At 37.6% G+C, this 280,481-nt stretch overlaps 4 protein-coding genes and 1 non-coding gene across 6 annotated transcripts; 2 read left to right on the forward strand and 3 right to left on the reverse strand.

Annotated features, from left to right (window-relative positions):
- Positions 1–10,379: 10,379 nt before the first annotated feature.
- LOC117316165 (monocarboxylate transporter 12-B-like) lies at positions 10,380–22,792 on the forward strand. Its single transcript, XM_033870675.1, is given in 8 exon segments — positions 10,380–10,500; positions 11,215–11,552; positions 12,617–12,717; positions 12,719–12,761; positions 14,180–14,587; positions 15,562–15,831; positions 16,287–16,412; positions 21,252–22,792. Coding segments are annotated over 7 exon segments (1,317 nt in total). The 5' UTR covers positions 10,380–10,500; positions 11,215–11,368; the 3' UTR covers positions 21,437–22,792.
- Positions 22,793–30,659: 7,867 nt separating this feature from the next.
- Positions 30,660–181,504, reverse strand: LOC117316319 (protein scribble homolog). Its single transcript, XM_033870859.1, has 47 exons — positions 181,164–181,504; positions 180,951–181,068; positions 145,709–145,787; positions 145,363–145,452; positions 144,420–144,540; positions 142,215–142,289; positions 124,026–124,170; positions 120,150–120,222; positions 117,443–117,488; positions 115,458–115,541; positions 114,699–115,086; positions 107,022–107,149; positions 105,689–105,811; positions 104,996–105,170; positions 103,986–104,203; positions 103,438–103,647; positions 101,872–102,030; positions 99,261–99,338; positions 98,886–99,029; positions 96,751–96,828; positions 96,544–96,636; positions 94,160–94,180; positions 91,100–91,180; positions 89,591–90,466; positions 89,364–89,423; positions 87,024–87,140; positions 86,271–86,387; positions 85,174–85,199; positions 84,815–84,824; positions 82,181–82,297; positions 81,410–81,526; positions 80,698–80,760; positions 79,872–80,105; positions 74,973–75,029; positions 73,633–73,725; positions 71,079–71,153; positions 68,238–68,372; positions 58,405–58,504; positions 51,481–51,537; positions 50,989–51,091; positions 49,448–49,495; positions 47,401–47,412; positions 42,833–42,988; positions 39,725–39,813; positions 39,265–39,308; positions 35,824–35,943; positions 30,660–34,537 (listed from the first exon to the last, which is right to left on the reverse strand). Exons 1-46 carry the CDS (start codon positions 181,323–181,325, stop codon positions 35,860–35,862), a joined length of 5,679 nt encoding a protein of 1,892 aa, XP_033726750.1. The 5' UTR covers positions 181,326–181,504; the 3' UTR covers positions 30,660–34,537; positions 35,824–35,859.
- A 10,659-nt stretch (positions 181,505–192,163) lies between these two features.
- Positions 192,164–212,739, reverse strand: LOC117316772 (proton channel OtopLc-like). 2 transcript variants are annotated; one of them, XM_033871541.1, is made up of 8 exons: positions 212,663–212,739; positions 204,290–204,413; positions 202,920–203,043; positions 196,065–196,311; positions 195,633–195,796; positions 194,845–195,007; positions 193,482–193,625; positions 192,164–193,204 (listed from the first exon to the last, which is right to left on the reverse strand). In XM_033871541.1, exons 1-8 carry the CDS (start codon positions 212,682–212,684, stop codon positions 192,435–192,437), a joined length of 1,758 nt encoding a protein of 585 aa, XP_033727432.1. In that variant the 5' UTR covers positions 212,685–212,739; the 3' UTR covers positions 192,164–192,434. The 2 variants fall into 2 exon arrangements, with proteins under 2 accessions (XP_033727432.1, XP_033727433.1); XM_033871542.1 differs by lacking the exons at positions 202,920–203,043; positions 204,290–204,413; positions 212,663–212,739 and adding an exon at positions 200,643–201,561.
- A 12,631-nt stretch (positions 212,740–225,370) lies between these two features.
- LOC117316721 (trafficking protein particle complex subunit 9-like) lies at positions 225,371–276,284 on the reverse strand. The gene is made up of 24 exons (XM_033871477.1): positions 276,231–276,284; positions 275,323–275,518; positions 273,812–274,618; positions 273,276–273,421; positions 272,705–272,839; positions 271,943–272,061; positions 271,240–271,308; positions 259,995–260,066; positions 256,901–257,099; positions 255,753–255,846; positions 254,063–254,239; positions 253,275–253,414; positions 249,794–249,879; positions 248,574–248,911; positions 247,566–247,654; positions 241,696–241,833; positions 240,041–240,087; positions 237,641–237,783; positions 237,206–237,316; positions 236,098–236,248; positions 233,395–233,488; positions 231,120–231,218; positions 230,536–230,660; positions 225,371–229,067 (listed from the first exon to the last, which is right to left on the reverse strand). Exons 2-24 carry the CDS (start codon positions 275,490–275,492, stop codon positions 228,906–228,908), a joined length of 3,711 nt encoding a protein of 1,236 aa, XP_033727368.1. The 5' UTR covers positions 275,493–275,518; positions 276,231–276,284; the 3' UTR covers positions 225,371–228,905.
- A 77-nt stretch (positions 276,285–276,361) lies between these two features.
- Positions 276,362–276,433, forward strand: Trnam-cau. The gene has a single exon. It is a non-coding gene; the product is annotated as a tRNA-Met (tRNA).
- Positions 276,434–280,481: the final 4,048 nt, after the last annotated feature.

Here is a 280,481-nt window from a genome sequence, read left to right on the forward strand (position 1 = left end):
TGGCTATGTGAAATTAGCGATCTCGCAACCTAGCGCTCGGGATGAGCTATAATCTTGTTATTTGCATTTATACGACCGCCCGGGCTTTTATTTATATTCATACATTATCAAAACTATTGCATATGGATAGATAGAAGTTTAATCCTTAAATATGATCAAAAGTGGTGAAAAAAATATAAATATTTGACGGAGTTATGGCTACGATCTCGCACTATTAAAACACCGGAAACAGCTGTTCACTGTCCGGGCATTTATTATCACTCATACATCATTAAAATTATAATATTAGAAGATGTGTTGATTTAATTAATTAGTAATACGGTCAAACAATGGTGAAATGTACGGCCGGGCGGTAGCCAAATACCAATTATAAAAGGCCGGATTTTCTAAATCGCCGTAACTCAAACAATTTTACTGATATTTTCATAATTCTTTTTGATTTCACTTCCTTGACCTATACACTACATGTTCTGTTCATCGGTGGGGATATTTAACCACGCATGAAAGCCCGGGCAGTAAGATGTACGGCCGGGCGGTAGCCAAATACCAATTATAACAATTATAAAAGGCCGGATTTTCTAAATCGCCGTAACTCAAACAATTTTACAGATTATTTTCATAATTCTTTTTGATTTCACTTCCTTGACCTATACACTACATGTTCTGTTCATCGGTGGGGATATTTAACGACGCATGAAAGCCCGGGCAGTAAGATGTACGGCCGGGCGGTAGCCAAATACCAATTATAACAATATAAAAGGCCGGATTTTCTAAATCGCCGTAACTCAAACAATTTTACAGATTATTTTCATAATTCTTTTTGATTTCACTTCCTTGACCTATACACTACATGTTCTGTTCATCGTTGGGAATATTTAACCACGCATGAAAGCCCGGGCAGTAAGATGTACGGCCGGGCGGTAGCCAAATACCAATTATAACAATGATAAAAGGCCGGATTTTCTAAATCGCCGTAACTCAAACAATTTTACAGATTATTTTCATAATTCTTTTTGATCACTTCCTTGACCTATACACTACATGTTCTGTTCATCGGTGGGGATATTTAACCACGCATGAAAGCCCGGGCAGTAAGTTGTACGGCCGGGCGGTAGCCAAATACCAATTATAACAATTATAAAAGGCCGGATTTTCTAAATCGCTGTAACTCAAACAAGTTGTACCCGGAAGTGAAATGTTGAACTTAATCCGCCATTGTTGTCTCTACATTTTTATCATGTATATATGTAATCGTTTTGGTTTCCATAAAAAATATCACAGTTACAGTTATTTTCAAGTCGAATTAACTTTTTTTTCTTTTCTATTATTTTCGATTGCTGTACAATGTGCTTTGGAACTGTACGCATATGCTTTTAAAATTATATTATTAGTTTGTGTTAGATACAGAACAACATAATAAATTGTGAATGATACAGAAGAACATTGAATGTGAAATTAAATCATATAGCCACGATCTATTCAATGACTCCAAATGTTTAGTGCAAAAATGCTATATATGCATGTATATATGGCTAATTTTGTCCAAGTTACAAAGTGTATATCAATGTTGTAATTAAAGTATGGCCTATGACCTGCTGTTATGCTTTGTTGAATATAGAAATTAAATCATTTCTATTTGAATTAATTAATCTCTATTTCATATTGATAAAAAGATACATCTAGATATCGAAAACTGAATACAAATATCTCTTTAATAAGGATATGGATCAAATATGAAAAAAACGCATTTCTATTTTTAAAAAAACCCAGATCTGTATATTAATTTGTTATATAGAATATAGAAAGTATATTGAAAGTTGTGTGTGTATGCTAGTTTGTGTGCAATCATAAAATGTACCATTTTCCTTTAATTCATCGACATACCTTGATCTCTCCCACCTTCACTGTCCTTCTTTCTGCTTTTCTCATTAAATAATATTGTAAATACGTATCAATATTTAAGTCATCTTATGATGTATATATATGTGTAATAATATTATTAGGAAATGGCGTCTATAATGTTCATGTAAGTTGTGCCAAATCCATTTGCTTTTAATGGCAACTTGATATGTTTAATCTAAATTAAACAGGTATATAGAATACTTTCTTTTTTTTTTAAATAACATCAATGATACTTCCTTTGTTCTTTGTTTGCACAAGATCCTTATATTGAATAATAAGTTACATTGATATATGTAAGGAATAATTCGTTTTTTTATTTTTTATTTATTTATTTATTTTTTGGGGGGGGAGGGGGGGGGGTCGTTTATTGGTGTGTAAAATGCATATTTTCAGATATTTTAAATTTTAATTGACGCAAGTTTTTTCAGTTTAAGTCGAAACAACCAATAGTGTACGGGATTTAGCGCGATGTGACCAAAAAAATTATACATGATGTACCTGAGAATGTAACTGAGAATTTTGGAATGTTTACTATAAGAAAACCATCCTTGTGCATTTCTGACACATAGACTTATTTTTCATATAAATACACAAACACACGAAGAGTATAACACACATATGATAACTCAGTCCGAAGAACAACTCATCGCAACTTCCAAAATTGTTTTGACGTATATTGATGATAAACATTTTTTGTTTGTTTTTGTTTTTAAGTTTCGGAAGTTCTACAAATTAATTTAAGACGTTGATTCAGAAAGAAATACATGTATATATCACATATATATGTATATCACTTAATATTGAGTCACCAGACGATTTATGCAAAGCGATGACAGTCATAATACCTATATCATGTCCACAATATTTTGAATGCAAAATATATGCATTAATACAAATTTCATTTTTTCTTAAAAAAAAAGCCCTAACTCTGATTAAAACCATTGACATCATGTTTCAAACAAAGGTAGTCCGCCTGAAGAAGTTTTTTGTTATTTTTTATATATAGATATCTATTGTTGACTAAAAGGTGTGATGTAAAATGAAGTTAAATGTATATACCTTGACATCCTTCCAAATCACAAAAAAAAAATCTTAGCTTAAGAACTTCTTAAGCTTGAGTTTCTTAACAGTGAAATGTATATAATATAAATTACAGAAAACTGATTCAAGTTCGAATGATAATGTTTGGAACAGGCAAAAAAATATATATATCAGAGCGATCTTAGAGGTAAGAAGTTTTGTGATAACGGCTATCCTGGAGTAGGTATTGACAGTGAATCTTCGTTTGAGTAAAGATGCTGTCAATGGTGATGGCCAGTAGCTAATTGATGATCAATTGGATAGTAAGTCCGCTGAATTCTACTGCTATGCATAATTACCACGTGATACACTTGCCCAATCGTTTTCGAGGCACGAAATGTCACGTGTTATAAATGATGCATGTATATTTCCCAATTACAAAAAACATACCACCCAGACAAGGTGACGCCTCTTTGCATTATGCCGGCTGGTGACAATTATTGCTTTAAAACAACAATTCATAATATTATGTTCGCAAATAACAACCGATTTCTCTGCTAACTAACACGTCAAACAAGTCATTTTTAATTTAGTTAAGACACAATATATATGTCAAATAAAAAACGTAAATCATATGTCTAGGTTTGCATCAGGGTAAACACTGCCAAATTTATGATTTACAGTCTGACATATTGATAAAATAGATGAAAACATGAAACGAAGCGTGTATGCAGGCGGAAGAAATTGTCGTTATAAATAATAATGAAATGAATATACACAAATACTCTGCAAATATGGGACGGCACTCATAATTTTGTGAATAGGATAAATATTGTTTTAAATGATTTTGTGTGACATGACCAATTAAACAAATGAATTAATCAATTACAGAGTCCCCCCTCAAAACTCAGGAATTTAACAAAAATGATAAAGAGAGGTATAGGAAAAGTATTTCGAAAGATATTGGACAGTTACATACGTTTTGTTTACATTGTATACTTACTCTATTGAATTATCATTTACATTTATGGATAGTGCTTACATGAATAAAGTCTGAAGTTCCTTCGAAAAGCCGCAAATGTGAACTTCAAAGATGATGATTAAGTATATGTCCATGAAATAAGATTGATGATACTTAAACACCTTAATTTCTCTATAAATACTTATATTGTGTACATAGTAAGTACCGGGCGATCCAGAAAATGAAAATAACAAGTCTGTAGCCTATGTAACGGCATAGGAAATTTCATACTTGTAAAATGCATAATATTTCAAGCATTTCCTTCTGTAAATGATAGCAAACTTTGCATTTAATTTAACAAAACAATTAACCAACCATCCAAACGATCCCATACTTAGCCCAGGCGGTCGTATAAATGCAAATACATGTAACAGCCATAACTCAAATATTGATATTTTTTCACCACTTTTGATCATATTATGAATAACGCTACCATCTATCCGTATATTATAGTTTTAATAGCGTCTTGATATAAATATAAGCCCGGGAGGTCGTAAAAGTGCAAATAACAAGATTATGGCTCATCCAGAGCGCTAGGTTGCGAGATCGTAGCTATAACTCTGTGAAATATTGATTTTCTTTCACAATTTTTTACCATATTATTGATAAAGCTATTATCTATCCATATATTATAGTTTTAATAGTGTCTGGATATAAATAAAAGCCCGGGCGGTCGTATAATTGCAAATAACAAGATTATGGCTCATACCGAGCGCGAGGTTGCGAGATCGCTAATTTCACATAGCCATAGCTCTGCCAAATATTGATATTTTTTCATCATTTTTTTATCATATTATTGATGAAGCTACCATCTATCTGTATATCATAGTTTTAATAGTGTCTGGATACAAATAAAAGCCCGGGCGGTCGTATAATTGCAAATAACAAGATTATGACTCATCCCGAGCGCGAGGTAGCGAGATCGTAGCTATAACTCTGTGAAATATTGATATTTTTTCACAATTTTGTATCATATTATTAATAAAGCTATTATATATCCATATATTATAGTTTTAATTGTGTCTGGATAAAAATGAAATCCCGGGCGGTCATATAATTGCAAATAACAAGATTACGGCTCATCCCGAGCGCTAGGTTGCGAGATCGCTAATTTCACATAAGTATAACTCTGTCAAATATTTATATATTTTCACCATTTTTTTATCATATTATTGATTAAGCTACCATCTATCCATATATCATAGTTTTGATAGTGTCTCGATATAAATAAAAGCCCGGGCGGTCGTAAAATTGCAAATAACAAGATTATGGCTCATCCAGAGCGCGAGGTTGCGAGATCGTAGCTATAACTCTGTGAAATATTGATATTTTTTTCACAGTTTTGTATCATATTATTGATAAAGCTATTATCTATCCATATATTATAGTTTTAATTGTGTCTGGATAAAATTGAAAGCCCGGGCGGTCGTATAATTGCAAATAACAAGATTACGGCTCATCCCGAGCGCTAAGTTGCGAGATCGCTAATTTCACATAGCTATAACTCTGTCAAATATTGATATATTTTCACCATTTTTTGCCATATCATTTATTAAGCTACCATCTATCCATACATATTAGTTTAAATAGTGTTTAGATATAAATAAGAGCCCGGGCGGTCAATATATATTCCCCGGGCAGTACCGGGCGGCACCGGGCGGTACCGGGCAGCAACGGGCAGCACCGGGCAGCACCGGGCTGTAATTAGTAGACCGATCAAAGAGCTTCAACAAGGGACATTACTCTGTTCATTATGACAATGTGGAATCTATCATGAATAAATTTAATGCGCTTATATTTAGACTAAAAAAATAAAATGCGTTATGTAAGCTAAAAACAACATTTTTTGTTTATTTTAAAGTTTATTTAGATTATTAGTAGGGTTATTGATTTTATTTTTTGTAAATTGACACAGACATCCCAAAACAATTACATACATGTATGCAGAGACATATAGATATCTGATGTAGAATCTATGTGTGTACCATTATCAAAAATGCAATTATTGATTTATACAATGTAATTAATATACCCAATACCCAAAATACATATTATATTATATTATATTATATTATATTATATTATATTATATTATATTATATTATATTATATTATATTATATTATATTATGGACTGTATTTTGGGTACCATGAAAAAGATACATGGAAGAAATATACATGGAATTGGAGATATGGCTATTAGAAAAGGTTTTGACGTAGTTATTTTTAATGGTTCTCTGGAACAGCTTGGTATTCGGTTGACTTTTAATAATACTACACTGACAAAGAGTGCTACACATAAACATTTAGGAGTAACTTTAAACAAAAATGGAAAGTGGGAAACACATATCTAATATTGTCAGATCAGCCTCTAAGCACTTGTCTGTTTTACGAAAGTTGAAATTTACTGTTAAAAAGAAATTTTATCAAAATTTTGTATTGTATTCATTAGACCTATTTTAGATATGCTCGTGAAGTGTGGGATGGTTATACTATTGTAGATATTGATAAGATAGAAAAAAATACATAGAAGCGGCCAGGATAGTAACAGGTTTGCCTTTATTTGCTAGTAGACAGTTCTTGTATGATGAAACTGGTTGGGAAAAACTCGAAGACAGACGAAAACAGAAAAACTTGTTATTGTTGTACAAAATGCAGAATAAGCTAGCTCCTTCTTATTCAAATGACATTTTACCAAATATCGTAAATGACAATAGTAGATACAATTTAAGAAATGGCCGAGATTAAGTATTGCCCAAGTTTCGATGTTTTGTATGAAAAATCTTTTATACCCAGTACTCTGAAAATGTGGAATTCGCTAGATATATCTACCAAAACTAAAGAATTGATACAATTTTTTTAAGTGTTTTTAGGAAAGACAATCATGTTACTTAACTGTCTGTTGGCAATAGAAAACTTGATATTATACACACTAGACTCAGGCACGGCTGTAGCACGTTAAATGCAGATCTCTTCAAATGTAACTTAGTATTATCACCAGAATGTAATTGTTCTTATCCATTAGAAAATCAAGTTCTCGTTTTCCATAAACTGTCATAGGTAAATATAGCTGTAAATACTAAATGGTATTTATAGTCAAATTAATAGTGATTAATCTGCAATTTGCATACATTAACTTATTTATTCAATATATTGTACTTGATAATTATGGTACATATTCTGTCTATTAACTTTATTAAGTTTTACATGTACTAGATACAAACTATTTAATTCTATGCCATACTACAATGGTGTTATTTATGTATATATATATATGTTACATATTAAATGAATAACTAGTGCTGGCATAGGAAGGATTGTGTATCTACCCCAGAGTATGATAATGTTAAGTTTTTTGCTCTATCTAAATATATGTATATATCAAATTTCTACATAAGATGCTGCCATGTATTTACCATTGTATAACAGTTTATGAAAGAGGACGATACTGAGTTGTATAACTTGTGTCCAATTTCATTTGAATTTTTCAAATAAAATATGTTTAAAGTAAAAGGTTTTGACTTCTAGAAAAACAAGAAACCCCAGAGAGATTGTTGATCCAACCGTTGAATGTAGATGTAACATATAATTATTTTATTTTTGATATTAGAAATGAATTATTAAGTAATGAATAATCAATATTAAGAAATATTAATATCTAAAAATGTTGTTGATTTATTAATATTTATAATTCACTTTTAATATTAACAAATAAATAAATACGTTAATCAATGGTTATTTGTTAAAATTGATCAATTATTTTTACTATTGATGAATAGGTATATATGAATTATTAATATCAATAGTTTTTTAATGTTAAAAAATGCCTCAATGGCTAAATGTTCAAATGAAAGCATTAATTATTAGGCGATTTGTCAACGCATACTCGATATGTAAACCACGGCCATGTGTGTAGTTTATGTGTAGTGTACGTTAGTGTAGCTCCGTTCTCGGCTCCGTCCAGTCCGACGGTCACTTTAATGTTAGGAGAGCGTGAATGATTATCTGGGATTGTCATTAATACATGTGTGTAACTAGAATTTAGGAGTATGCGGCTTCAAGAAAAGTTTTACATGGGTTTCTTCTAGTGATTTGTCTGTTGTTTCTAGTATTTTACCATAACGTAGTGTCAGTAAAGACTACCGATTTGTCTGTTGTTTCTAGTATTTTACGAGAACGTGATGTCAGTAAGGACTAGCGATTTGTCTGTTGTTTCTAGTAAGACTACCGATTTGTCTGTTGTTTCTAGTATTTTACGAGAACGTGAAGTCAGTAAGGACTACCGATTTGTCTGTTGTTTCTAGTAAGACTACCGATTTGTCTGTTGTTTCTAGTAAGACTACCGATTTGTCTGTTGTTTCTAGTATTATACGAGAACGTGATGTCAGTAAGGACTAACGATTTGTCTGTTGTTTCTAGTAAGACTATCGATTTGTCTGTTGTTTTTAACTAGTATTTTACGAGAACGTGATGTCAGTAAGGACTACCGATTTGTCTGTTGTTTCTAGTATTATACGAGAACGTGATGTCAGTAAGGACTAACGATTTGTCTGTTGTTTCTAGTATTATACGAGAACGTGATGTCAGTAAGGACTAACGATTTGTCTGTTGTTTCTAGTAAGACTATCGATTTGTCTGTTGTTTCTAGTATTTTACGAGAACGTGATGTCAGTAAGACTACCGATTTGTCTGTTGTTTCTAGTAAGACTATCGATTTGTCTGTTGTTTCTAACTAGTATTTTACGAGAACATGATGTCAGTAAGGACTACCGATTTGTCTGTTGTTTCTAGTAAGACTATCGTTTTGTCTGTTGTTTCTAGTATTTTACGAGAACGTGATGTCATTAAGGACTAGCGATTTGTCTGTTGTTTCAAGTATTTTACGAGAACGTGATGTCAGTAAGGACTACCGATTTGTCTGTTGTTTCTAGTATTTTACGAGAACGTGATGTCAGTAAGGACTACCGATTTGTCTGTTGTTTCTAGTAAGACTACCGATTTGTCTGTTGTTTCTAGTAAGACTACCGATTTGTCTGTTGTTTCTAGTATTTTACGAGAACGTGATGTCAGTAAGACTACCGATTTGTCTGTTGTTTCTAGTATTTTACGAGAACGTGATGTCAGTAAGACTACCGATTTGTCTGTTGTTTTGGCGCTACTGTAGTATGTAATCCTTGCCAGTTAGTGTTTGTTAATTATGTTAGCATTGACTGTTAAATGACAAATATCTATCCTGACTGAAATGTGACAATCATTTGTAAATTAATGCTCATCTGATCTTTTAATGAAGTTTGGAATATTCACTTAAATGTAAGTAAACTCTGATCTGGGTTTGTATTTTTAACGTCATACAGTTCATTTAAGAACGGCCTCCCCTGTGAGCGAGGGTGCTGAGTGTATTTGTGCATAAATTAATGGTGGGGGGGGGGGGGGGGGGGGGCTGTATGTTCGCGTTTCTCTCTTTTTGAAAGCGCGATGTCGCCTGTATAGTGCTACCCCAATGAAGACACCCAACAGGACACCCAACAGGACACCAACAGGACACCCAACAGGACACCAACAGGACACCCAACAGGACACCAAACAGGACACCCAACATTACATTAATTACGGTTGTTTTGTTTTGTTGTTTTTACTTGTTTCTTTTAACGAAAACAATTGATTATGGAATAACACCGATGGGTTGTCGGTTTACCTCATCATACCTCAAATCTGCTTTGTCATAAGCTATATTCGACAAGGTTTAGAGCTAAAAATAGATTCACAAAACTGTTATGAAAATCCTCTCTCCGATCCTTAGAGGCATGCTGTTCTCTTTTGTAAACATATCTTGTTAACCGACTGGACCAGCAAGGCTAATTACGGAAGTAGGAGATACGTTACGAATCTTATACATACGGATTTTAATGGTTCCTTTTTTTACACCTGAAACGAAAATAAGGCGGTACAGTAATAACAATCTACCGGTATATTACTGTTAGCTGTGATATCATCACATCTTCTCTGTAACACGAACTGGATTTAATAGATCAATCTAGCGAAACATCTGTGTCATCTCTGACTCTTCCCGGTATTGTTGTTTACTTCATACAAGGTAAGTTAGTATTATTCATTTTTATGTATTGTCTGACACCAGTTATAGGAGAAGTTTACTTTATGATGCATGCCCTGTTAGTCTTTTTGTTTTTCCACATGCACTTTGTATTGTTTTCAATATCAGATTCATCACTTCATATTTTTATTGATATTTCTACTTCCGCTTTTGCAGTTTTATATTCTATGGTGCCTGATAACGGCCATCACGTGTTGGCGTTATTTAAGAGATAAAATGTCGTCTTGTCGTGTTTTTAAACCGCGACAAGGCCCCAACACGACATGAACACGCTAATCGGCGGACATATAATGGTGTCCCAGCGTGCCATTAGAGACATGCTGTTCTTTCTTGTGTGTGTATCTTGTTATACCGTCTTAAATTGGGCCCTGTGAGAACAGGAAGACACGTGACACATCTTTAAGTACATGTATATTTAAATAGATTTTTCTGATTATTTCCACAAGGTAAGTTTATATCTGTGTTTATATGCATTGTCTGCCACCAAAGGCCCAGTTGCTCAAAAGGTGACTAAGTTAAGAAGAATTAACCAGCAATATATAAAACAATGAAATAATTTCTAATAATACTAACTGGACATGAAACTATAAAACCCGCCAGTCTCTTCCTACCTCCCTGTTTAAGGAATACACACACACGGGTTTTGAAGTAAAGGAGAAATGGGATTTTTATTAATCAAATGATAAAACTAATCACCATTTCAACAGCTGGGCCCAGGTTTGGAGGAGTTTGCTATATGGCGCATACACTGTTTAGTCTTTTTGTCTATCTGTACTTTGTGTATTATTTTCGATATCAGTTTCAATACATCATATTTCTAGTGTTGTTGGGTTTTTTTTGTATGTAATCACTCGTAAGGTAATGTTATGCATTGATACAAATAGAGAGTCAACACGTGACACTAAGGGACTGAAGTATTAATCAATAGGAAGCGATTGAGGTTTTTTTTCGGTAAAAATGATGTATGCATCGATGTTTTTTGTCCGGCAAATTTCAAGCTCGCCATTACCAATGTGCTAAATAATATGAGATGGTCTCGTGTTTTCTCTCTCTCTCTCTCTCTCTCTCTCTCTCTCTCTCTCTCTCTCTCTCTCTCTCTCTCTCTCTCTCTCTCTCTCTCTCTCTAAAACATCTCTATATCTCTATTTTTTGTTCCGAAGGTAATTCTGTAGCCAGAAAATATCCATACGGCCATCGAACGGATTTAACAAGGCCCAGTCCATCTCCAGAAATATCAGTGTAGGAGTGCTCCAGACGATTGAGGACTGATACCCATGGTTCCCGATCTGTAATACGACCGAACACCTGTTATCCATGGTTGTTGACGGAGGATGGGGCTGGATGATCACCCTGTCTGCATTCGTGCACAGTTTTCTTGTGGATGGGATATGCTTCACATTTGGAACGTTCTTGGAACATTTCCTCAAGTATTTCGGAGGCAGCAACGGGAAAACACAACTGTTAAGTTCCATGATAAGTGGAACTTACCTATCTATGGGTATATATACCTCTTATGTGTCTAATATCATAAACCGTAATTCAAAAGGTCGTTTTCCGATGCCGAAACCAACAATGTTTAAAGCGACTTTAACTCTAAGAATCAGTTGGACAATGTTATCAGTCGTAATATTGTTTGAAAAGAAATTTCATTAATTACGAAAATTAAAATACCCAAATTATTGCGAAATGTAGAACATTTATAAGGCTCGTGTATTTAAAATTGTATCGCTATATTTTCAACATGGTTTAATTTTATATGAAGAAATCTCGGTTTAATGAGTTCGAAATCTACCGTTATACATTGTGCGTTCAACAAATGCAGACAAGCTTGTGTCCGGAGCTCATGGGAATTATGAAACGGACCATATTTTTGTCTACTGGTTTGATTGTCGGTGTAATTCATTTGTCTATTATTTCTTGATTGTATTTCGCCATTGGAAAAATCGAATGATTCATATTTATTTGTTATCGAGACACTTAAAAATCATCTTTAATTGTGCTGTGCATTAGAGCAGAAGGAACTTGGACCATCTTTATCATGTCCTTGGAGCAGACTCCAGGAAAAATGTTACATTCTATCTCTAAGTTTTGAAGAATGTTATCTTAGTACTAAGTAAAGGTAACATACATTATTTGTTTCTATTAAAATTTCGTGTATTTCTATGGAGTATTGCCCCACTTTCTTCCTTACTCCCGAATTTAAAGAAATTCTTTTACATGAAATTTCTATACGAAAGCATCACAGAATTTGAAGATAAGGTAAAATTGCTTAACACATATTTCTTGCTTAACTAGAACCAATAATGTTGTCCTTAACTAATTATTTAGATTTATTAATGGACGTTGATGAACCAGGTACCAGATCATGTGACACATTGTAAATTATGGTAGCTAAAAAAAGACTTTGCATCTTATTGTTTTGATCAGTTGAATAGATAAACACGTTTGTCTGTAAGGGCTACGTGTCCCAGTCATGAAGTATTCCTACAATAAACGATAAGACATTTTTTTACACCCAGATTTACTAATGCTGTCGTCATATAAACGCATGTCCTTTTCCAGGCCTTGTGTCCGGAGCTCTGACGGACAGATTTGGCTGTAGACGACTGGCTATTGTGGGATTGATTGTCGCCAGTGTTGGTCTATTCCTCTCAACATTTTCACCCTAACCTTGATGTGATGATCCTGTTATACGGCATCGTAAGCGGTATGCCTGATTACGACATTTGTAAATACGTCATCATGTTGTATAATACGTCATTGTGTATTTCGAAAATTTTCTCATATACATAAGATATATATTGGGTCTTAACTTCAAGACGAGTTTCATAAAATCTCATATGAAATACTTTTTATCACATAATTCAGTAAACTTACATTTTAACAGGTTTTAAAGTCAAAATGTGAAATACTTTTATTCAAACGGAGACAGTCATTTTGTCGAGCAATTCAGAAGTCATGACGTTACGTCATTGTCCATATTATGACGTCACAATCGATTTATGAATGACGTAGCCAATGAAAAACACTCAAGGGTATATTACATTAGGCCTAGTGACAAATGCAAAAATATTACACGGACGAATTCACTGGATACCAGACTGATTACCTGATAGATATAGCAATCTACATGTGTGTTATTGTGTATACGAGTTCAATAATTTATTATCTCATGAGCCTTTAAAATTTCCCCAACAAAATTTCATAATGTATCGACAAAATTGTAAGATTCTATTCATCAAATAACTAATATTTATGAAAATATAAACAAAAATCTAAAAATCTAACAGCAAATTCCCTGTAAGATTGACTAATTTCTGTGTGACTGTGAACATGTTGAGAGGTTGTAGATATTACTCGATAATTTTATACTTGACAAAATCACAATATATTTAAATCTGTCCACAAAACACATACTGGAAATCTATGTAAACAATATGGCATATATAACCTTATTATACTCATTGTTAAACAATATATTTATAAACAGCATGTTAAAGGCGAACAAATTCTGTTAGAAAGCGTACATTGAGAATTATTACAATATTGACATGTAGGCCTATAAATATATTTATAAACAGCGTGTTAAAGGCGAACAAATTCTGTTAGAAAGTGTACATTGATAATTATTACAATATTGATATGTATGCCTATACTTCAATTATAATTCGCAAACAAAACCGTATTCCTCCATAAATGGAGGCTTTTTCAAATCATAGCTGATCACAGATAAAGTTTTCACTATCTAGATAGACACCATACAAGGGATTTAGATATGATGTGCTATGCTAATATTTACTTTGTTGGGTTGTTTCCCCAAAGGCAAATTTACAATACAATTACCGAATAAAAAGCTATACTAGTACTTATATATATATATAGTATATTTATGCAAGTGTGTATAGAAGTTGTCTTTGTTTTTGCACTATGTAAATGTTATATGAAAAAAATGCATCAAAATGTTAAAATTGAGAAAAAAAAATCGACTTAAACGGCAAGTTTTCCATTATTAAAATAATCACGTGACGTCATCACGGTGTTATTTACGTCACAACTACCAGTTATATGTGATAATCTCATTTATAATTTCGGGTGATAGTAACATTAATCTTGTTTCCGTTGTAGGTGCTGGGTTCGGACTAGTGTATACGCCCTCTGTCGTCATAGTCGGACACTATTTCAATAAACGCCGAGCACTGGCCACTGGGATAGCCGTATGTGGATCTGGTATAGGGGGGTTTGTGTTCGCACCATTATCTGTTCTTCTCATCGAGACATACGCCTGGAAAGGAGCTCTGTGGATATTATCAGCCATTGTCTTAAATGGCGTCATCTTTGCTGCTTTTTATCGTCCACTGCCGTCGCCACCAAATACTTCAGCATTTGCTTCCTCGACCGACACGGAAATAGACCTAAGAGATAATTCTCGATGCAAACAGTTAGTCTTTGCTTTCAAACAAACATTTAATTTAACACTCCTGAAAAGCCCGACATTCGCCCTGTATAGCTTTTCTGGATTCCTGGTGTGTACCGGTAAGTACGAGTATCTCGAGGTATTCTTTGGTTGGTAGGGGGCGCATTCGCCTTTGACCTAAGAAACCGTGGTTCGATTCCCAAATCGGACGCGGAAATGGTATGGGTTCAGCTGTCCAACTTTGCAGGTTTTATCCGGGTTTTATACGGATTTTGTCTAGGTTTTATATGGGTTTTATCCGGGTTTTATACATACGAGTTAGATACGAGTTATATACGGGGTTTTATAAGAGTTTTATACGAGTTATATACGAGTTATATACGGGTTTTATACGAGTTATATACGGGTTTTATACGAGTAATATACGGGTTATATACGGGTATACATATATGGGTTTAAACGGGTTTTATACGAGTTATATGCAGGTTATATACGAGTTATATACGGGTTATATACGGGTTATATACAGATTATATAGAGGATATCTAGCAGTGTCTTCAGTAATACAAAACATATTTCATTAGTGTGGATAATATTTTTATATCTTTCACGAGTGTGTAGCACGAGTGAATAAAAAATCAAAACATTCTCCACACCACGAGTAGCTATAGACAGACGTTACATGTAACCTTTTTTCAGGTACAAATCATTTATTCCCCATAACAATCATACATGTATGGAATACTGCCAAGGTTGGGACCCTAGATTCAGTATCCGTACAAATATGTGTCCTCTTGCAAGAGGGCTCTCATTCAACACACTACATTCATTCTGTAAATATGAATTTCATTAATGTCATAATTCATTCATTCACTCTTCATTCATTCTGTAATTCGTTCTACCTGTGCATTTTGATATACCTGGCCACATGCGTTCAGACCAGTCCGGCTGAGATACAACTAACCCTTTGGAAACGCCTGGTCTGGATCTCCTTGGCCTCCGTGTAACTTATAATTAACCCTCGTTTTTATCGATGTTGAGTTAAAAATTGCTGTTTCCTGTTCCTAGTAATCTGTTTCTCCCAACATTCCAGGTTTTTACATCCCGTTTAATTTCCTGCCGGTTTTCGCCAGTGACCTCAATCTTTCTGCACGTGAAGGAGCTATTCTCATATCGGTGATGGGGATATTCAATACTGTATCAAGGGTTCTGGTTGGCTTGTTGACTGACCAATCCTGGGCAAACTGCATCCTTATCAACAGTACGATGCTTTTCATTGGAGGAATAGCGACGTGTTTTGTACCAATATGTACCACGTACGCCATCCTCATAGCGTATGCCGCTCTATTCGGCACAACTGTAGGTACAGTATGTTTTCAAATTAACTTGCCTAAATTTGCCATTTTTGGTTGGTATTAAGGTTTTGTATTATTGTCGGTATTCTCTGTGGGTTTTTAAAAACGTAATCAGGTCTAATTGAAGAGTGTATGGGTAGTTTGTTAAATTCGTGGGGGAAAGCCTGTAGGTAAAGAAACACGTTGTGCATCATAAACTTACCTGTTTATCAAACAATAATTTGCCCAGTACTGCTCATGTTTCTTTTTGATATACATGTTCTCGATTCTTTAGACATTTGTAATACAAACAATGAATTTATGTATTGCAGTACATTTATATTACAAAAATTACAATATGCTTTCGGACCATTAAATTTCAATTCGTTCACATCAAGTAGCTACATGATGATATTTTCTAGGATACCGAATTCTATAACCGGCTGTGGTTTGATGTAGTGCCATATTTGTTGATATTTTCTAGGTACATTCGTCGCGTTGAAGTCAATCATCCTGGTAGAACTAAAGGGAGACAAATGGCTGTCCAAAACTTTAGGCCTAGTGAACTTCATGATCAGCATATCTGTTTTCATTGGCTCACCTGTTGCAGGTAGGTCGGCTGTATACAGACGTCGCCCTCTCGTCACATTATGTTAGAAAACTCCATCAATATATATCTATGATTGCGTTCTCGAGCTATTTCTGGGCAAGGTCGTGGGTTGACGGGTGATTCGTTAGAGCACAGGTGTCTGATTCTGGTTAGTATTAATAGAAAACATTAGTCCCTAATCCTACTATATCAGCAAGGCCGACAGAACATTGACTGTAGTCGGTGAGACGAAACTAGCAATAGGTGGAGTGATGTAGGCGGTAAACCAGTAACTAACTAAGGCCGACAGAACACTGACTATAGTCGGTGAGACGAAACTAGCAATGTCGGCGATAAACCAGTAACTAAGGCCGACAGAACACTGACTATAGTCGGTGAGACGAAACTAGCAATGTCGGCGATAAACCAGTAACTAAGGCCGACAGAACACTGACTATAGTCGGTGAGACGAAACTAGCAATGTCGGCGATAAACCAGTAACTAAGGCCGACAGAACACTGACTATAGTCGGTGAGACGAAACCTTGTAATGTAGGCGATAAACCAGTAACTAACTAAGGCCGACAGAACATTGACTGTAGTCGGTGAGACGAAACTAGCAATAGGTGGAGTGATGTAGGCGGTAAACCAGTAACTAACTAAGGCCGACAGAACATTGACTGTAGTCGGTGAGACGAAACTAGCAATAGGTGGAGTGATGTAGGCGGTAAACCAGTAACTAACTAAGGCCGACAGAACATTGACTGTAGTCGGTGAGACGAAACTAGCAATAGGTGGAGTGATGTAGGCGGTAAACCAGTAACTAACTAAGGGCGACAGAACACGGACTATAGTCGGTGAGACGAAACCTAGCACTAGGTGGAGTGATGTAGGCCTAAACCAGTAAATAACTAAGGCCGACAGAACACTGACTATAGTCGGTGAGACGAAACTAGCAATAGGTGGAGTGATGTAGGCGGTAACCAGTAACTAACTAAGGCCGACAGAACACTGACTATAGTCGGTGAGACGAAACTAGCAATGTCGGCGATAAACCAGAAACTAACTAAGGCCGACAGAACACTGACTATAGTCGGTGAGACGAAACTAGCAATGTAGGCGATAAACCAGTAACTAACTAAGGCCGACAGAACATTGACTGTAGTCGGTGAGACGAAACCTAGCAATGTAGGCGGTAAACCAGTAACTAACTAAGGCCGACAGAACATTGACTGTAGTCGGTGAGACGAAACCTAGCAATGCAGGCGGTAAAACCAGTAACTAACTAAGGCCGACAGAACATTGACTGTAGTCGGTGAGACGAAACTAGCAATAGGTGGAGTGATGTAGGTGGTAAACCAGTAACTAACTAAGGCCGAGAACACTAACTATAGTCGGTGAGACGAAACTAGCAATAGGTGGAGTGATGTAGGTGGTAAACCAGTAACTAACTAAGGCCGAGAACACTAACTATAGTCGGTGAGACGAAACTAGCAATAGGCGGCGTGATGTAGGTGGTAAACCAGTAACTAACTAAGGCCGACAGAACACTGACTATAGTCGGTGAGACAAAACCTAGCAATAGGCGGCGTGATGTAGGCGGTAAACCAGTAACTAACTAAGGCCGACAGAACACTGACTATAGTCGGTGAGACGAAACTAGCAATAGGTGGAGTGATGTAGGCGGTAAACCAGTAACTAACTAAGGCCGACAGAACACTGACTATAGTCGGTGAGACGAAACTAGCAATAGGTGGAGTGATGTAGGCGGTAAACCAGTAACTAACTAAGGCCGACAGAACACTGACTATTGTCGCTGAGACGAAACTAGCAATAGGTGGAGTGATGTAGGCGGTAAACCTGTAACTAACTAAGGCCGACAGAACATTGACTGTAGTCGGTGAGACGAAACTAGCAATAGGTGGAGTGATGTAGGCGTAAACCAGTAACTAACTAAGGCCGACAGAACATTGACTGTAGTCGGTGAGACGAAACCTAGCAATGTAGGCGATAAACCAGTAACTAACTAAGGCCGAGAACACTAACTATAGTCGGTGAGACGAAACTATTAATAGGTGGAGTGATGTAGGCGGTAAACCAGTAATTAACTAAGGCCGACAGAACACTGACTATAGTCGGTGAGACGAAACTGTTAATAGGTGGAGTGATGTAGGCGGTAAACCAGTAATTAACTAAGGCCGACAGAACACTGACTATAGTCGGTGAGACGAAACTATTAATAGGTGGAGTGATGTAGGCGGTAAACCAGTAATTAACTAAGGCCGACAGAACACTGACTATAGTCGGTGAGACGAAACTATTAATAGGTGGAGTGATGTAGGCGGTAAACCAGTAATTAACTAAGGCCGACAGAACACTGACTATAGTCGGTGAGACGAAACTATTAATAGGTGGAGTGATGTAGGCGATAAACCAGTAATTAACTAAGGCCGACAGAACACTGACTATAGTCGGTGAGACGAAACTGTTAATAGGTGGAGTGATGTAGGCGGTAAACCAGTAGCTAACTAAAGCCGACAGAACACTGACTATAGTCGGTGAGAAGAAACTATTAATAGGCGGAGTCATGTAGGCGGTTAACCAGTAACTAAGGCCGACAGAACACTGACTATAGTCGGTGAGACGAAACTAGCAATAGGTGGAGTGATGTAGGTGGTAAACCAGTAACTAACTAAGGCCGACAGAACACTGACTATTGTCGCTGAGACGAAACTAGCAATAGGTGGAGTGATGTAGGCGGTAAACCTGTAACTAACTAAGGCCGACAGAACATTGACTGTAGTCGGTGAGACGAAACTAGCAATAGGTGGAGTGATGTAGGCGTAAACCAGTAACTAACTAAGGCCGACAGAACACTGACTATTGTCGCTGAGACGAAACTAGCAATAGGTGGAGTGATGTAGGCGGTAAACCTGTAACTAACTAAGGCCGACAGAACATTGACTGTAGTCGGTGAGACGAAACTAGCAATAGGTGGAGTGATGTAGGCGTAAACCAGTAACTAACTAAGGCCGACAGAACATTGACTGTAGTCGGTGAGACGAAACCTAGCAATGTAGGCGATAAACCAGTAACTAACTAAGGCCGAGAACACTAACTATAGTCGGTGAGACGAAACTATTAATAGGTGGAGTGATGTAGGCGGTAAACCAGTAATTAACTAAGGCCGACAGAACACTGACTATAGTCGGTGAGACGAAACTGTTAATAGGTGGAGTGATGTAGGCGGTAAACCAGTAATTAACTAAGGCCGACAGAACACTGACTATAGTCGGTGAGACGAAACTATTAATAGGTGGAGTGATGTAGGCGGTAAACCAGTAATTAACTAAGGCCGACAGAACACTGACTATAGTCGGTGAGACGAAACTATTAATAGGTGGAGTGATGTAGGCGGTAAACCAGTAATTAACTAAGGCCGACAGAACACTGACTATAGTCGGTGAGACGAAACTATTAATAGGTGGAGTGATGTAGGCGATAAACCAGTAATTAACTAAGGCCGACAGAACACTGACTATAGTCGGTGAGACGAAACTGTTAATAGGTGGAGTGATGTAGGCGGTAAACCAGTAGCTAACTAAAGCCGACAGAACACTGACTATAGTCGGTGAGAAGAAACTATTAATAGGCGGAGTCATGTAGGCGGTTAACCAGTAACTAAGGCCGACAGAACACTGACTATAGTCGGTGAGACGAAACTAGCAATAGGTGGAGTGATGTAGGTGGTAAACCAGTAACTAACTAAGGCCGACAGAACACTGACTATTGTCGCTGAGACGAAACTAGCAATAGGTGGAGTGATGTAGGCGGTAAACCTGTAACTAACTAAGGCCGACAGAACATTGACTGTAGTCGGTGAGACGAAACTAGCAATAGGTGGAGTGATGTAGGCGTAAACCAGTAACTAACTAAGGCCGACAGAACACTGACTGTAGTCGGTGAGACGATACCTAGCAATGTAGGCGGTAAACCAGTAACTAACTAAGGCCGACAGAACATTGACTATAGTCGGTGAGACTATACCTAGCAAAAGGAGGAGTCGTGTAGGCGATTAACCAGTAACTAAGGCCGACAGAACACTGACTATAGTCGGTGAGACGAAGCCTAGCAATAGGCGGAGTCATGTAGGCGGTAAACCAGTAAATAACTCCAGCAGTTAGAGGTTCCATTGTGTTTCAGTTTCTTTACAAATTACAAATTAAGTTTTACAACTTATCGCTAAGGACTACAAACACATACGGTATACAACGTTACGTATATACTGTACATACACATCACACTACACATATTACGCCATAAAAATGTATACTGTCCAATCCTATCCTTTATCCTCTTCTGGGGAAAAAGGCCATTTGTAAGTGTCCTTCATACATTTTATGGTCTTCTGGGGTGAGTATGAACGTGTGATGGATTGCAACTTTTTGGTACACATGTTAGTGTACAATATATATGTAACAATGGGTGACATTCTATCTGTCACCCAATTTGCATTCATTCCGACAGTATACTGGCATCGGGTAACAGTTCGTGGTATATATATATATATCTTATTATCTAACCCATCGGGGGTTAAGTGTAGGGTAGTGCAATACACCGTGGGTTTCCGACGATGTATCTGACCAGATATTGATCAAAGGAAACATGTGTTACAGTCTAATTGCCTAATTGCTTTGGATATTCCCTAGTCTGTATAGCACATTTTCAGACATTATTTTTTTGGTGGGGGTGGGGGGGGGTCTAGAACAAATTCTGAAATTGTGCTACACTGACGTGGCTGGTTTATCATAATATCAGATCATATACAGTATTATATGTGTGTCAATGGTGAAAATTACAGGTGCCTTGTCGGATCTGACGGAGAGCTACGACGCTGCCTTTTACTTTGCCGGCGGGACAATCGGACTCGCGGGACTGATGTGTTTCCCGTTGCGATACATTGCCAGATGGGAACATGATAGAAGTCCTCAAGACGATGAAACCAAGGAGCCCCGTCTGACCTCAATGCGGACGGTTCACATGTAGTGGGGATGTCAAACTATGTCTGAGGAATCTTAAATGTGTCTTGACATTTTGACAGCTGACTGCACTTTCGTCCCATTTCCGGACAGCACATCCAGACTGAAACAAGTTCTTATGAAAACTCAAAAAGCTTAGAGTGATGACATGTAGCCAGTGATATGTTGAGATGAATGCCAACCTATACCCGGCATTGATATTCAAATGAATTACCTTAATATATATATTTTTTAACTTTAAACCCATTTCTCCGGGTCAAGGGAAACAGTCTGAATCATTCTTGTGTTATCGACAATCACCCTCCAGTGTGTTGGTATCAAAGCTAGCCTTACCAAATTGTTTTTAGATTTATAAACCAATCAGTATAATATGCACAGTCTCTATCTTTTGTTGCAGGTTTGATATTAACGTTATAAATTGTCAGTATAATTTGTACGATACCGACCATGTACATGTATCTTCATGAATAATTAGAAAATATCATCCCTCTAACTACCGGACGAATGTGTAATGGATCCGTCATTTAGTTTATACCTATATTGTTTCTTTCATATCTAATTACTGGGAATCTTTTTTTTCTCAAATATTCATAAAAAAATTATTCAGCATGTTGTTTTAACCAGGTACGTACATACATCTATGTAGGTCCAGGTTTCAACGAAATCATCACCGTTTATTTTTTTTCACGCAATCTATTTGAGCACGAGAACGGACCTTCATTCTATTATCATTGTACTTTGGTCGCCATGATAATCTATGTGTTTGTTCCGTGCTTGAGTTCCATTGTGGTTTTGTTAAATGATTATAATACAAATGTATATAACATAGACAACTCTGTGATCAGTCAATGCATTGTCACCGCTTAAATGCAAACCGGTGCATGCGATAGACTTGTAGCCTTTAATACCTTTCTTATGAAATCTGTTTTAATGCAAATGCATGTACACGAGTTTATATAAAATCAGTATTATTCTATCTTATATGTAGCTAGGTGGTTTCACACAGGCTCGTCATCAAAATATATCTTTTGCCGAAAATCAAACCTGTTTGCATTTTTCGACCTATATGACAAAGCCAATAAGCCACAAGCAAATATATCTGTAGAGGACACCAGTATATATAACAAAAAAAATCCCGATGTTATATTCCCCAGTATGCTGTAATAGTAGTTATTAAACTCACTTATTACACTCCGAATTATGGGTCACGATAGATTAGGACAAGCTTTTCTCCAAACTGATAGATATGGTTTTATCGCAGACTTATCTACTTAAACAAACCATTACACAAACATCATGCTGCCGTTTTAAGTACTAATATGAGGTTGATTTATGAAAATAAAATAATTACGTCAAAAAACAATTATCTAATGTGTTATATCACGATAACCTCTTGCGGAAATTTCCGGCAACACTCGGAAATCAACTCTACTCCACAATCGGAACACCTCGCCTTCGTCTGCGAACGCAATCGGAACACCTCGCCTCATGTGTTGGATATCCTCGTCGGGTACCCCGTTGGCAGCACAGGCGCTTGCATAGAAAATATCACTTTCGATTTTTTTTTTTTTTTTTGATATGACAGCGGTATGTGTAATGTGTAAGAGGGAACTTCCCTCTTACACATTACACATACCGCTGTCATATCAAAAAACAAATCGAAAGTGATATTTTCTATGCAAGCACCTGTGGTTGGCAGCAGCTGTACTAGCTGTTGCTACTGTAGCCTTTTGAATTGATACCTGCAGCACAGAAAGTTTGATTCAACCTTTCAATAAAGTACTGATAAGAGACAGGCTGATTGTTTGGAAAAGAACAAAGATGGCCTGGATATGACCCACGTAGACTAACATATTGGTTTAATGCAAACACCGGGCAAATGGAAGCATCATGTTTTCTCTCAATTGGTCGAATATTATAGCTTCCCTTAAATGACCTGAAAGTAATTTTTAATCTTAGTGGAATCCCGAAGCGATCCCGAATAATAGTTATATCTTGAAGTTGTAAAGTATGACAGCTAAATGAATCGACTGTCATTTCACCCACACGCAGGAAGACATGAAAAGCTAAAATATACATGGTTTTGAGCATACATTGTTGATATTGAGGCAAAAATGTGCCTGGAAGTGACCTTATTAACTTCTGTAAGATACTTGGTGTAATGGGTAAACGAGAATCAGGTTGGTATGAACCCCTTTGAACAGCGTTCAATATCTTTTTAATGATAAATGACTGAGCAGGGTCAGAATACCCAGCTAACTTGTTAATATAACTAACTGCAGCGACGTCAGTTGTTATTGTTCCTGTAGCCTTTTGTTCACTATACATATGTGCAATGAAATACATAAGCATATGCACCGTAGTGGGTAAACAGGAACTTGTGTTAAAATGTCTACTGGAGAATTGTTTAAGGTGACTGAAAGCTCAGATAGCTCTTTCTGGTTTGGGATGCTATGGCAAACATCAGAAGATGTTGAACTAATGTAATCAAATGTACAACAGATGTGTTGGTACTGGTACAGGGTTGATCTTCATGGTGTGGAGCCAGTTCTTTGAAGGTTTGTACCTGCAACCGAGATAAAGTATCAGCCAAAATATTTATCTTTCCCATGTTATGTTCTGCACAAAAAAAAAGAATATTGAGCTTTAATGCTTCCACGAACAATCTCCGTACACGTTTCATGACAACCGTGTCCTTACTAGAATGTTTATTCAAAATTGATGCAACAGCCGCATTGTCACTGTGAAACAATATACATTTTTGCTTCAAATTCTCCCCATATCTCTACCGCTATAACAATGGGAAAGAATTCTTTAATTGTAATGTGATGCGACGTTATTACTTCTGGCCACTTCCCGTAAAACCACTGATTATTGAAAACCGCTCAAAGCCTAACCCACTTGCATCAGTGTAAAAAAAAAGATGACTAGATGTCTGCCATCTATCAGCGAGAAGCAGCGAAACACCGTTGAATAAATTGATAAATTGTTGCCACGACTTAATGTCAAGTTTGGATTCTCGATTTAAGCGAATGTGAAAATGAGATTTCAAAATCCCTTTTGTGAGGTCAATGAGACGGCGTAGGAAGGGGCGGCCTGGCAGTATTACACAGCATGCAAAGTTAAGGAGCCCTATAAGGGATTGCATCTCCTTAAGTGTAATTCTTTTTACGGGTAACAAAACTGGACAACAGTGACCTAATTTTCTCTACTTTTTCCAGAGGAAGCCTAGCTTCCATCTTGACAGTGTCTATATCAATCCCAGGAATGTAATAGTAGTGGTAGGTTGTACGGTCTTTGAATGTTTAATGGGATACCTTCTCTTTGGCATAATGCTAGAATTTAAACTAAGTCGGTCCTACATTTGTCTGAATCAGGAGGGCCCGCAAATAAAAAATCGTCAAGAACATGTATTACTCCTGCCGCCTGAAAATGATTTTCCATAGACCAATGTAAGGCTGTGTTCGGCTGTTCAAAAATATTACAGGATATGGAACAACCCATAGGGAGGACTCTGTCAAAGTAATACTTTCCCGCAATCTTCATACCCAACAGTTCATAATCCTGAGGAGATATGGGCATAATGCGAAAGGCATTTTCTATGTCTGTCTTTGCCAGTAAATTCCCCGGGCCAAAATACGTCACTAGACCAATAGCATCAGATATGGTTTGATATTGAACAGAAGAATTTTCAGGGGAAATACCGTCATTTACCGATGAACCACTTGGATGAGATAAATGATGAATCAGACTAAACTCATTCTTCTCTTTTTTAGGAACCAAACACAAGGGCGACACATGAAAATTAGTAAATGGAGGTGAATCAAAAGGTCTGCAATTCGCCCTAATGAAATTTCGTATTCGATCTTTTGTTGCAGGATTGAAGGATTTTCCTCTGCTGATCTAAGGTTTTTAGAATCACGAAAAGTTCTGATGCCTTTGTGTTGTAAAGAAAAGCCATGAACAAAACCATTCTGTAAGAAAGCTAATTTAGAAATATCGTACCCTACCAAATATGGTCTCAAAGTATTGAATTGAACAGGTGTTGGAAGCCTAAGAGGTGTTACTTTGGCGCCCCCTGGAATTCTGGTGGTTGTTGTTGCTATTAGCGAAGTCAGTTTGGGAACCCCCATTGGTTGTCTGACTGTTTTGGTTTGCTTTGAATTGGTATCTGTTACCTTGTTTGGACTGCCCGACATGGTGGTTACCCCCACATCTGGCACACACGTGGAGAAATTTGCGTTGAGTTCAATATGTGCATGTCCCAGAGTGCATGAAATCCCATCACTTTCCCTTGATTTTTTCCCCGTTACCGTTTGGGTGGGCTGGGTTTGTGTGAAAGGGCACCTGTTTATGGACAGGATTTAAACTGATTGCCAAGGCATGCAAATACAACTCTTGATTGATGGAGTCCCAGGAAATGTTGCTATTATACTGCATTAATAAACGAAACTTACAATCATAAAAAAGTTGCTGAAGCAAATCCCGACCTTCGGGCAAGTGTCTGGATAGTGTCGGCATATTTAAGCAGACTCGGTACATGATGAGCATGCTTTTGCATATACACAGCTGCAAAAATGTGAAAAGCCTGAAGCCATTGCTCTATGTTACGGATTTGAAACTGTTTTTGTTTAGGAACGACTGAGAGTTCGTTGCCAAGCAACTGGAGCTGACACTCTTTTGTTTTAGTAGGTGGTGCCAATAGCGTGCCAACATAAACAAATTCATGGCTATGAATTTTTTTAATAACTTTTGAATTTAAGTTCAACCCGAGAGGTAGGGAAATGCTGCAGTAAGGTGACGCGTTATGTGCCTCACCTGTCATATCATTAACAACGGTCTGTATTGGTGACTGGATTGTAGCTGTAACGTTTGATGTGCTAGCTGGCGCTAAATTTCCAAAAGTTTGATCCACAAACTGTTGTGGTGTTGACCAGTTACCACCGGCTGGTATGTTGGGGAGTCCAGTTTCTGTATCCTCTAACATTGGTGGAGCACCTTACGCTGCTGATTGTGGAACCTGATGAAGGGAACTGGTGGTTGCTGTTGACCTATTGGCCCTGGCTGGTATGTTTGGGACTACAGCAGCTGTTTCCTCTGACAGATGAGGTGCACCTAATGCTGCTGACGGTGGGACACGTGGAGGATTGATGGTGGATGCTGCCCCTAGGGATGGCAAACTGACCTCTTGGTATTTCTAGCATTTGTTGCAGTAACTCTACCGCTGTCTTTCGCAGAAGGAAAATGAGAAGTCCCTCCCGGAGTTGAATTCTCTGTCCCACTATATGAGTGTCCTCCACCCTCCTCACAGGATTTTGTATTTGTTGTTCGGGCCTTGGCTGTATTGCCTTGGGCGACGTCGTACTGGACCCATAATCTTATTTAGAACTCAGTGAAGCGGTCAACGACCTTCCCCGAAGGACTGCGACACACACAGAGAGCATGAACTTGCGTGTCCCTTCTGAAGACCGATGGACGACATCTAGATTTAAACATGTAAAAATGCCAGTTTTCAAACCCTTGTATCGCCAATAAAAGCACTGACCAGACTCTGCGCACAAAGTTTTCAAGGTCGTATTAACAGCGTCCACCGCTGAATTATACATATCCACTGGAATGTGCCTTGTTTTTGTTCGATACATTAATTGCATAATACCTACGCTATCAACATCGAAGCCATTAACAATCCACGAGGCCACAGAAAATATATCGTGCGCTAACCGTCCTTTAAGTTCTTCACACCAAGTTGAATCAAGATCATTCCCGCCGATCTGTAACAATACCACACTAGGCTGAAAACGATCTATAGCTTGCGACATGTCTGGCTGAAGTAGATGACGTACTTTTTCACAACCACGACCACAACAACGAACGACCATTGATGACTCATCAAACCCAAGGTTATACCACGTCCCTGACATTTGACCTTCCAAGCGTCTAACGAAGCTACGAAGTATGACACATTATCAGCACCGATGACTGCTCCATGTTATTGATATTAAACTTCTCAATTACTTGTAATTAATTGAAAATGACTGATCTGATATAACCGTTTACCTTTGTGTTCCTGCAGCTGATTTGTTGCGCATGCGCATAAAACCCTTTCCCCCTTCTGCATCTTATAAAGTCTGGGAAATTTAAAATGGCACAAAACATAATAAATATTAACCCTGAGTAATATAATTTACAACAAAACTCCTAGCATGTATAAAGTACATTAAAATATTACACTTGTATTTTAATTATCATTTATACTGTTTCGAGTGTGCAGTGTTTAAATAGTATATTTTACATTTGCAGTCCCTTATTTTTTCTTTTTCAGACTTCGTCCTCTGTTAATATTTCTCAGGTTGATAAAATCATGTAACAACTTCATCAAAGGACTATAATTGTATATTATGAAGGCACCTCATTGAAAGAAATAAAAGCTATCAATCTGATTAAAATACAGATCCTAATACTATCGTGTAGTTATTAGGATCTGTATTTTAATCAGATTGTATCTAACTTGTAGAAGAAATAATCAGCCAATGTCAGTCAGACTTGGAACCTTCTCTCTCCATAAGTTCGCCTACAACTTTGGAAGTGGTTTGGCACTAGCGGACAACTCTCCAACACAATAATCTTGTATCTCTAGCACACCCCAGTAAAACACAATAATCCTGTATCTCTAGCCGACAACACTCCTCCAACACAATAATCTTGTATCTCTAGCACACCCCAGTAAAACACAATAAATTTGTATCTCTAGCACACCCCAGTAAAACACAATAATCCTGTATCTCTAGCACACCCCAGTAAAACATAATAATCCTGTATCTCTAGCACACCCCAGTAAAACACAATAATCCTGTATCTCTAGCACACCCCAGTAAAACACAATAATCCTGTATCTCTAACACACCCCAGTAAAACACAATAATCCTGTATCTCTAGCACACCCCAGTAAAACACAATAATCCTGTATCTCTAACACACCCCAGTAAAACACAATAATCCTGTATCTCTAGCACACCCCAGTAAAACACAATAATCCTGTATCTCTAGCACACCCCAGTAAAACACAATAATCTTGTATCTCTAACACACCCCAGTAAAACACAATAATCTTGTATCTCTAACACACCCCAGTAAAAAAACAACAACACTAATATGGAGTGGATCCCAATAGGCTACCCTCACAATTAGTTTTTGTTAATTTCTGAAGGTTGTTGGAATTTGTTGAAATTGGTGGGATCTTGCAATTGGCACCGACTATGGAATTATCTTTATTGTGATATGTAAAGTAATCTTTTTACCAGTGAAATATCAAAAATTATTCATTCTATAAAAGTGATATTTTTCACTAGTGAAAAATATCACTTTTGCTGATTTGACCAATCAAATTAATGATTAGAAAATACCAAAATAATTGACCAATCAGAAAGCCCGACATATATGTCAGCACCTGGACAGGGGAAACTACTTTTTTTGTTTACAAATTATCGCTGTAGGCCTAGTTAGCATACGGGGTAGGTTTTTCGTTGATAAAAAAATGTAATAAACAGAATATCTAACAGTGTCTTCAGTAATACCAAATATATTTCACTCGTGTGGTTAATATTTTGATATTTTTCACTCGTGAAAAATATCAAAATATTAGCCCCACTCGTGAAATATATTTGGTATTACTGAAGACACTGTTAAATATCCTCTATATCTCTACTTTTCTTTTGACTTTTCCTTTTAATTATTTCATAACAAGGTGAACATACAAATGAAATCTTAGAGGAGTCTATGAATAACTTTATTAGCGAAACTTCAACTGTTAAAATCAAAGATGGCCCTGCTGGTTACTAAGCTTTCAAATCAAACTCAAAATTAAATGGGCATATCTAAGGACCAATGGGAACATTTGATAGGACATGAAGTTTGACAAATATCACTATTTCTTCAGAAGTACAAGATACATTTGAAGAAATGGTGACAACAATCTTCAACTGTCAAAATCCGAGATGGCCACCTTTTCAGCAATTTTGTTTTCCAGTTCTGAATCTTCAAATTTGAAAAAAAAAATTGTAAAAAAAATCAAAGAAAGATCCATCAAGTATTTCCTGAGAAATTTTTGATTGCAGGTCCTTCTAGAATATAATTTTGTGTTGAATGGATTTTTTTCACAAGTTTGGCAACCAGATTAATTACCATGTGTAAGACTCAATTAACTTTTAAACTTGAAATCAATGACACTAGATGTTTATTCCCCACTTACATTGTCAACAGGATCAACTACAGCTTAGCCATGAAATAGACAACAAAAAACCTTGCAGTTAAATTTCCCTTTCTTGTAAGTAACATTACCGATATGCTCAACTACTGTATTGATAACCTACAGCTGGTTCAAAAGCTTGCTCTTTTTACCACGATTCAAGCCTTGTACATTGACTGCCGAGTTGTCGGGCTTTATTGTTATCAACTTGTGTGACGACTTTTCAAATATAACTCGCAAGTATCTTGTAGTTTCAATGTCACTACATTGATAATATTTTGAGGATATTTGGTTTTGACACAAATGTTATGGATGTAATTAGGAAACTATGTCCCTTTTAAGTTAGAACTCTGTAGTTCCATACAGACTAGAAAGATCAGACAAATACATCTAACCTTACACAGACTTAAGGATGTATGCTTCCGTATGATGACATGCAGACTTAAGGATGTATGCTACCGTATGATGACATGCAGACTTAAGGATGTATGCTACCGTATGATGACATGCAGACTTAAGGATGTATGCTACCGTATGATGACATGCAGACTTAAGGATGTATGCTACCGTATCATGACATGCAGACTTAAGGATGTATGCTACCGTATCATGACATGCAGACTTAAGGATGTATGCTACTGTATGATATGCAGACTTAAGGATGTATGCTACCGTAGGATGACAGACTTACAAATTAAGGATGTATGCTACCGTAGGATGACAAACAGACTTACAAATTAAGGATGTATGCTACCGTATGATGATATGCACACTAAAGGATGTATGCTACCGTATGGTGACAAAGGAGACTATGATTATGAATGTTCAGACCTTGACCTACTTATAATGCACAATTACACTTACATTCATATTTGATAAAGCTCAGAAAAGATTGAAATATATTAAACTTCAAATTACTCTTTAAAGGGAGATAACTCAGGTATTAAAACAAATTTGTACAGCCACAAACAACACAAAGACTTTATATTCCTGAAATTTTAATTTATTAGAAATATCCCATCCTTAAAATCTGGCACAGTTACAACAGTGGAATGAGGCTGTATGGATGATTTAAATAAAGTCCTGTTCAACCCTGCCTCCCACAAATTACATATTATAAACAGGTCCATGTCACAGGGAGGCGACAATAATTTTACCCTCTGGTTTACATGGACTGGTTTATTCTAGGGATCAGAGGGGTAGCAATGGTATCACCCGCAGTTTAGTGGGTGGTAATATAAACCCCCTGTTTTACACAGACTAGTCCATTCCAGGTAACAGAGGGGCGGCAATATATTTACCCTCTGGTTTACCTGGACTGGTTCATTCCTGTGATTTATAGAGGGATGAGAGGTTTGATAATCAACAGAAATAAACCTCTTTTCAACATTAACTAATACACACTGATTTCTATTGATATCTGTACACTTCAATAAAAATATTTTAAATATTTATCTCCGTAGCATACCTGTCAACATTTGAATGGTCTTTCTCTGGTGATGGGCATTGACTCTGTATGTAATTATGTGTTTGACAAACCAAAGGAGAAATATTGAGCAATCTACCTACTGGCACAGACTTATAAGTCAGTGCTACAGGCTGCCTTTATTAAATACTATTACTTGGTGGTATGTTGGTGTAATGAGTTGATATCATGAGGACTCCAATCACAGTACGGTGAATATTCGTGGCATGACAATAAATCTCTCTTGGTACTGAATTGAAATCATTAAAAACATAAGAAGGTAGCCATTTCATGTCTGGTCATGTCTCTCAATATTTTGAGAAAACAGCGATAATTTTTAAATGAGCTGAAATATCTGATGTAACCCACTGGACAGTTGACAGGTATGCTAAGGAGATATTTTGTTGTTTGCCTAAAGTTGTAACTTTCTAACACCAAAATTAATTTGTTAAATACATAACATGTTCCAACATTAGGTACTGCTTTTACTCGAGGCTTGTTGCCACATCTGTGACTATCACATAATACATGTAAATAAGTGCCAATCACAATTGGAAAACACCTCTAGTATATCTACAATGATGGTATATACTACACCTATCCTCCCTACACACAAGATAGCATCTCCCATAACTCAACTAGTCTATTCACAGCTGAGGGATGAGAGTGGATACTAATAGTGCATTTAACTTAAAATCATTCCAGTACCATAAAACAATTGCTGTAAACAATTAGAAACTGTATCCAAGAAAATGCCTTGTTAGATATGTTTAATGTGTATTCTAGCTGTTCATCATAACCAAACTCACAATACTATCTCTTCAAAACAAATATCTTCAAACAATAAAATTACATATCACAAGCCATGGAGAAAGACTACAAATGGAAAAACAATTACACCAGTCGTCAACCAACAGTTAACAGACAATGTTATATCCTTCTAAACAAAGAGAATAAGCTCCTACCCCTGGCTGATCAACAGAATCTTAAATCCTGCTAAAAACTGAGGGGAGCCCACTCTACACTGTAGAAGTTATTTGATTATGGTTGGGAGTACACTTTCTGACTAGCAACTAAAGTTCACACTTAGGTTTTCACTCAATTTATAGATTAACTCTGCTTGTCTTAAATTCCAGATTAACACACAAATGTGCTGGGTCACTAAAATATACACCAAAGTGGATAACACATTTTTATACTTTTTCTTTGCATTTTTTCCCCCACAAGATCACAAATGTTTAGTTTAGGCTGACATTATATAATGTTGAACTCAAACAAAAGAGTCAATTCTTGTGAAGATAGTCTTCTTTTTTTTTGAGTAAGTGGCAAGAATCTGAATGTATTTATTAACCAAGGGAACTAATTCATGTTCCACCATTAACAAAGGGAGCTATCTCTTGTCCTGCCCCTAACAAAGGGAACCAACTTTTGTGCCACACTAATCACTATTATCAAACTCTTGTTCCGCAGCTAACAAAGGGAACTTACTCCTCCCACAACTAATCGGAGAATTAAACTCTTGTCACACATCTAACAAGGGAAACTAACTCGTTCAATGGCTAATTGAGAAAATTGACTTTTGAGTTCATCAATTTACAAAGAGAACCCTTGCCCCACTCAGATAAAGGGAACTAACTCTTGCCCCACTCCTGTAAAGGGAACTAACTCTTGCCCCACTCGTATAAAGGGAACTAACTTCTACACCACAGCCCAACAAAAAGAATTAAGTCTATACTGTTGGATGATTAAATGTCTGTCTCACCGTTTCTGTGTCCAAGGACAGGTCTGACATAGTGAAAAAAAACAGCTACGTCAAAAACATAAAACAAAATATAAATACGAAATATAACGGCATTTGGGAAAATTTTGTAATAAACAGCTTTGAAATAAATGGTTAAACAATAAAAAATTAGTAAATATTGAAACAAGATGCACAAAGGATATAATCGCTGAATACTGATACTAAAAGGCCTGCCAAAGACTTATACAAACACTACACATTATTATCAATAAAATCTAATAAAATATTTTTGTTCCTATTAAAACCATGATAATAAAACGATTCTACTCTTGCACAAAGCCCATGAGAGGAGTTCCCTAATTTGAGGATGGGTAATAAAATGATCTTTTCAGAAATAAGCTGATAAGCAAACACTAGCAAATTTTACTGGGAATAAAAATCAAATAATAATGATACTTCTAAAGCATATAAAACCTGAAACCATGAAAGACCTTAAATGATTCTGCTTTCTGCTGTCCAATTTTTCTGATAAAACGAGGCGGCCATCCCATCCACATTTTAAAACCTTAAGAGATAAATGTTTCTCTCAGCTCAAATGAACACCAAATTGTAGATATGTTTATAAATTATATTACAAATCAGATTACATAATAACATAAAATAATTTACAAATTCAGTAAAATGGTGGTTGAACTTATACTGTGTTTAAATTAAAATTCATTCTAACCTTAAAACACCAACAGCTCTAAATAATTGTTAAAAATTATATCATGCTGATAACTTAAAATTAATCTACAATTTAATAATATATGGTTAAAATAGATTACGATGATAGAACCCTTTAAAATACTAGTTCAACCATCCATTATTATCACATGTTATAACTCTGTACAGACAGACCCCACACAAAAGGTCTGTTCAATATAATATTTTCACTCCTTTTAAACATTGTAAGAAATTGCACGAATGTCTCTTTTCCGCAGTATGAGGTACCTATAGGTATCTGACAGTGTGAGCCAGCTCCCATGGATGACCCAACGGTTCTGTTGATCAGAATCCAGAAGGGCCAAACCATTGAGAATCTGCATACCGAAGTGTTATATCTCACAATATCACTCGCGGATTCTCCAGAACCTGATGATAAGTGTTGAATCCTGTCCTGATAATACACTCCTGGACTAGAGTGGAGAGTTGTTCAGGACTCCTAAACAGATGTCGGAATTGGACACTACATGATAAACATACGTAGGTTTGGACATTTTCTTAATCAAACAAATCATTTGAGAAAAATTTGATCAAGATAGATTGACATCTTTGGTTTGGAATATTATTGAAATTCCATTCTGCATAATTATTGCCACCTTTCATCGAGGAATCCCAGAACAATTGATTTCTATAATGTAAGCGATGTATTTCTGTGAAATTAACTCTGGTATCATAAAGAATGAGTGTGAGGATTTGATGACGTCATACGCCATCGGGTTATGGCTTCCACCTCCAAGTCTTGGCTGAACACACGGGACGGTCCTCACAGCACACATGTTAACCTGCAACCTTCCTGCTCAGGAATGGGTGTGTCTGGTACATGTGGCGGGGAGCTGCTCACTTTTGCTTTTGGGGGTGTTAGTATCTACATATACAGATACTGTTACTGAACCTACAACAATACAAAGTAATAAAAGCATTAATACAATACAGTTTCTTGTTCCATGACAAAGTGTTCCCGACCAGACCAATTCAGCTTGTGGTAGATCCAGGTAAAGGTCAACTGGACAACTACATTTAACCTCTATGATAGGCCTAAATGTACAGATTTTGTTTTATGTGCCATCAAACTGCTTCAGAATGATCTTTTGATGTTTTAAATGTTTTGAGTATTTTTTATGATTTTCTCTAGATAATTTACGCAGTAGTAGTTCATGTTACTGAATTGTATTTTGGATGTAATTTTCATCACGATTATAAGAAAGACAGAAGGGAGGGAGAGACTTCTAGCTATTCAGTTACATAGGGTTTAGTAGATCTTACTTGTCATAGTGAGAAAATTTGTGAGCATTACTGTACATGAGTAATATTTTGTCATCTGTCGCTGTGTAATAATAGTATAATTTTTTTTCATTCGACCTTGTGCCATCACCAATTATTTTTGCTCTGAAAAAAGAATCTGAAACAAGAATTACGAGTAATTGTATATGTCGTCTGTCCAGCTTTGTCAATAAGTTTTTACATGGGTACTCAAGGATATATTGGAAGAAATAAATGACATTGAAGGTCGTATCTTGAAGTAAAACTTCATAAATCCATTAAATGCTTTTGGTGTAGTAGGCTCTGCTACCTATGATACATATATGACAGAGATTTGGTTGGTCTAGCTTTTAAACTTTGTCAGAAACAGACTTGGACTCAAAACCTTAACACTGATTTCCTTCTAAGTCCAGAAATTTGAGGTTTTAACCCCAAAAATACAAAAATTGTAGAAATACATTCAGCTTTAAATCCCTCGATACACCTTTAACCCAATTTTGACTGCGTTAGCTTTTAAAGTTTGCCACAAACAGCCTTATATGCAAGAGCTAAACACAAAACCTTAACATTGGTTTTTTTTCAAAGTCTAGAAATTTTAGACTTTTACCCCAAAAATGCAGAAATCCATGAAATATTTTAGTGTAGTATGCTCTACTTCCCAGACTACATCTATAATTAAGGTCTTGTTGGTCTAGCTTTGTCAGAAACAGAGCTAAACACAAAACCTTAATATTGTTGAAGTGTCATCAGAAAAGCAATGCCTTTGTGCACCTTTCAAACATCCGTTGCAGGCGACACAAACATTTGGCTGTGGAGAAATAAAATTGATGAATAGAGATATGAAAAGGAATGTATACAACAGATGAAACAAGACACCAGACAGACTCCAATCCACCCCCGAAACCATCAAATACTGACCTCTCTGGTACCGCATCTCAACTATGACCTCCTGCCCTATGACCCCTCACTGACCCCTAGCCGGCCAGATGCAGAGTCCTCAAGATTAAACTCCATGATATTTTTTTGTGTGATCTCGACCTGGGAAAGGACATGTTAGTTGGATTAGTAGGCTCAACCAGTATCTAGACCCCTTGAATACTTTTAAAGACTTATTTTCATACACCCCTCAGTCGCAGGGGAAATCTCATTGTAATATTATAAGAAGTTCAATGTTATATATCTTACTGTCTTCCTATGCAAACAGCCTTTTTTTGCAAAATCATTTTTCATACTTAAACAGATGTACTGAAATGAAAATTAAAGATAATATAATTCAGTGTATAAGTAAATCATTAAAAGTTAACTTATGGCACAAAACTGAATCTTTAAAAATTCAATAATCACATCTTCACCACAAGCAACAATTCCCTTCAACAGCTTTACAACATTAAGAAAAGGACATTTTTCGGAGAAACATCACAGCGTTTTGTTTCCTGCTCATATCAAAAGTTTTCTGCGGAACAAAATAGAAACAGGAAAAGAATCATAAATAGCCCCATTCCACATCAATCTAATTAACGTTACAGGAAGAGACCTTAAACATGGGTTTAGAATAAGCCCTGATGATGTAATTTAAATGTTTAATTTGACACATTATAGATGTATATATACTCCAAAGCTTATCTGGCTTCCAAATCCTTTATTGATACATTAATTAATTAGAGAACAGAAATTTATTTTGAAGATAAACATTTGGACAAACAGTTATTCTTCGTTATATAAAAACAGCGTGATAGTTGTAGGGGAATTCCTAGTGCTACAAATAGCCTAAATAATGGTTTAGTGAGTGGGAATACCTTGTGCTATAAATAACATTGGTGATGCATGTGTTTGAAAATGAAAGAAGGGGCAGACAACTCTGTTTATTAATTTGTTTTTCTTTTTTATATTTATTCCTTCAACTTATATTGAACTTACCACTCAGATTTTTTTAATAGTCATTTATTAACATGGATAAGGGATAATTTGGAAGGAACCATTGAGAAACCATTACTTGGCAAGGAAATAAAACAAGCTCATAAGGAAAGGGAAACAATTTTTATCTTTTTTTTTTTGGAGAAGAAAAAAGGAAAAGCCTTAACAGAGTGTAATTTACATAACTACAGTATACCGGTAAACACCACCACAGTAGCTTGTCCTGTACTAGATGTGAAATCATCCACTATTATTATAAAACAATATATTTCCATGTTGAAGGTACAAGAACTTGGTTGGAGTTACTTGGTACATAGTAATGTAAATTAAAGTACATAACACCCTTGTGTATCCTGAGTACCCAACACAAATTGACAACAGAAACTGGCAACATAGAAACTACAGCAGATATTCACAGGCAAGGACAGACAACAGGAAAATGAGGTACTGTGTGACCTTTGACCCAACGGATTGTAACAAGCAAAGGAAAGAATAACAAGTGAAAATATCACCTATACTTCACTTCTGGTGAACAGGAAAATACAAAACGATACCTCATGTTCAATAATTTTCTCTACAACTTGAATTGTACGAAAGGATGTTTTGCCGGTAGCTTCATCTTGAACAGCGATTGTTTTTTGACAGACCCGTTCATCCAATAACCGTGAAGATTCTCTCACGGCTTTGTCGCCCTCAACTCGACTCAGGGTAAGAACTTTGTCCCCTATATTGTGGGACTGTGTAAATATGAAAATGATTAATATTAAAACCAAATTTCCAAAGATCTGTAAGAAGTCACATTTTACAGAAATGCAATTTTCCCATCAATGCATTTTATCACTGACAATGGAAAAAGTTACATGATGATGTAGAAAATGAAAACCTGCTGTATGCTTGTGAAGAATATAAACTCTTTTCATTGTCCTGCTGTAAGAAAATCGCATACTCTCCCAGACTTTTTAACTCTTCACACCTCTAGTGCAGTCTTTTAGTTTTCAATTATATAAATGATGAGTTGTACTCAACAGAAAATTTTCAATGTAACTATGTATAAAGACTAGAAAATGATATGGTGACTGACTATACCCCAGACAGCTGTGTAACCATGGTGACTGATTGTATACCCCAGACAGCTGTGTAACCATGGTGACGGACTCTATACCCCAGACAGCTGTGTAACCATGGCGACTGATTGTATACCCCAGACAGCTGTGTAACCATGGTGATGGACTTATAACCCAGACAGCTGTGTAACCATGGTGATGGACTTATAACCCAGACAGCTGTGTAACCATGGTGACTGATCGTATTCCCTAGACAGCTGTGTAACCAAGTTGATTGACTGTATACCCCAGACAGCTGTGAAACCATGGTGATTGACTGTATACCCCAGACAGCTGTGTAACCATGGCGACTGATTGTATACCACAGACAGCTGTGTAACCATGGTGACTGATCGTATACCCCAGACAGCTGTGTAACCATGGTGACTGATCGTATACCCCAGACAGCTGTGTAACCATGGTGACCGATTGTATACCTCAGACAGCTGTGTAACCATGGTGACTGATCGTATACCCCAGACAGCTGTGCAACCATGGCGACCGATTGTATACCACAGACAGCTGTGTAACAATGGTGACCGATTGTATACCAGACAGCTGTGTAACCATGGTGACTGATTGTAAACCCCAGACAGCTGTGTAACCATAGTGACTGATTGTATACCAGACAGCTGTGTAACCATGGTGACTAATTGTATACCAGACAGCTGTGTAACCATGGTGACTGATTGTATACCAGACAGCTGTGTAACCATGGTGACCGATTGTATACTTCAGACAGCTGTGTAACCATGGTGACCGATTGTATACCAGACAGCTGTGTAACCATGGTGAGTGATTGTATACCAGACAGCTGTGTAACCATAGCGACCGATTGTATACCCCAGACAGCTGTGTAACCATGTACCCCAGACAGCTGTGTTGCCATAGTGACTGATTGTATACCCCAGACAGCTGTGTAACCATGGTGACTGATTGTATACCCCAGACAGCTGTGTAACCATGTACCCCAGACAGCTGTGTTGCCATAGTGACTGATTGTATACCCCAGACAGCTGTGTAACCATGGTGACTGATTGTATACTCCAGACAGCTGTGTAACCATGTACCCCAGACAGCTGTGTTGCCATAGTGACTGATTGTATACCCCAGACAGCTGTGTAACCATGGTGACTGATTGTATACCAGACAGCTTTGTAACCATGGCGACCGATTGTATACCCCAGACAGCTGTGTTGCCATAGTGACTGATTGTATACTTCAGACAGCTGTGTAACCATGTACCCCAGACAGCTGTGTAACAATGGAGACTGATTGTATACTAGACAACTGTGTAGCCATGGTGACTGATTTCATGCTCCAGACAATTATATTGACTTACCTGTTCACCATTATGACTTATTGGACCATCAGCTTTATCAGCATCTGAAAGAGAAAATGTGTTGAGTAGCCATACCCAAAGATTTACACACTCTACAGATATTAAATGAGAAATTACCAAACAGCTTGTCTGGAGACAATATTTTTGTCAGGAAATATTTTGTATGAATGGTGTTTTTTTCTGAGAATTGCTTTGATAGAAAATGTTACTAGCACCCTAAAACAGTGAAAAGCATTGATTGAATCTGCAGTCTGCCACACAAAATGATTCTTCTGATGCGAGATTCTCGATAAGATAAATATACATGTGTCGATGTATTTCATTTTTACTATTAACTTTTATGTTTAAAGGAAACATTTCCTGGGATTCTTTTATCAGATTTCATGCACACAGGCTAACAATACTAAGAATGAACTTAAAAAGTGAAGAAGCAATGCATTGGCCAGCAGTGTAGGCCTACCTCCACTAGACTTGAGCTCATGGTGCATCTCCTCTGCTCGGGCAATCACAGCCTGCGCTTTCATGGCATCATCTTCTAAAGACTTCATCCTACAAGCACATACAGCAACAGCCCAATCATGCAGCTCTACAATCAATTTCTCCTCTAAAATAACTTACAATTAATCTTCAAAAATAACTCCTATGACAATTACTCCACTATAATAACATCTCTTACAATTACTCCACTATAATAACATCTCTTACAATTACTCCACTATAATAACATCTCTTACAATTACTCCTCTATAATAACGTCTCTAACAATTAATCCTCTATAATAACATCTCTTACAATTACTCCTCTATAATAACGTCTCTAACAATTAATCCTCTATAATAACATCTCTTACAATTACTCCTCTATAATAACGTCTCTTACAATTACTCCTCTATAATAACATCTCTTACAATTACTCCTCTATAATAACATCTCTTACAATTACTTCTCTATAATAACGTCTCTAACAATTACTCCTCTATAATAACATCTCTTACAATTACTCCTCTATAATAACATCTCTTACAATTACTCCACTATAATAACATCTCTTACAATTACTCCTCTATAATAACATCTCTTACAATTACTTCTCTATACTAACATCTCTTACAATTACTCCTCTATAATAACATCTCTTACAATTACTCCTCTATAATAACATCTCTTATAATTACTCCACTCTATAATAACATCTCTTACAATTACTCCTCTATAATAACATCTCTTATAATTACTCCTCTATAATAACATCTCTTACAATTACTTCTCTATAATAACATCTCTTACAATTACTTCTCTATCCTAACATCTCTTACAATTACTCCACTATAATAACATCTCTTACAATTTCTCCTCTATAATAACGTATCTTACAATTACTCCTCTATAATAACATCTCTTACAATTACTTCTCTAACTCTCACATACATTAAAACTCTTTGCCTGCTACTATTTGTAATTATTGCTTGTTTTTTGTTTTTGTTTTTCGTTTTAGTATGAAAGCTTTCCTATCACATGGCAAAAAATTATCCAATAAATATTCATTATTTAATCAAATTAGTTTAATTAATCCAGTCAGAATTCAGGATGGAATCACACGCCAAAATGTTTTTAAAGTTAGTAGAAATTTTGAGTGGAAGGAGGAAGTCAAGAAAGATAACTCTAATGAAACCAAGGAATCACGATGCCGAGGAGGTTTATGAGAAGAGGACACATCACAATGAAGAAATACTTGTATGTCAGTGATATTAGGTAGGACAGATCAACACCATTCATTATCATTTTATATACCAAATCAAATATTTCTATCAAGACATAAACAAATCTAAAGATCGCACTTAATTAATGCTCAACTCCGCCCACACTAAACATTTTGTGTAACACTTTATGTATAAAGAACAGTGTCTGTGTAATGTGGAAGAACAAATCCTTCTGAAAACAAGAAATTGCTCTTTCCTTAAAAAAACAAAGAAATTCAATGAAAATAAGACTGGGCAATTCATCTAAAGGTGCTTGACACTAGAAAACTAATAAGTGTTGTTAGGCCTAGCCTACACATAAATACACAAACACTAAACATATAGACAGTAACTCTCTCATACTAACCTTGGTAACCTTTAACCTCTGTATGTTATATAGACATTAGACCTCCCTATACTTAATCTCCGAGACAATACGATGTATATATACCTAGATTTATTGATCTCCGAGACAATATGATGTATATATACACAGATATTGATCTACGAGACAATACGATGTATATATACCTAGATTTATTGATCTCCGAGACAATACGATGTATATATATACGTACATTTATTTATCTCCGAGACAATACAATGTATATATACCTAGATTTATTGATCTCCGAGACAATATGATGTATATATACACAGATATTGATCTACGAGACAATACAATGTATATATACCTAGATTTATTGATCTCCGAGACAATACGATGTATATATATACGTACATTTATTTATCTCCGAGACAATACAATGTATATATACCTAGATTTATTGATCTACGAGACAATAAGATGTATATATACCTAGATTTATTGATCTACGAGACAATAAGATGTATATAAACCTAGATTTATTGATCTACGAGACAATAAGATGTATATATACCTAGATTTATTTATCTACGAGACAAAACGATGTATATATACCTAGATTTATTTATCTACGAGACAATACGATGTATATATACCTAGATTTATTCATCTCCGAGACAATGTGATGTATATATACCTAGAGATATTGATCTCTGAGACAATAAGATGTACGGTATATAAACCTAGATTTATTGATCTACGACACAATATAATGTATTAACCTATATTTATTTTACATGTAAATCATATGCAAACCTATGTTTCATGCCCCTGGGCTTTATCAATACAGTCTGTGTTTACAAGCCTGAACTTTTTAGAATGAATCTCACTATAATCTATGCACTTACCAGGTAGTTTGGACACTTATTGGGTTTCTTTGAAGTTTGCAAAATATTTTTGTTTTTGTTTTGAAAAACTCACAACACAATCAATAAAGAGACATGATAAAAGAACCCCTTTAACTTGAAGGAGTACTGTGAAATATACTCCTTATTAGTTCCCATCATACGAAGCCCCAAAACCACATTGAAAAAGCTACACATAAATTTCACATTTAGTGCGCTCCCAGTAAGCACATTTACAAGTAAACCTCCACTTGTACAGCCAAAACGACTTCCCACATTACTCATCTATCTGTTAACCAAATGTTTTCAAAGTACCAATAATTCTTCATTGATCTGAGCCGGCATAGGTGTGCCTCAAATTGGCCAAAGATTAAATCCCACATTTAAGTCTTCACATAGCCCCCCATCCACCTTAAGTTTATTAAGTTCACAGCTAGTAAGAGTCAGCTTCCAATCTACAGACCCCTTCGTAAATATACCCAAGGAAGCCCAATAGTTACCATGCCAACATAACATAAACCGCTTAAGTCCCACATATACCAAGCTACAAAAAAGCTCCACAAACCCCACCAGTACTGTAACCGTGGGCCACACACCTAGCTTTGCGCCATGCTGCCCTTTTCTCCGCCTGAAGCTGGCGTTCCTCTGCAGGTGAGACGGGGTCACCTGCGGGTCCCACTGACCCTTCAGCTGCCAGTCGGTCTTGCATACGTTTCTCGGCCTTTGCGGTACGCACCACACTGCCGCTAGGACTGGGAGAGACAAACAGGAGACAGTAAGAGACAGACACATGCCACAGGCAAACAGACATCAGCCTCACACAACAGCACCAATACAAGGTATAGAACACAAACAACAGTTACATGCATGCAGAGTTAATTCCAGGAGGTTCTTTTTTTTAAATTTTTTTCATGAAAAAATTATAACTAAATTTTCTACTTCATGAGCAATCTTCTTTCCCTGGATAGGGAGACAGATAATGATCTTGCCAGCATTGCAGATAATAGGTTTGAAAATGTTGGATAAATCAATCCTGTGTGATGTAAATAGAGAAATCTTGACCTGTGGAGAAATATTTTTGGCAAAACTTCAATTAAGCCATCAAGTTAGGTTTTCTATCTACATAATTGGAGTTAACTATTCCATCAATCTGTTTAAGAAGTGGTGATACATCTAATGTTATTCTAATGTTTCTTTATTGGTTTCTTAGTCACATTCAAAACTTCCTAAAAGAACTCTGCATACTTTTTCATGCCAGGTACATGTACATGACACGTAAAGAGATATGCTACCTTACTTAAAACAATCTGATTTATATAAGAGTTACCTCCCTTAACTATCACCAACACAAGGAATCACCATGTTCAAGGTCAATTTAACCTCCATAAAATACTTAGTTATTTTTGTGTGCAAATTTCTTTTGAAAGACCTTCGAATAAGGTAGCATATCGTTATCGGTCAATTATACTTTACAAAACTTGCATTACATAACTTAAAAACATTCACAAACAATGTATTCGTAAAATATGAGTGACCTAGCCCAAGTTTCATCAAAGTACCTTAATTCAAAGAATCTCCTTAACTTAAAATCTTCCATAGGAAAGCGTTATTGGATTAAAGTAATAAAAAAATCTCAGCTAAGCAACTTCCTTAAATTCTGTAATGCGTTTCTATGGAAAATTAAAGTTAGGAGTTTCCCTAAATTATGCTGATGAAACCGAGCCCTATATAAATACTGTGGAATTTTGGATCTTCCATCAATTCTTTTTAATAAAATGAACCACAATTCTTTTTAATAAAAAGAACCACTATGGTATATTTCAGTAGGCAAAGATGTTAAAAAATATATAATGCATATAATCGAAATTAATGAAAGTTTTCACAGTGAGGAAATTATTATTTCACAGTATTACCGGTTAGAGCCCATCACCCCGAATACAACATGGAGTGAATTTCTTTGAAGTACAGCATAGGAGTACATGTTAACTGACTACTACAGTATGTTAACACAAACACGTCAAGTACAACACACACAGTAACATACATGTTAATCCCTAAACTAAACCAATTTATCCACCTCTACAGCGACCCCTCTCAATAACATCATACTCCTTTTGTTCCAGCCTCTCCTCACACTTCTATTTGGAGACAAAACTATTCCCTCCATATTTCTTCCATTGTTTGGAATCAAACATCGATGTATTGCATGTTTACCTGATTTACCTGTCTTATCTTAACGACTAATTGTGTGGGCACACTAAGGTCATTACAAACATCGACTAATTGTGTGGGCACACTAAGGTCATTACAAACATCGACTAATTGTGTGGGCACACTAAGGTCATTACAAACATCGACTAATTGTGTGGGCACACTAAGGTCATTACAAACATCGACTAAACGCTGACATTGAGATGGCAAATAGATTGTACATACTCCCAATGTTTTATATAAGTTCACTGAAATAAAGACTGATTGCTATGTAAAGCTCTACAGTGATGAAATGTGTAGAAAATTTATATAGAAGTCTATTTCAAGGTTTTATTCTGGACACAGTATAATTCATTTAAGCATTGAAGTCAATTTCATTAAACTTCATTGGTGTATGAAAAAAAACTTGTTTGCAAACTGTATGAATCTGCATAGCAGATTCTTACAAAAGTTCGCAAACATTTTCCCCCCCATACCCCTATGAAACTAAAAAACAAGAGGCCCAGAGGGCCTGTATCGCTCACCTGGTTTCATGAGATATGAAACAAGAATGATGCTTAAGTATATTTGTCGCTGGTATTGCTATGTCAATATATATCATAAGCATTTTATATGGGTACATGTACATTGGTTTTATTTTAATACTAAAATGCCAAAAGGTACATTAATCCATGAAATGAAATTGACTTTTGGCGCGACCCCATAGGGATGCTACCACACAAATGTGAGTGATATCCATAGCTTAGTTTCAGAGAAGATCTTGTATAGACCAATTGGCCCCTTTTGACCCTGCCCTCTGCCCCCTGGGGTCAGCTCCTTCCTTTATACAATTTTGAATCCCTACCCCAATAGGATGCTAATAGTCAAATATGAGCTGTTTCAGAGAAGTTGTTCATATCAATTTAGCCAAATTGACCCCTTTTGGCCCAGCCCCTCAGCCTCCAGGGGGTCGGCCCCATCATTTGTACAATTTTGAATCCTTAACCAAAGTGAATGCTACCAGTCACATATTAAAGATATCCATTGCTTATTTTCAGAGAAAAAGTTGTTTATATCAATTTTGCCAAAATAACCCCTTTTGGCCCCACCTCTTAGGTCCCCTGGGGTCAGCCCTGTCATTTGTACAATTTTGAATCCCTACCCTAGGGTGTTGCTACCAGGCAAATATGAGTGATATCCATTGCTTAGTTTCAGAGAAGAAGTCGTTAATATCAATATAGCTATATTGACCCATTTTTGCCCCGCCTCACAGGCCCCTAGGGGGTCAGCACCACCATTTGTACAATTTTGAATCCCCACCCCATAGTGATTGCTTCCAGGCAAATAGGAGCAATATCCTTTGCTCGGTTTCAGAGAAGAAGTCGTTAATATCAATACAGCAAAATTGACCCCTCTTGGCCCCGCCCCTCGGGCCCCCCGGGGGTCAGCCACACCATTTGTACAATTTTGAATCCCCACCCCATATTGTTGCTACCAGGCAAATATGAGCAATATCGTTTGTTCGGTTTCAGAGAAGAAGTTGTTTATATCAATATAGCCCAAATGACCACATTTGGCCCCGCCCTTCCGGCCCCTGGGTTCAGCCCCATCATTTGTACAATTTTGAATCCCCACCCCAAAGTGATGCTACCAGGCAAATATGAGGGATATCCTTTGCTTGGTTCCAGAGAAGTAGTTTATATCAATATAGCTATATTGACCCATTTTTGCCTCGCCCCTCAGGCCCCTAGGGGGTCAGTCCCATCATTTGTACAATTTTGAATCCCCACCCCAAAGTTATGCTACCAGGCAAATATGAGTGATATCCTTTGCTCTGTTCCAGAGAAGAAGTCGTTTATATCAATATGGTAGCTATATTGACCCATTTTTGCCTCGCCCCTCAGGCCCCTAGGGGGTCAGCACCACCATTTGTACAATTTTGAATCCCCACCCCATAGTGATGCTTCCAGACAAATAGGAGCAATATCCTTTACTGGGTTTCAGAGAAGTCGTTGTTTATATCAATATGGCCAAATTGACCCCTTTTGGCCCCGCCCCTCAGGCCCCTGGGGGTCAGCACCACCATTTGTACAATTTTGAATCCCCACCCCATAGTGATACTTCCAGACAAATAGGAGCAATATCCTTTGCTCGGTTTCAGAGAAGAAGTTATTTATATCAATATAGCCAAATTGACCCCTTTTGGCCCTGCCCCTCAGGCCCCTGGGGGGTCAGCCCCATCATTTGTACAATTTTGAGTCCCCTACCCATAGGGATGCTTCTGACCAAATTTGGTCAAATTCTGATCAGTGGTTATGAAGAAGAAGTCAATTGTTGACGGACGGACGGACGACGGACGACGGACGACAGACGACGGACGACGGACGGACGACGGACGGACGGACGACGGACGCCACGGTATGGCATAAGCTCACCTTGGTCCTTCGGACCAGGTGAGCTAATAATTGACATCAACGCCTATAATTAATTTTTGAAATGGATTTTTAAAATCAAAACATGTTTTATGTACAATTTAACAGATCTTATAAGGGATTCTTTTTGCACAAATCAATACGAAACGTCAATGGCCGTATTGTGACGTCACACTTTTCTCGCCATTTGCGGATTTATTTTCATAGAGGTATGGGGAAAAAACATCTCAACCAATCAGAAAGCTCCATTCTGCATACAAACCATGGAAAATGTATTGACAAGTGAAACTAACAAGACTCTGAAAAAGTACAAGTTTAAAATATAAAAAATAAAATAAAAGAACAAAAAATTGAGAATAAATCTCCAGTTGACAGGATGAAGTCTGTTTGTAGACAGATGAACAGGTATGATTTACATCAGATTATGAAACTACAGAAGTATTTGAGATGTTACATTTCACCATTATACGATACTTCACAACAGATATACAATCATGCTGTGTAAGAATAGATAACAACGACAACGACAATGTGCTAATTACCTGAACTGCAAACTGTACAAGTCAGCATGTTGGGAGGAAAAACCATCAATGTAAGTACTGGCATTGATTACATGTAATACACATACCCAACACTTCAGACAAGAGGCCCATGGGCCTTAATGATCACCTGAGTTCTAACTTGGAGTCAGTCAGGGCCTATATGTATACTATGGTAAATTTTACCCCCTCCCCAGGGGTAAATGCGAGACCTCAGGGTCATGAAATTCACAATTTTGGTAAAGCACCTGAAGACCCTTCCATTCATAAAGAGCATTTGATTCAACATTTTTTGGGTCTTGAAAAGAAGAATTTTGAAATTTAACTCAATTTGACATGTCCTTAAGCCCCTTGTGGTGGGTGGGGGTTGGGGATCATATAATACAAAACTTTGGTTAATCTTTGGCCATGGAAGCTATCAGTAAAATTTCATTGAAATTGGTTCAGGGTTTTCTTTGAAGAGGTCGAAAATTTTAATTGTTTACGCACAATGACAGACAAAAGGCGATTAGCATTTAATTTAGCCACTCGAGATTTTGTCTACTGTGACCAATTAAAATCCTGTCAACATGATTTGCTATTCGAGGCTTGTTGTCGTTAAGGAAAGCTGTCTTTAAGGAAAGCTTAAAATATCAATCTGTTAAGATAAATTTGTCCTTATAAAGCTAGTTTCTCTCGTGTCTTTTGGTATAATGTGGAAAACAAACTGATTAATTTTCTAAATCTGCCTAGCCTTTCAATTCATGCAAAACATTTCTTCGTTTGAAAGGAAAGGCACAGGAAGGGCATCTCCGATCATATTCTGTTTAAAATCTTCTTTAACACAAATTTTTATTTACATAATAGTATTGTTAATCTTCCCGATTGATGAAGCTAAACATCAATCAATCTATGTATAACTAAATGAGACCTAGTCAATCCGTCACACAATGTAATTTTTTTCCTAGTCTCCATTTTTTGCCAAGACTAATAATACGGAAGCAATGCTCTTATTGTGATAATTATAATTGTACAAGAAGTATATAATGACCAAACTTCTTATGTTTACAGCTAAAATACAAAAAATGGCTAGCTTCATAGATATTCATAACAATGGAAAGTAGCAGATATTAAAACTATCATGAAGATTACCATCTATTCTGTACAGTGTTTTTATTTCATACAAAATATCTTCTTGTTTTTTAATTTCTAATATTTTTTTTCTCTCTCCTTGCTTTTGCATATAATTGTCAAACATGTGTACTAACTTACATACATAAATTAACCTGTAAAAATATACCAACACCACAAATTAACCAAATTCCTGATACATGCCATATGGTTCCCGCAATGCCTCCATAATACTTGCAGACACCATGAAATGTAAACACCATACAGAAATTTGATGGTGGGTAATTGGATGCTTATGGGTCAGTGATTGGCTAACAATTGTTAGAGAAGTGGGCTAGCTGTTTGATTGGCTGATAATTGCTTGATGGAGTGGGGATAGGTATTTGATTAGCTGATGATAGCTTGATGGAGTGGGCTAGCAATTTGATTGGCTGATAATTGTTTGATGGATTGGGATAGCTACTTGATTGGCTGATAATTGTTCGTGGAGGTGGGATAGGTATTTGATTGGCTGATAATTGTTTGTTGGAGGTGGGATAGGTATTTGATTGGCTGATAATTGTTGAAAAGATAATCATTTGATAACCAGATTTTGATAATGTGATAGGATATTGAATGGCTAATAGTATAGATTTTGTAATTATAATAGCTATTTGATTTTATAGAATTTGGTTCGTGGCAGTACAGATAAAAGGTTCAAAGTGGGATAGTGATTTGATTGGCTTACATCTGGGAGACAGTGGAAAAGCTATTAAATTGGCTCATATTTGGATGACGGAAGAAGGGACTTTTGATTGTCTGGTATTTGATTACATATGGAAGAGCTATTTGAATGGTTGAAATTTGAAGGGAGATAGGGGATTATCTTGCTTTAAATGATCAGTGATGTTTCAGGAGAAGTGAGATGTGATTCAAGCCAAAAAGATATAAAGGGAAATACCGAGAATACGGCCGAGGCCACAGTAGTGACGACTTAAATGGAGTTGGCCTGAAATGAAATTATCATAAAAACACTGAATTTCTCAGATCTAGACGATGTTAATATTTTCTTGTATGATATCGGAATAAACTGTAAGAACTGGCTTTGTTTTCTTCCTTTTCCATTATTTTTAGGAATCAAAAGTGTTGTTGATTATTTACTTCTTTTTTTATTTCTGTGAATTTCACCATGATCTTAACTGTTCCATTCTGAACTAATGTTTATTGATTGTTTAAAAATTATAATCATGATGTATTCAAATTTAATTAAACATCAAATTCAGTTTTCAAGAAAAACTTTTGAGGAAACTGCTCAGCTTTTGAAATAATTGTTACCACAAAATTAATTTCATTTGATCATATCAACACTGTCATTTGAACGATAGCTTCAACATTATAAAAATTCATTTGCTGGATCAAACACAAACATATTAATATTTTTGTTCTATTATAATCAAAAACCAAACTAACCCCAACCCTAATTGTGTAAAGCAGTATTTACAGGTGAATCAGGAATTTACAGATTAAATACAGGAGACTCAAGCTGTTAATCATATCACATTATGGTGATCAACAATCAATGCACAAGCAGAAAGGATTTTAAAATGACCATCATTTAGTTCAACTGAATGGTCACTAACATCACAGAACAAAACGCCATTAGCAATCATGCAAGTCCTACTGGTCGGGGTACATAAGACAGGTTAAGTGGGTCAAGTAACCTCCATAAGACCAAACTCAATGGAACTTTGATTTCATAATTTGTCTACAATACAAACGATCATAAGATTCAAAAGATGTTCTCAGAAATTCTGTAATAACCAGAACAATGTTTTCAAGTGACCTAGCTATGACAACAATGTCCCCTAGTGGTCCAGCCACTAACCCCCGTGACCTAACCTACGACAGAACAATAGTGCCCCCTAGTGGTCCAGCCACTAACCCCCGTGACCTTACCTACGACAGAACAATGGTGCCCCCTAGTGGTCCAGCCACTAACCCCCGTGACCTTACCTACGACAGAACAATGGTGCCCCCTAGTGGTCCAGCCACTAGCCCCCATGACCTCACTTATGACAGAACAATGGTGCCCCCCTAGCGGTCCAGCCACTAACCCCCGTGGCTTTACCTAGGACAGAACAATGGTGCCCCCTAGTGGTCCAGCCACTAACCCCCATGACCTTACCTACGACAGAACAATGGTGCCCCCTAGTGGTCCAGCCACTAACCCCCGTGACCTTATCTACAGCAGAACAATGGTGCCCCCTAGTGGTCCAGCCACTAATCCCCATGACCTCACCTATGACAGAACAATGGTGCCCCCTAGTGGTCCAGCCACTAACCCCCGTGACCTTACCTACAACAGAACAATGGTGCCCCCTAGTAGTCCAGCCACTAACCCCCGTGGCTTTACCAAGGACAGAACAATGGTGCCCTAGTGGTCCAGCCACTAACCCCCGTGACCTAACCTACAACAGTACAGGGTGCCACTGAGTCCTCTACCTGGAAAGCACTTGGTTGTACTCCTGTTCTTGTGACGAACTGCCTACATTGCCGGTTACACTGGACAGGAGCTCCTCTTTTGACATGCTGTTGGCTTTTTTCTCTGCAAAATTTCAGTAAGGAAATGATTCAATATTGTCTATACATGATTGTGTAACTGGCATGAAAATTCATTTCTACTAAATACTCATTGCTGTTGGCAAAATGAATGGTAGTCAATTGGGATCTAGGTTACAGAACATCTTTGTCACTGTTAATTCAAGGACAAATTTCGTAAACAGCTGGCTGGAATATCTAAAAGACCAGTTTGAGATCAGATATGAGTAATGTTTGCCATCAAGAATCCAGCAAACTTCTACCAGTATATATATCTCCAGGTTCAATTAATGTAAAACACCATGGTTATCAAAGGCTGAATTAGGCTTCTTGTATAATTATATTGACTCTCCAGTCTAAAGTACAACATAATAGTATAATATCTCGAGGCCTTACCTTCCTCCATCTTCATCCGCTCCAACTCGTGCTCTGACAGGTAGCTGAACTGCTTGGCTGAAAATCAGCATTGTCAGTAATTATATACTTGAAAAACGCATTAACACAGCATGCTAATGAAAGCAATCCATGTCAATCTTCTGTATCAGAAATGAAGGAAGCAGTACAACAGTGGGCCACAAGACTTCAATTTCAGTATCCCTCTAGTTCCATCATTCTTACTTCAGGTACACACATAAAAACCATCCTCAATTGTCAGTGACATTGTATATGAAGAATGTTATGAACAAAGTTACATATGGCGAAGAAAGGGCCATAACTCTCTTGGTGTATTCCAAACAAAGTTACATATGGCGAAGAAAGGGCCATAACTCTCTTGGTGTATGAGACTCAATATTATTACATGACACTGTTATTTCCATCATTTCAATAGGTGCTCAAATACAAACTCTGGTAGTTGAAGGTAAATGAGTATGTGTGATTCTTCTCAGCCAAGAAGTGCTCACATACAAACTGTAACCCTTGATATGATTTATTGATATGTGACATTTGAACTCCAAGCGTCAAATCAAACGGATCTAAGGGGTTAACTACATCTCACACAGCAGTGTGGACTACCATTGGATATACCAACATCTCACACAGTAGTGTGGACTACCATTGGATCTAAGGGGTTAACTAACATCTCACACAGCAGTGTGGACTACCATTGGATCTAAGGGGTTAACAACATCTCACATAGCAGTGTGGACTACCATTGGATATACCAACATCTCACACAGCAGTGTGGACTACCATTGGATCTAAGGGGTTAACTAACATCTCACACAGCAGGGTGGACTACCATTGGATCTAAGGGGTTAACAACATCTCACATAGCAGTGTGGACTACCATTGGATATACCAACATCTCACACAGTAGTGTGGACTACCATTGGATCTAAGGGGTTAACTAACATCTCACACAGCAGTGTGGACTACCATTGGATCTAAGGGGTTAACAATATCTCACACAGCAGTGTGGACTACCACTGGATCTAAGGGGTAAACCACATCTCACACAGCAGTGTGGACTACCATTGGATCTAAGGGGTTAACCACATCTCACACAGCAGTGTGGACTACCACTGGATCTAAGGGGTAAACCACATCTCACACAGCAGTGTGGACTACCATTGGATCTAAGGGGTTAACTAACATCTCACACAGCAGTGTGGACTACCACTGGATCTAAGGGGTTAACAACATCTCACACAGCAGTGTGGACTACCACTGGATATACCAACATCTCACACAGCAGTGTGGACTATCATTGGATATACCAACATCTCACACAGCAGTGTGGACTATCATTGGATATACCAACATCTCACACAGCAGTGTGGACTACCATTGGATCTAAGGGGTTAACTAACATCTCACACAGCAGTGTGGACTACCATTGGATCTAAGGGGTTAACAATATCTCACACAGCAGTGTGGACTACCACTGGATCTAAGGGGTAAACCACATCTCACACAGCAGTGTGGACTACCATTGGATCTAAGGGGTTAACCACATCTCACACAGCAGTGTGGACTACCACTGGATCTAAGGGGTAAACCACATCTCACACAGCAGTGTGGACTACCATTGGATCTAAGGGGTTAACTAACATCTCACACAGCAGTGTGGACTACCACTGGATCTAAGGGGTTAACAACATCTCACACAGCAGTGTGGACTACCACTGGATATACCAACATCTCACACAGCAGTGTGGACTACCATTGGATCTAAGGGGTTAACAACATCTCACATAGCAGTGTGGACTACCATTGGATATACCAACATCTCACACAGCAGTGTGGACTACCATTGGATCTAAGGGGTTAACAACATCTCACACAGCAGTGTGGACTACCATTGGATATACCAACATCTCACACAGCAGTGTGGACTACCATTGGATCTAAGGGGTTAACAACATCTCACACAGCAGGGTGGACTACCATTGGATATACCAACATCTCACACAGCAGGGTGGACTACCATTGGATATAACAACATCTCACACAGCAGTGTGGACTACCATTGGATCTAAGGGGTTAACAACATCTCACACAGCAGTGTGGACTACCATTGGATATACCAACATCTCACACAGCAGTGTGGACTATCATTGGATATACCAACATCTCACACAGCAGTGTGGACTACCATTGGATATAAGGGGTTAACAACATCTCACATAGCAGTGTGGACTACCATTGGATATACCAACATCTCACACAGTAGGGTGGACTACCATTGGATATACCAACATCTCACACAGCAGTGTGGACTATCATTGGATATACCAACATCTCACACAGCAGTGTGGACTACCATTGGATATACCAACATCTCACACAGCAGTGTGGACTATCATTGGATATACCAACATCTCACACAGCAGTGTGGACTACCACTGGATCTAAGGGGTTAACAACATCTCACATAGCAGTGTGGACTACCATTGGATATACCAACATCTCACACAGCAGTGTGGACTACCAATGGATCTAATGGGTTAACAACATCTCACACAGCAGTGTGGACTACCATTGGATATACCAACATCTCACACAGCAGGGTGGACTACCATTGGATCTAAGGGGTTAACAACATCTCACACAGCAGTGTGGACTACCATTGGATCTAAGGGGTTAACATCTCACACAGCAGTGTGGACTACCATTGGATATACCAACATCTCACACAGCAGTGTGGACTACCATTGGATCTAGGGGGTTAACAACATCTCACACAGCAGTGTGGACTACCATTGGATATACCAACATCTCACACAGCAGTATGGACTACCATTAGATATACCAACATCTCACACAGCAGTGTGGACTACCATTGGATATAACAACATCTCACACAGCAGGGTGGACTACCATTGGATCTAATGGGTTAACAACATCTCACACAGCAGTGTGGACTACCATTGGATATACCAACATCTCACACAGCAGTATGGACTACCATTGGATATACCAACATCTCACACAGCAGTGTGGACTACCATTGGATATAACAACATCTCACACAGCAGGGTGGACTACCATTGGATCTAAGGGGTTAACAACATCTCACACAGCAGTGTGGACTACCATTGGATATAACAACATCTCACACAGCAGGGTGGACTACCATTGGATCTAATGGGTTAACATCTCACACAGTAGTGTAGACTACCACTGGATCTAATGGGTTAACAACATCTCACACAGCAGGGTGGACTACCATTGGATCTAATGGGTTAACAACATCTCACACAGCAGGGTGGACTACCATTGGATCTAATGGGTTAACAACATCTCACACAGCAGTGTGGACTACCATTGGATATAACAACATCTCACACAGCAGGGTGGACTACCATTGGATCTAATGGGTTAACAACATCTCACACAGCAGGGTGGACTACCATTGGATCTAAGGGGTTAACTAACATCTCACACAGCAGTGTGGACTACCATTGGATATACCAACATCTCACACAGCAGGGTGGACTACCATTGGATCTAAGGGGTTAACAACATCTCACACAGTAGTGTGAACTACCATTGGATATACCAACATCTCACACAGCAGTGTGGACTATCATTGGATATACCAACATCTCACACAGCAGTGTGGACTACCATTGGATCTAAGGGGTTAACAACATCTCACACAGCAGGGTGGACTATCATTGGATATACCAACATCTCACACAGCAGGGTGGACTATCATTGGATATACCAACATCTCACACAGCAGGGTGGACTACCATTGGATATACCAACATCTCACACAGCAGGGTGGACTACCACTGGATATACCAACATCTCACACAACAGGGTGGACTACCATTAGATCTAAGGGGTTAACAACATCTCACACAGCAGGGTGGACTACCATTGGATCTAAGGGGTTAACAACATCTCACACAGCAGTGTGGACTACCATTGGATATACCAACATCTCACACAGCAGTGTGGACTACCATTGGATCTAAGGGGTTAACAACATCTCACACAGCAGGGTGGACTACCATTGGATATACCAACATCTCACACAGCAGGGTGGACTACCATTGGATATAACAACATCTCACACAGCAGTGTGGACTACCATTGGATCTAAGGGGTTAACAACATCTCACACAGCAGGGTGGACTATCATTGGATATACCAACATCTCACACAACAGGGTGGACTACCATTAGATCTAAGGGGTTAACAACATCTCACACAGCAGGGTGGACTACCATTGGATATACCAACATCTCACACAGCAGTGTGGACTACCATTGGATCTAAGGGGTTAACAACATCTCACACAGCAGTGTGGACTACCACTGGATCTAAGGGGTTAACAACATCTCACATAGCAGTGTGGACTACCACTGGATATACCAACATCTCACACAGTAGGGTGGACTACCATTGGATATACCAACATCTCACACAGCAGTGTGGACTACCATTGGATCTAAGGGGTTAACAACATCTCACACAGCAGGGTGGACTACCATTGGATATACCAACATCTCACACAGCAGGGTGGACTACCATTGGATATAACAACATCTCACACAGCAGTGTGGACTACCATTGGATCTAAGGGGTTAACAACATCTCACACAGCAGTGTGGACTACCATTGGATATACCAACATCTCACACAGCAGTGTGGACTACCATTGGATCTAAGGGGTTAACCACATCTCACACAGCAGGGTGGACTACCATTGGATATACCAACATCTCACACAGCAGGGTGGACTACCATTAGATCTAAGGGGTTAACAACATCTCACACAGCAGGGTGGACTACCATTGGATATACCAACATCTCACACAACAGGGTGGACTACCATTGGATATAACAACATCTCACACAGCAGTGTGGACTATCATTGGATATACCAACATCTCACACAGCAGTGTGGACTACCATTGGATCTAAGGGGTTAACAACATCTCACACAGCAGGGTGGACTACCATTGGATCTACCAACATCTCACACAGCAGGGTGGACTACCATTGGATCTAAGGGGTTAACCACATCTCACACAGCAGGGTGGACTACCATTGGATATACCAACATCTCACACAGCAGGGTGGACTACCATTGGATCTAAGGGGTTAACAACATCTCACACAGCAGTGTGGACTACCATTGGATATACCAACATCTCACACAACAGGGTGGACTACCATTGGATATACCAACATCTCACACAGCAGGGTGGACTACCATTGGATATACCAACATCTCACACAGCAGTGTGGACTACCATTGGATCTAAGGGGTTAACAACATCTCACACAGCAGGGTGGACTACCATTGGATATACCAACATCTCACACAGCAGGGTGGACTACCATTAGATCTAAGGGGTTAACAACATCTCACACAGCAGTGTGGACTACCATTGGATATACCAATATCTCACACAGCAGTGTGGACTACCATTGGATCTAAGGGGTTAACTACATCTCACACAGCAGTGTGGACTACCATTGGATCTAAGAGGTTAACTACATCTCACACAGCAGTGTGGACTACCATTGGATATAACAACATCTCACACAGCAGTGTGGACTACCATTGGATATACCAACATCTCACACAGTAGTGTGGACTACCATTGGATATAACAACATCTCACACAGTAGTGTCAACAACTGATGGATATACCAACATCTCACACAGCAGGTTGGACTACCATTGGATCTAAGGGGTTAACTACATCTCACACAGCAGTGTGGACTACCATTGGATATAACAACATCTCACACAGCAGTGTGGACTACCATTGGATATACCAACATCTCACACAGCAGTGTGGACTATCATTGGATATACCAACATCTCACACAGCAGTGTGGACTACCATTGGATATACCAACATCTCACACAGCAGGGTGGACTACCATTGGATCTAAGGGGTTAACAACATCTCACACAGTAGTGTAGACTACCATTGGATATAACAACATCTCACACAGCAGTGTGGACTACCATTGGATATACCAACATCTCACACAGCAGGGTGGACTACCATTGGATATACCAACATCTCACACAGTAGTGTGGACTACCATTGGATATAACAACATCTCACACAGTAGTGTCAACAACTGATGGATATACCAACATCTCACACAGTAGTGTGGACTACCATTGGATATACCAACATCTCACACAGTAGTGTGGACTACCATTGGATATACCAACATCTCACACAGTAGTGTGGACTACCATTGGATATACCAACATCTCACACAGTAGTGTGGACTACCATTGGATATAACAACATCTCACACAGCAGTGTGGACTACCATTGGATATAACAACATCTCACACAGTAGTGTCAACAACTGATGGATATACCAACATCTCACACAGCAGTGTGGACTACCATTGGATCTAAGGGGTTAACAACATCTCACACAGCAGTGTGGACTATCATTGGATCTACCAACATCTCACACAGCAGTGTCAACAACTGATGGATCTACCAACATCTCACACAGCAGTGTCAACAACTGTTGGATCTAACAGGTGTTTCAACAGAAATTGAAGGTCATTTCTGCTATAAATCCATTATGTGGAGGGGCATAAAATCAGTTATAACACAGTAACCATAATCATACAATGCTATTGGACATATATGGATTAAGTTTACTGCATGTTTAAGGGATCCAATAACATGTCTCCCATTCTCTACTTACTTACGGTAATGATGCATATATTTCAAATTTCACCCAGACATCTTTTAACTTAATGCCCATGATATGTATGGAGTGTCTTAGATAAATGAGACAGGCATCCAGAAGAACCATTATTAAAACCGTACTTAAGGGGACACAATCAAGTCAGCTTGTTAAATGCCTACTTACAAGGAGGCTGGTTGGTAGTTGTCGTTTCTTGCATTTCTTTTTCAAAATAATTCTTCATCTGAGAAAAGGACCTTGGTGGGTCATTTATTTGGGCATTCGTCTGAAAGTTAGAAAGAATGAAATCAACAAAAACATAATGTTAACTTAACTATAATTCAAATATTGGTGGATGTCAGCCTTCACCTTTAATTCATGTTCAATTAATTATAACTTATCCATACATGCCATACCTCCCGGCGTGAGACAAAATCTCCCTTATTTTCAAGTCATTTATTTCCTCCCGGCAGGAGAGCCAAAATTCCCGTATTTTGTAATTCCCTCCGGTATTTTTGCCGACGCCATTTTTGTTTACAATTCAGTCTTTTTCTCGCGAGATTTGGCTAAATTTAGCGATCACGTGATCCATCTGTTCACGTGATCACTCAATCAAAATGGCGCCTGTTTGACACGGCTTTCACACGAAGCTCTGGCTAGTGTAATGTTTGCGCTATAATATCTATCACCATGAAATAAAGGCAAGTCGTTTACAAACAACTTTAACCCCCTTAGCTAACAGACTTGAATCATGGTTTGTTTTCTTTTAGGACCATACTTTGATGATGATAATTGATACAGAGTCTCAGTCTGGTCAGACGCAAAATCACACGTGTTTTTCATTTACCATGTGTATCGTTGATCAGTGATAGCAAGATGAAATCCGATATTTTCTTTTAGAAAACTATCAAAATTAGCACATCTGTTGGTCGTTACAAAGTGGTCAATCATGGTGTTTACAATGACTGTACAGTCCATGACAGAGACAATATACAAAATCTAGAATGAACGTGATAAGATTTACTGCAGTCTCCTAACATTAACATCTTCCGTTCTCATAATTTCATGTATACACTTGCACACTTGGAATATTTTTATATCTAAATGGTCCAACATAAGGTATCCCACAGGACATTTCATGGTGATTTTTACAACTGATGTGTTCCCTCAGAGTGGATCAAGCTTTCTATTTTTAAGAAAATCCAAACTGATAAATGAATAACTTGCTTGTCTTAATCTTTAGCTACATGTAATTATAATATACCCTTTTCAAATGCTGTTATGCAATATGCATAAAGCTGTGAAACTTTTTGTGTTGCATAAAAAAAATCGGAAAAAAAATTCATATCATCAGAATCTGAATGTATACTTATTGCATTTTTTACCTTATACAACTTTTTGTTGTTTGCATATACAATATGATTAATATCTAAAATAAATACAAATATTCTTTATCACTTTCAAAATTAGTTAATTGCTAAAAAATTGAGTAAAAATGTTGATATTTATGTCGCGCACAAATCTCCCTTATTTTAGGCAAAATTCCCTTAAAATAATCATCAATCTCCCTTATTGGTCTCCCAAAAATATGGCATGTATGCTTATCTAAATAAAAATCTTCACTACTCGAAATCCTTTCACTACTCGAAATCCTTTATTTACAATCATTTAAGTAAATTGTAGAGAAAGTATTTAAATGTAATGTGAGATGTAATGTTGACAGCTATTTTGTTTCTGGCCAAATCTGTTTTCACTCCCCTCTATGACATATTACCTGTGGATCAGTAGAAATGATATGGACTGTATTATATTTGTCAGGTATTGTCTCTAAAAGAAATGATGCTTAATGTTTAACAATTCAGAAATTTTGAGAAACAAACCTGTTAATACAAAATTCATATCAACAATTGTCAATACTATAATTAAACAATTGTTTATATGTTATAACTGTTCTTTCAACACCCATTAAAATGAAAATTTGACAAACCTGCATATTGCTCTCTTGGTGTTCAGTACCACATCAATTCTTTTCCGAGTCCCCTAATGAGAACTGACTGTGATGAGCCTATGTGTGACTACCCTAAACCACAGCTGAGGAGCCTATGTGTGGCCCTTTTACTGCCCCTCCCATATACTGCATGTTTATAGCTACACAATTTCTAAATAGTTATGATGTTCTTGTAGTGAAAACATCATTTATTCATGTTATTTTTAATCCTATTAAGACAAAAACCGATAATCTCATAAAAGTAGTTGCTAGTTGATATTTTGTCACAAATGTAACCATTTCTTATTTCAAATGCAAATTTTAGCATTGCAACAAAGCCATGTGCATCAAATGTACACATGAGTCAGACATTGTAAATAGATCAATAACTGACTTTGTTAGGAATTTTAATTAATGTGCCTAATGCTGTTTGGATCATGTGTAATATGACATTTTAACTCCCCATTGAGTGGGCATTGATCATATTGGTTTCCATGACGATAATCAACATATAACAGCCCATCTGTTCAGATATTTCTTAAATGTTTGAGACAATGAATATGTTGCATCAAATATTGATGTAAATCTTTTTTTTTTCTATCAAAACATATTTCTAAATGGAAGAATACAGTTTGATGTTGCTCTTCTTATTTTTTTTTTTTTTTTTTAATTTTCCAATTATTTCAATCAATCATATTTAATCAACATAATATTGAGAATCAACAAAATACTATTTAATAATAACATAGAGTACAAATAAATTTTATCCTCAAAACAATTTTTGTCCATTTGTTCTATTCAAACAAATCAAATAATTGGCAGCATCACGGCATTCCTTTCTCTTATCACCAGAATGAAGCAGAGTTGCCTCAAATATTGATTTTAGTCTGACAGATGTGATGGAAGGACTTTGTTAGACATCTCATATCACAGTCTAGCTTTATGACCATTACGTTTTATAGCTGTTGACTGACTACATTCTGGGGTTAAATCATGTCACCCTCGACGCATCAAACATCCCTAACCCTGCTGGTGACAATGTTATCCTAGATACATCAGACATCCCCACCCCTACTGGTGACAATGTTATCCTAGATACATCAGACATCCCCACCCCTACTGGTGACAATGTTATCCTATCATACAACAGACATCCCCACCCCTACTGGTGACAATGTTATCCTATCATACATCAGACATCCCCACCCCTACTGGTGACAATGTTATCCTAGATACATCAGACATCCCCACCCCTACTGGTGACAATGTCATCCTAGATACATCAGACATCCCCACCCCTACTGGTGACCATGTTATCCTATCATACATCAGACATCCCCACCCCTACTGGTGACAATGTTATCCTAGACACATCAGACATCCCCACCCCTACTGGTGACAATGTTATCCTATCATACATCAGACATCCCCACCCCTACTGGTGACAATGTTATCCTAGACACATCAGACATCCCCACCCCTACTGGTGACAATGTTATCCTAGATACATCAGACATCCCCACCCCTACTGGTGACAATGTCATCCTAGACACATCAGACATCCCCACCCCTACTGGTGACAATGTTATCCTATCATACATCAGACATCCCCACCCCTACTGGTGACAATGTTATCCTATCATACATCAGACATCCCCACCCCTACTGGTGACAATGTTATCCTATCATACATCAGACATCCCCACCCCTACTGGTGACAATGTTATCCTAGATACATCAGACATCCCCACCCCTACTGGTGACCATGTTATCCTAGATACATCAGACATCCCCACCCCTACTGGTGACAATGTTATCCTAGATACATCAGACATCCCCACCCCTACTGGTGACAATGTCATCCTAGATACATCAGACATCCCCACCCCTACTGGTGACAATGTTATCCTATCATATATCAGACATCCCCACCCCTACTGGTGACAATGTTATCCTAGATACATCAGACATCCCCACCCTACTGGTGACAATGTTATCCTAGATACATCAGACATCCCCACCCCTACTGGTGACAATGTCATCCTAGATACATCAGACATCCCCACCCCTCCTGGTGACAATGTTATCCTATCATACAACAGACATCCCCACCCCTACTGGTGACAATGTTATCCTATCATACAACAGACATCCCCACCCCTACTGGTGACCATGTTATCCTAGATACATCAGACATCCCCACCCGTACTGGTGACAGTGTTATCCTATCATACATCAGACATCCCCACCCCTACTGGTGACAATGTTATCCTAGATACATCAGACATCCCCACCCCTACTGGTGACTATGTTATCCTATCATACATCAGACATCCCCACCCCTACTGGTGACAATGTTATCCTATCATACATCAGACATCCCCACCCCTACTGGTGACAATGTTATCCTAGATACATCAGACATCCCCACCCCTACTGGTGACTATGTTATCCTATCATACATCAGACATCCCCACCCCTACTGGTGACAATGTTATCCTATCATACAACAGACATCCCCACCCCTACTGGTGACCATGTTATCCTATCATACATCAGACATCCCCACCCCTACTGGTGACAATGTTATCCTATCATACATCAGACATCCCCACCCCTACTGGTGACTATGTTATCCTATCATACATCAGACATCCCCACCCCTACTGGTGACAATGTTATCCTATCATACAACAGACATCCCCACCCCTACTGGTGACTATGTTATCCTATCATACATCAGACATCCCCACCCCTACTGGTGACAATGTTATCCTAGATACAACAGACATCCCCACCCCTACTGGTGACAATGTTATCCTATCATACATCAGACATCCCCACCCCTACTGGTGACAATGTTATCCTAGATACATCAGACATCCCCACCCCTACTGGTGACAATGTTATCCTATCATACAACAGACATCCCCACCCCTACTGGTGACAGTGTTATCCTAGATACATCAGACATCCCCACCCCTACTGGTGACAATGTTATCCTAGATACATCAGACATCCCCACCCCTACTGGTGACAATGTTATCCTATCATACATCAGACATCCCCACCCCTACTGGTGACAGTGTTATCCTAGATACATCAGACATCCCCACCCTACTGGTGACTATGTTATCCTATCATACATCAGACATCCCCACCCCTACTGGTGACAATGTTATCCTATCATACATCAGACTTCCCCACCCCTACTGGTGACAATGTTATCCTATCATACAACAGACATCCCCACCCCTACTGGTGACAATGTTATCCTATCATACAACAGACATCCCCACCCCTACTGGTGACAATGTTATCCTATCATATATCAGACATCCCCACCCCTACTGGTGACAATGTTATCCTAGATACATCAGACATCCCCACCCCTACTGGTGACAATGTTATCCTAGATACATCAGACATCCCCACCCCTACTGGTGACCATGTTATCCTAGATACATCAGACATCCCCACCCCTACTGGTGACAATGTTATCCTATCATACATCAGACATCCCCACCCCTACTGGTGACAATGTTATCCTAGATACATCAGACATCCCCACCCTACTGGTGACAATGTTATCCTAGATACATCAGACATCCCCACCCCTACTGGTGACAATGTTATCCTATCATACATCAGACATCCCCACCCCTACTGGTGACAATGTTATCCTAGATACATCAGACATCCCCACCCCTACTGGTGACAATGTTATCCTATCATACATCAGACATCCCCACCCCTACTGGTGACAATGTTATCCTAGATACAACAGACATCCCCACCCCTACTGGTGACAATGTTATCCTAGGTACATCAGACATCCCCACCCCTACTGGTGACAATGTTATCCTATCATACATCAGACATCCCCACCCCTACTGGTGACAATGTTATCCTAGATACATCGGCATCCCCACCCCTACTGGTGACAATGTTATCCTAGATACATCAGACATCCCCACCCCTACTGGTGACAATGTTATCCTATCATACATCAGACATCCCCACCCCTACTGGTGACAATGTTATCCTAGATACATCAGACATCCCCACCCCTACTGGTGACCATGTTATCCTAGATACATCAGACATCCCCACCCCTACTGGTGACAATGTCATCCTAGATACATCAGACATCCCCACCCCTACTGGTGACAATGTTATCCTAGATACATCAGACATCCCCACCCCTACTGGTGACAATGTTATCCTATCATACATCAGACATCCCCACCCCTACTGGTGACAATGTTATCCTAGATACATCAGACATCCCCACCCCTACTGGTGACAATGTTATCCTATCATACATCAGACATCCCCACCCCTACTGGTGACAATGTTATCCTAGATACATCAGACATCCCCACCCCTACTGGTGACAATGTTATCCTAGATACATCAGACATCCCCACCCCTACTGGTGACCATGTTATCCCATCATACATCAGACATCCCCACCCCTACTGGTGACAATGTTATCCTAGATACATCAGACATCCCCACCCCTACTGGTGACAATGTTATCCTAGATACATCAGACATCCCCACCCCTACTGGTGACAATGTTATCCTATCATACATCAGACATCCCCACCCCTACTGGTGACAATGTTATCCTAGATACATCAGACATCCCCACCCCTACTGGTGACAATGTTATCCTATCATACATCAGACATCCCCACCCCTACTGGTGACAATGTTATCCTAGATACATCAGACATCCCCACCCCTACTGGTGACCATGTTATCCTAGATACATCGGACATCCCGACCCCTACTGGTGACAATGTTATCCTATCATACATCAGACATCCCCACCCCTACTGGTGACAATGTTATCCTAGATACATCAGACATCCCCACCCCTACTGGTGACAATGTTATCCTATCATACATCAGACATCCCCACCCCTACTGGTGACCATGTTATCCTAGACACATCAGACATCCCCACCCCTACTGGTGACAATGTTATCCTAGATACATCAGACATCCCCACCCCTCCTGGTGACCATGTTATCCTAGATACATCAGACATCCCCACCCCTACTGGTGACCATGTTATCCTATCATACATCAGACATCCCCACCCCTACTGGTGACAATGTTATCCTAGATACATCAGACATCCCCACCCCTACTGGTGACCATGTTATCCTAGATACATCAGACATCCCCACCCCTACTGGTGACAATGTTATCCTATCATACATCAGACATCCCCACCCCTACTGGTGACAATGTTATCCTAGATACATCAGACATCCCCACCCCTCCTGGTGACAATGTTATCCTAGATACATCAGACATCCCCACCCCTACTGGTGACAATGTTATCCTATCATACATCAGACATCCCCACCCCTACTGGTGACCATGTTATCCTAGATACATCAGACATCCCCACCCCTACTGGTGACAATGTTATCCTAGATACATCAGACATCCCCACCCCTACTGGTGACAATGTTATCCTAGATACATCAGACATCCCCACCCCTACTGGTGACCATGTTATCCTAGATACATCAGACATCCCCACCCCTACTGGTGACAATGTTATCCTATCATACATCAGACATCCCCACCCCTACTGGTGACAATGTTATCCTATCATACATCAGACATCCCCACCCCTACTGGTGACAATGTTATCCTAGATACATCAGACATCCCCACCCCTACTGGTGACCATGTTATCCTAGATACATCAGACATCCCCACCCTACTGGTGACAATGTTATCCTAGATACATCAGACATCCCCACCCCTACTGGTGACCATGTTATCCTAGATACATCAGACATCCCCACCCCTACTGGTGACAATGTTATCCTAGATACATCAGACATCCCCACCCCTACTGGTGACCATGTTATCCTATCATACAACAGACATCCCCACCCCTACTGGTGACAATGTTATCCTAGATACATCAGACATCCCCACCCCTACTGGTGACCATGTTATCCTATCATACATCAGACATCCCCACCCCTACTGGTGACAATGTTATCCTATCATACAACAGACATCCCCACCCCTACTGGTGACAATGTTATCCTAGATACATCAGACATCCCCACCCCTACTGGTGACCATGTTATCCCATCATACATCAGACATCCCCACCCCTACTGGTGACAATGTTATCCTAGATACATCAGACATCCCCACCCCTACTGGTGACAATGTTATCCTATCATACATCAGACATCCCCACCCCTACTGGTGACAATGTTATCCTAGATACATCAGACATCCCCACCCCTACTGGTGACAATGTTATCCTAGATACATCAGACATCCCCACCCCTACTGGTGACAATGTTATCCTAGATACATCAGACATCCCCACCCCTACTGGTGACAATGTTATCCTATCATACATCAGACATCCCCACCCCTACTGGTGACAATGTTATCCTAGATACATCAGACATCCCCACCCCTACTGGTGACCATGTTATCCTAGATACATCGGACATCCCGACCCCTACTGGTGACAATGTTATCCTATCATACATCAGACATCCCCACCCCTACTGGTGACAATGTTATCCTAGATACATCAGACATCCCCACCCCTACTGGTGACAATGTTATCCTATCATACATCAGACATCCCCACCCCTACTGGTGACCATGTTATCCTAGACACATCAGACATCCCCACCCCTACTGGTGACAATGTTATCCTAGATACATCAGACATCCCCACCCCTACTGGTGACAATGTTATCCTAGATACATCAGACATCCCCACCCCTCCTGGTGACCATGTTATCCTAGATACATCAGACATCCCCACCCCTACTGGTGACCATGTTATCCTATCATACATCAGACATCCCCAACCCTCCTGGTGACCATGTTATCCTAGATACATCAGACATCCCCACCCCTACTGGTGACAATGTTATCCTATCATACATCAGACATCCCCACCCCTACTGGTGACAATGTTATCCTAGATACATCAGACATCCCCACCCCTACTGGTGACAATGTTATCCTAGATACATCAGACATCCCCACCCCTACTGGTGACAATGTTATCCTATCATACATCAGACATCCCCACCCCTACTGGTGACAATGTTATCCTAGATACATCAGACATCCCCACCCCTACTGGTGACAATGTTATCCTATCATATATCAGACATCCCCTTCATTCTGGTGACTATATATTATTATAGATACAACAGACAGCCCCACCCCTGGTGATTCACCCCCGCCCCCAATTTAGTCTCAGAAGCATGTTATAGTGGTAAATCTGTGCTTGATAAGTTAGCTTTAGTCAGTGTTAGAAGTATATATTGATATTTAGTTTAAAGAAACTATATCTAAATCTGTGCTTGATATTGATAAGCTCGCGCTGAAAGCCTCGTAAGACATACAAATAAACATTTCAGAATTATATATAGATATTAAATATCTGGAAAAAAAAGCTATATCCTTTTTAGGAAAGACACTTTATTGCAGTGGAAAGACACTTTATTGCAGTGGAAAGACACTTTATTGCAGAGAGTAGATAGCTTGGGCTAAGTTTCGGCCCAAAATAATTTTGTGGAGTTTTATTAGGGTTTGTTGGGAAACGTCAAAATTAATTTTTTCACATTTTTGTAATCTGATCTGACATACATGCAGTTAGTGATTGTAGATTAAGTCCACTTTCTTAGTGAGCTGTTACATAATTATCTTGCATTATAACATTCTTTTTACTGGGGCATTAACAGACAGAATCTCTAGTTAAAATAGGAGACTAAATGCTGCAAGGTTTATAAGTTACTGGACCTTTATGTCTTCACCTAATTAGTATCTTATTAAAAGTTGTAAAACATTTGGCTGTCATTCACTTTGAATAATGAAAACAAATAAATGAAAAATAAATAATGCACAAAAAGAAAAAGAAAACTTCTTTTAACAAAAACAACAACACTGCAATAAACCAACACAATAGAACACTCTGATGTTGTTATCACCAAGCAAATTTCGGCCATTTTACCTTGCTAGCAGATGGTAAGCGTGATTGTTTAACCGGGTCGATATTAGCCGAGGCCTTGTCGTCATGCCGAACAATATGGCTTGGTTTTGGCGGCACCGGTGGCCTTTTGGGTGGCATTACTGGCTTTGGAGCAGGCTAATAGGAAATAAGGTTAGAGAAAACAAGGAAAAACTGAAAATTCATGCATGACTTCACATTCGTCAATCAAAAGTCATTCAAGCAGCAAAAATAACAGGGCTTTCTCTAGCTGCTTTGGATCTCTGAAGAAGACATCCGCCGAAAGGCCGTAATAGTGGATGTTTGATCTGTTATAGATGATATCAACAATCAACCCCAAAACTTGAGATTAATTTTGTAAAAATAGGGTAGAAATAGGGTAAATACAAATAAAAACATTTTTGTTAATACTTTTTCCCTTTTTTGAAATTTGTTTAATGTATGATTTTTTATAATTTACATAACTTTTAACAGAAATCTATTTTAGAATTTTTCATCTTGTATTTGTAATAATCTTATACTTTTATTCACTTCAATTAGAATAATGTATTTTATGGATAATAGATAAACAAGGAAACAAAGGACTTGATGTTTACCCGGTAGATACATGCTAGACAAAGCCCTGAAATAGGATCACGATTTACATGCACTAGTCATATCGTATGATCCGCAGAGTAAATCATTTATCACTATTAAAAAGAAAATACATGCATCAATCATATTGCAGAATTCAAAGCAAAAGAATTTTTTTTGTGACATAAAAAAGATGCATTCATCAAATTACTTAATGAGGAGGAAAAAAACTGACAGAATATCTCTGAACTGAAACAACATGCTTTAATTACAGGCTTCATAATTACTATTAATACCAGTAAAAATAATTATCTATAATAGGATTGAAAAAATAGTATTCTAGTGAAACAGAATGTCATTCCATGATATAGACAATATGTATTTGTATGTCTACCTAGCTATAATCAATATAAAGGAAATCACACCAGACAACTTTTCAACTTAGAAAATTAAACATGCATGAATCTATGGTATGAAATGGAGGTTGCAAATGAAAATGTTTAAAAAAATAAAAGGACATGAAGTTGTGGAGAATATGTTTGGGGAAACAATTTCTAAATGTGTTAAAATTATTTCCAATAAAATCAGACCAACAAAGCTTGGGAAGGAACACACCAGTGTTTGTTTGGAGGTACATTTTTTTAACCAAATAAATATACGTATCTACTGAATTGGTAAATAGTTCAGTTATTAAGTGATAACTTGTTTGAATGTTAAATCTGGGGTATTGTAAGGGTATGCTTAGAGAATATTACAACTGACCGTTTAGAGAGAATTCAAGAGACCATTTAGAGGGTACTGTGTCATTTATAGAGTGATACAGTTAACTGTTTAGAGATTATAGCATGTGACTGATCAGAGACTATAGCAAGTGAACATCTACCGATATCGGAAGTGACTGTTTAGAGAGTATTACAAGTGATGATTTAGAAGGGACAGCAAGTGATGGTTTGGAGATTACAGCAAATGGTGGTTTAGAGAATACAGTAAGTGGTGGTTTAGAGATTACAGCAAGTGGTGGTTTAGAGATTATAGCAAGTGGTGGTTTAGAGATTATAGCAAGTGGTGGTTTAGAGATTATAGCAAGTGACCATTAAGCATTTTCGTCATATAATTTCAACTGACAATGAGAATATGACTACAAAATTTCTGACACATCTTGATCACATGGTTCATACCTGTACAGGTACTAGACAATACTCGGAGCATCATGAAATGTTAATATACCCAGGGAGTAAGGATGGAAAGAGATTATGGATTTGTCATATGGAAAGCAATGTAAACCATAAAGTAGAGACATAACAATGTTATCAGTAGAGCAGGAGATGTTAGTGATGAAGCAAAATATATGTGTAAGTGTTTACAGTATAACACTTATAAGCAAGAGGCCCACTGGGCTTGTAGCACTCATCTTGAAACTATCAAAGTTGATCCAGGCACACTGAACAAATCTGATAAATGCTCTATCACAGGTCTCAAAGTGGCACCTATTTTAGAGGCCATGGCACCTTAAATTCACCATTGGTGATGTGTTATTGACCTATAAGGCGCCTGCATGGCCACTAAAATAATTGTGTAAATTTGCGATTTGGTTAATCTTTCTAAGGTTACAGTCAATGCTAAAATGATGTTCATGACCGAAAAAGTTGCAGAGATGTTATACTGAGCTAAAGAAGTAAAAGATTTTTTTTTCAAATTTAAGACAACTAGGCCAGGCAACTACCTTTTCCTATTGCTGCCTAGATTTTATGACTTGGTAGCCAAATAGGCCACCTGGTAAAAATATCCATTTTGAGCTCTGTTATCCCATTAATGTTTTAAAAGGATTAAAGGCCTGATGGTTTAAAATTTAGAACCAAACCTGTCCTTATTATCTTTTTAAAGAAAGTATGTAAGAATCTGATTGTCTACAAACAACCCAAGTCCAATATCAAGTAGTTCCTTCTCACAACACAGCGGATTACAACAAGCCAGTCAATATGATGATGATGACTGAGGATGATGGAGACAGCGGTGATGATGACGTTGGAGAATATGATGATGATGATGATGATGAAGTATCCTACTATAATTACGCCAACAGTAAATAACGAGGGCCCATTGTTTTTTTTTCGTTTCAATTATAATCTCCCTTCTCTGTCATAATTAACCTGTTGGAATTATTCCGGTGGTGACAAACAAGATGATTACTGTGATGTATGAGACAACGAAATAGATAACAATACTGTCCTTTATTGTAAGACAACAAAGCTATTAAGTAGTAGTACTTACCACTGGCACCACATCCGGTTTTTTGGCGACCGGTGGCTTTTCCTGAGGCACTTGTTTCATCACAGTTTCTGAGGTCTTTAAACACACAAATAGTTTCTCTGAGGGTGTACTCTCTTAAGCATTGTTTAAATCATCATTGAAAACACAATGGGGAATATAAATTATACAGAAATTCATTTATAAATCTTAATCTCAGACAAGGAGGATAGTTCAAGATCATTTCATCAGAACTTAAGATCACTACAATCAAAACCACCAAGGTAAATATTCCCAATTTTAACCTTCTGGCCATCATGAATGTTAAATTGATTACTGTAACAATTCAACACAGTCACCATAAACATGTAATAAGTTAACTTATCAAATTTTTGATAACCATCAAACCAAGAATTGTATTGTAAGTATGCTCATACTGTCACTGTTACTGTCAGATAAACAAGGTAACCAGACATGGGGTTACTGTCAGATAAACAAGGTAACTTGACATGGGGTAACTGTCAGATAAACAAGGTAACCAGACATGGGGTAACTGTCAGATAAACAAGGTAACCAGACATGGGGTTATTGTCAGATAAACAAGGTAACCAGACATGGGGTAACTGTCAGATAAACAAGGTAACTTGACATGGGGTTACTGTCAGATAAACAAGGTAACCAGACATGGGGTAACTGTCAGATAAACAAGGTAACCAGACATGGGGTAACTGTCAGATAAACAAGGTAACTTGACATGGGGTTACTGTCAGATAAACAAGGTAACCAGACATGGGGTAACTGTCAGATAAACAAGGTAACCAGACATGGGGTAACTGTCAGATAAACAAGGTAACCAGACATGGGGTTATTGTCAGATAAACAAGGTAACCAGACATGTGGTTATTGTCAGATAAACAAGGTAACCAGACATGGGGTTACTGTCAGATAAACAAGGTAACCAGACATGGGGTTACTGTCAGATAAACAAGGTAACCAGACATGGGGTAACTGTCAGATAAACAAGGTAACCAGACATGGGGTTATTGTCAGATAAACAAGGTAACCAGACATGGGGTTACTGTCAGATAAACAAGGTAACCAGACATGGGGTAACTGTCAGATAAACAAGGTAACCAGACATGGGGTAACTGTCAGATAAACAAGGTAACCAGACATGGGGTTATTATCAGATAAACAAGGTAACTTGACATGGGGTTACTGTCAGATAAACAAGGTAACCTGACATGGGGTAACTGTCAGATAAACAAGGTAACCAGACATGGGGTTACTGTCAGATAAACAGGGTAACTTGACATGGGGTTACTGTCAGATAAACAAGGTAACCAGACATGGGGTAACTGTCAGATAAACAAGGTAACCAGACATGGGGTTACTGTCAGATAAACAAGGCAACAAGACATGGGGTTATTGTCAGATAAACAAGGTAACCAGACATGGGGTAACTGTCAGATAAACAAGGTAACCAGACATGGGGTTACTGTCAGATAAACAAGGTAACCAGACATGGGGTTATTGTCAGATAAACAAGGTAACCATACATGGGGTTATTGTCAGATAAACAAAGTAACCAGACATGGGGTTACTGTCAGATAAACAAGGTAACCAGACATGGGGTTATTGTCAGATTAACAAGGTAACCAGACATGGGGTTACTGTCAGATAAACAAGGTAACCAGACATGGGGTAACTGTCAGATAAACAAGGTAACCAGACATGGGGTTATTGTCAGATTAACAGGGTAACTTGACATGGGGTTACTGTCAGATAAACAAGGTAACCAGACATGGGGTAACTGTCAGATAAACAAAGTAACCAGACATGGGGTTATTGTCAGATAAACAAGGTAACCAGACATGGGGTAACTGTCAGATAAACAAGGTAACCAGACATGGGGTAACTGTCAGATAAACAAGGTAACTTGACATGGGGTAACTGTCAGATAAACAAGGTAACCAGACATGGGGTTATTGTCAGATTAACAAGGTAACCAGACATGGGGTTACTGTCAGATAAACAAGGTAACCAGACATGGGGTTACTGTCAGATAAACAAGGTAATCAGACATGGGGTTATTATCAGATAAACAAGGTAACCAGACATGGGGTTATTGTCAGATTAACAAGGTAACCAGACATGGGGTAATTGTCAGATAAACAAGGTAACCAGACATGGGGTTATTGTCAGATAAACAAGGTAACCAGACATGGGGTTACTGTCAGATAAACAAGGTAACTTGACATGGGGTTATTGTCAGATAAACAAGGTAACCAGACATGGGGTAACTGTCAGATAAACAGGGTAACTTGACATGGGGTAACTGTCAGATAAACAAGGTAACCAGACATGGGGTTATTGTCAGATAAACAAGGTAACCAGACATGGGGTTATTGTCAGATAAACAAGGTAACTTGACATGGGGTTACTGTCAGATAAACAAAGTAACCAGACATGGGGTTACTGTCAGATAAACAAGGTAACCAGACAAGGGGTTACTGTCAGATAAACAAGGTAACCAGACATGGGGTAACTGTCAGATAAACAAGGTAAGGAGACTCACTAGTGTAGTGGTGCAGAATTCTGTATTCTGGTTGTCGTCGGGCAGATGACTTTCATCCTTCAAAGCTTCTTCTCGCTCCATTAACAGCTTATTCTGAAGATCATCAACTTAATATGACCACAGGTGTATACACAAGACATTTTCTGTCTTTTCAGGAAAAAAAACAATTCACCACAAATGATACATATCCCTTCAGGTGCCGAGTAAACACACTTGGACCAATACAATTTGGCCAACTATGAAAATATCATTTACACTGTATGAGCATTATATATAAACATTGTATATATATTTATTTAAATATTATAGTTTCCTGAGTAAATATTTGTGTTGATGTTTGTACATACTCAGTAACCTGAAGAAAAAATGTAATGAAAACAAAGGTATCCTTTGGCATTCTAACTTCTAATTAATGGTGTGACCTAGACTTCTGTTCTAGCATTAGTGAAATGTGAAGAGACAACATCAAAAGTCATGCAATTAGGAAAACTCAGTTATTTAGCAAAGCAGTAACTTTGTGTTAATTTGGTTCCAATTTTACTTTTGACCTTGAAATTTTAACATGCATGTCAAGGTCATCCACAAAACAAGAATTGATCTATGTAAAACAACTTTCTTTGTAGAAATCAGGAAATGATAAACCAGTTAGTATAGCTAGTCCAGGGGAACCCATCCCTGAGGAAAATGTTCAGAAAAAGTTAAAATGAGAGGACAAATAAGCTTCAGTGAATCTCTTTCAGTAAGTGGTACTGATGTTGTACAGAGGGAGGATGGACAGACAAATGTTGTACATAAACATATTATAGACAAGTTGGTTTAGCCCCACCCCAGAGAAATCCTCTTCATTAATATAGTCAACCCCTTGGAAGGGATACCTTGGGTAAATCAGGTTAATTTACGATTAAGAATACAAACAAAGGGCCACAACTCTGTAAAGAGTGGAGCACAAGATTCAATTTCTACACAAGACATTCCATCTCTACATGATTTAGCAATTTAAGCAATATACGTCCAATACTAATGAAAATATGTTGACTCCAGTCATCCAAACAACCTGTCTATGAAGGAATAATAAAATTTCAATTAAATGAATTGTCATAAGATTTCCCCATTTTTGGCCCCTTCTCATTTATCAAATTTAGGTAAAATTCCTTCTTCAATTCTAGACTGGTAATTTTTAAGGGCCAACTCAAACTAGAGCGAAAGCTCACTGGCATTTATCACCAGTGAGCTTTAAAGTCTTGTTTTGGAAAGGAGGTTTAGTTTTGGAACCAGCAATTCCCAAAATCCACACTGTGTAGATGGATATACAAGGAAGGTGGAGACTCCCTCCTACCTACCCTCAACTCCTCTTCCTCCTTTTCCCAGCGTTGAGCTTCCTCAATTGCATCTTGCTCCTAAACAACACAAAACAACACGAGGGTGTCATGCAGTGCGCTGTACATGGGGCGGGCGATTATTGCTTGGTGAGTCAAAGTAATTATAAGGAAAGTTGAATTGGTTAAAACCGGAACATGTGGATTCGACACTGACACAGGATAAGGGAAGTGTGGACATCACAGGGTCATGAGGAGCCAACATTGACAAAGGATAGGGAAAATGTGGTTATCACAGGGACATGGGGAGCTGACATCGACAGTAGATAAAGGAAGTGTTGTTATCACAGGGACATGGGGAGTTGACACCGACAGTAGATAAAGGAAGTGCTGTTATCACAGGGACATGGGGAGTTGACACCGACAGTAGATAAAGGAAGTGTTATCACAGGGACATGGGGAGTTGACACCGACAGTAGATAAAGGAAGTGTTGTTATCACAGGGACATGGGGAGCTGACATTGACAGTAGATAAAGGAAGTGTTGTTATCACAGGGACATGGGGAGCTGACATCAACAGTGGATAAAGGAAGTGTTGTTATCACAGGGACATGGGGAGTTGACACCGACAGTAGATAAAGGAAGTGTTGTTATCACAGGGACATGGGACCTGACATCGACAGTAGATAAAGGAAGTGTTGTTATCACAGGGACATGGGGAGTTGACACCGACAGTAGATAAAGGAAGTGTTGTTATCACAGGGACATGGGGAGTTGACACCGACAGTAGATAAAGGAAGTGTTATCACAGGGACATGGGGAGTTGACACCGACAGTAGATAAAGGAAGTGTTGTTATCACAGGGACATGGGACCTGACATCGACAATAGATAAAGGAAGTGTTGTTATCACAGGGACATGGGGAGTTGACACCGACAGTAGATAAAGGAAGTGTTGTTATCACAGGGACATGGGGAGTTGACACCGACAGTAGATAAAGGAAGTGTTATCACAGGGACATTGGGAGTTGACACCGACAGTAGATAAAGGAAGTGTGGTTATCACAGGGACATGGGGAGTTGACACCGACAGTAGATAAAGGAAGTGTTATCACAGGGACATGGGATCTGACATCGACAGTAGATAAAGGAAGTGTTGTTATCACAGGGTCATGGGGAGCTGACATTGACAGTAGATAAAGGAAGTGTGGTTATCACAGGGACATGGGGAGTTGACACCGACAGTAGATAAAGGAAGTGTTATCACAGGGACATGGGATCTGACATCGACAGTAGATAAAGGAAGTGTTATCACAGGGACATGGGGAGTTGACACCGACAGTAGATACAGGAAGTGTTGTTATCACAGGGACATGGGGAGTTGACACCGACAGTAGATAAAGGAAGTGTTATCACAGGGACATGGGGAGTTGACACCGACAGTAGATAAAGGAAGTGTTATCACAGGGACATGGGGAGTTGACACCGACAGTAGATAAAGGAAGTGTTGTTATCACAGGGACATGGGGAGTTGACATCGACACTTGATAAAGAAAGTGTTGTTATCACAGGGACATGGGGATCTGACATCGACACTTGATAAAGAAAGTGTTGTTATCACAGGGACATGGGGATCTGACATCGACAGTGGATAAAGGAAGTGTTGTTATCACAGGGACATGGGGAGTCAACATCAGCAGTAGATAAAGGAAGTGTTGTTATCACAGGGTCATGGGGAGCTGACATCGACACTTGATAAAGAAAGTGTTGTTATCAAAGAGTCATGGGGAGCTGACATCGACAGTAGATAAAGGAAGTGTTGTTATCACAGGGACATGGGATCTGACATCGTCAGTAGATAAAGGAAGTGTTGTTATCACAGGGACATGAGGATCTGACATCGACAGTAGATAAAGGAAGTGTTGTTATCACAGGGACATGGGGATCTGACATCGACAGTGGATAAAGGAAGTGTTGTTATCACAGGGACATGGGGAGTCAACATCAGCAGTAGATAAAGGAAGTGTTGTTATCACAGGGTCATGGGGAGCTGACATCGACAGTAGATAAAGGAAGTGTTGTTATCACAGGGACATGGGGATCTGACATCGACAGTGGATAAAGGAAGTGTTGTTATCACAGGGACATGGGGATCTGACATCGACAGTGGATAAAGAAAGTGTTGTTATCACAGGGACATGGGGATCTGACATCGACAGTAAATAAAGAAAGTGTTGTTATCATAGGGACATGGGGATCTGACATCGACAGTAGATAAAGAAAGTGTGGTTATCACAGGGACATGGGGAACTGACATTGACAGTAGATAAAGGAAGTGTGGTTATCACAGGGACATGGGGATCTGACATCGACAGTAGATAAAGAAAGTGTTGTTATCACAGGGACATGGGGATCTGACATCGACAGTAGATAAAGGAGTGTTGTTATCACAGGGTCATGGGGAGTCAACATCGACAGTAGATAAAGGTAGTGTTGTTATCACAGGGACATGGGGATCTGACATTGACAGTAGATAAAGGAAGTGTTGTTATCACAGGGACATGGGGATCTGACATCGACAGTAGATAAAGGAAGTGTTGTTATCACAGGGACATGGGGATCTGACATTGACAGTAAATAAAGGAGTGTTGTTATCACAGGGTCATGAGGAACTGACATTGACAGTAAATAAAGGAAGTGTTGTTATCACAGGGACATGGGGATCTGACATTGACAGTAGATAAAGGAAGTGTGGTTATCACAGGGACATGGGGAGTTGACATTGACAGTAAATAAAAGAAGTGTTGTTATCACAGGGACATGGGGATCTGACATTGACAGTAGATAAAGGAAGTGTTGTTATCACAGGGACATGGGGAACTGACATCGACAGTAGATAAAGGAAGTGTTGTTATCACAGGGACATGGGGATGTGACATCGACAGTAGATAAAGGAAGTGTTGTTATCACAGGGTCATGGGGAGCTGACATCGACATTAGATAAAGGTAGTGTTGTTATCACAGGGACATGGGATCTGACATCGCTAGTAGATAAAGGAAGTGTGGTTATCACAGGGACATGGGGAGTTGACACCGACAGTAGATAAAGGAAGTGTTATCACAGGGACATGGGATCTGACATCGACAGTAGATAAAGTGTTGTTATCACAGGGACATGGGGAGTTGACATCGTCAGTAGATAAAGGAAGTGTTGTTATCACAGGGACATGGGGAGTTGACATCAGCAGTTGATAAGGAAGTGTTGTTATCACAGGGACATGGGGAGTTGACATTGACAGTAAATAAAGGAAGTGTGGTTATCACAGGGTCATGGGGATCTGACATCGATAGTAGATAAAGGAAGTGTTGTTATCACAGGGACATGGGGAACTGACATCGATAGTAGATAAAGAAAGTGTTGTTATCACAGGGACATGGGGAGCTGACATCGACAGTAAATAAAGGAAGTGTTGTTATCACAGGGTCATGGGGATCTGACATCGATAGTAGATAAAGGAAGTGTTGTTATCACAGGGACATGGGGAGCTGACATCGTCAGTAGATAAAGGAAGTGTGGTTATCACAGGGTCGTGGGGATCTGACATCGACAGTAGATAAAGGAAGAGTTGTTATCACAGGGACATGGGGAGCTGACATCGTCAGTAGATAAAGGAAGTTTTGTTATCACAGGGACATGGGATCTGACATGGACAGTAGATAAAGGAAGTGTTGTTATCACAGGGACATGGGATCTGACATCGACAGTAGATAAAGGAAGAGTTGTTATCACAGGGACATGGGGAGTTGACATCAGAAGTAGATAAAGGAAGTGTTGTTATCACAGGGACATGGGATCTGACATCGACAGTAGATAAAGGAAGTGTGGTTATCACAGGGTCGTGGGGATCTGACATCGACAGTAGATAAAGGAAGAGTTGTTATCACAGGGTCGTGGGGATCTGACATCGACAGTAGATAAAGGAAGTGTTGTTATCACAGGGACATGGGGTGCTTTGTTGTGTTGAAGGCAGTTTATATTAACATACAATAATGAAGCTAGGTTTAATAAAGAAGGTAAAGCTAGGACATATTGGTGAGATACAAGGGTTCTGCAGGATTTACCTTTATCCAGTAATTCTGTAGCAACAAGTTTATTTTGTCATTTTAATAGCAGTTTATGGTCCAGGAGTCTGACCATCTCATTCAACAAGCGAATGGCAACAAATTCACTAATAAATAAGGCTACATCCTTCTAGACATGCATGAAGTTAATTAATCTGGTCCCGATTTCTCAACAATTGCTTGACAAAAATCAATTCAATTATAAAATGCATTGATTTACAGATTCATAATCAAATAATTTTATCGAGATAATAACATGTCTTGTTACAGTGATATTTTTCTGCCTTGCTTTACAGTGTGATTTTTTCTACCCTGCTTTACAGTTGAAAACAGGCTATATCCATATTTCCTCTATTTTCCTTACTTGTGCAGCCCAGACTTTTGTAAATTTCGAGTAACACAAGTGTAATTATCCCCCTCCTCCTAATTTTGAGAAATCGGGTTTGGTATTGGTAGCAAAAACATGCACTCTGGTAAACTTAAAATTCAACTTTTGGCTATTCTACAGCATGCCAACAGGCCTACGTAGTGCAAATTAGTTATTTCTTCTTGATACTCAATTTGAAAGAACAAGAAAATTTTCATATTAGTTTAAAAATATTTTATCTGCATGTTAATTTCATTAAATAGCTTCAATGCTATATCAGAATTAGAAGTTGAAAACAAAGCAGATTTTTTTAATCATCTATCAAATCCTTTGACACCACATCCAAATTTTAGCAAAATCCACTTGTTTTTTAACAAGAGAAAGGGACATATATTAATCAGCATTTCCCCTGGCTCCATTGTCAAACAGACTTACCTTTTTGATGATAATTGATTCTTCATCCTCCACATCGATACTAGATACAGAGTTACGGTTGGACGACTCGGAAGGCTTAAATGTCATGGGGGCATTTGGTGAGTCAGGCGATTGGACATCCGACAATGAAGAATCGTCCCCATCACACACCATGATCACCATTTTGTCCCCAACACTTCGCAATGCCCGTACTGCCTCCTGGTGTGTGGAGCCAAGAAGACTCTGCCCATTCACCTGTACACAGATCAAATTGAAATAGCATTAACTAGTGAATTCTGCTGGAAATCTACCTGGGGCATACAGATCTGGTTAAATCACATTCAAGGTCATTTCAAGAAATAAAATTTTACTTTTCAATAAAATTTTCCTAATGAATATGGTTTTTCTTTCACATTAGCTATTCTTGTAATGTTTGATGTGTAATGCTTTTTGTATTCAAATTCTATGCCGACCAGAATTCATGGACTTTTCAGAGCAAAATTCAAGATTTTTGCATCGTGTAGCTGACAATGGACCCCTGATTTCTCACTTTTTTCATCATTAAGTTGGCAAAATATTTAAAACACATTCGAATCCATACCACATTGATGATTAATAGTAAATCTACTAATGCAAAGAGGCCTCTTGGGCCTGTACCATTTCATTTTGTGAATAACTTCATGGTTATGTCAGTTACACCATCCACACCCTTTAACATCACTGCCTTATTCTAACCTAACACCTAGATTAGTTTATTTAAACAATCTAGGTAAATTTGTCTATCATGTTTCTCCTCCACTATAGGATGGGTAGAAATTTTGGAAGTACTGAAGATGTCATGACCTACCTCAAGAATCCTCTGTCCTGTTTTCAGTCTGCCATCCCGACTTACAGCACCATGATCATGTATCTGTTAGAAAAAATAAACACTTCATACAGAATGATGATAACATAACTATTTATACATAGTGACAACTTATCCCCACCACTGGTATAACTATAGCTATGGGGTATTTTACAGGATAATGAAAACCAAATGGTTGGTATAACTATAGCTATGGGGTGTTTTACAGGATAATGAAAACCAAATGGTTGGTATAACTATAGCTATGGGATATTTTACAGGATAATGAAAACCAAATGGTTGGTATAACTATAGCTATGGGATATATTTTACAGGATAATGAAAACCAAATGGTTGGTATAACTATAGCTATGGGATATATTTTACAGGATAATGAAAACCAAATGGTTGGTATAACTATAGCTATGGGGTATTTTACAGGATAATGAAAACCAAATGGTTGGTATAACTATAGCTATGGGATATTTTACAGGATAATGAAAACCAAATGGTTTTTTTTCTGTTTTCTTCAGGTTTTTTTATTTATGAAACTTAATAGACAAGAATAGGCTTATTGCCAGACAAATAGATTACATGGCACAGGCAGAAAAATAATGCTTAGAAATATGACTTTAACCAAACCAAGATATTGATTAATGTGACAATATGTGGAATCTACAGCATCACAATAAAGGGATACAAATCTAAATCTTACCCGAGATATAAATGTTCCTTCGTCCGCTTTCCCCCCTGATCCTTGGGCATAGTTTTTTACACCGCCTTTAATACTCATACCTAAGTTTTCGCCTGGCTGCTTAAAAATAATTATTTCCTGAAATAAAGATGAGAATTAAATTATTTCAAATTTTTTTCCTTTAAGATAAAAATTCAGTTATAAATTGCATTATCTTTCATCAAGTTATGCTAGTATTTTTTAAAATTCTGTTTATTTTCATCTCTAATTTCAGATTTAGAAGTACATAGTATTATCTATTCATTGGGCTGGCTAAAGATTTAAAGATTTAAGAAATAACAGCAAAAGATCTCATCGTTAAAATGCTATACTACAGCAGGCACACAAATACAAGACAAATCTGTAGATATTCACATTTATCTTATAATAATATTAATGATTGAAGTTCTTATAAACCGCTATATCACACGATATAGCCATCTCAAACCAGTTCACAAATTATTATCTATAAATATCAGCGTGTAAGAACCAGCCCATGTCCTTCTCAACTCCCTGGGGAGCATACAGTCGTAGCTGCCACACAGCTTACACATGACAATTTTTGCACTGTCCTACCACATTTCATTTACAGCCGAGTCAACAGGAAGAAGCAGAGCTATGGTAAGTATCTTGTTCAAGGGCTTTGGGCTTGAACTAGCTACCATTTGGTCACCTAGATCTGCGTCCTACCAGAAAACGACCGTGCCCACACAACTAAGTTAGAACAATGGTAAGGAGACTGATGACACCTACATGTAGACCACTTGGAGGTGGGTCGTGCCGAACGCGGAGATTAATTTCATACGTCGGAGATATTAAAAGCATGACTGCCTCCTGGTGTGTCACCTCCGTCACATCTTTACCATTTACCTGTGGAAATAATAATAAAAAAAAAAAAAATCAACATAGTTCGGGCAATAAACAAAGGAATTCAGAATTACTCATGGTTTCCCAGTAACCAGGGTTCTTCGTTTTAGATAGATTGCGTGGAAAAAAATATTAATTAAAAAATTTCCAAATTTCTACAAATTGCTACATACATGAATTCAGAGCAAACACAAGGATCATACAGTTATCCATGAACACCATGACTGCTTAGTCATACCTTACTTATACCTGTATACGTAGTACAATTTTCAACATGCATACCATGTCCCCTACCGGTCCCTGCTAAAAATAGTAACAGTGACCTGTGAGATGTTCGATCAAAATCCCTAAAGGAACGAAGCCCCTAGAGTAGTTGTAAACTTTAGTGTTATGTACACATACAATAAAGACAGAGAGGAAACATAGTCCTTCCCCGGTTTGACAGGTAGAGGACTAATAAAAAGCTATTAAATACCTGACCAAAACAGTAATGTGAACTGAAGATAAAAGAATATCACAGGGTTGCAAGAGAAAATGTTAACAATATTTGCCAGTTCATTATAAGGTTACAGTCGTCAGATACCTCAGTTACCAGTACCATTAAAGACCTAACAGTCGTCAGATACCTCAGTTACCAGTACCATTAAAGACCTAACAGTCGTCAGATACCTCAGTTACCAGTACCATTAAAAACCTAACAGTCGTCAGATACCTCAGTTACCAGTACCATTAAAAACCTAACAGTCGTCCGATACCTCAGTTACCAGTACCATTAAAAACCTTACAGTCGTCAGATACCTCAGTTACCAGTACCATTGAAAACCTAACAGTCGTCAGATACCTCAGTTACCAGTACCATTAAAAATCTTTCGTCAGATACCTCAGTTACCAGTACCATTAAAAACCTAACAGTCGTCAGATACCTCAGTTACCAGTACCATTAAAGACCTAACAATCGTCAGATACCTCAGTTACCAGTACCATTAAAGACCTAACAGTCGTCAGATACCTCAGTTACCAGTACCATTAAAAACCTAACAGTCGTCAGATACCTCAGTTACCAGTACCATTAAAAACCTAACAGTCGTCAGATACCTCAGTTACCAGTACCATTAAAAACCTATCTTCAGATACCTCAGTTACCAGTACCATTGAAAACCTAACAGACGTCAGATACCTCAGTTACCAGTACCATTAAAAACCTAACAGTCGTCAGATACCTCAGTTACCTGTACCATTAAAAACCTAACAGACGTCAGATACCTCAGTTACCAGTACCATTAAAAACCTATCTTCAGATACCTCAGTTACCAGTACCATTGAAAACCTAACAGACGTCAGATACCTCAGTTACCAGTACCATTAAAAACCTAACAGTCGTCAGATACCTCAGTTACCTGTACCATTAAAAACCTAACAGACGTCAGATACCTCAGTTACCAGTACCATTAAAAACCTAACAGTCGTCAGATACCTCAGTTACCTGTACCATTAAAAACCTAACAGTCGTCAGATACCTCAGTTACCAGTACCATTAAAGACCTAACAGTCGTCAGATACTTCAGTTACCAGTACCATTAAAGACCTAATAGTCGTCAGATACCTCAGTTACCAGTACCATTAAAGACCTAATAGTCGTCAGATACCTCAGTTACCAGTACCATTGAAAACCTAACAGTCGTCCGATACCTCAGTTACCAGTACCATTAAAAACCTAACAGTCGTCCGATACCTCAGTTACCAGTACCATTAAAGACCTAACAGTCGTCAGATACCTCAGTTACCAGTACCATTAAAAACCTTTCGTCAGATACCTCAGTTACCTGTACCATTAAAAACCTAACAGTCGTCAGATACCTCAGTTACCAGTACCATTAAAGACCTAACAGTCGTCAGATACTTCAGTTACCAGTACCATTAAAGACCTAATAGTCGTCAGATACCTCAGTTACCAGTACCATTAAAGACCTAATAGTCGTCAGATACCTCAGTTACCAGTACCATTGAAAACCTAACAGTCGTCCGATACCTCAGTTACCAGTACCATTAAAGACCTAACAGTCGTCCGATACCTCAGTTACCAGTACCATTAAAGACCTAACAGTCGTTCAGATAACCTCAGTTACCAGTCCATTAAAAACCTAACAGTCGTCAGATACCTCAGTTAACCAGTACCATTAAAGACCCTAACAGTCGTCAGATACCTCAGTTACCCAGTACCATTAAAGACCTAACAGTCGTCAGATACCTCAGTTACCAGTACCATTAAAACCTAACAGTCGTTAGATACCTCAGTTACCAGTACCATTAAAGACCTAATAGTCGTCAGATACCTCAGTTACCAGTACCATTAAAGACCTAACAGTCGTCAGATACCTCAGTTACCAGTACCATTAAAACCTAACAGTCGTCAGATACCTCAGTTACCAGTACCAATTAAAGACCTAACAGTCGTCAGATACCTCAGTTACCAGTACCATTAAAGACCTAACAGTCGTTAGATACCTCAGTTACCAGTACCATTAAAAACCTAACAGTCGTCCGATACCTCAGTTACCAGTACCATTAAAGACCTAACAGTCGTCAGATACCTCAGTTACCAGTACCATTAAAAGACCTAACAGTCGTCAGATACCTCAGTTACCAGTACCATTAAAAACCCCCAAGGATGTTTCTGACCAATTGGGTTCAAATCCATTCATAAACTTATGACTAGTAGCGATTTAAAGGAATTACCTCTATTCCCCTATTGGGCCCCACCCTTTGGCCCTCGGGGGTCAGAGTCACCATTATGCAAATCTGTTCCCTTCCCCAAGGATTTTTAGACAAATTGGGTTCAAATCCATCATAACTTAACTAGTAGCGATTAAATGAATTACTCATTTCCCATTGGGCAGCCCTTGGCCTAAGGGGTCAGAGACACATTTATGCAAAATCTGTTCCCAAGGAAGCAGACACCAAAATCCATAAAAAAAGAACGTTAAATAACCTCATTACCCAATTAAAGACCGAACAACGCCACTCGGGGCACCATTTATGCAAAAATCTGTTCCACTCCCCCCCCCCCCCCCCCCCCCCCCAAGGACATTTCTAACTAAATTGGGTTCAAATCCATTCATAACTTTATGACTAGTAGCGATTTAAAGGAATTACCTCTATTTCCCCTATTGGGCCCAGCCCCTTTGGCCCCTCGGGGGTCAGAGTCACCATTTATGCAAAATCTGTTCCCCTTCTCCCAAGGATGTTTCTGACTAAATTGGGTTCAAATCCATTCATAACTTTATGACTAGTAGCGATTTAAAGGAATTACCTCTATTTCCTGTATTGGGCCCCGCCCCTTTGGCCCCTTGGGGGTCAGAGTCACCATTTATGCAAAATCTGTTCCCCTTCCCCCAAGGATGTTTCTGACTAAATTGGATTCAAATCCATTCATAACTTTATGACTAGTAGCGATTTAAAGGAATTACCTCTATTTCCTGTATTGGGCCCCGCCCCTTTGGCCCCTTGGGGGTCAGAGTCACCATTTATGCAAAATCTGTTCCCCTTCCCCCAAGGATGTTTCTGACTAAATTGGGTTCAAATCCATTCATAACTTTATGACTAGTAGTGATTTAAAGGAATTACCTCTATTTCCTGTATTGGGCCCCGCCCCTTTGGCCCCTTGGGGGTCAGAGTCACCATTTATGCAAAATCTGTTCCCCTTCTGCCAAGGATGTTTCTGGCCAAATTTGGTCAAAATCCAATAAGAACTTTTTGACTAGTAGCGATTTGAAGCAAATGTTGACGGACGACGGACGGACGACGGACGGACGGACGACGGACGCTGCGCCATGACATAAGCTCACCGGACCTTCGGTCCAGGTGAGCTAAAAATGATGCTTAGAAATATGACTTTAACCAAACTAAGATATTGATTAATGTGACAATATGTGGAATCTACAGCATCACAATAAAGGGATACAAATCTAAATCTTACCCGAGATATAAATGTTCCTTCGTCCGCTTTCCCCCCTGATCCTTGGGCATAGTTTTTTACACCGCCTTTAATACTCATACCTAAGTTTTCGCCTGGCTGCTTAAAAATAATTATTTCCTGAAATAAAAATGAGAATTAAATTATTTCAAATTTGTTTCCTTTAAGATAAAAATTCAGTTATAAATTGCATTATCTTTCATCAAGTTATACTAGTATTTTTTTTAAATTCTGTTTATTTTCATCTCTAATTTCAGATTTAGAAGTACATAGTATTACCTATTCATTGGGCTGGCTAAAGATTTAAAGATTTAAGAAATAACAGCAAAAGATCTCATTGTTAAAATGCTATACTACAGCAGGCACACAAATACAAGACAAATCTGTAGATATTCACATTTATCATATAATAACATTAATGATTGAAGTTCTTATATAGCCATCTCAAACCAGTTTACAAATTATTATCTATTAATATCAGCGTGTAAGAACCAGCCCATGTCCTTCTCAACTCCCTGGGGAGCATCCAGTCGGAGCTGCCACACAACTTACACACGATATTTTTTGCACTACCCTACCACATATTCATTTACAGCCGAGTCAACGGGAAGAAGCAGAGTTATGGTAAGTATCTTGTTCAAGGGCTTTGGGCTTGAACTAGTGACCATTTGGTCACCTAGATCTACGTCCTACCAGAAAATGACCGTGCCCACACAACTTAGTTAGATCAATGGCCAGGAGACTGATGACACCTACATGTAGACCACTTGGAGGTGGGTCGTGCCGAACACGGAGATTAATTTCATACGTCGGAGATATTAAAAGCATGACTGCCTCCTGGTGTGTCACCTCCGTCACATCTTTACCATTTACCTGTGGAAATAATAATAATAAAAAAAAAAATCAACATAGTTCGGGCAATAAACGGGCAAAAAAAAAAGGAATTCAGAATTACTCATGGTTTCCCAGTAACCAGGGTTCTTCGTTTTAGATAGATTGCGTGGAAAAAAATATTAATTAAAAAATTTCCAAATTTCTACAAAATGCTACATACATGAATTCAGAGCAAACACAAGGATCATACAGTTATCCATGAACACCATGACTGCTTAGTCATACCTTACTTATACCTGTATACGTAGTACAATTTTCAACATGCATACCATGTCCCCTACCGGTCCCTGCTAAAAATAGTAACAATGACCTTGACCTTGACACAAAATTCCTAAATTTCTAACTTGTCCAAGATTTGTCCTCTATCATTGTAAGATGTTCTATCAAAATCCCTACAGGAACGAAGCCCCTAGAGTAGTTGTAAACTTTAGTGTTATGTACACATACAATAAAGACAGAGAGGAAACATAGTCCCTCCCTGGTTTGACAGAGGACTAATAAAAAGCTATTAAATGCCTGACCAAAACAGTAATGTGAACTGAAGATTAAAGAATATCACAGGGTTGCAAGAGAAAATGTTAACAATATTTGCCAGTTCATTATAAGGTTACAGTCGTCAGATACCTCAGTTACCAGTACCATTAAAAACCTAACAGTCGTCAGATACCTCAGTTACCAGTACCATTAAAAACCTAACAGTCGTCAGATACCTCAGTTACCAGTACCATTAAAGACCTAACAGTCGTCAGATACCTCAGTTACCAGTACCATTAAAAACCTAACAGTCGTCAGATATCTAAGTTACCAGTACCATTAAAAACCTAACAGTCGTCAGATACCTCAGTTACCAGTACCATTAAAAACCTAATAGTCGTCAGATACCTCAGTTACCAGTACCATTAAAAACCTAACAGTCGTCAGATACTTCAGTTACCAGTACCATTAAAGACCTAACAGTCGTCAGATACTTCAGTTACCAGTACCATTAAAAACCTAACAGTCGTCAGATACTTCAGTTACCAGTACCATTAAAGACCTAACAGTCGTCAGATACCTCAGTTACCAGTACCATTAAAGACCTAACAGTCGTCAGATACCTCAGTTACCAGTACCATTAAAGACCTAACAGTCGTCAGATACCTCAGTTACCAGTACCATTAAAGACCTAACAGTCGTCAGATACCTCAGTTACCAGTACCATTAAAGACCTAACAGTCGTCAGATACCTCAGTTACCAGTACCATTAAAGACCTAACAGTCGTCAGATACTTCAGTTACCAGTACCATTAAAGACCTAACAGTCGTCAGATACCTCAGTTACCAGTACCATTAAAGACCTAACAGTCGTCAGATACCTCAGTTACCAGTACCATTAAAGACCTAACAGTCGTCAGATACCTCAGTTACCAGTACCATTAAAGACCTAACAGTCGTCAGATACCTCAGTTACCAGTACCATTAAAGACCTAACAGTCGTCAGATACCTCAGTTACCAGTACCATTAAAAACCTAACAGTCGTCAGATACCTCAGTTACCAGTACCATTAAAGACCTAACAGTCGTCAGATACCTCAGTTACCAGTACCATTAAAGACCTAACAGTCGTCAGATACCTCAGTTACCAGTACCATTAAAGACCTAACAGTCGTCAGATACCTCAGTTACCAGTACCATTAAAGACCTAACAGTCGTCAGATACCTCAGTTACCAGTTCCATTGAAAACCTAACAGTCGTCAGATACTTCAGTTACCAGTACCATTGAAAACCTAACAGTCGTCAGATACCTCAGTTACCAGTACCATTAAAGACCTAACAGTCGTCAGATACCTCAGTTACCAGTACCATTGAAAACCTAACAGTCGTCAGATACCTCAGTTACCAGTTCCATTGAAAACCTAACAGTCGTCAGATACTTCAGTTACCAGTACCATTGAAAACCTAACAGTCGTCAGATACCTCAGTTACCAGTACCATTAAAGACCTAACAGTCGTCAGATACCTCAGTTACCAGTACCAATGAAAACCTAACAGTCGTCAGATACCTCAGTTACTAGTACCATTGAAAACCTAACAGTCGTCAGATACTTCAGTTACCAGTACCATTGAAAAACCTAACAGTCGTCAGATACCTCAGTTACCAGTACCATTGAAAACCTATCACCTCTACATACTTCAAATTAAAAGTCACTTTCGTAACTTACCATTAAAAGCCTATCACCAATTTTTAACGCTGTTTTAGATGCAGCACCATCAGGAACAATCTAAGGAAGAAAAGTTTTGTTAATAATTGTCAGTAAAAATCAGAAACAATAAGCAAGAAGTTCAAAACATCTTTAGGTATTCACATAAAATAAAAGAAACCCTTTACCAATGAAAAACAAATCAGAATCTATATAAGCAGTAACATTATCACAATAGTTTTACTTACTTTTGATACAAATATACCCGGCTCGTCTAGACCAAAAGGATGACTGGCATGATCACTGCCCCCAACAATAGAAAGTCCAAGAGGGCCGCCCGCTTTAACTATTGTTACTTCCTCAATAGGAAACTTACTCGATACATCATTTGGCAGATTGTCACAAGAGTTCTGATGACTCACAGTAAATGTTTGATCAGCTGGTGTGTCAGCCTCACTTTGACTATGATTTGAATTTAACACAGATGATTGAACTTCCTCGTGTGGAGGTGATGGTGGTGGTGGTGGTAGTGGGGGCGATGTGGCCTCAACATTGTCTTTGTTTTTAACTTCCACAGAAGTCCGTGAGTTCCGGTTAAATCCCGGATACACAAATTTTGGCGGCTGCACTGTGGTAGGTTTGGAAGACCAATCACTGGAGATACGAGGGCTAGCCGCTGGGGAGGTGGTGAGAGGCATGTACGGAGCGGTGTTGCTGTCAGGGGAAACGGGTGGGGGAGGGGCTTCAGGGAGAGGAGGGGGTGTACCAGAGTAGTCTGCAGAGGAAACAGTGGCACTAGGGGGACTGGGATATGTGTATGAGGAGGGGATGGCTGACGAGTACGGACTAGGGCTTGGTAACCCTGGTGATGGTGACACTGTCATCACAGGCGATTGGCTGACAATGATTGTATCATCTTTTTCAGCAGGTGGAGATGATTCGTTCCACGTGATGAGGGGCTGAGTCATTGTCTTGAGACGCTCGCCACTGGGTGGATTTACAATGGCCTCCTCCTTTGGAATGACTTTCTCCCGATACACGACAAGGTTGATAGAGTTATCTACTCCTGTCAGCAGTGACACTGCTTGATCGTGTCGGGCATCCTGCATATCTACATTGTTTATCTGAAACAGGAGATAGGGTATTTATCACAACCAGGTTTAACAGTAACAAATACATAAATAATACCCCAGCTCCTTCAGAATAATTCTAGTTATACCCTCATTAGTGATACATAAATAATACCCCAGCTCCTTCAGAATAACTCTACAGTTATAACCTCATTAGTATGACATATTTCAGTAGATAAACATCCAAACAGACAGAGCCATAAAAGGATCTAATCAAAACATTTAACTTTCTTTCTTACTTTATGCACAACAAAGTTTAATTTGGTTGATTAGGCAGAAATACTCTTATCTGTACAAAGTTTACATACAGATTTCAAACAGGGGACATGATCATCAAAATAGAAAATAATCATAACTGTCTTAGGTAGTAGTTATGTGCAGAATACCAGGTAACAAATCTAAACTTAAGACTGTTCCTTTATGATCTTGTTGACTTAATTGGAAGTTTTCCTTTTGATGTTGGAACTCCTTTATCAGCTATACTACACCAAAAATCGTTTATATTACCAAACTTTTTCTGGACATTTTTTTGTAGCTAAAGATCATTTCAGCACACCGGTAATAAGGACCGGTAATTATATATATATCATAAGCTATGATAGGAAGCTAACTGACAAATGCACACACCGAAATTATCCTATCCCCGACTTTGAGGTTACCGTCCTTGGCTGCGGCACCTCCCTCTGTCACCCGCGAAATGTAGATAGCCTGAAAATCAAGGCAGAGGACCATTAAAGTCTGTATATTATAAATCAATACAGTGACAACTTATTGGTACAAGGAAACTAACCTCAAATAGCACTCGCTTTACACATTACCAGCACCATACAATGATATAATGGCAAATTTGACAGGTTACAAACATTAGGGAACTTACTGAAATAAAGTCATAGACATGCTTTTTTTTTTATCCGATTATCCTATTAATGTCACTGTCCATTTCCTATGGCAACGACTGGATTTGTCAAAAAAAAAAAAGGGGGAAAGAAAAAATGAAAAAAGATCTAATGATTAGTTATTTTACACTGCATAATTTACAACTTTTAAACTGTATATTCTACTAGAAAGACATTTATGAAGTTTAAGCAAGTCCTCATAATAGAATTTTAGATATATCTATGTAGTTTAAAATCTTTGTCATAATTGATTATTTACACTCTATATATCAGGGATATAACCAATATCTTATGTCATTTAATATGTTAATCATCAAATGGAGACATTTTAAGTCATTTAAATTCATCAAAGAAGTTACTTATCAACTCCGACCTTCTAATTTCAGTCATAGGTCTAGAATGCAGTGTTCTATACATCTTATTCTACCATGTTTGCTATGCAACGCCAGTTTTGATTGGTTTAAAACCATGTATTATTTTCCAATAATACACGCTCGTGCCAATAATACGCGCTCGTGAGTCACGGCTGTTACAATTTTATATATATCTAATATTCACACACTTTATGTAAGGTTACTATAGCCGAGTGGGCTAATGGGTTAGTCTTTCGTTCAATTTTTATCACGACGCGAGTTCGAATCATACGAGGCCCCTTCCTTTTTTTTCTTGTCTTTTTTGTATCCCTTTTTTAATTTTCAAAATCAATGCCATATGATAGATGCTCTTGATCGTAGTACTGTAGTGTCTGTAAAGAAATGTATATTTCATCAACAAATAATGCAATACTCAAGAAATAAATTACAAGGTTTTCCCGGGGTTTCTTTGCTGTTTTTCTATTAGAAAGAGGTCGATCTCAGAACTAAACAGTACATGGCAGAATAGAAATAATCAACTTTGACTCGTGTATTGTTGCAGGATATGCAACTCGGACTCGGATATTTTGCAATTTTAATTAATAACTCTGGCCTGCGGCCTTCGTTATTAATTTAATTGCAAAATATCCTCGTCCTCGTTGTATATTCTGCAACAATACACGAATCATCGTTAATTATTTCTTAACTAAACAATATTCTTGTATCTAGATTTTTTTCCTGTCAAATTTCATCAATGTTAGCACAAACATCATGCGTCATGCTGAAAAATAAATCCCATTGTTTATATACTGAGTTGGCTTCTCCGTCTTCCTATCCATGTTTACAGAAAAAGAAACTATTCATTTCACAAACCCTTAGGGTCACGGCAAAATCATCTACCATTCAATGGATCTCGGTTAAACATGTAAACAACAATTTCAAACTGACCCCCAAACCCCTGGCTTACTAGACTTATGCTCTAAGTGAACTAAAGAGAAATTCTCCTTTGCCAAGTCAGCGGGAAGAAGCAAGGCAGACCCTATTTCAAATATATATTTATAGAATGCAAAGTGACTGCCATCTATTTTGAGAAAATTAATGAGACCTGATTCAATCTGAAATGAAAAGAATAGTTAGATTTAAAGAGAAACTGGAAATGATTTCGAAATTGTAAATTAGAGCTGAGCTGTTAACATATCAATTCTGGAACAGAATACAACAGACTCATATCTACCTCAGGAATAACTGACAGGATGTTTAGTAAGGTTTGGTAACAGTAATATTTCAGTACTAATCTTACCGAGTAAATTACTTAGTAAATACAGATACACAATTTACCTTGTATGAAATTAACAAAACATGAGAGCAAACAATCTTAGTCAGTATAGAATAGGCTTAAATCAAAGGAATATACTGGAATGGAACAAAACAAGAAGTATTTACAGAGCGTAACACATAATACAGTATATATGTTACTGTCTATTGAATGTGTTTGCGAAAGATCTTTAACTCAAGATTTTACATAGAAGGAAATGGAAATCTAAACTTATGTTGCCATCGCCAACCAATAATTATCAGAAAGGAAGTTCTAAGCTGAAAAACATACTGGGTATTTCTGAAGCAATACATATCCCTCACAGGCCCCCACTAAAAATAGTAACGGTGACCTTGACCAAAAACCTTTTGCGAGATATTAGGGTCCTTTATTATTGTGTGAAGTTTGGTCAAAATCCCTCAAGGAATGAAGCTGCTAGAGTGCTGACAAACGTTTGTGTTACGTATAGGACAGAGAGACAACCTATCGACCCTCTGATTTCACCAGTAGGGACTAAAACTTTAATTGCACTGGACATATGATCCGAGACATACACAAACATGTAGTACTCATCCTTATATATAGACAAACTATTCTACAACTTTTGGAACCAACGACCCCCTTTTTTTAAATTTTGTAGTGTCCAAATTTGAAAACAAAACTCTTGAAAGCCATCGGATCATATACAAACTTCTAATACAAATATTGACTCATGCCTCTGCACTCAACTCTGTATAGCAGACCAGATTTCTATTGAAGCGGGCAATAAGAGAGATGATTAATTGTAACATGTTAATTGAATGGTTCGTTGCTGCTTTAGAATGTTTATAATACGGGACATATACTGGGATCATGCGAGTTCTAAACAATATTGACCGCTGTCTTGGTTAAATAAGGAAAAGTAACTAAACATTTATTATGTTCATAAAAAGAATCAGAATTAATGATAATCGAAGAAAACAAAACCATGCTAATTCTATGCGGGCGCTAAAAATAGAAAGAGAAACAATGACGGTTTTTACACATAAATTGTCACAAACAATCTCGTACGGAATAAACAACAATATTAAACATCACAGGGGAGACAACCATCAATGGAATTTCATGCACCGACTATACAAACCTCGAGGAAGGTATACACTTGCTGTAAAAATGACGGAGATAATCATCAGATAACACCATCAAACCATATCTCCCCTAAACTTTATTTAGTTAGGATCAATTTTACCAGAAGCGTTGTTTAAGGAACCATTTTATGATTGAACAATGATGCTAACTTCCTCTCTACATATCTATTTTACCATGTTCTTAAACTGTTTTAACGATGGAATATTTCAACTGTTGTGAATTGAAGGAATCTTTTGAGAATTTGTCAATAAAACTATGATGACAGTTATATAGATCACTATTATAAGGAGCAGTACCAAACATTCTTCGTATCTCTGCAGGGGGTCCTATATACAATATCTGAGTAACGCGAGCTGTAAAAGAGGACAACATCGATGGAGATCTGGAGGTTACAACACTGTACTATACAGAAGTCTCACAACAACAAAACATATCATATTGTCATTTGACAGAAAACTTATAATTTAACTATCTTAAACTTGGTTCCGTGAAGGAAAATCTGTCTCGTTGCATGAAATTTCTCACTTATTCAACTACTGGTAGTAATGGTTAAATTTAACAGCCAAAAAGTGAAATTTTTCAATACCTTTTTCGAACAGAAAATTTATGTTTTAGGATGGGTTAAAATGTTCCTTTAGATTCATTAAAGTTATCAACTCTAACAGTAATTTTATAAATTCTGTTCAATCATTAAGCTGCTATTTCCCCACATCACTGTCATAAACTTTTTCATGTGAGTGTTCCTATTATAACCAGAAAGCCCATGTGAGTGTTCCTATTATAACCAGAAAGCCCATGTGAGTGTTCCTATTATAACCAGATAGCCCATGTGAGTGTTCCTATTATAACCAGATAGCCCATGTGAGTGTTCCTATTATAACCAGATAGCCCAATTTTTTTATTTTTATTTTTTTCTCAATACATCCATAGTTTAATATTGTGGCATGAATAATCTACTATTTGAAACCAACCACCTTTTAAAATTGATTAAGAACAATTATTTTTATATTTGCTGGCAAATCATGTTGGGAAACTCTAGGAATCTGCCAACTAACAATAATGAACCTATCCACATAAATGTCTTGAGCAGTTTGACCTGTTATTGGACGACCAACATCACAGGCATGTAGGCAACACATAGCAGTCAAGCTACTATTAAAGTGAGAGGCAAAAAGCAGCTCATTAAGGGGAGATAATCTGTCAGTTCCTTCAGGGGAGATAATCCAGTCCCCCCCACCCACATTGGTGACACTGAGCATAGCATTAGATGTGTAGTGTTTCTACATACAAGAGACAAGCAGAGTGCTTATTTAGCCAAGCATAAAGAGCAGTGAAAACAAGAGGCCCAAGTTCCTAGCTGGTCACTAGACTATAGATACAAGACATGATAACAATTGGATGAACAAAGTATGTATGGCAGAGTATTAGTATCAATCATGTGACAAATAAATCACATTCTAAACCAGTAAACTGGTGAGGTGTTCGTTTAAATTAAACTTGGATCTACAGATAACATAATTTCATGTTTTTTTTTCCAGGATTCTTGGCTATGCTTCTCTGTCTCATGTTTATTATTTTGGCCCCTGATCAAAATCTTTTTTGGTACTATTTCAATGATTGGGTACTATTTCAATGATTGTTCCAAAGTCCGAAACATTCAGATTGCTTTATGTACTGGTGACCTAAATTTGACAGAAATAAAAGGTATTTTATATTTATAGTTATTTGAACCTTTACTAGAACTTCAATTGAGGTGTAAGGGATATTGACATGAACAATAAATATAATATAGACCTAGGTTCTAGCGTTTACATCCCATCCTTTAACCTTACCCATGTCATTCCCTGCCAATAAGAGACCCAAATATGAACATTATTCTACGAATAAATCTTGTAAATGGTCGTTAAGTAAACTCCTTTTTCTATTTTTTTGTTTTCTTTGCTTTTTTAATATCTTTCTTGTTTTAATATTGGGATTCCATGAATTCTATCAAGTCAGATTATTACACAGATATGAAAGTGATATAAGTACAAGATATTTTTCAAGAAATATTAAAGAGAATCTTAGAAATAAAACAAGAAGTTTACAGATTTGTTTTTGTCAGCGGGGGCAAAGTTTAAAAAAAAAAAATCATGAAAAGGTTTTACCTCTTGTCCTGGAAATCAATTTAACAAAACAAAAAAAAAGGGGGGAAAAATCATAAAGGTAAGAAATACCCTAGGACCAACCGATTCTACAGGTAGAAAAGTTAAAACAAAATTAAAACATAGAGTTAAAAAAAATGAGAGAGGAATAAGAAATGACTACCAAAATTTCTACAAGCAACATTAAAATTGAATGTTTAACTTTGCAGTAGCTACAATATCACAGAATTCATACCTGATCGTTGCCCTTGAATGGTACGGACCCCCGGCCACCAGCAATACTGAATCCCAGTCCATTCTCGTCTCTTCTCAAAATTGTCTTGATTGTCTGAAAGTTGACAAGGTTACTGTATCAGGATTTAACCTCAGATATAGACATAATCTTATTTATGCAATTTAATAAGTAACATTTTTTTTGTATAAATAGTAGTGTTAGCATTACCTCTCCGAAAACCTCTGTGTCTGGTGCTTGCTCAAATGTAACTGTGGCAAATCCTGGCTTCTTATCATCCGAGGCTTCCTACAAGTAAAACATGTTTTATCACATAACTGGTCCCTTCTTCCATGTCATACATATCGTAAGACACACATGTAATAACACTATTGTGTAGTCATAATAAATATGTGACATTGCATGATTGTCAGGGTAGATAGAAACTTCCTATCTGAGCCGGATTTGGCCTGTCTTATACAGAAACAAAAATAGAAAGTTTTTTGCTTATATTCTCATAAATATACAGTGTATTGGCAAACTTGGGGAGGGGGAGAGCAACAGTTTTAAGCTTATATAACACACATACATGTTCATGTATCTGGAGCTATACAACACTTAATTGTATTTGTAATTTGATAATTTTCTTCTATAAAGTTACCTGCTTACATTTATATATAATAAACACATGTGGATCATGTGGACCTTAAGCTAAAGGTTTTTTTTTACAGTTCACGCTAACATGTTTTTTTGCAATATTGTTAAAAAACAAAATTTTGGGATACATTTTGATCAGCATTTAAGTGTTTCCCTATTGCATTAAGAAAATGATTAATTGTTCTTTACCTTAAAATGTATAACTGATGGGGATTTTACCTCTTCTTGTAATTAAAGAAAATCGGCATATAAACTATATTTATTGAATATCTTTATTGTAAAGAAAAATGTATATAAAAATTAATTATTTTTTGATGATTCGCAAAAAAACCTTTAATTTTTTTTAAAAACATCCTCAGGTAGATCTTATATATGGGTAGTGTTAGATGCTAATTACAGGTAGGTAAGGCAGAAGAGCCTGGCACAGCATGCTATAAATGGACCCCTGGGGAGGTAATTGGGGACTTGACAAAACTATAGCCAGGTGTTAAAACAGGCACACATTGAGACTGATCCTCATCTGATACATATATATAGGTAAGGTGTTATGGAGGTCCATAAGGTGGTGGTGAGGTGGGGTTTGGGCCCTGGGGCCCAGGTGGCCATGACAACAGGCATGCCCTGAGAGTACCAATTATACATACAGGTACATGTACATAACTTGTTGTGTAGATATTGTCTCTTACAGAACATAAATGAGAATATAGAAAACTTCTGATTCTTGATTCTTGATTATGTGCTATGAAATGATTTCATGGTTGAATTAACAGATATTAGTGAAGTAACAATACATTGAATTTAAAAATATTTTTGTCTGATAAAATAATAAATATCAAAATATATGTACATATACAGTGTACTCGAGAAAAAAAATCTACAAACAGTCATCAAGGCCTAAGGTAGAGTTAATCATTAATATAAAATGTTTATTAATGAAATCTAAAAAAAAATTAAATGAAAAGCATCAAAATTTTGAAATCAGGAAGATAAACCTTAATTTTACACTACAATGATTTTCTTTCAAAGAATTAATGATAAAAACCCCCACTACAAATCCAATTGATAGAGTTTTAATTCCTCTTGTGCAATATATCATATAAGAACTGCAGCCAATCTTCTTTTGAGTTAATATTAGATAACATTTAGATATACCTGGTAAAGTCAGGATGACAGATATAAGGCAGTCAATTTACACAGGTCTGTATATGTAACAACTACAGGTATCTAACACAGCTGTCCAGTGGCACTGTCCATTACCGGTATAGGGGGATTTGTGGTCACACCTCACTGGATGTTGTGCACTACTGGTTTAAACGTAGTGTACTAGGAGGGCACCAGGATGTAAAGGTTATCTTACACTCAACTTTAGTAGTTAAATAGTTTCAAGCTCTGTCACTAAGCAGGACCGTATTACAGGCATAGGAACAGCAGTAAAGAATAATTGAACATGAAACCAGCACAAGTGCCAAATTCCCTGCAGAAATCAACGCTTATTTTCAAAATTGTAACCCCAAATAATCTCATAACTGGAAATGGCAACAAAAACAATTCACCTAATAATCTTATAATATTCTGAAGAAATGTTTGAGAATATTACTCACATGATCTACTGTGAAAACATCCTGTGAAGATATGATGACAAAAACTAATTATAAGCTATCCTCAAAACAGCATGTTTAACATTTCAAACAACACACTTCGTCACTTACTGATAGAGCGACCTCTGGTGTTATGGACTCGGGTTCTGGGTCAGGTAACTCTCTACTCAGAACCATAGTGATATCGTTGCCTGCAGTCTTGAGCACATCCACAGCATCATAATGATCAGCCTCGACTAGGTTCACTCCATTTACCTGTCAACAAAGGATTTGTCTAAAATCTCTCGATACACCATATCCTTAATTTAATGTTTTCGCTTCAATTAAATTCAAAGATTACATCACAAAATTGAATAAATGAGGGCATGTTTTCAATCATTTTGACCAAAGTTAATGTTAATTTAGTCCATACAAAAAATGGCTCCAGGTAAACTAAATATCTATATCCACGGTAAAACCAGACTAATGCCAGGTGTTTTAGCCTACCGAAATTAGTTTGTCTCCTGTCCGTACACCGGCTTTTCCAGCAGGCCCTTCCTCTGTCACACGGGATATGAAAATACTCTGGAAATAAACATATCATATTACAAACATTCCCCAGTATAACGATACATGACCATATATGGTATAATATCAATATCACTAAATATAGTATTCCAACAAGTATCCAAAATATAGTATATGAAACATTGTGCCCTTTCAGTTCTGATTGAAAGATCCTGTTGCTATTACTACAATCTTGATATGACATTGGAGCAATATCCCTAAATATGGCATTACATCAAACTAGTAGTGTCCCTTTTGGTCTGATTGAAGTAACACACCTCTCTACTACCACCTCCCTATGACTTACCTCATCGTCCCCTTTGTATGGAGTAGACCCGACCTCTCTACTACCACCTCTCTATGACTTACCTCATCGTCCCCTTTGTATGGAGTAGACCCGACCTCCCTACTACCACCTCCCTATGACTTACCTCATCATCCCCTTTGTATGGAGTAGACCCGACCTCCCTACTACCACCTCCCTATGACTTACCTCATCGTCCCCTTTGTATGGAGTAGACCCGACCTCTCTACTACCACCTCCCTATGACTTACCTCATCGTCCCCTTTGTATGGAGTAGACCCGACCTCTCTACTACCACCTCCCTATGACTTACCTCATCGTCCCCTTTGTATGGAGTAGACCCGACCTCTCTACTACCACCTCTCTATGACTTACCTCATCGTCCCCTTTGTATGGAGTAGACCCGACCTCCCTACTACCACCTCCCTATGACTTACCTCATCATCCCCTTTGTATGGAGTAGACCCGACCTCTCTACTACCACCTCCCTATGACTTACCTCATCGTCCCCTTTGTATGGAGTAGACCCGACCTCTCTACTACCACCTCCCTATGACTACCTCATCATCCCCTTTGTATGGAGTAGACCCGACCTCCCTACTACCACCTCCCTATGGCTTACCTCATCATCCCCTTTGTATGGAGTAGACCCGACCTCTCTACTACCACCTCCCTATGACTTACCTCATCGTCCCCTTTGTATGGAGTAGACCCGACCTCTCTACTACCACCTCCCTATGACTTACCTCATCGTCCCCTTTGTATGGAGTAGACCCGACCTCTCTACTACCACCTCCCTATGACTTACCTCATCGTCCCCTTTGTATGGAGTAGACCCGACCTCTCTACTACCACCTCCCTATGACTTACCTCATCGTCCCCTTTGTATGGAGTAGACCCGACCTCTCTACTACCACCTCCCTATGACTTACCTCATCGTCCCCTTTGTATGGAGTAGACCCGACCTCTCTACTACCACCTCCCTATGACTTACCTCATCATCCCCTTTGTATGGAGTAGACCCGACCTCTCTACTACCACCACTCCTATGACTTACCTCATCGTCCCCTTTGTATGGAGTAGACCCGACCTCTCTACTACCACCTCCCTATGACTTACCTCATCAGTCCCCCTTTGTATGGAGTAGACCCGACCTCTCTACTACCACCTCCCTATGACTTACCTCATCAGTCCCCTTTGTATGGAGTAGACCCGACCTCCCTACTACCACCTCCCTATGACTTACCTCATCGTCCCCTTTGTATGGAGTAGACCCGACCTCTCTACTACCACCTCCCTATGACTTACCTCATCATCCCCTTTGTATGGAGTAGACCCGACCTCCTCTACTACCACCTCCCTATGGCTTACCTCATCATCCCCTTTGTATGGAGTAGACCCGACCTCCCTACTACCACCTCCCTATGACTTACCTCATCGTCCCCTTTGTATGGAGTAGACCCGACCTCCTTACTACCACCTCCCTATGACTTACCTCATCGTCCCCTTTGTATGGAGTAGACCCGACCTCTCTACTACCACCTCCCTATGACTTACCTCATCGTCCCCTTTGTATGGAGTAGACCCGACCTCTCTACTACCACCTCCCTATGACTTACCTCATCGTCCCCTTTGTATGGAGTAGACCCGACCTCTCTACTACCACCTCCCTATGACGTACCTCATCATCCCCTTTGTATGGAGTAGACCCGACCTCTCTACTACCACCTCCCTATGACTTACCTCATCATCCCCTTTGTATGGAGTAGACCCGACCTCTCTACTACCACCTCCCTATGACTTACCTCATCGTCCCCTTTGTATGGAGTAGACCCGACCTCCCTACTACCACCTCGCTATGACTTACCTCATCATCCCCTTTGTATGGAGTAGACCCGACCTCTCTACTACCACCTCCCTATGACTTACCTCATCATCCCCTTTGTATGGAGTAGACCCGACCTCCCTACTACCACCTCCCTATGACTTACCTCATCATCCCCTTTGTATGGAGTAGACCCGACCTCCCTACTACCACCTCCCTATGACTACCTCATCATCCCCTTTGTATGGAGTAGACCCGACCTCTCTACTACCACCTCCCTATGACTTACCTCATCGTCCCCTTTGTATGGAGTAGACCTGACCTCTCTACTACCACCTCCCTATGACGTACCTCATCGTCCCCTTTGTATGGAGTAGACCCCTTGCCTCCTGCGATACTAATGCCCAGCCCTTGCCCCTTACCTCATCGTCCCCTTTGTATGGAGTAGACCCCTTGCCTCCTGCGATACTAATGCCCAGCCCTTGGCCCTTCTGCCGCAGTATGTGAATAGAGAATTCCTCCTCCTGTCTCTTATCGCCGAGACTGTCGTTGACACTTGGTAATCGGAGACCCTCAATTGGCTGATGGAAAGAAAACATCAAAATAAAAAAATGTATTAAAAGTAGTCTGAAGAAATCCTGCTACTTCAATCCCATTAGGTACCAAAGTGGTAAATATTTAATGCATTCTCACTACAACAAACATCAAGATACAGCGTATTTTATTTTCCTATAATATTAATCAGAAAAACTGAATACAGATTTTTAAGGTCTACATTACACTAGTTTAATACAAACATATAACCCTACACTAAACACGTCCAGTTTAACACTAACCAATAACCCTACACTAAACATGTCCAGTTTAACACTAACCAATAACCCTACAGTACCCACCTCCAGTTTAACATTAACCAATAACCCTACAGTACCCACCTCCAGTTTAACACTAACCAATAACCCTACATTACCCACCTCAAGTTTAACACTAACCAATAACCCTACAGTACCCATCTCCAGTTTAACACTAACCAATAACCCTACATTACCCATCTCCAGTTTAACACTAACCAATAACCCTACACTAAACACCTCCAGTTTAACACTAACCAATAACCCTACAGTACCCACCTCCAGTTTGACACTAACCAATAACCCTACAGTACCCACCTCCAGTTTAACACTAACTAATAACCCTACAGTACCCATCTCCAGTTTAACACTAACCAATAACCCTACATTACCCATCTCCAGTTTAACACTAACCAATAACCCTACAGTACCCACCTCCAGTTTAACACTAACCAATAACCCTACAGTACCCACCTCCAGTTTAACACTAACCAATTACCCTACAGTACCCATCTCCAGTTTAACACTAACCAATAACCCTACAGTACCCATCTCCAGTTTAACACTAACCAATAACCCTACAGTACCCATCTCCAGTTTAACACTAACCAATAACCCTACAGTACCCACCTCCAGTTTAACACTAACCAATAACCCTACAGTACCCACCTCCAGTTTAACACTAACCAATAACCCTACAGTACCCATCTCCAGTTTAACACTAACCAATTTCCCTACAGTACCCACCTCCAGTTTAACACTAACCAATAACCCTACAGTACCCACCTCCAGTTTAACACTAACCAATAACCCTACAGTACCCACCTCCAGTTTAACACTAACCAATTTCCCTACGGTACCCATCTCCAGTTTAACACTAACCAATAACCCTACAGTACCCACCTCCAGTTTAACACTAACCAATAACCCTACAGTACCCATCTCCAGTTTGACACTAACCAATAACCCTACAGTACCCACCTCCAGTTTAACACTAACCAATTTCCCTACGGTACCCATCTCCAGTTTAACACTAACCAATAACCCTACAGTACCCACCTCCAGTTTAACACTAACCAATTTCCCTACGGTACCCATCTCCAGTTTAACACTAACCAATAACCCTACAGTACCCACCTCCAGTTTGACGGGGGCCACGGTCTGTTCCTTTTGAGCAGCAGCTTGAGCCAGAATTTCCAGAACCTTCTCTTTTGTTTCCTCGTTGTGTATGATGCGCTTGTTTTTCCTGTGATGAGGTGTGTCCCGTCGTCGAAGTCCCATCTTCCGATCTGGGTGTTCTTCAATCTCTGGGTCGAATCCAACCTTTCGTGGACGGTAAATATTGTCCTGAAAATACATTAAAACCATAATTACACAGTCAGTGCTTTTCACAGGAAATTTGTACAAGCCATAAGTTAATTTTACTTTGCTTGAGTAAATTCTCTATACATTATTTAATATTTTATTTACAATGCATTACATCTCAAACTGCTTTAATCAAAAATAGAACTAGACCTTGGTCAAACTCAATTTGCCTAGGATCCATCATGTCACAATGGAAAAGGATGTCACTTTTTATTGTTTATTCATACCTTGGGATAAACACAAACAAAACACTAATAATATAAGATACTGTAATGTTAACTTTGGGTGATAATCTGTGAAATACTGCTATTGAGACTCACATCATCAGAATCATACTCCTCAAAACTCCTCTGTTCATCTTCTGAATCCTCTCCCTCCTCCTCTTCCATCGCTCCATTATAATGATCTTCAGGAATGAACACAGGCTCAGCCACAGTTACCTCACGGATCAGTGGAGCAGTTTCTGTCGGCGATTCCTCCTCCTCGCTGATCTCTTGGGTTTGACTCTCGTGACGAGGTGGACCAACCAGTTCTGGAGCTGTTCATATTACACAAATATTATTACTTCTGGTCTTAATATCAACTCTTAATTCAACTTTAAAAATTTCCATTTCAAGTCTAGATGCTAAAGCTTCTACTGGGGTTTTCAGATGAATGGCACTTAGCCTTTATATCTGGGACCTGGTATAAGGTGGTAATGGAGCGTGTGTTACATGGGTTACAGTTATTACAAGGGACTTTGTTATAGGTATACACTTTCTATGAGGGCCCTCCTACCATTACAGGAAGGGGCGGGGTTAAACAAGGGACCTACCTTTGATGACGGGGGTTTAGGACCTACCTTTGATGACGGGGGTTTAGGACCTACCTTTGATGACGGGGGGTTTAGGACCTACCTTTGATAACAGGGGTTTAGGACCTACCTTTGATGACGGGGGGTTTAGGACCTACCTTTGATGACGGGGGGTTTAGGACCTACGTTTGATAACAGGGGTTTAGGACCTACCTTTGATGACGGGGGTTTAGGACCTACCTTTGAATACGGGGGTTTAGGACCTACCTTTGATGACGGGGGTTTAGGACCTACCTTTGATAACAGGGGTTTAGGACCTACCTTTGATAACAGGGGTTTAGGACCTACCTTTGATAACAGGGGTTTAGGACCTACCTTTGATGACGGGGGTTTAGGACCTACCTTTGATAACAGGGGTTTAGGACCTACCTTTGATAACAAGGGTTTAGGACCTACCTTTGATAACAGGGGTTTAGGACCTACCTTTGATAACAGGGGTTTAGGACCTACCTTTGATAACAGGGGTTTAGGACCTACCTTTGATAACAGGGGGTACAGTTTCTTTGATGGGTTCATCTGGTACCACCTCCTCTTCTCCTCCAATGTGAACACGTTTGGACGTCTTGTCGCGCGGTTCTGATGGTTCTTCTGCCTGTTCCTGCTGCCAAAGGAAGTCACTGTCGCGGTCACGCGCAGGCATGAATGCCTGATCCTGTAACAATAATATACAATATTGAACCAACAGCCTCAATCATGAGGTTACAACTTAATGATAAATACGGTCAAATACTTAAATAAAATTATTTTATTAGAACGAGTCTTTGTGATAAAGGTCCATGTAAAATCTTTAAACATCAAATTTTTTTTTTGTGAACTTTTAACCAACGACAAACTACAATAGATAAATTGATATGATATAATTGTTATTATGTTCTGCCATCATTTACCTGTATTACTATCTAGTGTTAGTGCAGCTTGGCAAACAATACCATGGACAAGTTTATAATGTACCCATGGGCATACACATAGACATTCAGTAACAGACAGACATACATACACAGACATACAGTAACAGATCGACATACAGGATCGTTGTAGTCAAGCTATGGTAGTCACTGTATCATTACTCTCATGATATCAACAGACATATCATTGTACAATGGAATTACAAGCATACAGATAGACACAGAACAGAGCAGGCAGAGACATACAGACAGCCTAGTCTCCTACCTTCTTCTCCTGTTGGTGTGGAATCACATGCCCATCAATACCCTGAACCTTATTCTTGTTGAACTTGGGGTGGCGTGCTTTCAGCTCCTTGGGATGCGGAGTGTCATGCCTCACAAAGATGCTCTGTGAGAGAGTTCAAAGGTAAATAGACTTCACAAGAAGAAGAGTGTAAGACAGAAACATTCGGCATACACAAATAAATACATGTAGGACTAGAGCAAGTTTTCAGCCAAGTATGCAACAAAGTTCAGAAATCATGTAGAACATACAATGAACCAGTACTTACTTTGTCAGCCATTGTAAGCTTGGGGAGCTTTAAATCAAATTTTGAATTGAGATAAAACAATTTGTAGATTCTTATAACTCAGTAAGTTAGCACTGGGTATTTGATTATTGAATAACTCTTTGATTTGCAGGTTGAATTGATGTGATTAGGTTCATACAATTTATAAATTCTGTTCTAAAGTATCAATAATCAACGGTCCTAACTTTCCTTAAAACCAGCAATAGATCCACAGATTTTGGATTCCACAATGAACAAATTCAGGTCAGAAATAAAAAATAAATGAAAAAAAAATCTACAGAATACTTTGTTTAATTGACTGGTGAAGTCGTGACTATCTGGTCCAATGTGCTCTGGCTGGGATAAATACATTTGGGAATAATGTTTTGGACAAGTAATCCCCACCCCTCAAATATTTATTCTCAAACAGTAAGTAATATTTATAAAATGATCTAAATTTTCTTAAAACTAGTGTTACTAAATTACTGTTTCTTATATCTCAATTATCATGTTAGTGTTTCTCATATCTCAATTACATGTTAGTGTTTCTCATATCTCAAGTACATGTTAGTGTTTCTCATATCTCAATTATCATGTTAGTGTTTCTCATATCTCAATTACATGTGTGTTTGTGTTTCTCACATATCAATTACATGTGTGTTTGTGTTTCTCACATATCCATTACATGTGTGTTTGTATTTCTCACATATCAATTATCTGTGTGTTTGTATTTCTCACATATCAATTACATGTGTGTTTGTATTTCTCACATATCAATTACATGTGTGTTTGTATTTCTCACATATCAATTACATGTGTGTTTGTATTTCTCACATATCAATTACATAGTGTGTTTGTATTTCTCACATATCTTACTACATAGTGTGTTTGTATTTCTCACATATCAATCCTCTGGGTGCTTGTGATCTCCTGTCTCAATCACCTGGGTGTTTGGGTTTTGTTTGACTGTTGAAATTGTCTAAATTTGAAATTGTTTTTTTGAATTGTTGTTAACTTTATAGAGATTTTCCATAATCCTTTTATTCTTACATTGCTATCATCATCACCGTCCGAGTCAGGAACCTCAAACTGTATGGTACTATCTCGGGGATTTTTCAAAGTCTCTTCAATTATCTGGCTCTCTGCATCTGTAGCAATACTGCCTCGAAGTAAATTTTCTGGAAAAAAAAGTAGCAATTAAATTTTCCATCACAACAATAAGTTACAGTACATCTTTGTTGATGAAAGGTTTTAACAGACATATTCTCTGCAAATTCAAAACATATCTTTATAGTCAAAGAACTAAAATTCAGATGAATGAATAAGGACCAATTCATATAAAATCAAGAATTTAATATAAATGAATTGTTTTTGATTTCCTCAGATAAAAGAATTTCCCCATGATTAAGGAATACAATGCAACAGACTGTTTTAATGCTCCTAATGTTACTTCACATAGATAACATTATATTTTCCTGTTTAATGCATTATCACAAAATCTTAAATTAAACAAAACAGTAAGCTGAGAACATGAAATATTCAACAGATAATTTTGCTCATTTTTTTGCCTTCAACTCCTTGACCGTCATCCTAACTAGGAACTCCAACACTGGACCGTCATCCTAACTAGGAACTCCCACACTGGACCATCATCCTAACTAGGAACTCCCACACTGGACCGTCATCCTAACTAGGAACTCCCACACTGGACCGTCATCGAAACTAGGAACTCCCACACTGGACCGTCATCCTAACTAGGAACTTCCACACTGGACCGTCATCCTAACTAGGAACTCCCACACTGGACCGTCATCGAAACTAGGAACTCCCACACTGGACCGTCATCCTAACTAGGAACTTCCACACTGGACCGTCATCCTAACTAGAAACTCCCACACTGGACCGTCATCGAAACTAGGAACTCCCACACTGGACCGTCATCCTAACTAGGAACTCCCACACTGGACCGTCATCCTAACTAGGAACTCCCACACTGGACCGTCATCCTAACTAGGAACTCCCACACTGGACCATCATCCTAACTAGGAACTCCCACACTGGAACGTCATCCTAACTAGGAACTCCCACACTGGACCGTCATCCTAACTAGGAACTCCCACACTGGACCGTCATCCTAACTAGGAACTCCCACACTGGACCGTCATCCTAACTAGGAACTCCCACACTGGACCATCATCCTAACTAGGAACTCCCACACTAGACCGTCATCCTAACTAGGAACTCCCTTACTGGACCATCATCCTAACTAGGAACTCCAACACTGGACCGTCATCCTAACTAGGAACTCCCACACTAGACCGTCATCCTAACTAGGAACTCCCACACTGGACCATCATCCTAACTAGGAACTCCAACACTGGACCATCATCCTAACTAGGAACTCCAACACTGGATTGTCATCCTAACTAAGAACCCCCACACTGGACCGTCATCCTAACTAGGAACCCCCATACAGGACCATCATCCTAACTAGGAACTCCCATACTGGACCATCATCCTAACTTGGAACTCCCACTCTGGACCGTCACCCTAACTAGGAACTCCCACACTGGACCGTCATCCTAACTAGGAACTCCCACACTGGACTGTCATCCTAACTAGGAACCCCCTTACAGGACCATCATCCTAACTAGGAACTCCCACACTGGTCATTGGTCCTCACACCACTATACCAAACTCCTAACTAGGTCACCGGTCCTCAGGTGATCTACAGACCACTATATCTAACTCCTAACTAGGTCATTGGTCCTCACACAACTATACCTAACTCCTAACTTGGCCACTGGTCATCAGGTGATCTACAGACCACTATACCTAACTTCTAACTAGGTCACTGGTCATCAGGTGATCTAAAGACCACTATACCTAACTCCTAACTAGGTCATCGGTCCTCACACCACTATACCTAATTCCTAACTAGGTCACTGGTCATCGGTCCTCACACCACTATACCTAACTCCTAACTAGGTCACTGGTCATCAGGTGATCTGCAGACCACTATACCAAACTCCTAACTAGGTCACTGGTCCTCAGGTGATTTACAGACCACTATACCTAACTCCTAACTAGGTCATTGGTCCTCACATCACTATACCTAGCTCCTAACTAGGTCATCTGTCCTCACACCACTATACCTAGCTCCTAACTAGGTCATCGGTCCTCAAACCACTATACCTATCTCCTAACTAGGTCACTGGTCATCAGGTGATCTACAGACCACTATACCTAACTCCTAACTTGGTCATCGGTCCTCACACCACTATACCTAACTCCTAACTAGGTCACTGGTCCTCAGGTGATCTACACACCACTATACCTAACTCCTAACTAGGTCATCGGTCATCACACCACTATACCTAACTCCTAACTAGGTCATCGGTCCTCAGGTGATCTACACACCACTATACCTAACTCCTAACTAGGTCATTGGTCCTCACACCACTATACCTAACTCCTAACTAGGTCACTGGTCATCAGGTAATCTACACACCACTATACCTAACTCCTAACTAGGTCACTGGTCCTCAGGTGATCACTATACCTAACTCCTAACTAGGTCACTGGTCCTCAGGTGATCTACAGACCACTATACCTAACTCCTTACTAGGTCATCGGTCCTCACACCATTATACCTAACTCCTAACTAGGTCATCGGTCCTCACACCACTATACCTAACTCCTAACTAGGTCAACAGTCATCAGGTGATCTACAGACCACTATACCTAACTCCTAACTAGGTCACCGGTCATCAGGTGATCTACAAACCACTATACCTAACTCCTAACTAGGTCATTGGTCCTCACACCACTATACCTAACTCCTAACTAGGTCATCGGTCCTCAGGTGATCTACAAACCACTATACCTAACTCCTAACTAGGTCATCAGTCATCAGGTGATCACTATACCTAACTCCTAACTAGGTCATCGGTCCTCACACCACTATACCTAACTCCTAACTAGGTCATCGGTCCTCAGGTGATCTACAAACCACTATACCTAACTGCCCTAGTACCAAGTTCAGGAGGTACAAATTACCAAAGCTGTTATCATTTAATTTACTGAATTGTAATTTGAAATTGGTTGATGAGTAGATAAACATGAAAGGTGCACATGACTGCATGCATTAGTGACATATAATAATCTGGTAGAATCAAAATGGATTATCAAGTAAGGTTGTAGAGCCATTACGCAATGGCATTTTTTCATTAGGGAGATAACTCTTAACCTTAATCAGGTTTAAAGTAGCTACATGTAAATTCTTATATTTCTACAAAACACCACACAGAGGACCTCCTTTTTAATTACCAGGTTAAAACAAGCAAACTGACATATGTTTACAGCTTCTACAAAAAAAAAATACAAAAATCCTCTCTTAGTACCACAAAAATCACTTGATTTTTATTAACTTAAAACCTGAAAACTTTCAAATCACTGTTTATAGGTCAGAAACATTATAAATTGAGAGATTACAAGGTTAGATGTTACAAAGGTCAAAGGTTATCAAAGTATATTAGATAAATAATCTCAAACACCTTCTTAACCTTTTTACATGAGTTATAAAATTCACAACAGTCTATATGATAAACAAGGGCCCAATGGGCCCAAATCGCTCACCTGCAATGCAGTGATCTTTTCATATATGGATCCTGCAGTTATTTGAAAGCATGCTACAGGACCAATATAATGTCTCTCTGCACTTTGGCTTTTCACTAAAAGTCATTTAAAGATTTAAGCATACTTGATCGACGTGACCTTGAATGAAGGTCAAGGTCATTCATTTGAACAAACTTGGTAGCCCTTCACCCCAGCATGCTACAGACCCAATATCAACTCCCTGGGACTCTTGGTTATTGAGAAGAAGTTGTTTAAAGATTTTAGCCTTTTTGACCCCTGTGACCTTGAATGAAGGTCAAGGTCATTCATTTGAACAAACTTGGTAGCCCTTTACCCCAGCATGCTACAGACCCAATATCAACTCTCTGGGACTCCTGGTTATTGAGAAGAAGTCGTTTAAAGATTTTAGCCTTTTTGACTCCTGTGACCTTGAATGAAAGTCAAGGTCATTCATTTGAACAAACTTGGTAGCCCTTCACCCCAGCATGCTACAGGCCAAATATTAGGTCTCTGGGACTCTTGGTTATTGAAAAGAAGTCGTTTAAAGATTTTAGCCTTTTTGACTCCTGTGACCTTGAATGAAAGTCAAGGTCATTCATTTGAACAAACTTGGTAGCCCTTCACCCCAGCATGCTACAGACCCAATATCAACTCCCTGGGACTCTTGGTTATTGAGAAGAAGTTGTTTAAAGATTTTAGCCTTTTTGACCCCTGTGACCTTGAATGAAGGTCAAGGTCATTCATTTGAACAAAATTGGTAGCCCTTTACCGCAGCATGCTACAGACCCAATATCAACTCCCTGAGACTCTTGGTTATTGAGAAGAAGTCGTTTAAAGATTTTAGCCTTTTTGACTCCTGTGACCTTGAATGAAAGTCAAGGTCATTCATTTGAACAAACTTGGGAGCCCTTCACCCCAGCATGCTACAGGCCAAATATTAGGCCTCTGGGACTCTCGGTTATTGAGAAGAAGTCGTTTAAAGATTTTAGCCTTTTTGACCCCTGTGACCTTGAATGACGGTCAAGGTCATTCATTTGAACAAACTTGGTAGCCCTTCACCCCAGCATGCTACAGACCCAATATCAACTCCCTGGGCCTCTTGGTTATTGAGAAGAAGTCGTTTAAAGATTTTAGCCTTTTTGACCCCTGTGACCTTGAATGAAAGTCAAGGTCATTCATTTGAACAAACTTGGTAGCCCTTCACCCGAGCATGCTACAGACCCAATATCAACTCCCTGGGACTCTTGGTTATTGAGAAGAAGTCGTTAAAGATTTTAGCCTTTTTGACTCCTGTGACCTTGAATGAAAGTCAAGGTCATTCATTTGAACAAACTTGGTAGCCCTTCACCCAGCATGCTACAGACCCAATATCAAGTCCCTGGGACTCTTGGTTATTGAGAAGAAGTCGTTTGAAGATTTTAGCCTTTTTGACCCCTGTGACCTTGAATGAAGGTCAAGGTCATTCATTTGAACAAACTTGGTAGCCCTTCACCCCAGCATGCTACAGGCCAAATATTAGGTCTCTGGGACTCTTGGTTATTGAAAAGAAGTCGGTTAAAGATTTTAGCCTTTTTGACTCCTGTGACCTTGAATGAAAGTCAAGGTCATTCATTTGAACAAACTTGGTAGCCCTTTACCCCAGCATGCTACAGACCCAATATCAACTCCCTGGGACTGTTGGTTGTTGAAAAGAAGTCGTTTGAAGATTTTAGCCTTTTTGACTCCTGTGACCTTGAATGAAGGTCAAGGTCATTCATTTGAACAAACTTGGTAGCCCTTCACCCCAGCATGCTACAGGCCCAATATTAGGTCTCTAGGCCTTTTGGTTATTGAGAAGAAGTTGCTTGAATGGAAAGTTGACGCCGGACGGACGACGGACGCCGCGCCACGGCATAAGCTCACTTGCCCTTCGGGCAGGTGAGCTAAAAACATTACCTCAAGTTTGATACTAATTTGTCCAACTTAATCTGTTTCATGTCAACTTTTCAGATTATGGACAAAATATCCAACCTATTTTCACAATCCATCATTTCATTACACAGGTAAAATCATCCCAGAAAAGAAAGTGTGCAAAGCTACAACAATACACAACAACATCAGGGCTAGTTTTATGTGGAATTGCTGATGAAACAAAAAGTAATTAAAAATAGGTCTTTTCTGTCAGAATTTGAAGAACTGATGTAATAATTGTGAACATTGGCGGGATATTTTGTTTCTGATCACTAAACTTCAGAACAAAAGTAAGGATAAAGAAGACCCATTTTGCTGAGATAAAGTGTTCAATATTTATTTGTTGAGATAAAGTGTTCAATATTTATTTGTTGAGATAAAGTGTTCAATATTTAGTCTTACTCTCTAACTAGACTTTCATTTTGTTGAGATAAAGTGTTCAATATTTAGTCTTACTCTCTAACTAGACTGTTTCATTTTGTTGAGATAAAGTGTTCAATATTTAGTCTTACTCTCTAACTAGACTGTTTCATCATTCAGTAATGTCTATGGTTTCAGAACACAATGTATGTTCAGGCATGAAAATGGTTTAATGAATATGGGGACAGGAGTTTCCAGCCTCCTTCTCTAACTGGACCTCAACCCACTATCCCCGGATCAGCCACATGGAATGATTCATGTTAAATCAATGTACATGCAAGTCCATTGGCATGACCCATGTAGTGATATAGGTCTAGAAAATATTCATTTATGGAGAACTGTAGTGGATAATAATTTATGATGGGGAAAAGGCTCGTCAATCTCTGCTTTACAAAAAACTTTGGTATCAAAATGACACTCTGAGGTACTGAGAGGACCTAGATTCTATCTCCTTAATCTGTCCATGGATCTATAGATAGAATAGTGTATCACATACATGATTTATACAGTGCAGAATGTGCAGGTGATGCCTGGTATTGTCTAGATACAGATGCTGGGATTCCGGCATATCATGAAAATGTTGTTTTTATGGCATTCAGTTAATTTTTGAAATGAGTTCTTTAAATTTAAAAGCTCTCGGTAAGATAATTTTGAAAAAACAAAAACATAATCTGTTTGACTGTTGGAAGGTCTTCAATATCCTTATCAAAGCAGTACCATAAATGTGAACATGTAAGCGACCAATCACAGGTAAGAACACAACTGACACAGCGATACATACGCATACACTTGTTCTTCCATTTGTTGATGGCTAGTAAAAAATGTGAAAACTGACTTATTTCAATACTGTCCTACTTCAACAAAATCTCATCACTTATCCTATAAACACCCTACTGTTTGAATATTTTGGTAAATTTCACCAGCCCACTAATGAATTGGTACAGTATGTACCTTATGAAATACTGTTAAAGATGAGTAAATACATATGTTTAAATATCTTACTATTAACAACATGTTCAGCCAGGATTCATGCCAGGTTAACATTGTGATGTTAGGAGGTCTGTATCTTCATTCATCAGATTAAACCCAATCATATGAGTATTTTTTTGTAAATTCATTTCGTTCATATTTGAGCTTCATATAAATGGGTTACTCTGACTCAAAATTAATGTTAATATACTTACCTTTATGTTACAAAGGAGGTGCTTGAAACAGCTATTAGATTACCTTCCTGCTATATGGTACAGGGGAGGTCGTTGAAACAGCTACAACACCTTTCTCTACTGTCTACACTATTACAGTACACAGGAGGTTGTTGGAACAGCTACTGTTAACTTTTACTCTAATGCCTTTATTATCATACAAGGGAGGTTGTTGGAACAGCTTCTATTAACTTTTACTCTAATGCCTTTATTATCATACAAGGGAGGTTGTTAGAACAGCTAATATTAACTTTTACTCTAATGCCATTATTATCATACAAGGGAGGTTGATGGAACAGCTATCACCACACCTTCCTAAACTAATTTGCTTTAGCACATTTTTTCAAAAATAAATTTCCATAAATGGTATCTTGTTTCACAATCAATAAGAGAGTAAAGTTTTTTGTATATGTATATTTTCATGACAAAGAATAGACCAAATCCTGCCCAACAACCAATTTTGTACTCTAGAGAGGAGTTAGCAGGAACCATAACCATGTAATTGTGATGCACCTACCAGAGCTGTGAAATTCCACAGGGGGCGGTTTCATGACCATATTTGGCAATGACCTGCCCACTGGGGGCGGAACCATGACCATATTAGGCAATGACCTACCCATGCTCTCTGTGTGGAAATCCTGCTGTGGCAGCAGAAAGCAGGTAAGAACACGTTGTCCAGTCCGCTCATCAAAGTCTGTCTGAAACTTGAGCATTGGCTTGGCTTGGTTTTCTGCCAACCACAGAGCCTTGAGGTTGAGATTAGCCACTGTGATGGGTAGATATTCTAGTCTGTTACCAGAAACGTCCAAGACATGGAGTTCCTTTAGATTTCCCAGTTCTTGAGGAAGACGGAGAAGTCGATTGTCGCGCATGGAAAACACATTTAGCCGCAAACACCGCCCAATCTATAAATACAAAGTTGACCTAAACAAATGTTCACTTCATTCTTACAACATTATCTCATAATCGAACAACATTTGTCATGAGACCAAACCTGCACTTCAATATATATCTACCTATCAAACATTTACCAACACAAATAACAAATTCAATACCCGCTTATGTACTACCTAATGTTTCCTTTCCTGAAAAATCAAAAGTACAGTCTTTTTTTCTTTTTTCTATTTTGTATTATTTCTCTCTCTCTCTTTGTTTTACACACTTGAGTGTTATATTGTGTGCAGTTTTAGAAATAACACTTCAGATAGTCCGATCAAAATACAACTTATCTGTGCAAATCAATACAGAACGTTTCATCTCTTGTGCAATTGCCTACCTCAACTGGGATTTCTGTAAGCTTGTTTCTATCCACATTAAAATTGGAGAGGTTCTTTAGACGACCAATCGTTATTGGAAGTTCCTAATGAATAAAAAGGATGCATATTTAAATATATCTGGGTACATCACATATTTGAAACTCTGATGTTTAGGATGATTTTCAACAAATGAACAAAATGCAACACTTTATTAACTGAACTTATACAAACTGATAAAGGCTTACCATTACAGAAACAATACATTCATAATAACATTGGTGAGGAAGAATTGACTCTGTAATTATACTGGCTAACTTGTACACAGTAACTATATACAGTAATTATACTTGGTACTATACACAGTAATTATACTTGGTAACTATATATTCTGTAATTATACTGGTTAACTTGTACACAGTAACTATATACAGTAATTATACTTGGTAACTATGTATTCTGTAATTATACTGGCTAACTTGTACACAGTAACTATATACAGTAATTATACTGGCTAACTTGTACACAGTAATTATATACAGTAATTATACTGGCTAACTTGTACACAGTAACTATATACAGTAATTATACTTGGTAACTATATATTCTGTAATTATTCTGGCTAACTTGTACACAGTAACTATATACAGTAATTATACTTGGTAACTATATATTCTGTAATTATACTGGCTAACTTGTACACAGTAATTATACTTGGTACTATACACAGTAATTATACTTGGTAACTATATATTCTGTAATTATACTGGCTAACTTGTACACAGTAACTATATACAGTAATTATACTTGGTAACTATATATTCTGTAATTATTCTGGCTAACTTGTACACAGTAACTATATACAGTAATTATACTTGGTAACTATATATTCTGTAATTATACTGGCTAACTTGTACACAGTAACTATATATAGTAATTATACTTGGTAACTATATATTCTGTAATTATACTGGCTAACTTGTACACAGTAACTATATACAGTAATTATACTTGGTAACTATATATTCTGTAATTATACTGGCTACCTTGTACACAGTAATTATACTCGGTACTATACACAGTAATTATACTTGGTAACTATACTGGGTAATTATACATATTAATTATACTCGGTAAATATACACAGTAATTATACTCAGTAAATATACACAGTAATTATACTCGGTAAATATACACAGTAATTATACTCGGTAACTATACACAATAATTATACTCCGTAACTATATACTCGGTAAATATACACAGTAATTATACTCGGTAAATATACACAGTAATTATACTCGGTAACTATACACAATAATTATACTCTGTAATTATACACAGTAATTATACACAGTGTTCTTGTAAGTATACTTGGTAACTATACACAGTAATTATACTCGGTAATTATACACAGTAATTATACTCCGTAACTATAATCAGTAACTATACACAGTAATTATACTCGGTAATTATACACAGTAATTATACTCGGTAATTATACACAGTAATTATACTCGGTAATTATACACAGTAATTATACTCTGTAACTATACACAATAATTATACTCGGTAATTATACACAGTAATTATACTCGGTAATTATACACAGTAATTATACTCGGTAATTATACACAGTAATTATACTCAGTAACTATAATCGGCAATTATGCATATCATCCTAATTCTAACTTATATTTATTAATCAAGCCTAAGCAGTAATAATTGCAATACTGTCAGTTATTTCTATGTGCTTTCTCAGAAATTTAGTTAATTATTTTTCAGTAATATTCAATGACCTTACAGAGGGTGGAGTCGCTGATGTCATTTTGATATCCGAGTTTCATATATACAAATGAGACATTTGCAGATGGTATATCCTGCTTAACTGCTATTAACCAATCAAATACCTTTCAAATGAATAACTTAACCAATCAAATACCATTTGACATTTCAAATGAATAACAATTACGTTTAACCTGATCAATAAAACAGTTTCTATACTCACGTTTAACAAGTTTTCTGTAAGGATCATTTCTTGTAGCATCTCACAGCTGTGAATTCAAGCAAACAAATAATTTTTCTTGTGTGTAGCATTTTCAATACCAAACAACTTAGTCAGTGAATTAGAAAACAGTTAAGTCAAACCTGTCTTAGTGGCCACCTGAGTTAGGTCATTCCCTCTCATATGTGACCGTACTTTCCCCTCCCATCATTATTTACTATTTACTAGTTACCTGAACCTGGATTAAGAGACCACCTGTCATATGTGACCATACTTTCCCTCCCAATGTTATATACTACACTAGTTACCAGAACCTGGATTAAGAGACCACCTGTCACATGTGACCATACTTTCCCCTCCCAATGTTATTTACTACACTAGTTACCAGAACCTGGATTAAGAGACCACCTGTCATATGTGACGGTACTTTCCCCTCTCATCATTATATACTACACTAGTTACCAGAACCTGGTTTAATAGACTTCCTGTCATATGTGAGTTTTGTTGCCTCCATTGGAAGGTTTGTTTTTGTTTATTTGTTTACTAGGTTAATCGCCCCGTTAATAGCCAAAGCAGGGTCTCCTTGTAGTAGCTGGTGACTACTTCACTGAACAACATACAACAAGCCCACCACATGCCATCCAGAGTAATTGGGGTAAAGTGTCTTGCCAAAGGGCACAATCAAGACAGTACAGACCAGCCTATTTCTCGGGTAGGGATCATTGAACCATTCAACTCTTCACCTGAGGTTACGAGGCTGGGGCTGTACCTGAGGTTACGAGGCCGGGGCTGTAACCTACTGAGCTATCGCACATGTTAACATAGAGAAGGTTTTACTGTATTTCTAAGATGCAATCATGTATATACAGTTTTCACAAAATTAAAAAGAACAAATTCTGTCTACACGAGATGTGATATTACCAGATGTATATGGTTTTGTTTCACAGTACATGAGATGTGATATATAGAGGTTACACAACGAGTGATTGTTGGATATGGAATTTATTTCACACGTTTAAGTTAAGTTAAGTTTGCAACTTTTAAAAAATAACTTACGATTGTAAAATAAATTCCATACCCAACAATTGAATCAAAGGGAAACGGGGCTAAGTATAATTTCGTGTATGCAAATAAAGAGTACCGGTGACGTCCGGGACCCGGGGATGTGACGTCATTCGATTATTGATGACGTCAATAACAATTGCAGCTTGGGTCAAAGTTCCAATTCTTGACCAATCAAAAGACCAGAAGGTCATATACCACTAGTGGTATGTAACATATATTTATCCAACAGTCGACACATTTATACAATGGCTTGAGAGTGGAATAACACAGTGTATTGTGGTAGAATACAGGATATATATACGGTATATTGTTTGACCGTACATGAGATATGATATTACAGGATATATACGGTATTGTTTGACCGTACAAGAGATGTGATATTACAGGATAGATATGGTATTGTTTGACCGTACAGGAGATGTGATATTACAGGATATATACAGTATTGTTTGACCGTACATGATGAGATGTGATATTACAGGATATACGGTATTGTTTGACCGTACATGAGATGTGATATTACAGGATATATACGGTATTGTTTGACCGTACATGAATTGTGATATTACAGGATATATACGGTATATTGTTTGACCGTACATGAGATGTGATATTACAGGATATATACGGTATTGTTTGACTGTACAAGAGATGTGATATTACAGGATATATACGGTATTGTTTGACCGTACATGAGATGTGATATTACAGGATAGATATGGTATTGTTTGACCGTACATGAGATGTGATATTACAGGATATATACGGTATTGTTTGACCGTACATGAGATGTGATATTACAGGATATATACGGTATTGTTTGACCGTACATGAGATGTGATATTACAGGATATATACGGTATGAGATGTGATATTACAGGATTTATACGGTATTGTTTGACCGTACATGAGATGTGATATTACAGGATATATACTGTATTGTTTGACCGTACATGAGATGTGATATTACAGGATATATACGGTATTGTTTGACCGTACATGAGATGTGATATTACAGGATATATACGGTATTGTTTGACCGTACAAGAGATGTGATATTACAGGATATATACGGTATTGTTTGACCGTACATGAGATGTGATATTACAGGATATATACAGTATTGTTTGACCGTACATGATGAGATGTGATATTACAGGATATATACGGTATATTGTTTGACCGTACATGAGATGTGATATTATAGGATATATACGGTATTGTTTGACCGTACAAGAGATGTGATATTACAGGATAGATATGGTATTGTTTGACCGTACAGGAGGTGTGATATTACAGGATATATACGGTATTGTTTGACCGTACATGAGATGTGATATTACAGGATATATACTGTATTGTTTGACCGTACATGAGATGTGATATTACAGGATAGATACGGTATTGTTTGACTGTACAGGAGATGTGATTTTACAGGATATATACGGTATTGTTTGACTGTACAGGAGATGTGATATTACAGGATATATACGGTATTGTTTGACCGTACATGAGATGTGATATTACAGGATATATACTGTATTGTTTGACCGTACATGAGATGTGATATTACAGGATATATACGGTATTGTTTGACCGTACATGTACACTTTTTCTATTAAACATGAGATATGATAACACATACTTTCCAATTTGCGGAGTAAGCACCAACAGACGGTTCTGATCGGCCTTCAGGATGGACAGTTTCTTCAGATTTCCTGGAATCAAAGCAAAAATAATATTTAGATATCATCTTTATACAGGGCATCCCCTTAAACCAAGAACTACTTGTTACTTTATCTATTTTTACCATGCAAGGGCATCCCCTTAAACCATAAACTCTCAGATCATTATATAATACTGTACGACACTCCTAAAGGGACTCTCAGATTATTATATAATACTGTACGACACTCCTAAAGGGACTCTCAGATTATTATATAATACTGTACGACACTCCTAAAGGGACTCTCAGATCATTATATAATACTGTACGACACTCCTAAAGGGACTCTCAGATCATTATATAATACTGTACAACACTCCTAAAGGGACTCTCAGATCATTATATAATACTGTACAACACTCCTAAAGGGACTCTCAGATCATTATATAATACTGTACGACACTCCTAAAGGGACTCTCAGATCATTATATAATACTGTACAACACTCCTAAAGGGACTCTCAGATCATTATATAATACTGTACGACACTCCTAAAGGGACTCTCAGATCATTATATAATACTGTACAACACTCCTAAAGGGACTCTCAGATCATTATATAATACTGTACGACACTCCTAAAGGGACTCTCAGATTATTTTATAACACTGTACAACACTCCTAAAGGGACTCTCAGATCATTATATAATACTGTACGACACTCCTAAAGGGACTCTCAGATCATTATATAATACTGTACGACACTCCTAAAAGGACTCTCAGATCATTATATAATACTGTACGACACTCCTAAAGGGACTCTCAGATCATTATATAATACTGTACGACACTCCTAAAGGGACTCTCAGATCATTATATAATACTGTACGACACTCCTAAGGGGACTCTCAGATCATTATATAATACTGTACGACACTCCTAAAGGGACTCTCAGATCATTATATAATACTGTACGACACTCCTAAAGGGACTCTCAGATCATTATATAATACTGTACGACACTCCTAAAGGGACTCTCAGATCATTATATAATACTGTACGACACTCCTAAAGGGACTCTCAGATCATTATAAAAGAGGCCCAATGGGCCTGTATCGCTCACCTGGCTCTACAGCAACTTTGAAGTTGATTGAAGTCATTTCTAAAGATACTATGTTGATTACCTCTTTATTCAAATATCATTGTAAGCTAGTTTTATTCATATTAAACATTTTCTAGTCCTTCATTCCAGCATTCTATTGGCCTAATATCAGGTCTTGGAGGCTCTTGGCTATCGCAAAATTATTGTTTACAGATTTGAGCCGATTTCACCCCTGTGACCTTGAATGAAGGTCAAGGTCATTTATTTGAACAAAATTGGTAGTGCTTCACCCCAGCCCAGCATGCTACAGGCCTAATATCAAGTCCCTGGGCCTCTTGGTTATTGAGAAGAAGTCGTATGAAGATTATAGCCTATTTGACCCTTGTGACCTTGAATGAAGGTCAAGGTCTTTATTTGAACAAACTTTGTAGCCCTTCATCCCAGCATGCTACAGGCCCAATATCAAGTCCATGGGCCTCTTGGTTATTGAGAAGAAGTCGTTTGAAGATTATAGCCTATTTGACCCCTGTGACCTTGAATGAAGGTCAAGGTCAATTATTTGAACAAACTTTGTAGCCCTTCACCCAAGCATGCTACAGGCCCAATATCAAGTCGCTGGGCCTCTTGGTTATTGAGAAGAAGTCGTTTGAAGATTATAGCCTATTTGACCCATGTGACCTTGAATGAAGGTCAAGGTCAATTATTTGGACAAACTTTGTAGCCCTTCACCCCAGCATGCTACAGGCCCAATATCAAGTCGCTGGGCCTCTTGGTTATTGAGAAGAAGTCGTTTGAAGATTATAGCCTATTTGACCCATGTGACCTTGAATGAAGGTCAAGGTCAATTATTTGGACAAACTTTGTAGCCCTTCACCCCAGCATGCTACAGGCCCAATATCAAGTCCATGGGCCTCTTGGTTATTGAGAAGAAGTCGTTTGAAGATTATAGCCTATTTGACCCCTGTGACCTTGAATGAAGGTCAAGGTCAATTATTTGAACAAACTTTGTAGCCCTTCACCCAAGCATGCTACAGGCCCAATATCAAGTCCCTGGGCCTCTTGGTTATTGAGAAGAAGTCGTTTGAAGATTATAGCCTATTTGACCCATGTGACCTTGAATGAAGGTCAAGGTCATTTATTTGAACAAACTTTGTAGCCCTTTACCCCAGCATGCTACAGGCCCAATATCAAGTCCATGGGCCTCTTGGTTATTGAGAAGAAGTCGTTTGAAGATTATAGCCTATTTGACCCATGTGACCTTGAATGAAGGTCAAGGTCATTTATTTGAACAAACTTTGTAGCCCTTCACCCCAGCATGCTACAGGCCCAATATCACGTCCCTGGGCCTCTTGGTTATTGAGAAGAAGTCGTTTGAAGATTATAGCCTATTTGACTCATATGACCTTGAATGAAGGTCAAGGTCATTTATTTGAACAAACTTTGTAGCCCTTCACCCCAGCTTGCTACAGGCCAAATATCAAGTCCATGGGCCTCTTGGTTATTGAGAAGAAGTCGTTTGAAGATTATAGCCTATTTGACCCATTTGACCTTGAATGAAGGTCAAGGTCATTTATTTGAACAAACTTTGTAGCCCTTCACCCCAGCATGCTACAGGCCCAATATCAAGTCCCTGGGCCTCTTGGTTATTGAGAAGAAGTCGTTTGAAGATTATAGCCTATTTGACTCATATGACCTTGAATGAAGGTCAAGGTCATTTATTTGAACAAACTTTGTAGCCCTTCACCCCAGCATGCTACAAGCCCAATATCAAGTCCATGGGCCTCTTGGTTATTGAGAAGAAGTCGTTTGAAGATTATAGCCTATTTGACCCATGTGACCTTGAATGAAGGTCAAGGCCATTTATTTGAACAAACTTTGTAGCCCTTCACCCCAGCATGCTACAGGCCCAATATCAAGTCCCTGGGCCTCTTGGTTATTGAGAAGAAGTTGTTTGAATGAAAAAGTTGACGCCGGACGGCCGGACGGCCGGACGGACGGACGGACGGACGGACGACGGACGCCGCACCACGGCATAAGCTCACTTGCCCTTCGGGCAGGTGAGCTAATAATACTGTACGACACTCCTAAAGGGACTCTCAGATTATTATATAATACTGTACGACACTCCTAAAGGGACTCTCAGATTATTATATAATACTGTACGACACTCCTAAAGGGACTCTCAGATCATTATATAATACTGTACGACACTCCTAAAGGGACTCTCAGATCATTATATAATACTGTACGACACTCCTAAAGGGACTCTCAGATCATTATATAATACTGTACGACACTCCTAAAGGGACTCTCAGATCATTATATAATACTGTACGACACTCCTAAAGGGACTCTCAGATCATTATATAATACTGTACGACACTCCTAAAGGGACTGTCAGATCATTTTATAATACTGTACAACACTCCTAAAGGGACTCTCAGATTATTATATAATACTGTACAACACTCCTAAAGGGACTCTCAGATCATCATATAATACTGTACGACACTCCTAAAGGGACTCTCAGATCATTTTATAATACTGTACAACACTCCTAAAGGGACTCTCAGATCATTATATAATACTGTACAACACTCCTAAAGGGACTCTCAGATCATTATATAATACTGTACAACACTCCTAAAGGGACTCTCAGATCATTATATAATACTGTACGACACTCCTAAAGGGACTCTCAGATTATTTTATAATACTGTATTGTTATTATTAGTATATCTGTAGAGGCGTTACCTATGCCCTCAGGAAGTGATTCTAGATTGTTCTGTGACAATGCCAGGTCAGTGAGATTACAAAGTCCATCAATCTCCTCGGGTAGGTAGTCGAGTTGGTTCTCAGAGACATCAATCTGTGTCAGCTTTTTCAAGTTCCCGATTTCCTGCAACAACATTGAAAATATGGTGATTTAGTGCTTATATAAATCGGACACTGTGTGCTGGCCAACTCTGTTTATCATATCGGGTGTCTCCTCTTTGACTTTAATGGAAATCGGACCTTATGCAAAATATTTAACATCATAACAGGTCCAAGGACAGATACAGCAAATACTTAATGTTATTACAGGTCCAAGGACAGATACAGCAAATACTTAATGTCATTACAGGTCCAAGGACAGATACAGCAAATACTTAATGTCATTACAGGTCCAAGGACAGATACAGCAAATACTTAATGTCATTACAGGTCCAAGGACAGATACAGCAAATACTTAATGTCATAACAGGTCCAAGGACAGATACAGCAAATACTTAATGTCATTACAGGTCCAAGGACAGATACAGCAAATACTTAATGTCATTACAGGTCCAAGGACAGATACAGCAAATACTTAATGTCATTACAGGTCCAAGGACAGATACAGCAAATACTTAATGTTATTACAGGTCCAAGGACAGATACAGTAAATACTTAATGTCATAACAGGTTCAAGGACAGATACAGCAAATACTTAATGTCATAACAGGGTGAAGGACAGATACAGCAAATACTTAATGTCATAACAGGGTGAAGGACAGATACAGTAAATACTTAATGTCATAACAGGTTCAAGGACAGATACAGCAAATACTTAATGTCATAACAGGGTGAAGGACAGATACAGCAAATACTTAATGTTATTACAGGTCCAAGGACAGATACAGCAAATACTTAATGTTATTACAGGTCCAAGGACAGATACAGTAAATACTTAATGTCATAACAGGTTCAAGGACAGATACAGCAAATACTTAATGTCATAACAGGTCCAAGGACAGATACAGCAAATACTTAATGTCATTACAGGTCCAAGGACAGATACAGCAAATACTTACTGTCATTACAGGTCCAAGGACAGATACAGCAAATACTTAATGTCATTACAGGTCCAAGGACAGATACAGCAAATACTTAATGTCATTACAGGTCCAAGGACAGATACAGCAAATACTTAATGTTATTACAGGTCCAAGGACAGATACAGTAAATACTTAATGTCATTACAGGTCCAAGGACAGATACAGTAAATACTGAATGTCACTCTATACTGAATGTCACTCGATAATGAATGTCACTCTATACTGAATGTCACTAAATACTGAATGTCACTCTACATAAGACCTTGTTACCTGAGGTCCAGATATACAACCAAGAAGGTTTAAATGATTAATTCAGTGATAGAAATTTGGTTGATTATCATTTTCATAAGTGGATTATCACTTTAACATGACATTAACAACATATAAAGATGCCTTACATAAACCAAGGACAACATGTGATAAAAGTAAAGCTATCACCAATCCTGTCAATCTGTCACCCTACAAATTCCCTGACCAAACATTTTTCTTCCTATCACCAATCCTGTCTCTCATCAACCTTTCTTCTTCCTATCACCAATCCTGTCTATCTCATCAACAGCTCTTCTTCCTATCACCAATTCTGTCTATCTCATCAACCTTTCTTCTTCCTATCACCAATCCTGTCCATCTCATCAACCTTTCTTCCTCCTATCACCAATCCTGTCCATCTCATCAACCTTTCTTCTTCCTATCACCAATCCTGTCCATCTCATCAACCTTTCTTCTTCCTATCACCAATCCTGTCCATCTCATCAACCTTTCTTCTTCCTATCATCAATCCTGTCTATCTCATCAACCTTTCTTCTTCCTATCACCAATCCTGTCCATCTCATCAACCTTTCTTCTTCCTATCACCAATCCTGTCCATCTCATCAACCTTTCTTCTTCCTATCACCAATCCTGTCCATCTCATCAACCTTTCTTCTTCCTATCATCAATCCTGTCCATCTCATCAACCTTTCTTCTTCCTATCATCAATCCTGTCTATCTCATCAACCTTTCTTCTTCCTATCACCAATCCTGTCTATCTCATCAACCTTTCTTCTTCCTATCACCAATCCTGTCTATCTCATCAACCTTTCTTCTTCCTATCACCAATCCTGTCTATCTCATCAAACCTTTCTTCCTATCACCAATCCTGTCTATCTCATCAAACTTTCTTCCTATCACCAATCCTGTCCATCTCATCAACCTTTCTTCTTCCTATCATCAATCCTGTCTATCTCATCGACCTTTCTTCTTCCTATCATCAATTCTGTCTATCTCATCAACCTTTCTTCTTCCTATCACCAATCCTGTCTATCTCATCAAACTTTCTTCCTATCACCAATCCTGTCTATCTCATCAAACTTTCTTCCTATCACCAATCCTGTCTATCTCATCAACCTTTCTTCTTCCTATCACCAATCCTGTCTATCTCATCAACCTTTCTTCTTCCTATCACCAATCCTGTCCATCTCATCAACCTTTCTTCTTCCTATCATCAATTCTGTCCATCTCATCAACCTTTCTTCTTCCTATCACCAATTCTGTCTATCTCATCAACCTTTCTTCTTCCTATCACCAATCCTGTCTATCTCATCAACCTTTCTTCTTCCTATCACCAATTCTGTCTCTCATCCACCTTTCTTCTTCCTATCACCAATCCTGTCTATCCATCACCCTCCCCTAATTATCCTACCACCCTGTACTGCCATCTACTGAACATTTACTTTCTCCCCATTCTTCACAGATCAGCAGTGTCCACAACATCCTATAGTGTTACCCCCCTAACTACAGTACCACTAAGCTTCACAATCTGCTTCACATCTATTGATCAGGCGGAAGCCGCAAAATTTTTCATTTCTTACAGGCAACATATGAGCCTCCTCATTACTAACAAATCTTTATATATCATCAGAATGTACATACTCTAGGTTTTTATCATTAATATGACAGAATTTCTCTTAATGAATAATACAGTAAAGTTTGATGCTTCAATCCCAAGGCCTCTGTTTCTGTGGAGTTTTTTTTTTTTTTTTTTCTTCTTCTTTATATTTCCACATATGCACAATTTACGACTGATGAATTTAATAAATCTGGATCTTTCAGTTCAATGTTATCTAAGTCAAGTAATTAAAGTCTCTACACAGCAAGGATGAAATCAGAAAGACGTGCAACTACCAGAAGAGGATTATGTAATATATTATAGTATATATACCTCTGTCTGAAACAGAAACGGACATCTTTCTCACCATGATACTGAAAAGTGGGCCAAAATCAGAATAGACCAGAACAGGATGATAGGTAGATTGTTAACATGAGAAATGTTAGAATATATTTGTTTAGGAAAGCCATGACTGCAAAAGCATAGTCTGACAGAGAGACAGTTACTGCCCACCAGCACAATGAAAGTTGGAACAGTCTATATGTTGCCAACTTCCTTCGAATGTTGAGCCAAAGGCACCTTGGCAAGGTAAGTGATATTGAAGCTAACGATCATCAAAAGGAAATTGGGATGGCCTGCGATTCGCTCCTCTTCAACTTCAGAAAGCAGGCCTGGGCAATAGCCATGGGCCTTAATAACTGTTGCTAACAAACTGTACGACAGGTTAAATAGGCCGATCTAGCTATGCAGACATCTTCTGAAAACATCTTAAAACACGTAAAGGACATCAGAAGTTTAACCACAATATACAGGTGTATGATATTTCAGGTCAAGATCCTGAAAATTAACCGAATTATAGATTTTCATTTGTGTAAGACGTTCTTCATGGTCAAATGAAGAGACTCTCCAAGAATTCTGAATCAAAAGACTGGCATTAGTAACAATGCTTTTTGAATGTGATACTTCATCAGTATATGAAATTTCAGTCTAATATACTGTATAAATAAAACTTTTAATGTGTATGAACTTTCACTGTTTTCATGGTTTTCATGGAACCCCAAATATATATACAACAAATATTATTGTATGTATTATATTGTGTAGATGGCTGTTTATGAAGTTACATCAAACTTAGATAATATCTATTTCAGTTATTGTGTTCACAAGGTCCAATAATAATGTTATTACAAAGGGCAATAACTCTGTAAGTTACTGTCTGATAATTTCCATTTTCGAACTCGTCCTAGATCTTGTTAATATCAACTGCATACAAAGTTTCATTAAGCTTGGTTGATAACTATTCTAGTTATCGCTTTCACCAGGTAATTGTTGATGGACAGATGAACAGACAGATGCCGGACGCCACGGTATGGCATAAGCTCACTTTAATTTACCACCTATGGGTAAGAGAAAAATTTCCACCTTTGGGTAAGAGAAAAATTTACCACCTTTGAGTAAGAGAAGAATTTACCACCATTGGGTAAGAGAAAGATTTAATTTACCTCCTTTGAGTAAGAGAAAAAATTATCCCCTTTGGGTAAGAGAAAAATTTACCATCTTTGAATAAGAGAAAAATGTATTCCCTATGGGTAAGAGAAAAAATTATCACTTTTGGGTAAGAGAAAAAAATTGGAGTAACAGATGGGGATCTTCATCTCTCAGAGAAAGATACTTTATAAGATTCCAAAGCAACAGCAAGCCTCTTAGGTAACTAAAGGATCTTTCCCTCCTCATCTTACTCATGTGGGTATGAATTATTCTGATTTTCCAAAGGCAACAGAAGACACATACATCTATCTAACTACAGTAGTATTTTTATTATGTTTTACAGAAAATTAGAGACTGTTTCCAAAAACAACAAGAGATCCCAGAGGGATCTTGGCGCCCACCATTGAATGATCTTCGTAAGTTCCATGTCAGATTGATCTTTTCTCTACTTTTCCCTTCATTTTACTAATCTGTGCAAATTGAGACATCCCACCAGTACTTTTCAAACAAGGGAATCCTAGCTATATAAGAAATTTGAGATTTAACGATAATGGCTGTTTGTTTGCCAGGTTGTTTTCAGGACAGACTGGTCCAAAAATGCAATACAAGGGACCAAGGGGAACCTACTTATGAAATTTGAGAAAGATCCATTCAGTACTTTGAGAAATAGAGATAACAAACTTCAATTGTCAAAATCCAAGATGGCGGTCTGTCGGCCATATTGTTTTCCAATTGATCTCAAAATGCAATAAGCATAAAGAGGCACCAAGGGGAACCTCCATATGAAATTTGAGAAAGATCTCTTCAGTGCTTTCTCAGAAATAGCGATAACAAACTTCAATTGTCAAAATCCAAGATGGCTGCCTGTCGGCCATGTTATTTTCAGATTGGTCTCAAAATGCAATAAGCATAACTAGGCACCAAGGGGAACCTCCATATGAAATTTGAGAAAGATCCCTTCAGTACTTTCTCAGAAATAGCGATAACAAACTTCAATTGTCAAAATCCAAGATGGCTGACTGTCGGCCATGTTATTTTCAGATTGGTCTCAAAATGCAATATGCATAACTAGGCACCAAGGGAAACTTACATATGAAATTTGAGAAAGATCCCTTCAGTACTTTCTCAGAAATAGTGATAACAAACTTCAATTGTCAAAATCCAAGATGGCTGCCTGTCGGCCATGTTGTTTTCAGATTGGTCTCAAAACGCAATATGCATAACTAGGCACCAAGGGAAACTTACATATGAAATTTCAGAAAGATCCATTTAGTACTTTCTCTGAAATAGCGATAACAAACTTCAATTGTCAAAATCCAAGATGGCTGCCTGTCGGCCATGTTGTTTTCTGATTGGTCTCAAACTACAATATGCATAACTAGCACCAAGGGGAACCTTCATATGAAATTTGAGAAAGATCCCTTCAGTACTTTCTCAGAAATAGCGATAACAAACTTCAATTGTCAAAATCCAAGACGGCTGCCTGTCGGCCATGTTGTTATCCGATTGGTCTCAAAACGCAATATGCATAACTAGGCACCAAGGGGAACCTTCATATGAAATTTGAGAAAGATCCCTTCAGTACATTCTCAGAAATAGCGATAACAAACTTCAATCGTCAAAATCCAAGATGGCTGCCTGTCGGCCATGTTGTTATCCGATTGGTCTCAAAACGCAATATGCATAACTAGGCACCAAGGGGAACCTTCATATGAAATTTGAGAAAGATCCCTTCAGTACATTCTCAGAAATAGCGATAACAAACTTCAATCGTCAAAATCCAAGATGGCTGCCTGTCGGCCATGTTGTTTTCCGATTGGTCTCAAAACGCAATATGCATAACTAGGCACCAAGGGAAAACTACATATGAAATTTGAGAAAGATCCCTTCAGCACTTTCTCAGAAATAGCGATAACAAACTTCAATTGTCAAAATCCAAGATGGCTGCCTGTCGGCCATGTTGTTTTCCGATTGGTCTCAAAACGCAATACGCATAACAAGGCACCAAGGGGAACCTACATATGAAATTTGAGAAAGATCCCTTCAGTACTTTCTCAGAAATAGCGATAACAAACTTCAATTGTCAAAATCCAAGATGGCTGCCTGTCGGCCATGTTGTTTTCCGATTGGTCTCAAAACGCAATATGCATAACTAGGCACCAAGGGGAACCTACATATGAAATTTGAGAAAGATCCCTTCAGTACTTTCTGAGAAATAGCGATAACAAGAATTGTTTACGGACGGAGGGACGGACGGACGGACGGACGGAGGGACGGACGGACGACGGACCACGGACGCAGGGCGATTTGAACAGCCCACCATCTGATGATGGTGGGCTAAAAATCTGTGATGTAATATGTTCTTTCGATTTCCATTGATATACTAATATAATTTCACAACTTATGCAGGCACAGATAGGTAGACTATAACACTGAACTAATAGAATATTCCATTAACATGTTACGAAACTTACAAGTTGGTAAGATATCTTAGTTATCCACTAGATACATTTCCTAGAATACTATTAACATTTACACTTAAAAGGCCCTTACTTGCTGCAACAAAGTGGAGAAATACTAACCAAAATCACCAGTACAGCCATACAATTAGATCTGCTTTAAATACCAGTTTGTCACTGAGCATTTTTCATTCAGACAAACTCGGCCATTTTGATGGCTTTGTATGGTATAAAAACAGACTGTTGCAGTATTTAAATGCTGGTAGTAAAGCACCTTATAGAGCTTCATTTTAGTCAGACACAGAAGCGTTTAAAGATCCAATGATCCATATTTCCAGCTGCCTTCTAGAGATCGATAAATGATTAAGGTCGGAGAAAGCATTGTATCAATAATTTTGCTCCAATTCAACTACTTGAAAAAATGTTGTTCCAATCAGGTATTTGATGACAAAACCTCTTGTTTTTGTATTAAATGATATATCGATATAAAGTCTGAAGTCAAAAGAGACAAATGAACTAGTCACTTGTTACTGTGATGTTTGTCACAGTGGTGAACCATCTAGTCACTTGTTACTGTGATGTTTGTCACAGTGATGAACTATCTAGTCACTTGTTACTGACTCAGCTAGAGGTATGTCACAGTGATGAACCATCTAGTCACTTGTTACTGTGTTGTATGTCACAGTGATGAACTATCTAGTCACTTGTTACTGTGATGTTTGTCACAGTGATGAACTATCTAGTCACTTGTTACTGACTCAGCTAGAGGTTTGTCACAGTGGTGAACCATCTATTCACTTTTTACTAACTCAGCTAGAGGTATGTCACAGTGGTGAACCATCTATTCACTTTTTACTAACTCAGCTAGAGGTATGTCACAGTGGTGAACCATCTAGTCACTTGTTACTGACTCAGCTAGAGGTATGTCGCTGTGGTGAACCATCTAGTCACTTGTTACTGTGATGTTTGTCGCTGTGGTGAACCATCTAGTCACTTGTTACTGTGTTGTATGTCACAGTGGTGAACCATCTAGTCACTTGTTACTGTGATATATGTCACAGTGAAGAACCATCTAGTCACTTGTTACTGACTCAGCTAGAGGTATGTCACAGTGATGAATCATCTAGTCACTTGTTACTGTGTTGTATGTCACAGTGGTGAACCATCTAGTCACTTGTTACTGTGATATATGTCACAGTGGTGAACCATCTAGTCACTTTTTACTGTGATATATGTCACAGTGATGAACTATATAGTCACTTGTTACTGTGTTGTATGTCACAGTGATGAACTATCTAGTCACTTGTTACTGACTCAGCTAGAGGTATGTCACAGTGATGAACCATCTAGTCACTTGTTACTGTGTTGTATGTCACAGTGGTGAACCATCTAGTCACTTGTTACTGACTCAGCTAGAGGTATGTCACAGTGATGAACCATCTAGTCACTTGTTACTGTGTTGTATGTCACAGTGATGAACCATCTAGTCACTTGTTACTGTGATATATGTCACAGTGATGAACCATCTAGTCACTTGTTACTGTGATGTACGTCACTGTGATGAACTATCTAGTCACTTGTTACTGTGATATATGTCACAGTGATGAACTATCTAGTCACTTGTTACTGTGTTGTATGTCACAGTGATGAACTATCTAGTCACTTGTTACTGTGTTGTATGTCACAGTGCTGAACTATCTAGTCACTTGTTACTGTGTTGTATGTCACTGTGATGAACCATCTAGTCACTTGTTACTGTGTTGTATGTCACAGTGCTGAACTATCTAGTCACTTGTTACTGACTCAGCTAGAGGTATGTCATAGTGATGAACCATCTAGTCACTTGTTACTGTGATATATGTCACAGTGATGAACTATCTAGTCACTTGTTACTGTGTTGTATGTCACAGTGATGAACCATCTAGTCACTTGTTACTGTGATATATGTCACAGTGAAGAACCATCTAGTCACTTTCATCGTTGCTACCAAAAACTCACATAAACCCAAGAATTTCACTTTAGAGAAAACAAACTTTTACAAACACAAAACACTTAAAACAGTTGAGAGTTGGATTAAAAGTACAAGTGTTAATAGTTACATTAAATCCACCAATATGAAGACATGAATTAGATGAAAACAATATGCATCAACAACTTTGATGTTATAACCTAATTTACAGATTCATAATTTGATTGTTTTTCTCATGCACAGTTCAAATTGTACAAAACAAATCTGATTCCCGAGACAATGGAGACAAAACATGGCTCCTGTCTCCGTGGGTCTGTTCTAATCACCCAAAAAAACACACACCCAAATGGGGATTAAACTTCAGCATTGAAAGCCAATAATTCTGGTCAATATCTTGTATTACGTTTTAAAGTAAATTACCATTACAAAATGTTGATGTCACAAGTTCCTGGCTTTCTTTATCCTTATTATAAGTAACACCCTATACACTGCCCAGGAAGAGGTGTAGCAAGAAATTATAGCAACACAGAATTATACACACATTTTACTTTAAATTTGCATAAGACTTAAGTCAGCAAGACGAAACTGGCAATAAGTGGAGTGATGTAGGCGGTAAACCAGTATCTAACTAAGGCCAACTGAACACTGACTATAGTCGGTGAGACGAAACTATTAATAGTTGGAGTGATGTAGGCGGTAAACCAGTAACTAACTAAGGCCGACAGAACACTGACTATAATCGGTGAGACGAAACTATTAATAGGTGGAGTGATGTAGGTGGTAAACCAGTAACTAACTAAGGCCGACAGAGCACTAACTATAGTCGGTGAGACGAAAATAGCAATAGGCGGAGTGATGTAGGTGGTAAACCAGTAACTAACTTAGGCCGACAGAACAATGACTATAGTCGGTGAGACGAAACTAGCAATAGGTGGAGTGATGTAGGCGGTAAACCAGTAACTAACTAAGGCCGACAGAACACTGACTATAGTCGGTGAGACGAAACTAGCAATAGGTGGAGTGATGTAGGTGGTAAACCAGTAACTAACTAAGGCCGACAGAACAATGACTATAGTCGGTGAGACGAAACCTGGCAATGTAGGCAGTAAACCAGTAACTAACTAAGGCCGACAGAACATTAATTATAGTCGGTGAGACGAAACCTGGCAATAGGCGGAGTGATGTAGGTGGTAAAACCAGTAACTAACTTAGGCCGACAGAACACTGACTATAGTCGGTGAGACGAAACTATTAATAGGTGGAGTGATGTAGGTGGTAAAACCAGTAACTAACTAAGGCCGACAGAACACTGACTATAGTCGGTGAGACAAAACCTGGCGATAGGCTGAGACCTATAATATAAGCAGTCATATAAAATCTGTAACTAACTTAACCGTTCCTTATATTAATGCTTAATTTATAACAAAATTTACACAATACTCCCAATGTTGCTGACACTAAACCTAAATGGAGATTTTTCTTATTTCTTTCCAGAATAAGAAGTTATGATTGTAAGATTTGTTTATTTCCTTAAAGAGAACAGCTAGGCAGTAATGCTATTCAAATTCTTATCATAAATAACCATGTTCAAATTTCCGTTTGTGTTGTATAATTTACAGTGTAAACTCTTTTGAGGAAGAAGATATTGAAATAAGGTATCATGTAGCCTTAAATGTGTAACATTTCGGATGTGTCACAGAAATCTAATCGTTAGGTTTCTCCACTAACAAGGAAGACCTACAACACACTAAATAATCCATATTTCTATTACACTATTGTACACTATAGGATAATAATCCAATCAAGACATGGTCCAAGCTTAGCTTTATAAACCATCGAAACATCTAGTCTTTCCAATCAAAACTCACATGGATGACATGATGCACACCTAGGTATGACACCCTTTGATTACCATTGACCTACTTGTAATTTGAACACTCATTTTAGTATACAGCTGAGGTGCTGTATCCTTATTATGCATTCATGATCTATTTAATTAGGTCTATATCGTTGGTGATGGATAAGAGAGGAAGTTTGAAGTTTGAATTTCAAAATGAGATTTTCATTTTGATGAAGCCGTCTTAAATATGACTAAAACATAGGTTTCATTAGAACTATACGACCAAATTTCTGACTACTTTACAAGGAACTGATGAGACTTGGGGCTTGAACACATAGCAGGATTAGTTCCAACTATCTTATAAGTAGGTCCTTTTCAGATAATGATTTCACTCCTTACATATTTGATTGGAATTTCTGAAAATAATTGGGGTTTTTTTTCATTTCTATGCTTCACACGACAATAGGTACAGCTTCAATGCATTAACTGTATTATATTGACCAGTTGAATAAAAGGAACCACAGAATCGACAAGTTAGAAGTATCAAAAGTCAACAGAAATTAATAATTACAATATAATTTTACATAAGCAGATGACAATTATCACCTAAATTAGAAAAAGGAACCAGCTCTCACTGAGAAGAAGATGGCTTCTTTACAGCACGCAATATTTAATTACATGTAATCTTCCAAACACGCTGGGGACAATAAACAAAGCCTCCGACAACTGGATTTTATAGGTCGACTATTATTTGTATGACCGACAAACATCATCAGCACCACACAGCGATCAATGACTGTCCTTTAGGTTACTACTTAGGAAATCGGGGGGATTACCTGCTGTGTAATATGACAGGGTATCTGTAACAAGAATCCTGTTATTACACGCCCGCGTGAGCCACACGTCTCAGATTAAGGTCTGTATACTCAGTGAAAAGGTTTCATCTGAACACGGATGTTAAGGCAGGCCTTTGAAATCAAGTACAAATTACTGTGTTGTATTGTTGTTGGGGTTTTTTTTGTTTGGGGGGGGGGGGGGTTACAGAGTCAACTTTAACCATACTGAAGCATGGGTATCACATCATCAATGCTCTCAACAGACACAATTATGTCCCTGCCATTACAGATATTAGCATAACCTTGAATTGTCTATGTAATTTTTAGACCTAGATTCCTGAAAAATGTACAATAAAACATAAGTGTCTTTTGCTTTCCTTGTTATTTTAAGCCTGAATAAATTAAACAGAGGATAAACCTATTTTGTTTTGAAATTTGTTCTGTTATATTGTGATTATATCAACGCAAGCGGCCCAGAGGGCCTGCATTCCTCATCTGGATATTTCAACAATCATCATAAAACTGCTCTTGATAACAAATATTTTCCCCAAAGTTTTAAGGAAAACAAGGTCGGATCCTACAGTTCAAACATTAGGATGTTGTTAACATGCAACTTACTTACTCTTGAACTACAGAAGCAATTCCCTGTCAACCTGTTTAAGTCCTTCAACACATTTATGGTGTTTCAATACTTTACCACTATATGAAATTTTATTAAAATCAATTTAAAAATGAAGTACTAGAGTACTGAAAATAGGTCAAACGAACATTGCGAGGGGATAAAGATACAGAATCTCTATCTTATATAATATAATGATATAGATTTTCTGCTGTTTAACTTTGTTCCCTGAAGACTATCTCTGGCAAGAAGCAATATCTGTTGTGAAGACTCTTCACCACCCAATGTTTAAGTGTCAGTGACCGGAAGCTGGTAAATGCAATGTAACACCCAATATCTGGGTGGCAGTAATAGCACTGGTCTACACAGCTTCATCACGTGAAATAGCACAAACATTGGCATCAGAGGGACTTGAAACACAGACTTTGTCCTTGAGAACCTGAAAACTAGTTTGTCATTGACACTGAGGTCAGTGACAACAGCCTTGACCTTGTTAGCAACTTACAGACTACAAATTCTAACACTTCATGTAAGGGACTACACACTACACTGAAAACAACTACCTTGACCTTGACCTTGAAATCAGGAAGCTGAAATAGTGCTAGTCCAGACATTGAAATTGCTGTGAAGGGCCAGAAACAGTAATGTTATTGATATCAGGAACCTGCCAGTATAGACCTTCACCTTGCTATAAGAACCCTGAAACATGAGCTTGACACATATTTAAACTGAATAGTACCAACATTTACCTAAATAGCATGACCCTGAAATAGCATGGAACTTTAAAATTGATCATGAAACTTTAATAGTGCTGATATGGACCTTAATATCATTATCCTGAAACAGATCATGGCGATGATATCTTGGCCCTGAAACAAAACTTACCTTGAAAATGATCATGAATCTGAGCCTTAATGTCTGGGACCTAAATTAACACTGACCTTCACCGAAAGTAAATTATCTATTCCAATGACCAATACAAGTACACGGTCAAATAAAAGGGCAGGATAGGCTAGTTCTGTCTTAACCAAACACAATGGAAGGACTTAATGAGAGTTCCTCTGACCTACATAAAAGTATTGAGAATCCTCTCTACACAACTTCACAGATCCAAGTATTTCCTCTGACCTATATAAAAGTATTGAGGATCCTCTCTACACAACACTTCACAGATCCAAGTATTTCCTCTGACCTACATAAAAGTATTGAGGATCCTCTCTACACAACACTTCACAGATCCAAGTATTTCCTCTGACCTACATAAAAGTATGAGGATCCTCTCTACACAACACTTCACAGATCCAAGTATTTCCTCTGACCTACATAAAAGTATTGAGAATCCTCTCTACACAACACTTCACAGATCCAAGTATTTCCTCTGACCTACATAAAAGTATGAGGATCCTCTCTACACAACATCACAGATCCAAGTATTTCCTCTGACCTACAGTATTGAGGATCCTCTCTACACAACATCACAGATCCAAGTATTTCCTCTGACCTACATACAAGTATTGAGGATCCTCTCTACACAACACTTTACAGATCCAAGTATTTCCTCTGACCTACAGTATTGAGGATCCTCACTACACAACACTTCACAGATCCAAGTATTTCCTCTGACCTACAGTATTGAGGATCCTCTCTACACAACACTTCACAGATCCAAGTATTTCCTCTGACCTACATAAAAGTATTGAGGATCCTCTCTACACAACATCACAGATCCAAGTATTTCCTATGACCTACATAAAAGTATGAGAATCCTCTCTACACAACTTCACACATCCAAGTATTTCCTCTGACCTACAGTATTGAGGATCCTCTCTACACAATATCACAGATCCAAGTATTTCCTCTGACCTACAGTATTGAGGATCCTCTCTACACAATATCACAGATCCAAGTATTTCCTCTGACCTACATACAAGTATTGAGGATCCTCTCTACACAACATCACAGATCCAAGTATTTCCTCTGACCTACATACAAGTATTGAGGATCCTCTCTACACAACACATCACAGATCGAAGTATTTCCTCTGACCTACATACAAGGGCCCAATGGGCCCAAATCGCTCACCTGCAATGCAGTGATCTTTTCATATATGGATCCTGCAGTTATTTGAAAGCATGTTACAGGACCAATATAATGTCTCTCTGCACTTTGGCTTTTCACTAAAAGTCGTTTAAAGATTTTAGCCTTTTGACCCCTGTGACCTTGAATGAAAGTCAAGGTCATTCATTTGAACAAACTTGGTAGCCCTTCACCCCAGCATGCTACAGGCCAAATATTAGGTCTCTGGGACTGTTGATTATCGAGAAGAAGTCGTTTAAAGATTTTAGCCTTTTTGGCCCCTGTGACCTTGAATGAAGGTCAAGGCCATTCATTTGAACAAACTAGGTAGCCCTTCATCCCAGCATGCTACAGACCCAATATCAACTCCCTGGGACTGTTGGTTATTGAGAAGAAGTCGTTTGAAGATTTTAGCCTTTTTGACCCCTGTGACCTTGAATGAAGGTCAAGGTCATTCATTTGAACAAACTTGGTAGCCCTTCACCCCAGCATGCTACAGACCAATATCAACTCCCTGGGACTCTTGGTTATTGAGAAGAAGTTGTTTAAAATTTTAGCCTTTTTGACCCCTGTGACCTTGAATGAAGGTCAAGGTCATTCATTTGAACAAACTTGGTAGCCCTACAGACCCAATATCAACTCCCTGGGACTCTTGGTTCTTGAGAAGAAGTCGTTTAAAGATTTTAGCCTTTTTGACTCCTGTGACCTTGAATGAAAGTCAAGGTCATTCATTTGAACAAACTTGGGAGCCCTTCACCCCAGCATGCTACAGGCCAAATATTAGGTCTCTGGGACTCTTGGTTATTGAGAAGAAGTCGTTTAAAGATTTTAGCCTTTTTGACTCCTGTGACCTTGAATGAAAGTCAAGGTCATTCATTTGAACAAACTTGTTAGCCCTTTACCCCAGCATGCTACAGGCCAAATATTAGGTCTCTGGGACTGTTGGTTATCGAGAAGAAGTCGTTTAAAGATTTTAGCCTTTTTGGCCCCTGTGACCTTGAATGAAGGTCAAGGCCATTCATTTGAACAAACTAGGTAGCCCTTCATCCCAGCATGTTACAGACCCAATATCAACTCCCTGGGACTGTTGGTTATTGAGAAGAAGTCGTTTGAAGATTTTAGCCTTTTTGACCCCTGTGACCTTGAATGAAGATCAAGGTCATTCATTTGAACAAAATTGGTAGCCCTTTACCCCAGCATGCTACAGACCCAATATCAACTCCCTGGGACTCTTGGTTATTGAGAAGAAGTCGTTTAAAGATTTTAGCCTTTTTGACTCCTGTGACCTTGAATGAAATTCAAGGTCATTCATTTGAACAAACTTGGGAGCCCTTCACCCCAGCATGCTACAGGCCAAATATTAGGTCTCTGGGACTCTTGGTTATTGAGAAGAAGTCGTTTAAAGATTTTAGCCTTTTTGACTCCTGTGACCTTGAATGAAGGTCAAGGTCATTCATTTGAACAAACTTGGTAGCCCTTTACCCAAGCATGCTACAGACCCAATATCAACTCCCTGGGACTCTTGGTTATTGAGAAGAAGTCGTTTAAAGATTTTAGCCTTTTTGACCCCTGTGACCTTAAATGAAAGTCAAGGTCATTCATTTGAACAAACTTTGTAGCCCTTCACCCCAGCATGCTACAGACCTAATATCAACTCCCTGGGACTCTTGGTTATTGAGAAGAAGTCGTTTAAAGATTTTAGCCTTTTTGACTCCTGTGACCTTGAATGAAGGTCAAGGTCATTCATTTGAACAAACTTGGTAGCCCTTCACCCCAGCATGCTACAGACCCAATATCAAGTCCCTGGGACTCTTGGTTATTGAGAAGAAGTCGTTTAAAGATTTTAGCCTTTTTGACTCCTGTGACCTTGAATGAAGGTCAAGGTCATTCATTTGAACAAACTTGGTAGCCCTTCACCCCAGCATGCTACAGACCCAATATCAAGTCCCTGGGTCTTTTGGCTATTTAGAAGAAGTCGTCTAATTTTTTTTTAGCATATTTGACCCCTGTGACCTTGAATGAAAGTCAAGGTCATTCATTTGAACAAACTTGGTAGCCCTTTACCCCAGCATGCTACAGACCCAATATCAACTCCCTGGGACTCTTGGTTATTGAGAAGAAGTTGTTTAAAGATTTTAGCCTTTTTGACCCCTGTGACCTTGAATGAAGGTCAACGTTATTCATTTGAACAAACTTGGTAGCCCTTCACCCCAGCATGCTACAGGCCCAATATTAGGTCTCTGGGCCTTTTGGTTATTGAAAAGAAGTTGCTTGAATGGAAAGTTGACGCCGGACGGACGGACGACGGACGGACGACGGACGCCGCGCCACGGCATAAGCTCACTTGCCCTTCGGGCAGGTGAGCTAACAAGTATTGAGGATCCTCTCTACACAACACATCACAGATCGAAGTATTTCCTCTGACCTACAGTATTGAGGATCCTCTCTACACAACATCACAGATCCAAGTATTTCCTCTGACCTACAGTATTGAGGATCCTCTCTACACAACATCACAGATCCAAGTATTTCCTCTGACCTACAGTATTGAGGATCCTCTCTACACAACATCACAGATCCAAGTATTTCCTCTGACCTACAGTATTGAGGATCCTCTCTACACAACACTTCACAGATCCAAGTATTTCCTCTGACCTACATAAAAGTATGAGGATCCTCTCTACACAACACATCACAGATCCAAGTATTTCCTCTGACCTACATAAAAGTATTGAGGATCCTCTCTACACAACATCACAGATCCAAGTATTTCCTCTGACCTACAGTATTTAGGATCCTCTCTACACAACACTTCACAGATCGAAGTATTTCCTCTGACCTACATAAAAGTATTGAGAATCCTCTCTACACAACATCACAGATCCAAGTATTTCCTCTGACCTACATAAAAGTATGAGGATCCTCTCTACACAATATCACAGATCCAAGTATTTCCTCTGACCTACATAAAAGTATGAGGATCCTCTCTACACAATATCACAGATCCAAGTATTTCCTCTGACCTACAGTATTGAGGATCCTCTCTACACAACACTTCACAGATCCAAGTATTTCCTCTGACCTACATAAAAGTATGAGGATCCTCTACACAACACTTCACAGATCCAAGTATTTCCTCTGACCTACATAAAAGTATGAGGATCCTCTACACAACACTTCACAGATCCTAGGATTTTCAGGTTAGCCTCCAGCATGGCAGTACATTCATTCCCATTCCTGGTCTCCCTTAGTACAAATTTTCCAAATCAAGTTATATGCACTATCTGCTATTTCTGTTTAATAGGTTTCTAGCTCAAGCATTTCCAATATCTGGGAAGGTCACAACCTGTTTACAAGAACTATGCTTTTGAGTAATATTACAGGAATCTTTCTCTTTGCTACACCGCTTAATTAGACAATCTCTTTTAATATGTATTTTTAGATTGTAGTCACCTTACAATTGGTTTGCAAACAGAGACAGGCCACATTATCTTTATATTATCTGAACATATACCTTCGTCAAATATCATGCAGCCTAATGAATTCACAGTGAATATACCTTCGTCAAATATCATGCAGCCTCATGAATTCACAGTGAATATACCTTCGTCAAATATATATGATACAGCCTCATGAATTCACAGTGAATATATTTTCGTCAAATATGATGCATTCTCATGAATTCAGTGAATATACCTTCATCAAATATCATGCATCCTCATGAATTCAGTGAATATACCTTCATCAAATACCATGCATCCTCATGAATTCAGAGTGAATATGCCTTCATTAATATGCTAACTCCAATTTGCAATGTTACAGAGAAAGAAATATTCTGTTTTCCAAATCACTGCATGATTAAAAATTACTTGCAAAGTTGTTAATGAAATAATTTATGTAAATTGCATCAAGCAATGACAATAAAGCCTTACCGGTGGGAGTTCAGCAAGTTCATTACAGTCCAACCATAGTTCCTGTAGACTGGAGAGGGACCCAATGATAGCAGGCTGTAACGCAAAAACAAGGGTTACATAGATGACAAAACAGAAAACTGTCTAAAAAACAATAACATAAACAATACCATTGAAAACAATAACAACAACACTAACTTGATGAGTGTGTGACGAAATAACTAGTATCACCAGTGTTCCAGTATTTTTTTGTCTTTTTAGTTTAATTTTGGCCCCATTTAAGCTACATTTTTCCGAAAGATATAAAAAACTAATCCTAAAATCTCTAAATATTTTTTTGTTCATACAAGGATACAGAATCCAGCAAATGATGTTGCCTACTTTCCTTCCTATCAACCAACCAACCAACCAACCCCCCCCCCCCCTCCCCTCCCAATCTGCTAATTCCTATTTCCACCAGGTGATCATTTCCTAAAATGGTTAGGGAAACACTGATCACATCAAATAATGAAGGCAGTCGATAGTGTATGTAGGACCTGTCGTAGGTCACCGTGAAGGCAGTCTATAGTGTATGTAGGACTTGTCGTAGGTCACCGTGAAGGCAGTCTATAGTGTATGTAGGACTTGTCCTAGGTCATCGTGAAGGCAGTCTATAGTGTATGTAGGACCTGTCCTAGGTCATCGTGAAGACAGTCTATAGTGTATGTAGGACATGTCATAGATCATCGTGAAGACAGTCTATAGTGTATGTAGGACCTGTCGTAGGTCATCGTGAAGACAGTCTATAGTGTATGTAGGACCTGTCGTAGGTCATCGTGAAGACAGTCTATAGTGTATGTAGGACCTGTCGTAGGTCATTGTGAAGGCAGTCTATAGTGTATGTAGGTCCTGTCATAGATCATCATGAAGGCAGTCTATAGTGTATGTAGGACCTGTCCTAGGTCATCGTGAAGACAGTCTATAGTGTATGTAGGACCTGTCCTAGGTCATCGTGAAGACAGCCTATAGTGTATGTAGGACATGTCGTAGGTCAACGTGAAGGCAGTCTATAGTGTATGTAGGACATGTCGTAGGTCATCGTGAAGACAGTCTATAGTGTATGTAGGACCTGTCCTAGGTCATCGTGAAGACAGTCTATAGTGTATGTAGGACCTGTCCTAGGTCATCGTGAAGACAGCCTATAGTGTATGTAGGACATGTCGTAGGTCATCGTGAAGGCAGTCTATAGTGTATGTAGGACATGTCGTAGGTCATCGTGAAGACAGTCTATAGTGTATGTAGGACCTGTCCTAGGTCATCGTGAAGACAGTCTATAGTGTATGTAGGACCTGTCCTAGGTCATCGTGAAGACAGTCTATAGTGTATGTAGGACCTGTCCTAGGTCATCGTGAAGGCAGTCTATAGTGTATGTAGGTCCTGTCGTAGGTCATTGTGAAGACAGTCTATAGTGTATGTAGGTCCTGTCATAGATCATTGTGAAGGCAGTCTATAGTGTATGTAGGACATGTCGTAGATTATCGTGAAGACAGTCTATAGTGTATGTAGGTCCTGTCGTAGGTCATTGTGAAGGCAGTCTATAGTGTATGTAGGACCTGTCGTAGATTATCGTGAAGACAGTCTATAGTGTATGTAGGTCCTGTCGTAGGTCATCGTGAAGACAGTCTATAGTGTATGTAGGACGTGTCCTAGGTCATCGTGAAGGCAGTCTATAGTGTATGTAGGTCCTGTCGTAGGTCATCGTGAAGACAGTCTATAGTGTATGTAGGACGTGTCCTAGGTCATCGTGAAGGCAGCCTATAGTGTATGTAGGACCTGTCCTAGGTCATCGTGAAGACAGTCTATAGTGTATGTAGGACTTGTCGTAGGTCATCGGGAAGGCAGTCTATAGTGTATGTAGGACTTGTCGTAGGTCATCGGGAAGGCAGTCTATAGTGTATGTAGGACCTGTCCTAGGTCATGGTGAAGACAGTCTATAGTGTATGTAGGACCTGTCCTAGGTCATCGTGAAGACAGTCTATAGTGTATGTAGGACATGTCGTAGATCATCGTGAAGACAGTCTATAGTGTATGTAGGACTTGTCCTAGGTCATCGTGAAGGCAGTCTATAGTGTATGTAGGACCTGTCATAGGTCATCGTTAAGCAGTGGGAGTTAGCTCAAAAGAAAACCAAATAACCAGACATTAGAAGATATTTGATGTCAGCCACAACATGATTGCTAGACTTACCAATTCCTCAATTTCATTGCTGCCGAGATCAAGGATTTCAAGTTTGCACAGGAGCGACATAGACTGTGGAAGGGTTTTAATATTGTTGTCCCTCAACTCAAGGGAGATTAGTCCTGTTAAACTGCAATGAAATATAACAGTACATGTTAACACATACATCCGTCCATTAAAGACTCTAAAACAAAGCTTTACAGAACTTAAAACACTACATATTTTCGTAATGGATAATCTTACATATATATAGATTTCTCCTCCTGCATTGTCTTATCTAGATCTTTTTACTTTAAGTTTACATATCACCAGTTGTCAATGACATAACTCAGATTTGACCTTTGACCTCTGTTATGACCTTAACATTAAATCAGCTCCATGCCAAGAAATTCTCTCCAATGAAATTACAAGAAATTAAAAGTGCAAGCGGAAAGGACTTCATTGTCTTATGCGCTTCATAGAAACATTATAGCAAACTGTCAAATATAATCTCATTAACTAATACAATTCCTGTACCCAGATTTCTATAAGGCTACAAATTAATCATGATTACTTATAAAGAAAGTCTGTCATTAATGTTGGAATCTGACCAGACGACTATTACCGCCCTCATCAGCTAGCTAATCCTGTGACCTGTGTCAGCTTCTAGACCCTATTGATTTTATTATAACTGGCTCTTAGTCTGACCCTAGATATTTTTACTGTGTCATCAACAATTAATCATAGTTTGTAGATAATGAAATAAATGACCTACAGGACTGAAAAATTGTCCTCTGGACTTTGCTATTATCATGCTATATCCGCAATTATTATGCTATATCCACAATTATTATGCTATATCCGCCATTATCATACTATATCCGCCATTATCATGGCTTGTTCCTGTTTGGCTCCCAGAAACTGAAAATACCCAAAACAGAAATAAAAGACTTTGTCTAAAAAAATTTCTTACCTGCCAAAATCATGAGGGAGTCGCTCAAGCAAGACGTCATTGAGTCCCAAATGTGTCAAGTTTCGAAGCTGTGTAAAGCCATTGGGTAGTCTGGAAAATCAAAACTAGCCATTAATTGTGTCGAAAAAAATCATCTTAAGGATGTTATTTAATATTTATAAACTGCAGATTGTGTTGAATATGTTTTCCGGTAAGTTTTGATTAAAACTAATATAGTTAATGAAGTCACCACCAACTCAGATGTCACACTACCTGAACACCATTGTGAGCTTTACATTAGTATTGAAGTTATGTACATAGATCCCTTTTAGATGTCTCTATGATAATTACTTTGGCAAGTGCTTACCTTGAGAAAGGGTTACTGCTGATATCAAGGACCTGAAGATTCTTACAGAATCGGATATTTTCTGGAATGTCACAGATGTCTGAAAATATAAACGTTGAAATGTCTTAGGGCATGTGAATACTACTCGCTTATTTCTAACATGTTCTCTTGCGGCCCAAGTTACTGAGAAAGCTCTTTTACATTAACCAAAAAACTTCTTAAAAAATCATTGCTGCCACTAAAATCTAAGGATTCAAAAAGTGAAACCAATCCTGAAAACATAACACTGGATTGTATCTATAAATCTACTGCTGTAAAATAACAGTATCATTGTCAATTGTGTTGTGTCCATATAACTGGAATATTCATGAAATACTCATAACAAATCTTTGAGCAGGGCAGGTAATAGAATAACAAAGAATATGTTTGATCAGTGTACAGGTACATTCTGATTCAGGCTTAAGATTATAGAAGCTATATATCATGATCACTGGCAGCTGTCTTCATTTTCCAGGACACACAAGTGCATATTCATTTGGTAATTGAACATAACTACCGTATTTATAATAATTAAGCCCCCTGAAATATACCCCCTCTATAGATCTCCTAAAATAAAAGTACAATATTTCCCCTGAAATAAACCCCTCTCCTAAAGTTAAAGTTTAGTACAATATTTCCCCTAAAATAAACCCCTCTCCTAAAGTTAAAGTTTTATACAATATTTTCCCTGACATATAACCCCTCTCCTAAAGTAAAAGTTAAGTGTATATATAACCTCAAACAAGCCCCTCCCCCTAATGGGTCATTACCATATTTATCCTCAATCAAACCCCTTCCTCTAGTGACTTGTTACCATATCTAACTTCAAACAAGCCCCTCCCCCTAATGGCTCATTACCATATTTATCCTCAATCAAACCCCTTCCCCTATAGTGACTTGTTACCATATATAACTTCAAACAAGCCCCTCCCCCTAATGACACGTTACCAAATTTATCTCAACAAGCCCCCCTTCCTAATGACTCGTTACAAAATTTATCCTCAAATAAGCCCCCTCCCATAATGACTCATTACCATATTTAACCTCAATCAAACCCCTTCCTCTAGTGACTTGTTACCATAAATATACTCAAACAAGCCCCTCCACTAATTACTTGTTACCATAAGTAATACTCAAACAAGCCCCATCCCTCAATGTAAAAGTGTAATATATAAGTTTGGGGAGGGCTTTTTTGCAAACCACTTTAAACTGAATATTTCAAAATCAATGATTCTACAAAATTAAGAAGCTGGAGGCTTATTTGTGGGCAAGGAATTATTTACAGATGAATCTAGATAATTCAACATTTAAGTCCTAGATTCATCAATTCTTGTTGGGGAATTATACATCAATATCAATGCTATATAGTATATATATATGTAATTCATTTGTCTGGATTGCACTGATCATATAACTTTATACTCATCAATTTTCATACAATCCAAAATGTTTTGATGTTTCGTTGTCTTTTCTGCTAAGATATTATGCAGTTTCCCCAAGGCCAAAATGCTGTTTCCATGATTAATCCTATGTATTAGTACCACCAAACCTTGTTAATCCATCTATTAATTGATCACTTCTGTATATGCTCAACTAGAGCTTCATGGAAATTTTGTTGTTTTCTTTACAAAATTCCCACTTACAAATCTATAGTTGCCTTAAAAACTGGACATCTTGGTAAAAACGTGGTTGGCGTATTACAAAGCGCCTCCATTGCATTTTCAATGGAATACATTACAAGGAAGATAAGAAATCCTGATCGATACATGCATGATTTTCTCCATAGATTAGTTTATAGCTCACTGTCAAATCCATTCCAGATTCAATACAAATTAAATTAGAAATTCCAGTTTCAAGATTAAATTTCTTTGCAAAATATTGTCATAGCAAAAATTCAAATAAAAGATTCTGAAACACTATTCATCCCCAGGTCAGCTTCAAACAAGAAACAAAATATGCCATTTTTACTGAGAAACGAGTCAGATACAATAATATTATACACACATTCCAACAAAAACACCACGTTTTCCATGTTTTTTCTTGTACATTTACAAGCCCACTTATACTCATGATCAGCACAAATAAATCAGTAAGTGATAAGGAATATCTGAGTTAGTCTCTCCTTGTGAGGCCAGAACAATATATAATATGGATATATGTAAATGAGGCAGGGACTCAGTAGAAGTAAAACTATTAGCTTGATGCACTTCAGAGTTAAAATGTAGTTATAATGTAGTTACAGACATTTTACATACAGACAACTAAACAATGTCGATAACAGTTTATCTTGAAAACCTGGTACACAAAATGATACTAAACTATGAGTAAACATGAAAGCTCCACAAGTACTACAGTATGTGTCAATAAACCTCAGTTATGTAGTGAAGGGAACAGTGTGAGTAGGCCTTACCTTAGAGAGCAATTTGCCAATTATTGTTCAGAAGCCAGACACTATCAACGAAGTCCACTTTCTCTAAATTCATATTTTTTTCTGTTTGGAAGCAAAAAAGAATTTTACACCTTCCATCCATGGACATTTGAAGAATTTATTACGATTTGCCACATTGCAGACCGGCAAACAGCTGAAATATGCCAACATCATGACAAGAATGAAACAACAGCTTGCCTTTCGATTCTACCCTATACCTCGAGCTCTTGTGATGGCATGCTACCTCCCCAAACAAAAGAGGGCTAAAATATCAGGGGCAATAACTTCTGTAGAAAGCGCAAGTCATGATCAGGACTCGGAAATTCTGTATTGAAATGTCCATCATAAGCAAAGTTATATATTTTCCTATTTGCTGGAAAGAGTAAAATATGCTTTGCATTTACACCATTCCTTCATTAAATACATCAAAACATGCATGTCTGCTGTCGGTACAGAAGATCCTCTCTTGAGACCAAGCTTAAGACAGTGGTTGTCAATACAGAAATTATCTGGAGAGACCACACCAGTTGCTGATACAGAGGAGTTTCTCCTGAGAGACCAAATGTACACCAGTTATCAATATACATAAACCTCTATTGAGAGACCACACCAGTTATCAATATAGATAAACCTCTAGAGACCACACCAGTTGTTGATACAGATCCTCACTTGAGACCACACCAGTTGTTGATAGATCCTCTCTTGAGACCACACCAGTTGTTGATACAGACCAGTTGTTGATAGATCCTCTCTTGAGACCACACCAGTTGTTGATACAGAGGAACTTCTCTTGAGAGATGCTTAACAAATGTCAATACAGCAGAGTCTCTTGAGACACCATTAAAACTGTCAATACAGAAGAGTCTTGAGACACCATTAAAACTGTCAATACAGAAGTCTCTTGAGACACCATTAAAACTGTCAATACAGAAGTCTCTAGACACCATTAAAACTGTCAATACAGAAGAGTCTTGAGACACCATTAAAACTGTCAATACAGAAGTCTCTTGAGACACCATTAAAACTGTCAATACAGAAGTCTCTAGAGACACCATTAAAACTGTCAATACAGAAGTCTCTTGAGACACCATTAAAACTGTCAATACAGAAGTCTCTTGAGACACCATTAAAACTGTCAATACAGACGTCTCTTGAGACACCATTAAAACTGTCAATACAGAGGAGTCTTGAGACACCATTAAAACTGTCAATACAGAAGTCTCTTGAGACACCATTAAAACTGTCAATACAGAAGTCTTGAGACACTATTAAAACTGTCAATACAGAAGTCTCTTGGGACACCATTAAAACTGTCAATACAGAAGTCTCTTGAGACACCATTAAAACTGTCAATACAGACGTCTCTTGAGACACCATTAAAACTGTCAATACAGAAGTCTCTTGAGACACCATTAAACTGTCAAGTCTCTTGAGACACCATTAAAACTGTCAATACAGAAGTCTCCCTTGTGACACACCATTAAAACTGTCAATACAGACGTCTCTTGAGACACCATTAAAACTGTCAATACAGAAGTCTCTTGAGACACCATTAAAACTGTCAATACAGAAGAGTCTTGAGACACCATTAAAACTGTCAATACAGAAGTCTCCCTTGTGAGACACCATTAAAACTGTCAATACAGACGTCTCTTGAGACACCATTAAAACTGTCAATACAGAAGTCTCTTGAGACACCATTAAAACTGTCAATACAGAAGTCTCTAGAGACACCATTAAAACTGTCAATACAGAAGTCTCTTGAGACACCATTAAAACTGTCAATACAGAAGTCTCTTGAAACACCATTAAAACTGACAATACAGGTCTCTTGAGATACCATTAAAACTGTCAATACAGAAGTCTCTTGAGACACCATTAAAACTGTCAACAAAGTCTCTTGAGACACCATTAAAACTGTCAATACAGACGTCTCTTGAGACACCATTAAAACTGTCAACAGTCTCTTGAGACACCATTAAAACTGTCAATACAGAAGTCTCTTGAGACACCATTAAAACTGTCAATACAGAAGTCTCTTGAGACACCATTAAAACTGTCAATACAGAAGTCTCTTGAGACACCATTAAAACTGTCAATACAGAAGTCTCTAGAGACACCATTAAAACTGTCAATACAGAAGTCTCTTGAGACACCATTAAAACTGTCAATACAGAAGAGTCTCTAGAGACACCATTAAAACTGTCAATACAGACGTCTCTAGAGACACCATTAAAACTGTCAATACAGAAGAACTTCTCTTGAGAGGCCACTGACACTGTCAATACAAACTTCTTTTGAGGTAACCATATCAGTCTATCGCTATTATCATGTAATAAGCGTATGCCTTCGTAATAAACATACATGACTATAGATTGCAGTGAGTTCAGTAAATACCTATCAATTAATGTTATTTCACTGTCCTACAATGCTCATCCTGCTATTTTGAGTCAAAGATTATGTGTCGGTCCCTTGAGCCCTTTATAGGTTCAATATGGTAAATATGACTAAGTCATTATAATGCTGTATATCACTTAATCCACATTGATGAATGTCATTCTATCATACTACATGACATAAGCAGAGATCATACAATATATCTACATTGTGTAATACTCTGTACTGTGTGCAGTAGGAGTTACATTCACTGTCACAGCATTAGTAGCTAGCCAGATACTGATTTGATTTCCCAATAGTTTTCCTTTTAATTTGCAGTACCTTAATTGCTCAGCATTTTTGTCTGGTATTATTGAACACATACATCATGAAATACTGTTCCTATGTTTCATGTCGCCAGATAAACTGTAAGCACACAAATTTTCTGGGTTTGTGAATTTGATTACATTTTAGGATGCGATATCCTCCTAGGAGTGCTTCTGCCTTACAGTTTGATTCTAGCATGTCAATTTCGCTTTTACATTGACACAATCAAAATTCCCCAGAAAATGTTTTCAGTAATGTGCCAGCATGCATGCTGAATGTGTGAAACCTGTCTATGCCACTGTAGTAAGGTTTTCAGTAATCACAAACGGCAGCCATACAGTGACAATGTTCATATTCTATAGTATAGAAACTGTATATAAATTACAATATTCTAACAAAATAATAAACTTCCTCTTTGCCACCAGGAGCCTTGTACATCTATAGCGTTAAGCTTTCAAAAACGATGATATGAGGAAAGAAACACTCTCTTCTGTCGCAGCTTCACAGTAACTTCCAACTCTACTGTAATTAGCAGTGTACAGATATATCCAACATTAACTCACAAATACTAATTACCCGCATGTTACATCCAGAACTGTGTAAACAATAATGTTTGTAAAAGGTCATAGGACCCTGGTATAAAATTTTAATCTAATTTCATATGTGATCGAGTTTTAACATCTCACGGAGTGTCATTAAGCTTAAGCCAGCTAAATACTTTTGGTTCTCTGATAAACTAACCGGGGTGTAAAATGGCACATTCTTAAGACTCGACTGAAACATCTTCAAATACAAACCATCAGACATCATTAAATTGTCAACAACGAAGTAAATAATGACAGGGGTAACCAGACTGTGGATACTGATCATGACCTCCTATAGCTACTTAATACTTTAATTTCTTCTTATTCCTCCTGATAAATTCAAATCTCTACTACTACAGATAAGTCACTGCTATCTATATTATTTTGGTCTTACATTACACAGTATCAAAAACATAATAAGTTATAATTACTAGGTCATCATGTTCAAGTGTGTAACATTTATGTCAAACTGGCATCATGAGCCAATAGGACGTAAAACAAAATAAACCAAACTGGCAACATGATTTTTGTTGTCTGGCTGCTCATCATGTCAAGATGTTATATTATAATTAATTAGTCAAAATTAAAGTTACCTGCATATTTTTTTCTAAGTTCATTTCATCAATTATATCCAACTTCCTGATTGTTAGATTTGGTCCTGAATATACCAGCTGCAGGAGCATTTTACTCACCACAGCATGAACATTTGTGTCCATCCCATGGACATGTGTACATGTGTCCATCCCATGGACAGAGTTATATATTGGTGTAAATTGCAGCTTCAATCTATTCCTCAACAATGTCCTTTAATAAAAGACAAAACCACTTTTTCCTTGTATACAGTCCACCTTGATTGACATCTAGCACAAGATCAATTGTGCAATATTCGGTGCATATGTATATATATGTAAACATAAAGAACTCAATATGGCAATTGCAGTTGATAATCACTATGCACTAACATTTTCAAGCCGTGTACATGTATCAGCTATTTTCGGGCGGTTGCCATGTATCGGCTATCTTCAGGCGATTTACCTTTAATGTCTTGGTAACAACATTCAATCTTGGTAACAACATTCAATCAATAACATTAGGGGGAGATAATTATGTTATTGTAGTGTGACAACACTAATTATTAACCATTTTGAATAGTTATTTTTTAGTAGTAGAATCAGACATCTTATGGAAGGGATTCATCCGGAATAATCCTTTGCCAAAAATATCCAGATGTGCACTTGAAGAAATTGTTCGCATCTCAGATGTACATATTTGTTGGCTGTGAATTCTTTCCAACAATGCAAAATTCATATATATTCACAAAGCTACAGGTAGATATTGTATATGCTGAAGCATATAATCGTGTAAAAGTATAGACAGCAGCAGTGGATAAGATCTGGGAGACAATCAGAGTAGTAAAGATTGGTGTGCTGCGACTCTATCAGTGTATGTTCTTATAGATCTGTAATGTTAATCAATGTTAACGAGGTAGTCCTGACCAGATATCAGATAACTGTATTCAGTTTTTTAATAAGACATTTTGTGCAAGTGCCTCTACAGGATTGATCAGAGCTATCCTGACAAACCAGGATGGAAAGAAACATTCCAGTATGGTTTTTGTTGCTCAATGTTTGAAATACCCTGGTGAGTTTAAGGTATGTCAAACAGCTACCAGCCTCAACACTTACATTCTGTTTACTTCAAACCACCTACAATTTTGTGTCAAATTACATGTACTCATATGTTTAAACCTATATCCTAATATGCAAAAGGGGCTGTGATAGCTCAGTCAGTTAGAGAGCTGGCCACGCAACCTCAGATGAAGATATGAGGTGCATGGTTCGACACATACTCCCTTACCCACTGTCAGTTTGTCTTTCTAGGAAACTGAAACAGGCCGGTCTGTGCTGTTGTGGTTCTGTCCTTGAGCAAGACACTTTACCCTTTTGCTCTAGATGGCATATGCGACGGGCCTCCTGTATGTTGTTTAGTGAGGTAGTCACAAACTACAACAAGGTAACCCTGCCTCAAAATGACCATAACTTTTAACAGGGCAATAAACCCAGGATATTTGACAAAATATTTCATGAACTGATTCTTCAGGACTTGCCATTTCAAGAAAAATATTACCAGATTTCATTATCAGTCTGAGATTTTCTCCAGGTCACAATCAGACAAAGCATTCATGAATATGAAATATTGCATGCAAGAACCTACAACACTGGTAACTGTAAAAGTCTGAATTTTGGCGAAAAATCTGAGTTTTAAAATACATATCTGAATTTCAGCCGAAAAGTCTTAGTTTTTCAGATATACATTTTATATTCAGATAAGTTGGGGGAAACTCAGATAAGTATTATAAAATTCCGATTTGCATGCTGGAATTCAGATATGTTGGGTAAAATTCAGATGTTTTCTTATTTGTGCCCTCGGGCACCCCTTCTTGCCGGCGAGAGCAGCACGGGGTTTCACACCTCCCGCGGAGCCGGGTGTTCATGGTCCACCGGCACAGCTTACCTTTACCTGTGCTGTATAAATCATCCGCGTGCGACTCGATCGGTCACCAATATAGACTATCCTACATCGGTCGCTGTAAACTTCAACATTACGGCCGGTAAAGTGTTTTAATTTGTGATTATCTTCGTCTGTTTTTAGTGTAATGACCAGTGTCGTTGTTCCGTGTGTTTGATACTTTTCTACCTCCGATAACAAAAGATCTGACTGCACGGTGCGGTGATGCAATCGGACCGACGACGTTTTGTACAAGGGCATATCACAATCGACAACCAATATCTCTTATTTCCAATTGGTATCTAAGCTTAATTAAAATGATATTCTCAATAAATCTGTTCACGTGTTGTTATCTGTTGAAACAGTCGGTTCGTAACGTAAGTAGCCGCCCATATGTACAGTACTGTGCAGTGCGTAATTAATAAAAATCGTGTGTTGATACCGATATTCGCACTGTTAAAGACCTAATATTAACTATATATGCGCTGATCAGCATACATTTAACGTAAAAAACGAACCCAAACCCACATTGTATCTTTATTTTTGTGTGTATTTTTCACCCGTTCGATAGCTTGTTTTCACATGACTAGTTATACGTCTGGCCGAACACAGCGCCAGCAGGCGGTCTATAAATGCATATAAATCTGAGTTTTAAAATACATATCTGAATTTCAGCCGAAAAGTCTTAGTTTTTCAGATATACATTTTATATTCAGATAAGTTGGGGGAAACTCAGATAAGTATTATAAAATTCCGATTTGCATGCTGGAATTCAGATATGTTGGGTAAAATTCAGATGTTTTCTTATTTGTGCCCTCGGGCACCCCTTCTTGCCGGCGAGAGCAGCACAGGGTTTCACACCTCCCGTGGAGCCGGGTGTTCATGGTTCACCGGCACCAGCTTACCTTTACCTGTGCTGTATAAATCATCCGCGTGCGACTCGATCGGTCACCAATATAGACTATCCTACATCGGTCGCTGTAAACTTCAACATTACGGCCGGTAAAGTGTTTTAATTTGTGATTATCTTCGTCTGTTTTTAGTGTAATGACCAGTGTCGTTGTTCCGTGTGTTGCGTGTGTTTGATACTTTTCTACCTCCGATAACAAAAGATCTGACTGCACGGTGCGGTGATGCAATCGGACCGACGACGTTTTGTACAAGGGCATATCACAATCGACAACCAATATCTCTTATTTCCAATTGGTATCTAAGCTTAATTAAAATGATATTCTCAATAAATCTGTTCACGTGTTGTTATCTGTTGAAACAGTCGGTTCGTAACGTAAGTAGCCGCCCACATGTACAGTACTGTGCAGTGCGTAATTAATAAAAATCGTGTGTTGATACCGATATTCGCACTGTTAAAGACCTAATATTAACTATATATGCGCTGATCAGCATACATTTAACGTAAAAAACGAACCCAAACCCACATTGTATCTTTATTTTTGTGTGTATTTTTCACCCGTTCGATAGCTTGTTTTCACATGACTAGTTATACGTCTGGCCGAACACAGCGCCAGCAGGCGGTCTATTTTAAGACCGATCAAAAGGCATAGTTTACGCAGTGTGTCGCCGTAAGTGTCGTGTTCTCTTTGACATTTTCATAATTGTCTTAGGGAGCAGGTTCGTTATATCATAATTGTGTTTACGTTAATATAACACTATTGCCATTTTCTTGTTTCAGGTGTCCGAGAACTGAAAACATCAAACCAACTTTCTTACCAGTTGCCTTTCCTGTATCTAGCCCTGGCGATTCTGACTATCTTTGTTCAGTTCAAACACACTCTTAGAATTTGATCATTTTTAAATAATTTGATATGTGCATCGTGTAAAATTTTGACTAATTTCTTGATATACTGGGACGTATATTCTAAATAAATGGTATACGTAAATATTATACCGACACATATAATGTTCTGAATAGTACTTGCATGTGTATCGTTTATCGTAATGTTAATACTTTTGTGAAATGTAACAGGACCGGATGTATTGTTCATCAGGATAACTTTCTATTAATAATGGGCCGTATTTTACCATATTGGGTCACATTTTGATAATTCATTAAGCAGAACAGGACGAAGCGCACAGCATACGACTATTAGATTATTTCTCTTATAAATTTATATAACAGGATATGTGTTGCATAACATTTTGACAATTTTCTTCATATACATGTACAACAATTTGATAAAGCTCCACATGCTAACGATGTAATGTAAATGGTCTCTAGGACAATATAAAGGAATGAAAACCAAAAGATTATTTTATGTAATGATTCGTCGATGCACAGGACTTAGAATATGCCGGTCAAGCTGATGTCCATCAGAATATGCCGGTCAAGCTGATGTCCATCTTCCTCAAAACCATTCTTGAAGTGGAAATATTTATCAATTGATGACCAGCAAGAAGGCATCTTCGTCATTTCGTCAGCTGAAAGACCGTAATGTCGTAATACAGCGGACGTAACACCTGTTAAGTAAGTAAGTAGAACGAGTGGAAGCAGTCAATGCAAATTCTGGCAACTTGCAACCACATTACTGTATGATATCGACTGCACATGCATCATTTAAACCAGCTATTTGACAACTTCGTTAAAGCTGAAATAAATGCATCTTCCAAATCCGAAAATAATTAAGGAACGACTTAACTAAATGTTGGTATTTTTTTGTGAGTAGAGTAAACCACATCTGTATAGATTTACGGATACGAGTCGGAATGGGTACGTGTCGTCTGATAAATTAGTCGTATGGGATTTGAATATACAATAGGTTTTTGAATGCCTTTATTTATCACCGTTAGTTGTTACGTCAGTTGTTCCACGGACTTTTGATTAGATACGTATCCGTAATAGAACATAAAACATTAGAAACACAAATTAACTTACCGAACTTGTTGAATTATTATAGTGTTCCATTTTGCAAGTATTATATGATCGATGTCGCAAATGTCCACTTTTTTATTAGTGTGAAGGGCTTTCGTCCTAGGGGCTAATGTCCCGGGGGCTAATGTCAAGAGCGGGCTTTTGTCCGTACCCCGTTTGTGTACATAGCAGGGAGCGGTAAAACGGCTGTAAAACGTCAACATTGAATCGTCTGATATAGGTGAAAATATCCCGTTTCACAAATGATGTAAAACTAACAAAAATATGTTATTTTCGTGGTTATATAAATAACTTGCTGCAGTTACGAAAGCGCCAACGCTATCAAAAATTACATTTACATCAGGTCAGAAAAGAATGTCTACCGGACGTACCTGACACCTGCACATGGAAAAGAAAAGGTTAGAATTATTACTTCAATGCATGTGCTCATGTGTACACATACTTTTTAACATGTAATTACATAATCATAAATACATGAAACTTTGAGGAAACGAATATAAAAATACACTCTCCAATCATCGTTGTTTATCAGCCGTTCCACGGTTTAACCTGTATATATATGATTTTGTGAATTATGTTAAATAATATGTCTGTACTCTAAACTGATGGGCTAATTCGCTCAAAGTCCTAAAGAACTTGAACTGGATGTACCTGACACCTGCACATGGCTAATGTGGCCACCCGTGGATAGCGCTTTGACAGGTAGGTAGAGTACCTTTCTAAAGGACGCCTCCAGTCCGTTTGATCTGATTCGAGTACAGGTAAGGGACATAGCTTGGAGCAATCAGATAATCAAGATGCTTATTGATTAAACACAGCAGTTGTTAAGTTAAGCAGCTCGATATCAGCATCTCGTTTTCTTCTTATGTAACATTGATCAAAATATATAATCCACACATGCATATACATGACCCCTCCCCGGGTCCTAGATTTCGTTTGTCGATAATTAACAGTCGATTCAATTTACGTTAAAACATACTATTTTCAGTCAGGAGTATGGAATTTGCCACCCGACATTGTCACTTCTAACCGCTGGCCTCAGGTTTGGCGGAGTTTTGTGGGGACTGTGGAGAAAAACAGAAACATTTGCTTCATAGCAAACTTTTTATTTGGCTATTTAGTTATATCATTTGTGCACCACCTAAGATGTTTTCTAATTAATTACAAATTACAATAGGCGAATTAATAATCGACCATGTTTTATGTCTATATGTCATCGTTTATAATTTTAATTGTGTCAAGACAGAGACGCGTTATCTGATATTCACGTCTCGGATCCAGGTAAATTCGTGCAAAATACAAGTCTTCATACACGCACTCTTTCTTATTTCATCACTGTCCCTAAAAAAATAAAAGATAATACTAAATACTGTTTAATCACTTAACAGTTCGCATTTATCTTAAGTATTTATCTCGGTTAAATACTTACTGTAGATTATCGTAACGAATGTTTGATCAAAGTATTACAATGGGTCCTTGCTATGGGAATCCACGATACATCCTTAATTTGTACCGGTTTGGATATCGGTCGTCAATCCATAATTCGTTTTACCAATTTTGCGAACTTTATTGTTAAGGTGAGGAGTTTTCATAAGCAAAACGTTCATGTACTAGATCATTGTTTCAAATATGGTGTGGTCACTTCCCTAGTCAGTTACAATACACAACCTCTGCTAGTCCAGATGACACTGATTACAGGTCAATTATTTTGTTCACTGGACCGTTGAGAAGTCGGCGTGCCATCGACAATGTCGCGGTGTCGAGTTCTACAATAATATAAATATAGGGACAATTATATTACATACCCATGACATAGGAATGCATATTTGAACAGATTTCAAGACCATGAGCTGTGACAAGACTACTATATTCTGTATGTATCCTGGAATCCTTCATACTGTGTTGCTTTTGGAAATGAATTGAATTACGTAATATCCTATCTCGAAGGTAAAATACAGAAGAGTCCTTGTTGAGCTACGGGGAGAAATGGGTACTTGCTGTGGCGACATCCCGTAGGGAATGGAGACCCATATTTTATCGACATAATCAGTATCCCAGGGTTAAGATGAAATGTTCGTTCATGTATTGTATGAATAAAAAGATAATCTACACGTAACGTTTAGGATTTTATTAGAAGATTTGATATCGGTAAAATGATTCCGGCTATGATTTTATGAGTTTAACTTTATGAGGGTCGGGAGTAAAACACGTAAAATGAAAGCAAAATGACGCTTATAAATCCAGATACATTTAGAAAATTATATTTAAAAAAAAACGTTACACAATGTATACGTCCCATTCTATTCAGAAAATTATCGAAATGTTGCAGGATATATCAAGAACAAAATCTACATGGCACACCATTTACGTCTGTCCAATTATCTTAAGAAAATGATCAAATTTTCACCACTCTCTACCCTCGATTATATTAAAAATACAAAAACAAAACAAACAAAAACAAAACGCCCCGCTATAAATCACGAAGAATTATCAAAATGTTGCCGATATATATTCGTACCGATACATGAAGAAACTTTGATGCTCGAGTTCTATTCAGAACATCATCAAAATGATACACGATATATAAGTGCGATTCAGAAAATTATCGAAATATTTTTCCACGATCTAAAATATATATTTAAATGTGTATCTCTGTTGTATAAAACATATTGTACGACATACATGTCGTGAAATGAGTCCTGATATGCCCCATTATTTTATAAGCAGAGACGTATATAAACGTCACATGTATGCGATATATACGTCTACGTATTTAGGAAATTATTAAAATGCTACAGGGTAAATATGTCAAATAATGTTAACGGATATAGGTATACAGTATATATCAAAGTCAATAAATAGCAAGCATGGTTCAGGCCAGGCACGAAGAAGAAAACTGCAACTGGTTAGAAAGTTGGTCTAATTTTTCTGCAACCGTATTACAGCCATGGGATACCTGAAACAAGAATATAGTAACTGTGTTATATATACGTCAAAACAAATATACGATTAAGTTGTTCACAAAGACTAACATTTTCCAATTTCGCCTAATAATCATTAACAAAACGATGGTTCTGTAAGAAATATAAAGGACAGCAGCGACACTTACGGTAGGTGATTCTGTTTGTACTGGTAGCTAGCTAGTAGCCCATGACAGACGTACGGCTTTTGATCGGTCCTAAAATAGACCGCCTGCTGGCGCTGCGTACGGCCAGACGTATGACTATCATGCGACCACAAGCCATCGAAAGTGTGCGAACAAGTAGGCTACTGTAGTAATGTTGATTTGGGTCTGATTTTTCGTCAAGTGCACATAAATAATGTTTGGTCTATAACAGTGTGAATATCGGTATCAACACACGATTTTTATTAATTACGCACTGCACAGTACTGTACATATGGGCGGCTACTTACGTTACGAACCGACTGTTTCAACAGATAACAACACGTGAACAGATTTATTGAGAATATCATTTTAATTAAGCTTAGATACCAATTGGAAATAAGAGATATTGGTTGTCGATTGTGATATGCCCTTGTACAAAACGTCGTCGGTCCGATTGCATCACCGCACCGTGCAGTCAGATCTTTTGTTATCGGAGGTAGAAAAGTATCAAACACACGCAACACACGGAACAACGACACTGGTCATTACACTAAAAACAGACGAAGATAATCACAAATTAAAACACTTTACCGGCCGTAATGTTGAAGTTTACAGCGACCGATGTAGGATAGTCTATATTGGTGACCGATCGAGTCGCACGCGGATGATTTATACAGCACAGGTAAAGGTAAGCTGGTGCCGGTGAACCATGAACACCCGGCTCCACGGGAGGTGTGAAACCCTGTGCTGCTCTCGCCGGCAAGAAGGGGTGCCCGAGGGCACAAATAAGAAAACATCTGAATTTTACCCAACATATCTGAATTCCAGCATGCAAATCGGAATTTTATAATACTTATCTGAGTTTCCCCCAACTTATCTGAATATAAAATGTATATCTGAAAAACTAAGACTTTTCGGCTGAAATTCAGATATGTATTTAAAACTCAGATTTTTCGCCAAAATTCAGACTTTTACAGTTACCAGTGCAAGTATTCTACAAGCACAAGGAGACAAGGGATTACAACAGCAGAAGTAATTACAACAATACTTTCTCACATTGATAACTGATCCCAGGCTACGACCAAGCTCTCAGTCTTGTTAGCTTCTCATTGATAACCAAATAAAACTTTATGAAATTTTCAATCAAATATCATATGTAACAGACCTACAAAAAACAAGTTCATGAAAGTGTCATCCTGATTGATCAATAGGAAGTCCAAATGTTTTATAACTCTCAAATTGGTGAATTGTTCTGTTTGATGTATCCATCAATGCAAGCTTGTCCAAATGTATTGATCTCTGGCCATGCTGACCATTAGCCACCGGCCAGTGTATACATGTCTGGCTGCTGACCAATATAGATAACCTATTTGTAAGTATTTTCAGTCTTCTCACTCACCTATTACCTATATGCGGGGTAGTGTTTGTTATTTATCCCATCCTTGACCATCACCTAGTGGTCATTTTAGTCAGTTTGAAACATTTATAACTAATACATTGACTTAACTCATATATTTATGTTTTCGGAGTCTCTTCTTAAAAGAAAATGAAATTAAAGTTATGGTTAAAAATTCCCGCCTAATTACCGACAGCTCTAACATTTGGGTTCAACATCTGGAACAGCTTGTGATAGGTGAACAAAATAGTGCATGTATTGAGGTAAAGATCAAATAAATCATCATTAATTATTATCAATAAAATCACCATACACCATCAAGCCGCCATTTCCATACAACCGAGTCGGAATTGAAAGTGAGGCTTAAATTAGCGAACAACATGGAGTGAGTTTGGAAATACATTAGTGTGTAGAATCTCAAAATTTTGATCATTCAAACATTGAATACAGGCTGTGCTGCACATATATGAAACATATTCACACGCATGAAATGCTCTCAAAGACTGCAATCTAGTTATATGATGGTTTTGCCATCCAAATACAAATATACATGTACTGTATATCAAATTCAGAAATACTCCAAACTTTCATCAATGTAAACCCTACTTATTGTTATTAAAACAGCGTGTCTATCCACACAATAATGTCAATATTGAAACTCAGTAAAGAAATTGATCTATACAGTTAAACCTGTTATAAAGGACACCTCTATATACAGGACACCTGTCTATAAAAGACAGACTCATCAGACCGACTCCTTTCAACTTACTATATAATTAACCTCTATATAAAGGACACTTGTCTATAAAGGACAGACTCATCAGACCCACTCCTTTCAACTTACTTTATAATTAACCTCTGTATAAAGGACACTTGTCTATAAAGGACAGACTCATCAGACCCACTCCTAATTAACTATACAATTAACCTCTGTATAAAGGACACTTGTCTATAAAGGACAGACTCATCAGACCCACTCCTTCTAATTAACTATACAATTAACCTCTGTATAAAGGACACTTGTCTATAAAGGACAGACTCATCAGACCCACTCCTTCCAATTTACTATACAATTAACCTCTGTATAAAGGACACCTGTCTATAAAGGACAGACTCATCAGACCCACTCCTTTCAACTTATATAATTAACCTCTATATAAAGGACACCTGTCTATAAAGGACAGACTCATCAGACCCACTCCTTTCAACTTACTATATAATTAACCTCTATAAAGGACACTTGTCTATACAGGACACCTGTCTATAAAGGACAGACTCATCAGACCCACTCCCTCCAACTTACTTTATAATTAACCTCTATAAATGACACCTGTCTATAAAGGACAGACTCATCAGAGCCACTCCTTCCAACTAACTTTATAATTAACCTCTATAAAGGACACCTGTCTATAAAGGACAGACTCATCAGACCCACTCCTTCCAACTTATATAATTAACCTCTATATAAAGGACACCTGTCTATAAAGGACAGACTCATCAGACCCACTCCTTCCAACTTACTTTATAATTAACCTCTATAAAGGACACCTGTCTATTAAGGACACTTTTGATCAGTCCCTTTGGTGTCCTTTATAGACAGGTTTGACTGTATATATATCCAAAGTGTAAGTTTGACATTTTACACAAATGATTGAAAAACTGACAGCCATCGGTAAAATCAACCATTTCTCTCATTTAACGCAAAAACAAAATCCTTCCTAATATGGCACCAAGCTATATCAATATGAGTGTACATAACAAGACAGCATCCTTATATAACTCAAAAGCAAAATGATGTTACTAAAAATATAAAATACTGTGATGACATATTGATGATACCAGATATAGATTGGAAATGACCAGATATAGATTGGAAACGACTGTCTGTCCGTAACATATATATAGGATTATTATCAAGCAAACCTCCCCCAGAAAGTCAGATGTAATTGAGATGAAGTTTCTTCCCGACATAGATTCATTATAAATTATACCACACACAGAAAGACTTTCTTTTGCAACCCCACTCAATATTATAAATCTACAAGGATGGGAATCTGGCCTGGTTGAATGGCATAGTTTATTGTATTTCTGATTATTTCTAACACCTTTTTAAGTAAAAACAAGTGTATTTGGTGAGTAGCTATACATGTATGTTAAGTATTTCAATGTGGAAACATATTTGGTTTGGGGCACAAAAGGTCACATTATACACATGAAAGAAAGGTGATTCTGATGATATAATTGTTGATTGATATTTCAAGACAATGAATTTGAATTAATGTTCAGATGCAAGTCCTGAAAGACATAAACATAGGGCCAATGGAATTCAATATTTTTTTCAAATATTTCTAATGTTAACAAGATGGAAACTACAGCTTTTTGATGATAGTGAAAAAGAGTTCCTAAACTATATGCTGATTACCGATAAAGCAGGTAAAATATTTCTGAGGGAATCTCACATGAACTTATTGTAGATGAAACCAATTGTAAAGTCATAAAGATATGTATCAGTTTTAATCAGAATTGAGTTAACAGTTGGTCATAAAATATTAAAAAGAGCTAAACAAGTAATCCATATATAACTTGGTAATTATATAAAAGGCCACGACTTACTGTAACACATTAAAGGTTCCCTTGGTAGATAACATAAATGACTTATTGTAACATTTACCAAAAGTAGCTTGTTGCTGGCCATGGTACCACCGTTATATAGCTATATATATAAAGACCTGAGTGACCATGGCCACCATACTCTGTCTGTCGAGGCCAGGTTATGGGTTTTTTTCTGACCAGTACCGATAATTAAAAGACTTTACCTGAGTGACCACCATACTCTGTGTTAAATTGTCTGTCCAGGCCAGGTTATGGGTTTTTTTCTGACCAGTACCAATAATTAAAAGACTTTACAAGTTTACCTGAGTGACCACCATACTCTGTCTGTCCAGGCCAAGTTATGGGTTTTTTTCTGACCAGTACCGATAATTAAAAGACTTTACCTGAGTGACCACCATACTCTGTGTTAAATTGTCTGTCCAGGCCAGGTTATGGGTTTTTTCTTACCAGTACCGATAATTAAAAGACTTAACCTGAGTGACCACCATACTCTGTCTGTCCAGGCCAGGTTATGGGTTTTTTTCTGACCAGTACCGGTAATCAAAAGACTTAACCTGAGTGACCACCATACTCTGTCTGTCCAGGCCAGGTTATGGTTTTTTTCTGACCAGTACCGATAATTAAAAGACTTTACAAGTTTATCTGAGTGACCACCATGCTCTGTCTGTCCAGGCCAGGTTATGGGTTTTTTTCTGACCAGTACCGATAATTCAAAGACTTTACCTGAGTGACCACCATGCTCTGTGTTGTCTGTCCAGGGCCAGGTTATGGGTTTTTTCTGACCAGTACCGATAATTAAAAGACTTTACCTGAGTGACCACCATACTCTGTCTGTCCAGGCCAGGTTATGGGTTTTTTTCTGACCAGTACCGATAATTAAAAGACTTTACCTGAGTGACCACCATACTCTGTGTTGTCTGTCCAGGGTATGGGTTTTTTTCTGAGCAGGACGTCTGAAACCTTACCTGAGTGACCATGCATTGTGTTTTCTCATCAATCTAGAGGAAGAATTTTCATTTATGTATGTATGCATTTATGCATAACCTGCTGTTCATAATTGAGTGTGTAGTTCTGTAATCTCAGTTTTTTTTCCATATACATATATATACTTTATCCTATGTGATTCATGCAATATTTTGCGATACTGTATGTATGTTGTAAAATCTGATTGGCTGAAAGGCCAAAGGAATAAATGAACTGAATTGAATATCTCACTGGCAAACAAACAGGTACATGCTGCCTGTACCCTGAAACTCTTGTTCATCTGACTGCTCAAAAACAATTTGGAAAACAAGACTATGGTTGCAATTGCATAATAATTAATCAGTTTTCCTTTACAATCATGACTTTAATTTCTTGTTACATAATGAAGTCCTAATGTTGACACCAAATAAAATGTTACTTTAGATGGACGGGTTTAAATTAAAAGCAGCCAATTAGGTTAATGGCTAATTTGAAAAGTTTTTTGGTCTATTAAATACAACTTTGTTAACTGCGCCAGAATCTTGAGGGAATTTTGAAGAGCACTGGGTGACTCCCAGACCCAATCAAAACCAGTCCAGAGTAAAAAGTAATATAGTAAAACCTGAATTTCCAAACACAAACTTTGACATCCTGTAACACCCGACCATACCAGAACTGTGACATGCTGCACTGTCATTTATCCATACTAATTTAACCAACACACTGTCATATCAGAGACACACTGACTTGGTCCCATACGTATACAGTGTCTGTGAAGTCAGGTTTCACAGCACTTTATTAAAAGGTGTTTTTTTTTTATTGATAATATTTTTTATGGTTTCACCAAAAGTTTAAATATGTGTTTTTTGAAGAAATAATGAAACAATAATATCATTTTCAAGGTATCTTATTTAGGATACAAATAAGAACAAATAAAATACTAATTACCTTCACATATGGTAGCCAATGCTGATAATATATGCCTTGACCTATCAAAGCTTTAATAACCTCACCCCTTGACCTCTAATAGCCTATCCCCCTTAGACCTCTAGTAACCTCTCCCCTTAACCTCCCAAAGTCTCACCACTTGACCTCTAATATCCTTTTCCTCTAGCTTTTTGACCTCTAAAAGCTTAATCCACTTGATCTCTAAAAGCAATATCACTTTGACCTCTAATAGACTCCCTCTTGGCCATCAATAACCTCTCTCCCTTGACCTCTATAAAAGACTCACCCCCTTGACCTCTAAAGCCTTGCCATGTCACTTTGACCTTTTAATAGCCTCGAGCTCAACCCCATCACTTCTGATAGCCTTGACCCATTGACATGTAAATGCTTCAACCTCTTGACCTCTGAAAACCCTAACTCATTGACCTTTAAAACCCCTGTCTCCTTGACCTCTAAGACACTGACCTCTAAAAGCCTGTAAAGATAACCTCATGTTTTTAATGTTGACATCATTAAGGTCAATGACTAGCATCATAAATATACATGTACCTTAGACAAGAAGAACATAACAGCTGTACATAATTACATGTGTCCCTTACACAACAGAAGTATGGGGTGGAATAATTACTCCATGCTGAGTGACATCATTGACCATGACCCACAAACCAGTGTTTATAGACAAAAACATTCATAAGTGCTCAATACCTTAGAGACACTGGCCAAATGTTGACCCATGTGAATGAAAGCAGGTGAAGCACATCAAGTAAAAGATCATGTGTGTCCAGACTTTGTTATATTAACAAGTAGTACAGCTCAGATTTGAGATAACATCACTGGAGATTTATCTACACTTTCACAGATATCATAACTCTTCTTCTTCACAGGATGACTATATACACACAGGAGTAGACTGTAACAATGTACTGAATACCATTTACTGAATACCAGGTGAAAATTTGTTGATTAGATTTACCAGTCTCAACGTTAACTGTTACCTACATTTATTGGTTTCAACTGTCACCTACATTTACTGGTCTCAACTGTTACATTTACCAGTCTCAACTGTTACGTAGATTTACTGGTCTCAACTGTTACGTAGATTTACCGGTCTCAACTGTTACCTACATTTACCAGTCTCAACTGTTACCTACATTTACCAGTCTCAACTGTTACCTAGATTTACCAGTCTCAACTGTTACCTACATTTACCAGTCTCAACTGTTACCTAGATTTACCAGTCTCAACTGTTACCTACATTTACCAGTCTCAACTGTTACATTTACTGGTCTCAACTGTTACCTAGATTTACCAGTCTCAACTGTTACGTAGATTTTACCAGTCTCAACTGTTACGTAGATTTTACCAGTCTCAACTGTTACGTAGATTTACTGGTCTCAACTGTTACGTAGATTTACTGGTCTCAACTGTTACCTACATTTACTGGTCTCAACTGTTACCTACATTTACTGGTCTCAACTGTTACCTACATTTACTGGTCTCAACTGTTACCTACATTTACCAGTCTCAACTGTTACCTACATTTACTGGTCTCAACTGTTACCTACATTTACTGGTCTCAACTGTTACCTACATTTACCAGTCTCAACTGTTACCTACATTAACTGGTCTCAACTGTTACCTACATTTACTGGTCTCAACTGTTACCTACATTTACCAGTCTCAACTGTTACCTACATTAACTGGTCTCAACTGTTACGTAGATTTACTGGTCTCAACTGTTACGTAGATTTACTGGTCTCAACTGTTACCTACATTTACCGGTCTCAACTGTTACCAGTATATCTACCAGTCTCAAAGCATATGATGTTGGCTTGGGTCAGAAAAGTCTCCCAACTGCTGTGATCTGTACCAGCCACAGCTACTACAGTTACTCTACAGAATGAGTGATTCCTAACCAGCTGTGAACTAATTTGGTACCAGCTGTATATATATATATATATATTACACATACCAATGTTAGTCCAGAACTCCGCCCATACAGCAGTATGACTAGTTAACCTCAGTTGGGGTCACACAGGAGATCATGTAATGGTATAGGAAGGTACTCAATGATCCTGTATTACACATTTTTTTGATTTGTGGTGTATCTCCTCAGCTTTGACAACATCATAACTCGAACTAACATAGGTATGATTAAAAGGGATTACAAATAGGTAGTAAACGAGAAATAAACATAGCAGGGGTGTACAATTTCATCTTAGCTAAAGCCTGCCAGCAAATCCTGAAAAAAATGCTTGTAGCTCAACCTTTCCTTTTTTTCTAATACAGAAAATTTTCACTGATTTTTTACAGTCTCTCACTCTGGTGTCGAAATAGTATAGAATTACACATGTACACATACATATATAGCCGTCATGTATCCATGCAATAAGGAAATTTACTAATTGCACAAATGTGATATCTTAATATGTCCTTAATTAAATAGTGACATTCCACGACATGCATTTTGTGTAACATTCATACATGTTATATTTAATGTACTCGACCAGCCCCAACCCCTGGTAAGGAAGTAAAGGGATTCTGAAGGAAAGGGGCTTGCCAAACATTATATAAGCCTGGTTCCAAAACAGGTTTTGGAGTTTGTTTTAGTCATATTGACACTGTACAATCAATCAGCAGTGAAATGTGGAAGGGATTCAGTAACTTGATCATGTAATAGTTTTCGTATCATTTTCGTATTTTAATACTGGTATCACCTGAACTGACCAAGACAGTGTATTTTCATTAAACAGAATGCATGAAGATTTGTTTCAGAATTCTGATTTAAATGCTTTTTAACTTTTTCCGTAACTCATGTTTTTTTAGATTCTGTAACAGAAGGAGTTATCAGGCTCACTCCCAGAAGTTTAAACGAATGGCAGACTACGTGTGCAATGTTAATGTTATCATTGTACTTTATTCCAAAATTTTTCACTGAATCGCATCCACTTGTTGTATTGACCACTTTATGCAATATCCTAGACAGTGATAATTAAAGCAAAAATGTAGCAAATCATCATATTTTTTATGTAAACTACGTTAACCTATGAAAAAATATCACCTATTACTCAAACGAAAAAAAATGAAACCTGAATGATATAAACACAAATCTAGAAACCAAAGTATTTGTTTTGAAAGACTTGAACACCTTTATATTTCATTGTATTGGATCAGCATATCAATAATTGAATAGCATCAGCTAAGCCTGTCGACTATCAATTGTCTATATATACTATAGTCGACAGTGGGGAAGAGGGAGCTCAGGCTATATATTGACAATAGTCGACAACAGGGATGGGGGAGAGCATAATGGCACAAAATGAGTTGGCGACATAGCTATGGCTTGTCCTCCAAGTGTATAGTGGTATGGTGACATAGCTATGGCTTGTCCTCCAAGTGTATAGTGGTATGGTGACATAGCTATGGCTTGTCCTCCAAGTGTTAGTGGTATGGTGACATAGCTATGGCTTGTCCTCCAAGTGTTAGTGGTATGGTGACATAGCTATGGCTTGTCCTCCAAGTGTTAGTGGTATGGTGACATAGCTATGGCTTGTCCTCCAAGTGTTAGTGGTATGGTGACATAGCTATGGCTTGTCCTCCAAGTGTTAGTGGTATGGTGACATAGCTATGGCTTGTCCTCCAAGTGTATAGTGGTATGGTGACATAGCTATGGCTTGTCCTCCAAGTGTATAGTGGTATGGTGACATAGCTATGGCTTGTCCTCCAAGTGTTAGTGGTATGGTGACATAGCTATGGCTTGTCCTCCAAGTGTTAGTGGTATGGCGACATAGCTATGGCTTGTCCTCCAAGTGTTAGTGGTATGGTGTCATAGCTATGGCTTGTCCTCCAAGTGTTAGTGGTATGGTGACATAGCTATGGCTTGTCCTCCAAGTGTTAGTGGTATGGTGACATAGCTATGGCTTGTCCTCCAAGTGTTAGTGGTATGGCGACATAGCTATGGCTTGTCCTCCAAGTGTATAGTGGTATGGCGACATAGCTATGGCTTGTCCTCCAAGTGTTAGTGGTATGGTGACATAGCTATGGCTTGTCCTCCAAGTGTTAGTGGTATGGCGACATAGCTATGGCTTGTCCTCCAAGTGTTAGTGGTATGGTGACATAGCTATGGCTTGTCCTCCAAGTGTTAGTGGTATGGTGACATAGCTATGGCTTGTCCTCCAAGTGTTAGTGGTATGGTGACATAGCTATGGCTTGTCCTCCAAGTGTATAGTGGTATGGAAACATAGCTATGGCTTGTCCTCCAAGTGTATAGTGGTATGGTGACATAGCTATGGCTTGTCCTCCAAGTGTTAGTGGTATGGTGACATAGCTATGGCTTGTCCTCCAAGTGTATAGTGGTATATGGTGACATAGCTATGGCTTGTCCTCCAAGTGTTAGTGGTATGGTGACATAGCTATGGCTTGTCCTCCAAGTGTTAGTGGTATGGCGACATAGCTATGGCTTGTCCTCCAAGTGTATAGTGGTATGGTGACATAGCTATGGCTTGTCCTCCAAGTGTTAGTGGTATGGTGACATAGCTATGGCTTGTCCTCCAAGTGTTAGTGGTATGGTGACATAGCTATGGCTTGTCCTCCAAGTGTTAGTGGTATATGGTGACATAGCTATGGCTTGTCCTCCAAGTGTATAGTGGTATGGCGACATAGCTATGGCTTGTCCTCCAAGTGTATAGTGGTATGGTGACATAGCTATGGCTTGTCCTCCAAGTGTATAGTGGTATGGTGACATAGCTATGGCTTGTCCTCCAAGTGTATAGTGGTATGGAAACATAGCTATGGCTTGTCCTCCAAGTGTATAGTGGTATGGTGACATAGCTATGGCTTGTCCTCCAAGTGTTAGTGGTATATGGTGACATAGCTATGGCTTGTCCTCCAAGTGTTAGTGGTATGGTGACATAGCTATGGCTTGTCCTCCAAGTGTTAGTGGTATGGTGACATAGCTATGGCTTGTCCTCCAAGTGTTAGTGGTATGGCGACATAGCTATGGCTTGTCCTCCAAGTGTTAGTGGTATGGCGACATAGCTATGGCTTGTCCTCCAAGTGTATAGTGGTATGGTGACATAGCTATGGCTTGTCCTCCAAGTGTATAGTGGTATGGTGACATAGCTATGGCTTGTCCTCCAAGTGTTAGTGGTATGGTGACATAGCTATGGCTTGTCCTCCAAGTGTTAGTGGTATGGTGACATAGCTCTATGGCTTGTCCTCCAAGTGTATAGTGGTATGGTGACATAGCTATGGCTTGTCCTCCAAGTGTTAGTGCTATGGCGACATAGCTATGGCTTGTCCTCCAAGTGTTAGTGGTATGGTGACATAGCTATGGCTTGTCCTCCAAGTGTTAGTGGTATGGTGACATAGCTATGGCTTGTCCTCCAAGTGTTAGTGGTATGGTGACATAGCTATGGCTTGTCCTCCAAGTGTAGTGGTATGGCGACATAAGTGTTAGTGGTATGGCGACATAGCTATGGCTTGTCCTCCAAGTTTATAGTGGTATATGGTGACATAGCTATGGCTTGTCCTCCAAGTGTTAGTGGTATGGTGACATAGCTATGGCTTGTCCTCCAAGTGTTAGTGGTATGGTGACATAGCTATGGCTTGTCCTCCAAGTGTTAGTGGTATGGCGACATAGCTATGGCTTGTCCTCCAAGTGTTAGTGGTATGGTGACATAGCTATGGCTTGTCCTCCAAGTGTATAGTGGTATATGGTGACATAGCTATGGCTTGTCCTCCAAGTGTATAGTGGTATGGCGACATAGCTATGGCTTGTCCTCCAAGTGTATAGTGGTATGGTGACATAGCTATGGCTTGTCCTCCAAGTGTTAGTGGTATGGCGACATAGCTATGGCTTGTCCTCCAAGTGTTAGTGGTATGGTGCGAATTTTACCACCCTATATCTTACCTGAACATTAGGTATTAATTGACCTTTTATCAATGTCATGGTTCACCAAAGGATCTGTTCATCTCTGTCACTGATTAATGGATGTTCATCACCCTGCTTATCACCAGATCTAATAACTGTAACACCTGTGTGCTGATCTGATCATCACATCTATTGATCTGATAGTTAATTTGGGCACAAATACAAAGTTGATAGTATCCTTTAAAGTTAATAGTATCTTTATCCAAGTAAAATAAAGGATCATCATTTTTTGTCTACTCTATCAACATTCAGAAACTTAGTATATAACAATATTTTCAAATCAAAAATAAAACCGCGAAAGAGGTCCAAAAAAGGGCTTGATTCCAAATATAGGCCTGGTTCCAAATGTTTGTTGGTTTGTTTATTTGTTGGGTTTATCACCCTGTGCATGAACAGCCAAAGGTCAAGTTTTCCCATATGGACACGTTAAATCTTGACACCAGATCAACTAATTTCCAGAAAACACACAAACCGACACAGGTAGCTATAGGGAACCTCAAACCATACACCTAGGTTCTTCACCTTGAGGTTATGCGGCAGGCAATCCAACTGACTGTGTAGAGCTCTTGAATTGTGGCCCCCAGAAAGGGGAGGGCATGGGGGATCACTGCTGGTACAGTATACCACCTAATAACAGCATTTGTGCTTACAAAAACACAAGGTACGAGCACTATTTAATCAATTACTTTACAAAGAATGTTTTCATGACTTTTTTATTATTATCTTTTTTTTCCCCTCTGGAACAATACTTTGTGAAACTCTTTGCCTGCTGCCATGCCAACCATACAATCCATCATTGATGTTTGGAGATTTCTGCCTCGCTGCAGATTATCCAAAGTATTTTAGTTTTCTAAATAGAAGCTCGTTTGATGACCTTGTCTCTACTTCTGGTTACATGAAACCATGTACTAGCCATAATTGTATAATGTGTTATATGAGGATATACATAAGGATGTTCATTTACTACATGCATATGATGAAGATATTTTTGATATTTGTGTAAAACAATTATTTATATTACTTGAAAAATTCCACATTATATATGACATCTAAGTAATGCTATGGCAGACTAAACCAATATTTTTCATTAATATTACTGGTTTATGACCAGCACTGACATAGTAAATAGATTTACGAGTCCTGTGCATCTATCTGGTAGAAATGTGCATTACTGTATAACATTCGGACATCTATATACTTTGGGATATTTACTATAATGTAGTATGCTGGCACTGATATAGAAACTATGTATGAAGAAGCAGCTTTGAGCTTTGCCTTGTATACTTAAATTAATATGAAGATGAGAAGTGATACAGAAGCTGCAACAACAGGTGGTCCCAACATTAACCATCACCTGGGAGGCAGAGAAGTAGCAAGGAGGAGTGGTACACAAACAGCTGATGCTAGCCCTGTGTAATTTATATAACATAATCTCAATACTGGATAGAAAATCTAATACCCCGGTCTGTATCACTTAACATCAGTCCACCGGTCTGTATCACTTCACATCAGTCCACAGTATTTTTGTTTTCTGTTGATCTGTCAACGGCATTAGAAAATTCCTGATCATGAGTAGCTCGCTGCCAGTACAAAATCAATAATTATTTTCTAGCAATTCCCTAATTAAGTATCATGTCAAGACATCTATATATATTCATACAGAATAAATTACTGATGTACTGGCATGACTTCTAGTATCCTTAGTCCTCAGAATCCAAATACAAAGGCTAAAGATGGCATTATACAGCTAGTGCTCCAACCCTCGTTATTTTCAGCTTAACCACACGGCATGTATGAAAATTGAGTCCAAGCTCTATTACATGTATTGGTTCAGTGTGGACATGTCTTCCCTGCTAGCATCTACTGGAGCTCTTCGTCAATAATAATGTTTTATTAGCTCCCAGAAAATAATTCTGAGGCCCATTGTTTATTATGATTATAACCACATATATTAATTTATGAACCACTTTGAGATATCAGTATACCAACAGAAATTTTATGTGTCAAACAGATACTTCAAGACTAAGATAAATGTTAGCTTTTTCAATCAAATTCTGTTTCAACTCTGTTTTTCCAGTTCAAACATCACCTTCAGGTGTATTTGTGTCCGTCCTGTATTACACTATTAGATTCCTGGAGCGGATGACACACTGGGCATCGACATTTCCAGGCCATAGCCTTTAATGTTGTCTATAATTATTTATAATCACATACTTGCCAACTTTCCCGATTTAGTCGGGAATTTCCCGATTCCAGACTCCCTGCCCCGTCTCCCGATCGTATAGATAAAACATAGTGTATTCTCCCGATTTTGGAGAATATGTCTTGATAACCCCGTATGGAGCCCCTATTCATCTTGTTAGATTCACTAAGGCCTATGACAAGTAACGCTTGCTGGCTGGTGAAAGACATGTGTGGGGCATTGGTCAGTTAACTTACCTGCTCACAGACCGTAACGAAATTCTGACACTTCACTGACTGCAAGGGTGATAATACCCCGATAAATACACAAGTAATTAAAACCAATTAAGCTGAGGACGCGTGGTGATGGTTTTGTAGCAGGTCAGTCATGGTTGATTAAACGCTTGTAAATGGCTTCGTATACTGCCTTTGATGTCAAGCGCATAAACGACCTCTACTTGACAGTATATCTCGGACAGAAAAAGTGAAAACAACACTGGCAATGTTATCAACGGAGTATCAAATTTGACAGATTACTTATTGAAATGTTAACTACGTTTAAACATCGGCTGATCATCGGCTGATCTTAATTAGCACAAGGAAATAAATTCACAATAACGACCATATAGACCGAAGGCCTGGTTGCCGGTAGGTAACGTCGTTTCAATCACCGTAGCATCAGCATACTTCGTGCCGAGAATTATTTTGGCAGAAACTTTCCCAATTCACATTTTGAAAGACAGAAACATGTCCACAAATACTCACTTTCTTAAACTAAATACTGTCATGTTAAAAATTTGAATTTAAGTATCAGTCCCCACCTACGAAGTACTGAGTTGTAAGCCTATATAGCAGTATAGTGATTACAACTGCTGGTACAACCCTTTTTATTTTTATTTTTTGTATTATTGTCTTTGTTGTAATCCAAAAGAAACATTTGAAATTTCATTCAGATGTTATATTGTACATGTACTCTAGATATTTATCGTGACAGTTTAGGTATTTTCTTTTGAAGATTACTGCTGGAGAGAAAGCTTGATAGAAAGACTGACATCTTTCTTACAACATAATTTTCATAACATATCGAAATAAATACTTTTATTTAGAGTGAACAGTGAGTTAAATCATTTCCAGAAATAATGAAAAATGATGTAATTTTGCAGTTTTTTTTTTTTTGTAACTTGTTGCTTATATAATTATCTTTCCAAACTTGAATAAAAAAGATCATTGGCAAAGCTTGAAATAAGTTTTTCCCCCTTTTTCTCAGTGTTCATGCAAGGAATTTATTTTCAAATAGCAAATTATCTCCCCTTAGTTTTTGTTTGCTAAATGTGTCGCGCGTGAAATGTGTTTTCCGGTCAAAAATGTCGCTCACGCACTTTCTCCCCCATGAGAATTTTTAAAAGTTGGCAAGTATGTAATCAGGTCACTTCTTTGTTTTATTCTCAATAATTACACAGCAGTTGGTTGTTTTATGTCAGAAACCGAAAATATAAACAGCTAATTACCTTCAAATTACTGTACAAGGAATCTAACATACAAAATATTACACAAGTATATCCTTCTGCCGGTACAGTTGTGTCTCATCCTTCTGTCGGTACAGTCGAGTCGTGTCTCATCCTTCTGTTGGTAGAGTTGTGTCTCATCCTTCTGCCGGTACAGTTGAGTCTCATCCTTCTGTCGGTACAGTAAAGTCTCATCCTTCTGTTGGTAGAGTTGTGTCTCATCCTTCTGTCGGTACAGTCGAGTCTCATCCTTCTGTCGGTACAGTCGAGTCTCATCCTTCTGTCGGTACAGTCGAGTCTCATCCTTCTGTTGGTACAGTCGAGTCTCATCCTTCTGTTGGTACAGTCGAGTCTCATCCTTCTGTTGGTACAGTCGTGTCTCATCCTTCTGTTGGTAGAGTCGTGTCTCATCCTTCTGTTGGTAGAGTCATGTCTCATCCTTCTGTTGGTAGAGTCGTGTCTCATCCTTCTGTCGGTACAGTCAAGTCTCATCCTTCTGTTGGTAGAGTCGTGTCTCATCCTTCTGTTGGTAGAGTCATGTCTCATCCTTCTGTCGGTACAGTCGTGTCTCATCCTTCTGTCGGTACAGTCGTGTCTCATCCTTCTGCCGGTACAGTCGAGTCTCATCCTTCTGTTGGTACAGTCGTGTCTCATCCTTCTGTTGGTACAGTAAAGTCTCATCCTTCTGTTGGTACAGTCGAGTCTCATCCTTCTGTTGGTACAGTTGTGTCTCATCCTTCTGTTGGTAGAGTTGTGTCTCATCCTTCTGTTGGTACAGTCGAGTCTCATCTTTCTGCTGGTACAGTCGTGTCTCATCCTTCTGTTGGTACAGTCGAGTCTCATCCTTCTGTTGGTACAGTCGTGTCTCATCCTTCTGTTGGTACAGTTGTGTCTCATCCTTCTGTTGGTAGAGTCGTGTCTCATCCTTCTGTTGGTACAGTTGTGTCTCATCCTTCTGTTGGTACAGTCGAGTCTCATCTTTCTGTTGGTACAGTCGAGTCTCATCCTTCTGTTGGTACAGTTGTGTCTCATCCTTCTGTCGGTACAGTCGAGTCCCTTTAATCTATTTCATATACAGCATTTTTGTTGTCAGAACTTTAGCAAGGATCTATGGATTATCAGAGTTCGATATATCTAGTCAGAAAAATAGTTTATGTAAAAAGGTACCTATTACAGCAATACTGCTCAGTAATATATATATATATATATATGTAAATTTAAATTTAAACTATGACCAAGGAAGTAAATCTCAAGTATTATTTAATAAAGGCAAAAAGAATAACACAATTTTAGGATGACTAGAGTAAAAACTTTATATGAAAAAAATTATCACACACACACACACATCCCCCATCCCCCCCCCCCCCCCCCCCCCCCCCCCCCCTCTTTTTTTTGTTTGAATTCATAATCACATTTTAGCTTTAATTCCGATGATATTCTAACAATTGGATGGCCATAATTGTACATTTTCTCCATATCAATATATCACTGATTCCAGCACCAGGAACTCATCCCTACATAAACAGGCAATTTAACCAAGCTACATCTAGATCACTTATGGTACTTCAAAATCTATCTGTATTGACATAAAAACAACTGATCTTTATCTGAGCACTAGAGTTATAGTATCCGAGGAAAACGTATATAGTGTATACAGGCACTTCAAACAGTTGTAGATCGTAGATTTCCCTCATTCAACTGGAATGAATCATAACTTTTATAGAGTTTAGTAGTCGCCATCCAGGGGAGCAATTTTTGTACACTGTAGTTTATTTAAACTAGGTAGGTATTTGTAATTATCTTACAGTTTCACTGAAAGTTCAATGCACAAACTTGGATGGGTTGGAAAAGCTTAATCGATAAAGTTTGCAAAGAAATGTATCCAGCTCCTTATAAAGATTTGCAATGAGGTGTTTAAAGGGGCATTCCTTCATTCGATTGGAGAACTTTGCAAAGTAATTTATAATTTATAAAATGTATAAATAAAAAAGCTTACACTCATATTTGTGACCAACTGTGAAGGAATTGATGTCATATTTGTACACAATATCCGCAAAACTCTGTCGCTGTCAATCCTAACTAGAATATTCTGTCATGCCTCCTTCGCTTCATTTCACATGACACCTGTACCAGACTACCATAAACAGATCACTGCGTGGCAAGTGATGAAGGTGTATCTTTTTTGTTGTGATGCATCGATGATAAACCCCAATTACAGCTTCCTTTTCCTTGATTTCTCATATTATGGCAAAATTTAAAGCTATTAAATGACCGAAGAATATGATAATAAATATGTGCACACAAAAAATAAACTTATGCACTCACATGTGTCGTGTAAACAACAGATATGACATGCAAGTAAATGAAGGAAAAGGTAACAGATTTAATATCAAGACCACTTTGGTTTTTTATTTGTTTAACGTCCTATCAACAGTTGATCATGATCATATAAGGACGGCCTTCCATGCGTGCAGTTTGCATGTGTGCGTTTTTGGACGCTGCGGTATATGTTCCTGTTAAGTCTCCTTTTGTAACTTAGGAAATTATTCAGATCCTATATATGCGTGTTAACTTATTTTATGGAAGGTTAATGATATATATAACCCCTACTATATTGTTTTGCTGAAATTTACAACAGTCCACCTTAACCACCGCGGCCCCATGTATAGGCTGGTACAGTGACGTGGTACACTGTACATGTACAGACAACAATGATCTGTAACTGCATATAATGGTTAAAATGTCTTGACACTCTTGTTCGCATCATATATTTCAGTTCTTTTATTACTTTCGGCCGTATGGCCAATCAGTCACTATATAGTAACCCCCCAAAACAACCCTAAAACAAAATATTAGACCTCTTGTACAATTATAAAGGAGTTAACTGATGCTTTTCAACAACAACCTTTACACACTAATTTATGTCCAATGTGTTCTAACATTGTACTGTAAAACAATGTATCCCATCAGAGTAGCATACCAGTATGCATGTCAACACACACTATTATATAACATTCACAAATGTATATGTATACAGGGTAGAAAAAACTCCCATAAACACATGTTTATACACTTATTATGTATCCTAGACAGCATTTCTCAAGGACTATTATAATGTAGATACTTGCATTCACACAGGCTGGTGTTTCTCGGTGACTGAACAACTTGGGACAGTGTTTTTCCTGCCGATATAACAAGGTGCGAAAGGCGCCCCATTACCAATGCATTTTAACCTTATTCTTCCCCAAAAAAAATTGTTTTTTTGTAATTGTATCCATAGGTTAAAACTTCCAAAATAGACAAAAGTATTATGGCAAATATCACACAAAAGTTGGTCAACTGGATTTCCTCAAAATACCCAACACTGGGATATTTATAACTTAGGCCACACCAAATTATTCAGTTGTTCGTTGGAAATCCAGCGTCAAAAATGTCCATCTCCAGAAAAAAATAAAATACAAATTTTGTCGCACACCTACGGAAAAATCGACAAATCTTTTTTCTCTGGCATTTTTAACACACCTAGATGCTCGAAACACGAGTCGTGTAAGCGTCTCGTTGATTCTGATGAATAATAACAAAAAATGGAAGACAGAAACCGCAAGGGAATATGAGATATAGGTCCACAACTAAATGAATACAAGAAACCGACTTTGGACATACTTTAAGAATTAATATGGGTATTTTGATAGTAAGTGTACATAGGGGCGCAGCTGCACAAATGTCTAACACGGCCATCGATGCCAACGATGATGAAACAATTTGCGATTTATTCATCAAGCAGCGCAGCATCCGACATGCCATTCGATAATCTGGAGAAGATTAAAATATCAGCTATGCATTTGAAACTTGAATCGATAGAAATATCTTATAAAACCATCGCTCTGTCTCTGTGTGCAGAGTTGAAATATAAATTCGTTGTTATATACTAATCAGTATTGTTTTCCGTCTATCTTACAGGATGTATACAATTTCACATTGAGATCTAGTATTGCAATTTAATTTAATGTGGTCAAGATATTTATAGTTCATTTACTTCCTCTGTTCTGTTTAGGTATGAAATCACTCATTATGTTCATTTCACTGCATTACATGATTGAAAAATGTAGCTCGATGATATTTTGTTATGGCTATTTCATATAAGTAATCATTGTGGGTTGGATGGAAAATGGGTTGTTTGAGTCAACTATTTAATACTTCACATTTGTTGTGAATTCTTCAAAAACATTTCTCTCATTCCCCAATATTCTGCTTTTTTATATGGTATTTTTATGTTATTTATTTTTTTATGTTATTTATAAATGATACAAGCATAATTTTATCCAGAAAAAGTATGTCCATAAATAGTTGTTGGATTTTTAAAAATGCAAATTATTGTTTTTTTCGTTATTTGTGCATGAAATCTGGAATAATATACAAGTTAAGACTCAAGTTAAAAAAAAATATATCGCTCGCACGACATCAGGACCCTTCGCCTCTTAAAATCTCAAAATGAAATTTCCGGCAAAATAAAAATTTTGCTCCCTCGCTCCCTTTCATTTTTCCAATTTCCCAACGAACAACTCATTAATTTGATGTGGCCTTATTGTCTCATATACTAGTAATGTCCTGTGAGTGTTCTAACCTTATATCAGATTGTCAAATATGTCAGCTCTAGTGCATTCAGGTTTTTTTATATTTATAAACCATTCGATACAAACAATCTTTTTTCATCCTTTTGAATTTAAGGGCAAGTTATTAATGACAGGACATAGTCTAATGTTAAAAAGCTATTTAAATAATACAACAATTAAAATCTTAAATAAATTTTGTAATATTTTTGTGTTGCATGTTCAAACATATAATGACATTACAAATTTAGTATTTTGATATCATCATCATTACAGATGACATAAGCATTAGCTTTTAAGCTCTCCATTACAAGAAAAAGTATGTGGGCTAACTGTGAAAGTTTAGTTAGCTTAAAATTACTTTCATGATAGGTAGCTTACAGGACTGGAGAGATACATTTAATATGTTCATAAACATCAACATTCATTTCAATGTGTGGTAAAAGGAGGAAACTCTGTGGGGATATACTTTTGTCATTTGAACAAATTCGACAAATATACAAGCATAACTTTGTTGACATGTGAACATTCTTGAAATTCCGGGAAAAAAGGGAGTATTCCCGGAGTTGTCTCCCTTCTTTACCTTGGAATACACAACATTATAAACGCACATCCAGATCATATGTTCATGAACATTTTACAAACATATATTAACTGATGATAGTAATTTTGAAGGGAGTGTAATCACTCATTGATGGTTAAAGGCATGGTAAAGTAATGAACCCGTTGATGTTTTGACAAACCAGGGTTAGCGAATGTATTATCTTCCAAGATGGCGTCGTGTATTCCACTTCCGACATCCAAGTTGGATGGATTTGGGTGTGTTTTATACGAATTATAAATAAAACTTAAACATTTACCATTTCTGCTGACATCCATCTCCATGAGGTTGGTAAAACTGGCCACATCAGAAGATAATCGACAGATTTCATTGTCGCTTAAACTCAATTTCTTCAACTGTACCAAGCGAAAAAATCCCTGAAAGACGAACGAGAAATGTTAGATTCGGCTTGCTGTTATCGGCATAATTAGGTAATTTCATCTCATTCGGGCATTGGCTATGTTTTACATACCTTAGGAAGGTCCTTAAGCTGATTTGCATCTAAAAGTAATTCTTCCAAACTACGAGTGTATCTCAAAACATCGTCTGGAACATCGGTTAGATTGCAGTGTCGCCTATCAATATATTCGACCTGACGATTGCAGGCTTTGAATAACGGAATACACTTAAACATGATTCTTCTCAGCTACCAACGTCCATCCAGGACACGTAAAATATCCTTAAGAATTCATCAAACATAAAACGGAGGAGGAATAACAGAATAAAACAAGGATACAAGGCTAAAAGTATCTACTCCATCGTCAGTTTCGAATAGAGCTACATTTAGCCGCGTGACGTCACGATCTACCCATCATGCATTTGCACAACAGGTACGCGATTTAATCTTCCCGTACCGAAATAGGTGCGATAAATTGTTATATTAACTTCCTTTTTTTTCGCATGGAGTACGACAAGCTGCTGGGTCGTACACCATTCACAATCAGTACAAATGTATGTACATATCATTAGCGTGTTGTTAACTGGACGATCGGCCATGAAATATGTTTAATTAGGCCCAGTCTGATGAAATGACAGGTGTGATTTTCTTACCTTGATCCTTTGGATAAGCTTTGTCGACTTACGGATTTGAATCTAAAGATCACCGAAGTGATTTTAAAAGCAAATTGCGAAAACATATTATTATGATCGACTCAGTCATGAAAAAATGAAAAACTAAACACAATTTGAAGTACCGTTACATTGAATTATAGGTATAAACGTTAATTATTTTTTCTTTTATAAATTTGGAAAACTGACTAGTAATCAGTTTTTCACCCTACCTTCTAAAGCTGATCTTAATACAAAAACAATAAAATGATTGATTAGCTTTGAACTGGTGAACTGTCGTGTTTTGTATTTGTCATCCTGAGCTGTGAGCAGTCATTCTAAACCTTACGCACAGGTACCCGCCTCGCCTGTCAATACACCAGTTCAAAATACAGCCCAAAGGGGGACAGAGTTGCAACATAATGTATTTCTTGCATCGGTTTTTGGAATCACGGGTGGGAACCTACATATATATATATATCATTTGTGTTGCTAAGTTATATACAATGTATATATTTATTAGCACAATGTATCATATACACTATGTGTTGGTGATCCAAAGATATAGATTTGAATTTCCTGTCGTAGTTGTACCGAGGGAAATATATATAATATATCGTCCTATAGACGACTTCCACAATGATTATGTCAGGGTATCGGGCCGACCATCACCGCGCCATTGAAACGTTCTTTTTTAAGAAGGCCGATGTACATGTGGCGCAGCGGTATAGGCTGCGGGTATTTCTGGCTAGGCGATTGGTTGCCGTAGATCGTGAGTTCGAGGCCCGGTCAGGGCACGAGGCAAACAGTTGTCTTCCTTCGTCATTTGTGTTGCTAAGTTATATATATATATATATATGTACATGCTGATCAAGAGCAGACAATTCACCATATTGAGTCGTGCTATAGCAGGGGGAAAGTCTACCGAAATCGACCTGTAGGAAAATGTCTTTTGGGAGATCAAGAAAATAAAAAAAAAACACAAGTTTATCCTTCTTTGAAGTGTAATATCTACACTTTGTAATAATGGATATGAAAACCAACTAAAATACAGCACAGATTTGTCGACATTTATCAACTCGGGAAATGGATTGAAAAAATGAGCTAGATTGTCTATATCAATATGGAAAAATATCATTTTTAACTTGACAATAATGGCGTTCATTTAGCATTAACGAAGCACGAGTGAAAATATCGAAATATTCAGTCATACGAATGAAATACGTGTTTTATTAAACCGGAAACCATTTAATTTTCTTTTTATTGCATTTTATAAACTTAAAAACAAAATTAAAAACATTGAAACATTATTAGTGTCAAAAAGTGCGGGAATCAGTTACATAATTCATGACGTCATTTAAGCATTGAACGGCTTTCAGTTGGCATTCATAGTCAATATGAATGCCAACTGGACAGAGGCAAATTCAACATGAAGCGCGCGTTCAATGCTTATATTTACCATCTGCGATTTTTTATTTGTCGTGCGATTTTTTTTTTTAATTTTCAAATTCAAATTTCAGTTGGCAGTTCATAAGCTGGTGAACTCGCAACTGAATTGGTAGGGTTATATAGTGGCAGTGCCATACAATGGTAAATATATCTTTATGACGTTACTCCACATCAACTTGACGGCGCCATTTTGAAAGGACTGATCAACACATTTTCTGTTTTTATCGGAGAATCTGTGCATGAATAGCTAGCGTCAAGTGAGTATTTTGCTAAAAACTAGTATGAATATTTCAGAAATACAGAAAAATAACCAAGTTATCTATCTTCGCTTCGATTGGAAAAATCGGCAAGTTTCAATGAGGTTAATACAAAGAATAACTCTGATTGGTCAAAAACGAAAAACTTATATTTTCACTACAAAATCTTATATTTTCACTGCTCATCGCTGAAGTGAAAATATAAGTTTTATTAGTTTGATAAATTTCTTTATTGCATTTTTGCCAGTGAAATATAGAAATTTCTACCACAATACGCTGTGTTATTCCACTCTCAAGCCATTCAATAATCGAATCACGTCACATCACCGGGTCCCGGACGTCACCGGTACACTTTATTTGCATACGCGAAATTATACTTGGCCACATTTCCCTTTGATTCAAGCCGATATTATTGTGGTAGAAACAGGTTAAAGCTCGTGTCTTTTGTAACCTTTAAAAAATAATTTGCTCGTGTGAAATAGATTTCATATCCAACAATCACGAGTCGTGTAACCTCTATTTATCAAGCTAATAAAACGTATAGTTTCACTGCAGCGATGAGCAGTGAGAATATAAGATTTTGCAGTGAAAATATAAGATTTTGCAGTAAAAATATAAGTTTTGCAGTGGAAATTTAAGTTTTCCGTTTTTGACCAGTCAGAGCGAACCTTCGTATTCACCTCTTTGAAACTTGCCGATTTTTCCAATCGAAGCTGAAAAAGATATACTGGTTATTTTGTTGTATTTCTCTAATTTTTAGACTAGTTTTTGACAAAGTACTCACTTGACGTTAGCTTTTCATGTACAGATTCTCCTATAACAGCAGAAAACGCGTTGCGTTGATCATTCCTTTCAAAATGGCACCGTCAAGTTGACGTGGAGTAACGTCACAAAGAGATGACGTCATTACTGATTGCCGCACTTTTTGACACTATTAATTTTTCGATGTTTTTTATTTTGTTTTTAAGTTTATGAAATGCAATGAAAAGAAAATTGAATGGTTTCCCGTTAAATATAACATATATTTCACGAGTATGACAGAATATTTCGATATTTTTCACTCGTGCTTCGCACTCGTGAAAATATCGGTATTCTGTCATACTCGTGAAATATATGTTATATTAAACGGGAAACCATTCAATATCCTTTATCATATTTCACTGACAAAAAAAATGCAATAAAAATGTTTTCATATATGACCGTTGAAAGATGCACATACAAAAATAATACTGAGCACCATGGACCAATTCACTATTGACAAACAATAACATTAAGTCAGCACGATATATATACCCATTTCTACAACCTGTGTACATGTAATTTTAAACAAAAAGGCAAGCAAATGCTCAAAAGCTTTTTAATTCCTTTTCTGTGTGTATATCGTTTGAAATACTAATTTTGGTGATATAACATTTCAGTTTAACAGGGAAAACACCATTACATGCAATTTTACATTACAACATACTACACTTTTATCGACTTCGAAAATAGCAAATAGCGTATGTAACGCGTAAGATTGACGGGAACGACCATTACAAAGCCTAAAAAACAGAACATAAAGAGTCAGGTATGATGTGATAAAGGGTAACCAAGTTTGATGATGAACCGCTATAAGCAGGGTGTAACGCTTACCGAGCAGGAAACGGGACTCAAATATATCGGGTTACAATAAAAATGTAGAAACAGAAAGATGCTGGAGAATTTTAAAGACACATTTTGAATGTGCCTGAGCTGGAATTATTAAAGTAATTAATACAGTGGAACTTCGTTAACTCGAACTCGACGGGACCACAAGAAAAAATATCGAGTTATTCGAGTGTTCGAATTAAGCGAGATGTCGTTCTGTCACTCGTAGTGTTAATGTAGTTTGACGATATATCAGATTTGAGAAGCGCTCCCTTGAGAGGGTATATTATTCCCAATTTTGTCCACTGGTTGATTTTTACGTACATTTGGTCTTAGTTGAAAGTTGTCCGTATATTATTAGTAAACTGAGAAACGTCAAATAAAATTAAAGTACTGAAAGTACTGTAGCGCTAAAACTCTTGTGCAATTTTATCAGTTGACAATGCTTTATAAGTCTTTTCTTTTCTGTTGGAATTTTATCACAAGCATGATTTTCCTTGTTTTTGAGCAAGTAAGTATTCAATTCTCCCATTGGTTCATTACTGTACTTTGACCGATAACATATTTTGACCTGACCAACCTCACATGCCCATTGTGTTAATTTTAGTTAGTCAAAATGTGTTAGGTAACATTGAATATGGTTGATGTTAACTTGTTCAAGCACTCTAAGATAAGTTGAATCTGAAAGAATGAAGAACCTGAAGGAAACCCGCTATATTCTGATTCAGTTATTGCAGGGAAAGGGTAGGTGGTATCTCTTGTCAATAAACGGGCCATAAATCCACCGATTGCAAAAGTGGCAATCGAACATGGCCGAGCTGTTAAGGCATTTCAACTTGTTACCAAGTCTGATGGAAATCTCTCCGAATAGTTAATTTCGAGAAACTGACAATGAAATTTGGAAACCTATATGGCATTTAACCAGGTCACCAGAAAAAAAGGTCCAACATTTATTGCACGAAAGTGAAGTGTGAAATATGGACGAACGCAAACTAATAACTAATATGTCCATCTATATACATGTATACGACGTACGACAAGAAACGTGACGTCACGTTCACTGGATGCCAAACATATTTGGTCAAAACAGGTTATACTTACTTATTTTCCTAGCTAAATCTATGCATCATTACTATTTTGGAAAACCTGAACGGGTAATGTTTATCAGTACGTCCTTTTCCGCATCTTCAAATAAATTCATCTATTTGAGCGTTTGAAAAAGAACTCTTAAAACAAATTCCTTAGACTTGCAATTTGGAAACGGATCTTATCTTTACTCTTCTTTCTAAAAACACATTCTTCTTCCTAATGTCTCAATTGACAATGTCCCACTTTTGACCTTTAGTTGAGCGTTCGCCGCTGTGAGGAAGGTTTACGTCTGTCTCTAAAATGGTAGTTTCTGCTTCTGTTTAGCGCTCAGAAAGTAAAATGTGACTTGGTTGGGTGTCCTGCTGGGTATACTGCTGGGTGTCTTCGGAAGTATACTTCAGTGAGGTAGCACTATAAAATTGATATCAGCTCTGCGCTATCACAAGGAGACAAACACGAACATGGCGTAGCCTCCCAACACACACCTTCCCCACACGCAGACATCTCGGACATGGGAGAGACCGTCCTTAAGTGACATTAGATGTTGATAGGACGTTAAACAATACTAATCTTTTCCGTAGATACATATCGGGCACTTAGAGGGGGAAACCTGTGTGTAGAGTATGTTTTTATATGTTTGAGGATAATCAATTCTACTACCGTTTAAATGTATAGTAATCTGTTTCTCGGCATGTTTACTTTGGTATTGTGTTGAGAATCATCAACAACAACACGAGTTGGGATTTAGGTTGTAGTTAGGAGAACTATTGCCAGTTAATGAACACAGATTGCTATCCAATATAAGCATTGGATATTGTCTGCTAGCATAAGAAAGTATAGCTACAAAACGCCCACAATTCACATATATATTTTCTGGCGTTTCTTCGCCAGCAACATAACACATGTAACAACAACATCAACATTCTAGGAAAAAAGGAAAGCCATTTTTAAAATGACTACAGCTATAGATCCGGTACTCATTAAATAGTTTATCTATTTTACCATGGCCAGCAATATTTGCTTCAGAAATAAAAGAGGATAAGTTATGTCTTTTGTCAGCAAAACACATGTGACATAACTGTTATGTTATGTTATAACTGAGCGGATGTCATAACTGAGCGGCCGGGTACTGCGGCCTACCCACATGACAGGCGGGAGGACGAGCAGCCCGGACCGACTGAGCGGCCGGGTACTGTGGCCTCCCCACCTGTCTGTCTGTCTGCCTGCCAGCCTGTTCGGTCGGTCGGTCGGTCTCTGATTGGTCCAAATTTAGATATTGTCTTATTTCAATAAAATAGGGGTATTATGGGACAGCAAATTCAACTTAATGGGTTTCATTTCCTTGGCATCAACACAGTTTTATTTATTTTTGTTTGACGTCCTATTAAAAGCTATGGTCATTTAGAAACGTGCCTGGGTTTTGGTGGTGGGGGAAAGCTGGACTACCCAGAGAAAAACCACCGACCTACGGTCAGTACCAGGCAACTGTCCCAAGTGGGTTTCGAACTCGCAACCCCGAGGTGGAGGGCTAGTAATACAATTGTTGGGACACCTTAATCACTTGGCCTCCGCGGCCCAACAACACATAGTTTTCTCATTGGTTGAATTTTAGATATTGAGCGGTTTTGATGAAAACTGCCGAAACAGAGTTATCGCCCCTCACTACGCTTCATTCTTTCTGTGGCATCCTTCAGGTCACAGGGGCTTGGCACGATTTTCCAAATGATAGTCTATATATACTATATACATATATATATAGACTATCATTTGGAAAATCGTGCCAAGCCCCTGTGCTTCAGGTGTCACCCCACTAGTAAAAAGAATTCATTATAATTAATACATGGTGATTAGTGAGCCATATCTTAAATATCTAAACATATGCGAATGCTTAAAAAAAACAATATTTTATCTTCGCCTCCGAGTGGTCTATGCTTGTTTAAAATGAATCACGATGGCCCTAAATGACCACAACCGTCGTTGGGTCGTTAAACCGAAACAAACAAAGCGATCGCCGATATCTTAACACTAATAACACTGTATGGTTAATAAAACCTGGATACCCGGCCTTTGTATTTACCATTAGTTTTGTCTTTTTTTTTGTTTTCTTTTTCCAAATGAGTTTAAGACAGAAATTAGGTAAAACAGTAGTAGCTTCAGTAAAAACAGTTACTTCTCAAACCTTTAAAATAGAACAATGAAAAAGGAAAATGAACCTCATCTTCAATTTCACCATAGTCACAAATTATCGACCTGTATGGAAAGAGGGAGACAACCTAAATGGTGTCGCGATCGGGAATCAAATCCTACATGTATTTTAAGGGTCATCTATATCGGAGAAAAATGTTTTATACACAAATGAATGTCTATGAATTTGCCCAAAACTAATCCCAATGTACCGAAATGTTTGCTGGACATGTAGTGTCATAAATCACCAGTAATTTGCTATAGATGCTAACAGTTTCTTCAGTAGAGTTACGTCAACGTGCACACCGCCATATTTGGGGGCACGGCTACGAAGTGGCACGGATTATCAGAGGTGTGAAATCATGTTGATATTGTTCCATTAAGGATTTATTCGTAGCAAATACTTATATCACGGAACCCAGGGATGCCTGGAGTATACATGTATCTAGACGTAATCAGGTTGAATATATATCGTTTTCTTATCCACATCTTTTGGTTGATCGCCAAAATTACCAAACGAGCATGATGAAAATTGTATGTCCCGGATGACTGCAATGCTATTAAACAGGCATAACGCTTATACAACGTTTTTAGAAAGATGCAGGGAAATAGGTATTTAATCATACCCAATACTTTTTCATTGACGATCAGTCGTGTAACAGTTGTGTGAGCTTAGTGGTAACGAGTGCAAGGAGTTCGATTGATGAGTTGTGCCGTGACAATATTGGTATGTTTGTAAAAATATTTGTTATTTTATATGCCGACGATACAGTTTTAAAGTCGAAAACAGCAGAAGGTTTACAAACAATGTTAAATAAGTTCAACGAATACTGTCAAATATGGAAGCTTACAGTTAATGCTAAGAAATCAAAAATTGTCATATTTTCTAAAAGAAGGACAAAGACAAGGCATACTTTTTTATTTTATAATCAGCAATTAGACATCCAAGACTTTTTTTCATACTTAGGGGTATTTTTCAATTATAATGCAAAGTTTACGACGACCAAAAACCATTTATCTGATCAAGCAAAAAAAAAAACACTTTTTGCTGTGTATCGAAAAATAAGAAATATAAATCTACCAGTTGACTTACAATTTAAATTATTCGATTCATTGGTTGCTCCAATTTTGTTATACTCGTGTGATATATGGGGATATGAGAATGTAAGTCAACTTAAAAAAATACATTTACAATTTTGCAAACGAATTCTCGGTTTAAGAAAAAATACATCTAATTTTATGATATATGGTGAGACAGGAAGGTATCCAATTGCAGTTGATATTAAATTGAGAATAATTAAATTGAGAATAATTAAATTTTGGTATACTCTTATTAAAAGTGAAAATAAACTGTCTAGCCGTATATACAAATTGATGTATTCTCTCTATGAATCTGGTCAAATTAAATTTAAATGGATTGATTATGTTAAAGATATCTTAGACAATGTCGGAGTAAGTTTTGTGTGGATGCAACAGAAAATATGTTTACCTGATATCAATCACTTAAAAAAATAATTGCACAAAAATTACACGATCAGTTCATTCAGACTTGGTTTGATCAGCTGTAAACCCCTCACGAGAACTTATAGTATATTTAAAGACAACTTTGGCACATAAAGGACAGGAAGGTACTTTGTAAATTTAGAACTTCCAACATAAAATTTCCGGTCGAAACAGGAAGATGGACAGGTATTCAACAAGACAGAATATGTCCACTTTGTTATACGGGTATAGGAGATGAATTCCATTTTTTATTTATTTGTAATAATTATAACGTAATACAGTTAAGACGCAAATATATTCCTTCCTACTTTTACAAAATAAAACAACTATTATAAAATGAAAGGAATGTTTACAATCTTTAATAAAAAACTGTTAATAAACGTAAGCCTATATGTCCAAAAACTATGTAATATGTTATGATGACATCACAATAATTAGTGGTACTGTTTTCCTTTTTTGCATTCAGTATTTCATCAGTTCTATCTATATATAATATTTTAAATGATTCCAATATTGTAAGAACACTGCATGTATCAATATTGCCTGTCATGCTTGTAACATGAAAACAAATATTTGACCTCTTGTTACACACGCTGTGTGTCAGAGTGAATAAAGAAATCTTGAAATCTTGAAATCTTGAATCCCGAAGAGTTCGATATTATTTTTTTACCTTGATAATAACAGTATTTTTGGATGGTGTGTTGTTTGTGTGTGTATTCCTTGTTTGTGGATATTCGGTGTATCTGGTTTTATCCGTCTTTTTTATATTTCTCATTCTCTCCTTTACATTCATTATTACCGCCATCCTTACAGACAACATAAATAGCATACCCCAACGACCAAGAACATTGGATTTTTTAATGTTAAGAATCAAAATATGTAAATAAGGAATACGATTAATTAATGTTAATTAACATACACAAATGAACGTTCACACAATAGATTTGTTTGTTTTTCTACATCTAGATCCGTTTAGTTTTCTTTCATTTATACGGTATTTGGTCAATCGAGTTATATGGGATGTACATTGTGAAATTACGTTGTTTTTTTTAGTGTAAATAATGTCACAAACGAATCTGAAGCCAATATTGGATAAAAGTTATAGATACAGATGTTGTTAATGGTCTAAAGGCCTGTGTTGGTAATACCCTACCATTTGTTTAACACGTATCGTACTCCTGACCAACATAAGTGTGTCTCAGATTGTACAATAACCTAGTATGATACAGCACGAGCACATGTAATTCACGTAAAAGTGCCAAGTGTAAAATTGATATTACCCACGAGTAAATGTAAAATCAGCCCACCGATTCGAACGCTATATCATATCAATGGTTGAGTCTTATATACATAAATTAAACGGATTTTCAGTAGCATGAACACGTGAACCGACGAAAAAAGTTTATTTCGTATCTAAGATTCCTTAAAGTTAATATCACTGGGATCGTGCAAACTTCTAATGGAATTTAGTCTCCGAGATTTGCCGTAACATGCATGTCACGTTTTTATTTATTTGCTTGGTGACATAGCTTGCATATACATTGTACTCGCACATTCTAACGAAATCCATTTTTTTAAAATTATGAAATTGATTGAATTATGCACTTTTCGTCCAAGTAGGACGAAACATGTATGGTGGATTTTTTCAAATTGTATTGAGAAGTTGAGAAGTGTTAACATCTTGTGTGTCTTTTGAACTCGGCACCAGTTGTTCCGTCTCTAGTCGGTTAAGCATTCGACGTGTTAGCGCCCAGTCAACGTCGATCAAAACATCCTTCCGGAAAAGCTCGGTCGGAAGAGATCAGAAGCCGTCAATTTTACTTAATATGGCATTAACCAGCTTCAGTATCTAACACACTTAGGTCTACAGGGATGGGTTTGTTACCCTGTTGTGATCGGGTTGTAGAGTATCTGACAAGCCCAGGTCTACAGGGATGTTGTGTGTTACCCTGTTGTGGTCGGGTTGTAGAGTATCTGACAAGCCCAGGTCTACAGGGATGGGTTTGTTACCCTGTTGTGGTCGAGTTGTAGAGTATCTGACAAGCCCAGGTCTACAGGGATGGTTTTGTTACCCTGTTGTGGTCGAGTTCATGGGCAAGACACTATACCCAGACGGATTGCTCTGGGTAGCATGCGACTAATTTCCTATATTTTTGTTCAGTGGGGAAGCTACCAGCTACTACACGTACAAGAAAACTCCAAATAACCATGATTATTCACGGGGTGATAAAAAAAGAAAATAAGATATCATGGTTGACACGGACAGGAAACACTTTGTCTATCAGTGGACAAAGATAAAAAGAAACAAGTTTTATCGTTAAAAACTGTTTAATGTTACTATCAATAAAAGAACATATTTATAATACATCGCGTCTGGAGAATAATGAATTCTGATGACAAATAAAAAATAAGAAAGGCACAATAGATTTATAGTGTTTGGTGGCACAAAAGAGCAAGGTACACTTTTGAAGATTTGTATATTAGCCTTTTATCTATGTCTCTGAAATCATCTGGACCAATTAGTGACATAATCGAACGATTACTGTCACCATAAATTAAAAAGCATTTTCTGAAATTATCAAAAGTTTTCACAGTCGTTTAATTTTCCAGGCGTGTTTCCATATATGAGATAGACACACTGTGGAATGAAACCGGAAGAAGATGGAGAGCGGCACGGACACATGGGTAAATATGCCCCAGGCTTCCGGTCCGTAAAACTGTAGCTGTACAGGATTGTGGGCGGCGTCCTTGATCTGAAATGTTGTATTTCCCCACATTGTTATATTACACAGAAGCAGAAAAGTGATAAATTCCCTTCCCTCCTTTTTTGTTGCGTTCGTTTGATTTCCGGCCGACATTCCCATCCCCATTATCAGCAACATTGTCTGAAGTGTCGCTTGTATCATCGCAAAACAATTGGTAACAATCGTTAAGGCGCCTTCAAGTGTGTCAATGAAATAAACAGCAGCGAAAATACTAAACACCGAAAACATGAAAAGTCCACTGAAAGATAGCCATGCCAGAATCGTTTCCAGCTCCTCTGTTAAGTGTCTTGAAAATTGCAAGTGGCGCATGCGCCATACCGCGAAAATAGTTGCAACGATCATAAAAGCGTACGTGACGATTTCACATAAGTAAACTACTAAGACGATCACGTGACTATCGTCGTCCGTGTTCACGACAACGCTAAAGAGGATCATTGAAATAAGTGAGGCAATAAATGTCAAAATTCCAAGAAACAGACCCCGACTGGAGCTTCCGCAGTCAACACTAATCCAGTGGTTGTGTGTTACGTCACCGTTTGTTGTGGTCCTTTTAGCCTTCGTGCCGACATTCTGCCACAGCACAAAGAAGATGCCTGTTCAAAAGTTTTGAGAGAAAAGAATAAGTTTTATAATTGATCTGCGCGAGACAATTAATCAATTACCGATTACTTGTTGTCGGGGACCAGTTGATATTTCCATTAATTAAACTTGATAATTAATTATTGAAGGAAATTTCATTTATACATTTATGGTAACTACAAATGTACTTTTCTTTAAAAATCATATAATCATGATGTCATTGTTTATAGATCACTAAATTGGAATTAAATTAGAACGTATCCTCGTTCTGAAGTTACCATAGTTACGTACCAGCACAGATGACGCTGTACTCGATGGTAAAAGGGTAGAGGTATGGACTGGCGGACCGTAACACTTTACCAATCAAATTACTCCACTGACACGAAAGTTCTGGAAGTGCCGGAAAATACGACATTTCCGTTTCATTAACTTTTACTGAAATAAAATTTTAGAAGGTTTGTTATCGTTATCGCTATGAAAATAAATCCTTGCTATTACCATTATCATCTTCGTCATTAAACCCTCGTTAATGTTAATATTTTTAAAAAGTTCTGATTGGCTTAAATTAAGACCACGTGGCTCCCCGTTAAAAACATCGACCTTCCTGCTGAAAACGTTAGGCAAAAAGGCTAATTGACAGGATGGTTCCCCCCAAAAATGTTAGAAGGTACGAAATTCTCCACTTGACACTGACCTCCCGTTTATTCGCAGTTAAGTGATATCATTTACAAAGGCAAATATAAATCTTCGGAACTTGAACACCTTATATCAATACGAAATGGAATAATAATCAGCACACCTATACCACATTCATTCACGGCACGCCTATACACACATTCATTCATCAGCACGTCTATACACACACATTCATTCATCAGCACATCTATACACACACATTCATTCATCAGCACATCTATACACACACGTTCATTCATCAGCACATCTATACACACACATTCATTCATCAGCACATCTATACACACATTCATTCATCAGCACACCTATACACACATTCATTCATCAGCACATCTATACACACACATTAATTCATCAGCACACCTATACACACATTCATTCATCGGTAGACTTATATACACATTCATTCATCAGCACACCTATACACACATTCATTCATCGACACACCTATACACACATTCATTCATCGACACACCTATAACACATTCATTCATCGGGTAGACTTATACATGCATTCATTCATCAGCACACCCATACACACATCCATTCATCAGCACACCTACACATTCATCAATAACACTCATAAAACACACTTAAAATCACTGAAATCTCGACTCTCCTGTATAGTAGGCCTAGAATGCGCAATGTCTTAGTTAGACGCTTGAAAGGGTAGGACTAAATTCCGAAAGGTTACGCGGTGTTCAATAGCTCGCACTTGCAATAGTTCATTTTAGCTATGCAATAGTTCAAAATACAGATTATGCGTATAGTTAAGGAAAATCAAACGTGTTATGTAAAAATCTATTTTATATAGCCCATATAGTTTTTTTTTTTTTGTGATAGGTCTCCATTATCTTCCGCTGATTTAGTGAAAAAGAGCCTCACCCCTCCTCGAACCGCTTTGTCACAGACTTGGTGCGTGACAAAGGACATGGTTTACTTGTTCCTTTGGAATTACCTGTTTTTGTTGAATTCAACAACGCATAATGGTGTGACTTCTGGTAGCTGTGTATGGAGTGAAGCGTCTCCACGACTATGACTCGGAACCAAACACAAACGTTCGCAGCGCTCATGTGCATGAACCCAAACCGAGCGACGGACGAATGCTGAAGGATGCTCACCTAAAACATAGTATCGATGTGTTAGTCTCGGGGACGCGTGTGTTGAAACAAGGCAACAAATATTGGTGGATGAGCAGCATCAACAAAGTATAAGGAAGAAAGATGTTCCGAAATGGTGCTAAGGGCGAACGCTCAGCCAACATTTCTAGTATATAGAGGTTTGCCTTTACTCAAAGATCAACATACATTGAGCTTGACGTTAATATTAAGTCACTCACCGGTATAAAATTACATGTGAGTTTATATTGACTCGGTCCAAAGTATAAACTTATCTTTGAGTTTATATTGAGTCGGATCCAAGTGTAAACTTACCTTTGAGTTTATATTGAGTCGGGCCCCGGTATAAACTTACCTCTGAGTTTATATTGAGTCGGTCCCCAGTATAAACTTACCTTTGAGTTTATATTGACTCGGTCCCTGGTATAAACTTACCCTTGAGTTAACATTTACTCGGTCTGCAGTATAAACTTGAATTTGAGTTTATGTTGACTCGGATCCAAGTATAAACTTACCTTTGAGTTTATATTGACTCGGTCCCCAGTATAAACTTATCTTTGAGTTTATATTGAGTCGGTCCCCATTATAAGCTTAACTTTGAGTTAATACTGACTCGGTGTCAATTTACCTTTGAGTTTCGGAAGACGAAGAACAGCTGTGAGAAGGAGAAACAAAATTTGATGATAGGTTTCAGTATTTGAGTGGCGTCCAGACAGAACCTGTGGTTGTCCTCGAACTCGAAATATTGACCAAAATAGAGCACATCCAATACCATACCCCCGATTCCGAAACCTGTCGACAATAATGCTTGACTTAAGGTTTAAAGCTACATTATATTCCACAGTGCGTTTTAAATATATATAATTTACTTATTTACACAGACGTATACAAGATATATAAGATGAAACCGTTAATAATTGATGGTTGGTTTCAAGTAGGCTTATGCCTTTCATTACCACGATTTCTTGTTAGTTCAGGGGATGTTCGTGTTTTTGAATATCGACTTTTAACCTTTTCGGAAACGGAACTTACTGACAGAAAAATATTTCCCTGATCTTACCAACAGCGCCCAAACGCAGAAAAGAACTTCCGGTCTCGTGTAATGCTCCGTTATAACTTATTTTCTGTTTTGGTTTTTTAGCAATAACTTCTTCCGTTTCCGGTTTGGCACCAGAGATTCTCGAACGCAACCAGACATATACTGAACAAAGCCAGTTGGGTGTCGGGAGAGGTTCGGTCCGCAGCAGGAACACGTAGATGAACAGGAGGAAAGCGAGGCCTGCCGTGTATACATAGATGTAGAAAAACTGAAAGTAAAATAACGGAATGAAAATCTCAGTCTCTTTGAAGCCATGACGGTACAAATGATATAATGAAAAAGAAATTTCAACAGGCATGTATTCGCCTATATTTTATTTTGTCTCCCCTTTTAATTAAGAGAGGTAATTTCTAAGCCTGTTCTTTAGTGTTATCACTGTTCTTATGGATATTTAGGTCAGAAAGGGGGACATACAGTTAGTCACAATACACCTTTCTAGTTATCATAGTGAATTGATAAACAAAATATTTCATTGTATAACTTCCTACATAATAACAATACCATTCAAAGAAAAACGCACTGAACATTCTACATGTGTGCATATAAACAACAAGAAGTTCCGAGTGAATACACACGTTGACTTAGCGTCAACTATTTACTATAGTCAGGCTGTTCCGTCTAATGTGATTACATAGGCACACAGGATTAATTTTGAATCTGGAACAATATGGAATTAAGGAAAATTTATTGTAATTGTTTAAACACTACATCTCTGAAAGAAGTTGTTATGAAAAAGTGTACTTCTTCTGAAAGAGTTCATAAAGCTAGGGTTCCTCAGGGTTCAGCTTTATGGCCTATGCTATTTCTGATATATATATATATCAGATACTTTACTGTCAGCTGCTCGACTGCTTGCTGATGTTACAACATTAGCACATTCAACAGGAAACTATAGCAAGTTATACATTTTGGTTTTAAACAGCTAAAACTTTAGTTAATGGCTTTTAATCCACTTAAAACTGAATCATTATTAATCTCGTATCTGACCCGACCTGATGAATCCCGATTTTAACGGAAATCCCGATAATTAGTTCTCACAAGCAATTAGGGAGGTAATATTAGTGAGGATGCTGAATGGAGTGTCCATGTTAACAGTATTGTAAGTAAAACTAAGAAATATTTATCAACTCTTAGAAAACTTAGATATACTTTAAATAGAAAAAATCTAGAGAAATGTTTTTTGATGCACGTTTGACCTCTTTTAGAATATGCATGCGAGGTTTGGGATAATTGCAATGAAGGAGACACACACGCTATTGATAACATACAGTATGAAGTCGCCAGAATTATTACTGGTTTGCCCATTAAATATCAAATTCCTCATTATCGCCTTAGTCCATCTATGTCTTCTTTTATACCTAATACCTGTAATGTGTAGAAAAACCTGCCGCCGGAACAAAGAAATAGTAACACTTTGAAACAGTTTAAAAAGATAAATAAAACCTTCTAAAATACCCTCTTATGAAAAAGTTTTTAATGAGTACTGTAAAAGGAGAATGCACATTTTACATTGTCGTACTCGTCATAATGTTAGTAATCTTAATACTGACTTATTCCGCGTTAACCTAATACACATCGATGTGGACATAATATAGGGGACGGAATTGTTTTTATTTTTCATTGCCCATAATATAATTCACAAAGAAAAACAATGCTTAGACATCTATGATATATAGATATGACATACGAAAGCCTTACGTATGGTGATAATTCCTTAGATATAAAATCAAATGAAGCTATTTGTAAACATGTTCAAAACTTTACAGTTTATAGCGAACAATTATGTACAATATATAGTATCATATGTCTGTCCGTTATCCTTTACAATGTACATGTATTCTCATTTCACCCACATGTAGCATTCTTTCTCTCTGTCTCTGTCTCCCTATCGCCCCCTTTTCTTTCTTTACTCTGTTTAAGACTATAATAGAATCATTTGTTGTGTATGTAGGTTGTATGGGTGTTACGAGATCACATAATTGTACAGTCTAGGGGAGATAATCTAACTCCATATGTATATGAGTTATTCCCCTTTGTTGTAATTCTTTTCGTTTGTGAGATACATTTGGATTCTTTATAAAGACTTGGAACAGAAAAGACGTTTGTTGTTTTGCCTGACGATATCATAATGTAGCGTAAAGCGAGTTCCCCATACCTCACAACAGTACATGGTGGAGAATCCAAAGCGGTTAGTTATGTGACACTGTGCCATTATGTAACTTTTTATTGAATTTTCGCCCGTGTGGCCGGCGAGTTTTACTCGTCGACGGTCACGACTCGCCGGTCAGACCAGAGACATATTGCTGCCATGTGCTTTTTGGCGGGAAATATTTGAAACTTTACTATACTCATAATTTATTACTGATAACTTTTTTATGTTGATACTGATATATCAATGGAACGACTACATGTGAATCTAGAAAACATTGGATGTGTTAAATTCACGTCACCAACATTTGTCGGCGATTCGAAGTTTTTGGCCAAGATATCCCTCTAATATGAGATGAGAAGGACGACACTTGTGCTTGCCCGTGCCGTACAATACTAGTTTTATTTTCCAAGGAAAAGAATTCCTTTTTGAATTATAATTACAATGCAATATATGTATCATCATTGAACACACGGATGTCATCTGGTGAAGATGTGTAATAACATGCATGTCATAATTTGTGCAGCGGATGCCAACTTATTCAGTATGCAGTGGCTATATATATGGACCAGATGTGTTTTGAAGTTTTTGTTCCCTGTTGCCTTTTTCACAAGGATAGTTGATCGATGAGATCCTTGTTTATCACCGTTTTCAGAAGAACAGTTCCAGTCTGACAGCTTCAACTTATATTAAACTGGTCTACCCAAAGATATCTGGACTTGTCTGGACTACATACCAATATTTGAACTTATTTTCAACCTACTATAGCTAGCAGTGACGTTCGACTTGCAACAAATGAAGAATCTGAACTAGACATTTATTATATTCAACAAAAAAATATGTACCTTTTATCTAGCTCTTGATTCATTAATGTTGATTAGTATTACTCTTTTGCCATGTTTTAATTATATAGCACAACATCTTTGTTTTCCAAATACTATGAATGTTTTCTCAGATTAATTATATCAGAAATACACTATCAATTAAGAGCGAAATCTCTGCTGATATTACTGTGATAATATGTCATATTGGTTAACAATTTATACTAGGATGAGCATATGTCATTGGATAGATTTAGGATGGTATTATGTTGTATGTCATGTAGTTTGCCATGGAATTCTGTGCTTTGGTATGTATTTAGTAATATTTAGATATTATATTTGTGTTTTGATTGAAGAACCATAAGGCCATGCCGAGATCTTTTTCAGCGCGTATATGAAGCTACGGCAAGGCTGATAGGAATAAGTATAAAGCTGGCAGGTTAATGTTATATATTGTTTGATTAGTTGAAAGATTTATTACGGTTCATTACTCTATAACTTTTAATCACATGGTCTTATGACGCAACATGATGATGCTGCAATGATATACGCAGTTAGTTGAGTAATGCCAGAACAAACTATTTGGATATCTTTTTAACATGTATCGATATTGTCTTATATAAGTTTATTGAATCTTGAGCTTGATAGAATGTTACAGAAGTTTAACTTGGTATGCTTAGCTGAATATCTGAAGTCATCTGTATGTAAAATCTCTTTCATCTTTGCTATTGTTGTCTGGATGTTGTATGTGTGATCCATATTGAGCTCAATGGAAAGTGCAAGTGTGAGAGTTAGTTATCAGGAATTGCATTGTATGAGAATGATTTTTATACTACCAAGTACATATCATTGATGCAAATTTTGGACATTATCTTCTGGTTACAGTACTTTATTTTCAACAATTTTCTAACATTTTCGTAACAGGTCAAATACAGTATATTGATTTGGTTCGATATTATTTTTCATCATTTATGATAATCTCGTACACCCATGGTAAAATTGTGTATGCCAAATTTTATTTTGTGGGCGGGGATGTTGTGTATGTAGGTTGTATGGGTGTTACGAGATCACATAATTGTACAGTCTAGGGGAGATAATCTAACTCCATATGTATATGAGTTATTCCCCTTTGTTGTAATTCTTTTCGTTTGTGAGATACATTTGGATTCTTTATAAAGACTTGGAACAGAAAAGACGTTTGTTGTTTTGCCTGACGATATCATAATGTAGCGTAAAGCGAGTTCCCCATACCTCACAACAGTACACATTATACACAACAATGTATGCTGTTTGTCATTAGTTATAGCTAAGTTTTGCATATGTATAATTGTATTATAAAGAGGACATTGATAAGTTATGATATCTTCCTTCCAATCATTTCGTGTATTGTTTGTGCAGTAAAATCTATTTAAATTCAAAATTCAAATCAAGTGTGCGTGCCCGGGTGTGGGTATAAGACTGTAAGGATAAAGGATATGACTTGTTCAGTGTCACAACCTTATCAGAATCTCTGACATTTTGGCCAATAGACTGGTGAGTTACAATCTGATCAACCTAAAACTGTAGTACCTCAAACATGTAATTCTGTCTGGAGTCTGTACGGACGAACGTCACTTACTGTAATACCTCAAACACGTAATTCTGTCTGGAGTCTGTACGGACGAACGTCACTTACTGTAGTACCTCAAACACGTAATTCTAGCTGGAGTCTGTACGGACGAACGTCACTTACTGTAGTACCCCAAACACGTAATTCTGTCTGGAGTCTGTACGGACGAACGTCACTTACTGTAGAACCTCAAACATGTAATTCTGTCTGGAGTCTGTACGGAAGAACGTCACTTACTGTAGTACCTCAAACACGTAATTCTGTCTGGAGTCTGTACGGACGAACGTCACTTACTGTAGAACCTCAAACATGTAATTCTGTCTGGAATCTGTACGGAAGAACGTCACTTACTGTAGTACCTCAAACACGTAATTCTGTCTGGAGTCTGTACGGACGAACGTCACTTACTGTAGTACCTCAAACACGTTATTCTGTCTGGAGTCTGTACGGACGAACGTCACTTACTGTAGAACCTCAAACACGTAATTCTGTCTGGAGTCTGTACGGGCGAACGTCACTTACTGTAGTACCTCAAACACGTTATTCTGTCTGGAGTCTGTACGGACGAACGTCACTTACTGTAGAACCTCAAACATGTAATTCTGTCTGGAGTCTGTACGGACGAACGTCACTTACTGTAGAACCTCAAACATGTAATTCTGTCTGGAGTCTGTACGGACGAACGTCACTTACTGTAGTACCTCAAACATGTAATTATGTCTGGAGTCTGTACGAACGAACGTCACTTACTGTAGTACCTCAAACACGTAATTCTGTCTGGGGTCTGTACGGACGAACGTCACTTACTGTAGAACCTCAAACATGTAATTCTGTCTGGAGTCTGTACGGACGAACGTCACTTACTGTAGAACCTCAAACATGTAATTCTGTCTGGAGTCTGTACGGAAGAACGTCACTTACTGTTCGGAGTCTGTACGGACGAACGTCACTTACTGTAGTAGCTCAAACACGTAATTCTGTCTGGAGTCTGTACGGACGAACGTCACTTACTGTAGTACCTCAAACACGTAATTCTGTCTGGAGTCTGTACGGGCGAACGTCACGTACTTTAGTATCTCAAACACGTAATTCTGTCTGGAGTCTATACGGACGAATGTCACTTACTGTAGTAGCTCAAACACGTAATTCTGTCTGGAGACTGTACGGACGAACGTCACTTATTGTAGTACCCCAAACATGTAATTCTGTCTGGAGTCTGTACGGACGAACGTCACTTACTGTAGTACCCCAAACACGTAATTCTGTCTGGAGTCTGTACGGACGAACGTCACTTACTGTAGTACCTCAAACACGTTATTCTGTCTGGAGTCTGTACGGGCGAACGTCACGTACTTTAGTATCTCAAACACGTAATTCTGTCTGGAGTCTATACGGACGAATGTCACTTACTGTAGTAGCTCAAACATGTAATTCTGTCTGGAGACTGTACGGACGAACGTCACTTACTGTAGTACCCCAAACACGTAATTCTGTCTGGAGTCTGTACGGACGAACGTCACTTACTGTAGAACCTCAAACATGTAATTCTGTCTGGAGTCTGTACGGACGAACGTCACTTACTGTAGAACCTCAAACATGTAATTCTGTCTGGAGTCTGTACGGACGAACGTCACTTACTGTAGTACCTCAAACATGTAATTCTGTCTGGAGTCTGTACGGACGAACGTCACTTACTGTAGAACCTCAAACATGTAATTCTGTCTGGAGTCTGTACGGACGAACGTCACTTACTGTAGAACCTCAAACATGTAATTCTGTCTGGAGTCTGTACGGACGAACGTCACTTACTGTAGTACCTCAAACATGTAATTCTGTCTGGAGTCTGTACGGACGAACGTCACTTACTGTTCGGAGTCTACGGACGAACGTCACTTACTGTAGTACCTCAAACATGTAATTCTGTCTGGAGTCTGTACGGACGAATGTCACTTACTGTAGAACCTCAAACATGTAATTCTGTCTGGAGTCTGTACGGACGAACGTCACTTACTGTAGTACATCAAACATGTAATTCTGTCTGGAGTCTGTACGGACGAATGTCACTTACTGTAGTACCCCAAACATGTAATTCTGTCTGGAGTCTACGGACGAACGTCACTTACTGTAGTACATCAAACATGTAATTCTGTCTGGAGTCTGTACAGACGAACGCCACTTACTGTAGTACCTCAATTCTGTCTGGAGTCTGTACGGACGAACGTCACTTACTGTAGTACCTCAAACATGTAATTCTGTCTGGAGTCTGTACGGACGAACGTCTCGGCGATCGGCAGCACCAAGCCAATCACCACCAATAGGATCCCGTAAAGTCCGCTCAGGATGATGACAATATCGTCACGACTGGTCAGTGCAAGGACAACCGGAGGTCAACGTAGAAGTGTAGAAATAATAAACGTTTTAGGTCAAAGGTAAATCACAATAATGATAAGTTTCAAGGTAAACTATTGGCATTGAAACGTCAAGGAAAAAGCACCAATCAACGAAAAGACAGAATAAGAACAATACATGTAAATATATATTTATATGGAAATGTCAGATTATAAATGTCAGAATATCGTTATCTAAATAAACATCAAAGTTGGACGTTGACATCAGGACACAGAAATGCAGGAATAAAAATTGCAATAGGAAATCAAGGTGTCAACATCCAAATAAAACATGTAAACGTCAAAATAAATAATGTCAGTATAAGTTAATTATACAGCCACAAGGTCAAAGATCTACGGGATACGTAGATAAATCTAATGAAAATCAAAAACAAAACGCTAGAGGACACCGAAATTGCATAGTGTATATTTTAGCTAGAAAACCCATCGGAACACTTCTCTTTTTAATATCTTCCACACAAAAAGCTAACATACTGACATTATGGTGGCTGATAAGAACAATCTTCGCTTCTTCGCGGTTGAAAACGCGAAAAAAACTTCAATTTTCATATCAAATGTTTAAACACGAAAGAGCTAAAATCCGCAAAAGCGACATGGTTAAACTTCACTATTCCGTCTCGGGTGTTGGCGCCTTGTTCGAGATATTTTGGTGCCATTTCACTTTCTGTTTTTATTATTTCACGGTAAGTAATTTATCAGCTCGTGTTTTTTTCTCGCTTTGCCTTGTTATCTGCTTTAACATTTCATCAAAAAAGTTTAACGGGAGAAAAAAATATTATCAAATTAATTCCCGCTAGAGTGAATTAATGATATTTATAAATCTATAAAAACACCATTAACTACATTATTTACTTATGGATACTTTCCCGATAAGAAGAGTAAACGGGTGGCATTATCTATCCACTTCTTGCAAATGTCGAACGGCATAAAATACTGCGCATGTCAATTGGAAAAACGAAAAAGCGAAAAATTCCAGAAAAAAAACCCGCGAAAAAAACCCGGAATGTGATACGAAATATATATATTTTTTAACTATGTCGCTTTTACACTTTTTCGTGTTTAAAAATGCGAAAAAACTAAAATTTGAAATAAGAATTTCGCATTTTCAAGCGCGAAAAAACGGAAATGACAATAATCAGCCACCATATGACACTAATAAACACCATTTATTTTATTTCAGTTGTACTGTATTTTCTCACCTAACACCCAATGAGATGACGTCATCCATACCACCATTTGTTGTTTTGTCATCAGACGTCCCTTCTGGCATCAAGTTGAGCGGACAAGTCTCCCCATCGCATGTTCTCATTTCCGGTTCCGGTTCTGTATGACAGACGATAAGAATTCATTGAAAGAATCGTTTTTATTCTCTATCAGTAACATTTAGTTTTTCTACATTCTGCAGAATATTTGCTGCCCATGATTGACACATGATTACTTTTCCAATGTCGAAAATACAAAACTTGTTAATAACCACACAAAATTTCCAAAGATAAGTGATGTATATTTATGGAACGGAATTCAAGTAAATATTACACTATCCGTTATTGCATTCTTGTGTGCAACGTTAACATTTTGTTATGCGAATTGAACCTTATCGTTTCCTTTATTATCATTCATATTTATAAAAAGCAGTCTAGACGTACCTGTTGACAATATACAGGGAATATTGGGGTCACGGTTAGAACATTTTCAAAATACCTGAAGAAGGCGTGAATCCACATTTTAAGTTATAAGTTACCTTGACACTACTGGCAGTTGTGGAGTTTGCATATCTGTACCTAGTTTTACACGGCAACAAATGTGTGACAGACATGATGGATGTTTCTTACCTATATATATAAGCGGGCCCGTAGGGGACATCCTTACATGACAAGCCAGTTTGGCTTTTAGCTGTAGATTCTTTAAAATCAAAAGTAACTTCAGAAGCGAACCTGACCTAGATACACCGTTTATATAAATCTAAAACCACTTCCGGCGGGCTCGATATATTTGGTCGCTTCGAATCACAAGTGTTTTTTTGTTTTTAGTTTTGCTATGGCGGGCTTTTAGTTTGAGGCTCCTGTAATATACACCTACGTTTTTGTAATGACATTTTGTTTTACGGTTTTAAGAATTATTGGATTTTAGGGAACAAATTATGTAATGCTCCCCCTATGGAGAATTTTGAATTAAGGAGTTTCCTAAATATAAGTTAAGAAATGTTGAAGACTCTTCGAGTAAATAGACATTCAAGAAAAAGGGAGATAAGTAGGGGACGTTCTGGTTCCCTCGAGTAGGGGACGTTCTGGTTCCCTCGAGTGTCCATTTCTTAGTGTCGAACCTTGTTGTTGATTTAATGCAAGAAAGTACAGCCAGTTCAATATTAACATAATTGGACCTGAGAAGTTTATTGACACAGGAGAAAGGAACTCGATACCAATGTCCATTAAAGAATTTAATAAAAGCTGTTCGGGGAAAATGAATAATGATATGCACCTTCATCGACGCCCCCCCCCCCCCCCCCCCCCAAAAAAAAATCGTATAAAGATGATGGACATATACCTACACGAAATAAATCAATTCTGTGACCACTACGAGTGTGTCTTATCCGTGCCAAAGGAATGGTTAGGTATTATATATTGATGATGAAGGTATTCCACAAGTTAAATATAAAAAGAATAAATGATTTTTAAACGCATCTAATCTACAGCTTGGCGGTTGGTATAGTTATATAACAATTATATGTACATTGTGTGTATAGATTATTAATATAAAGTTTAGATATGATAAAACAATGAGATAATACCAAGGAGCGCATGCGCTGAAATTAATTTTATTGACCTTAAACAGGAGGCCAAGAAGCGAATATACGCTTATAAAGGCCGTTAACTGCTGTTGCTATTGCTATCTGGGTTGCGGAAGTTATAACTTGGATATTGGTAACGAGTTCTGTCCTATCCTCCCGTAAGCGGATACCATGTGACCATATGGATGTTTATAATAAGTTCGGTCCTTTCGTCCGCAAAGTTTTGTCCTGTCGTCCCTCAGACGGGTGTCATAATGCCATATGGATGTTTATAACAAGTTCTGTCCTATCGTCCTCTAAGTTCTGTCCTATCTATCATCCCTCAGACGGATGTCATAATGCCATATGGATGTGTATAACAAGTTCTGTCCTATCGTCCTCTAAGTTCTGTCCTATCTATCGTCCCTCGGACGGATGTCATAATGCCATATGTATGTTTATAACAAGTTCGGTCCTATCATCCTCTAAGTTCTGTCCTATCGTCCCGTAGGTAAAAGTGTAACGTAAACAGAAGCCTTGGCTAGCGAAGATGTCAGTAGAAGGTTGTCCTGTAACTGTATCCGGGATATGTGTAAGCATGTCCATCGTCATTGAAAACAACGTTAGTGTTCTCACTAAGGCTTTTTAAGTAGAAACATCCCTGAGTGATGTAATTTGCAACAAAGCGGGCACGGATAATTTATTATTTGTGTAAAATTGCCGACATGTGTGTACCATTTTTCATAAAGATAAATGTGAGAAGTAAACAGAATAAATTCATGGTCAAAACAGCCATGGTTCTCGGGATAGGTGGAACTATATATCTAAAAGAGTAATTGTGGTAGAATAAAACAGGTTCTCGGGATAGGTGGAACTATATATCTAAAAGAGTAATTGTGGTAGAATAAGCAGTTCTTCGGGATAGGGGACATATCTAGAATTGTACAGGTTCTCGGGATAGGTGGAACTATATATCTAAAAGAGTAATTGTGGTAGAATAAAACAGGTTCTCGGGATAGGTGGAACTATATATCTAAAAGAGTAATTGTGGTAGAATAAACAGGTTCTCGGGATAGGTGGAACTATATATCTAAAAGAGTAATTATGGTAGAATAAAACAGGTTCTCGGGATAGGTGGAACTATATATCTAAAAGAGTAATTATGGTAGAATAAAACAGGTTCTCGGGATAGGTGGAACTATATATCTAAAAGAGTAATTATGGTAGAATAAAACAGGTTCTCGGGATAGGTGGAACTATATATCTAAAAGAGTAATTATGGTAGAATAAAACAGGTTCTCGGGATAGGTGGAACTATATATCTAAAAGAGTAATTGTGGTAGAATAAAACAGGTTCTCGGGATAGGTGGAACTATATATCTAAAAGAGTAATTATGGTAGAATAAAACAGGTTCTCGGGATAGGTGGAACTATATATCTAACAGAGTAATTGTGGTAGAATAAAACAGGTTCTCGGGATAGGTGGAACTATATATCTAACAGAGTAATTGTGGTAGAATAAAACAGGTTCTCGGGATAGGTGGAACTATATATCTAAAAGAGTAATTGTGGTAGAATAAAACAGGTTCTCGGGATAGGTGGAACTATATATCTAAAAGAGTAATTATGGTAGAATAAAGCAGGTTCTCGGGATAGGTGGAACTATATATCTAAAAGAGTAATTATGGTAGAATAAAACAGGAATAGACTGTTCTATATATCTTATATAAAAACGCTACATACTTTACCCTAATGCCACCACAACAATTGACATTTCTTTTAATTGAAGGTGAATGAATGATTAATTAATTTTGATCAAACTAGACTCCGACCCTAGTAAGCGAGGTTTTTGGAGCCTGTTGTTTTTTATTGTTTGTTGGTGTACGATGTTAATTCGATTATTTCTGTACCATGGGTGTTAATTATATATATATCTGTACCGTGGGTGTTAATTAGATATATATCTGTACCGTGGGTGTTAATTATATATATATCTGTACCGTGGGTGTTAATTAGATATATATCTGTACCGTGGGTGTTAATTAGATATATATATCTGTACCGAGGGTGTTAATTATGTATATTTCTGTACCATACAAGGGTGTTAGTAAGATATATATCTGTACCGTGGGTGTTAATTATATATATATCTGTACCTTGGGTGTTCATTAGATATATATCTGTACCGTGGGTATTAATTAGATATATATCTGTACCGTGGGTGTTAATTAGATATATATCTGTACCGTGGGTGTTAATTAGATATATATCTGTACCGTGGGTATTAATTAGATATATATCTGTACCGTGGGTGTTAATTATATATATCTGTACCGTGGGTGTTAATTAGATATATATCTGTACCGTGGGTATTAATTATATATATATCTGTACCGTGGGTGTCAATTAGGTATATATCTGTACCGTGGGTGTTAATTAGATATATATCTGTACCGTGGGTGTTAATTAGATATATATCTGTACCGTGGGTGTTAATTAGATATATATCTGTACCGTGGGTGTTAATTAGATATATATATCTACCATGGGTGTTAATTAAATATATATATATATCTGTACCTTGGGTGTTAATTAGATATATATATGTACCTTGGACGCAATTTTATGCATTTTTGTGACTTGTAGTGTAACGATGTGTAGCATTCTTTAACGAGAGTATTTTTCATACAGCTGTGATGATAAACGAACTCATATACGGTAGCATGGATGAAATATTTCACGTCAACTATATATGGTATAACCTGCCACAGAAATGAAGGTAACGTACCTTAACTGTCGGCAGCTGTATACCTGGGTATTAATGTGTCCGATGTGGACATCTATTACATTGTATTATGATACAATTCGTGCATTTTTTTTATTGTTAAGAGGTGTCCAATGTGGACATCTACGATATTGTATTACAGTGTGTATGTTTTCTTGTAATGAATAATAATTTTAGCGATATTTTGCTAACATCCCAGCTCAGTTCAGAACAGCACTATAAATGTAGCTCCGCAACACACAAGGGTCCAACCCGCGCCGTTCTAAGTAAATCGAACAATTATGTTGGCATGTGTCCAAAAAATGCTTATATATACTTTTATAACCGGTTCAGTTTCAGATAAGACTGGTAGGATACCCGCTCGGCTCTGTAGGCATGCATACGTGTAATCTATCTCTATATTTGATATCATTTGGGTTCTAGGTTGCGTAACAGTAAAGGGTATTCAGAATTTGTTCACAATGAAAGCAAAAAAGTTATATCTATTCATAACAAAATAATCAGAACTACCCCCCACCCCCTTGCACGGTATAACAACCTTCGGATATGTACGCGTGTCCTTTAAGACTATTTCTGGTGGTATACTAGTACTTTCTACAGAAGAAACAGCTGTGTATTGTAGGTACGTATAGGACGATATAACGGTATAAAATACGTACCCTTGTCTACGTTATAAAATGCGTACCCTTGTCTACGTTATAAAATACATACCATTGTCTACGTTATAAAATACGTACCATTGTCTACGTTATAAAATACGTACCCTTGTCTACGTTATAAAATACGTACCTTTGTCTACGTTATAAAATACGTACCCTTGTCTACGTTATAAAATACGTACCCTTGTCTACGTTATAAAATACGTACCTTTGTCTACGTTATAAAATACGTACCCTTGTCTACGTTATAAAATACGTACCCTTTGTCTACGTTATAAAATACGTACCTTTGTCTACGTTATAAAATACGTACCTTTGTCTACGTTATAAAATACGTACCGTTGTCTACGTTATAAAATACGTACCCTTGTCTACGTTATAAAATACGTACCCTTGTCTACGTTATAAAATACGTACCTTTGTCTACGTTATAAAATACGTACCTTTGTCTACGTTATAAAATACGTACCCTTGTCTACGTTATAAAATACGTACCCTTGTCTACGTTATAAAATACGTACCTTTGTCTACGTTATAAAATACGTACCATTGTCTACGTTATAAAATACGTACCATTGTCTACGTTATAAAATACGTACCCTTGTCTACGTTATAAAATACGTACCCTTGTCTACGTTATAAAATACGTACCTTTGTCTACGTTATAAAATACATACCTTTGTCTACGTTATAAAATACGTATCCCTGTCTACGTTATAAAATACGTACCCTTGTCTACGTTATAAAATACGTACCTTTGTCTACGTTATAAAATACGTACCTTTGTCTACGTTATAAAATACGTACCTTTGTCTACGTTATAAAATACGTACCCTTGTCTACGTTATAAAATACGTACCGTTGTCTACGTTATAAAATACGTACCCTTGTCTACGTTATAAAATACGTACCCTTGTCTACGTTATAAAATACGTACCCTTGTCTACGTTATAAAATACGTACCCTTGTCTACGTTATAAAATACGTACCCTTGTCTACGTTATAAAATACGTACCTTTGTCTACGTTATAAAATACGTACCCTTGTCTACGTTATAAAATACGTACCTTTGTCTACGTTATAAAATACGTACCCTTGTCTACGTTATAAAATACGTACCCTTGTCTACGTTATAAAATACGTACCTTTGTCTACGTTATAAAATACGTACCCTTGTCTACGTTATAAAATACGTACCCTTGTCTACGTTATAAAATACGTACCTTTGTCTACGTTATAAAATACGTACCCTTGTCTACGTTATAAAATACGTACCTTTGTCTACGTTATAAAATACGTACCCTTGTCTACGTTATAAAATACGTACCCTTGTCTACGTTATAAAATACGTACCTTTGTCTACGTTATAAAATACGTACCCTTGTCTACGTTATAAAATACGTACCCTTGTCTACGTTATAAAATACGTACCATTGTCTACGTTATAAAATACGTACCCTTGTCTACGTTATAAAATACGTACCTTTGTCTACGTTATAAAATACGTACCCTTGTCTACGTTATAAAATACGTACCCTTGTCTACGTTATAAAATACGTACCTTTGTCTACGTTATAAAATACGTACCCTTGTCTACGTTATAAAATACGTACCTTTGTCTACGTTATAAAATACGTACCCTTGTCTACGTTATAAAATACGTACCCTTGTCTACGTTATAAAATACGTACCCTTGTCTACGTTATGAAATACGTACCCTTGTCTACGTTATAAAATACGTACCTTTGTTTTTACGTTATAAAATACGTACCATTGTCTACGTTATAAAATACGTACCTTTGTCTATGTTATAAAATACGTACCCTTGTCTACGTTATAAAATACGTATCCTTGTCCACGTTATAAAATACGTACCATTGTCTACGTTATAAAATACGTACCCTTGTCTACGTTATAAAATACGTATCCTTGTCTACGTTATAAAATACGTACCTTTGTCTACGTTATAAAATACGTACCCTTGTCTACGTTATAAAATACGTACCATTGTCTACGTTATAAAATACGTACCCTTGTCTACGTTATAAAATACGTACCCTTGTCTACGTTATAAAATACGTACCCTTGTCTACGTTATAAAATACGTACCTTTGTCTACGTTATAAAATACGTACCTTTGTTTTTACGTTATAAAATACGTACCTTTGTCTACGTTATAAAATACGTACCTTTGTCTATGTTATAAAATACATACCTTTGTCTACGTTATAAAATACGTACCTTTGTCTACGTTATAAAATACGTACCCTTGTCTACGTTATAAAATACGTACCCTTGTCTACGTTATGAAATACGTACCCTCGTCTACGTTATAAAATACGTACCTTTGTTTTTACGTTATAAAATACGTACCTTTGTCTACGTTATAAAATACGTACCTTTGTCTATGTTATAAAATACATACCTTTGTCTACGTTATAAAATACGTACCTTTGTCTGCGTTATAAAATACGTACCTTTGTCTACGTTATAAAATACGTACCTTTGTCTGCGTTATAAAATACGTACCCTTGTCTACGTTATAAAATACGTACCCTTGTCTACGTTATAAAATACGTACCATTGTCTACGTTATAAAATACGTATCCTTGTCTACGTTATAAAATACGTACCTTTGTCTATGTTATAAAATACGTACCCTTGTCTACGTTATAAAATACGTACCTTTGTCTACGTTATAAAATACGTACCCTTGTCTACGTTATAAAATACGTACCCTTGTCTACGTTATAAAATACGTACCTTTGTCTACGTTATAAAATACGTACCCTTGTCTATGTTATAAAATACGTACCCTTGTCTACGTTATAAAATACGTACCTTTGTCTACGTTATAAAATACGTACCTTTGTCTATGTTATAAAATACGTACCCTTGTCTACGTTATAAAATACGTACCTTTGTCTACGTTATAAAATACGTACCCTTGTCTACGTTATAAAATACGTACCCTTGTCTACGTTATAAAATACGTACCCTTGTCTACGTTATAAAATACGTACCTTTGTCTACGTTATAAAATACGTACCTTTGTCTATGTTATAAAATACGTACCCTTGTCTACGTTATAAAATACGTACCATTGTCTACGTTATAAAATACGTACCCTTGTCTACGTTATAAAATACGTACCCTTGTCTACGTTATAAAATACGTACCTTTGTCTACGTTATAAAATACGTACCTTTGTCTATGTTATAAAATACGTACCCTTGTCTACGTTATAAAATACGTACCTTTGTCTACGTTATAAAATACGTACCCTTGTCTACGTTATAAAATACGTACCTTTGTCTACGTTATAAAATACGTACCTTTGTCTACGTTATAAAATACGTACCCTTGTCTACGTCTACTTTCATCGTGTTTCTCAGCGCGTGTGATTCCTCTCGCCAGACAGGTAAGCTATTAGGAGTAGGTAACATGGAGGTCAAAGGTGAAAAGTGATTTGTGTATGTATGTGTCCGCTCACAGTGAATACTTTGCATGTATACATACCAAGCTTAAGTACTATATCAGTTGGGATAAATGGTCCTTAGCGTTGCTACTTTAATAATTAATCTGTTTCCCGAAAATGTTTCCCTAGCTTCTGTAGATCATCTCGATGTCTTTTGAACAGAATTGGCACCACGCAAATTGTAATATATTGTATTCCATTTCAACATATTTTTATTGACTGCTGTTGTTTCAATATAGGATTAGACATCAGGCAGAGCCTATATAAGTCATCTCCTTACATAAAACAGGTAAACAAACTTAAACATTCTCCTTACATAAAACAGGTAAACAAACTTAAACATTCTCCTTACATAAAACAGGTAAACAAACTTAAACATATTTACATACAACCAATATGGATTATACAATAAGAGAGGAGGTATCTTCTTAATTTGTTCTGATTTTTACATGATAAGAAGAAAGTAACTTCTTAAAAAATGATTAAATTGTTCTGAAATGTATAGGTATACCTATTTGGTCAAATTGATTTTATTCCCCCAACAGCTACAGGCCGAATACAATGTATTTACTTATTTATTACTTGAAATGACACTTGAAAAGTTATTTCAAATAGCGTTGAAGTGACCATGCAACTCGACGCAATTTGTAATAACTTTTCAAATACCACTTTCAGTGACAGACAAGTATTTTGAACTAGGTTGAAACATGCTCAAAGGAATGATTATCTTTCCATCTGGTGACGATTTATCCGGTAAAAAACCTCACATGGCATGCTCTAGGGGTAGTCATGTGATGTATCAAGGGTCCAATCTCAGTCTGCCAAACTGTATATCCTAGACTGGCTACCAAGTTGTTAGAATTGCTCCACTAAATTCTAATACTAGATTATCTCCCCCTAGTTTGAAACTTGGAAACCACACATATCCTCGATACCAAAATTATAAAGCCCAATTTTAATGATAATTTTAATATTCTAGAGATAGGTGGCCAGTCTATGAATACCCATTTATAGGCCGTTATGCTAACATATTCAGATAGTTTGCATTTTTACAGAACAACGTAAACTCAGTAGATTGGACTAACAACTATTTCCTACTAAGACTGCTAAATAGAACGAGACAAATGTTCCTATCTACTATATGACAAACTATGATAACTACGTTATATACAGTGTTGGACAGAAACATCCCTTGCTCAACCTCCCTTAACTAAACCCGTGTACTCTACCTAACTGAACCATGCATTGCCCTACAGGATACCCGGTGCTTCACTACACCAACCACGGACTACATACCCGGTAGTGTCCACTACACCAGCCACGGACTACATACCCGGTAGTGTCCACTACACCAACCACGGACTACATACCCGGTAGTGTCCACTACACCAACCATGGACTACATACCCGGTAGTGTTCGCTCCTTACATGGTACTTTACCTCATACTCCAACAGTGTTAGATGTTTTACACGGCGAGATACTTTTGACGCAGTCGACAAAATAATATCCGATAGAAAAAGAGCCGACCAGCGGCCTCTTATGTTACAGGAGTATTTACCTCACTGCTAAACCATACAGTGATAACATGTACATGCAGTGTACTGTAGCCAGCGCCGTATAATTTACACCAATACACACTGTCCACTGCACTGCTGACCGCTCCAAACCTTAATGAGTGTTACCAAGCCTATACAGGCCCCAAGAGCCTAGCGATACCTAACTACAGGTACTCCATTCTGCATCCACGGTTTGGAACTTTTTATTTTTATTTATTTATTTATTTTTTTTTATTTTTGAAAATTTTTCAACAGTACATAATAGATTCACAATTTAATTCATCCATACATCATACATATACTGTATACATTCCTTCCATTCTTCATAATCAGTTAAAATCCAACAGTTTATTTTAGATGATTTAAAAAAATTGTATGTACTGTATTTATGAAAGAAAGAACGAGGGAATAGAAGAAATTAAAGAAAAGAAAGAAAAAAATCAGTGTGAAGAAAGAATTGTTGAATAAGAGGGAGAAGGGAATATGAGGATTTGACAATGGGCTTGATGTATTAGATATGAAATAAGTGAATCTGATCATCATATTGCCAGGGACTTTGATAAGAGAAATACCAAGGAAAAGTACCACTAAGTCATAATAATTTTATTACATTTTTACCAGTGAAAATCGAAAATTATTCATTCAATATTATCCATGATAGGATACCATGCTATATGGAGGAACCAGCTACACTAGTATCTCATAGAGTTCCGAAAAATAGAATGAAATCTCTAAACATATTTATAATTTATGTAGAGACCAGTAGTCTTTCCCATTTTCCCAGTCCTTATTAAAGATGTTAAGATGAGTTTCCCCTCTTTACTGGTTGTAATATATCTAAGAGTGTGGTATGTTTCTTTAATGTAATTTTTCAAAGATGATAAAGACGAACTCTTTTCCTGGCATCTTGTGCTATATAAATATTGCTTGATAATTAATATAATTAAATTATCAACATTGTTTTTACCTTCATAAAATCCAAAGATAAATGACTCTTTGTTAAAATTAAAGGGAATGAATAATAGATTTAACAGAAATTCAAAATTTGTCAAAAATAGCTGTACTTTTTCACATTCCCATAATGCATGAACTATTGTTTCATTCTGGGTATTACAATGGTAACAAAATGGACTATCAACTAGGCCTATTTTATACAGATATGAGTTTGTAGTTAAAATATATTGATTTATTCTAAACTGAAGCCACTGTCATTTTGTAGACGGTTTGGAAACTGGGTGAAGCCTTATATACACTCTATAACATACCAAATGTCTGTGGGTTTCGTCTGCTGGGTGTCCAGTTGATAATGAGACTGATAAATGGTGGTAATGAGAATAAAGATTGTCTAAATTTACATAACAACCAGGATGTCAAGTCAACAAATTAACATTATATTCTAAGATGAATGGTATGAATACTAATTATGAGAGTGTCGCAACAAACTAAATCTTAACGGAACAACAAAAGGATTGCAAACAAGTCTAACAATAGACATGAACATGCAACAAATATAAATCTTTAATAAAAAATTAAATATCAACCTTTCAACAATCAATATGTAACAAAGAAGCACCATCTTTCAATATTTCGACTATAAACTAAGAAGCAAGCACCGATCTTCAATATTCTGTTTCCCGCCAAAGGACGTTTATCCTTGTCTAAAAAAGGTGTCCTCGAACTCAATCACTTCATTATCACGCCTGGTGTCTGTTTGTCTAGTGGTCTTGGTCACGGTCCGTCGTGACCTCTGTTTGGATGCCTACATCCGTCTTCACTCTTTTCGTATCCCTACCAGTCAGTTCCTGCTGTATCTGGCCTTACAGTCATTGAGACCATGTTCGCTGGATCCTTTGGATGTGTTTCTGGTGCCATCTTCCTTTTTGTGTCCCTACCAGTCAGTTCCTGCTGTATCTGGCCTTACAGTCATTGAGACCATGTTCGCTGGATCCTTTGGATGTGTTTCTGGTGCCATCTTCCTTTTTGTATCCCTACCAGTCAGTTCCTGCTGTATCTGGCCTTACAGTCATTGAGACCATGTTCGCTGGATCCTTTGGATGTGTTTCTGGTGCCATCTTCCTTTTCGTGTCCCTGAGGATACTCGTGTGTTCTCTTCCAGACATCTCGAACACTTTAAAGATTTCACGACACTCGTTCCCTCTGTGTCCGTATCGGACCCTTCTAGGTCGCAAATCGACGACCCCGGTCCTTTTCACACCAGCTCACTTTGAATGTTTCGTCATCAGACGAAGGCTCAGACGCTGAACTTATCGACTGGGAAGCACCGTACTGCTATTTTCGACGACAGCTTCTATGGTGGCATGCCGCTTCTCGTGTCACTTTAGGTTGGCTTGGTGTTATAAGCACAACTATGCCAACGCCACATGTTGTTCACCGACTTCATTCCACAATCCACAAGGTGCGTCTTCCTCTCCTCCAAGGTCGCATTCTTGGTGGAACAGATGGGACAAATATGTGACATTATCGGTGTTGCCTTTCTTTTCATCATTTTTCTGGAAAGATAGAATAGAGGCATCGCATACAGTGATTCTTCCAAGACACGACATACCCTAGTAAAATCAGAATGCCATTTGGATGAAAATCGCACTTTCACACAGAGATCCCTGATCCGAATGGATAATATGTGAGACTCCACATCTGTATATAACTTCCTCAGCAAGTACCTTAGCCACTGCGACTGCCTGTCCATTTTGTGTAATAATCGGAGATAACCAACACGTGCCGATTACCACTGTAGGTAACAGGTAGTTTACATAGGATATCAATGGCCATCCTCTCCATCGGCAATCCCGACACAACCGATTGCATTAGCACTTTTATGATAGGATTTATATAACACAACCAATATGATATTTAAAAGTGTGACGTTTCGATGACTACACTGTCACCTTTATCAGACTAATCACACAAGTACTGACATATGCAGATGGTAATAGACTCGATCGACTGAGAGGATGTTTCGTCTATTATGATCCTACTGACACCAAGTTCGAACATATTGTGACGAGATGGTAAAAATGAAATAGAATCAAAGAATAGTGGAAGCGGTCATTCTCCTGTAATTCAACCTGCTAATACCCAGAATTTAAATCCAGATTAGAAAAAACACGAACAACCTTTTTAACTGATCTAGCACTTCGTCAATTCTGGTTATGGGACACGCATCATGCTGGCTTACAGCATATATCTGTCGACAGTCAACACAAAAACGCATTGTCCCATCCTTTTCTTTACCAACACAATGTCAGGAGACCAATGACTGACAGATTTTTGTATAACCTTCCTATCAAGCATTTCCTGTACCTGTTTATCTACCTCGTCACGTAAGTGTGCAGGTACCCTCCGTAGAGGTTGCTTTATAGGCTTAGCTGACCAGGTTTCGATAAGATGTTTCACAATGCTCGCCCTATCACGATCTTCATTTTACTGCAAACGCACCCTAATATTGTTTCAGTAAGTCTTCAACTTTTACTCTCACTGGCGTCATCTGTGATTATTTATCTCCTAACGTATCTAGAATAGTTGTTTATAAACACTGTAATTACTAGATCACACTCGCGAGCCCACAACTCCCCAGTCCGCTGACCAATCGAGATAGCTGACCAATCGAGATAACAAAGCAAATAAGGTGGTCAAGACGACAGAACATTTAAAACCAGATGTCGCATCGTGTGTATGGACGACCCATAGATTATGCACTTGTGGTGTGAGATTAATTAGACTTCATTGTCAGAACGAATCCTTTATTGGAACTACATCGATGCTTTTTCGTAAGGGTTAATTCTCTGTCTAGATTTTACAAATCCCTAGTCAATGTTTGATAGATATTTCTTACAGAGTACGTTATTTAATTAGTAGTCTGAGTTTCATTTGGACCCGAACCACACTTAGATATTCTTACAGACAAGCAGTCTAGCGTAGTCTTTCCTCTGGCCCCGACACGAGACTTGTACATTCTGACAGATAGATGTCTGGCGTAGCCCAATATAGCTCAATCTGGCGTTGACAACAGACTTAACCTTGTTGCGCTGATGACGTTGTTTATTAGTCTTCGTCTACTAACATTGACTAATGACGCTTCTACTCAATTGACTGGTATTGACTTCCGGTCATTTCCTGCCATATAACTTCCCAGGCTAGTATACCTCCATACTCAATTCAGGCCTGATTCAATGGTGCTCAGTGTTGGTTCTCTAACTAATGGTGATGACAGAGAATTCGAGGTGTCCACAACTATGTTAGAAAACGTGCATCCATGAAGTCTGGTTCGTGCATCCACGTACATGTAGTTTGGGTCGTGTTCTCTTCTTAAAGAGTTTCCTACAATATCTCCGAGTGATGTGAAGATTCCGGTCGTAAGAGACTGCAACAAACTTCCCAGGATCTACATCTTCCTGTCCACTACAGATCATGAAGAGACTGACAATGTCTGATCTCTCCCGTCTGTATCCCAGTGATGGTATCTACCCAGTTTTCTTAGTCATATGGAATATTTTTAGGCGAGGCACCAATCTGGTGGTACGACGCTGGACATTTTCACGTAGTCCTACTCTTCTGCTCTTTGTGCAGTAGTCAAGGCGGGGTCTTACCAAGGCTTTGTAGAGGTCGGAAAACATTTCTTCATCTATATACAATTATACATGAATGACTTAACCAGTCAAGCCTGTTAGATTTCTTTGCCTGAATTGCTGAATAGTGTTCCCAGTCTCTTCACCGAGGCTGTATACATGGTCTGATGACTCATTCCCAGTTCTAACGTTCATTTGTTGGCATTTCTCCTTATTAAGCTTCACAAGCCGTGTTTTGTCCAGTTGCTGACACTGTTGATATCTTCCTGTAGTCTCCATTCAGATGATATTTACTGTAGATTTTGTCATCATCCACAAGCAGTTTGACGATAGAATTCACTACGTCGGGAAGGTCATTTATATACCAAAACAAAGCTGGTCCTAACATACTGTCCTGGGGAACTCTGTTTGTCACTGGTGCTGTTTTTGACGATTTACGTTGATAATGACCTGCTACTCAATTCCACATAGAAAGTCCTTTATCCATTTCCTCGTGTTTTCTGATACGCCATATCATTTAATTTCCTACAATAATCTTTGATGGGGAACAGTATCAAGAGCTTTCTTAAAATCCAGGTACACTGTGTCTACTTGATTGCCATTGTCTAATGTTTCGGTCCTTTAATAGTTGTAGGCATTCGGACAGAAAGATGTCTGGTGTAGTCTTTACTCTGGTCCTGACACAAGGCTTAGACATTCTGACAAATAAATATCTGTTGTAGGGGCCCCGACACCAGACTTAGACACTCTGAAAGACAAATTTCTAGTGTTGTTTTTCCTCTGGTTCTGATATTAGATTTGTACATTCTGACAGACAGATGACTGATGTATCCCAAGATCCCTCTGGCCCCGACACCAGGGACCAGTTGTTCAAAAGGTTTTAACAACATTTTTCAAATCCTGATTTAATAATTTCTGGTCGAACTAGCTGGACAAAACTTTATGAAATTCTGTAATTCTTAATTTTCTTCCAACTGGCATTGTTTAAAGATGATATACTCACAGGTTTTGCAACAAATAAGATATGAAATTTTCACTAATCAAGTGATTAAGCTAATCACCTTTTGAACAACTGGGCCCAGACGTGGACATTCTGACAGATAGGTATATATATCTGATGTATCATGAGATCCCCTCTGGCCCGACACCAGACTTGGACATTCTGACAGATAGCTATATATATCTATGAGATCCATCTGGCCCCGACACCAGACTTGGACGTTCTGACAGATAGCTATATATATCTGATGTATCATATATCCCTCTGGCCCCGACACCAGACATGGACATTCTGACAGATAGCTATATATATCTGATGTATCATATATCCCTCTGGCCCCGACACCAGACTTGGACATTCTGACAGATAGCTATATATATCTATGAGATCCCTCTGGCCCCGACACCAGACATGGACATTCTGACAGATAGCTATATATATCTGATGTATTATGATATCCCCTCTGGCCCCGACACCAGATGTGGACATTCTGACAGATAGCTATATATATCTGATGTATCATGAGATACCTCTGGCCCTGACACCAGATGTGGACATTCTGACAGATAGCTATATATATCTGATATATCATGATATCCCCTCTGGCCCCGACACCAGATGTGGACATTCTGACAGATAGCTATATATATCTGATGTATCATGAGATACCTCTGGCCCTGACACCAGATGTGGACATTCTGACAGATAGCTATATATATCTGATATATCATGATATCCCCTCTGGCCCCGACACCAAATGTGGACATTCTGACAGATAGCTATATATATCTGATGTATCATGAGATCCTTCTGGCCCCGACACCAGACTTGGACATTCTGTCAGATAGCTATATATATCTGATGTATTATGAGATCCCTCTGGCCCTGACACCAGACTTGGACATTCTGACAGATAGCTATATATAACTGATATCATATGATATCCCTCTGGTCCTGACACCAGACTTGGACATTCTGACAGATAGCTATATATATCTGATGTAGCCCGAGATCCCTCTGGCCCTGACACCAGACTTGGACATTCTGGCAGATAGCTATATATATCTGATGTAGCACGAGATCCCTCTGGCCCCGACACCAGACTTGGACATTCTGACAGATAGCTATATATATCTGATGTAGCCCGAGATCCCTCTGGCCCTGACACCAGACTTGGACATTCTGACAGATAGCTATATATATCTGATGTAGCCCGAGATCCCTCTGGCCCTGACACCAGACTTGGACATTCTGGCAGATAGCTATATATATCTGATGTAGCACGAGATCCCTCTGGCCCCGACACCAGACTTGGACATTCTGACAGATAGCTATATATATCTGATGTAGCCCGAGATCCCTCTGGCCCTGACACCAGACTTGGACATTCTGACAGATAGCTATATATATCTGATGTATCATGAAATCCCTCTGGCCCTGACACCAGACTTGGACATTCTGACAGATAGCTATATATATCTGATGTATCATGAGATCCCTCTGGCCCTGACACCAGACTTGGACATTCTGACAGATAGCTATATATATCTGATGTATCATGAGATCCCTCTGGCCCTGAAACCAGACTTGGACATTCTGACAGATAGCTATATATATCTGATGTATCATGAGATCCCTCTGGCCCCCGACACCAGACTTGGACATTCTGACAGATAGCTATATATATCTGATGTAGCCCGAGATACCTCTGGCCAGACACCAGACTTGGACGTTCTGAATGATATAAAAAGTCGGTTCCTCTGTTTAACTGGATTTGTAGCTTTCTCTTGGTGTGTGGTTGACCACTGTCTGATGATGGTGAGCTAAGAAAATGGAAATAACCTATTTCTTCTCAGGCATCCAACAAACAATGCATCGTCAGATTTGGTTTATTTTGTTTTAATGTCCCATTAACAGCCAGGGTCATTTAAGGACATGCTTGGTCTTTTGGAAAACCAGACATTGCCAGAAAATATACAAGGACAATGTAGCTTTGCATCTATTTATTTAATCTTTAATTATTTACATTCATTTCAATATATACACTAAACATTTACAATTTTTCAACAGTAGGCCAACACACCTGAATGAAATTGCAATGATTCATCAGTTACCATTAATCATTAACCAGACACAATTTATCATCTAAACAGCCCTTATGTATCACTTAACTTGATCTAACTTACCCAGTTATTGACAAATCCAACCACACTGTAAAGTTACTACAAACACCTGAAAAATCATAATGAGCCTTCGATTTTATCTGAATATTAAAATTTCAATATTTACAAGAAAATTAATTCTTATCAGTAGTCTGATTTTTTTTTCAAAATTTCAAAAAATGTTTTTTAAAAGATTTGTTTGTGTGGTTTCTTGAGTAATTTCTTGATTGTAAAGAAAGACATAGATGTGATGTTTATTTTACAGTTTGAGATCGAAAAATTACTGGTAATAAGCCAATCATAAATTATTGTGGATAGACTGCAACATTAGAAGCCAAAATGTCTCCTAGGTTGCAGGCACCAATCTTCGTAATACCAGATAAACTACCGAATTTTGTTTTGAAATTCAGAAGAATCTAGTACCTTTATAATTTGTGTAGTAATAGTTACATGAAATTTGATCACAAGATGTTTGTGTCGTAACTTACATTCACATAAATACAGAAAAATATCTATTTTAATGATAATTTCTAAGAAACATACTTAAATTTTACTGTAAAAAATCCCTGATACTAATCACAACAGACGTCAACTTCAAAGCACCTGGGAAAGTGACTCTCTATGAAAACTACAGACAACTGTCTATCAGCAAGTTTAGCGATGGAATAGAAAGTATCATGACAATATATGTTACTGACACTGGAAATTGTTCACTACTGAATGGTTAGGCTTCCATTCTAATATACAGTGTGACATTTTAAATTGTACTCGACATGAAGACAAAGCTGAATGTGAAATAGTGCCAAAATGTTTAGAAAGACAACTTTGATTTTGGCCATGACCAATGAATTTGTACGTGCAGTGATCACAGGTCCTGTAAATAAAAATATTTTAATGGACGAGAAATTTCAAACTACATTTCCTATGTTGATTTATTTTCATGAGTAGCGTGAGAATTCATCAATAGGAAATTTTGAAAATTTACATGTTACGTTTTAACTCATGAACATTTCTTTCAAAAGCCCAAGCTCGCAAAATTACTAAGTTTACATTTCAGCTGTTATGGAATTTTGGAAAAAGCCACTTGTAGAATCTTGTTAAATGAAGCCAGGATTAATGAATGCTTGAAATTCTTTATATCACTTTTCCAAATATACCATTGTAAAACCTTATTTGTTTTCAAACAGTAGATCTGAGAAATTATCCACCTGAAGACTTAAGCATGACTTACATGCGTTTAGAGACCATCTTTTGGGATCATTTTCTGTTTTAAGTTGATCAAATCTAGCTCGTACAATGTCAATATATACTTTATATGTCTTATGAAACAGACATACATGTAGGGTATCTGACATGGGTAGGTATGTGTTGATAAGCATGTGACTCCTTAATGACATGTGGGTATCGTGTGATACATAGACACCCTGTATAAATACACACAATATCTGGACTTTTATCAATGAAAGGCCTTCACCTCACAGCAATAATATTGCATCATCCCCATATAAAACTTATAATATATAAACAAAAGGCTCAACAATGTTACAAAATCAAGCCAGCAGAATCAGCTGACGAGATATCTATACCTAGAATAATCCCTATGCTACAAAGATATATAAACCCTATATTGTAATCTGTACATACATACTTATACTTTGGCGATAAAATAACAATGATTTCTATATTTGTTAATTTCACTTGTTAGCCACTTTTTGTATAGTAACTACATTAGCATTTAATTGTTTTTCCATCTCTTTCTAGACTTTGTCTGGGTCTAATGATCGTAATGGGTCTAACTTCCAGTTCAAGGTACCTAGTGCACATCAAAAAGTGTGAATATTGTAAGAGCTCACTAAATGAAAATTTAAGTAATGAGTAATGTGGACTTGATTTTAATATCACCTTTTTCTGTGCCTCTTAAAATAATCATTTAATGATTGTTTTGCCAATATTCATTTCAAGGAAATTTGAATTATGTGGGAATGTCAATCTACATGCATCTTATGTTTGAACTCTTTCGGTGAGGAGGTGCATGTTAGGTAGCATATACCCTTAAACGAAACAGTGTTACAATATTTAATAGCCATACTACCCCCTTACATCAGACAAGAAATGCTTTTTATACATGTACATACAAAATATAGGAAACACAATAAAGAGATGATTACTGAACAAAAACATAACCATGGTGTCCACAGATGATGTGAAACTCATTTTTGAGTAGAACAGAGGGGAGATGGCCTACACTTGGTGTAAGTATTATATTACACACACAACTTAATTCATATTTGTTTAGGAGAGACGCCAAGACTCGGTTTAAGTATGTATATTACAGACACAACTTAATTCATATTTGTTTATTTGTCCGTTCTTGCTCCCAAGATACTTCGGAACAATTAAAGTGTAAACAACTGAATGGAACAGGTTGGTATATCAAACTTATAATTAGAAATGAGCACCACAGAGTCAATTTAGTGACTTCATATTTACAAAATAACAAGAGGCCCAGAGAGCCTGCATTGCTCACTTGGATATTTCAGTAATTATGGCAAAATACTCTGATCTAAGTTATATTTCAAACACTTTCCTACTTTTGAACTACCTCCCACAACAATGGTTTAAACTACAGGTAGACCAAATCCGGTCATTCTTGAAAAAGAAAAAGTTATTTTTTTGCTATGTTTTCCCTACTGGGCCCCCTTTCTCCCATCCCAAGAATGCCATCCATATCCTTGGTTTATACAACATAAATCTCATTTGCCCAATGATGCTCCAGGGAAGGGTCAGAGTCACCATTTATGCAAACGAGATCCCTGAGGGATCTTGGCACCCATCAGTGAATGATCCATATCAATAAAGATGGCCGCCTGTCGGCAATGGTGTTTTTGGATCGGTCACAAATGCAATATGCATAACTAGGGACCAAGGGAAAATTACATATGAAATTTGAGAAATATCCCTTCATGCTGAGAAATAGCGATAACAAACTTCAATTTTCAAAATCCAAGATGGCCGCCTATCGGCCATGTTGTTTTCCAATTGGTCCCAAAATGCAATATGCACAACAAGGTACCAAGGAGAACTTACTTATGAAATTTGAGAAATATACATACCTTCAAAACTTTCTTAGAAATAGCGATAACAAACTTCAGTTATCAAAATCCAAGATGGTCGCCTGTTGGCCTTGTTGTTTTCCAATCGGTCACAAAATACAACATGCATAACTAGGGACCTAGGAAAACTTACATATAAAATTTGAGAAAGATCCTCTCAGTACTTTCTGAGAAATAGCGATAACAAGAATAGCCCACCATCTGATGATGGTGGGCTAAATATTTGTTCTCCTTCCCCCAAGGATATTTCTGACCAAATTTGGTTAAAATGTTGCCGGACGCCATGCCATGTTTGTAAACTCAATGGCCAAGTGAGCTAAAAATATGATATTACAAGTTGTCTTTACCAGCTATTTAAAATGTACTGCTAAGATTATAATAGTTTCATAACTAACACGGTAGATTAGATCAGAATTGTATCATAACTAACACGGTAGATTAGATCAGAATTGTTAACAACGTTTGAAAAATCTATACTAGTTATAACTCTAATTTTACAGTTTTAGCACTTAACGCATGAAGATACTGTAACAGTACTAATTTCCAATAATTTTCCCACGATTTCATTGAGAGAATAAAAAGTCGAAAATTTGCATCTTTGAAAATCAAATACATAGATCAAATTATGGTCTGGTGTTGTCTGTTACATATTATTTGAAAAAATACAACCTTGGACAAAAAATATGTTTTTAAGTAATTTAAAATTTGCCCTGATAATATACAAATATATACTCTATGAGGTTTTTACAGTATTAAAGGGAGTAGCGAAACTACAGTGTTAAATTACTGGGCGAAAATGGCAAAAGTTGATCACTGGCAAATGTACCTTGATACATTATTATTCCACTACCACTTATGACATGTGTAAGTCTAGTGACGTTCACAGAGTAATGAAGTCCATGAGACTTGGGACCTGAGATATTCATATGTTATCATAAACTCCAGGTATGAGCAGACAATCAGGAACAATCATCTAAACAATAGAATCAATATGTGAGCTTTTCCCAATACAAGTAGATAACAACAAGAGACCCAGGTGGTCTGAATTGTCTGGAAATGTATCTATAGAATATACCATTGCTTCCAATAATAGATTCTGCCATTTTATCCCATGACTGTCCCAACACTATTTATACAATATGGAGTCTTATTAATCTGGCATTACTCCAGACCAAAATTAGTCAAAATGAGCCAGGACAATGAGGAATCATTTCATATTCAAATTACAAAGACCACATTTTATCATAATTACATGCGTATCTGTTATTTTTTTTATACAGGACAATTTAAATAAAATTCATAATCATTATAATTAAATATACATCTTACAATTCTTACTTCAGGAACACATATAAATCAGCTAGGAAATATCACAACGTTTGATATATCACAATTTTATCGGCTACATATCTCATCCGTTCTATATACATGTATGTACGAGTCAAGATCAGTATTTTTAGGCGTAACAGAAAAAAATATCTGCATTTCAGACACTATCTGACACGGTTGAATGAATTGTTTGCACCAGTTTTCTATGTCAAAAAAAAGAGAAAAATCATTGACGTTAAATGACGTTAAATTTCTGTAAGTGATTTGGCCAAAAGAAAATCTGATTCGATTGATGTATACAGAAATTAATCTGAGAAGTTATAGATAAGGTCATTCAAACTATCAACATAACATACTGATAGTTTTAGCCTAGGACTCCAATGTTACTGGAGGGTTTGTATCCCCTATGTTTGTCTTACTGTTGGTTAGCACCAAAAGACTTGTCCTGAGAAAGAAGGATATGAGAGTTAGAAAAGGCAGATTTGACCTTTGTGTTAACAGACCTTTGTGTTACTATTCATAGATATTAGGGTTAAAGAGTAAGAGACCAAGTGTCATTAGTGCTGATTCTGTAGATCAACGCAAAAATGAAGTAACATTTCTTGGTCATAATTCAGACATATCTTAAATATCTTAAATTTAAAACTAAAATCTTAAATAAATGAACACTAATGTTCGTTTAAAAATGAGGAGTGATAGAGAAGAAAATATTCAATGAAAATGAAGTCATTAGAATGGTTCATGTTGTTGAACAGCACACAGCAAACATCATGGCAGATCTTCTGATGTTAAAGAAATCAAGGTCCCCAGGCCACACTAATGAACTAGCTAGATAATCAATTGATCTATAGATGTACAGACGGAAAACCTGCGAATTAAATGTGACTCAGCAGTGAGTGTAAAGAGTACATTTTGTTAATTACCTTACTACCTCAATTTAGTCAAAACAAAGGACATGTTCAGAACAAGCTACCTCACCAAATGTAGTGTGAAGGAATCAGACCAATGTGCACAGTGACTATTTTCAAAGTCAAAGTCAAGAATCCAAGATTGGAGTCTACAGTAATAAGTATACAGAGCCTGAGTCTTGTATATTGCCACAAAGACAAAAATAAAGGAAATTCTGCAAATGCAAGCATGAGTATAAAAAGGAAGAACTGCACCTTGTATGGCTGGGACTGCTGGAAATAAAATGCAGAAAACAAGCAAGAATGAAATATGACATCTCCACAAGTCCAGGCAGAGGAAAGGAAGGAAACAATATGGAGATTATTCTAAAATCCGATCAACTTAAATTAAGTTGAAATAATCATACCATTGAAAGAGCACAAAGACATAGAAAGTAAATGGTTATTAATTAACTTTGGTGGGATGAGAGATTGTTTCTACAAATATTAAATGCACTACAATAGGAAATGGCTTTAAATGCGTTTAATACTGAAAAGCATCAGGAACTCATCTTAAACCAAATTCATCATCTTCAAAATGCGAGAAAAATATTTTCTAACCAAAAATCAGTGTTATGTGTTCATTTGGATCTATCCCCCTATAAACATACATGTAGTGCAAAAATGTTTGGAATTAACTTGGAGACTAATAATACAATGATCATAAAACAAGAGGCCCAATGGGCCTGCATTGCTCACATGATATTTCTTAATCAAAAGAACTTGATTCTAGTCTGTTCAGTTAATCAGAAGAAGTCTTTTGTATGATATAACCTTAGTGAAATTCTGAATATGGTTCAAGGTCACTTCTTTCAGCAAATTGTGGGTCTCCATCCCACAAACCTACCAGCTAAATATCATAATTTTATACAGACCTTTTGTTTTGTGAGAAGGTGAATGAATGTTTTAACTTTGACCCATGTGACCTTGGATACAGATCAATATCATATATTTTTGTAAACTTTGTGGGTCTCCATCCCAGGAACCTTCCACTCAAATATTATGATTATAGGCAATTTTGGTTTGTGAAAAGTTATGTGAATCTTTTAACAAATATTATCCCCGTGACCTTGAGTATGGAACAGGGTCATTTCTTTGCGTAAACTTTGTTGAGCTCCATCTCATGATCAGGAACCTATCAGCCAAAAATCATAGCACTGGGAATATTGGTCAATGAGAAAAAGTTGCTTAAATGGAAAAGTTGACGCTGAACCATGGCATAAGCTCCCTTGGCCAAAAGGGCCAAGTGAGGTAATTAATGGATCAACATTTTGAAATATCTAGCCTTTCTTCAAAATTTAAGTGATATCTGGTATTTGCTAAAAAATGTTAAGTCTGAAATGCTGGTGAAATTTGAATATAAACCTACTAAATGTTAGATATTTCAAAATTTGTTTGGAAAAACAGTAAGTCAATTGGCAATCCTCCAAAATCACTCCTCATCTATGACCCGAACTTGTATATCATGGCACTGCCATATATGGTCAATGTCGTCATCTGTTGCTGTGGCGACACATTTGACGTTGAACCTGTAGGTGCCACTGTAGTGGAAAAGGTAAGATGTCCTGTAGCGGGTGCTGTCCTCCCCTCCAACCTGAAGACAGAATTTATTTTCCAGCATAATCTTTATTTTTGGTAACTTGCAAAATACATGTAGATGTATATATTCCTATTTTTTCACTACATTGGCACTGAAGCTGCAGACAGAAGCTAATCCCCAATACTCCAGGGGTTACATTAACTTTCATTTCAAAAGAGAGTTAAAGTAAATGTAATCCCCTGAGTAACACAGAAGCTAATATTTGGGGCATATGTATTAAAGTGTAGTTCTTCAGAGAACTAACATCCAAAATAGGTTTTGTTGTCTGAAAGATATTCCAATGTAACCATAAGTATGTAGCAACTTAACCTTAGTTACATTTAGATAATCATGATGGCAAGTTGTCTGGGCTTCCTATCGGATTGCTTTGTACCAGAAGTCACAAACAAGTACCTTATGTTGGGTCTGACATTAACTAAAATTTTCAGTAATATATATATTCCAGCAGTATTCAAAGTATGTAAAAAACTTATATCTGTGTTAGTACGCTGGTCAGCATCTGAGAACCTAGTACGGTAACTTGGTCCATGTCCCAAGAGTGAACTACTTACGTTGGTAATCTGTTACGACTGAGAACCTAGTATGGTAACTTGGTCCGTGTCCCAAGATTAAACTACTTACGTTGGTAAGCTGTTACGACTGAGAACCTAGTACGGTAACTTGGTCCGTGTCCCAAGAGTGAACTACTTACATTGGTAAGCTGTTACGACTGAGAACTTAGTACGGTAACTTGGTCCGTGTCCCAAGAGTGAACTACTTACATTGGTAAGCTGGTACGACTGAGAACCTAGTACGGTAACTTGGTCCATGTCCCAAGATTAAAATACTTACATTGGTAAGCTGTTACGACTGAGAACTTAGTACGGTAACTTGGTCCGTGTCCCAAGAGTGAACTACTTACATTGGTAAGCTGTTACGACTGAGAACCTAGTACGGTAACTTGGTCCGTGTCCCAAGATTAAACTACTTACGTTGGTAAGCTGTTACGACTGAGAACCTAGTACGGTAACTTGGTCCGTGTCCCAAGATTAAACTACTCACATTGGTAAGCTGGTACGACTGTGAACCTAGTACGGTAACTTGGTCCGTGTCCCAAGAGTGAACTACTTACATTGGGAAGCTGGTACGACTGAGAACCTAGTACGGTAACTTGGTCCGTGTCCCAAGATTAAACTACTTACGTTGGTAAGCTGTTACGACTGTGAACCTAGTACGGTAACTTGGTCCATGTCCCAAGATTAAACTACTCACATTGGTAAGCTGTTACGACTGAGAACCTAGTACGGTAACTTGGTCCGTGTCCCAAGAGTGAACTACTTATGTTTGTAATCTGTTACGACTGAGAACCTAGTACGGTAACTTGGTCCGTGTCCCAAGAGTGAACTACTTACGTTGGTAAGCTGGTACGACTAGAGAACCTAGTACGGTAACTTGGTCCGTGTCCCAAGATTAAACTACTTACGTTGGTAAGCTGGTACGACTGAGAACCGAGTACGGTAACTTGGTCCGTGTCCCAAGAGTAAACAGATGTATGATCGGTCAGCAGTCCACAACTGACCGCCAGTACAGCACTTGTGTAAGATACACCTAGATGGAGAGAACAGAGTTGTATCAACAATTATCATGTCATCGAAATCATTTGTGACCTTGGATGTATTCGTTAAGTTGACAATAGAGTAGTGCAAGGACACGCTCTAGGTAAATTACAAACGATGAGAACTTGTTATTTTTTACCATCCTCAACCCAAATACTTAGATAACTTGTTATTTTTTATCATTCTTATACCAAATACTTAGATAACTTGTTATTTTTTATCATTCTTATACCAAATACTTAGATAACTTGTTATTTTTCATCATTCTTATACCAAATACTTGTTTTTATTGTTCAGAAAATTCAAATTAGAAATCAAAACAGGATGAACAGTTACCAGGTTATGTCTAGGTAAGATTGACATTCTCTGATTCTCGGATTGAATAAGTTTGATCCACCCACATCAACCTTTCTAGATAGAATGATTTTACTGTTCTAGTTTCAACACTCACCGGCACGGAAGGTGATAAGGATTTCGATGTTGACAACAGTACCAGTACACACAACAGGAATGGAATGGGCCGAGCAGGACTGGTCATTAACACTAACATCTGTAAAACAAATTCAACATTGTGTTAGACAGTAGTTGTCACATCTGTAAAACAAGTTCAACATTGTGTTAGACAGGTGTCACATCTGTAAAACAAGTTCAACATTGTATTAGACAGTAGTTGTCACATCTGTAAAACAAGTTCAACATTGTATTAGACAGTTGTTGTCACATCTGTAAAACAAGTTCAACATTGTGTTAGACAGTTGTTGTCACATCTGTAAAACAAGTTCAACATTGTGTTAGACAGTTGTTGTCACATCTGTAAAACAAGTTCAACATTGTGTTAGACAGTTGTTGTCACATCTGTAAAACAAGTCCAACATTGTGTTAGACAGTTGTTGTCACATCTGTAAAACAAGTTCAACATTGTGTTAAACAGTTGTTGTCACATCTGTAAAACAAGTTCAATATTGTGTTAGACAGTTGTTGTCACATCTGTAAAACAAGTTCAATATTGTGTTAGACAGTTGTCACATCTGTAAAACAAGTTCAACATTGTGTTAGACAGTTGTTGTCACATCTGTAAAACAAGTTCAACATTGTGTTAGACAGTAGTTGTCACATCTGTAAAACAAGTTCAATATTGTGTTAGACAGTTGTTGTCACATCTGTAAAACAAGTTCAATATTGTGTTAGACAGTTGTCACATCTGTAAAACAAGTTCAACATTGTGTTAGACAGTAGTTGTCACATCTGTAAAACAAGTTCAACATTGTGTTAGACAGTTGTTGTCACATCTGTAAAACAAGTTCAACATTGTGTTAGACAGTTGTTGTCACATCCATAAAACAAGTTCAACATTGTATTAGACAGTTGTTGTCACATCTGTAAAACAAGTTCAACGTTGTGTTAGACAGTTGTCACATCCGTAAAACAAGTTCAACATTGTATTAGACAGTTGTCACATCTGTAAAACAAGTCCAACATTGTGTTAGACAGTTGTTGTCACATCTGTAAAACAAGTTCAACATTGTGTTAGACAGTTGTTGTCACATCCGTAAAACAAGTTCAACATTGTGTTAGACAGTTGTTGTCACATCTGTAAAACAAGTTCAACATTGTGTTAGACAGTTGTCACATCTGTAAAACAAGTCCAACATTGTGTTAGACAGTTGTCACATCTGTATAACAAGTCCAACATTGTGTTAGACAGTTGTTGTCACATCTGTAAAACAAGTCCAACATTGTGTTAGACAGTTGTTGTCACATCTGTAAAACAAGTCCAACATTGTGTTAGACAGTTGTTGTCACATCTGTAAAACAAGTTCAACATTGTGTTAGACAGTTGTCACATCCGTAAAACAAGTTCAACATTGTGTTAGACAGTTGTTGTCACATCCGTAAAACAAGTTCAACATTGTGTTAGACAGTCTAACACGATGTTGAACTTGTTTTACAGATGTGACAACAACTGTCTAACACAATATTGAACTTGTTTTACAGATGTGACAACAACTGTCTAACACAATATTGAACTTGTTTTACGGATGTGACAACAACTGTCTAACACAATGTTGAACTTGTTTTACAGATGTGACAACTACTGTCTAACACAATGTTGAACTTGTTTTACAGATGTGACAACAACTGTCTAACACAATGTTGAATTTGTTATACAGATGTGACAACTGTCTAACACAATGTTGGACTTGTTTTACGGATGTGACAACAACTGTCTAACACAATGTTGAACGTATTGTGTTAGGCAGTTGTTGTAACATCTATAAACATTTATTTGGGCAATACTAGGTTTACAGGTAAGCCAATGTCAGGATTTTAAATTGTTCTTAGCTTTGAAGAGTAAACAGCCAAGGTTTCCCTAGTTGAGGATTACATGTAGTTCTGTATATGATTTAAAAAGTTGAGAAGACATTTTAAAAATAATCTTAATTAACAGTGTTGAAAACACACACAAATGTTGACAGACTGACATCAGTAAAATTGGTCAACTTACATATTACACCAGGAATCCCCACTATTTTATTTTAATAGATGCAAGTGATCTTCACACATTCCTACTGTAATGATGTTCATATTCTATTTGTTTTAAAATCATCTTTTTTTTGCCTAGTTACATGTATAGTATGGGATGACTTGTAAGTACATCTATCCATTTTGAAATATGTTAATGTTTCTTAGTATCAGACATACCAGGAGAGCTGCTCAATACTTACTCCAGGAGACATCTGACACCTTGATGAGCTCTAGTTGCTGTGGAGACCAAGACAGGTGTTCTGTTCCCATCTTCCCACAATTCTTTGTACCACACTGAACAGCCAAGTTAAGGTGCTATCAATTTCAAATCTTTCTTGACAGAGTATCATAAGCATTGCTTCATCAGTTTGTGTCATTGTACAACGCTAGAAAACAAGCATACTGGGTATCGCTTTAACAATACATGTCCCATAATGACATAATAACGCTAGAAATAGTAACAGTGACCTTGACCTTGATCCAAAAACCTTGAAATTCAAACTTGTCTATGATATCATGGTCCTGTATCATTGTGTGAAGTTTGATCTAAATACAACAAGGAATGAAGCTGCTAGAGCACAGAAAATCTTTGGCATTGTGCTTGTAAATTTTTTTTTTTTTTTTTTTCGTAAAAGACGGTTTCACCAATAGGGGACTAGTAACTGCTTATTTGCAGAGAATTCTGTCAGAAATAACCTATACATGGAGCATTCTGTCTTGGAATAAAAAAACAAAAGGAATTGGTGCCATTTGACCTGACCTTGTAGTTCTTTATTCCACTATGTTAGCCAAATCCAAATTTAATCATTATCTTGACTGTTAATGCAATAATTGCTTCATGTGTTAAACTGAAATAATTGTACCCGTCCTCATTCTACCTAAAAGGAAAAATGCATATAAGCAATGGAAATGAGGATGTGGTTGTTGGTTTTGACAGTCGAGTTATGGGTAGGTACAGTCAAGGTCGAGGTATGGCTAGGTAGAGTAAATGGGGAGGTACAGTCAAGGTCGAGGTATGGCTAGGTAGAGTGAATGGGTAGGTACAGTCAAGGTCGAGGTATGGCAAGGTAGAGTAAATGGGTAGGTACAGTCAAGGTCGAGGTATGGCTAGGTAGAGTAAATGGGTAGGTACAGTCAAAGTCGAGGTATGGCTAGGTAGAACAAGGATGGATAGTATTGCAGCAGCAATACAAAGTCCCCTGCCTTATCCAGGAGTGCAACTATTTATTTCCCATTTTTTAAACTACGTGTTATAGTGATCACCTATACCAAGTTTCATTAAAATCGGAGTAGTACTTTAGGAGGAGTTGTCCGGACAAGTCTCAACCAATGAAAAGTCGGCGGCCATTTTGAAAATTGGTTTTTCTAAAAACAAAATGTGGCATGCACAACTACATGTTATACTGATCTGTATACCAAGTTTCATTAAAATCGGAGTAGTACTTTAGGAGGAGTTGTCCGGACAAGCCTCAACCAATGAAAAGCTGGCAGCCATTTTGAAAAATAAATTTTTAAAGAAAAAAAATATAGGATGCACAACTACATGTTATACTGATCATGTATACCATGTTTCATTAAAATCGGAGTAGTACTGTAGGAGGAGTTGTCCGGACAAGCCTCAACCAATGAAAAGCCGGCAGCCATTTTGAAAAAGGAATTTTTAAAGAAAAAAAATATAGGATGCACAACTACATGTTATACTGATCATGTATACCATGTTTCATTAAAATCGGAGTAGTACTTTAGGAGGAGTTGTCCGGACAAGTCTCAACCAATGAGAAGTCGGCAGCCATTTTGAAAATTTGTTTTTGGAAAAAAAAAATGTGAGATGCACAACTACATGTTATACTGATCATGTCTATCAAGTTTCATTAAAATCGGAGTAGTACTTTAGGAGGAGTTGTCCGGACAACTATTGCGTGACAGACAGACGGACGGACGGACGGACAGACAGACGGACGGAGGGTAAACCTATAGTCCCCCCCGTTTTTCAAACGGCAGGGGACTAATAAATGGGTAGGTACAGTCAAGGTCGAGGTATGGCTAGGTAGAGTGATTGGGTAGGTACAGTCAAGGTCGAGGTATGGCTAGGTAGAGTGATTGGGTAGGTACAGTCAAGGTCGAGGTATGGCTAGGTAGAGTAAATGGGTAGGTACAGTCAAGGTCGAGGTATGGCATGGTAGAGTAAATGGGTAGGTACAGTCAAGGTCGAGGTATGGCTAGATAGAGTAAATGGGTAGGTACAGTCAAGGTTGAGGTATGGCTAGGTAGAGTGATTGGGTAGGTACAGTCAAGGTCGAGGTATGGCAAGGTAGAGTAATTGGGTAGGTACAGTCAAGGTCGAGGTATGGCTTGGTAGAGTAAATGGGTAGGTACAGTCAAGGTTGAGGTATGGCTTGGTAGAGTAAATGGGTAGGTACAGTCAAGGTCGAAGTATGGCTAGGTAGAGTAAATGGGTAGGTACAGTCAAGGTCGAGGTATGGCTAGGTAGAGTAAATGGGTAGGTACAGTCACGGTCGAGGTATGGCAAGGTAGAGTAAATGGGTAGGTACAGTCAAGGTCGAGGTATGGCTAGGTAGAGTAAATGGGTAGGTACATGTACAGTCAAGGTCGAGGTATGGCTAGGTAGAGTGAATGGGTAGGTACAGCCAATCTTTGTTATCTTGAAATCTGATAACTCGAAGACCGTACTTAACTCGAAGTAAACATTCAGTTCTCTATAAGATATTCATTGTTACTCTGAATACTTAAGGTATCTCATGGTTTTTTCTGATCCCAATGACTTGGTGATAGTCAAGTTCGGCTGTATTTTCTGGTTTATACAACAAAATAATGAGGTAGCAAGAGTTACTGCTCCTTCTGTGCCTCCTGATAGGTGTTGCCACCTTCTCTAATAAGGATACCATCGTCCAGAGAATGTGGATGAATCCATCCAGGTGTTGGCTATAACGACTGATGACCGGTGGAGGCGGCTTGGTCATCTGGAGGCGGTCTGCCACGTCCAGCTCTGGGCCTGGGTCAGGAAACTTGCATTTCTCTATTTGTATCGTCAGCCTACAGACAATTCAACACACATTAAGCATCTTTTTTTTTCTGATAGCAGAATTTTATTTTTTCAAACTCCTCTACTATCCTCTCAGTTATATAAAGATGGTTAATATCATTACACAGCAATTGCTGACTTCCTGACAAATTCCAGGGTTACAGAGACCAAAGCGTGAGTGTAACCCTGGAGTACTCAGGATGAAATTCCCTGTGTTAATACAAGTTGTTGGTTTTCCAATGATGGTCAAGGCCAGAACCATCAGACCTAACAGTCACAATTTCTGCACAATGTTTATTTAGTCACAACTTAATTTAACGAAAAATATGTTTCATCATTTCTTCTTAATACCAATCTCTAAAAGATATTTTAATGTCTAATATATACATGAACATTGATAGTAGCAGGAACTTACTGCTCCATCTAATTACACAAAGTTATATGTGTCGCCTGTCCAGATTTGTCACTAACATAAACATTTTCTTTCAAGTCCAGAAATTTGAATATGATACACCTATAACCAAAGTGTGGTTGCTCTAGCATTTATAGTTTGTCAGAAACAGCCTAATATGCAAGAGCTAAACACAAAACCTTAACGTAGATTTTTTCCAAAAGTCCAAAAATTTGATATTTTTACCTCAAAAAAGCAGAAATCTATGAAATAGTTTAAGTGTAGTAGGTTCTAATACCCATGCTATATGTATGATGGAGGTTTTGTTGATCTAACTTTGTCAGAAACAAAGCTATGTGCTGCCTTTCTGATGTCTGTCAGGGCGACACAATATTATGTTTGGATGTAAATCATTTAACAATAGATACACTTTCAACAGACAAATACACATCTAAACTAAGTATATAATTTGTAAACAACCAATTTACAATGTATTGTGTGAAGTAATGTAGCTACATATCTATTTCTGTTTGAAGCAGTCACTGATTTGACCGCGGCCAAAGTACGCCTACCATACCTGCGTATCTGTTTGGGTTCCAACTTGAAGCTGTCGTTGATATTATAATGAAGATCGACTTGCTGACTACACACATTACAGACATCAAACACCAGGACACAGTGGTCAGGACTGTCAAGTAGAGGTTTATAGAGACAAGCCATTAATATACACATTAAATGTACGATCATAAATATATATATTCAAGTACATAGTGATTATCAGTATATAAAACAAGTAGACATAATTTTGTTTGTTGAGTTTATCGCCCCAGCCAGGGTCATTTTAAGGCGGGGTCTCCTTGTAGTTGGTGACTACCTCACTGAACATAATGGAGGCCTGTTGTATGCCATCCAAAGCAATTAGGGTAAAGTGTCTTGCCCAAGGACACAACCATGACAGAACATTTCCTGTCAATACAATGACCTGCCATGACCCCACTTTGACCTTACTGACCTTTCGGAAGGGAGAGCTTCCCAGGAATGGAAGATGATTGAGGGCAGGATATCAACACTGAAGGCCACAGCACAGTGTCGACAGTATCCAGCCTCCAACCCGGGCCCTCCACTGTACTCCACTCTCAGCAACGACTCGACACACTGCAAGGGAGATAAGTATCACACCAAGTGAGATAAGTATTACATCAAGGGAGATAAGTATCACATCAAGGGAGATAAGTATTACATCAAGGGAAGTAAGTATCACATCAAGGGGGATAAGTATTACATCAAGGGAAGTAAGTATCACATCGAGGGAGATAAGTAATACATCAAGGGAGATAAGTATTACATCAAGGGAGATAAGTATTACATCAAGAGAGATAAATATCACACCAAGGGAGATAAATATCACACCAAGGGAAGTAAGTATCACATCAAGGGAGATAAGTAATACATCAAGGGAGATAAGTATCACATCAAGGGAGATAAGTATTACATTAAGGGAGATAAGTATCACATCAAGGGAGATAAGTATTACATCAAGGGAGATAAGTATTACATCAAGGGAAATAAGAATCACGTCAAGGGAAATAAGAATCACATCAAGGGAAATCAAAGGGCCAAAGGCCCTGAGAAACGTCAGGGCCTGAGGTCATATTATAAGAAATTCAAAATTGGACTTTATAGTCAGACAGTTACATTTGTATCAGATGAAATGTCTTCATCTGGCCCTGGTATTCCTATTCTATATATATTTCAGCTGACAACTTTACAATAGCTGTGTATAGTTCTTTCCCCATTTCTTTAATGCTTGTGGAAGATTATTGATATACTCCTGAATCAGTAAAGCTGCTTGTAAACTTTGATAAAACTGAACGACAAATCGGTCTGTTAACAGAACATGTTGTTCAAGTAACTACAACTAAAGATAAAATCCAAGATGTACACAGCCGAAATTTTTTAAATTTTATTTATACTATAAGTTATTAATAAGGCCAATCAAACATCTATTTTATGACCCGTAGTAACACATTTTCACTCCGATAGAAAACTGCAGTCGCATTGTCTGACGAGACATATCTAGTTTTGACACCGACGCCAGTACATTAGATTCTTTTCAAACAACAAATAATAACCTTATCAAATAAAATCCTCACGAAAAACGGCAATGTAGTTTGTTACAACTTGCCCTCAATTCCTGGTCATATTTCTTGCGTATTCTAGCGACATACAAATGAATATGAAAATGCGAACGGTCGTTGGTTTAGTTACAGTAGACATAACCGCCATAGTGATGAGTCACGTGACAGCTGAAGTTATCTCGTGGAATGCTCGGGTGCATTTGACTACGTAAATAGGATTGGTTTTAAGCTATCAAATGTTCCTGCATATGAACTCAGGATGAACAGATGTTGACAGTTTCCCTGTGAATGCATGTAAATTTCCACGACGATCAAACTGATTTTTCTACTTTCGTTTTCAAGGCAGTATCGAGACAGAACTACGTAATCCTATGCCAACAAAATTGCATATACTGACGAGGAAAAAGGTTGATATTTATACTATAAAATAGTCTAGAACACCAAACATTCACATTTCATTTTAAATAATTGCAGTAAACACGGTTTACATCACTTAAATTGTGTCAATAATTGCTATCAAAATAGGAACTATATTAGGCTGCGGATGTATATCATTTGTATGACAGAAAAGAGGAATAGTTAGCCGGAACAGATCTGTCAGTAACAACTTTTTCCCACCACGCCTATAACGGCAGGTGCCAAAGGCACCCTGACGTTAATAAGAATCACATCAAGGGAGATAAGTATCACATCAAGGGAGATAAGTATTACATCAAGGGAGGTAAGTATCATATCAAGGGAAATAAGAATCACATCAAGGAAAATAAGTATCATATCAAGGGAAATAAGAATCACATCAAGGGAGATAAATATCACATCAAGGGAGATAAGTATTACATCAAGGGAGATAAGTATTATATCAAGGGAGATATGTATCACATCAAGGGAGATTAATATCACTTCAAGGAAGACAACTAAATAAAAAGACAATTAAAAGGCAGAAAAGTAAAGGTTAAAGGGAGATAACTAAGTTTTTTAACAAAATGAGGTAGAAAGAATATCAAAGAGAGAAAAGATTGTCAAAGGGAGACAACTACATCAGACAAAAGGTTCCTCGTGATATGTGCCTGTTAAGAACTAGCGTAAGGCCTTTTTCCTTTATTGCTGCTCAAACAGTTGGACTGGCTGAACAGGAGTTTTTGTTTAGGAAATAATTAAGGACCTAATGATCTTGTTTAATGTCTGGTGGATCATGACAAAGATGTCTAAGACATTCGAAAAATGACAAGGCCCCAGGAATACTGAAACATGTAAAAATCATATCTTTTGCTTACCACAGATTCATACTCGTCAGGATTGGAGTGTTCTGAGGACTGGGATCCTGTAACAAAGAAACCAGGCAACTCTTACATCCTGCAAAAAAGTTCTTTCATCCACTTCATAATTAATGTCAAAATCTAAGTTGGCCACTAAAATAATTCTGTGATTCAGTGTCAAAATTAAACTTGCATAACTAAGGATACTTTTGGAAACCTATGTTTGGGAATTCATCACACACTAAATAAAGTGTAATATTACAACTCTTATATATATATTTTTTTTTTTTTTTGATGAATAATATTTATTGCATAAAATAAATATCATATTATCACAGTCTAGTGGCTGGTCACATAATATACCTACTGTAATTTATTAATATTTCAATTTCTACTCAAGTTGGACTCAATGAAACTACCAAACTTAATCTGTTTCATTTGCTCATGAATTTGACCAGATTAACACTGATCAGTGCGTATGAATACATGGTTAAAATCCTTCCGCGAAACGATTTCGCTTTTTCTACATTGTTGTTATAAACATGGAATAATTATTAAAATTATCAAATTTATAATGCATTCTTGTATTTTATGAAAGACCAGATATGCTAAATACTTCTATTTTGACAAATTAATACTGTTTTTAATCCTAATATTGTGGACTATTTTACTCGACCGACTAGACATGCACAATCCGGAACTCCTCGGGCTTTTCCGCAATTGGACTTGCACAAGCTTCCAGACATTAATATCTAGACCGACTTTTTTATTTGAAAAAAAAAACCAATTGAAATATAAGGATTGAATCTTGATTTGGTCGATTTCATGGGATCATGAATTGAGTTGCTCTTGAGACAAATTCAACATGAACTGCTTTGCAGTTCATTAAATTTGTCTCAAGAGCAACTCAATTCATGACCCCATGAAATCGACCAAATCAAGATTCAATCCTTAAATGTATTATCAACTAGAAATCCATATCTGATAGTGGCACAAACAAATGCTCTCACTACACTCATCTCTAACTGGAAACATACAAATCATTCTATCCCCTTGCATGATAAAAACATTCAAAGCCATACAAACTACAAAACAAGAATTACACAAGAATATATGTCTTGCCTGTCCCACTTCTGTCAGTATATAGTAAGTTTTTAGCAAACTCCAAAATTCACAAACATTCAATATTTTTTTCTAAAAACAACCAAGAAACCTCCATTTGATGGCATGGAAGCATCTTGTACAGACGTGTAGATACTGGGAGATATTTTTTTTATAATTCTTTTGATTTTTGAAGATTTTCACATATTAAAACAATAGACATGGATGACAAAAATAACAACCAGACAAAGAAAAAAACATACATACACACACTCTTACACATACATGTTGCAATGATGATGATCATCATCATATCATTATCATCATCTTGCATCATCATCATGTATCATATAAGTACACATGCATTATCATCATATATTATCATCATCATGCATCATTATCATGCATCATTATCAGCATATATCATCATCGTCATTATCATGCATCATATACATCATCATCACGAATCATCACACATCATCGTATATCATCATCATCATCATCATCATCATCACGCATCATCATTTATATCATCATCATCATCACCATACAACTCTTATATGATATCTTACCGCTTCGGACACTTTTGCTGGACAGAAAGTCTGAATTGCCGTAGATACACACAGTAAAACAGACAAGGCCTGATGGCTGGAGAGGAAGCTGAGCATCCAGGTTCTCCTGACTCCACTGAAACACTTTCGACTGCAGCTCTGACAACAGAAACAAAACAGTTGCTATATCATCCAAAACAAAACATTTGACATATCACCATGGTGAAGCATTTGGAAGCTTATTACCGATTCTGAGGGAATTCTCTTGGGATACTTGGGAAACATAATAGAGGTTATATCACAAGAAAAACTAACAATACTTTTTTGAAGAAGCAAACTGAAGGGGGAAGTTAAAGTGAAATGCAAACCATTCTGGTCAGTAAAAGAGGTGTGACTAAATACAAACCTTTCTGGTCTGTAAAATAGGTGTGACTAAATACAAACCTTCCTGGACAGTGTAATAGGTGTGACTAAATACAAACCATTCTGGTCAGTAAAATAGGTGTGACTAAATACAAACCTTCCTGGTCAGTGTAATAGGTGTGACTGAATACAAACCTTTCTGGTCAGCAAAATAGGTGTGACTAAATACAAACCTTTCTGGACAGTAAAATAGGTGTGACTAAATACAAACCTTTCTGGACAGTGTAATAGGTGTGACTAAATACAAACCTTTCTGGTCTGTAAAATAGGTGTGACTAAATACAAACCTTCCTGGACAGTAAAAGAGGTGTGACTAAATACAAACCTTTCTGGTCTGTAAAATAGGTGTGACTAAATACAAACCTTCCTGGACAGTGTAATAGGTGTGACTAAATACAAACCATTCTGGTCAGTAAAATAGGTGTGACTAAATACAAACCTTCCTGGTCAGTGTAATAGGTGTGACTGAATACAAACCTTTCTGGTCAGCAAAATAGGTGTGACTAAATACAAACCTTTCTGGACAGTAAAATAGGTGTGACTAAATACAAACCTTCCTGGACAGTGTAATAGGTGTGACTAAATACAAACCATTCTGGTCAGTAAAATAGGTGTGACTAAATACAAACCTTCCTGGTCAGTGTAATAGGTGTGACTGAATACAAACCTTTCTGGTCAGTAAAATAGGTGTGACTAAATACAAACCATTCTGGTCAGTAAAATAGGTGTGACTAAATACAAACCTTTCTGGTCAGTAAAATAGGTGTGACTAAATACAAAACTTTCTGGTCAGTAAAATAGGTGTGACTAAATACAAAACTTTCTGGTCAGTAAAATAGGTGTGACTAAATACAAACCTTTCTGGTCAGTAAAATAGGTGTGACTAAATACAAACCTTTCTGGTCTGTAAATGTGGTGTGACCAAATACAAACCTTTCTGGTCAGTAAAATAGGTGTGACTAAATACAAACCTTTCTGGACAGTGTAATAGGTGTGACTAAATACAAACCTTTCTGGTCAGTAAAATAGGTGTGACTAAATACAAACCTTTCTGGTCAGTAAAATAGGTGTGACTAAATACAAACCTTTCTGGTCTGTAAATGTGGTTGTGACCAAATACAAACCTTTCTGGTCAGTAAAATAGGTGTGACTAAATACAAACCTTTCTGGTCTGTAAATGTGGTGTGACCAAACACAAACCTTTCTGGTCTGTAAATGTGGTGTGACCAAACACAAACCTTTCTGGACAGTAAAATAGGTGTGACTAAATACAAACCTTTCTGGTCAGTAAAATAGGTGTGACTAAATACAAACCTTTCTGGTCTGTAAATGTGGTGTGACCAAACACAAACCTTTCTGGTCTGTAAATGTGGTGTGACTAAATACAAACCTTTCTGGTCAGTAAAATAGGTGTGACTAAACACAAACCTTTCTGGACAGTAAAAAAGGTGTGACCAAACACAAACCTTTCTGGACAGTGTAATAGGTGTGACCAAACACAAACCTTTCTGGACAGTGTAATAGGTGTGACTAAATACAAACCTTGCTGGACAGTGTATAGGTGTGACTAAACACAAACCTTTCTGGACAGTGTAATAGGTGTGACTAAACACAAAGAACCTTTCTGTACAGTCAAAATAAGGTGTTGACTAAATACAAACCTTTCTGGTCAGTAAAATAGGTGTGACTAAATACAAACCTTTCTGGTCTGTAAATGTGGTGTGGAACCAAACACAGCAACCTTCCTGGTCTGTAAAAATGTGGTGTTGACCACTAACAAACCTTCTGGACAGTAAAATAGGTGTGACTAAATACAAACCTTCTGGTCAGTAAATAGGTGTGACTAAAAATACCAAACCTTTCGGGCTGTAAATTGTGGTGTGACCAAAATCACAAACATTTCTGGTCCTGTAAAGGTGGTGTGACCAAACACAAACCTTTCTGGACAGTAAAATAGGTTGTGACTAAATACAAACCTTTCTGGTCTGTAAATGTTGGTTGTGACCAAACACAAACCTTTCTGGTCTGTAAATGATGGTGTGACCAAACACAAACTTTTCTGGTCAGTAAATGTGGTGTGACCAAACACAAACCATTCTGGTCAGTAAAAGAGGTGTGACTAAATACAAACCTTTCTGGACAGTGTAAAAGGTGTGACTAAATACAAACCATTCTGGACAGTAAAATAGGTGTGACTAAATACAAAAACCTTTCTGGTCTGTAAATGTGGTGTGACCAAACACAAACCTTTCTGGTCATGTAAATAGGTGTGACTAAATACAAACCTTCTGGTCGTAAATGTGGTGTGACCAAATACAAACCTTTCTGGTCAGTAAAATAGGTGTGACTAAATACAAACCTTTCTGGACAGTGAATAGGTGTGACTAAATACAAACTTCTGGTCAGTAAAATAGGTGTGACTAAATACAAACCTTTCTGGCAGTAAAATAGGTGTGACTAAATACAAACCTTTCTGGTCTGTAAAGTGGTTTGTGCCCAAATACAAACCTTCTGGTCAGTAAAATGGTGTGACTAAATACAAACCTTTCTGGTCTGTAAATGTGGTGTGACCAAACACAAACCTTTCTGGTCTGTAAATGTGGTGTGACCAAACACAAACCTTTCTGCGACAGTAAAATTAGGTGTGACTAAATACAAACCTTTCTGGTCAGTAAAATAGGTGTGACTAAATACAACCTTTCTGGTCTGTAAATGTGGTGTGACCAAACACAAACCTTTCTGGTCTGTAAATGTGGTGTGACTAAATACAAACCTTTCTGGTCAGTAAAATAGGTGTGACTAAACACAAACCTTTCTGGACAGTAAAAAAGGTGTGACCAAACACAAACCTTTCTGGACAGTGTAATAGGTGTGACCAAACACAAACCTTTCTGGACAGTGTAATAGGTGTGACTAAATACAAACCTTGCTGGACAGTGTAATAGGTGTGACTAAACACAAACCTTTCTGGACAGTGTAATAGGTGTGACTAAACACAAACCTTTCTGGACAGTAAAATAGGTGTGACTAAATACAAACCTTTCTGGTCAGTAAAATAGGTGTGACTAAATACAAACCTTTCTGGTCTGTAAATGTGGTGTGACCAAACACAAACCTTTCTGGTCTGTAAATGTGGTGTGACCACTCACAAACCTTTCTGGACAGTAAAATAGGTGTGACTAAATACAAACCTTTCTGGTCAGTAAAATAGGTGTGACTAAATACAAACCTTTCTGGTCTGTAAATGTGGTGTGACCAAACACAAACCTTTCTGGTCTGTAAATGTGGTGTGACCAAACACAAACCTTTCTGGACAGTAAAATAGGTGTGACTAAATACAAACCTTTCTGGTCTGTAAATGTGGTGTGACCAAACACAAACCTTTCTGGTCTGTAAATGTGGTGTGACCAAACACAAACTTTTCTGGTCAGTAAATGTGGTGTGACCAAACACAAACCATTCTGGTCAGTAAAAGAGGTGTGACTAAATACAAACCTTTCTGGACAGTGTAAAAGGTGTGACTAAATACAAACCATTCTGGACAGTAAAATAGGTGTGACTAAATACAAACCTTTCTGGTCTGTAAATGTGGTGTGACCAAACACAAACCTTTCTGGTCTGTAAATGTGGTGTGACCAAACACAAACCTTTCTGGACAGTGTAAAAGGTGTGACTAAATACAAACCATTCTGGTCAGTAAATGTGGTGTGACCAAACACAAACCATTCTGGTCAGCAAAAGAGGTGTGACTAAATACAAACCTTTCTGGACAGTAAAATAGGTGTGACTAAATACAAACCATTCTGGTCAGCAAAATAGGTGTGACCAAATACAAACCTTTCTTGACAGTGTAATAGGTGTGACCAAACACAAACTTTTCTGGACAGTGTAATAGGTGTGACTAAATACAAACCTTTCTGGTCAGTAAAATAGGTGTGACTAAATACAAACCTTCTGGACAGTGTAATAGGTGTGACTAAATACAAACCTTTCTGGTCTGTAAAATAGATGTGACTAAATACAAACCTTTCTGGTCAGTAAAATAGATGTGACTAAATACAAACCTTTCTGGTCAGTAAAAGAGGTGTGACTAAATACAAACCTTTCTTGACAGTGTAATAGGTGTGACTAAATACAAACCTTTCTGGACAATAAAAGAGGTGTGACTAAAAACAAACCTTTCTGGTCTGTAAATGTGATGTGACTAAATACAAACCTTTCTGGACAGTAAAAAAGGTGTGACCAAACACAAACCTTTCTGGACAGTGTAATAGGTGTGACTAAATACAAACCTTTCTGGTCTGTAAAATAGATGTGACTAAATACAAAACTTTCTGGTCAGTAAAAGAGGTGTGACTAAATACAAACCTTTCTGATCAGTAAAATAGGTGTGACTAAATACAAACCTTTCTGGTCTGTAAAATAGATGTGACTAAATACAAACCTTTCTGGTCTGTAAATGTGGTGTGAATAAATACAAACCTTTCTGGTCAGTAAAAGGTGTGACCAAACACAAACCTTTCTGGTCAGTAAAAGAGGTGTGACTAAATACAAACCTTGCTGGACAGTAAAAGAGGTGTGACTAAATACAAACCTTTCTGGACAGTGTAATAGGTGTGACTAAATACAAACCTTTCTGGACAATAAAAGAGGTGTGACTAAAAACAAACCTTGCTGGACAGTGTAATAGGTGTGACCGAATACAAACCATTCTGGAAAGTGTAATAGGTGTGACTAAATACAAACCTTTCTGGTCTGTAAAATAGATGTGACTAAATACAAACCTTTCTGGTCAGTAAAAGAGGTGTGACTAAATACAAACTTTTCTGGACAATAAAAGAGGTGTGACTAAAAACAAACCTTTCTGGTCTGTAAATGTGGTGTGACTAAATACAAACCTTTCTGGTCAGTAAAATAGGTGTGACGAAATACAAACCTTTCTGGTCAGTAAAATAGGTGTGACTAAATACAAACCTTTCTGGACAGTGTAATAAGTGTGACTAAATACAAACCTTTCTGGTCAGTGTAATAGGTGTGACTAAATAAAAACCTTTCTGGACAGTAAAAAAGGTGTGACTAAATACAAACCTTTCTGGACAGTAAAAAAGGTGTGACTAAATACAAACCTTGCTGGACAGTAAAAGAGGTGTGACTAAATACAAACCTTTCTGGACAGTGTAATAGGTGTGACTAAATACAAACCTTTCTGGACAGTAAAAAAGGTGTGACTAAATACAAACCTTTCTGGACAGTAAAAAAGGTGTGACTAAATACAAACTTATTTGGACAGTAAAAGAGGTGTGACTAAATACAAACCTTTCTGGACAGTGTAATAGGTGTGACTAAATACAAACCTTTCTGCACAGTGTAATAGGTGTGACTAAATACAAACCATTCTGGACAGTGTAATAGGTGTGACTGAATACAAACTTTTCTGGACAGTAAAAAAGGTGTGACTAAATACAAACCTTTCTGGTCGGGATGACAATCAAGGCTGACTGAAATCTTCTCAACAGGCTGGTTACTGGTATTCCGAACTGTGATCATACACTCCTTACTGAAATAGAGTACCAGTAGGTCACTTTGGAGTATCTATACATTCTATAACTGAAATCCTTCATAGCTCCTCATGACAAGAAATCTCAGAGGGATCTTGGTGTCCACCATTGAATGTTCTTTTACCGTGGACAGGGATATCCGCAGTTTTACCGGGGTGAGATTTTCTTATCTCACCCTAGGGAAAAGACAAGCTACACATGCACTTTGAACGTGCTCTTGTTCTCGATAGGGTGACGTCACTATGACCTGAACCGAACGTTTGAATGTTAAATATCAGTATTATTCACAAAATAAATTAAAATAAGTATTAATTATCAGAGTTAAGTGAGTGTTTGGTGTTCTTTTTGACAAGCTTATCGGAACTATATTTTGTATGAAATCAACATCGTAAGGTGTAAAGCGTCTGCTGCATCCTGCACACGATATAGCAGGAGCAACCTACAATTGTCAAAATCCAAGATGGCTGCCTGTTGCCATGTTGTTTTCTGATCAGTCCCAAAATGCAATTTGCACAACTAGGTACCAAGGGGAGCTTACATATCATTTTAGAAAGAGCTCTTTTGTACTTTCTGAAAAATAGCGATAACAAACTTTGATTGTCAAAATCCAAGATGGCCACCTGTCGGCCATGTTGTTTTCCGATTGGTCCCAAAATGTAATATGTACAACAAGGTACCAAGGGGAACTAACATATCATTTTAGAAAGATCCCTTAAGTACTTTCTGAGAAATAGCAATAACAAGAACTGTTTATGCAGGGAGGGACGGACCACAGACGCAGGGCGATTTGAATAGCCTACCATTTTATGATGGTGAACTAAAAATGTCATAAAATACAATGCACAAATAAATATTTTGATATTCATCTGTTCTACATACTATTCTTTGAGACTTAAATCTATACAGTGATGAACTGACCTTTGACCTGCATAGATGGAGGTTGTTCCACTTGTTACAACATTAGCACCATCACCAACAGAGGTAAAGGTCGCGACCTTTGGAAGTGAAGCAGTGAGTGTAATCTGAGGGAGGGCGGGTATTACGGTCACTGTTGTCCGCAGATTCCGAAGGTCAGGTAGATCACGGAGACGACACTGACTTCGCATCCCAAGCAAGTGAGTTGTGTAACCAAGGATACGGAGGTCGCCTGAAGATCGAGGACGACTGAGTATTTTGACTAGATTTGGACCGGACTCGGCAGGTATGGTAGGATTTGTAGGGTAAGCCTCTATTTCAACTCCATCTGTCATCAACGACTGCAACATGGAAACATACTTACTGATACCAATTGATATAAGTATATAAGGTTTATGGGAGATATGATATATAGTGGTTACCAAACCAAAATGGATTTATCTCCCTTGATTATAAAAAATTTGGATATGCTTTTGTGTTTTTAATCTTTTTTGTATATAAAAAAGCAATACTTGTCCATAAAAATAACAAAAGTGAAAGTAGTTCATTCTTTTCAAAACTCTCGGAGGATTTTTCATTAAACTTTCACTGAATTGCTTGAGTTCTATCATTAGATAAATAAGCTTATTTGTAGAATTTATATCCCCCCCCCCCCCCCCTTTAGTGAGGGGGTAATATTGTAGGTGAACTCTTTTGAGGTTAGGTTGGAACATGTAATTTTCATGCTGTTGACTCAATTAGATCTGACGTTACCAAAGCTATAGAACTAAGTCCTTGTATAATGTTTGAAGAGAACTAACTGGATAATATTTCCACCAGTTATTGAGTGGAAAAAGTAGCTTTTCACAAAAAAATGACATTTTCCGTTAACCAAGGGGTCATAACTCTGCCAAATTACGTCTGCGAAAAATGGAGATCAAACCCAGCCTAGCCATTTAATGTTGTTATCAAGTTTCAAGATAATCTGATATTATATGTTGGTGTTATTGCACAGAAACCAAGTGTGAGAGACAGATCTGAAGTGAAATTGTAGCAACAGCCATTGTGCAAGGCACAAAGTGTCTGAACTAATGTATGACTATTACAAAAAAAACTCCCCAAAAAGTATTCCCTGGTAAAAATTGTGATTTCCAGACTGATGGTATTAATAATGCTGTAGAACTTTGTAAATAAATTGGTCATGATTGTGAGTTTTCTGTACAACTAATGTTAACTGTACTTACCATTTGTTGTATACTGAGCTCATCAGGGAGTGGGTTATATACCTGAAGCTGCACTTCACACATATCATGTTCCACCCAACAGAAGTCTGTAATGATAAGTCAGACAGAAAGTGGTTTAGTGTAGTGTAATGTAGCTGTCCTGAGGACATTCAGCCCCATATGTATAGATATACCACCCAACCCCTCAACAAACCTTGTAGTGTTGTGTAGCTGTCCTAAGGACATTCAAACCCCTATATATAGATATACCACCCAACCCCTCAACAAACCGTATAGTGTAATGTAGCTGTCCTAAGGACATTTAACCCCCTATATACAGATATACCACCCAGCTCCTCATCAATATACCACCCAACCCCTCATCAATATACCACCCAACCCGCACAAAACCACCCAACCCATGCATAAGGGGGACCAACCCGCTCACCTATACACCCATACCCTCATGCAAACCACCCAACCCCGACGAGTCAATATACCACCAACCCCTGCAGCAATAGACCACCCAACCCTCAGTCCATAGACCACCCAACCCCAACAATAACACCCAACCCGCAGATCAAGAGACCACCAAACGCCGCAGAAAGGAGACCACCCAACCCCCACAAGATGAGACCACCCAACCCCCATCAATGAGACCACCCAACCCTCATCAATATGACCAGCCAACCAGCAGCAAGAGACCAGCCAACCCGAACAAGAGACCACCAACCCCCAGCAAGAGACCACCAACCCGCAGCAAGAGACCACCCAACCCCAGCAAAGACCACCCAACCCCGCAGCAAGATGACCACCCAACCCCACAGCAATAGACCACCCAACCCAACAGCAAGAGACACCCAACCCCTCAGGAAATACCACCCAACCCAGCAAAACCACCCAACCCACAAAGAACCAGTCCAACCCCAGCAATAACACCCAACCCATCAAAACCACCCAACCCCCATAAAACACCCAAACCCACAAAAGACCACCCAACCCCGCAGCAAGATACACCCAACCCCGCAGCAACCATACCACCAACCCCCAGCAATAACCCCCAACCTCATCAATATAACCACCCAAACCGGCAGCAAGAGACCACCAACACCCATCAAAACCACCCAACCCCCGCAAAGAGACCACCCAACCCCAGCAAAGAGACCACACCAAACCCCCAGAAGAGACCACCCAACCCGCAGCAAATACCACCCAACCCCACACAAAACACCCAACCCCGTCAGCAAAGACCACCCAACCCCTCATCAATATACACACAACCCCGCATCAATATACCACCCAACCCCACATCAAATACCACCAACCCCTCAGCAAGAGACCACCCAACCCCCAGCAAAGACACACCCAACACCACCATCAATATACCACCCAACACCTCATCAATATACCACCCAACCCCTCATCAATATACCACCCAACCCCTCATCAATATACCACCCAACCCTCATCAATATACCACCCAACCCTCATCAATATACCACCCAACCCCTCATCAATATACCACCCAACCCCTCATCAATATACCACCCAACCCCTCATCACACCTTATAGGGTAGTGTGGCTGTTGGAAGGATATTCAAACATGTACACATACATATACCACCCAACCCCTCATCAATATACCACCCAACCCCTCATCAATATACCACCCAACCCCTCATCAATATACCACCCAACCCCTCATCAATATACCACCCAACCCCACATCAATATACCACCCAACCCCTCATCAATATACCACCCAACCCCACATCACACCTTATAGGGTAGTGTGGCTGTTGGAAGGATATTCAAACATGTACACATACATATACCACCCAACCCCTCATCAAAATACCACCCAACCCTCATCAATATACCACCCAACCCCTCATCAATATACCACCCAACCCCACATCAATATACCACCCAACTCCTCATCAATATACCACCCAAACCCACATCAAGATACCACCCCACCCCCCCATCAATATACCACCCAACCCCTCATCAATATACCACCCAACCCTCATCACACCTTATAGGGTAGTGTGGCTGTTGGAAGGATATTCAAATATGTACACATACATATACCACCCAACCCCTCATCAATATACCACCCAACCCTCATCACACCTTATAGGGTAGTGTGGCTGTTGGAAGGATATTCAAATATGTACACATACATATACCACCCAACCCCTCATCAATATACCACCCAAACCCACATCAAGATACCACCCCACCCCCCATCAATATACCACCCAACCCCTCATCAATATACCACCCAACCCCTCATCACACCTTATAGGGTAGTGTGGCTGTTGGAAGGATATTCAAATATGTACACATACATATACCACCCAACCCCTCATCAATATACCACCCAACCCTCATCACACCTTATAGGGTAGTGTGGCTGTTGGAAGGATATTCAAATATGTACACATACATATACCACCCAACCCCTCATCAATATACCACCCCACCCCCCATCAATATACCACCCAACCCCTCATCAATATACCACCCAAACCCCTCATCAATATACCCACCCAACGCCCTCAGCAATATACCACCCAACCCCTGCAGCAATATACCACCCAACCCCTTCATCAATATACCGAACACCCAAACCCTCATCAAGATACCAATATACCACCCAACCCCTCATCAATATACCACCCAACCCCTCATCAATATACCACCCAACCCCTCATCAATATACCACCCAACCCTCATCAATATACCACCCAACCCTCATCAATATACCACCCAACCCCTCATCAATATACCACCCAACCCTCATCAATATACCACCCACCCCTCATCAATATACCACCCAACCCCTCATCAATATACCACCCAACCCCTCATCACACCTTATAGGGTAGTGTGGCTGTTGGAAGGATATTCAAACATGTACACATACATATACCACCCAACCCCTCATCAAACTTTGAAGTATAGCCTTATTGCAGAGAATGCTTTTTAAATGTTGGTTAAAGGTCAAGGTCAAGGTAAGCAGATCCCCCAATGTTGTACCAACGGGAAAATCTTGTCACAGGGAACACACTGTCAAATATGAAAGTTAAGGTTTTATAAAGAAGATCAAAGGTCAGGGTCAAGGTAAGTAATGTAATACCATTGGAAAGATCTTGTACCAAGGAGCACACATGTCAAATACCTAAGTTGTATCCTCATTAATACTGAAAATAACATTCTTTCATCAAAACTTTAACCAGGTTGTCTACAGGTGATGCTGACACCAAGGGAATAACAATAGCTCCAATGGACTCCATCCCGGCGAGCTGAAAAGGAAATTTCACTAATAGCAAAAACTAGAGCACTGGCCTCTGTACCAACCTTTGTAGTGACTAGTAAACCATTTTTTGAGTATCAGCCCAGAAATGCTTGCAAGCAATAAATTTTGTATATCTGTAAGTGTTCATGTATCTCAATATGTGATGCCTCTGATCGGGACTTTTGATGGAAGACCTACCAGCATGTGTTTTATTCTGAACATCTGTCTGCCCAAGGGATAGCGGGGTGAAGATAAAGGGTCCAGTGTCCAGCTTCTCGACCTTGGAGGCTATCTTCACCGGCTGTAGGTGTGGCTGGAGTGGTATTAATTTGAAAGACCTACAATCACCAAATTATTGAAAACCAATAAAAATAAAAATTCAGCGCAGCATTAAAATAATTTTACTATGAATGAATATATTCAGGTTGACGATATATAAACAAACCTGTCACAAATAAAAGAAATCATTTCTTCTGCTGTTTGATATAGTGACAGTGAGCTTTGAATAGCAAAGAGATATAAACTTTTCTATTTTTGACAAGGCAAGATCAAGAAATGTCCATAAAACATAGCCGTATAAGTATCACTGTTCTGTAAATGTCATAGTGGCCTTTAACTGAACCCTTAATTATGGACTATTTTTACTGAAATTCCAAACAAAATGAAATTCATATAGTGACATTTCATGAGGCCCCAGTTAAACTGATATTTCTTAAAATTTTCCATAGGAAAGCTTTTACAAAATTTTAGGAGAGTCCTAACAGCCTGTGACTAAGATTTTTCCCTTAAATACAATAACGCTTTCCTATGAATAATTTTACGCTAAAGAATTTCCTTTAGACAGGAACACTGATGAAACCGGGTCCTGATGTTTTTCTATTAAAATTATTGTTGACCCTTGACACCCTGAAACACAAGCTCATTGAGCTTTTTCATACTTGACATACAGTTTGGGATGGTGATGAGGTTGAAGACTCATGGCTTACCTGACTTGTGGTATATTACTGAGTGGTATTGGGGGCAGTATGACTCCACTGTCGAGGGCGAGGGCGGCCATCGTGCCCTCAGACTTTGCTGTGAGGGTCTGGAGGGTGTTTATAATGTCTCGTTTATCTTGAGTAGTCAGAGTATCAAACAGGGTGTGTAGTAATAGACTCAGATGCCTTTGAAATAAAAGTAAAAATGTTAGCGATAAATTACACTGCCATCCATAAAAAGCTATACACAATCTTAAGACTATTTAATAGTATTAGTTCATCACAAACTTAATAATTTGTCAGTGACAATGGTAACTTTTTATGTAAATATGGCTACCCCACCTTGATGAAGTTTTAGGGAGGATCAAAGGAGGTACTTATATTTCAAGATATTCCCAAATGCATAAAAAAGGGACTTTTTTCAAAGAAGTACCATATAACTTTACACTAAGAATTATCCCTTCCAAAATTTTGCTATTTAGTGAAAATATGCTCTTAATTTAACAAAATTTCAAAAAGATTTAATAAAATGTATTGCAAAATTGTTGCCTTTTTTTTTTTGAAGATTTGTAGATCATTAAAACCCATGTGGACTATAATTCATACTATAACAGCATCATGATAGGAAGTTTAATTCATACTATAACAGCATCATGATAGGAAGTTATCAGTTTGTTTTTTTGTTTGTTTGTTTGTCGGGACACCTTAACCACTCGGCCACCGTGGCCCCAGAGAAGTTATCAGACAAAGTAAAGGTACTTATGAATTACAGTGTATAGTATTCTAGCTACAATCATGTTCTCAGTCTTTTTTTATTTAACCCTTTACATATAGTATGCTCAGAAACAGTCATCCTCTTGACAAAAATATACTTTTAGACTTTAAAATTCACCCGTTAAAACACCTATACACTCAATTAATTTGGTTGTTATGGATTAAAATGTTTTAAGTTAAGTATAGCAGTGAACCACAGATACAGTAGTCCTAACAACACCAATTTACATGTATATCAACTCTGCATACACATTGTACACAAAAGTGTTGTCTGGATCTTAATGCAAATAATAAAACTTTAGTGTATCATAGTATGTGTTTATGTCTTCAAAAACTCTCTGGGAATCCTAGATCAAAGTGTGGAGTTCTATTGAAACTATCTCAAACTGTCAGTGTAGTGTATGAAATGTACAAAATACATTAAACAAGTCAAGTAAGAAGTCAAAATTGATTCCCCTTGGTGAAATCCTGGAACTGCCCCCGAATCCTTCAATATACTAAACACTGATTTCAGCTGAGAATGACGCTGAATGGTGAAATCCTTGAACTGCCCCCTAAATCCTTCAATATACTAAACACTGATTTCAGCTGAGAATGACGCTGAATGGTGAAATCCTTGAACTGCCCCCTAAATCCTTCAATATACTAAACACTGATTTCAGCTGAGAATGACGCTGAATGGTGAAATCCTGGAACTGCCCCTGAATCCTTCAATATACTGAACACTGATTTCAGCTGAGAATGATGCTGAATGGTGAAATCCTGGAACTGCCCCTGAATCCTTCAATATACTATTAATAAGTTAATAAGGTGTATTTCCAATGATTAAGGGTCATTCTCATTCTTAGAATTTACAGGTGTTTTTCTCCAATTAAAGGTTATTCTCATTCTTAGATTGGAATATTCTTTGAGTGTATAAACTTACCTGATGGCCACAGGAATGTTACCAGTACGACGGGCGGAGAAGATAAGTTCATTCAATACTCTCGCCTGTAGAACAGGCCAGCCATAAACACAGCCTGTCAACAAACACAATTCACTATATAATTATAGCAAACTCAGATTTTCTAAGCTAATGAATAACGAGATTTTTAAAAATAGATGTGATTGATTTTTGTATCCACATTAATTCACATGAAATATGTAATAACTTATAATGACACTTTACACTTTACTAAAATCTCAGAAAAGCCAGAGAAAGAAATGGATTTTCGTGCACTTTTTTCAACTGGGAAATTATCACATTTTCAAATAATTAGAATTTTCAAAATGCTAACAAGAAGCTGTAGGGGTTGCATCATGTATATATTTGTTAATGTATCAATTATTTGTATTTGCGTGCACGTGGTGTTTTTGTTGTTCCTTGGTCCGTTGTATTCAGATTTTATCTTATTTTTTTGTAAATATATCTTCTTGTTTCCAGCACATGCCCTGGAGTCAGCCTCACAAAATATAGAGTCCTCACTAGGATTTCATGATATATATAAGGCCAAGAGCAAGCAATGCAAAATCCCAGTAAATTGTCTGTCAATCATAATTTTTACAAAGACAAAACATAATCTTAGTAAAAGTTAATTGGTATTAATATCATCTTAGTAAAAGTTGATTGGTATTAATACAATTTTAGTAAAAGTTGATTGGTATTAATACCATCTTAGGAAAGGTTAATTGGTATTAATACAATCTTAGTAAAAGTTGATTGGCATTAATACAATTTTAGTAAAAGTTGATTGGTATTAATACCATCTTAGGAAAGGTTAATTGGTATTAATACAATCTTAGTAAATGTTAATTGGTATTAATACAATCTTAGTAAATGTTAATTGGTATTAATACAATCTTAGTAAATGTTAATTGGTATTGATACAATTTTAGTAAATGTTAATCGGTATTAATACAATCTTAGTAAATGTTAATTGGTATTAATACAAACTTAGTAAATGTTAATTGGTATTAATACAAACTTAGTAAATGTTAATTGGTATTGATACCATCTTAGTAAAAGTTAATTGATATTAATACAATCTTAGTAAATGTTAATTGGTATTAATATAAAGAGAATTGATAGCTGACCTGTTGGGATGTCCTTTGGATCAACACAGATGCTGTAACCATCCAGACACTGCATTACAAGGCTATGACATAGTTTCCAGTTTGGCTGAGGATTCTGTGGGGACACACACTGCATTGCTGCGATTCGTTTAAAGAAGGAGGCCTTCCGTTGGAACCCAATCTGGGAGTACAGCTGGGACAGGGTACAGTAACGGTTTATCTGTAGGAAGGAAATGAAACATTTAAAATTTATAGTAAGAGAGTTGGACAGGTACAGTAATGGTTTATCTGTAGGAAGGACGTGAAACATTTACAAGAGGCCCATGGGCCTTAACGGTCATCTGACAAACACTTACACTTACAGCAGGGACACACACCCTAATCCAGCATTATTACCATAAATTATTTATCGCAGCCAGTTATGTTTTAGATCAAATTTGGTTTTTATCCATTTAGCTTGTCCAGGAAGAGCAGCATCATAAAGCAAAATTTTAGCCAAGTTCCCATTTTTGGGGCATGCCCCTCTGTCCCAATGGGTCAGACAAGACTCATTTATATCAATTAGGATTGCCTTTCCCCAATGATGTTTCATACTAAATATGGTTGTAATCAATTCAGGCATTAAGGAGGAATTGCATTTTTAAGAAATGTTTAACCTAAGCACTCCTTTTGCCCCATCTTTTTTTCCCCAGGGGTCAAACCTGTCTCATTAAAAAATATGATTGCCGTCACCTTATGTTTCACATCAAATTTGGTTGTAATCCACCAAAAGGTAAGGGAGGATTAGGATTTAACAGCAAATATTCACCAAAGTTCCCCTTTTGGGGCCCTGCCCCTCAGGCCCCAGGGGTCACACTAGCCTCGTTTATATAAAATATGACCACCCTTCCCAAAGGATGTTTCACACCATATTTCGTATTAATCCACCCAAGGGTTAGAGAGAAGTAGGATTTATAGCAAAAATTCACCAAAGTTCCCCTTTTGGGGCCCCGCCCCTCTGGCCCTAGGGGTCAAACCAGCCTCATTTATATAAAATATGATTGTCCTCCTCCAATGATGTTTCACACCAAATTTGGTAATAATTCACTATGGGTGTTAGGAGGAGTAGGATTTTATAGCAAAATTTCATCCAAGTTCCCCTTTTGGGGCCCTGCCCCTCTGGCCCCAGGGGCCACACCAGCCTCATTTATATAAAATATGACCACCCTCCACCAATGATGTTTCACACAATATCTGGTTGAAATCCACCAAAGGGTTAAGGACGAGTAGGATTTTATAGCAAAATTTCATCAAAGTTCCCTTTTTTGGGCCCGTCACTCTGGCCCCAGGGCTCACACCAGCCTCATTTATATAAAATATGACCACCCTCCCCCAATGATGTTTCACAACATATCTGGTTGAAATCTACTAAAGGGTTAAGGAGGAGCAGGATTTTATAGCAAAATTTCATCAAAGTTCCCCATTTGGGGCCCCACCCCTCAGGCCCCAGGGGTCACACTAGCCTCATTTATATAAAATATGACCGCCCTCCCCAAATGATGTTTCACAACATATCTGGTTGAAATCCACTAAAGGGTTAAGGAGGAGTAGGATTTTATAGCAAAATTTCATCAAAGTTCCCCATTTGGGGCCCCGCCCCTCAGGCCCTAGTGGTCACACCAGCCTCATTTATATAAAATATGACCGCCCTCCCCAAATGATGTTTCACAACATATCTGGTTGAAATCCACTAAAGGGTTAAGGAGGAGTAGGATTTTATAGCAAAATTTCATCAAAGTTCCCCTTTTGGGGCCCCGTCCCTCAGGCCCCAAGGGTCACACCAACTTCATTTATATAAAATATGACCGCCCTCCCCTAATGATGTTTCACACCAAATTTAGTTGTAATCCACCCAAGGGTAAAGGAGGAGTAGGATTTTATAGCAATATTCACCTAAGTTCCCTTTTTGGGGCCCCGCCCTTCTGGCCCCAGGGGTCAGACCAGCCTCATTTATATAAAATATGATTGCCCTCCCCCAATGATGCTTCAAACCAAATTTGGAAGTAATCCACCCAAGCGTTAAGGAGGAGTAGCGTTTTGAAAGAAAAAGTTTACGGACGGCGCACGGCGCACGGCGGACGGCGGACGACGACGGACGAAGCATGATGACTATAGGTCATCCTGACCCTTTGGGTCAGATGACCTAAAAATCTATAGTAAGAGAGTTGGACAGGTAGGGTAATGGTTTATCTGTAGGAAGGAAATGAAACATTTAAAATTTATAGTAAGAGAGTTGGACAGGTACAGTAACCGTTTATCTGTAGGAAGGAAGTGAAACATTTAAAATTTATAGTAAGAGAATTGGACAGGTACAGTAACGGTTTATCTGTAGGAAGGAAATGAAACATTTATAATTTATAGTAAGAGAGTTGGACAGGTAGGGTAATGGTTTATCTGTAGGAAGGACGTGAAACATTTAAAATTTATAGTAAGAGAGTTGGACAGGTACAGTAACGGTTTATCTGTAGGAAGGAAATGAAACATTTATAATTTATAGTAAGAGAGTTGGACAGTTACAGTAACGGTTTATCTGTAGGAAGGAAATGAAACATTTAAAATTTATAGTAAGAGAGTTGGACAGGTACAGTAACGGTTTATCTGTAGGAAGGAAGCAAAACATTTAAAATTATTTAAAGTATTTAATTAGCTAGTATATAGTTACTGGTTTATTACCAACATGACTCTGCCTATTGCTAGGTTTCCTCTAGGAAAAAAATGTTTTAAGACGAACAGAGGAAAACTTGGCACTCTGTGTACACAGGACAAAATGTTCCAAAACATTTACCAACAAGTTATTCTAATATCAGTCACTACACTGTATTCAGTCACTTAATACACTGTATTCAACCTGACAATTTCAGTTTTGTATCCCCTTCCTTTGTGGCCACGTACAATTTTAAATTGCTTCTAAATTTATACAATTTGTGTAATCAAGTTAATGATTAAACCATTGTGTAATTAACTTAATGACCAAAGTATGAGTTTTCTTTGACAACAGGCCCATTGTCTTTTCTTGCATAAGTAACAAAGGGAGGTAATTTACCAATAATACATTACCAACAGTCTTGTAACTTACCTTATCTTCATCTGAAGTCTGTAGATTAATATACACAACATTTTGTAGGAAATCTGAGGCCTGCAGATATTTCTGTAACAAACCAATTGCAAAAATCTTATAAAATATCTACCGAGTATGTATTGAATGATGTGATTATACATGTACTTCTTTATAAGGTAAGGTTATAAGGTATCAGTAGCCGCATAACAGGTGATGTCATGTGACTAAAGATGTCCAACCATAGGTGATGTCATGTGACGAAAGATGTCCAACTATAGGTGATGTCATGTGATGAAAGATGTCTAACCCATAGGTGATGTCATGTGACGAAAGATGTCGAACCATAGGTGATGTCATGTGATGAAAGATGTCGAACCATAGGTGATGTCATGTGACTAAGATGTCGAACCATAGGTGATGTCATGTGACTAAAGATGTCGAACCATAGGTGATGTCATGTGACGAAAGATGTCGAACCATAGGTGATGTCATGTGATGAAAGATGTCGAACTATAGGTGATGTCATGTGACTAAGATGTCGAACCATAGGTGATGTCATGTGACGAAAGATGTCGAACCATAGGTGATGTCATGTGATGAAAGATGTCGAACCATAGGTGATGTCATGTGATGAAAGATGTCGAACCATAGGTGATGTCATGTGACTAAAGATGTCGAATCATAGGTGATGTCATGTGACGAAAGATGTCGAATCTTAGGTGATGTCATGTGATGAAAGATGTCGAACCATAGGTGATGTCATGTGACTAAAGATGTCGAACCATAGGTGATGTCATGTGACGAAAGATGTCGAACCATAGGTGATGTCATGTGATGAAAGATGTCGAACCATAGGTGATGTCATTTGACTAAAGATGTCGAACCATAGGTGATGTCATGTGACTAAAGATGTCGAACCATAGGTGATGTCATGTGACGAAAGATGTCGAATCTTAGGTGATGTCATGTGATGAAAGATGTCGAACCATAGGTGATGTCATGTGACTAAAGATGTCGAACCATAGGTGATGTCATGTGACGAAAGATGTCGAACCATAGGTGATGTCATGTGATGAAAGATGTCGAACCATAGGTGATGTCATTTGACTAAAGATGTCGAACCATAGGTGATGTCATGTGACTAAAGATGTCGAATCATAGGTGATGTCATGTGACAAAAGATGTCCAACAATAGCTAGTTCATACAGTGATGGTACCAAACATTTATAATGTACTATTTATTAAGTGTCCACTCAACAACTCAAGATTAATTCTATATATCCTAAGCCAATTCAGAAAAAAAGCAACAATTTTAGTAAAAATTAGACTTGTAATCTCCACTCCTCAACAATACACTGCTATGTATTGTATTGTATCATAGAGGAGTGAAAACGCAGAAAGCGACAAAGGTGATATACTTTCCCTGTACAGGATAAAACATGTCTCCTTCTGTAGTTAAAGCAAGGCTACAGTGAAGAACCATGGTACATGTAAATATAAGAATTGAAATGCTTTCAGTTGGTAGTTAGGGGCTGATAATTCCAAGTGGACAAAGGTCAAGTTTACATGAAGCACTAGCACACTTTGTCTTGTATACTTATACAATCAGTAACTTCAGTGTGTGGTCATACCAGAGATACTTATATACAATCAGTAACTTCAGTGTGTGGTCATACCAGAGATATTTATACAATTAGTAACTTCAGTGTGTGGTCATACCGGTATGACCACACACTGAAGTTACTGATTGTATATAAGTATCTCTGGTATGACCACACACTGAAGTTACTAATTGTATATAAGTATCTCTGGTATGACCACACACTGAAGTTACTAATTGTATATAAGTATCTCTGGTATGACCACACACTGAAGTTACTAATTGTATATAAGTATCTCTGGTATGACCACACATGGAAGTTACTAATTGTATATAAGTATCTCTGGTATGACCACACACTGAAGTTACTAATTGTATATAAGTATCTCTGGTATGACCACACACTGAAGTTACTAATTGTATATAAGTATCTCTGGTATGACCACACACTGAAGTTACTAATTGTATATAAGTATCTCTGGTATGACCACACACTGAAGTTACTAATTGTATATAAGTATCTCTGGTATGACCACACACTGAAGTTACTAATTGTATATAAGTATCTCTGGTATGACCACACACTGAAGTTACTAATTGTATATAAGTATCTCTGGTATGACCACACACTGAAGTTACTAATTGTATAAATATCTCTGGTATGACCACACATGGAAGTTACTGATTGTATAAATATCTCTGGTATGACCACACACTGAAGTTACTGATTGTATAAGTATCTCTGGTATGACCACACACTGAAGTTACTAATTGTATATAAGTATCTCTGGTATGACCACACACGGAAGTTACTAATTGTATAAGTATCTCTGGTATGACCACACACGGAAGTTACTAATTGTATATAAGTATCTCTGGTATGACCACACACGGAAGTTACTAATTGTATAAGTATCTCTGGTATGACCACACACGGAAGTTACTAATTGTATAAGTATCTCTGGTATGACCACACACGGAAGTTACTAATTGTATAAGTATCTCTAGAGATACTTATACAATCAGTAACTTCCGTGTGTGGTCATACCAGCAGAGACATCCCTGAATCATTTATGTCAGTTTTAACAGAGACATATATATGTCTCTGGTTTTAATGTTTATAACTACGATACTTCTGCCCAAATCAAATTTTCACAAGAGGATAAAATTAGCACATGTCAAACTGGCAAAAGTTTCCACGTATACAGCATTCTCTGTATCTGATATGTCTCCAATATGTATAACATTCGAGGTATAGGAAATCACCAGGTAAATAGCTGGTATTGAAATTATAAAACAAATTCAGACGTCAAAATGTTTTTATCACATTTCCCTGACTTATTTGTTTTATATTTGTTTTCAATCTGGGTACAAGCTGGGTACAAGCTGGGTACAACCTGGGTACAAGCTTTCCTACCCAAAAAGACACTAGAGTAATCATGTTCCTGGGTACAAGCTTTCCTACCCAAAAAGACACTAGAGTAATCATGTTTTAACTCAATCTGAAATTCTGATTTTAAAATAAGAACAAGAAGGACTTCAAATCAAATTTAAATGTATTTCTTTAATTATCATACACTGTAACAAGTCATTATAAGAAACAATGTACATGATAAAATACAAATTTACAAGATGCTGCAACTGAAAATAAATTAATAAGCATAAGATTTACATAAATAATATTATGTAATTGACTATAGAAGATCATTTGGTGCAGAAATTATGTACAATATATATACAGGTATGATATAAATTACAAAATATTATATTTGGCACTTTTGTTTATCAATAGTCAGGTTAAATGATTCACCGAGGTTAATCTACCTACGATGCATTTGTACTATAATATATCCTGGTAATCCTACATGTTGAGATAAAAAAATTATTATCTTCTCCATCGCTAGAAACATTGAAAAATCGTAAAATTACAAATCTGTCTTTGTCAAAGTCTTTGATTCATTGAATGTTCATTAAATACCTGATGTTCATATATAGTAAGCTGTAATTAATCCTGTCTCCAGTGAATTTTCACATATAAGTTCACGATAAGAAATTAAATATTCCATAAAACATCACATTAAGTGACATGGGCACTATTCATCGTTCTAGTCACTATTAGCCGGGAATATTCACAAAAGATTTCCACACAAAAGTCACATATCACGATTGTCCTTGGAAAACACTCGAGAGTTCTTAGGTTTCAGACATCAATAAGGAGCGTACATATGGTTGGCCCGTTGTCTCCGTCCACCACGTCGAGCCTCTTCACGATGCATACTGACCATGTGTACGATTGGTGTGTACTCGGGGTACTTACTGATGAAGTAATTAGGAACCTGTCGTCGTGTGTTATGGGCACGGCTCCTCTTATTGGCAAACCACGAACGTACCTGAGCTAGGGTGATGTTAGCTGTTTGTGATAACATCACTTTTTCGTCCTCAGAAGGGTAGGGATTCTCTGCGTGATTTTCATACCATTGGTTCAAAACCTGCCTTGCCTCTGTGCTAAGTTGTTGGTAGTTAGGTTTGGTAGAAACAGCTGCTGCCTTACCAACTTCACCTTTGAACTTGCGTTTAATTGGATGCTGGTTACCAGTGATGCTGAGGGTGTTGAAAGTCCGAACACGTTTGTTGGCCATCCATTTCTTGACTTGAGTCTTGTTCAGTCCGCAAGAAATGCAGAGTTGCTGTACTTCAAGATCTGAAGGGTATGGGTAAGAAATATGATCCTCGTACCATTTTGTCAAAATCATTGTGGCTTCAGGTGTCAGGCATCGATTCCGGCCGATCATTGCTGGCACTTGGGGAAGTTCACTCTGCAGGCCAGTGGTACTGTTGACTTCACATTTAATGGTGGACTCATCAATAACTAGTTTCTCATCTGTAATCTCTCCAGAGGTTGGAAGGTCAAGTTCGGCTGTTGCCATAGCGAAAATATCCAAAGGTTTGTTTACACTTTCACTGCTGACACACTGAGATGCATCGTCATGGCAACTAGAGACATTGTCTCTACACTTGATATCATTCTGAACCTGGTCCAAAAGAAAGCTGGATGTGCTGGTTTGTTGGTGAGGAATCTGTCCAGCGATAACACAATGGTTCTGTATAGACACGTGAGATGGAGGCAGAGAACAAATGTCTTTACTCACAGTAAAACAATCCTGATCTGGTGTAACAGTCCTTTGGCCAAATATACTCTCATTGTCGCTGAAGTCACATACATCAATGTCAGAATCAGATGAGAAGGCACTTCCAGTCGATACACAGGAAACTGTTGACAATGGTCGACATATATCGGAGCTCTGGATGTTGATGGTGTTTGCTTCCTTGGTAACGTCACCAAACTTCAGTTGTCTTGCAGTGGTACCTACATGCTGAGCTAAATCAGAATTAACCATGTGTCGAGGTCGCTTCTGGAATTCACTATCCTGACAAAGAATATCCTCAAGGTCTGGTGTGCTTCTGTTGGTAGCTGTACTTGTGTTGAAGAGTTGTCCCCCTTGTTGACTGCTGAAGCTGTCGTTTTCTGGGCTTGATCCACTAGAACAGATAGATGCATTACGTCGGCGTGGCTTTACAAGAAGGTCCAGCTCAGAGTGGATGTGGTTCATTAACTTCAGTCGTTTCTCATCAAAGCAATTGTTGACAGTCATAGTAGCATGTTCTGAAACTGAGGCTGCACAGAGAGCTTGATAGCGCGCCACCTCGATCGATCCAACCTCTGAACTGTAGTAGGCTGATAGTTTACCGACATCCTGTCGAAGGGCAACGTCTTCTCTCATCGTCTTCATTCTGTCCTGGATACTAGTGTGACGAGAAAATACCTGGTTTCCGAGGTCAAACTTGGTTGTGGAATGTGGGACGCCGATCCATGGAGAACTCATTTTCAGGAGGTTAGTAGGTACATGATATTTCTCACATTCTGCCACTAGGAGTCGCTGCAGGTCCTGAAACATCGGATTCTTCTGCAGACGCTGAAGATACACACTACTGTACATAGAATTGATAGGCACAGGTCCGGGTGAATACATCAAAGGTGCCGGAATGTTCTTCAGCAGGCTGCTCTTTGGTGTTGGAGGTGAGAAAAAGCTATCATTGCATACAGGTCTGTTACCATCACTCTGGGTTAAGTCAAGAGGAAGCTGGCTGGATTCAGGACGATGAGGTTTGAACGCTGACTGTGAATAAAAATCCATCAAGACTGTTCGTTCGTGTAACAGTATCTTACCACTAGATGGTGCTGCTGGTATCTTGGGATATGTAGATGAAGGGTTTTGCAGAGCTGTTGGTGACAGCATCAGTGGCTTTTCCGGAGTATCCCAGGCCAGGAAGTCTATGTTGAATCCGGGAGAGGCGGGCACAAACTTGCTTGGAGTTGTCATGGTTATTGTACAATAACGTCTCTACATCCAATACAGAAAAGAAACATGGAAGTTTCCCACACAAGTCTGAAGCAGCAATAAACACTTGGTATACTAGATATCACAAAGGTGATGATGAAGCTGATAGGTTTGAGAGTATAAGTCGCTGTGTGTCTCTGAGGAATGCTCGTAAGAGATTGATGATCTGGACTGGGAACGTGTGAGATATATACCCAAACTACCTATACTGTCCCATCACTACTTCTGAGGGAGCTACTCGTAATGCTCTAACTAGTCTGACATAAAACTACACTGAGACAACAGGAACACAAACGTCTCAGTCCTCTGCTTGTTTTGAGAACAATGCAAAAGTTTTGAGAATATACATACCTACCTTTACATAAAAGATAATGATGGGAATCATAAGGCTGTGATGAGATGGAGGGGATCATAGCTAATTCAAACCCCTAAGGTGTGAAAAGGGGCTGGGACTCAGCTCTACCTGTCCATCTGTACTAATTAGTGTGTACACACACACACAGACTATCACCAACAGTAGGTCCTTTGATGTGGCCTACCTGTAATCACAGTGTTACCTGTACAGGTAGAGGATAATTAGATAATTACAGGTGTATCGGTTACCTAGCTGGAGGTGAGGCAATTGCAGAAACAACAGAGGATTATTACCTGGATTAAGTGAGGTGCTACACCTCCTGTCTAAGGCTGGAGGGGTGTGGCATCCCAAGCAGCAGTAAGAGAGCTAGGGGAAGCTTAGAGCAATGTGTTCTTTGGTGTGAGGTTTCTCAATCAGAATTAGTCACTCCTCACAATTAGGGATATCATCATCAAATATAACATAGATATATTTATTCACACTTTCATAAATGATATTTTAAACAACTTATTCCTTGCAATATTTGAAATGCCTTAGATAGGCCTGTTCTTTCTTGATGAAAAATCGATTCATTTTCAATTAATTAATTCATTTACTGCCTGTTTGTCTAACAACACAACAATTACCAATTTAATTGAAGCATCCTTTTACTGGATATCCTCTACCAAAATGTTCAACAAATTCTTTTTGATTTATATAACCATGATTTGTCTTATTTCTGATTAGATAAAAAGACAGCATTATATATTAATATGTATTTAATTACCATTTTACTGGACACATTATTCCAACATGTTTGATTGTTTTACTCCCATTATCATTTTCAATTCTAATTTTAATAAATTGAGAGCTCTATCTAATTTTACTTCATTTTTATACCTTTAATTTATTTTTTTCTAAAGATTAAACAATGCTCTTGGGAATTTTAACCAGGCAGTATTATTGATATAAAAATAACCCAAAGTAATTCCCCAATTTTTAAAAATTAAACCAATGGAATTGATTACTTGTACTTAGTTTAAAAACTTTGTGGGCAAATTCCTGAATCTCCTAAAAAAATGCTGAATGCAGTGTTTCCTACCAAAAGAAAGCCTGCAGCCACACTCATGTACCATGATAGAGAGGTATTGAATCTTTAAAGAAACTCTGCACACTAAAGTAAGTTTAAACATTTATTTATTCTACACAGCTGCATTTTAAGTATTAGGAATACAGAGTTAACGGATTTCTATAAAAACAATATCAATTTTATTGTTTATTCAAAATACAAATATCAAACAACAGTGTCAGTGGAAAAAATTGGGTATGAACTACCTGTGACGCTATTGCTTTCAAGAATCAAAACTTGGATACAGTATCGTTATAATAAATACAGTATTTATATATTTTACTGTATATATTCATTATAATTAATACAGTATATATCCATTACACTGTACATGTATACATTCATTATAATAACTACAGTATATATCTATTACACTGTATATATTCATTATAATAAATACAGTATATATCTATTACACTGTATATATTCATTATGATAAATACAGTATATATCTATTACACCATATATATTAATTATAATACATACAGTATATATATATTACACTGTATATATTCATTATGATAAATACAGTATACAAAAATGCATTATTATAAATACAGTATATATCTATTACGCTGTATATATTAATTATACCTGTTAATAAATACATTATGTATCCATTATACAGTATGTATTATAATAAATACAGTATATATCCATTACATAGTATATATTTGATTTAAACATATTTTATTTCCAAATATACAAATGGGAAGTTTTAGTATATGGTCAATATACAGTATTCATTATAATTCATTACGTGTGAGTGTACTACTGTATATACAAATTTAAGCTTCAAAGTTAACACTTTATGATTTAAAAAAAAAATCTTTCTTTAACAAATTATTTTTACTAGTCATTAATTCTATTCTCCAAACTTGATTGAAAACTTGTTGGCAATGAATCCAATGATAGATCTGCCATGGGAACCAGATATGACTGAGATACAAATAAGACAGTAATTATATAGTCATTACATATAAGCCCCTATAGATTATCCTCAATCTGAGATAACTTCAGATTAACTGACAGAGCACTTATGTCAGTTTTAAACCATGTGAAGTGGAATACCTGTATATTTCAAGGTTTTGGGTGGTTGGGTGGCACAGTGGTAACACACTTGCCTTTCACCTAGGCGGCCAGGGTTCGATTCCCCGATCAGATGTGAAAAGGTATAGGGTCACCTGCCCGACCACGTGGGTTTTCCCGGGTACTCCGGTTTCCTCCCACAGTAAGACCCCTCACACACTTCAACCCGGGCCAACAAGCGTGATTAATATAAGTTAATACAACTTATTTCGCAATTGTGGTAAAATAAATAAAGCTTACTTTACTTTAATTTCAAAATTTTAAATATAAATATCAAAGGTACACTGATGAAATATATCTGCAAAGGTGATGGTAAACTTATTTAAACATATCTGAAGACCTTTACAAATGGTGATATATTTTATTGGATATGGACCTATTAAGGTCCTGTCAGTTTGTATGGTATTGTATTCCTACAAAACAATTCTTATTAATATAATGATCTTAAGGCTTGCAATACTTATGTGTTACTATATGTGGATTAACAGAGGAATGAATTCAGCACATCAACATTGAAGTATATTGTATACCTAAATTATGTTACAGTCCGAATCTTAACTAAAATATGATATTTGTGAGTGGAATTTTGATTAAACTGTTTTGGTTCAATTTAAATTAAGTTTATAAAAAAATTTAATTGAATGTCACACATGTGGAAAGATTATTTGTCATTTGATCAGATCAAAATTATAACATTTTCTTTTGAGTCTTGATTAATTTTTTTCTACTGAATGTAAATTTTGCTTACATGTATCACTATACCTACCTTTCTTTTAAAAGTAAAAGACCATAAATTTCCTACCAATTAACTGGATATCTTAGAAAGTAACTGACAGTTCTTTAATCATAAAGTTTTTGAAATGATTTTAATATTAAGACACAACTTGGGTGAAAATTAACATGGGGTACTGATGAATTGATGTGAAAAGATTCTTTTCTTAGACTTATGTATTTTTGAAGAATAAAAACCAATACATTGGATTCTCTATTACATGTTAAAAATAAACCTGAACATTGAAGTGGTCCTTACTGTTTTTCTATGTTGAGTTTTACAGCTGTTGGTATACTGTGTTTGTATAGGTAACAGAAGCCTAGGGAAGTACCTATTTAAACACAAGCAACAGAGACACACTTCAGTGTTTATACAACTAATGTCTGAACCAAAGCCCCAGACCACTCAGACAGGAGGAGAACTGACCAATCAGCTGATGACCACACCATATTGTGACCATTACAGGAGGTGTGTCGGACTGATAAACAGTAAAACAACATTACATTAATGCCTTTCCCTTTGATTCTCATACAAATTAGGAAGGACACAGACTTCAAAAGGATTATATTAGGTCAACTTAACAGACTTATATTTAAATATCACAGCTTTCCACATTCTAAGAAACCTTTTATATGTGAGACAGATATTTTAATTTGGAGTGTTTCTGAATTGTTGGTGGTTTGTACAAATGCTTTATGTGATGATTTTAAAATGAATTTTGATAACCAACATACTTTTTAATGAATTTTAAGGTTTGCATCAATCTGGTAAAATTCATATTTTAGTGATAAGGAGAAGTGAATCACTTTTACATTATGCATGATTGTTTTTAACCTAATTGATGATGATGTTGTAATGAAATATGAATTCTCTGTCTCATAAGCCAATTAATGCCTGGGCATTTTTACTATGTTAAGAGTATCTTTAAGAAATTGTAAATATTGTTTAAAAATGTGTATCATGTAAATAAAATCTTATTATTATCATTATGCAGAAGTTGAGAGTACATGTCATTTTTAGCGGTGAGTATAGTGGTGGGGCATTTCCTAAAAGAGTGAGAGGTGGCTGGAATAACAACTGATGGAGATAAAGCAAAACAAGTAATATGTTTGTCGATTTTCACCACACTATCCAATGAAATGCATATACACACATACAGGTAAGAAACAAACCTTTTTTGCATTGGAAGTAAAAATATTACAAGTTACATAGATTTCTGTGGAAATTACAGATAATTGATAACAGATAATATATGTAGTCAATGAGATATTTATAGGATGAAGGTTTCATGAACCTAATTTCCATGTACTTAAGTTACTTGCATTTTCAAAGTTGCATAAAATACAATATAAAAAACAAGATAGAGATTGCCAGTTTAACAAGAGGCCCAATGGGCCTGTATCAGTACTCTCAGGCTGGTATTTAAAGTTATATGTGACCTCTGTAGTGAGTCAAGATCAAACTTCTTTAAAAACAGGGTTTTTACACTCCAAACTTACTGAAGAAGATAAAGAATTTCATATTTAGAATTGTATATGTTGTAATGGAAAAACTAGCTCTGTTATTACGACAAATTATTATTACGATCAATAGAGTTAAATTACAGTGATTGTTTTTGGTCAATGATAAGTCAAAAGGTCAATTTCTTGTCATCAATATGCACAAAGTGTAATCCTTGACAGACTGTAATCTTTGTCATTAACTACAATCATCATTGACTTTCGTTTTCCTGAAAAGAAAAACTGCCTCCTGTAATAAACCTTTGTTAACGACCCTGGTGGGGATATTTTCTGGTTTGGTGTGAAGGTCATGTGACTTGATTTTTTAACCCCCTCCCATTTTTTTTTGAATTTTGTATTGTATGGTTATATATTTTGTAATATTCATGTACTGATGGGTGGTAAGACTGAAAGTTAATAAACGAACTTAACTAACTTACCCTCTGTATCACAAGGACACGACATGCCTTCAGACAAGCCTCCATCTCAATCATACCAGATCCTTTGAACTGTAACAAAAAGGATTGTTGTGTATTAAACAACTGACTATCAATTAAAGAAGACCGCAAAAAACTCCCATTGACTTGTTAAACTGATGTAGTATAAAGTTGGATATCTAAATTCAGGTAAGTGTACAAAATTTATTCTCACACAGTTTGTGTTGACTTAGATGATCTAGCTGCTTAATATATAGATGTTTAAAATCAACATTAATCCTTTTTTAGCATTGCCATGTTCTTCAGTACTTAAGTCATTAATAAATGTACCTTGCTACACAAATCTTTATCTAAACCTTTTCCATAAAGGCAAAATAATTATATCACTGAGAATACTGTTCAACCCAAGTTAGCACCAAATGATTCCTGAAGGATACAGCCTATATTCTGATATTCCTATTGATCCTGACAGATATCATATGATAACTTTTTTGAAGAACTTTTCAAGAGTTCTTAATCATTTACAGGCTTAACAGATGGACTAAACTATGATATTCAAGAGTTTTATGGTCATGAATGATTTCTCACAAGATTGAAGCTTTTTCTACAATTTAAAATATAAAGAGAGATGAGGACTTAGGAGGCCTAGGATGACTCATTAATTAATTAATTAATTAGTCATTAATTTTGTCCTAGAGGTCCTCACCTTGCTGTAGTGTACAAGGGCTTCCCGATATTTCTCCACAATGTCGTCCGGCCCGAGAGCTGACTTAGGAGAATCCTCCTGATCCTGGTAACCATTGGTGTAGCCACTTTTAACACTTCCTAAAGTAGAGAAAATCTATTCTGAAGCATGAATGCAGTTTAACGAACTGTTTTCCTTCTGGACAGTGGTAACAAAATACATTTGATTCTTTCTATGCATGTACAAAATCGGACCAAGTCATTCAAGTAAAATTACACAGAGTATTTTGAATGTCTTGTAATTTTGCAAAAGTAATACTGTACATGACAAAGCCATAAACATCCATTTTGATGGTGACTATACCAAACATAAGACGTTAATTCACCTCTGACAATGTCCATTAACTTCTGAGTGAGACTGGGGTATGTTTTGAGAAAACATCTGATAGATGGTGTCTTACATAAATGAATTACAATAGACCAATAATGGTCCACACTGAAGTATTGTATTAGGCTTAGAAACATATAACGATATGAAAAATATATATCTTAAAATTTCTTTATACAGCAAATTAATTTTCCACACAAATACAAATCTGTGAAATTGGTATAAAGATACATGAATATACAAGTAAAGTGGTACACTGTGACATACAGAGTTACAGGAACTTTGATGAAAATGTGGATGAGATTGTTTTATATAAATCCACAGCTAATTATATAATTACAATGTACACATTTCATACGACAGAAACCTGCTTTATGGATGAATATTTAACTGAACCTGTTCTCAGTTTGGTGTCATTAGACATGGACGATCCCAACTTGGCCTGCAGAGAAAAGTTTCGTCTCAATGTAGGAGTTTGGCTTTTTGGAAAACGGACTATCACAGATGCTGAGCAGATGCCTTCAAAACAAGCTGGGGAAATAAAATACACATCATGACATTCACATTTATACATATTGAATTATGAATTCCTAAATTTTCATAATTTTGTCAATTTGTTTTTGCAATTTGGGTACAAGTCTAGCTCTGTTATGTAACAACATAAACAGTATGGTGTAACTAGAATTTAACAAGGTTACATACAAAACAAACAAATTAGGTCTATTCCAGCAAAACATCTACCAAAAAGGAGGACTCCAGGTTTATCTAACAATATGCTGTAAGACTTACCATACACATACCATATTATAAGACACATTTTCTCCTGACCCCACCATGCATAAGATTATTTTCTTATTTCTGGATTCCTTCCCTGGGGTGTATATTTACTGTACTGGAATAGTGCATTAGACTTATTATAATTATTCATTTAATATACATAATTGAATTTTGCCCAATACTACTGTACCTCCAATCCACAACCAGTCATTGACCGGCCGGAGGATGTCGATGGCAGTCTGATAATGGAGGATTGCCTCCCCTGGAATACCAGCTTGTAGACAAAGATCCCCTAAATGTTTTCGTAACCGCCCTTGGCACTTTTTCCTATATGATCTGCAACAAGTAACAGATACCAACACTACAGTGAGTTAAAACAAACTATCAAGATAGCAGATATCAAAGATTAAAGTTATAACAAATTAAACATTTCATCTACATCTAAACAACTATTTTCACTCAACACTGGTAGCAGATCTAAAAGAGCTAGAAGATCAGGCACAAACTCTGTTTATACTTCTCTGAATTTCCATTATTACCCAACAATAGTTCAGACAAAATCATTTTACAACATAATAATTTCAATCCGATTTATTGTAATTTTAAAACTTGTTTCCGTATTTTCTGATAAACACTTTGATATATCTATAAAAACCTTCATTGGTTTTATAATTTGGATCGATTCAAAACAGTTTCCACTGCAATAAATAACCATAGCAATCTTACTTTGTGTCCGTGTCTAAACCCACATAATCCTTCTTTTCAAAAGGTGCACAAAGTAGCTGCATCTTATCGGCTCGTTCGAAAGATCTGTCAAGACGCTTTCCTTCTAACACGAAAAAGATGGAGGTTACAAAATCTTTTACTTTCTCCTCCAAATCACTGCAATTGTCAAGATTGGGAGAGAACAGCACTTCAGCACCGGCACTTTCCTTTGTTAGACTATTACTATGAGGGCGTGATGTGGGCACTTCACTGGCTACATCGGACTTGTTACTGTTACTATGAGGGTGTGATGTGGGTAGTTCACTTGGTGACTTTGACAAATTGTCTGTTTGCTCTACAATAGATTTTAAATCACTTTGTTGTAATTGTTCAGTAGGTTTTGGTTCTACCTGAGAAGAAATTGCACTTGAAGGTTTATTCATGCTCAGTTCTGTTTCTGTATCAGTTTTCGTAATTTCACAATCATTTCCCACGTCTGTTGGGCTTAGATCAGGTGTTACCCCACTATCTTCACTGTGAACAGGTGAGGACTTCCCACTCCGAGATGAACTAGTTGAAGTCTTCTCTCCTGTGTCTTGTTTTTCTTCCTCTTTTAACGGAGATCCATCTGTGTTCATACCAAACACAAACAGACGCGAGTTAAATAAGGTTGATGCATATTCTTCCTTGACTTTTCGGTAGCTGTCAAAGAGTTCCTCAAATTGATCTTGATCTGCACACTGGCCAATAGAGACAAGTCCCAGAACCTTCCGATGAGCTTGAAAGTCTCCCCACTCATTGTTTTCTTTAGAGTAGCTCCGCTTGTACCTAAAGAATAAAGAATAACCATATAATAATCCATTCTAAATCTTGCAAATTCAAAATTATTTCTTTGGTAAATCTGTATAACTGTTATCTTACTAAAAATACATATATTGCACAACCAGGATTCTTTTTTATGTTTAGTTAATTAATGAAGGTCACCGAGTACATAGCATTCACTACAACATCACACAAATAATACACTGGCCCCGACATACCTCTGCACCCATTCACCCAAATGTATCTGTCATAAATTATCAGTCTTACTTTACAATCAACATAAAATAGAATGTTTAATGTGTATCAATCATATCAGTCATGAGCCTTTGATAAACTTTATATATGCTTCTGGACCTCCTTGACTTTGTTTCTCCACAATCCCATAGAATGCCATTGAAGCAATACTTTTTAGGGTATTTGTTACTTTGTCACATACATCTAGCATCTCAATGGTAATTCTGCAAAGTTGGCAAAGATTCATTTGTTGAGCTGTATGTAGCAATCTGCATCTATAATCTTGACCATGCAGTTTTGTGCTAAAGAAATGAATCCATTTTTCAAGTTTACCTGATGAACATGCAGTTATTAAATGATATCACATTGGTAATATATTTATAAGGAAGAGTTTCTCTTTACAGCTCATTTGGTACACTGGTGAACAATTGGGGACCTCTAGTCTATATATGAATGGAAAACACTAATTGTAGTACCTGACCCATGCAACACGTTTCTGCCCTGGTATGGCAATGCAGCTGAGTTTGCGTATGCGTTCCCATGCACGGTTGAAAGACCGGTTACACAAATGCTGACCAGTGTTTCGGACAAGAATGAGGAATGCCTGGTGGTCCTCTGCCGTCTGGCCATAGTCGATCTGACTCATACTGATCAACCTACCATGTCAAACACCTGTAATATCAATATGATGTGAACGTTAATCAGGCACCACATGGATATTCGAGAGACCGGAGGAGGATATGGGGTGATGTGCAGGGAGACAGGTGTCGGGGGAGTTTGGATGGTAGTATAGCAGAAGGGGTGTTATATTCTGTAGTGGATTTAGATAAATTAACCGACAAAGGAAAATTATTCATTTTATGGGTCGGCGGAATCAAATGTGTAAGACTGACCAATTAAGCCGAAACATGGATGAAACATGGATGTGTTTATGTGTATATTACACTATCATAATTATATAATCTGACTTATATTTGCTATTTTATTCATTAATGTAACGTTATTTATCGTACAAGAATTACTGTGAATTTGTGAAATATACCGAAATCACCTCTTGGAGTCTTGCATTTAAAATGCATTTTAAAAACGAAAACTTAAAAAAAATAAAATGTTTTGTTGTCTACAACTGAATCAGAAACATGGTGTGCCAGTTTAGATATTGGTAAGTTGAAAAAAAATTCAGGGGGAAAAATGCAACTTCTGCTGTCTGGCTGTTAGACAGATGAAGGGGGAACGTCATCAAAATAGGGCGGAAGAGGTGTTTTGCCGTTCATGACAAAGATGCGCTTCGAAATGAAATAAGAAAATGTTACACAGATATTCGCATATCGTTAATTAGGATAGCAAATATGTCGACAAATAAGGCAAATGTGGAGAAACGTACATAGTGAGATATCTTGGTCTGTTTTCATTTTGCAGATACGCCATGTTTGAGATCTCACGCGATATCCCGAGAGCATAAAACATATGACGTTATTATCTTTAAATATAGAAATTCATCCGCCAATAGATGTGAGCAGAGTGGCGCAGTGGAAGCGTGCTGGGCCCATAACCCAGAGGTCCGAGGATCGAAACCTCGCTCTGCTACGAAATTATTTTTTTCTTCTTCGATACAAATACAAATCCAATAGTACAGAAGACAGTCTCTTGACAAAACTGAACTACAAATTTTGTTCACTTTTATATCTAGGCCTATATTGTAAATCTGTAAGTTGTCAGGGACAGTGTATTATTTGTTTGACGTTGTAGTTAGGTTTGAAATCTTACAGCTCTAAGTTAGGTAGATTCTGAGCCTAGCTGTTGCAGAATATTATTATGCTTCAATTTTTTTTCTCTAAAATATAATCCCAAGTCCACTTTTTAGGTCACCTGAGACAAAGTCTCAAGTGACCTATTCTAATCCCCTTTTGTCCGTCGTCGTGCGTCGTGCGTCCGCAAACAATTTACATTTTCGACTTCTTCTCCAAAACCCCTAAACCAAATTCCATGAAATTTGGCAGGAAGCTTCTATGGCTAAAGGTCAACCAAAATTGTAAATTATATGGTCCCCACCCCCCAGGGGCCGGAGGGGACGGGGCTAAAAAGGGTCAAATTGACTAAAACTTCAAAAATCTTCTTCTCTACTCTCAGATATGGTGGAATCAAACACTCTTCATAGATGGAAGGGTCTTAAGGTGCTTTACCAAAATTGTAAATTTCATGACCCAGGGGTCTCACGTTTGCCCCTGGGGAGGGAGTAAACTTTACTATAGTTTATATAGGGAAATCACATTTTTGATTTTTATTTGTTTGATTTGTATTGGAATTCATTCTAATTTGGTAGACATTGTCAGCATGGGATGACAGTTTGATGGCATGCACATGTTGGCCCTGACTGACCCCCGGGGGCTAATGGGCGGGGCTAAAAAGGGCCAAATTGACTGAAATTTCAAAAATCTTCTTCTCAAGACCAAAATAAGGTGGAATCAAATACTCTTTATAGTTGGAAGGGTCTTAAGGTGCTTTACTAAAATTATGAATTTCATGACCCTGGGGTCTCAAGTTTGCCCCTGGGGAGGGGGTAAACTTTACTATAGTTTATATTGGGAAATCCCATTTTTGACTTTTATTTGATTTATTTCTATTGGAATTCATTCTAATTTGGTAAACATTGTCAGCATGGGATGACAGTTTGATGGCATGCACATGTTGGCCCTGACTGACCCCCAGGGGCTGATTGGCGGGGCTTAAAAGGGCCAAATTGACTGAAATTTCAAAAATCTTCTTCTCAAGACCAAAATAAGGTGGAATCAAATACTCTTTATAGTTGGAAGGGTCTTAAGGTGCTTTACTAAAATTGTGAATTTCATGACCCTGGGGTCTCAAGTTTGCCCCTGGGGAGGGGGTAAACTTTACTATAGTTTATATAGGGAAATCATATTTTTTATTATACATGTAATTTGTTTGAATTCTATTGGAATTCATTCTATCTTGGTTAACATTATCACCTTGTGATGACAGTTTGATGGTATACACATATTTGCCCTGACTGACCCCCAGGGGCTAATGGGCGGGGCTAAAAAGGGACCAAATTGACTGAAATTTAAAAAATCTTCTTCTCAAGGCGGAAATAAGTTGGAATCAAATACTCTTTGTAGTTGGAAGCATCTTAAAGTGCTTTACTAAAATTTTGAATTTCATGACCCTGGGGTCTCAAGTTTGCCTCTGGGGAGGGGGTAAACTTTACTATAGTTTATATAGGGAAATCACATTTTTGACTATAATATGTTTGATTTCTATTGGAATTCATTCTAATTTGGTTAACATTATCAGCTTGGGATGGCAGTGTGAGGGTATGCACATGTTGGCCCTGACTGACCCCTAGAGGCTGATGGGCGGGGCTAAAAAGGGTCAAATTGACTGAAATTTCAAAAATCTTCTTTTCAGTCCTAAATAAGATAGAATCAAATACTGTTTATAGATGGAAGGGTCTTAATGGCGCTTTACTAAAATTGTGAATCTCATGATCCTGGGGTCACACATTTACCCCTGGGGAGGGGGTAAATTTTACTATAGTTTATATTTTTGACGGATTTGTTTGATTTCTATTGGAATTCATTCTAACTTGGTTAACATTTTCAGCATGGGATGAAAGTTTGATAATATGCACATATTGGCCCTGACTGTCCCCTAGGGGCTTATGGGCGGGACCAAAAATGGTCAATTAAATTAACTGAAATATTTCAAATCTCAGGTGACCGTTAAGGCCCATGGGCCTCTTGTTTTATATATATTTATTTCTTCATCATGCATTCATAAAAGCCATACCATGTATGTAGCATGCCATGATTTGTATTTTTTCTCTAACATTACTCTCTTCGGCTGCTGATAAATCAGACCTATAAATGTAAGACTACACTATAAAGGACACTTTACATTTCATGGAAACACTCTCTTTGGCTTCATTTCACTTGTATCAGATAGACATCATTATTAGAATTTACCTGGTGAATTTCATTAATGACACTGCTCACTTCATTTATGTTGTTTAGCTCATAAGAGTTGGTTGTTTTTTTGGCACTTAACATTTTCTTTCTTTCTTTCTTTTTGTATTTTTTACCTTTATTGTTTTTTTTATTTCCCATTGTTTTTCATTATTAAACAAGAGGCCCATGGGCCTTAACTGTCATCTGACTAAATTATTGGTGATTGTGTACTTTAATTGAATATCAAATAGAAAGAGGCCTTGGCCTAAATCGCTGATTGGCATGGAGGTTTTGGTTGAGAAGTTGTTTGAAGACTTGAGTCCTGTAATCTTAAAGGAGGTCAAGGTTATTCGCTTGAACAAACTTGGTAACCCTTCACCACAGAATGCTATAGATCCAATATCAACTCCCTGGCACTCTTGGTTATTGAGAAGTTGTTTAAACATTTCAGCCTATTCAACCCCTATGAACTTGAATGTAGGTCAAGGTCATTTATTTTAACAAACTTGCATTGGTAGCCCTTTTCCCAAGCATGCTACAGGACCAATATTAAGTCCCTGGGCCCCTTACTTATGGAGAAGAAGCTGTTGCAAGATTTTAGTCTATTTGACCCTAATGACTTTGAAAGTTAAGGTCAAGGTCATCCATTTAATCAAACTTGGCAGCCCTTTGCCCCAGCATGCTACAGGGCAAATATAAAGTCCATGGGTCTTTTGGTTATTGAGAAGAGGTACATTAAACATTTCAGCCAATTTGACCCCTTTGACCTTGAATGAAGGTCAAGGTCATTCATTAGAACAAATTGGTAACCCTTCACCCAAGAATGCTACATGTCTAATATCAAGACCCTGGGCCTCTCGGTTATTGAGAAGAAGCTGTTTGAAGATTTTAGCCTATTTGACCCATGTGACCTTGAAAGTGAGTCAAGGTCATCCATTTGAACAAACTTGGTACCCTTTACCCCAGCAAGCTACAGGCCCAATATCAAGCCCCTGGGCCTATTGGTTATTGAGAAGTAATTTAAAGATTTTAGACTATTTGACTCCCTAGACCTTGAAAGTAGGTCAAGGTCATCCATTTGAACAAACTTTGTAGCCCTTCATCCCAGCATACTACAGGCCCAATATCAAGTCCCTTTCAATAACCTACCTTGAAAGTAGGTCAAGGTCATCCATTTTAACACTTGGTAGGGCTTTATCCAAGCATGCTACAGGCCCAATATCAGTACCCTGGGACTTCTGGTTATTGAGAAGAAGTCGTTTGAATGAAAAGTTTACGCACGACGCACGGCGCACTACGACGGACGAAGCATGATGACTATAGGTCATCCTGACCCTTTGGGTCAGATGACCTAATAATGCTGTAATTTGCATCACTGCTCTTGAAATAAAGTTTTTATTATAGTAATGTCACTTTTAAATTCATGGACCCAAGATTTAACTGAGACGCTCTCCCAATTTGACATATAACAAATTTTCGATGTCAATGCGTAGGATTCAATGTTTTTTAAAGGCCACACAGCAAAATTCAAGGATTTTTCAATTCTGTATTCATCATGCAGACACCCACAATTGGGCCAATGACGTCCTATACACACCATTGTCTGGTAGAAACAATAGTAAGCATAACAATCAAATGAAATTAACATTTTATTCCAATATTTATGACAT

This window comes from Pecten maximus, chromosome 18 (assembly GCF_902652985.1).
Source record: "Pecten maximus chromosome 18, xPecMax1.1, whole genome shotgun sequence".
Taxonomy (NCBI): domain Eukaryota; kingdom Metazoa; phylum Mollusca; class Bivalvia; order Pectinida; family Pectinidae; genus Pecten; species Pecten maximus.

What these genes read in the sequence shown, in the direction of transcription:
- LOC117316721 (XM_033871477.1), bottom strand. Translation starts at nt 275,492, where the DNA reads ATGAGTCAGATCGACTATGGCCAGACGGCAGAGGACCACCAGGCATTC. An exon ending in GAACCCAAACAGATACGCAG is followed by an intron (nt 236,249 to 237,205) that starts GTATGGTAGGCG and finishes AATTGTCTGTAG; the next exon opens with GCTGACGATACAAATAGAGA. An exon ending in GGTGTCAGATGTCTCCTGGA is followed by an intron (nt 231,219 to 233,394) that starts GTAAGTATTGAG and finishes TTTGTTTTACAG; the next exon opens with ATGTTAGTGTTAATGACCAG.
- LOC117316319 (XM_033870859.1), bottom strand. Translation starts at nt 181,325, where the DNA reads ATGTTTAAGTGTATTCCGTTATTCAAAGCCTGCAATCGTCAGGTCGAA. An exon ending in TTACAGAAAACTTGTTAAAC is followed by an intron (nt 115,542 to 117,442) that starts GTGAGTATAGAA and finishes TTTATTCATTAG; the next exon opens with GAACTTCCAATAACGATTGG. An exon ending in TCGGGGATAGGATAATTTCG is followed by an intron (nt 90,467 to 91,099) that starts GTGTGTGCATTT and finishes CTCCTGTTTCAG; the next exon opens with ATAAACAATGTAGATATGCA.
- LOC117316772 (XM_033871541.1), bottom strand. Translation starts at nt 212,684, where the DNA reads ATGAAAGTAGACGTAGACAAGG. An exon ending in GAAAGTAGACGTAGACAAGG is followed by an intron (nt 204,414 to 212,662) that starts GTACGTATTTTA and finishes TCTGTCATACAG; the next exon opens with AACCGGAACCGGAAATGAGA. An exon ending in TCGTCTTCCGAAACTCAAAG is followed by an intron (nt 195,008 to 195,632) that starts GTAAATTGACAC and finishes ACTATGTTTTAG; the next exon opens with GTGAGCATCCTTCAGCATTC.